Source organism: Salmo salar, chromosome ssa15 (genome assembly GCF_905237065.1).
Source record: "Salmo salar chromosome ssa15, Ssal_v3.1, whole genome shotgun sequence".
Taxonomy (NCBI): domain Eukaryota; kingdom Metazoa; phylum Chordata; class Actinopteri; order Salmoniformes; family Salmonidae; genus Salmo; species Salmo salar.
This window is the reverse complement of record NC_059456.1, coordinates 101,632,624-101,920,981: the sequence shown is the minus strand read 5'-3', so window position 1 is coordinate 101,920,981 and position 288,358 is coordinate 101,632,624. Positions and strand designations below refer to the sequence as shown.

Sequence of the window (288,358 nt, the reverse complement as noted above, 5' to 3'; positions counted from 1 at the left end):
TGGCAAGCGATACTAACAGAGTCTGGCAAGCGATACTAACAGAGTCTGGCAAACGATTCTAAAAGAGTCTGGCAAGCGATACTAACAGAGTCTGGCAAGCGATACTAACAGAGTCTGGCAAACGATACTACAGAGTCTGGCAAACGATACTAACAGAGTCTGGCAAGCGATACTAACAGAGTCTGGCAAGCGATGCTAAAGAGTCTGGCAAGCGATACTAACAGAGTCTGGCAAGAGATACTAACAGAGTCTGGCAAGCGATACTAACAGAGTCTGGCAAATGATACTACAGAGTCTGGCAAACGATACTAACAGAGTCTGGCAAGCGATACTAACAGAGTCTGGCAAGCGATACTAACAGAGTCTGGCAATCGATTCTAAAAGAGTCTGGCAAGCGATACTAACAGAGTCTGGCAAGCAATACTAACAGAGTCTGGCAAACGATACTACAGAGTCTGGCAAACGATACAACAGAGTCTGGCAAGCGATACTAACAGAGTCTGGCAAGCGATGCTAAGAGTCTGGCAAGTGATACTAACAGAGTCTGGCAAGAGATACTAACAGAGTCTGACAAGCGATACTAACAGAGTCTGGCAAATGATACTACAGAGGCAAACGATACTAACAGAGTCTGGCTAGCGATACTAACAGAGTCTGGCAAGCGATACTAACAGAGTCTGGCAAGCGATTCTAAAAGTGTCTGGCAAGCGATACTAACAGAGTCTGGCAAGCGATACTAACAGAGTCTGGCAAACGATACTACAGAGTCTGGCAAATGATACTACAGAGTCTGGCAAGCGATACCAAAAGAGTCTGGCAAGAGATACTAACAGAGTCTGGCAAGAGATACTAACAGAGTCTGGCAAGAGACACTAACAGAGTAACGCAAACGATACTAACAGAGTCTGGCAAGCGACAATAACAGAGTCTGGCAAACGATACTACAGAGTCTTGCAAACGATACAACAGAGTCTGGAAAGCGATAATAACAGAGTCTGGCAAGAGATACTAACAGAGTCTGGCAAGCAATACTAACAGAGTCTGGCAAGCGATACTAACAGAGTCTGGCAAACGATTCTAAAAGAGTCTGGCAAGCGATACTAACAGAGTCTGGCAAGCGATACTAACAGAGTCTGGCAAACGATACTAACAGAGTCTGGCAAGCGATACTAACAGAGTCTGGCAAGCGATACTAACAGAGTCTGGCAAGCGATTCTAAAAGAGTCTGGCAAGCGATACTAACAGAGTCTGGCAAGCGATTCTAACAGAGTCTGGCAAGCGATAATAACAGAGTCTGGCAAGCGATACTACAGAGTCTGGCAAGCGATTCTAACAGAGTCTGGCAAGGGATACTAACAGAGTCTGGCAAGCGATACTAACAGAGTCTGGCAAGAGATACTAACAGAGTCTGGCAAGAGATACTAACAGAGTCTGGCAAGCGATACTAACAGAGTCTGTTAAGCGATACTAACAGAGTCTGGCAAACGATACTACAGAGTCTGGCAAGAGATACTAACAGAGTCTGGCAAGAGATACTAACAGAGTCTGGCAAGAGATACTAACAGAGTCTGGCAAGCGATACTAACAGAGTCTGGCAAGCGATTCTAAAAGAGTCTGGCAAGCGATACTAACAGAGTCTGGCAAGCGATACTAACAGAGTCTGGCAAGCGATACTAACAGAGTCTGGCAAGCAATATTAACAGAGTCTGGCAAGCGATACTAACAGAGTCTGGCAAGCGATACTAACAGAGTCTGGCAAGAGATACTAACAGAGTCTGGCAAGAGATACTAACAGAGTCTGGCAAGAGATACTAACAGAGTCTGGCAAGAGATACTAACAGAGTCTGGCAAGAGATACTAACAGAGTCTGGCAAGAGATACTAACAGAGTCTGGCAAGCGATACTAACAGAGTCTGGCAAGCGATACTAACAGAGTCTGGCAAACGATACAACAGAGTCTGGCAAGCGATACTAACAGAGTCTGGCAAGCGATGCTAAAGAGTCTGGCAAGCGATACTAACAGAGTCTGGCAAGAGATACTAACAGAGTCTGGCAAGCGATACTAACAGAGTCTGGCAAATGATACTACAGAGTCTGGCAAACGATACTAACAGAGTCTGGCAAGCGATACTAACAGAGTCTGGCAAGCGATACTAACAGAGTCTGGCAAGCGATTCTAAAAGAGTCTGGCAAGCGATACTAACAGAGTCTGGCAAGCGATACTAACAGGGTCTGGCAAGCGATTCTAACAGAGTCTGGCAAGCGATACTAACAGAGTCTGGCAAGCGATACTAACAGAGTCTGGGCAAACGATACTACAGAGTCTGGCAAGCGATACTAAAAGAGTCTGGCAAGCGATACTAACAGAGTCTGGCAAGCAATACTAACGGAGTCTGGCAAAGGATACTACAGAGTCTGGCAAGCGATACTAACAGAGTCTGGCAAGCGATACTAACAGAGTCTGGCAAGAGATACTAACAGAGTCTGGCAAGCGATACTAACAGAGTCTGGCAAACGAAACTAAAGAGTCTGGCAAGCAATATTAACAGAGTCTGGCAAGCGATACTACAGAGTCTGGCAAGAAATACTAACAGAATCTGGCAAGCGATACTAAAAGAGTCTGGCAAGCGATACTAACAGAGTCTGGCAAGCGATACTAACGGAGTCTGGCAAAGGATACTACAGAGTCTGGCAAGCGATATTAACAGAGTCTGGCAAGCAATACTAACAGAGTCTGGCAAGCGATACTAACAGAGTCTGGCAAGAGATACTAACAGAGTCTGGCAAGCGATACTAACAGAGTCTGGCAAGCGATACTAACAGAGTCTGGCAAGCAATTCTAAAAGAGTCTGGCAAGCGATACTAACAGAGTCTGGCAAGCGATGCTAAGAGTCTGGCAAGCGATACTAACAGAGTCTGGCAAGAGATACTAACAGAGTCTGACAAGCGATACTAACAGAGTCTGGCAAATGATACTACAGACTCTGGCAAACGATACTAACAGAGTCTGGCAAGCGATTCTAAAAGAGTCTGGCAAGCGATACTAACAGAGTCTGGCAAGCAATACTAACAGAGTCTGGCAAACGATACTACAGAGTCTGGCAAACAATACAACAGAGTCTGGCAAGCGATACTAACAGAGTCTGGCAAGAGATGCTAAGAGTCTGGCAAGCGATACTAACAGAGTCTGGCAAGAGATAATAACAGAGTCTGGCAAGCGATACTAACAGAGTCTGGCAAATGATACTACAGAGTCTGGCAAACGATACTAACAGAGTCTGGCAAGCGATACTAACAGAGTCTGGCAAGCGATAATAACAGAGTCTGGCAAGCGATTCTAAAAGAGTCTGGCAAGCGATACTAACAGAGTCTGGCAAGCAATACTAACAGAGTCTGGCAAGAGATAATAACAGAGTCTGGCAAGCGATACTAACAGAGTCTGGCAAGCGATACTAACAGAGTCTGGGCAAAGCGATACTAACAGAGTCTGGCAAGCGATACTAAAAGTGTCTGGCAAGCGATACTAACAGAGTCTGGCAAGCAATACTAACAGAGTCTGGCAAAGGATACTACAGAGTCTGGCAAGCGATACTAACAGAGTCTGGCAAGCGATACTAACAGAGTCTGGCAAGAGATACTAACAGAGTCTGGCAAGCGATACTAACAGAGTCTGGCAAAGCGAAACTAACAGAGTCTGGCAAGCAATACTAACAGAGTCTGGCAAGCGATACTAACAGAGTCTGGCAAGAAATACTAACAGAGTCTGGCAAGCGATACTAAAAGAGTCTGGCAAGCGATACTAACAGAGTCTGGCAAACGATACTAACAGAGTTTGGCAAGCGATACTAACAGATTCTGGCAAGCGATACTAACAGAGTCTGGCAAGCGATACAAACAGAGTCTGCCAAGCGATACTAACAGAGTCTGGCAAGCGATACTAACAGAGTCTGGCAAGCGATACTAACAGAGTCTGGCAAGCGATACTAACAGAGTCTGGCAAGCGATACTAACAGAGTCTGGCAAGAGATACTAACAGAGTCTGGCAAGCGATACTAACAGAGTCTGGCAAGCGATACTAACAGAGTCTGGCAAGCGATACTAACAGAGTCTGGCAAGCGATACTAACAGAGTCTGGCAAGCGATACTAACAGAGTCTGGCAAGAGATACTAACAGAGTCTGGCAAGAGATACTAACAGAGTCTGGCAAGCGATACTAACAGAGTCTGGCAAGCGATACTAAAAGAGTCTGGCAAGCGATACTAACAGAGTCTGGCAAGAGATACTAACAGAGTCTGGCAAGAGATACTAACAGAGTCTGGCAAGAGATACTAACAGAGTCTGGCAAGCGATACTAACAGAGTCTGGCAAGCGATTCTAAAAGAGTCTGGCAAGCGATACTAACAGAGTCTGGCAAGCGATACTAACAGAGTCTGGCAAACGATACTACAGAGTCTGGCAAGCAATATTAACAGAGTCTGGCAAGCGATACTAACAGAGTCTGGCAAGCGATACTAACAGAGTCTGGCAAGAGATACTAACAGAGTCTGGCAAGAGATACTAACAGAGTCTGGCAAGAGATACTAACAGAGTCTGGCAAGAGATACTAACAGAGTCTGGCAAGAGATACTAACAGAGTCTGGCAAGCGACACTAACAGAGTCTGGCAAACGATACTACAGAGTCTGGCAAACAATACAACAGAGTCTGGCAAGCGATACTAACAGAGTCTGGCAAGAGATGCTAAGAGTCTGGCAAGCGATACTAACAGAGTCTGGCAAGAGATACTAACAGAGTCTGGCAAGCGATACTAACAGAGTCTGGCAAATGATACTACAGAGTCTGGCAAACGATACTAACAGAGTCTGGCAAGCGATACTAACAGAGTCTGGCAAGCGATAATAACAGAGTCTGGCAAGCGATTCTAAAAGAGTCTGGCAAGCGATACTAACAGAGTCTGGCAAGCGATACTAACAGGGTCTGGCAAGCGATTCTAACAGAGTCTGGCAAGCGATACTAACAGAGTCTGGCAAGCGATACTAACATAGTCTGGGCAAACGATACTACAGAGTCTGGCAAGCGATACTAAAAGAGTCTGGCAAGCGATACTAACAGAGTCTGGCAAGCAATACTAACGGAGTCTGGCAAAGGATACTACAGAGTCTGGCAAGCGATACTAACAGAGTCTGGCAAGCGATACTAACAGAGTCTGGCAAGAGATACTAACAGAGTCTGGCAAGCGATACTAACAGAGTCTGGCAAACGAAACTAAAGAGTCTGGCAAGCAATATTAACAGAGTCTGGCAAGCGATACTACAGAGTCTGGCAAGAAATACTAACAGAATCTGGCAAGCGATACTAAAAGAGTCTGGCAAGCGATACTAACAGAGTCTGGCAAGCAATACTAACGGAGTCTGGCAAAGGATACTACAGAGTCTGGCAAGCGATATTAACAGAGTCTGGCAAGCAATACTAACAGAGTCTGGCAAGCGATACTAACAGAGTCTGGCAAGAGATACTAACAGAGTCTGGCAAGCGATACTAACAGAGTCTGGCAAGCGATACTAACAGAGTCTGGCAAGCGATTCTAAAAGAGTCTGGCAAGCGATACTAACAGAGTCTGGCAAGCGATACTAACAGAGTCTGGCAAGCGATACTAACAGAGTCTGGCAAGAGATACTAACAGAGTCTGGCAAGCGATACTAACAGAGTCTGGCAAATGATACTACAGACTCTGGCAAACGATACTAACAGAGTCTGGCAAGCGATTCTAAAAGAGTCTGGCAAGCGATACTAACAGAGTCTGGCAAGCGATACTAACAGAGTCTGGCAAGCGATACTAAAAGAGTCTGGCAAGCGATACTAACAGAGTCTGGCAAGCAATACTAACAGAGTCTGGCAAGCGATACTAACAGAGTCTGGCAAGAGATACTAACAGAGTCTGGCAAGCGATACTAACAGAGTCTGGCAAGCGATACTAACAGAGTCTGGCAAGCGATACTAACAGAGTCTGGCAAGCGATTCTAAAAGAGTCTGGCAAGCGATACTAACAGAGTCTGGCAAGCAATACTAACAGAGTCTGGCAAACGATACTACAGAGTCTGGCAAACAATACAACAGAGTCTGGCAAGCGATACTAACAGAGTCTGGCAAGAGATGCTAAGAGTCTGGCAAGCGATACTAACAGAGTCTGGCAAGAGATACTAACAGAGTCTGGCAAGCGATACTAACAGAGTCTGGCAAATGATACTACAGAGTCTGGCAAACGATACTAACAGAGTCTGGCAAGCGATACTAACAGAGTCTGGCAAGCGATAATAACAGAGTCTGGCAAGCGATTCTAAAAGAGTCTGGCAAGCGATACTAACAGAGTCTGGCAAGCAATACTAACAGAGTCTGGCAAGAGATAATAACAGAGTCTGGCAAGCGATACTAACAGAGTCTGGCAAATGATACTACAGAGTCTGGCAAACGATACTAACAGAGTCTGGCAAGCGATACTAACAGAGTCTGGCAAGCGATACTAACAGAGTCTGGCAAGCGATTCTAAAAGAGTCTGGCAAGCGATACTAACAGAGTCTGGCAAGCGATACTAACAGAGTCTGGCAAACGATACTACAGAGTCTGGCAAGCAATATTAACAGAGTCTGGCAAGCGATACTAACAGAGTCTGGCAAGCGATACTAACAGAGTCTGGCAAGCGATACTAACAGAGTCTGGCAAGAGATACTAACAGAGTCTGGCAAGCGATACTAACAGAGTCTGGCAAGCGATACTAAAAGAGTCTGGCAAGCGATACTAACAGAGTCTGGCAAGCGATACTAACAGAGTCTGGCAAGCGATACTAACAGAGTCTGGCAAAGCGATACTAACAGAGTCTGGCAAAGCGATACTAACAGAGTCTGGCAAGCGATACTAACAGAGTCTGGCAAGCGATACTAACAGAGTCTGGCAAGCGATACTAACAGAGTCTGGCAAGCGATACTAACAGAGTCTGGCAAGAGATACTAACAGAGTCTGGCAAGAGATACTAACAGAGTCTGGCAAGAGATACTAACAGAGTCTGGCAAGAGATACTAACAGAGTCTGGCAAGCGACACTAACAGAGTCTGGCAAACGATACTACAGAGTCTGGCAAACAATACAACAGAGTCTGGCAAGCGATACTAACAGAGTCTGGCAAGAGATGCTAACAGAGTCTGGCAAGCGATACTAACAGAGTCTGGCAAGAGATACTAACAGAGTCTGGCAAGCGATACTAACAGAGTCTGGCAAGCGATACTAACAGAGTCTGGCAAACGATACTAACAGAGTCTGGCAAGCGATACTAACAGAGTCTGGCAAGCGATAATAACAGAGTCTGGCAAGCGATTCTAAAAGAGTCTGGCAAGCGATACTAACAGAGTCTGGCAAGCGATACTAACAGAGTCTGGCAAGCGATACTAACAGAGTCTGGCAAGCGATACTAACAGAGTCTGGCAAGCGATACTAACAGAGTCTGGGCAAACGATACTAACAGAGTCTGGCAAGCGATACTAAAAGAGTCTGGCAAGCGATACTAACAGAGTCTGGCAAGCAATACTAACAGAGTCTGGCAAAGGATACTACAGAGTCTGGCAAGCGATACTAACAGAGTCTGGCAAGCGATACTAACAGAGTCTGGCAAGAGATACTAACAGAGTCTGGCAAGCGATACTAACAGAGTCTGGCAAACGATACTAACAGAGTCTGGCAAGCAATACTAACAGAGTCTGGCAAGCGATACTACAGAGTCTGGCAAGAAATACTAACAGAGTCTGGCAAGCGATACTAAAAGAGTCTGGCAAGCGATACTAACAGAGTCTGGCAAGCGATACTAACGGAGTCTGGCAAAGGATACTACAGAGTCTGGCAAGCGATACTAACAGAGTCTGGCAAGCAATACTAACAGAGTCTGGCAAGCGATACTAACAGAGTCTGGCAAGCGATACTAACAGAGTCTGGCAAGCGATACTAACAGAGTCTGGCAAGCGATACTAACAGAGTCTGGCAAGCGATACTAAAAGAGTCTGGCAAGCGATACTAACAGAGTCTGGCAAGCGATACTAACAGAGTCTGGCAAGCGATACTAACAGAGTCTGGCAAACGATACTAACAGAGTCTGGCAAGCGATACTAACAGAGTCTGGCAAGCGATACTAACAGAGTCTGGCAAGCGATACTAACAGAGTCTGGCAAGCGATACTAACAGAGTCTGGCAAGCGATACTAACAGAGTCTGGCAAGCGATACTAACAGAGTCTGGCAAGCGATACTAACAGAGTCTGGCAAGCGATACTAACAGAGTCTGGCAAGCGATACTAACAGAGTCTGGCAAGCGATACTAACAGAGTCTGGCAAGCGATACTAACAGAGTCTGGCAAGCGATTCTAAAAGAGTCTGGCAAGCGATACTAACAGAGTCTGGCAAGCGATACTAACAGAGTCTGGCAAGCGATACTAACAGAGTCTGGCAAGCGATACTAACAGAGTCTGGCAAGCGATACTAACAGAGTCTGGCAAGCGATACTAACAGAGTCTGGCAAGCGATACTAACAGAGTCTGGCAAGCGATACTAACAGAGTCTGGCAAGCGATACTAAAAGAGTCTGGCAAGCGATACTAACAGAGTCTGGCAAGCGATACTAACAGAGTCTGGCAAGCGACACTAACAGAGTCTGGCAAACGATACTACAGAGTCTGGCAAACAATACAACAGAGTCTGGCAAGCGATACTAACAGAGTCTGGCAAGAGATGCTAACAGAGTCTGGCAAGCGATACTAACAGAGTCTGGCAAGCGATACTAACAGAGTCTGGCAAGCGATACTAACAGAGTCTGGCAAACGATACTACAGAGTCTGGCAACGATACTAACAGAGTCTGGCAAGCGATACTAACAGAGTCTGGCAAGCGATAATAACAGAGTCTGGCAAGCGATTCTAAACAGAGTCTGGCAAGCGATACTAACAGAGTCTGGCAAGCGATACTAACAGAGTCTGGCAAGCGATACTAACAGAGTCTGGCAAGCGATACTAACAGAGTCTGGGCAAAGCGATACTACAGAGTCTGGCAAGCGATACTAAAAGAGTCTGGCAAGCGATACTAACAGAGTCTGGCAAGCAATACTAACGGAGTCTGGCAAAGGATACTACAGAGTCTGGCAAGCGATACTAACAGAGTCTGGCAAGCGATACTAACAGAGTCTGGCAAGCGATACTAACAGAGTCTGGCAAGCGATACTAACAGAGTCTGGCAAAGCGATACTAAAGAGTCTGGCAAGCAATATTAACAGAGTCTGGCAAGCGATACTAACAGAGTCTGGCAAGAAATACTAACAGAGTCTGGCAAGCGATACTAAAAGAGTCTGGCAAGCGATACTAACAGAGTCTGGCAAGCGATACTAACGGAGTCTGGCAAAGGATACTACAGAGTCTGGCAAGCGATACTAACAGAGTCTGGCAAGCGATATTAACAGAGTCTGGCAAGCAATACTAACAGAGTCTGGCAAGCGATACTAACAGAGTCTGGCAAGCGATACTAACAGAGTCTGGCAAGCGATACTAACAGAATCTGGCAAGCGATACTAAAAGAGTCTGGCAAGCGATACTAACAGAGTCTGGCAAGCGATACTAACAGAGTCTGGCAAGCGATACTAACAGAGTCTGGCAAGCGATACTAACAGAGTCTGACAAGCGATACTAACAGAGTCTGGCAAATGATACTACAGACTCTGGCAAACGATACTAACAGAGTCTGGCAAGCGATTCTAAAAGAGTCTGGCAAGCGATACTAACAGAGTCTGGCAAGCGATACTAACAGAGTCTGGCAAGCGATACTACAGAGTCTGGCAAACGATACAACAGAGTCTGGCAAGCGATACTAACAGAGTCTGGCAAGAGATGCTAAGAGTCTGGCAAGCGATACTAACAGAGTCTGGCAAGCGATACTAACAGAGTCTGGCAAGCGATACTAACAGAGTCTGGCAAATGATACTACAGAGTCTGGCAAACGATACTAACAGAGTCTGGCAAGCGATACTAACAGAGTCTGGCAAGCGATAATAACAGAGTCTGGCAAGCGATTCTAAAAGAGTCTGGCAAGCGATACTAACAGAGTCTGGCAAGCGATACTAACAGAGTCTGGCAAGCGATACTAACAGAGTCTGGCAAGCGATACTAACAGAGTCTGGCAAGCGATACTAACAGAGTCTGGCAAGCGATACTAACAGAGTCTGGCAAGCGATACTAACAGAGTCTGGCAAGCGATACTAACAGAGTCTGGCAAGCGATACTAAAAGAGTCTGGCAAGCGATACTAACAGAGTCTGGCAAGCGATACTAACGGAGTCTGGCAAAGGATACTAACAGAGTCTGGCAAGCGATACTAACAGAGTCTGGCAAGCGATACTAACAGAGTCTGGCAAGCGATACTAACAGAGTCTGGCAAGCGATACTAACAGAGTCTGGCAAACGAAACTAACAGAGTCTGGCAAGCGATACTAACAGAGTCTGGCAAGCGATACTACAGAGTCTGGCAAGAAATACTAACAGAGTCTGGCAAGCGATACTAAAAGAGTCTGGCAAGCGATACTAACAGAGTCTGGCAAGCGATACTAACAGAGTCTGGCAAGCGATACTAACAGAGTCTGGCAAGCGATACTAACAGAGTCTGGCAAGCGATACTAACAGAGTCTGGCAAGCGATACTAACAGAGTCTGGCAAGCAATACTAAAAGAGTCTGGCAAGCGATACTAACAGAGTCTGGCAAGCGATGCTAACAGAGTCTGGCAAGCGATACTAACAGAGTCTGGCAAGCGATACTAACAGAGTCTGGCAAGCGATACTAACAGAGTCTGGCAAGCGATACTACAGAGTCTGGCAAAGCGATACTAACAGAGTCTGGCAAGCGATACTAAAAGAGTCTGGCAAGCGATACTAACAGAGTCTGGCAAGCGATACTAACAGAGTCTGGCAAACGATACTAACAGAGTCTGGCAAACGATACAACAGAGTCTGGCAAGCGATACTAACAGAGTCTGGCAAGAGATGCTAAGAGTCTGGCAAGCGATACTAACAGAGTCTGGCAAGCGATACTAACAGAGTCTGGCAAGCGATACTAACAGAGTCTGGCAAGCGATACTACAGAGTCTGGCAACGATACTAACAGAGTCTGGCAAGCGATACTAACAGAGTCTGGCAAGCGATAATAACAGAGTCTGGCAAGCGATTCTAAAAGAGTCTGGCAAGCGATACTAACAGAGTCTGGCAAGCAATACTAACAGAGTCTGGCAAGCGATACTAACAGAGTCTGGCAAGCGATACTAACAGAGTCTGGCAAGCGATACTAACAGAGTCTGGCAAGCGATACTAACAGAGTCTGGCAAGCGATACTAACAGAGTCTGGCAAGCGATACTAACAGAGTCTGGCAAGCGATACTAAAAGAGTCTGGCAAGCGATACTAACAGAGTCTGGCAAGCGATACTAACGGAGTCTGGCAAAGGATACTACAGAGTCTGGCAAGCGATACTAACAGAGTCTGGCAAGCGATACTAACAGAGTCTGGCAAGAGATACTAACAGAGTCTGGCAAGCGATACTAACAGAGTCTGGCAAAGCGATACTAACAGAGTCTGGCAAGCGATATTAACAGAGTCTGGCAAGCGATACTACAGAGTCTGGCAAGAAATACTAACAGAGTCTGGCAAGCGATACTAAAAGAGTCTGGCAAGCGATACTAACAGAGTCTGGCAAGCGATACTAACGGAGTCTGGCAAAGGATACTACAGAGTCTGGCAAGCGATACTAACAGAGTCTGGCAAGCGATACTAACAGAGTCTGGCAAGCGATACTAACAGAGTCTGGCAAGCGATACTAACAGAGTCTGGCAAGCGATACTAACAGAGTCTGGCAAGCGATACTAACAGAGTCTGGCAAGCGATTCTAAAAGAGTCTGGCAAGCGATACTAACAGAGTCTGGCAAGCGATACTAACAGAGTCTGGCAAGCGATACTAACAGAGTCTGGCAAGAGATACTAACAGAGTCTGGCAAGCGATACTAACAGAGTCTGGCAAGCGATACTAACAGAGTCTGGCAAGCGATACTAACAGAGTCTGGCAAGCGATACTAACAGAGTCTGGCAAGCGATACTAACAGAGTCTGGCAAGCGATACTAACAGAGTCTGGCAAACGATACTACAGAGTCTGGCAAGCGATACTAACAGAGTCTGGCAAGCGATACTAACAGAGTCTGGCAAGAGATGCTAACAGAGTCTGGCAAGCGATACTAACAGAGTCTGGCAAGAGATAATAACAGAGTCTGGCAAGCGATACTAACAGAGTCTGGCAAATGATACTACAGAGTCTGGCAAACGATACTAACAGAGTCTGGCAAGCGATACTAACAGAGTCTGGCAAGCGATAATAACAGAGTCTGGCAAGCGATTCTAAAAGAGTCTGGCAAGCGATACTAACAGAGTCTGGCAAGCGATACTAACAGGGTCTGGCAAGCGATTCTAACAGAGTCTGGCAAGCGATACTAACAGAGTCTGGCAAGCGATACTAACATAGCCTGGGCAAACGATACTACAGAGTCTGGCAAGCGATACTAAAAGTGTCTGGCAAGCGATACTAACAGAGTCTGGCAAGCAATACTAACGGAGTCTGGCAAAGGATACTACAGAGTCTGGCAAGCGATACTAACAGAGTCTGGCAAGCGATACTAACAGAGTCTGGCAAGAGATACTAACAGAGTCTGGCAAGCGATACTAACAGAGTCTGGCAAACGAAACTAAAGAGTCTGGCAAGCAATATTAACAGAGTCTGGCAAGCGATACTACAGAGTCTGGCAAGAAATACTAACAGAATCTGGCAAGCGATACTAAAAGAGTCTGGCAAGCGATACTAACAGAGTCTGGCAAACGATACTAACAGAGTTTGGCAAGCGATACTAACAGATTCTGGCAAGCGATACTAACAGAGTCTGGCAAGCGATACAGACGGAGTCTGCCAAACGATACTACAGAGTCTGGCAAGCGATACTACAGAGTCTGGCAAGCGATTCTAACAGAGTCTGGCAAGGGATACTAACAGAGTCTGGCAAGCGATACTAACAGAGTCTGGCAAGAGATACTAACAGAGTCTGGCAAGAGATACTAACAGAGTCTGGCAAGCGATACTAACAGAGTCTGTTAAGCGATACTAACAGAGTCTGGCAAACGATACTACAGAGTCTGGCAAGAGATACTAACAGAGTCTGGCAAGAGATACTAACAGAGTCTGGCAAGAGATACTAACAGAGTCTGGCAAGCGATACTAACAGAGTCTGGCAAGCGATACTAACAGAGTCTGGCAAGCGATACTAACAGAGTCTGGCAAGCTATACTAACAGAGTCTGGCAAGCGATACTAATAGAGTCTGGCAAGCGATACTAACAGAGTCTGGCAAGCGATTCTAAAAGAGTCTGGCAAGCGATACTAACAGAGTCTGGCAAGCGATACTAACAGGGTCTGGCAAGCGATTCTAACAGAGTCTGGCAAGCGATACTAACAGAGTCTGGCAAGCGATACTAACATAGCCTGGGCAAACGATACTACAGAGTCTGGCAAGCGATACTAAAAGTGTCTGGCAAGCGATACTAACAGAGTCTGGCAAGCAATACTAACGGAGTCTGGCAAAGGATACTACAGAGTCTGGCAAGCGATACTAACAGAGTCTGGCAAGCGATACTAACAGAGTCTGGCAAGAGATACTAACAGAGTCTGGCAAGCGATACTAACAGAGTCTGGCAAACGAAACTAAAGAGTCTGGCAAGCAATATTAACAGAGTCTGGCAAGCGATACTACAGAGTCTGGCAAGAAATACTAACAGAATCTGGCAAGCGATACTAAAAGAGTCTGGCAAGCGATACTAACAGAGTCTGGCAAACGATACTAACAGAGTTTGGCAAGCGATACTAACAGATTCTGGCAAGCGATACTAACAGAGTCTGGCAAGCGATACAGACGGAGTCTGCCAAACGATACTACAGAGTCTGGCAAGCGATACTACAGAGTCTGGCAAGCGATTCTAACAGAGTCTGGCAAGGGATACTAACAGAGTCTGGCAAGCGATACTAACAGAGTCTGGCAAGAGATACTAACAGAGTCTGGCAAGAGATACTAACAGAGTCTGGCAAGCGATACTAACAGAGTCTGTTAAGCGATACTAACAGAGTCTGGCAAACGATACTACAGAGTCTGGCAAGAGATACTAACAGAGTCTGGCAAGAGATACTAACAGAGTCTGGCAAGAGATACTAACAGAGTCTGGCAAGCGATACTAACAGAGTCTGGCAAGCGATTCTAAAAGAGTCTGGCAAGCGATACTAACAGAGTCTGGCAAGCGATACTAACAGAGTCTGGCAAACGATACTACAGAGTCTGGCAAGCAATATTAACAGAGTCTGGCAAGCGATACTAACAGAGTCTGGCAAGCGATACTAACAGAGTCTGGCAAGAGATACTAACAGAGTCTGGCAAGCGATACTAACAGAGTCTGGCAAGCGATACTAACAGAGTCTGGCAAGAGATACTAACAGAGTCTGGCAAGCGATACTAACAGAGTCTGGCAAGCGACACTAACAGAGTCTGGCAAGCGATACTAACAGAGTCTGGCAAGCGATACTAACAGAGTCTGGCAAGCGATACTAACAGAGTCTGGCAAGCGATGCTAAGAGTCTGGCAAGCGATACTAACAGAGTCTGGCAAGCGATACTAACAGAGTCTGGCAAGCGATACTAACAGAGTCTGGCAAATGATACTACAGAGTCTGGCAAACGATACTAACAGAGTTTGGCAAGCGATACTAACAGAGTCTGGCAAGCGATAATAACAGAGTCTGGCAAGCGATTCTAAAAGAGTCTGGCAAGCGATACTAACAGAGTCTGGCAAGCGATACTAACAGGGTCTGGCAAGCGATTCTAACAGAGTCTGGCAAGCGATACTAACAGAGTCTGGCAAGCGATACTAACAGAGTCTGGCAAGCGATAATAACAGAGTCTGGCAAGCGATTCTAAAAGAGTCTGGCAAGCGATACTAACAGAGTCTGGCAAGCGATTCTAAAAGAGTCTGGCAAGCGATACTAACAGAGTCTGGCAAGCGATACTAACAGAGTCTGGCAAACGATACTAACAGAGTCTGGCAAGCAATATTAACAGAGTCTGGCAAGCGATACTAACAGAGTCTGGCAAGCGATATTAACAGAGTCTAGCAAGCAATACTAACAGAGTCTGGAAAGCGATACTAACAGAGTCTGGCAAGAGATACTAACAGAGTCTGGCAAGCGATACTAACAGAGTCTGGCAAGAGATACTAACAGAGTCTGGCAAGCGATACTAACAGAGTCTGGCAAACGATACTACAGAGTCTGGCAAACGATACAACAGAGTCTGGCAAGCGATACTAACAGAGTCTGGCAAGAGATGCTAAAGAGTCTGGCAAGCGATACTAACAGAGTCTGGCAAGCGATACTAACAGAGTCTGGCAAGCGATACTAACAGAGTCTGGCAAGCGATACTACAGAGTCTGGCAAACGATACTAACAGAGTCTGGCAAGCGATACTAACAGAGTCTGGCAAGCGATAATAACAGAGTCTGGCAAGCGATTCTAAAAGAGTCTGGCAAGCGATACTAACAGAGTCTGGCAAGCGATACTACAGAGTCTGGCAAGCGATACTAACAGAGTCTGGCAAACGATACTAACAGAGTCTGGCAAGCGATACTAACAAAGTCTGGCAAGCAATACTTTCAGAGTCTGGCAAGCGATACTAGAGAGTCTGGCAAGCGATACTACAGAGTCTGGCAAGCGATACTAACAGAGTCTGGCAAGCGATACTAACAGAGTCTGGCAAGCTATTCTAACAGAGTCTGGCAAGCGATACTACAGAGTCTGGCAAGCGATACTAACAGAGTCTGGCAAACGATACTACAGAGTCTGGCAAACGATACTAAAGAGTCTGGCAAGCGATACTACAGAGTCTGGCAAGCGATACTACAGAGTCTGGCAAGCAATACTAACAGAGTCTGGCAAGCGATACTAACAGAGTCTGGCAAGCGATACTAACAGAGTCTGGCAAGCGATACAAACGGAGTCTGGGAAACGATACTAACGGAGTCTGGCAAGTGATACTAACAGAGTCTGGCAAACGATACTAACAGATTCTGGCAAGCTATACTAACGAAGTCTGGCAAGCGATACTAACAGAGTCTGGCAAGCGATGCTAACAGATTCTGGCAAGCGATTCTAACAGAGTCTGGCAAGCGATACTAACAGATTCTGGCAAGCGATACTAACAGAGTCTGGCAAGCGATACTAACAGAGTCTGGCAAGAGATACTAACAGAGTCTGGCAAGCTATACTAACAGAGTCTGGCAAGCGATACTAATAGAGTCTGGCAAGCGATACTAACAGAGTCTGGCAAAGATTCCTCAGAGTCTGGCAAATGATACCACAGAGTCTGGCAAGCGATACTACAGAGTCTGGCAAGCGATACTAACAGAGTCTGGCAGGCGATACTACAGATTCTGGCAAGCGATACTACAGTCTGGCAAGCGATATTACAGATTCTGGCAAGTGATACTAACAGAGTCTGGCAAGCGATACTAACAGAGTCTGGCAAACGATACTCCAGAGTCTGGCAAGCGATACTAACTCAGTCTGGCAAGCGATACTAACAGAGTCAGGCAAGTGATACTACAGAGTTTGGCAAGCGATACCGGTCGGAGTCTGGCAAGCGATACTACAGAGTCTGGCAAGCGATACTACAGAGTCTGGCCAGCGATACTACAGAGTCTGGCAAGCGATACTAACAGAGTCTGGCAAGCGATACTAACAGAGTCTGACAAACGATACTAACAGAGTTTGGCAAGCGATACTAACAGATTCTGGCAAGCGATACTAACTGAGTCTGGCAAGCGATACAGACGGAGTCTGGCAAACGATACTAAAAGAGTCTGGCAAGTGATACTAACAGAGTCTGGCAAATGATACTAACAGAGTCTGGCAAGCTATACTAACAGAGTCTGGCAAGCGATACTAACAGAGTTTGGCAAGCGATACTAACAGAGTCTGGCAAGCTATACTAACAGAGTCTGACAAACGATACTAACAGAGTTTGGCAAGCGATACTAACAGATTCTGGCAAGCGATACTAACAGAGTCTGGCAAGCGATACAGACGGAGTCTGGCAAACGATACTAAAAGAGTCTGGCAAGTGATACTAACAAAGTCTGGCAAATGATACTAACAGAGTCTGGCAAGCTATACTAACAGAGTCTGGCAAGCGATACTAACTGAGTCTGGCAAGCGATGCTAACAGATTCTGGCAAGCTATTCTAACAGAGTCTGGCAAGCGATACTAACAGATTCTGGCAAGCGATACTAACAGAGTCTGGCAAGCGATACAGACGGAGTCTGCCAAACGATACTACAGAGTCTGGCAAGCGATACTAACAGAGTCTGGCAAACGATACTAACAGAGTCTGGCAAGCGATACTAACAAAGTCTGGCAAGCAATACTTTCAGAGTCTGGCAAGCGATGCTAACAGATTCTGGCAAGCGATTCTAACAGAGTCTGGCAAGCGATACTAACAGATTCTGGCAAGCGATACTAACAGAGTCTGGCAAGCGATACTACAGAGTCTGGCAAGCGATACTACAGAGTCTGGCAAGCGATACTAACAGAGTCTGGCAAGCGATACTAACAGAGTCTGGCAAGCGATACTAACAGAGTCTGGCAAGCGATACTAACAGAGTCTGGCAAGCGATACTAACAGAGTCTGGCAAGCGATACTAACAGAGTCTGGCAAGCGATACAGACGGAGTCTGGCAAACGATACTAACAGAGTCTGGCAAGTGATACTAACAGAGTCTGGCAAACGATACTAACAGAGTCTGGCAAGCGATACTAACAGAGTCTGGCAAGCGATACTAACAGAGTCTGGCAAGCGATACTAACAGAGTCTGGCAAGCGATACTAACAGAGTCTGGCAAGCGATACTAACAGAGTCTGGCAAGCGATACTAACAGAGTCTGGCAAGCGATACTAACAGAGTCTGGCAAGCGATACAAACGGAGTCTGGCAAACGATACTAAAAGAGTCTGGCAAGCGATACTAACAGAGTCTGGCAAATGATACTAACAGAGTCTGGCAAGCGATACTAACAGAGTCTGGCAAGCGATACTAACAGAGTCTGGCAAGCGATGCTAACAGATTCTGGCAAGCTATTCTAACAGAGTCTGGCAAGCGATACTAACAGAGTCTGGCAAGCGATACTAACAGAGTCTGGCAAGCGATACAGACGGAGTCTGCCAAACAATACTAACAGAGTCTGGCAAGCGATACTAACAGAGTCTGGCAAACGATACTAACAGAGTCTGGCAAGCGATACTAACAAAGTCTGGCAAGCAATACTTACAGAGTCTGGCAAGCGATGCTAACAGAGTCTGGCAAGCGATGCTAACAGATTCTGGCAAGCGATTCTAACAGAGTCTGGCAAGCGATACTAACAGATTCTGGCAAGCGATACTAACAGAGTCTGGCAAGCGATACTAGAGAGTCTGGCAAGCGATACTACAGAGTCTGGCAAGCGATACTAACAGAGTCTGGCAAGCGATACTAACAGAGTCTGGCAAGCTATTCTAACAGAGTCTGGCAAGCGATACTACAGAGTCTGGCAAGCGATACTAACAGAGTCTGGCAAACGATACTAACAGAGTTTGGCAAGCGATACTAACAGATTCTGGCAAGCGATACTAACAGAGTCTGGCAAGCGATACAGACGGAGTCTGCCAAACGATACTACAGAGTCTGGCAAGCGATACTAACAGAGTCTGGCAAACGATACTAACAGAGTCTGGCAAGCGATACTAACAAAGTCTGGCAAGCAATACTTTCAGAGTCTGGCAAGCGATACTAGAGAGTCTGGCAAGCGATACTACAGAGTCTGGCAAGCGATACTAACAGAGTCTGGCAAGCGATACTAACAGAGTCTGGCAAGCTATTCTAACAGAGTCTGGCAAGCGATACTACAGAGTCTGGCAAGCGATACTAACAGAGTCTGGCAAACGATACTAACAGAGTCTGGCAAGCGATACTAACAGAGTCTGGCAAGCGATACTAACAGAGTCTGGCAAGCGATACTACAGAGTCTGGCAAGCAATACTAACAGAGTCTGGCAAGCGATACTAACAGAGTCTGGCAAGCGATACTAACAAAGTCTGGCAAGCAATACTTTCAGAGTCTGGCAAGCGATACTAGAGAGTCTGGCAAGCGATACTAGAGAGTCTGGCAAGCGATACTAACAGAGTCTGGCAAGCGATACTAACAGAGTCTGGCAAGCTATTCTAACAGAGTCTGGCAAGCGATACTACAGAGTCTGGCAAGCGATACTAACAGAGTCTGGCAAACGATACTACAGAGTCTGGCAAACGATACTACAGAGTCTGGCAAGCGATACTACAGAGTCTGGCAAGCGATACTACAGAGTCTGGCAAGCAATACTAACAGAGTCTGGCAAGCGATACTAACAGAGTCTGGCAAGCGATACTAACAGAGTCTGGCAAGCGATACAAACAGAGTCTGGGAAACGATACTAACGGAGTCTGGCAAGTGATACTAACAGAGTCTGGCAAACGATACTAACAGATTCTGGCAAGCTATACTAACGAAGTCTGGCAAGCGATACTAACAGAGTCTGGCAAGCGATGCTAACAGATTCTGGCAAGCGATTCTAACAGAGTCTGGCAAGCGATACTAACAGAGTCTGGCAAGCGATACTAACAGAGTCTGGCAAACGATACTACAGAGTCTGGCAAACGATACTAACAGAGTCTGGCAAGCGATACTAACAGAGTCTGGCAAGCGATACTAACAGAGTCTGGCAAGCGATACTAACAGAGTCTGGCAAGCGATACTAACAGAGTCTGGCAAGCGATACTAACAGAGTCTGGCAAGCGATACTTACAGAGTCTGGCAAGCGATACTAGCAGAGTCTGGCAAGCGATACTAACAGAGTCTGGCAAGCGATACTAACAGAGTCTGGCAAGCGATACTAACAGAGTCTGGCAAGCGATTCTAACAGAGTCTGGCAAGCGATACTACAGAGTCTGGCAAGCGATACTAACAGAGTCTGGCAAAGCGATACTAACAGAGTCTGGCAAGCGATACTACAGAGTCTGGCAAGCGATACTACAGAGTCTGGCAAGCGATACTAACAGAGTCTGGCAAGCAATACTAACAGAGTCTGGCAAGCGATACTAACAGAGTCTGGCAAGCGATACTAACAGAGTCTGGCAAGCGATACAAACAGAGTCTGGGAAACGATACTAACGGAGTCTGGCAAGCGATACTAACAGAGTCTGGCAAACGATACTAACAGATTCTGGCAAGCGATACTAACGAAGTCTGGCAAGCGATACTAACAGAGTCTGGCAAGCGATGCTAACAGAGTCTGGCAAGCGATTCTAACAGAGTCTGGCAAGCGATACTAACAGATTCTGGCAAGCGATACTAACAGAGTCTGGCAAGCTATTCTAACAGAGTCTGGCAAGCGATACTACAGAGTCTGGCAAGCGATACTAACAGAGTCTGGCAAACGATACTACAGAGTCTGGCAAGCGATACTAACAGAGTCTGGCAAGCGATACTACAGAGTCTGGCAAGCGATACTAACAGAGTCTGGCAAGCAATACTAACAGAGTCTGGCAAGCGATACTAACAGAGTCTGGCAAGCGATACTAACAGAGTCTGGCAAGCGATACAAACAGAGTCTGGGAAACGATACTAACGGAGTCTGGCAAGTGATACTAACAGAGTCTGGCAAACGATACTAACAGAGTCTGGCAAGCGATACTAACGAAGTCTGGCAAGCGATACTAACAGAGTCTGGCAAGCGATGCTAACAGATTCTGGCAAGCGATACTAACAGAGTCTGGCAAGCGATACTAACAGAGTCTGGCAAGCGATACTAACAGAGTCTGGCAAGCGATACTAACAGAGTCTGGCAACGATACTAACAGAGTCTGGCAAGCGATACATACGGAGTCTGGCAAGCGATACTACAGAGTCTGGCAAGCGATACTAACAGAGTCTGGCAAGCGATACTAACAGAGTCTGGCAAGCGATACTAACAAAGTCTGGCAAGCAATACTTTCAGAGTCTGGCAAGCGATACTAGAGAGTCTGGCAAGCGATACTAGAGAGTCTGGCAAGCGATACTAACAGAGTCTGGCAAGCGATACTAACAGAGTCTGGCAAGCTATTCTAACAGAGTCTGGCAAGCGATACTACAGAGTCTGGCAAGCGATACTAACAGAGTCTGGCAAACGATACTACAGAGTCTGGCAAACGATACTACAGAGTCTGGCAAGCGATACTACAGAGTCTGGCAAGCGATACTACAGAGTCTGGCAAGCAATACTAACAGAGTCTGGCAAGCGATACTAACAGAGTCTGGCAAGCGATACTAACAGAGTCTGGCAAGCGATACAAACGGAGTCTGGGAAACGATACTAACGGAGTCTGGCAAGTGATACTAACAGAGTCTGGCAAACGATACTAACAGATTCTGGCAAGCTATACTAACGAAGTCTGGCAAGCGATACTAACAGAGTCTGGCAAGCGATGCTAACAGATTCTGGCAAGCGATTCTAACAGAGTCTGGCAAGCGATACTAACAGATTCTGGCAAGCGATACTAACAGAGTCTGGCAAGCGATACTAACAGAGTCTGGCAAGCGATACTAACAGAGTCTGGCAAGCTATACTAACAGAGTCTGGCAAGCGATACTAATAGAGTCTGGCAAGCGATACTAACAGAGTCTGACAAAGATTCCTCAGAGTCTGGCAAATGATACCACAGAGTCTGGCAAGCGATACTACAGAGTCTGGCAAGCGATACTAACAGAGTCTGGCAGGCGATACTACAGATTCTGGCAAGCGATACTACAGTCTGGCAAGCGATATTACAGATTCTGGCAAGCGATACTAACAGAGTCTGGCAAGCGATACTAACAGAGTCTGGCAAACGATACTCCAGAGTCTGGCAAGCGATACTAACTCAGTCTGGCAAGCGATACTAACAGAGTCAGGCAAGTGATACTACAGAGTTTGGCAAGCGATACCGGTCGGAGTCTGGCAAGCGATACTAACAGAGTCTGGCAAGCGATACTAACAGAGTCTGGCAAGCGATACTAACAGAGTCTGGCAAGCGATACTAACAGAGTCTGACAAACGATACTAACAGAGTTTGGCAAGCGATACTAACAGATTCTGGCAAGCGATACTAACTGAGTCTGGCAAGCGATACAGATGGAGTCTGGCAAACGATACTAAAAGAGTCTGGCAAGTGATACTAACAGAGTCTGGCAAATGATACTAACAGAGTCTGGCAAGCTATACTAACAGAGTCTGGCAAGCGATACTATCTGAGTCTGGCAAGCGATGCTAACAGATTCTGGCAAGCTATTCTAACAGAGTCTGGCAAGCGATACTAACAGAGTCTGGCAAGCGATACTAACAGAGTCTGGCAAGCGATACTAACAGAGTCTGGCAAGCGATACTACAGAGTCTGGCAAGCGATACTACAGAGTCTGGCAAGCGATACTACAGAGTCTGGCAAGCGATACTACAGAGTCTGGCAAGCGATACTACAGAGTCTGGCAAGTGATACTACAGAGTCTGGCAAGCGATACTAACAGAGTCTGGCAATCGATACTAACAGAGTCAGGCAAGTGATACTACAGAGTCTGGCAAGCGATACTAACAGAGTCTGTTAGTATCGCTTGCCAGACTCTGTTAGTATCGTTTGCCAAAGTCTGGCAAGCGATACTAACAGAGTCTGGCAAGCGATGCTAACAGATTCTGGCAAGCAATTCTAACAGAGTCTGGCAAGCGATACTAACAGATTCTGGCAAGCGATACTAACAGAGTCTTGCAAGCGATACTAGAGAGTCTGGCAAGCGATACTACAGAGTCTGGCAAGCGATACTAACAGAGTCTGGCAAGCGATACTAACAGAGTTTGGCAAGCGATACTAACAGATTCTGGCAAGCGATACTAAGAGAGTCTGGTAAGCGATACTAAGAGTCTGGCAAGCGATACTAACAGAGTCTGGCAAGTGATACTTCAGAGTCTGGCAAGCGATACTAACAGAGTCTGGCAAGCGATACTACAGAGCCTGGCAAGCGATACTAACAGAGTCTGGCAAGCAATACTACAGTCTGGCAAGCAATACTAACAGATTCTGGCAGGCGATACTGACGGAGTCCTCTATTTTCTAACTGAAACACAAAAGAAAGGATAAAAACAGTGGATTCTTTACTTTGTCATTTTACTCCTCCTCGAGCATAGGCCACATTCCATGAAATACTGATGTTTTTTAGCTGTCACAGCATAGAGGTTAGGTTGATGTGTTTGCTGAAAGGTCTTCAAATGCATGGAGTGAAGTGGGCATCACAACTTTCCCATTTGCAGCTGCTTTATATTCTACAATGTGCAGCGTCACTCTAAACAGTTTATTTTTTATTCAACCACTTCAGTACCCCAAGGTCTTTCTCTTCTCTGGAAAAAACAGAGTTCTCACAACATGTTCTCTTCTCTGGTGAAGTCACTTAGTCTGATTCGTTTTGCTCTCTTTTCCTCCCCAGCTGAGTTCTGAGATGTGGCTTTTCATTACAGTGGGACGCAATTTCCTGTAACCCTGCTATCTCAGAGCGGTGTAGGGATATGTAGAGGAGGGTGTGGGGATATGTAGAGGAGGGTGTAGGGATATGTAGAGGAGGGTGTGGGGATATGTAGAGGAGGGTGTGGGGATATGTAGAGGAGGGTGCGGGGATATGTAGAGGAAGGTGTCGGGATATGTAGAGGAGGGTCTGGGGATATGTAGAGGAGGGTGTAGGGATATGTAGAGGAGGGTGGGAGGATATGTAGAGGAGAGTGTAGGGATATGTAGAGGAGAGTGTAGGGATATGTAGAGGAGGGTGTAGGGATATGTAGAGGAGAGTTCAGGGATATGTAGAGGAGGGTGTGGGGATATGTAGAGGAGGGTGTGGGGATATGTAGAGGAGGGTGTAGGGATATGTAGAGGAGGGTTCAGGGATATGTAGAGGAGGGTGTGGGGATATGTAGAGGAGAGTGTGGGGATATGTAGAGGAGGGTGTAGGGATATGTAGAGGACGGCCCAGCCTTTGACTAAGATAACCAACAAACACACAAAGGCCAACTCCAGTTACTCAGTGCATCCTGTGGCCAGAAGAGTCCACGCGTGCATGTATATTTACGTGTATTAGATACCAATGGCATAGAGGGCCAGATGAATCCAAGACTAAACATTGGAGACCATGTTGGGGGGCAGGAAGATGTAGGGGTCAGAAAGGCCATTGTAGCCTGTGTCTGGGTGGCTGTTGTGGGATCATGCCCCCTGTGCCCGGGCCCTCAGGCTCCAGTAGCAGGATGGGCTTCAGGCCTACAGCAGGATCCGTAGAGATGACCCCCACTATCCCACCCTGTCGAGCTGGGCTTACACAGCTGCCTCTGATTGGCTAAGAACAAAGGCCTGTGTTAGCTGCCCCACGTTTGCCTTGTAGCTACACAGAGTTACACTCTTAACCCAAACCCAGGGCCAGGCGCAAACCTAGGGCCAGGCCCAAACCAAGGCCCAAACCAAGTCCCAAACCCAGGGCCCGGTCCAAACCCAGGCCCAAACCCAGGGCCAGGCTCAGGCCCAAACACAAAGCCAGCCTCAGGCCCAACCCAGGCCCAAACCCAGGCCCAAACCCAGGCCCAAAGCCAGGTCCAACCCCAGGCCCAAACCCAGGTCCAAACCCAGGTCCAAACCCAGGCCCAAACCCAGACCCAAACACAGGGCCAGGCTCAGGCCCAAACACAGGTCCAAACCCAGGCCCAGCCTCAGGCCCAACCCAGGCCCAAACCCAGGCCCAAACCCAGGCCCAAACCCAGGTCCAAACCCAGGTCCAAACCCAGGCCCAAACCCACGCCCAAACACAGGTCCAAACCCAGACCCAGCCTCAGGCCCAAACCCAGGTCCAAACCCAGGTCCAAACCCAGGCCCAAGCACAGGCCCAAACCCAGACCCAAACACAGGTCCAAACCCAGGCCCAGCTTCAGGCCCAACCCAGGCCCAAACCCAGGCCCAAACCCACGCCCAAACACAGGCCCAAACCCAGACCCAAACACAGGGCCAGGCTCAGGGCAGAGGCTATTGGGCTGTTCATTCTCCAAATACTAACCATCCTATCCCCTCTCTCCAAATACTAACCATCCTATTCCCTCTCTCCAAATACTAACCATCCTATCCCCTCTCTCCAAATACTAACCATCCTATCCCCTCTCTCCAAATACTAACCATCCTATCCCCTCTCTCCAAATACTAACCATCCAATCCCCTCTCTCCAAATACTAACCATCCTATCCCCTCTCTCCAAATACTAACCATCCTATCCCCTCTCTCCAAATACTAACCATCATATCCCCTCTCTCCAAATACTAACCATCCTATCCCCTCTCTCCAAATACTAACCATCCTATCCCCTCTCTCCAAATACTAACCATCGTATCCGCTCTCTCCAAATACTAACCATCCTATTCCCTCTCTCCAAATACTAACCATCTTATCCCCTCTCTCCAAATACTAACCATCCTATCCCTTCTCTCCAAATACTAACCATCATATCCCCTCTCTCCAAATACTAACCATCCTATCCCCTCTCTCCAAATACTAACCATCCTATCCCCTCTCTCCAAATACTAACCATCCTATTCCCTCTCTCCAAATACTAACCATCTTATCCCCTCTCTCCAAATACTAACCATCCTATCCCCTCTCTCCAAATACTAACCATCCTATCCCCTCTCTCCAAATACTAACCATCCTATCCCCTCTCTCCAAATACTAACCATCATATCCCCTCTCTCCAAATACTAACCATCCTATTCCCTCTCTCCAAATACCAACCATCCTATCCCCTCTCTCCAAATACTAACCATCATATCCCCTCTCTCCAAATACTAACCATCCTATCCCCTCTCTCCAAATACCAACCATCCTATCTCCTCTCTCCAAATACTAACCATCCTATCCCCTCTCTCCAAATACTAACCATCATATCCCCTCTCTCCAAATACTAACCATCCTATCCCCTCTCTCCAAATACTAACCATCCTATCCCCTCTCTCCAAATACTAACCATCATATCCCCTCTCTCCAAATACTAACCATCCTATTCCCTCTCTCCAAATACCAACCATCCTATCCCCTCTCCAAATACTAACCATCCTATCCCCTCTCTCCAAATACCAACCATCCTATCCCCTCTCTCCAAATACTAACCATCCTATCCCCTCTCTCCAAATACTAACCATCCTTTCCCCTCTCTCCAAATACTAACCATCATATCCCCTCTCTCCAAATACTAACCATCCTATCCCCTCTCTCCAAATACTAACCATCCTATCCCCTCTCTCCAAATACCAACCATCCTATCCCCTCTCCAAATACTAACCATCCTATCCCCTCTCTCCAAATACCAACCATCCTATCCCCTCTCTCCAAATACTAACCATCCTATCCCCTCTCTCCAAATACTAACCATCCTTTCCCCTCTCTCCAAATACTAAGCATCCTATCCCCTCTCTCCAAATACTAACCATCCTATCCCCTCTCTCCAAATACTAACCATCCTATCCCCTCTCTCCTAATACTAACCATCCTATCCCCTCTCCAAATACTAACCATCCTATCCCCTCTCCAAATGCTAACCATCCTATCCCCTCTCTCCAAATACCAACCATCCTATTCCATCTCTCCAAATACTAACCATCCTATCCCCTCTCTCCAAATACTAACCATCCTATCCCCTCTCTCCAAATACCAACCATCCTATTCCATCTCTCCAAATACTAACCATCCTATCCCCTCTCTCCTAATACTAACCATCTTATCCCCTCTCTCCAAATACTAACCATCCTATCCCCTCTCTCCAAATACTAACCATCCTATTCCATCTCTCCAAATACTAACCATCCTATTCCCTCTCTCCAAATACTAACCATCCTATTCCATCTCTCCAAATACTAACCATCCTATCCCCTCTCCCCAAATACTAACCATCCTATCCCCTCTCTCCAAATACTAACCATCCTATTCCCTCTCTCCCGAGCTGGCTCTCTGCCTCTGCCCCAAAACAAACATCACTGAGTGTTTTTTAAACCATGTGGAACTTCTCTGTTGAAGAGAGAACTTGTTTTGGTTTTGTTCTTGGCTGTGTAGACTGAGCACCTCCACACACGTCAGGTAGAAGGAATGAGAAGCCATGAAATAAGTAGTTATTCTCATAATATTATAATGTGTATCCAGCACGTCAGGTCATGAGAAATTAGGAATTATTACAACACTAATGATCGCCAAGCCTCCTATTAAGGGCCGGCCAAGCATCTGATGGCGTCTCTGTCAGAGTCTGTAAAAGGAGGAAGAAGAAGAAGTAATTAGCATAATAAAACCCTTTCCTTTGGGCCTTGGTTAGACTCATATAGTGAACTGCACTGTCTTCCGTGTTTAGTTTCAGCTCTGCAGACAGAGGGAAACACGAGAGCCCATAGCCATATGGGTCCTGGTCAAAAGTAGTGCACTATATCGGGTATAGGGTGCCATTTGGGACCTTGTCGTGGACTCCTACAAGGAATCACTTTTAATAAGCCACTCAGCCTATTTTCTATCACATTTCCCATTTATAATTCTAATATGTCTGTTAGGAAAATCCCTGAAGTGAAAGCAGGCTGTTAAAAGCAATCCACAGTCATGTTCAGTGTATCTTTCCCCAAATTCAAATAGAATGGTAATTTTACAACTGTATTAGGCCAGCAGCTGCTCTGTATCCCACCCTTACTTTCTCAATTGCAACAGTGACTAAAGACATGAAAGTGGAATTGTGTGTTAAATCTATCAATTTCCACTCACTTTTATAATTTGTATCATAGTTTTAGGGACCACAACTAGACTGGAACATTATTAATTATGAAGAGAGAACGTGCGTAAAAACGTCACTTTTGGAGATGGCTGTCAGCCATCCTGGACGCACAACCTGTGCGCGTAGACCTGTACACTTCTTAATGATTTATCCAGAATTTTGCTGACTGTGTGTAAAAAAAAAAAAAGCCCCGTTTCAAAGATGAATTCTCCTTATGTGAGCGACATAACTATGGTAGGCTACCCGAGAACTCGTTCGCGTCAGTTGTGTTCTCAAGTGAAGCGCTGGAACCAGACCGCGGGTCACGCGCATTGGGTTTGGCCGTCTACCATCGCTGCATTTCAATGGCCAATTATGAAAATATCACCCCTAAATATAGAAGACAAATTCAACAACACTAGTAAAGGCATAACAATCGAATGGTTAGATGAGATGTTGTCTAACAGTTTTAGATGATTTAACCTATGTTTCCCCCCTAAAATAATAGCAAAATAAGTAGCCTAGACCATTTTTGTACATATAGTAGGGCCTAAGTACACTGCAATGGGTATTGCAATATTGTCACACTGCTGGATAATTACACAGAAAAAAGACCTTTTGAAATATTTTAACTCTTGACTTGCAGCCTATTCAACAAGTTATTGTAATAGTGTATTTTATGCTATTTTGGTTTGTAGGAATATTTTATGTTCTATCCACCAATAAAGTCAATTTTTATAATGAAGTGATGATGGTTCGATATTTAGATACAATTAGAAAATTATCTGGAAACATTTAAGCGCTTCTAATATCATGTTCTATGTATAATCTTCAAATGAATTATTTGTGAAATTACTGTAAGCATTTGAGTTTAATAAAATGTACATTTACATTTTTTTTAAAAGGCAACTGCAAAAAAAACAACTCAACAAAAATGTAATATATCTCAATACTGTCCTCAGTTGAACTTCGTTGGCTCTCTATATTCCTTAAAGTTGTCATTGTTTTCATCATCAGTTATTTACAGACATCGTTGATAAGTTATTGGTGTCCTAATGATGGCAGAAAACTGGCATGGATGTCATGTAGCGCTCTGAAGACACCGACTGCTCATCTGTTCTGCTGCGACAATCTAAAGAGACTCTCTGTTCGTCTCACCCATGACTGAATGAATCAGCCAAATATGGTCTCCTGAAAATAATGTTCAATTGTGTTGTGAAATATCTAGTCTGAAAAGCTAGTGACTCTGGAGCCAGAAACGGATAGATTCATAAATTATTAATAAATTATCTTTCTTCTTCAAAGTGTCTTTATCACGGTAAAGTTTTTTGATAGCTTATATTTTCAAAATGACTATACTGTATATTTATTATAACCTAATATTCATTAGTATTCATAATTTTTGTTGGTTATAATTTTACTTCAGAATGTCTTGGAATACTTTTATTTTACATTTTAGTAGACACAGATCCCGCTGTATTTTAGGACTGTATTTGATGATAACAAACATTATTAATTCAATTTTTTAAAACGCTCCTGTTTTTTATGTTATGATTCGTTTAAAAAAAATATTCATCCAGAATGTAAGACAGCTGAAACACATTGACTTATTAAATATAAAGCACTTCGCACTGTGCCTTACAGTACCAAGAAGAACACACGCAAAGATATCCACCTATCATTTCAATCTCAATAATTCAGTTAAATTGTGAGAAAATAAATTGTGGGGGGGTTGTCATGTAATCAGATCATTTTTAGATCGTAATTTATTAGAAACACAATATAGCATATTGGCCATTTCTACATGCGGATGATGATGTTTCCTACGGTGTTCCGACGTGGCCATACTTGTAATCGTATCCGTAAACTGACAGTTGATAGTCGGATCTGATTATAGTCGTGATCGGGGGGGGGGGATGAAGTGTTTTAATATGCCTAAATATATGTTGGCTAAATAATTCCCTGCACATTCACACTGTAACAACAACAAAAACCTGCAGATTAGGAGCAGCGGGCAGACAAGTTTGCTGTCACTCAGTCAGAATACTGATCAGCATTTCACGTTTTCCCTACCCTTAGCCCGGTTGTTAGATATTATGCACATTGATAGCTTGATAGCAAACGGTCCCGCCATGTGATATATTATAATAGCAGACAGCAGCAATCTAAACCATCAGACCGAAAACATGCGAGGAAAAGGGATTGGGTGAAATGATGAAGCCAAATCGCTTTATCTGTTCAGAACAGCAGGATCAACGTACAGCCCGCCCTTCTCTTTACAGACAGGCAAACTAGCCAGTTGAGTTGTTTAGACCACGTAGAACCTTGTACACGACTGACTCAAAGACAGTACAGTATGGTTTAGGAAGTCTGTGACTGACTGACATGACAAAGATGCTTGCTGGCACACGAAAATTACTTTTTATTCTCGATCATTGATAATGACAAAAATAATCGGATCATAATCATTGCCCATATCCTTTAGGATACTCGTTTATGTCCGACTACACAGGACACCTCTAAATGCTTCTTCTCCTTTTTGCTTTAGGCTATTCTTCTAAAAGTGATTTGGATTTTCTGCATTTAGTGGCTTCCTTCCACAGGTGCTGTTCTCAGTGCTCTGTCCCCATGTGTAACGGCTTAACATGTCCTACCAGGGTCTCGTATTTGGGGCGTGACACCAGGCTGGAGGGTAGAATAAGAGGAACAGAGAGAAGGTTCCTGGCTTGAGGCCTAGGATGCCTAATCAAAATACCATGGACTTGCATCCCCTCTCTCTCTCTCTCTCTCTCTCTCTCTCTGTCCCAAACACGCGCGCACACACACACACACACACACACACACACACACACACAGCTCCGACTCCACTTCACGGTCATTGTTTGTTCGTTCCTCTGACCACCTCTAATTCAATCATGTCTCTCGGGTCACGGGGACATCGCCAGCAGTTCCATTCACTATAAACACATTTAGAGATCCTTTATTTTAGCACTGGCACGCATCCACTCAGTACTCCCTGTATTCCAGCTAACTGCAGCTACCCAGATGGTTCTGCTAAGGTGAGAGGATTTCTCTGTCTGGCCTGTCCTTCATTAGGAGTTAGAGAGGATTTCTCTGTCTGGCCTGTCCTTCATTAGGAGTTAGAGAGGGTTTCTCTGTCTGGCCTGTCCTTCATTAGGAGTTAGAGAGGATTTCTCTGTCTGGCCTGTCCTTCATTAGGAGTTAGATACCGTTTCTCTGTCTGGCCTGTCCTTCATTAGGAGTTAGTGCAGAGTAGAGAGGCAGAGGGACATTGATCAGACTGACTGATAAGGTTTTCATAACCCTCTGGTCCTCCACACAGCACTATGCTACTGTTCTATGATGCTGTTCTACGATGCTGTTCTACGATGCTGTTCTACGATGCTGTTCTATGATGCTGTTCTATGATGCTGTTCTACGATGCTGTTCTACGATGCTGTTCTACGATGCTGTTCTACGATGCTGTTCTACGATGCTGTTCTACGATGCTGTTCTATGATGCTGTTCTACGATGCTGTTCTACGATGCTGTTCTACGATGCTGTTCTACGATGCTGTTCTACGATGCTGTTCTACGATGCTGTTCTACGATGCTGTTCTACGATGCTGTTCTACGATGCTGTTCTACGATGCTGTTCTACGATGCTGTTCTACGATGCTGTTCTACGATGCTGTTCTACGATGCTGTTCTATGATGCTGTTCTACGATGCTGTTCTACGATGCTGTTCTACGATGCTGTTCTACGATGCTGTTCTACGATGCTGTTCTACGATGCTGTTCTATGATGCTGTTCTACGATGCTGTTCTACGATGCTGTTCTATGATGCTGTTCTACGATGCTGTTCTACGATGCTGTTCTACTATGCTGTTCTACGATGGTGTTCTACGATGCTGTTCTATGATGCTGTTCTACGATGCTGTTCTATGATGCTGTTCTATGATGCTGGCGCAAAAGTTTTCCATCGTTTACATGGAACACGAAGTGCAGTCTGAGAGTCTGGTTCAGGAACTCTGTTACTGACACAGCTCTTTCCATAGCTTAGAGTGGACTTTGGTGGGTTTTACCAGGGAGCAAATCAGAAATGTCAGCCTATGTCCTAACTAGGATTATTTTTGCCAGAGACGGTGCCATCACAACCCAGCATTGATTTACTGGTAGAATCTGCTCAGACAAAAACAAACTGTAACTCATCTCTCAAATGTAGTCATCAGTGGATGGAGCCATTCACTGGTTCACTGGACCTCAGCGTGTTTGGCCTCATATGAGGTCAGAGAGAGGACAGAACACCCCCAATTCCCCACACAAACCCAACTACAACTCCTATTTCCCAGCCTGCACCACTCTTCCTGTCTGAGTACTGACCCAGGGGTCGGCAGCTGTCAGTCACGTCCCTCAACTGGCTTCCGAGCCTCTCCTTTCCCGAGCCTCTGGCCACAGACTGGGCTCTGTGAGGGGACCTTTGAAGGAAAGGCCCAGGTCGCTCACATGGGATCATCTCTGTGCATTCATGGTGTGTAATTGAATTATCCCTTCCCTCCTCTTTCTCATGTTTCCTTCCCCTATTCAAACCCTAACCCCAGGTTGGACCGACCGTCACCCTGGTCTGTAGTGAGAGGAAGGGTTTCAGGGGCTGACAGCCAGACAAAGATAGACACATGTCGACAATGTGTATACTCAGGCCCTGACAGAGTTTAGATGTAATAGTGGGAGTCTTGTATGGTGATCGACTGACGAGCAGCTTGTCAACTCTCCATCTACATGCTGTTGGAGGATCACCCAGCGTGCCCGTGGAAGGAAGAGGTCAGCTTTTAGCCTTTTCTTTACTTTGTCATTCATATGATACAATAATCCTGTTTTAAAGCCATGCCTTCTATACTACTCTTCCATAACCACAGAATATGTGACGCCTGACCTTCTCCTGTATGCTTCCACTGTATCATGATCATAACTTTCCAGGGCCACAATTCTGAACATATGTTCCAAGAGTGCAGTGCCACATTATTTGAAAACAATTGAATTGAAAAAAAGTAAAGTGCCTTGAGATGTGTGTGTAACTGTGCATGTGTGCATGTGTGCGTGTGTGCATGTGTGCGTGTGTGTGTGTGTGTGCGTGTGTGCATGTGTGTGTGTGTGTGTGTGTGTGTGTGTGTGTGTGTGTGTGTGTGTGTGTGTGTGTGTGTGTGTGTGTGTGTGTGTGTGTGTGTGTGTGTGTGTGTGTGTGTGTGTAAAAACAGAGAGTGAGAGAGAGTGAACAACAAAAAAGTGAAAGCAAAAAAGAGAGAGAGAGAGAGAGAGAGAGAGAGAGGATGTAGGGGGGAAGCAGCCTATGGCCTGGGGCTACTAGGGCGAGAGGGGAGAGGCTCAGAAGGTTGGGGTCACCCTTGTTGGCTGTCTGTTGTCTGTCTGTCTGCCCTAAGCCAGGACTAGGACCACAACCATGGAGGGCCAGGCAGGAGGCAGTGGTGAAGAGAAGAGGGTCAGGACTAGGAAGGGAGAGGGCAGGGGAGCCCTTATCCAGTACCGGGCAGAGAAGGGGGAAGGAGAGGGGAGCCCTTATCCAGTACCGGGCAGAGAAGAGGGAAGGAGAGGGGAGGCCTTATCCAGTACCGGGCAGAGAAGGGGGAAGGAGAGGGGAGGTGAGGCCTTATCCAGTACCGGGCAGAGAAGGGGGAAGGAGAGGGGAGGCCTTATCCAGTACCGGGCAGAGAAGGGGGAAGGAGAGGGGAGGGGAGCCCTTATCCAGTACCGGGCAGAGAAGGGGGAAGGAGAGGTTAGGGGAGGCCTTATCCAGTACCGGGCAGAGAAGGGGGAAGGAGAGGGGAGGCCTTATCCAGTACCGGGCAGAGAAGGGGGAAGGAGAGGGTAGGGGAGGGGAGGCCTTATCCAGTACCAGGCAGAGAAGGGGGAAGGAGAGGGGAGGCCTTATCCAGTACCGGGCAGAGAAGGGGGAAGGAGAGGGGAGCCCTTATCCAGTACCGGGCAGAGAAGGGGGAAGGAGAGGGTAGGGGAGGCCTTATCCAGTACCGGGCAGAGAAGGGGGAAGGAGAGGGTAGGGGAGGCCTTATCCAGTACCGGGCAGAGAAGGGGGAAGGAGAGGGGAGGCTTTATCCAGTACCGGGCAGAGAAGGGGGAAGGAGAGGGGAGGCCTTATCCAGTACCGGGCAGAGAAGGGGGAAGGAGAGGGTAGGGGAGGCCTTATCCAGTATCGGGCAGAGAAGGGGGAAGGAGAGGGGAGGCCTTATCCAGTACCGGGCAGAGAAGGGGGAAGGAGAGGGGAGGCCTTATCCAGTACCGGGCAGAGAAGGGGGAAGGAGAGGGGAGGCCTTATCCAGTACCGGGCAGAGAAGGGGGAAGGGGAGGGGAGGCCTTATCCAGTACCGGGCAGAGAAGGGGGAAGGAGAGGGTAGGGGAGGCCTTATCCAGTACCGGGCAGAGAAGGGAGAAGGAGAGGGGAGGCCTTATCCAGTACCGGGCAGAGAAGGGGGAAGGGGCAGTAGAGGGGAGCCCTTATCCAGTAGCAGGCAGAGAAGGGGGAAGGGGCAGTAGAGGGGAGCCTGGGACTCCCAGCAGGCTGAGCTGATTTCCTGTGTGGGGTCATGTTAAGGCCAGGTTCAGATCGGAGGACCGACCAGGGCTTTAGGCTTTAGGACCCCAACATAGACTCATGAGTTAGACATTGAATGGAATAGAGCAGCTCACCTCATATTAAGTCAAGTGGTGTTTTCATCATGGACCAATGGGTAAAGATGCATCTGTATGCATAGTATATACACTATATATACAAAAGTATGTGGACACCCCTTCAAATTAGTGGATTAGTCTATTTCAGCCACATCAGTTGCTGACAGGTGTTTAAAATCGAGCGAACACCCATGCAATCTCCAAAGACAAACATTGGCGGTAGAATGGCCTTACTGAAGAGCTCAGTGACTTTTAATGTGGCACCGTCATAGGATGCTACCTTTCCAACAAGTCAGATCGTCAAATTTCTACCCTGCTAGAGTTGCCCCGGTCTACTGTAAGTGCTGTTATTGTGAAGTGGAAACATCTAGGAGCAACAACGGCTCAGCCGCAAAGTGGTAGGCCTCACAAGCTCACAGAACAGGACTGCTGAGTGCTGAAGCACGTGAAAAATTATTGTCCTTGGTTGCAACACTCACTACCGAGTTCCAAACTGCCTCTGGAAGCAACGTCAGCACAATAACTGTTCTTTGGGAGCTTTATCAAATGGGTTTCCATGGCCGAGCAGCCGCACACCAGCCTAAGATCACCATGCGAAAGTCCAAGCGTTGGCTGGTGTGATGTAAAGCTCGCCGCCATTGGACTCTGGAGCAGTGGATACGTGTTCTCTGGAGTGATGAATCACACTTCACCATCTGGCATTCTGACGGACTAATCTGGGTGTTTGGTGGATTCCAGGAGAACGCTACCTGCCCCAATGCATAGTGCCAACTATAAAGTTGGTGGTGGAGGAATAATGGTCTGGGGCTGATTTTCATGGTTCTGGCCCCTTAGTTCCAGTGAAGGGAAATCTTAACTCTACAGCATACAATGACATTCTAGACGATTCTGTGCTTCCAACTTTGTGGCAACAGCTTGGGGAAGGCCCTTTCCTGTTTTAGCATGACAATGCCCCCACTCACAAAGTGAGGTCCATACAGAAATGGTTTGTCGAGATCGGTGTGGAAGAACTTGTCTGGCCTGCACAGAGCTCTGACCTCAACCCCATCGAACACCTGAATTGGGATGAATTAGAACACAGACTGCGAGCCAGGCCTAATCGCCCAACATCAGTGCCTGACCTCACTAATGCTCTTGGGGCTGAATGGAGCAAGTCCCCGCAGCAATGTTCCAACATCTAGTGGAAAGCCTTCCCAGAAGACTGGAGGCTGTTATAGCAGCAAAGGGGGGACAAACTCCTTATTAATGCACAAGATTTTGGAATGAGATGTTCAACGAGCAGGTGTCCACATACTTTTGGTCATTTGGTGTACCTCTGGCTCAGGTGGGATTCTCTGCTACATATACAAATAGAGATCACGCTATATTAACCCTGTCTATAGTAACCTGTCTATATTAACCCTGTCTATAGTAACCTGTCTATATTAACCCCTGTCTATAGTAACCTGTCTATATTAACCCCTGTATATATTAACCCCTGTCTACAGTAACCCCTGTCCATAGTAACCTGTCTATATTAACCCCTGTCTACAGTAACCCCTGTCCATAGTAACCTGTCTATAGTAACCCCTGTCTATAGTAACCTGTCTATATTAACCCCTGTATATATTAACCCCTGTCTACAGTAACCCCTGTCCATAGTAACCTGTCTATATTAACCCCTGTCTATAGTAACCTGTCTATATTAACCCCTGTATATATTAACCCCTGTCTACAGTAACCCCTCTCCATAGTAACCTGTCTATAGTAACCCCTGTATATATTAACCCCTGTCTACACTAACCCCTGTCTATAGTAACCCCTGTCTACACTAACCCCTGTCTATATTAACCCGTCTATAGTAACCCCTGTCCATAATAACCTGTCTATAGTAACCCCTGTCTATATTAACCTGTCTATAGTAACCTGTCTATAGTAACCCCTGTCTATAGTAACCCCTGTCTATAGTAACCCCTGTCTATAGTAACCTGTCTATAGTAACCCCTGTCTATATTAACCCCTGTATATATTAACCCCTGTCTATAGTAACCCCTGTCTATAGTAACCCCTGTCTATAGTAACCCCTGTCTATAGTAACCTGTCTATAGTATCCCCTGTCTATATTAACCCCTGTCTATAGTAACCCCTGCCCATAGCAACCCCTGTCTATAGTAACCCCTGTCCATAGCAACCCCTGTCCATAGTAACCTCTGTCATAGGCCAACCCAGTAGACAGGGGTGGAACTCACATCCAGCAGCAAATAACATATAGCCCATGATCCTCAACAACATCCTCTCTTCCTACTTTTCCCTCACTCCTCTCTCTTCAGGCAAGATTCATGAAAACCCTGTTGTTACCTGAGGGAATACCCCAGAGATCATAGCAGTACAGACATGTTCCTCGTCTTACTCCAAATATCTGGAATGTATTTACTGAGCTGAGTTTTGAGTTCCAGAGCTCTCTGTGGCCTCAGGCTGAGTGGACGTGGTTGTCAGGAGATTTAAGCAGCAACATTCTAACCCCGTCCTCCTAATTTCCCTATAACGATACAGAGAGAATGTACACTTATAATTGGTACGCAGCTTATGAATTTGATGAATTGTAAATGTTATGTGGTCTTTATGAATTTGATGAATTGTAAATGTTATGTGGTCTTTATGAATTTGATGAATTGTAAATGTTATGTGGTCTTTATGAATTTGATGAATTGTAAATGTTATGTGGTCTTTATGAATTTGATGAATTGTAAATGTTATGTGGTCGTTATGAGTTTGATGGATTGCAGCTACAGTGCATTCGGAAAGAATTCCGACCCCTTGACTTTTCTCGCATTTTGTTAAGTTACAGCCTAATTATAAAATTGATTAAATTAAATGTTTTCCCTCATCAATCTACACACAATACACCATAATGAAACTACAATTGAAATCTTTGCTAATTTATTCAACAACAAAAAAAATGTATCCTTGATGTTTCTACAACTTGATTAGAGTCCACCTGTGGTAAATTCAATTGTTTGGACATGATTTAGAAAGGCACACACCTGTCTATATAAGGTCCCACGGTTAACATTGAATGTCAGAGCAAAAACCAAGCTATGAGGTCAAAGTAATTGTCCGTACAGCTCCGAGACAGGATTGGGATCTGGGGAATGGTACCAAAAAATGTCTGCAGCATTTTATTTGATTTGATTTAACCTTTATTTAGCTAGGCATTGAAGGTCCCCAAGAACACAGTGGCCTTCATCATTCTTAAATGGAAGAAGTTAGGAACCTCCAAGACTCTTCCTAGAGCTGGCCGCCCGGCCAAACTGAGCAATTGGGGGAGAAGGGCCTTGGTCAGGGAGGTGACCAAGAACCCGATGGTCACTCTAACAGAGTTCCAGAGTTTCTATGTGGAGATGGGAGAACCTTCCAGAAGGACAATCATCTCTGCAGCACTCCACCAATCAGGCCTTTATGGTAGAGTGACCAGATGGAAGCCACTGCTCAGTAAAAGGCACATGACAGCCCGATTGGAGTTTGCCAAAAGGCACAGAAAGCGGTTCCGTAGCGCCAAGTCTAGGTCCAAAAGGTTACTTAACAGCTTCTACCCCAAAGCAATAAGACTGCTGAACAATTCATCAAATGGCCACCCAGACTATTTACATTGACCCCACCCCCACCCTCTACCCCCTTGTTTTTACACTGTTGCTACTCGCTGTTTATTATTAATGCATAGTCACTTTAACCCTTCGTACATGTACAAATTACCTCGACTAACCTGTACCACCGCACATTGACTCGGTACCGGTACTCCCTGTATATAGCCTCATTATTGTTATTTTATTGGGTTACTTTTTATAATTTTTTACTTTAGTTTATTTGGTAAATATTTTCTTAACTCTATTTCTTGAAATGCATTTTTGGTTAAGGGCTTGTAAGTAAGCATTTCACAGTAAGGTCTACACCTGTTGTATTCGGCACATGTGACAAATAAAATTGTATTTTATTTTATTTGAAGTTCACCTTCCAACAGGACAACAACCCTAAGCACACAGCCAAGACAACGCAGGAGTGTCTTCGGGACAAGTTTCTGAATGACCTTGAGTGGCCCAACCAGATACTGGATTTGAACCCGATTGAACATCTCTGGAGAGACATGAAAATAGCTGTGCAGTGACACTCCCCATCCAACATGACAGAGCTTGAGAGGATCTGCAGAGAAGAATGGGAGAAACTCCCCAAATACAGGTGTGCCAAGCTTGTAGCATCATACTCAAGAAGACTCGAGGTTGTATTCGCTGCCAAAGGTGCTTCAACAAAGTGCTGAGTAAAGGGTCTGAATACTTGTGTAAATGTAATATATATATATTTTTTTATAGATTTCTTAAATATTCTAACTGTTTTTTACTTGTCATTATGGGGTATTGTGTGTAGATTGATGAGGGGGGAAAAACAATTTAATCATTTTTAGAATAAGGCTGTAAAGTAACAAAATGTGGAAAAAGTGAAGGGGTCTGAATACTTTCCGAATGTTGTTAAAGGGCTTGAGAAGGGCAGCGGGGTAAGATGTGCACTGTAAGTAACAAGACAACAAGGGGTCATTCATTTACATTTTTGTCATTTAACAGACATGCTTATCCAAAGCAGAGATCTGTATATAATGAGAACAGTATATAAAGATGCTCATGTCTCCACCCTAACAACGGAAGATGCTCATGTCTCCCCCTAACAACGGAAGATGCTCATGTCTCCACCCTAACAACGGAAGATGCTCATGTCTCCACCATAACAACGCAAGATGCTCATGTCTCCACCCTAACAACGGAAGATGCTCATGTCTCCACCCTAACAACGGAAGATGCTCATGTCTCCACCCTAACAACGCAAGATGCTCATGTCTCCACCCTAACAACGGAAGATGCTCATGTCTCCACCCTAACAACGGAAGATGCTCATGTCTCCACCCTAACAACGGAAGATGCTCATGTCTCCACCCTAACAACGGAAGATGCTCATGTCTCCACCCTAACAACGCAAGATGCTCATGTCTCCACCCTAACAACGGAAGATGCTCATGTCTCCACCCTAACAATGGAAGATGCTCATGTCTCCACCCTAACAACGGAAGATGCTCATGTCTCCACCCTAACAACGGAAGATGCTCATGTCTCCACCCTAACAAAGCGGTTTTCCCAAAGGCGGGAAGGCAAGCGACAAGTTGAGAGATACATTGGGCTTATTTTGGACAGATTTTGTGATTTCGCTTCAAATCTTTCTCTGCACAGACCCTCTTACAGGAGTAATTAGGGTTAAGTGCCTTGCTCAAGGGAATGTCGACAACATTTTCTCCTGGTCAGCTTGGGGATTCAAAAAGCTCGCAACCGCTAGGCTACCTGACACCCATATGAATTCAATCACTTTCTGATTGCACCCCTTTTGATTTACAGTAAATGATAGGGTGCCATACCCCACCCTACCATTAGAAATACAGGTCTTGATCACTGAAAACTGTTGAGTTTGCTATAATTTTTTTAAGTTTACAAACAGTGTTTCAAACTATTTTATAATTTCTTGGAAAAGTATATTAAAAAAAAATAATAATAATTTTTACCTTTAACTTCAATTATCTAAAAACGTGTTAACTCAGATTTGTCTCATTTTCGCATATGTTGTAACTTAGACCCTAATTTACATAATATGTTATCTGTTGTGGACGCTATTGGTTGAAACACAGCATACTCTTGAATACAGGGTGGGTGTGTTTTAAATCATAGAAACAGAATTCATAGAATGGACCCTTCAGACCACTGTAATTTAGCCGGTACGCCATTGACATTTAAATGTAATTCAATAGGTTTCTTATGGAGGGTTGACAATTTAATTTAAAACAATGGATATTCCCACTCAAGTCAATATTCTCAGATGTGTGAACCTACAACCATCTTTGTGGTACCATTGGAAAGTTGAAATTTAAATTGTATTTTCATTTTAGTACATTTATCAGCCAAAACATCACACCCACCCCTGTATTCAAGAGCATGTCGAGTCTCAACCTAGCGTGATGTCAAATTTACACGTTTTTAGATCATAGACATTAAAGGTAAAGGTATTGTGTGTGTTAACCATTTATGAATCATTACTCCCATATTAACAAACTATTTACTAATCATTAGTAAATGTATTTTTTCAGTCCTTCATCCAAAGTGGGTGCTATTTATATTTTAGAAATACTTTATAAATGTTTTGAGTGACCAGTGTAATTTTTCTCAAAAAGATGGGCATGCCATTGGTAGACATTGGCAGATTTCCTCTGTCCAGTGTATGTGTTCTTTTGCCTATCATAATCTTTTATTTTTATTGGCCAGTCTGAGATATGGATTTTTCTTTGCAACTCTGCCTAGAAGGCCAGCATCCCGGAGTAGTCTCTTCGCTGTTGACGTTGAGACTGGTGTTTTGTGGGTACTATTTAATGAAGCTGCCCGTTGAGTACTTGTGAGGCGTCTGTTTCTCAAACTAGACACTCTAATGTACTTGTCCTCTTGCTCAGTTGTGCACTGGGGCCTCCCACTCCTCTTTCTATTCTGGTTAGGGCCTGTTTGCGCTGTTCTGTGAAGGGAGTAGTACACAGCGTTGTACGAGATCTTCAGTTTCTTGGTAATTTCTCGCATGGAATAGCCTTCATTTCTCAGAACAAGAATAGACCGACGAGTTTCAGAAGAAAGTTATTCGTTTCTGGCCATTTTGAGCCTGTAATCGAACCCACAAATGCTGATGCTCCAGATACTCAACTAGTCTAAAGAAGGCAAGTTTCATTGTTTCTTTATTCAGACAAAAGTTTTCAGCTGTGCTAACATAATTGCAAAAGGGTTTTCTAATGATCAATTAATTAGCCTTTTAAAATGATAAACTTAGTTTAGCTAACACAACATGCCATTGGAACACAGGAGTGATGGTTGCTGATAATGTGCCTCTGTAGGCCTATGTAGATATTCCCTAAAAGATCTGCCATTTCCAGCTACAATAGTCATTTACAACATTAACAATGTCTACACTGTATTTCTGATACATTTTATGTTATTCTAATGTACAAAAAAATTTGCTTTTCTTTCAAAAACAAGGACATTTTGAAGTGACCCCAAACTTTTGAACGGTAGTATATATATAGTATATACTATATATATATACTGCTCAAAAAAATAAAGGGAACACTTAAACAACACAATGTAACTCCAAGTCAATCACACTTCTTTGAACTGTCCACTTAGGAAGCAACACTGACAATAAATTTCACATGCTGTTGTGCAAATGGAATAGACAACAGGTGGAAATTATAGGCAATTAGCAAGACACCCCCAATAAAGGAGTGGTTCTGCAGGTGGTGACCACAGACCACTTCTCAGTTCCTATGCTTCCTGGCTGATGTTTTGGTCACTTTTGAATGCTGGCGGTTCTTTCACTCTAGTGGTAGCATGAGACGGAGTCTACAACCCACACAAGTGGCTCAGGTAGTGCAGCTCATCCAGGATGGCACATCAATGCGAGCTGTGGCAAGAAGGTTTGCTGTGTCTGTCAGCGTAGTGTCCAGAGCATGGAGGTGCTACCAGGAGACAGGCCAGTACATCAGGAGATGTGGAGGAGGCCGTAGGAGGGCAACAACCCAGCAGCAGGACCGCTACCTCCGCCTTTGTGCAAGGAGGAGCAGGAGGAGCACTGCCAGAGCCCTACAAAATGACCTCCAGCAGGCCACAAATGTGTCTGCTTAAACGGACCTCCAGCATGTGTCTGCTCAAACGGTCAGAAACAGACTCCATGAGGGTGGTATGAGGGCCCGACGTCCACAGGTGGGGGTTGTGCTTACAGCCCAACACCGTGCAGGACGTTTGGCATTTGCCAGAGAACACCAAGATTGGCAAATTCGCCACTGGCGCCCTGTGCTCTTCACAGATGAAAGCAGGTTCACACTGAGCACATGTGACAGAGTCTGGAGATGCCGTGGAGAACGTTCTGCTGCCTGCAACATCCTCCAGCATGACCGGTTTGGCGGTGGGTCAGTCATGGTGTGGGGTGGCATTTCTTTGGGGGGCCGCACAGCCCTCCATGTGCTCGCCAGAGGTAGCCTGACTGCCATTAGGTACCGAGATGAGATCCTCAGACCCCTTGTGAGACCATGTGCTGGTGCGGTTGGCCCTGGGTTCCTCCTAATGCAAGACAATGCTAGACCTCATGTGGCTGGAGTGTGTCAGCAGTTCCTGCAAGAGGAAAGCATTGATGCTATGGACTGGCCCGCCCGTTCCCCAGACCTGAATCCAATTGAGCACATCTGGGACATCATGTCTCGCTCCATCCACCAACGCCACGTTGCACCACAGACTGTCCAGGAGTTGGCGGATGCTTTAGTCCAGGTCTGGGAGGAGATCCCTCAGGAGACCATCCGCCACCTCATCAGGAGCATGCCCAGGCGTTGTAGGGAGGTCATACAGGCACGTGGAGGCCACACACACTACTGAGCCTCATTTTGACTTGTTTTAAGGACATTACATCAAAGTTGGATCAGCCTGTAGTGTGGTTTTCCACTTTCATTTTGAGTGTGACTCCAAATCCAGACCTCCATGGGTTGATAAATTGGATTTCCATTGATTATTTTTGTGTGATTTTGTTGTCAGCACATTCAACTATGTAAAGAAAAAAGTATTTAATAAGATTATTTCATTCATTCAGATCTAGGATGTGTTATTTTAGTGTTCCCTTTATTTTTTTGAGCAGTGTATATATGAAGGAAAAAAAATATTTAATGAATTTTAGAATAAGGCTGTAACGTAACAAAATGTGGAAAAATTCACCCCATAATGACATATCAAAAAAAGGTTTTTAGACATTTTTGCAAATTTATTTCAAAAATAGCAAATTTACATGAGTATTCAGACCCTTTACTCAGTACTTTGTTGAAGCACCTTTGGCAGCGATTACAGCCTCGAGTCTTCTTGGGTATGACGCTACAAGCTTGGCACACCTGTATTTGGGGTGTTTCTCCCATTCTTCTCTGCAGATCCTCTCAAGCTCTGTCACGTTGGATTTTATTTCTATTTGCATTTAACCTTTATTTAACTAGGCAAGTCAGTTAAGAACAAATTTTGGTAGGCCTTTTGCCTACCAAAAGGCAAAAGGCCTCCTGCGGGGACAGGGGGCTGGGATTAAAAGTAAAAAATAAATAAAATATAAATTTAGGACAAAACACACATAAAGAGAGACCTAAGACAACAACATAGCAAGGTAGCATCACAACATAACAACAACATGGCAGCAACACAACATGGTAGTAGCACAAAACATGGTACAAACATTACTGGGCACAAAGGGCAAGAAGGTAGATTCAACGATACATCACACGAAGCAGCCACAACTATCAGTAAGAGTGTCCATGATTGAGTCTGATAGTGTAGTGATGTGTCCTATAGGAGCATTGGTGGCAAATCTCATGGCCGAATGGTAAAGAACATCTAGCCGCTCGAGAGCACCCTTACCTGGTGATTTATAAATGATGTATCGGTGATCTTGCATGGGTAGCGGGGTCATCTGAATCAGGGTTAGTTTGGCAGCTGGGGTGAAAGAGGAATGATAAAGATAGAGGAAACCAAGTCTAGATTTAACTTTAGTCTGCAGCTTTGATATGTGCTGAGAGAAGGACAGTGTACAGTCTAGCCATACTCCCAAGTACTTGTATGAGGTGACTACCTCAAGCTCTAAAGGTAGGTAGTAATCATACCTGTGGGGAGAGGGGCATTCTTCTTACCAAACCACATTAACTTTGTTTTGGAGGTGTTCAGAACAAGGTTAGGGGTAGAGAAAGCTTGTTGGACACTAAGAAAGGTTTGTTGTAGAGCTTTTAACCTCACTAGGGTAGGGGGCAGCATTTGTAATTTTGGATGAAAAGTGTGCCCAAAATAAACTGCCTGCTACTCAGGTCCAGAAGCTAGGATATGCATATAATTGGTAGATTTGGATAGAAAACACTCTAAAGTTTCCTAGCTTCTGTGAGTATAACAGAACTGATATGGCAGGCGAAAACCCGAGGAAAATCCATCCAGGAAGTGCTATTATTTTGAAATGCCTGTTTTTCCATTGAAAGCCTATCCACCATACAAAGACTTATGATGCAGTTCACGATCCCTATGTCTTCCACTACATGCGGCCAGTCTTTAGGCATTGTTTCAGGCTTTTACTCTGAAAAATGAGGGAGAAACACCACTTTCAATGAGAGGACAGTGACCGGGACCGTGCCTTTCTTGTTTTTCCTTTTCTATTGACGAAGCTATTGTCCGGTTCAAATATGATCGATTATTCATGACAAAAACAACCTGAGGATTGATTATAAACATTGTTTGAGATGTTTCTACGAACTTTTATGGTACTTTATTGATTTTTCGTCTGTCTGTTGTGACCGCGCTTTGTTCCAATGGATTACTGAAAAAAACGCACCAACAAAACTGAGGTTTTTGAATATAAAGAGGGACTTTATCGAAAAAAACGAACATTTATTGTGTAACATGGAGTCTTGGGAGTGCAATCATATGAAGATCATCAAAGGTAAGTGATTAATTTTATCGCTATTTCTGACTTTTGTTACTCGTCCACTTGGCTGGTTACTGTTTGTAATGATTTGTCTGCTGTGAGCGGTTCTCAGATAATCGCATGGTTTCCTTTCGTCGTAAAGTCTTTTTGAAATCTGACACCGTGGTTGGATTAACAAGAAGTTAATCTTTAAACCGATGTATAACACTTGTATGTTTCATGAATTTTTATAATGACTATTTCTGGTTTTGAATTTGGCGCTCTGTAATTTCACTGGATGTTGGCCAGGTGGGACGGTAGCGTCCCACACTCCCTAGAGAGGTTAACACAAAATCCGGTGAGGGGCCAGCTGAGTATAAGACTGTATCATCTGCATATACATGGATGAGAGAGCTTCCTCCTGCCTGAGCTATGTTGTTGATGTAAATTGAGAAGAGCGTGGGGGCTAGGATCGAGCCTTGGGGTACTCCCTTGGTGACAGGCAGTGGCTGAGACAGCAGATTTTCTGACTTTAAACACTGCAATCTTTGAGAGGTAGTTAGAAAACCAGGCCAAAGACCCCTTAGAGACACCAATACTTCTTAGCCGGCCCACAAGAATGGAATGGTCTACCGTATCAAAAGCTTTGGCCAAGTCAATAAAAATAGCAGCACAACTTTGCTTAGAATCAAGGGCAATGGTGACATTTTTGAGGACCTTTAAGGTTGCATAGACACATCCATAGCCTGAGCAGGAAACCAGATTGCATACCAGAGAGAATACAATAGACATCAAGAAAGCCAGTCAGTTGATTATTGACAAGTTTTTCCAACACTTTTGGGCAAAATAGAAATAGGCCTATAACAGTTAGGATCAGCTTGATCTCCCCTTTAAATAAAGGATGAACCGTGGCTGCCTTCCAATCAATGGGAACCTCCCCAGAAAGGAGAGACAGGTTAAAAAGGTTGGAGATAGGCTTGGCGATGATAGGGGTAGCAACCTTAAAGAAGAAAGGGTCTAAACCATCTGACCCAGATGTTTTTTGGGGGTCAAGTTTAAGGAGCTCCTTTAGCACCTCGGATTCAGAATTCAGAATGGGGAGCATCGCTGCACAGCTATTTTCAGGTCTCTCCAGAGTTGATCGATCGGGTTCAAGTCCAAGCTCTGGCTGGGCCACTCAAGGACATTCATAGACTTCTCCCGAAGCCAATCCTGTGTTGTCTTGGCTGTGTGCTTAGGGTCGTTGTCCTGTTGGAAGGTGAACCTTCATCCCAATCTGAGGTCCTGAGCGCTCTGGAGCAGGTTTTCATCAAGGATCTCTCTCTCTGTACTTTTCTCCATTCATCTTTCCCTCGATCCTGACTAGTCTCCCAGTCCCTGCTGTTGAAAAACATCCCCACAATGTGATGCTTCCACCACCATGCTTCACCGTAAGGATGGTGCCAGGTTTCCTCCAGACATGATGCTTGGCATTCAGGCCAAAGAGTTCAATCTTAGTTTCATCAGACCAGAGAATCTTGTTTCTCATGGTCTGAGAGTCTTTAGGTGCCTTTTGGCAAACTCCAATCGGGCTGTCATGTGCCTTTTACTGAGGAGTGGCTTCTGTCTGGCCACTCTACCATAAAGACCTGATTGGTGGAATGCTGCAGAGATGGTTATCCTTCTGGAAGGTTCTCCCATCTCCACAGAGGAACTCTAGAGCTCTGTCAGAGTGACCGTCCATGTTCTTGGTCACCTCCCTGACCAAGGCCATTCTCCCCCGATTGCTCAGTTTGGCCGGGGGCAGCTCTAGGAAGAATCTTGGTGGTTCCAAACATCTTTAATTTAAAAATCGAGGTCACTGCGTTCTTGGGGACCTTCAATGCTGCAGACATTTTTTTATACCCTTTCCCATATCTGTGCCTTGACACAATCCTGTCTCGGAGCTCTACGGACAATTCCTTCAACCTCATGGCTTGGTTTCCGAAGGCACTATATATATATGTATATATATATGTATATATATATATATATATATATATATATATATGTGTGTGTGTGTGTGTGTGTGATATATATATATGTGTGTGAATAACTTGCTTACTAACATTTACAAATGTTGGAGTAATGATTCATAAATGATAAGCAAATGGTTTATAAATGCTTTATACATGGTTTATTATGGACCCTTAAAATAAAGTGTTTCCAAAATATCTTTTTTTAATTAAAAAACTTTTTTTTTTCAAGAAATGATTAATTAGTTTGACAACCCTGTTTGTAAGCTTTCAAATGATATCAAACTCAACCGTTTATCTTTGTCAGTCATGAAGACATGGATGTCTCATGGTATGGTGGGTATGCAAAAATGGGTCAACTTTGAGCACCTCTTATCTCCTGGAATCACATGGAAAGACCCCAAGACAACACTCTCTCCAAACTCTACGTGCTCTCTTGTCTTGACCCAAATAACATAATCGGAGTCATGTTGCACATTAATTAATTGCATTAAGTTAAAGGACACAAATCAGCCAGATCATAAAGCAGCTGGTCTTCTCCACTTGTTAAGTAGTCATGTCTTTGTAATTTGTGTGAGAAACTTCTAGAACCAGCTTGCATTCTGGCTTTGGGTCACGATGGCTCCTTTTGGGTCATGATCACCCCTTTAAGGTCACGATCGTTCCTTTTGGGTCAGGAGAGTAAAATCATAACATGCAGGTGTTTGTTTGTGAATGTTTCATGGACATCTAATTTTGTTCTGAAATGACCAACTTGGGAATGTGGCTGGCTGTAGATCCACAGATATCCCACTGGGCACAGACATCAACGTCCATTCCATGTTGGTTCAACGTAATTTCATTGAAATGACGTGGAAACAGCGTTGATTCAACCAGTGTGTGCCCAGTGGGCTGTTGTTGGAGGCTGTGCTGTAGAGTGAATTTAGGCATATGTTAGTAATACAGTAGCCTACTATAAACTAGAAAACGAGTTCTGCAATGGTCGACATTTCCTCTAACTGCACACGTCATGCAATTTCGGTATGTTATAGTGAAGAGATATAGCTTCCCTTCTCTGTTGACAGTTTAGACTTTTGGAACGCCACACTAAATAAAAACGGTACTTATGTCCCCTATATACCCAAATGGCGCGGTTGTTTACACACTTGTCCATCAGGTTTGGCTCCATGCGGCCTCCATATGTATCCAAAAGATTATGAGAGGTCTTCAAAACCAACGTTGCCATTTCTGAGCTCCGTAAGTGCACCGTGTTTAGAGATGGCGCAGATTGGAGAGCCCATGTCAATATCAACAGTCAGAATCCTTTAATCTTACAGGCTACATCTTTCTGCAGAGTAGTCAAACTTTGTGTGTTTTATATTTAAAGAGTGAAAATTAGAATCAGAGAATGTGTGTATTTATGTCTTGTTTGCTCATGCGACAACTTTATTTTGCCTATCTTGTAGCTTTTTATTTTAGGAAAAATAAATGATAGGTTGACCCTGGACTGCCCGCCATAAAACGTTTGAATTTAATGAGAGTGCTTAAAGGTCTATTTTTATAGTCACATTATGTTAATCACAGTAAAGTAGTAATGTTTTCAGTATTTCCGATAACTTTAACGTTGTTGTCAAAACCTCAAGTTCCAAGCACTATTTAGTAGAAGCTGACGTTATTTAAGGTTCATTCTATTCACCTGGAAATATACTTCTGAGTAGTGAAAAGTTCATTTAAAAGCCAACTGAGAAGCATTGAAGTTTTACAGTGTCTTAAATTGGTTAAGCTCTTCTGTCCATTTCAAATAGAACTCTAAAGGTTGTAGGCCTAGATTCCCTGAGAAGAAAAATAATTCCCTTTCAATCTGATTTATTTTCTGTGAAATCACAACTTCGGTAATTTTACACTCCAATTAATTCATGTTTGAGGTGATGGCGATGCCCACCAGCACTATATTTAGCCTCGAAAATAGGCAAAAACGCTTTTATTTATTTATTATGAAGTAGACTATTTAGGCCTACTGATCTGACAACTATTTAACGAACCTTCCCTTTTAAAATGAACTGTCGTTATTTTTAATTTCGGTACTTTACGACCTTCTCTCTACCTGTTCAGCCTTTTTATGGCTGGTGATTGACGATGTTTGCCTTTGATACTGTATCATCTGCCTTCAGTACGCCTAATGAATCAAAATATCTTTATTTTACATGTCTGATAATGTTCCATTGACATGTATAAAATGTGTAGGTGTTTTCTAATGTATCGTTTCCCAGTTGAGCTCTAACTTAAGCATTACGATGATCGTACCAGATGCATTGTTATTTTCTAGTCAACTTTTTAAGTTTTCCAAACAAGCACGAAGAGAGAAGTTCGCTACCTCTATTCAAATGTTACCTTAATAACATTCGAATTATTCCACAATTCTGACGACGGATCAGCTCCTAGAGAGATATTACCATCTATGGCTGCAGATAGGCTATTGAGGCGGCATATTATGCTTTTAACCAATACTAATGCACTAAATCACAGATTGGACACATTATTGTTGTCATCTTGTCACACGTCATGAAACACATTGAGGCAAAAAAATTACAAACTGTAGCTTAGTCGTAAAATAGAACTCAATTGATTGAACATGAAATTGATTTCAATATGATTGAAATAGGCACTTGTAGCCTACATGTCTATTTTAATTACAGTCGTCTCGGTTTTCAGTTGAATGATTTTTATCCTTCACTTGTTTGTAACAATTGCAAATACTTTGGCAACTTTGTATTTGTTTTCAACTTCGTGCTGAAGTTATAAGGTTCTAACGATCATAATGCTACAAAAGGCTGTGGGAAACGAGGCCCTGGTTTATTTCATTCGATATTGTACATGGTTATTCTGAATATCTTCGGTTGTCAGTTTCTATTGAACTCTGACCTCTGAAATAATCAACTGCTCGTTTGTTTCGACGTTTTTTTTATTTGGAATTATCAAATGTAACTGAGTTATTACATAGATTTTTTTTATTTTAAATGTCCTTATGCTCTATTTGATTTCATGCAATTTTATTTTATTGTTGTTTTTAACTCAAGACTGTATCAAGAATTGGAAAATAAGATATTTTGAAAATAAATGGAAACAAGCAAATGCCACAAGTAAGCAAGAAATATCCACATCGAATATCACAGTCTGTCAATGATAACATTATCCCCCCCACACACACATATTAATACCATTACCAAAGTAAAACATGTAGTAAACAGATAATAAATGCCACACTGTCTTCCCGCCAAGACGATCCAAAAAGCAGAGGTTGTAGATGGCCAAAACGTTCTACCCGTCCAGACTGTCTAAAGGCTGTTAGGACATGGCAGTGGTAACAAAATCATTATTTCTGTATTCGTTTTCTTGGTGTTAAATGCATTATTCAAGGGACCCGGCAGTATAAGGACAAACCTTGTTACTATTACTTGAACGGTTCTATGAAGTCTAATTGATGGGGGGAAAAAAGAAGCTAGCGCATAACTAAGTTATCTCGTCTATTCAGTAGATTTTAGGTGATATTCATCTTCAACCAAAATGCCTTAGTTCAGTTTCGTTGTGGATATTCAAAATGTAGCCAACAGCATTATAAAAAAGCCTAACAAATGGCCCACTATTGTTTCTAATATGTATCGGCAGTGTTCTCCTGAAATGATGCGTATTCTAACATTTCGAGTAGAATGCATTTGAGAAAGAACATCATAAAGAGCTTGAAAATCAAACGTTGTGCATGAATTGTAGCCAACAGATTATGATGCAATATAATACAAGATATTCATAGATAACCCCCACACATTCCCTGAACTGAATCACAAAGAATTACTGTTGCGTTGACATTAATCCGGCCAGTTGGGTCTAAAATAATATAATCTGTAAAACAAAGTGAAAAAAATGAGGGCACCAATACATTTCCTCGGGCGCATTTGGCCATTTGGCACTGAACATAACAAAACGCCTTCATGTTTGTTTAATGTGCCTTGCGTAAAATGCTCTCTATATCCCTGCCCGAATTAGTCATTTGCTTGTTTTTTTAACAAAATGAAAGAGGATTTAAATGGTTAATTGTAACGACAGGAATCACACGTGATTGAATTCTTGGCGGATCATATCAACCCACTGTCCCGCTTGGTCCTCCCTGTTTCACGGGTCTTTGTTCATGATCTCCTAAATCCCACCCACTTGAAAATGAAGAAAAGAGTAAGAAAAAACACGCGCTCGCAAAGAAACCTTGCTTTCCTGTAACCGGGACCAGAGTAGAGTCGTTAAAGTGCATGCAGGACTGACCTCATGATGGAGGCGGACAGTTGTTTGTCTTTCTCTTCGCAGCCAAACCGGACACGACTGAATAACTCTCCCGGTTTGGATCAGAATAGTTCTGGAGGTTCGTTCCTTCCCTGCGATGAACTACAGAAAAGTACACATCTTCCTCTCGCTCACCGTCTGAGTCTCCAGGGTGACTTCAACTACTCAAGCTCCATGGGACGGTTTAACGACGGCGCGCCCGCGGACTTTACGCACGGGGCAGCCTCCACGAATCCTCGCGCCTTGCCCAACAAACACAACAAATACATGGAAAATATTAATCAGGACCAAAAGGTTTTATCAGTAAGCGGGAAGGGCTCGTTTTATGAAAATTACTCGGAGGGTAAGTGGAGTTTTTATTAAAATAATCGAAATCACGGCCATCAGTGGGTGAGACTACGAAAATAGTCATAATTATCAGAATAATCGTTATTATTATTATTATTATTATAAAGTAGGCTATTAACCAAAATAATATAGGCCTATCTGAATAATGTTCTGAGTCTATTGCCTGTGGAAACAGTTTGACTAATCAAACAGGCAAAATCCATCGTGAAAAAGATAATGGAGATCAATATTTCTGTAACCAGCTACCTCAAATTGTTTCAAGTTTGTCTTTATAGTGTGGCGACTCGGATAAATACATTTTCAGAGTTTCTTTGGCGCTGCACAGCCTGCGTATTTTGCAAGGCCTTGGACAAAAACGTCTCCAATGATCGTAATTCATTTTCACTAAATGTCTGATTTTATTTGTTCACCTACAATTGTATTATTATTCAGCTTGTTTGAATAAATTATGACAGTGTTCCAAATGACAATCGAAAGACTTTATTAGTCCACACAGCAGGCCCGGATCAAACAAAATCCCCCCAAAAACGGAATTACTTTGTAGTATAGATCTGAATGCTGCTACGGCTTATTTACTCTACAAATGATAATACTAGTTTAACGTTTTGAATTAAGGCCTATATTTTATTCCTTGCGAGTTCCTTTTCAGAACTTCAATTCTTTATTTTGGTGAACATAATTTCCCCCAATGTTGCCTATAAAATGTTAATAAAATGTTGAAACACATATATAAGCCCATGGCCGATTATAAGCCTAGACGACTACAAAATGATATAGCCCACGTAATTGTCTAGGCCTTCTGAAATGAATGTGCAACTATATCTAAAAAACGATTTTAGCCTTTAGGCTACCTTAGCTTACATTTGGTGACAAAACTATCACAATGTAAAAATCACTTGGTAAAAGTGGACGCACCTCACTGGTGATAAATATGTCATCAGGTTTGATCTGCACTTGACAGTGGTAGTCACAATTAGTTTTGATGTAAAGTGCGAGCGGGCCAAAGGTCAGAAAGTGAATGAGCCGTCTCGGTGCGTGATTACGGCGTCCGTGCAGGAAGCTTCCATCCGTGCGGTATAAACACATCAATCCCGTGCAGCCTTCACAAAATACATTCATAAATTAAAAAAATAAATAATAATACAGCTAGAGTTTATTTGAAATTGATCATGTTTCTTATCTGAAAGTTTTGTTTTTGTTTCTGAATAGCTAAGTAAAGTTGCACATATCCAAATTAGATTCTCAAGATGTCCTTTATGCTAAATTTGACTCCGTGTCCTTTTGTTGTTTACATCAAACTTTTCAATGACATTTTCTTTTGCAATAACATCACATTTAACCACATTAGAACATTCTCTAAATAACTGTCAAATATATTCAATTAATTTATACCACTGAATTCAAAATTAGAACTAGATTAACTTAAAGATATAAAAACTGAAAATGCAAATGAGATAAAACTTTGGCCAACTCAGATGTTTTGATAATGTAATGATGAGATGATTTAATGTGAGATTAGATTTTTGTATTTTTTTTTATCTTTGGCTTGAGGCACGCAACAATACAGCAGTCCAAGTTAGAAACACTTTATTAAACTTGTATAATATCCCATGAACTCAAGTCTTAGGATATGACATGGTCCTTCAGTATTATTTATTGAAGTTTTGAAATCCATCCTCTAAAGTTGCCAGTGAAGGCATGTGAGTTCTGATAAGGACTTGGTGATGTATGTGTTCAGAATAACATTCATATCAGTCTGATTCATGTTGTTGCCAAAGACAGCCATATGATGGAGCAGAGAGCCTCCATCTGGACAGTTCCTCTTTATCTACAATCTAGATAACAGCATGGTCTGATGTCAAATTGACTGGATGATATTGTATAGGCTTTGACTGTGGTCTTGAATGAAGATTTATTTTCTTAGATTCTTCAGATATTAGCAAACACAACCCACGCTCACACACTTGACACATACGCAGGCGTGCATACACACGCAGGAACGCACACACTAGTGCGCATGCACGCCGTGCACGCACGCACACGCACAAAAAGGGGTTTTATGAAAGAGTTTTCAGAAACAATTTCAAAATAGTGGTTGTTGACTATATAATACTGCGGTTTCTGAGAGCCCCAAATATTGGTATGATTAGAATACTTTTTTTGGACAAGAGAAATCCATTTGTTGTCAGTGAACTCTAAAGCAGTTTAACCTGAGTTGGTTTTCTGGGTCAGATTTGAGTGGAGATGTGGTCCACATGACAGTTGCTTGCTGTCCAACATTCTGGGGCACAGTCAGACTCACACACCTTCAAAGGCAGACTAGTCTTCATGTTTTGTCTATCAGTGCTTGGAAGGGGGGGAGGGTTAGGGTTTAAGGATGGTAGAGCAGTGGGATGGTATACCACATAGCATAAAAATGTTATACAAAGAAATAGATATATTGAGATAGGGGGATGTTCAATTGACCAGGTATTCATAACCCGAGATCTCATGCATGTTGACACTTCTTGACCTTCACAGTAAAAAAAAAATGTACAAATGCAAAATGATTAAAAATAAAACATTTTACATTTGGAAAAGTTAAATTACAAAAATGCTATTTCATCAAAACTTGTTACTAATGCTTCAAGACTTCAATCTCATTATCTAATCTGCATAAGAAGTCAATTATAAAATACTGTTAAACCCAATCCAATGCTCCCGAAATGTTACATTTCTCATTTACAGAACAAGAGGTCAGGGAGAGAACAGCTGAAATTACCCCGTGATGTCAGTATATACTCACAATGGTCCATTTGGACTTTATCTCGACTGTACAGTTTTGTAATGCATTTCACATACTGTGCATCTCCAATTACACTGGACCATAGGGAGAGAGGATGTGGGCTCTTGGTAAAAGCCAGCGGTGGAAAAAGTACCCAATTGTTATACTTGAGTAAAAGTAAAGATACCTTTTATAGAAAATGAATCAAGTAAAAGTGAAAGTCACCCAGTAAAATACTACTTGAGTTAAAGTCTAAAAGTATTTGGTTTTAAATATACTTGAGTATCAAAATGTAAATGCAATTGCCAAAATATACTTAAGTATCAAAAGTAAAAATAATTTCAAATTCCTTATATTAAGCAAACCAGACGCCACACTTTTCTTGTTTTTTTAATTTATGGCTAGCCAGGGGCATGCTCCAACACTCAGACATCATTTATAAACAAAGCATTTGTGTTTTCGTGAGTCCACCAGATAAGAGGCAGTAGATGACCAGGGATGTTTTCTTGATTAGTGCGTGAATTGGACCATTTTCCTGTCGTGCTAAGCATTAAACATTTAAGGAGTACTTTAAGGTGTCAGGGAAAATGTATGGAGTAAAAAGTACATCATTTTCTTTAGGAATGTAAGGAAGTAAAATAAATAGTTGTCAAAAATATAAATAGTAAAGTACAGATACCCCCAAAAAACTACTTAAGTAGTACTTTCAAGTATTTTTACTTAAGTACTTTACACCACTGGTAAAAGCTACACTACAGCATGTCTGATGTCTTTTTGAATACTTATTCTTAGATTGTAAAATCTTAATAACCTCTTTCCAATCTCTTGGCATGATGAACTATGACGTGAGGTTGGATCTAAATAGGCATCAGGGGGTTACATCCAAAATGGCATCCTTTTCCCTATATAGTGCCTTTTCCCTATATAGTGCACTACTTTTGACCAGAGTCCTAAGGGTCCCGGTCAACAGTAATGCACTAAAAACACGCCCAGAGTAAAACATTATGGTACAGTTCAGTCATCCAAACACGCCCAGAGTAAAACATTATGGAACAGTTCAGTCATCCAAACACGCGCAGAGTAAAACAGTATGGTACAGTTCAGTCATCCAAACACGCCCAGAGTAAAACAGTATGGTACAGTCCAGTCATCCACTCATCATGGACTCTACAAGGTGTCGAAAGCATTCCACAGGGATGCTGGCCCATGTTGACTCCAATGCTTCCCACAGTGTGAAGTTGGTTGGATGTCCTTTGGGTGGTGGACCATTCTTGATACAAATGGGAAACTGTTGAGCGTGAAAACCCCAGCAGCGTTGCAATTCTAGACACAAACCAATGCGCCTGGCACCTACTACCATAGCCCGTTCAAAGGCACTTAAAACTTTAGTCTTGCCCATTCACCCTCTGAATGGCACACATACACAATCCATGTCTCATTTGTCTCAAGGCTTAAAATCCTTCTTTAACCTGTCTTCTCCCCTTCATCTACACTGGAGTGGATTTAACAAGAGACATCAATAAGGGATCATATCTTTCACCTGGATTCACCTGGTCAGTCTGTCATGGAAAGAGCAGCTGTTGATCATGTTTTGTACACTCAGTGTAGATTTCCATTTCATTGGTTTGTTATTTCATACACACAATCGTACTTTCTATCAAATTTGGGTCAAATGGGGTCGAATTTATAACTTTCTAAATGGACTAATACATTTGGGACTCACACAGAGTTTGTTTTCTGCTCAGTGATTCAAGACCTTCAGTTAAAGGAGGGGTGTTCACAGCAAATCAGAACAAACAGTGTTGCAGTAGGCTGGAATGTTGTGTCTGGTCAGATCTGACTAAACCATCATTTATTTCTGACTAAAGTTTATTTCCAACACTATCTCATGCAGATTTGTTCATATAGTAAAACGATACAACAAGCAGCTCACTTAGTGTTTTACATAATACTACAGTTACCACTCTATTCGTCGTTTCTAATCAGGCCTTCATACCTCGTATTGGGGGAGGAGGAGCTGGGAGACCCCTGAGACAACATGGGAACGTTCTCGTTCAGATCTTAGTCATATCTCCGGAGAAAAGACAAGCCTGCGTGGCTGCATCCTGTTTATTATTATCCAGAATGTTACGTTGCTGCCTCTTACAGTGGACGCTAATGAACCATCCCTAGCTAGCCTTAGGTTGGCTGTGTATTCTGAGCATCTCTGTGTGACAACATTACCACAGGTAGACATCTGAGCCTTGCTTAAACACAGAAATGTACTTTACACACACACACACACACACACACACACACACACACACACACACACACACACACACACACACACACACACACACACACACACACACACACACACACACACACACACACACACACACTTTGTTTTTACATGTAACCACCATTCTCTCTTTCCCTCCCTGTATGCCCTCCCTCAGCCAGAGAGAAGGCGGGTCCCAAGCCCATGGGCTATCCCGTGATTGGCTCAGACTGCTGCATCAAACTGAAGGAGCCAACCAACGGTCTCCAACCAGGGGACTCCATAGCAGACTCAATCGACCTATCGGGCAAGAACAAGAAACGTCGTAACCGCACCACCTTCAGTACCTTCCAGTTGGAGGAGCTGGAGAAGGTGTTTCAGAAGACTCACTACCCTGACGTTTACGCCCGGGAACAGCTGGCCCTCAGGACCGAACTCACAGAGGCCCGTGTACAGGTAGAATAATGCCACTCTACACAGAAAATATAAAGTCCCCTACCCTGCTGCTCTAGTTTTTAACAGAGTTTGCAATATTATTAGATATTTGTCCCCCCCAGATGAATCAATATTCCAGGGCCTATTTAAATGTTCTATTGAAACCAATTGAAGCCAAATTCTTTCAGGCAGGTAGGAACATGGCAAGGCAGGGGTCCTATATAATGGTAGAGAAAATCATCTCTCCAATCTCTCTCTCTTCATTCGTCAGGTATGGTTCCAGAACCGCCGGGCCAAGTGGAGGAAGAGAGAACGCTACGGGAAGATCCAGGAGGTGCGAAACCACTTTGCTGCTACGTATGATATCTCTACGTACCAGGTAGACCCTGAAACACATAGATCTTTGGTCACGACATACGATCTATCTACGCACAGGGGTGCAACTTTGGTTTTAGAAGTGGGGGGGGGGACATAATTATTATTAACAAAACACTCCAAACAGCCTATCCGACCGCTCAGAGGCGTCCGCATGGTCCTAAAGCAACACCATCGCCTCTTTTTGTATCACATTCCAATGACAAATCTGAGCGGGACAAAAATGCAATTTCAGAATGTGCCCCAGTGAAAGTTGCGCCCCTGTCTCTACGTATCAGGTACACCCTGACACATAGATCTTTGGTCACAACATATGATATCTCCCTCCTGCCTCCCTCCAATAGGTACTAGATAGCAAACACACTGACACATAGAAGGGTTATAGCAAGTGACCTATGACCTATCATTATCATCACACACTAATTAGAATCATTTAAACCAATCAATCAAATCAATCAATAATGATAGACCCATATATTGAATTACCAAGCATTGGCATTTACATTTCAAATAGCATGATGGGAATTATCTTTATGCAGCCTATCGGTGGAGCTTCGTCATTGGTCTCTAATCAGACTGCTCTCTTCCCTTGTAGATGCAGAGCAACCTGTGGCCAGGTGCAGGAGGGGGTGGGGGGTCTGGCGGGAGCTGTGTCCTGGGCCCTGACACCATGTCTTCCTCCTGTATGAGCCCTTACCCCCATCCCCACAGCAACCTCCCCTCTGTGGGCTTCATGGGCATGCCCCCGTCCTCCAGCCACCCGCACCACCCTCACCATCACCCCCAACACCACCCTGGCATCAACGGCCTCTACTCCCTCCACAGCTTCCCTGGGGCCCTCGGGGGCCAGTCCTTTGAGCCGGGGCCCGAGACAGAGTATAAGTCATCCAGCCTGTTGGCCCTGCGGATGAAGGCTAAGGATCCTGGGAGTCTTCTATCCAGGCCTACATGACCACCACAGTGTCAGGGTCAGATCCCTACTATGTACTGACTGAGCTAATGCATTCACACACACATTCCAACACAATCTTGTATACTAGCGACCTGATGGATAGTTATGGCCACATGTATGTGTTCCTGCATGTTGAAATAACAGCAGAAGTCAAAACTCTACACGCATGCACACACACACACACACACACACACACACACACACACACACACACACACACACACACACACACACACACACACACACACACACACACACACACACACACACACACACACGTATAATTAACCTTCAGGGGACACATAATTCAGTCCCATTCAGAGTCCTATGTCCTATTTTCCCTAACCCCAAAACCTAACCTTGACCCCAAACTAACCCTAGCTGCTAACCCTGGTCGAATACTAGCTCCTAACCCTGGTCGAATACTAGCTCCTAACCCTGGTCGAATACTAGCTCCTAACCCTGGTCGAATACTAGCTCCTAACCCTGGTCGAATACTAGCTCCTAACCCTGGTCGAATACTAGCTCCTAACCCTGGTCGAATACTAGCTCCTAACCCTGGTTGAATACTAGCTCCTAACCCTGGTCGAATACTAGCTCCTAACCCGAAAACTAACCCTCGCTCCTAACGCTAAACCAAATTCTAACCATAACATTGATTGGCTCAAACCTTGACCCTAAACCACCTAGAAATAGAATTTGACCTTGTGGGGACTAACAAAATGTCCCCAGTTTGTCAAATTCTTGTTCGATTTAAAATATTCCTGTGGGGACTTCCCACAAGTATAGTTAAACACACACACACACACACACACTTTCAACATACACTTCCGCTACTTTCCTCCAAATAATGTAACATTGCCGCAAACCCACAGACTTCAGATCGTGACATGACCGACCATTTGTTTGGGTTTGTTAGGCCACCATCAGGCACAAAACCTGCCATTTTGCAGACATTTTATTCAATCCAGATTTGAGCATTATCACAAACATAGTGAGACCAAAGAATATAAAAACAATATTATTTAAATATGTAAGATGTAGATGTTAATAAAGTACAGTACCAGTCAAAAGTTTGGACACACCTACTCATTCAAGGGTTTTTCTTTATTTTTACGATTTTCTACATTGTAGAATAATAGTGAATATATCAAAACTATGAAATAACACATATGGAATCATGTAGTAACCAAAAAAGTGTGAAACAAATCAAGGTATATTTTATATTTGAGATTCTTCAAAGACCCCACCCTTTGCCTTGATGCCAGCTTTGCACACTCTTGGCATTCTCTCAACCAGCTTCATGAGGTAGTCACCTGGAATTCATTTCAATTAACAGGTGTGCCTTGTTAAAAGTTAATTTGTGGAATTTCTTTCCTTCTTAATGTATTTGAGTCAATCAGTTGTGTTGTAACAAGGTAGGGTGGTATACAGAAGATAGCCCTATTTTGGTAAAAGACCAAGCCCTATTTTGGTAAGAGACCAAGTCCATATTATGGAAAGAACAGTGCAAAGAGAAACGACAGTCCATCATTACTTTAATAAGACATGAAGGTCAGTCAATCCGGAAAATATCAAGAACTTTGAACGTTTCTTCAAGTGCAGTCGCAAAAACCATCAAGCGTTATGATGAAACTGGCTCTCATGAGGACCGCCACAAAGGAAGACCCAGAGTTACCTCTGCTGCAGAGGATAAGTTCATTAGAGTTACCAGCCTCAGAAATTGCAGCCCAGATAAATGCTTCACAGAGTTCAAGTAACAGACACATCTCAACATCAACTGTTCAAAGGAGACTGTGTGAATCAGGCCTTCGTGGTCGAATTTCTGCAAAGAAACCACTACTAAGGACATCAATAATAAGAAGAGACTTGCTTGGGCCAAGGAATATGAGCAATGGACATTAGACCGGTGGAAATCTGTCCTTTGTTCTGATGAGTCCAAATGTGAGATTTCTGGTTCCAACCACCGTGTCTTTGTGAGACACGGAGTAGGTGAACAGATCATCTCTGCATGTGTGGTTCCCACCGTGAAGCATGGAGGAGGAGGTGTGATGGTGTGGGGGTGGTTTGCTGATGACACTGTCTGTGATTTATTTAGAATTCAAGGCACACTTAACCAGCATGGCTACCATAGCATTCTGCAGTGATACACCATTCCATCTGGTTTGCGCTTAGTGGGTCTATCATTTGTTTTTCAACAGGACAAAGACCCAAAACACACCTCCAGGCTGTGTAAGGTCTATTTGACCAAGGAGAGTGATGGAGTGCTGCATCAGATCACCTGGCCTCCACAATCACCCGACCTCAACCCAATTGAGATGGTTTGGTATGAGTTGGACCACATAGTGAAGGAAAAGCAGCCAACAAGTGCTCAGCATATCTAGGAACTCCTTCAAGACTGTTGGAAAAGCATTCCTCACGAAGCTGGTTGAGAGAATGCCAATAGTGTGCAAAGCTGTCATCAAGGCAAAGGGTGGCTACTTTGAAGAATTTAAAATCTAAAATATATTTTTATATGTTTAACACTTTTTTTGGTTACTACATGATTCCATATTTGTTATTTCATAGTTTTGATGTCTATTATTCTACAATGTAGAAAATCGTAAAAAGAAAGAAAAAACCCTTGATTGAGTAAGTGTGTCCAAACTTTTGACTGGTAATGTATGTGATGTATGTTGTACTTTATTGATCAACAATAAAGGGTTTCATCTGTTTACTGCCTCCAATCGTCAGAGGGAAAATGTTTCCGCTATTGTAGGTTATATGTAGATTTGAACAACTACTTTGGTTATGACCTTTACTGACTATAGTGTGGTCAGACTATACAACATCCAGGACTACAATAGCTGTCAGTCTGTTGAGGTGTGTGCGCGTGTGTGTGTTTGTTTGTGTGTGTAGCAGTATAGCTGGTCTCACTTCAAGAGGCCTTCGGCTGGCACCCCATGCATCAGTTTAAAGTGGCAGGTCTATTAATGAAAAACTAACTGAGCGACCGCACTATGCCGCTGATGATGAAGTGTAGGGCGGCTATAGGGCCACCTTCCGAAGTCCCTGCTCTGCATCGAGAAGGCAGGGTTTTGCTAAAACAGGAAAATAATCCTGCAGCAACAATTATAATTAATGGACATTTTGTAGGGGCTGATATACAGTCTTTTTCGTGAAAAAAGTCTGAAATGTCAAAGTCGAAATTACAAACTTCAGAAGTTGTTTTTAAACCTTAAATACACAACACGTTTTACATTTCCTGCTTTGCAGAAAAGTTCTCATGCAACAGGGTGATCAAATTAATATCCAGCATTTCACATCTGGCAAATAAGGGATGAGCTATACAGAGCCTTCAGAAAGTATTCACACCTCTTGACTTTTTCCACATTTTGTTGTGTTACAGCCTGAATTTAAAATAGATTTTGATGTAGATTATTTTGGTCACTGTCCTACACACAATACCCTATAATGATTATTTTTTTTAAAATTAATAATAATTGAAAAGCTGAAATGTTTTGAGTCAATAAGTATTCAACCCTTTTGTTAGCGCAAACCTAAATATATTCAGGACTAAAAAAGTCACATACAGTAATAAGTTGCATGTTTAACATGATTATCTGTAAGGTCCCTCAGTCGAACAGTGAATTTCAAACACAGATTCAACCACAAAGACCAGGCAGGTTTTCCAATGCCTCGCAAAGAAGAGAACCTACTGGTAGACGGGTTAAAAAAAAAAGATGACATTGAATATCCCTTTGAGCACAGTAAAGTTATTCATTACACTTTGGATGGTGTATCAATACACCCAGTCACTACAAAGATGCAGACGTCCTTCCTAAGTCAGTTCCCGGAGAGGAAGGAAACCGCTCAGGGATTTCACCATGAGGCCGATGGTGACTTTAAAACAGTTGCAGAGTTTACTGGCTGTGAATGTCACGAATCCCACCGAAAGTGGCTCCCCTGCCTGCTCGGGCGGCACTCGGCGGTCGTCGTCGCCGGCCTACTAGCCGCCGCTGATCCCTTTTTCCTTTTCGTTTGGTATGTCTTGTTGTTTGCACCTGTTCCTTATTTGTGTCTCTTGATTTATGGTTATTTAAGCCTGTTTAGCCCGCCCAGGTTTGTGTGGGATTATTTTCGTCAGAGTGTTTTTGTTGTTGGATGTGCTGGCGATCTGCTTGTGTTGTTTTGTATGCGTAAGGTGGATCCGTTGTTATTTGGGCACTTCGCTATTCACGCCGGTTGTTGGCGTCGACCGTTTTTTGTATTAAGGAATAAACGCATTTTTCTTACCTCTGCTCTCTGCGCCTGACTCCTACCACCACTCCTAGAAATCGCTGACAGTGAAAGGAGAAGAACTGAGGACAACATTGTAGTTACTTCACAATACTAACCTAAATGACAGAGCGATAAGAAGGAAGCCTGTGGAGAATAAAAATATTCCAAAACATGCGCTAAAGTAATACTGCAGAAAATGTGGCAAAGCTAATTTCTTTGTTGTTGTCCTGAATACAAAGTGTTACGTTTGGGAGCAAAAACCTTAAACACAAGGCCAAATCTACACTATAGTTTCTACCAAGAAGCCAGTGAATGTTCCTGAGTGGCTGAGATACAGTTTTGACTTAAATATACTTGAAAATCTATGGCAAGACTTGAAAATGACTGTCTAGCAATGATCAACAACTAATTTGACAGAGTTTATAATAAAATAAATAAAATAAAATAGGGCAAATGTTGCACAATCCAGGTGTGGAAAGCACTGAACTCACAGTCATAATCACTGCCAAAGGTGCTTATATAAAGTACTGACTCAGGGATGTACAGTTCATTCGGAAAGTATTTAGACCCCTTGACATTTTCCATATTTTGTTACATTACAGCCTTATTCTAAAATTGATTAAATTTAAAAAAAAATGTCCTCATCAATCTACACACAATACCCCATAATGACAAAGCGAAAAACAGGTTTTTAGAAATGTTTGCTAATTTATTAAAAATAAATAACAGAAATACCTTATTTACATAAATATTCAGACCCTTTGCTATAAGGCTCGAAATTGAGCTCAGGTGCATCCTGTTTCCATTGATCATTCTTGAGATGTTTCTACAACTTGATTGGAATTCACCTGTGCTAAATTCAATTGTTTGGACATGATTTGGAAAGGCACACACCTGTCTATATAAGGTCCCACAGTTGACAGTGCATGCCAGAGCAAAAACCAAGCCATGAGGTCGAAGGAATTGTCCTTAGAGCTCCGAGACAGAATTTAGTCGAGGCTCAGATGTGGGGAAGGGTACCAAAAAATGTTTGCAGCATTAAAGGTCACACAATGGCCTTTATCATTCTTAAATGGAACAAGTTTGGAACCCCCAAGACTCTTCCTAAAGTTGGCCGCACGGCCAAACTGAGCAATCAGGGGAGAAGGGCCTTGATCAGGGAGGTGACCAAGAACATGATGGTCACTCTGACAGAGCTCCAGAGTACCTCTGTGTGGATGGGAGAACCTTCCAGATGGACAACCATCTCTGCAGCACTCCACCAATCAGGCCTTTATGGTAGAGTGGCCACTCCTCAGTAAAAGGCACATGACAGCCTGCTTGAAGTTTGCCAAAAGGCACCTAAAGACTCTCAGACCATGAGAAACATGGTCTGATGAAACCAAGATTGAACTCTTTGGCCTGAATGCCAAGCATAATGTCTGGAGGAAACCTGGCACCATCCCTATGGTTAAGCAAGGTGGTGGCAGCATCATGCTGTGGGGATGTTTTTCAGTGGTAGGGACTGTGAGACTCAGTCAGGAATGAGGGAAGATGAACAGAGCAAAGTACAGAGAGATCCTTGATGAAAACCTGCTCCAGAGTGCTCAGGACCTCAGACTGGGGCGAAGGTTCACCTTCCAACAGGACAACGGCCCTAAGCACACAGCCAAGACAACGCAGGATTGGCTTCATGACAAGTCTATGAATGTCCTTGAGTCTGGACTTGAACCCGATCAAACATCTCTGGAGAGACCTGAAAATAGCTGTGCAGCGACGCTCCCCATCCAACATGACAGAGCTTGCGTGGATCTGCAGAGAAGAATGGGAGAAACTCCCCAAATACAGGTGTGCCAAGCATGTAGCGTCATACCCAAGAAGACTTGAGGCTGTAATCACTGCCAAAGGTGCTTCAACAAATTACTGAGTAAAGGTCTGAATACTTGATATTTCAGGTTTTTTTCTAATAAATTTGCAAAAAAATGTAAAATGTGTTTTTGCTTTGTCATTATGGGCTATTAACCTGTTTTTGCTTAGTCATTATGGGGTATTGTGTGTAGATTGATGAGGGGGGAAAAAAACAATTTAATCCATTTTAGAATAAGGCTGTAGCATAACAAAATGTGGAAAGATTAAGGGGTCTGAATACTTTCTGAATGCACTGTATGAGATAGTTCTGTATTTCATTTTCAATAACTGTGCTAACATTTCTAAATACATGTTTTCAATATGTCATTATGGGGAATTGTGTGCAGATCGGTGAGAAAGAAACACGATTTAATCCATTTTGAATTCAGGCTGTAACACAACAAAAATGTGGAAGGTGTATGAATACCTTCTGAAGGCACTGTAAGTCTCACTGAAGAAATTGGGGTTATAATGCCCCGGTCCTTTCTTCATTTTTTTTATCACAATGAGTATTTAATGGAGCGGTGATTAATTATTCTTTACTGATAGGCTCTTGCCTTGACACAGCGGTGGTGTGGCGTGATTTCCCACATTACAAAATGGGTTTCAATGACCCAGAGTTACTGTAACTCATGGGGACAATGGTGAACGTGCATATACGTAGATGTGACGTCATTGTTTTAGCACTATCCACAGAGTTTTTAAACTATGGCGTGCGTTGAGGTTCAATGCGCCAATAAATTGGGATTATGTATACTGTGCTAATGACCATACAGAAAAGAGTAGGTGAGAATGTACAACGTACAACGAGGCATTTGTTGTAAGTTCAGCCACCATTTCAATTCACCGCTGCTCTGCCTCCTGGGTGGCGCAGTGTTCTAAGGCCACCAGAAATTCTGGGTTCGAGCCCAGGCTCTGTCGCAGCCGGCCGCGACCGGGAGGCCCATGAGGCGAAGCACAATTGGCCCAACGTCGTCCGGGTTAGGGAGGGTTTGGCCGGCAGGGATATCCTTGACCCATCGCGCACTAGTGACTCCTGTGGCGGGCCGGGCGCAGTGCATGCTGACACGGTCGCCAGGTGTACAGTGTTTCCTCCGACACATTGATGCGGCTGGCTTCCGCGTTGGATGTGCATTGTGTCAAGAAGCAGTGCGGCTTGGTGGGTCGTGTTTTGGAGGACGCATGGCTCTCGACCTTCGCCTCTCCCGAGTCCGTACGGGAGTTGCAGCGATGAGACAAGACTGTAGCTACCAATTATTGGATACCACGAAACTGGGGGAGAAAAACGGGGTATACATTTATTTTATTTATTTATAAAAAAAAATCACCGCTGCTATTGGGGTCTCCTTAGACCAGAGGGAAGAGTGCCCCCTACTGGCCCTCTGACAACACGTCCAGCAGCATCTGGTCTCCCATCCAAGGATCAACCATGCCCACCTCTGCAGAGCAGCTTCACTTAAGAGGCAATAAAGCCAGCAGTGGGAAGCAGGCGGATGGTGGGGCTGATTGGAGGAAGATGAAGATAACTTCATGTTCTCTCTATGCCTACTGTCTTCACATCGTTGGATACCCAATCTGGTATACATGACAAGATGCCCACTCTGTGTCAGCTAGCCTTACAAGATAATCTGGGTGATTTTCGTTAAAGCATCTACTCTGGGTTAAAAAGAAAATTAATTATTGTGAAAGATAGATCCTTCAAAGCTCCTTTGATTCCATTTTACATTTACATTTTAGTCATTTAGCAGACGTTCTTATCCAGAGCGACTTACAGTAGTGAATGCATACATTTCATACAATTTCATACATTTTTTCTGTGCTGGCCCCCCATGGGAATCGAACCCACAACCCTGGCGTTGCAAACACCATGCTCTACCAACTGAGCTACAGGGAACCCCAAGTGGTTAGATTGCTATGGGCAAATATTTGGTGCACACTCTTTACCTTCTATCTACCCTCCCTCTAGTAACGTCAGTATTATTACAGCAATGCTGGAACAGATTAGCTGCCAGCCAGTCCCCTCCCGGCCTCCCCTGATCTGTGTCGTGTTTTGTGCAAGCCGACATGTGGTTCCAATAGAGGAGCTGAGCAGACTGGAGGGAGCGTAAAGCTAACCCGTCAGAGACACTTTCCACACCCACATACAGCCTTCAAATTCCAGCCAGACCCAAGGAGACAGCCTCAGGGCCATATTCATTAGGCACCAAACTGAAGAAAGCGGACTGAAACAGAGAGGGACGACTACCTGAACTAAGAAACGCTCACTTTCTGTTGCAGACTGTTTTAAAACGTTTTCCGTTGTGCGCCCCACTGAATATGCCCGGGCACTCTCTCCAGCTACACAGCCCCAGCACTGATTAAACATACGATTAAGTAGAAGAGATAAGAGGAGCCTTCAGAACAGATCAGGAACTAAGGAGAATGATGGACGGCCTGTGGAAAGCAAGCTGAGGAAATAGTGAATAATGGCTTATAGGCCTCCGACTCACAATGAATGAGTCATTTGGTCCCTCAAAGTAAGATTTACTGTAACGTTTAATGCAAAGGTATCAGACTCTCAAAATAGACGTATTAAACTTTAAATCAGACAGAGTAAATGTTTACCCATTACATAGGGAGATACATTTTAGACATGTTACTTTCACAGTAACATTACACTGCTTTACTTCAGACGGTTGTAAAAACATCAGTCATATAATATGTACTACAAATGTTTTGTATTGTAAGAACAGTAGTTCATCAACTGTCCCTGTTCATTGCAAATCTTGAGACAAAATGATTAAACATCTCTCTAAAGCCTGGTCAGTCACAGTGAAATGGAACTATTTTAACCTGAAAATAGTGTGTAAAGTACATTGAATTGGCTACCTAAGTTGTATTCCGAGTAAACTAAGGAGCTTGTGTCTATTAACTCAGTAAACCAGGCTATAATATGCCGGCCTGCCCTGCGTTGCTGTTTGTCATTGGTGCATGAGAGTCATCCATCAAAAACACTATAGAGCGGCAAAAGGCTTAGGTCCTAGGTGTGTGACAACCGTTCCATCTCCGAACACACACACACACACACACACACACACACACACACACACACACACACACACACTCTTTATCCAGGGTCATTGGGTGAGGGCTGTCACTGGCGCCTGTACATCCATATATTAACCTCATTACCCAAAAGAAATACCTCTGAACGTGTCATTAAATCTGCAAAGCTGTCGTCCCGACCATAGTTTCAAAAAGTACACCAAGCTTTTGATCTATGCCAGAGATGTATCTTGACTGCAGAGTAGTTCCTGAATCATAAACCAGAGAAGCAGTTTCTGTGCTTCTATTTTGAACAACTCACGCCTCAGGCTCATGCCCATAAATCCAGGCCTTGTACTCACAAAAGCATCTCAGAATAGGAGTGCAGATCTAAGATCAGTTTTAGCATTATTATAAGTGAGCGATAATCAATGAGGGGCTATGAGTTCCCTGGAAAATAATGAACTGACGTGGAAGTTGTTCCACGAAGCACTAGCTGAGTGGAACTAATCTTCCACGGAGTTGCATTATTTTCCAGAGAACTCATAGAGCCAGGAGTTGATTGTCCCTTTTACACCATGGCTATAATTTAACACATTTGCTACTACAAATGTGTTCATTTGCCACTAGAAACGTGTTCAACATCCATTGAAGTAGCTAACAAGTTTACTAGCTAGCTACAGTAGTTGCCTTGGTAACCAAACAAACAGGCTTGACTATTAGCTAACCAGGCCATCAGTCCTAGCTTGCTATTATGAAAATTGAATTCAACAATGACAATAATGTTTTCAATTCGACTTTTGCTTTCAAAAGCAGCTCAATAGACCATGTAAGAATGAACTATAGCCATTGAATTGTACAGTGCTGATATACAGTGCGTTGTAAGGAAATAATGCACACTCTAGAATGTCCTTCAAGCCAATCAGAAACGAGTATTCAACAATGCCATGGCATAATTTTTGATAATAATTAATAAAATATAAGACAGGGGAACTGATCCTAGATCAGCACTCCTACTCTGAGACGCTTGATGTGATTAAATGGCATCAACAGTTTTGTACCTATACTGTAAGCACACAATTGGTAGCCTGCGGTGTAGGCCTAAGTCCTCCTGTAACTGTAAACATGAGAGGTAATAGAATTAGGGTGAGAGAGTTCAGCTATAAGTGTCAGGTTGCATCGGGTTGCTTTCACAGGAGAAAGGAAACACATGAAAAAAATACTATAGTATTACTATATTTATATTACTGTAGTATTCACTGTAGTATTTACTGTTGTATTTACAATTAACTATAGTATTAATACTGTAGTAAAAGAAAAGTGTAGTATATACACTATAGTAATTAATTGTAGTATCCTGTCGTATTTACTGTAATGTTTTTGCAGACATTACTGTAGTATTTACTATAGTGTTTTTGTCTTATTATCTTTGACATAAACATGTAGACCTTCTCCATGAGGAAATCTACTGGAGAAATACTAAAAGAGCATTTTCTAAAACCTGTAGGCAACACAATATGGTCTATATGTGTAAGTTTCTCACTTATGGGTGGCATAAATTGAGATATGGGGGAGGGGAATGAGCAGCATATATGCTAATTAAATACTGTGGTATTTACTATAGTTAAAAAAGTGTGTTTTTGAAGATTACTGTAAAATTTACTACCGCATTTTTTTTTGCAGAAACTACTGTAGTATTTACTATTGTATTCTACAGTATACTACAATATTCTATAGTAAGCACTTCACGATCAAGGGATACTACAGTGTGTAGTATAGTATTCTACAGTACACTACATATTTCTATAGTAAGTAATGCAGTATTCTAGTAAACTGTAGTATTGTTTCATGTGGGAAGAGAGGAGGGAAGTAGGATAGATTTATCACCAAATCTAAAGCCAATATGTAGCCATACTCTATGTCAAAGTTGAAAAAACAAACACTGAGAACCAGAGGTAACACATAGGCCTACCTGCTTAGTTCAATCAACCACACCCCAAACATTTCTTCAAAACAGCATGGTCACAAAATTGTTGCCCTCAGAAATAGACTTGGTCAGTAACAACACAGTACTAACTATAGGCCTATCAGTGACAAATATCTAATCTGAACAGGTGTATTGGGGGGGCCTTTATACCTTTTGACCTGTTCCCCCTAGTTAGGGTCCCAGGGTAAACACTGACCCAAACTAGGTCTGTCACAGGCCGCTGATACTGAGACTCAATGGCTGTCTTACAAAATGTTAGACCAAAAGCACTTAGGATTGGTTTGAGAGGGAATTTAAAAAAAGAACAGACAACAAAATGGTTCTTCTGAAAAACGGAACAGGGTGTGTTCATAAATTCAATCTGGAGTGCCAGAGTGTGCTCAGAGTGCGCTCTGGGTGTTCGTAAATTCTGACCCTCTGGCCGAGGAGTAGGGTGGATCCGAGCGTTCTGACCTCACAACGGAGGTCAAGCACCCAAGCTAACTGGCTAACGTTGGCTAGCTTGCTAGCTACTTCCAGACACAAAGAGCACTTAACTCTGACCATATTACTAGCCCTAGGAGAGCTGGTTAGGCTGTTTTCATGTTATCCAGAGCGTTGGTGGCTGTAACTGTGCTGCTGGAAACAATTTAACTACGCCTTTTTGCCGACGTTTACTGACAACAGCCATATTCAGCGAGTGTTGGTGCTGAGCATTGGTAAATTCATTAGTTATTCTGCGCTCTGGCACACTCAAATGAGAGTGCTCTGAAATCAGAGTTGATAGCCAAGGTGAATTTGCAAACAGTAGCTCATGAATTTGCTCACCAAGACACTACTGTATGGTTACAAGACACTACTGCATGGTTACAAGACACTACTGCATGGTTACAAGACACTACTGCATGGTTACAAGACACTACTGCATGGTTACAAGACACTACTGTATGGTTACAAGACACTACTGCATGGTTACAAGACACTACTGCATGGTTACAAGACACTACTGCATGGTTACAAGACACTACTGTATGGTTACAAGACACTACTGCATGGTTACAAGACACTACTGCATGGTTACAAGACACTACGGCATGGTTACAAGACACTACTGCATGGTTACAAGACACTACTGTATGGTTACAAGACACTACTGCATGGTTACAAGACACTACTGCATGGTTACAAGACACTACTGCATGGTTACAAGACACTACTGCATGGTTACAAGACACTACTGCATGGTTACAAATAGCTTGTGGCTTTTGTATGCTACTCAGATGGCGCCATCCTGTGGCGAGATTGCAAAAGTGCAGCTTAAGATAGAGGTCAAAGCAAATAGAAGTTTATTGGTTGTGTACACAGATTTGCAGATGCTATCGCAGGTGCAGTGAAATGCTTGTGTTTCTATCTCCAACAGTCCAGTAATAATACTCTAGCAAAACATTTTTACAAAACAATACACAGCAAATCCAAAAAGTTAAAAGATGGAAATATCAGAACGAGCAATGTCAGAGTCCGGAATATTATATAGCATGGCATTGTTGAACACTCGTTTCTGATTGGCTTGAATGGCATTCTAGAGCAGGGACTGTGGACTATGGAGCAGTGAAAACGCATTCTCTGGAGTGATGAATCACGTTTCATCATCTGGCAGTCCGATGGACGAATCAGGGTTTGGCGGATGCCAGAAGAACGCTACTTGCCCCAATGCACAGTGCCAACTATAAAGTTTGGTGGAAGAGGAATAATGGTCTAGGCAGGGGCGAAAATCTGATATCAACTTTGGAGGGGACAATTACATGAAATTTCTCAAGAGCAATTCCTGAGGGGGACACCAAAAGTAGTGCTGTAACACATAGCCTACGTTGTAATATGGTAAATGTATATTGAGGAACCAAAGAAATAAGGTGTTTGCCGTACTCCTAACTACCGGTACCCAAAACTACACAACTAATCACAACAGCAATACCATTGCCTTTAACAAATCTTAGTTCAGTCACCAGTTTAAGTTGAGAGTGGGGGTATCCATGGCATTTTCCAATTATGTTCCTATTTTACAAGTTAACAAAAATTGAGAACCTTTCATAATGTTGCCAAACAAAGACTCAACAAACTTACCTGAGACTCCCTGTCTCTGCCAGTCTGTCCCTGCATATCTGTCCCCAACTCTGCTGTCTGTGTGCCATCCGTTGCCTGCTCTGCCTAATGACATCATTGTGAAACATTTCCATTAGCATTTCACTTCATTCTTATGAACATTTTATCAACTAGTCTGAGATATTAGGCTACTAGGGTTCTTACTTTGCGTTTTGGTGTACTGAAAAATACTCTGATGTCCGTCTTTTTTCTGCCATTTTTCTACCTGGCTGGCTACACACACACAGTATGTAGGTTATTTACAGTAGGAGATGGGCTTCTATCATCTTATCTTCTATCATTCTATATGGGCTTCGTTCTAAAAGGTAGCTAGCAAATGTGAAACGGATTGCAGTGACAAGAGTTGACAGCTGTATGAGTTCACCATTTACACAACATATGCTGCAACCTTTTGTAATTTTAATCGTTTGCTTCATATTGGCTGGCTTCCAACAATAGCTGAATTTGCAAAGCTAGCGAGCACCAATTCAGTGGTGTTTGCTATAATCTTTGCTACCCGGGTTAAATAAAGGTGAAATAAAATAAAGAAATAAAAGTTCCCTTGCGACAATTTAGCTTTTGCAACAAGACCATTAAATATATTTAAAACAATGGTAGAAGAGAGTGTAGTTCTGTTCAGTTTGGACTCCAGTTTATCGCTAACCTTATCACAGGGACTTTGAAGCACTAACTTACATGCATGCTGATCTTGGAATACATTGACGATAGCAAAGATTCCATCTTTGACGAGGCCACATAAATGGAATAGGTACTAGCTAGCTTAATAGTTAATATTTGCGCGCTAGCTCTGCATATTCAGCTAGTGTGTGTGTGTGCGGGATTGACTGGATGAACCTCACGGCAGTTACATGCAAACTAAGGAACTGGCAGTGGATCAAACCATTGTGAGGCAAAGGGCGGGGGGGTCGCAATCTTTTGAAACTATAATCTATAATCAGCACAATTGCTTTCATTGCGTATTCTTAATATTATTTAAATTACATAGTTATGTTTCAGTGATATATTGGGGGGGACAAATCATATTTTTCCCAGGATGGGGGGGTCGTGTCCCCCCCGTCCCCCCCGGGATTTCCGCCCCTGGGTCTAGGGCTGTTTTTCATGGTTCGGGCTCCTTAGTTCCTGTGAAGGGAAATATTAACGCTACAGCATACATTCTAGATGATTCTAGATGATTCTGTGCTTCCAACTTTGTGGCAACAGCTTGGGGAAGGCCCTTTCCTGTTTCAGCATGACAATGCCCCCATGCACAATGCGAGGTCCATACAGAAAGGATTTGTTGAACGGTGTGGAAGACTGGAGGACTTGACTGGCCTGCATAGAGCCCTGACCTCAACCACATCAAACACCTTTGGGATGAATTGGAACACCGACTGCGAGCTAGGCCTAATCATCCAATATCAGTGCCTGACCTCAATAATGCTCTTGTGACTGAATCTAAGCAAGTCACTGCAGAAACTGTTTCAACATCTAGTGGAAAGCCTTCCTAGAAGAGTGGAGGACGTTATAGCAGCAAATACCTATGATTTTGGAATGAGACGTTGGACGAGCAGGTGTCCACATACTATTAGCCATGTATTGTATTTATTGTTGTAACTTGAAATACATTTGTAGCTAAGTAGCTAGCTAACAGTCATGGAAGAGGGTGAAAGGATTAGCTAGCAGTTCCAGCTGTTAGAGAAGGGAGAGAGTAGGCTACTCTGGATAGGGCAGGTAGCTTTGTGGGAGGACATTATGGAAGGATTTTCCAGCTCCAGTCCCTAGTGAGAAAGTGAAGACAGAGAGAGATATCAACATAATATTCAGTGCTGTCTAATTTGAGTATAATGCAGCCTGTTTCTTTGTGATGTTTTCTGTCCTCAGAGACAGAAAGCCATGAAACCCTGTTTGCAGATGAAGAGGTCCCAATGAATGTCCCAAGAGAATAAGTGTACATGTTAGTATACCATGGATTATGTCTACCTATGTTAGCAAATGTTGCTGGTTGTGCAGGTTTCTGTTTCAGCCCAGCACTAACACACCTGATTTTACAGTTGAAGTCGGAAGTTTACATACACTTAGGTTGGAGTCATTAAAACTCGTTTTTCAACCACTCCACACATTTCTTGTTAACAAACTATAGTTTTTGCAAGTCGGTTAGGACATCTACTTTGCGCATGACACAAGTAATTTTTCACATTCTTGAAATAAAGTGGTGATCCTAACTGACCTAAGACAGGGAATTTTTTACTAGGATTAAATGTCAGGAATTGTGAAAAACAGAGTTTACACGTATTTGGCTAAGGTGTATGTCAACTTCCGACTTCAATGGTAAATGTATCAAACCTAATTAGTTGATAATCGATTGTACTATTGCTGGGCTGGAACAGAAGTCTGCTCACCCAGTAGATCAGTGGAGGGAGATTGGCCACCTCTGGTACTGACTTTTTTTTTTGACCTGAAATGATGCTTTAGTAATAATAGCCTACTCTTTACTAAGATGTCTAACCTTTCTTTACATATGAGTTAGCTTACTTGTACACTTTAACATTATATGAAATTGTGTTGATTCTTTGAAGTGAAGTATTTAAAACTTGTTTTAATTGTTTATTTATTTATTTTATTTCACCTTTATTTAACCAGGTAGGCAAGTTGAGAACAAGTTCTCATTTACAATTGCGACCTGGCCAAGACAAAGCAAAGCAGTTCGACACATACAACAATACATGGAGTAAAACAAACATACAGTCAATAATACAGTCAATAATACAGTAGTAAAATAAGTCTATATACAATGTGAGCAAATGAGGTGAGATAAGGGAGGTAAAGGCAAAAAAGGACATGGTGGCAGAGTAAATACAATATAGCAAGTAAAACACTGGAATGGTAGATTTGCAGTGGAAGAAAGTGCAAAGTAGAAATAGAAATAATGGGGTGCAAAGGAGCAAAATAAATAAATACAGTAGGGGAAGAGGTAGTTGTATTGGCTAAATTATAGATGGACTATGTACAGGTGCAGTGATCTGTGAGCTGCTCTGACAGCTGGTGCTTAAAGCTAGTGAGGGAGATAAGTGTTTCCAGTTTCAGAGATTTTTGTAATTCGTTCCAGTCATTGGCAGCAGAGAACTGGAAGGAGAGACGGCCAAAGGAGGAATTGGCTTTGGGGGTGACCAGAGAGATATACCTGCTGGAGCGCGTGCTACAGTGGGTGCTGCTATGGTGACCAGTGAGCTGAGATAAGGGGGGACTTTACCTAGCAGAGACTTGTAGATGACCTGGAGCCAGTGGGTTTGGCGACGAGTATGAAGCGAGGGCCAGCCAACGAGAGCGTACAGGTCGCAGTGATGGGTAGTATATGGGGCTTTGGTGACAAAACGGATGGCACTGTGATAGACTGCATCCAGTTTATTGAGTAGGGTATCGGAGGCTATTTTGTAAATGACATCGCCGAAGTCGAGGATCGGTAGGATGGTCAGTTTTACGAGGGTATGTTTGGCAGCATGAGTGAAGGAGGCTTTGTTGCGAAATAGGAAGCCAATGTTTTAATTGTTAATTATTATTCCAGGTGAACTAGTGTTAATTAATCACAGCTCACAATCCTGCAATAAAATCAATCATTTCTGTGTTGTATTCTCAAATGAACGTTACCAAACTTTGTGTTCAGTTGTAAGTGTAACAGTTTAGCTTCCGTCCCTCTCCTCGCCCCAACCTGAGCTAGCCATTTCTCATCGGTTGCGTAAGTTCCCCAATTAGTTTCTTTTGATTGTCTCTTTTCAGGATTTCAGCCATGTGAACCCATTTTGTAGCACTTCCCAACTCCAGTCCACAACATTTTACATTACAGTCATTTAGCAGACGCTCTTATCCAGAGCGACTTACAGTAGCGAATGCATACATTTCACACTTTTTTTTTTTTCATACTGGTCCCCCGTGGGAATCGAACCCACAACCCTAGCATTGCAAATGCCATGCTCTACCAACTGAGCCACACGGAACTGATGAGTACCCACAACAGCACACATTTGTATTGCAGCCCTGAACAAATTGACCTGATTCAACTCATTGAGCGCCTGGTTATTATTTGAGAAGTTGAATCAGGTGTGCTTGTCCGTGGCTAAAAATAAAACTGTACTTTTGGGGGTAGTGGCCACTATAATAGAGCAAAAATAGAATGCCTGTTTGTTTCATTTTATTTCTACTTAAGATGTTGTTTTTCCCCCCAACTGCAATATTTAGATGTGTGTGGTCACAAGTGTCATGGCTAACTGCAATATTAGTATATTGTTTTTTTTCTTCTCAAGACTTGTCATTTGCAATAAATAACATTGGATTGCTTTCTTTACATTTTTTTTAGCTGCAAGTTATGTTCACATTAACCACTATTTTACACATAGAGACTGATCATGTAGATCATATTCTTTGTTTTAATTAGTTAAAACCTGCATATCCTGCTAGCAGGGATTTTCTGCATGTTTCAGTGCAATTTCTTTTTAAAGTATCATCTTTTTGGGCCCTCAGCAGTTTGCATCCCTGCTTATGGGCATTTGCAATGCACCCCTTGACATTGTGCATTTGAAGCAGAGAATAGCTTAACTTACCTATTGTTGAGCTTATATGTTCTCAAATAAAAAAATATAATACCAGTTGACCATGTACTGCCAATGAGGCTAATCATTATACTAGATGTTGTACATGCCTTTTTCTGACAGGACATTTTTTTGTGTGCAAAATCAACCCTTGTAATCTAGGTGGTGAAATGTCTGGAAGCAGGAGATGATGGTATCCATAGCTTAAAACATACACGCAACTAACTACTACCACCAAATTCAATGCCAGATACTTTTTTCCCTCAGAAGGTCTGAGTGGCACTTGGATGTGCCATTGTGATAATGAAGATGGTTTGCCTAAGACTACCACAATGACATTGTATAAATGTGTTTTAAATTGTAAAATGAAGACTAGTTAGGCTATAAGAAATACATTTTATTTTATTCAATGGGTTAAGGCAAAGCAGAGATGACACACAAAACACTTTTCATTTCACCCATACAACAATAACCTATTATTAGAGCACAGAATGTTTACAATATCATAAACAATAGTATTTTACATGTTCCAAATGACATGTTATATATTCATATGGGTTGTTTTGTCACGACAACAAGGTGAAGGCGCTCTACTCAAATGGCACAACAGAATCATTCAGATTGAGCAAAGTGCAGCACATGACAACCGTCATGTATAACTGAGGGACGTCTCCTGTCAAATCTGGAAATGGACGAAGTAGAATCTGATGCTGCAGCAACACTGCTCATCGTCACAGTGGGAATCCAGTCCATATGGGTGTCGTGATTGAGGTCAGCTGGTGAACCTACTGTACATAAACAAATAAAGCGCACCTGATGTTAGAAAATCACTTCTTCGGGTCACCTATACCATCAGGGCTATTAATGTTTTGGTTGTGTTTAATTCAGGTGTTTTCGTGTCATATAAAGATGAAATGTATTGTTGGGCTGGAACAACCATTAGTCACAGTATTTTGTCCTATCCCAGTGAGACATTTTCTCCTATGCTGTAATATCCATACACTTTCCCTCCTTATGAATCAAGTTCTCTACAATTTATCTATTTAAAAAAAATTTTTAATAATAATGTCCACCTCTAGGCTATATGGACCTCATATTGTACAATTTGTGTCTCCCCTTTTTTTATAGTCAGGGCTAGAAGGGATTACATTTTTGTCAAATTAACATCCATTTGACTTTTTGTAGCAGATTAGGAGAATTTACGGTAAAGGCTTGGAGAATTTAACGTAACAGGTTAGGAGAATTAGGTTAACGTACGGAAAGGAGTTAGGGTTAGCTAAAATGCTAAAAAATAAAAACTTTAATTTGACACCTTTTCATAGGCCTAGATTACATGATTGCATTCAAGACATCGTTTTTATCGATATGTTGTCAGTGTCAGCAGAGTAGGCCGCCTAGGCTACCATCGTATTAAAAAAGATTGTGCTAATGTCTCCAGTCATATGAAGTGTATGTTTTTCCCATGCAAAGGAAAGAAACGTCTCTGATACAGCCTGGCATAGGCCTACAGGCTATATCACAACCGGTCGTGATTGGGAGTCCCATAGGGTGGCGCACAATTGTCCCAGCGTCGTCCGGGTTTGGCCGGTGTATGCCGTAATTGTAAATTAGAATTTATTCTTAACTGATTTGCCTAGTAAAATAAAAAAAAATGCCCCAACGCGCTCATTAATCGCCTAACTTATGACTACCCAATCTACTCATCATATTAGGAATAGTAGGCTTACATTAGTCTGCAAATGCCATGATAGATGCATGCAATCCTTTGTTAGAATGCATGCATAAAGGTGCATTTTTATGGTAAGAAAATAGCTTCCCCAAAACTTGAAACTCAAACGACAAATGCTGGCGTGACGTTTTGATAGCCAGGTAATTCTCGGACAATGTGAGATTTCTCAATATATTCCCTACAATTTACTCTCAGGAATTTAAAAAATGCTAATTATCAACAGAGAAGACTTCAGGTACTTTTATTTTGAAGGCAAACAGCAAATTCCACTATTGTGCGTAATCCTTATTGTGTCTAGCTTCACACCACGGTCCGGTCGAGCCTCACTAGACATCAAGCTATTTGGCTGTTTATAACGTTAGCTTTGGGCAACAGGGTTAAGTAGTTGGCTAGCTATTCAATAGTCGAACAACAAGTGACTACCTAGCTAATACTTAACAAGGATTCCTAAATCATTGCTAAGAATAATGAAAATGACTGCAGTTTGTACTGGTCATTGTTTTCAGGTTGGTTGTATCGGTGCTAGCTAGGTACCAAGCTAAAGTTAGACCGCTACTTCTAGGGTAGCTAGCTAACAAATAATAAACAAATAATGGCTTATTACCAACGCGGTATTTTAAACAAATCGTTCGTGGCCTCCGTGTGCTTGTTTGCAGACTTTTTGTTGTACAACTTTTGACAGTGCTACTGATAGTGCTGGCGCTGGGCTTACGCATGTAAATTCAGCACACACAACATTATATAGTAGCATTGTGTTATTTGACGTGTCAAATTAAAAGCTTATTTAACGCGTAAAATAGTGTTGTTTGACGTGTATCTTTTTGTTGACATGCAAAGACCTAAACGGCAAACGCCGTTCCATAGCTGAGTCACGGAGACAACAGCACGCCCGCAAGTCGTGACAACTTTGTACCAGTTGTAGGTAGGCTATTAAGATAGGTCATTATGGAGACACCCCTTTCCCCATAAAACATGTTAATAGAACTGATATAATGGCGACAAAGTACTGGAAGATGAATTTAGGCGCACTAGAGCTCTAGATAAATTCGCTCAGGGCTGGTTTAAAGTAAACTGCTTTCTAATGTCGACTTGTCTTATGGAAAAGTATCAACAGTATCAAGCGAAGGGTATTACTCATGCTCAGGGTCTAGAGCGCTGCACGAGTGGAAAAATGAAATGAAATCCCTCGCATGCTTGTGTTTATGGTAAAAAAAAATCCACAATGAAAATGATATTAAATGTGGAGAATGATAGGCTACATTTGCACCAGTTGGTCATCAAGTAGAAAACATGTCTAATGCCATTGCAGGCTAATGTAGCCTACCATTTGATACAATAGATATATTGAAATGACGATATTACTTAAGTCATTGCAAATCAATTTGTGCCACTTGTGTAGACTACCTGGAGCTAACAAACGGATTTAATAAATAGCCTATAACTTCAGTTTGTTATGCAATTATTAATGGCCATGTTTAGTTATTTCAATTGGAAGTTATCAATTGTGATCATGGTCACGGCTCAATCGTAAATGTGTCGTTCTCCACATTTGTCAGTTTCATTGTGGACTTTTCCCTGAAATGAGATGTTGGCCTATCAGAGGCTATAGGCTACCTGTATCTATTTCAGCAAATCACGGCAAAGTTGAATTACAATTATGAACCCAGATTTTAGTCAGTGCCACTGTACAAAAGGCTGTGAAGTATTTGTAGTTAAACAATTCAGTAATGTCAGTTCATGATCAGAGCTGTAGCTCCACAGGCGCTAACACAAAGTAAAACCTAAAATCCTCATTTACAAACCTATGCCTATTGGAATAACAAGTCAATCTCGCAAATAGGCCATTTATAACGGGTTGTAGTCTCAACATCTCGCAGATAATAATGGCACAATTGCCAGAAAATAGCCGAACATTCGTTTTTTTTAAAGTCCATCCTAGTGTTTCTTCAGAGATTGAGATCATCTGGCAATTTCATCACTCAAACTCTCCTATCGGATTTACCTATAGTTATGCACATGCTCAAACTGGATTTATTTACAATAATATATCTGGGTAGTTTGAGCCCTGAATGCTAATTGGTTGAAAGCCATTTGTATATCAGACATATACCAGGGGAATGACAAAAACGTACGTTTTAATATTGTAATTACGTTGGTAACCAGTTTATAAAGCAATAAGTGGTATGTGGATTCCACGGCCAAGGCCAATGTCCGAAGAACAGAGCTTAGCCGTGGTATATTGGCCATATACCACACCTCCTCGGGCCTTATTGCTTAATCATGGCAGTCAAAACAATTTAAATCTCCATCCATTGATGGAAAATGATCTGGAGAGTTTAATAAGGGGGATTTATTTTTTCTCTTGCGACATATTCTTAAACTCGCAATAATTATTATTTTGATGGAAAACCGAATTTTGCTTCTTAGCCTACGTTGTTAAAAATTTTGATATTCCTTCATTCGCTCAATAGCGTTATAGAAAATGGTTTATTGGATAAATGTGGCAAATGTGGTTGCTGCAAACCCTTTTTGGGGGATAGTTTTCAGGCCTTGTGGGTGGGTTTTCAGAGTTCATTGGTCTATAAATTTTAACGAGATCTGGCAACCCTGCTGTCAGCTACGCTTCAACAGCGTGATCGGACCTTTGTGCCCAATCTATGAATTTACATCCCCTTTCTGTTTTAGCTAGCCACTGACTACACTTTAGCTGGCTAGTTAGCAGAGCAGTATATATATATATATATACACACACACACACACACACACACACAGTTGAAGTCGGAAGTTTACATACACTAAGGTTTGAGTCATTAAAACTCGTTTTTCAACCACTCCACAAATTTCTGATTAACAAACTATAGTTTTGGCAAGTGGGTTAGGACATCTACTTTGCGCATGACACAAGTCATTTTTCCAACAATTGTTTACAGACAGATTATTTCACTTATAATTCACAGTATCACAATTCCAGTGGGTCAGAAGTTTACATACACTAAGTTGACTGTGCCTTTAAACAGCTTGGAAAATTCCAGAAAATGATGTCATGGCTTTAGAAGCTTCTGATAGGCTGATTGACAAAATTTCAGTCAATTGGAGGTGTACCTGTGGATGCATTTCAAGGCCTACCTTCAAACTCAGTGACTCTATGCTTGACATCATGGGGAAATCAGCCAAGACCTCAGAAAAAAATTGTTGACCTCCACAACTCTGGTTCATCCTTGGGAGCAATTTCCAAACGCCTGAAGGTACGACGTTCATCTGTACAAACAATAGTACGCAAGTATAAACACCATGGGACCATGCAGCCGTCATAGCGCTCAGGAAGGAGACACGTTCTGTCTCCTAGAGATGAACGTACTTTGGTGCAAAAAGTGCAAATCAATCCCAGAACAACAACAAAGGACCTTGTGAAGATGCTGGAAGAAACCGCTACAAAAGTATCTATATCCACAGTAAAATGAGTCCTATATCGACATAACCTGAAAGGCCGCTCAGCAAGGAAGAAGCCACTGCTCCATAACCGCCATAAAAAAGCCAGACTACGGTTTGCAACTGCACATGAACACAAAGATCGTACTTTTTTGAGAAATGTCCTCTGGTCTGATGAAACAAAAATAGAACTGTTTGGCCATAATGACCATCGTTATGTTTGGAGGAAAAGGGGGGAGGTTTGCAAGCCAAATAACACCATGCCAACCGTGAAGCACTGGGGTGGCAGTATCATGTTGTGGGGGTGCTTTGCTGCAGGAGGGACTGGTGCACTTCACAAAATAGATGGCATCATGAGGTAGGAAAATTATGTGGATATATTGAAGCAACATCTCAAGACATCAGTCAGGAAGTTAAAGCTTGGTTGCAAATGGGTCTTCCAAATGGACAGTGACCCCAAGCATACTTCCAAAGTTGTGGCAAAATGGCTTAAGGACAACAAAGTCAAGGTATTGGAGTGGCCATCACAAAGCCCCGACCTCAATCGTATAGAAAATGTGTGGGCAGAACTGAAAAAGCGTGTGCGAGCAAGGAGGCCTCCAAACCTGACTCAGTTACACCAGCTCTGTCAGGAGGAATGGGCCAAAATTCACCCAACTGATTGTGGGAAACTTGTGGAAGGCTACCCGAAACGTTTGACCCCAAATTAAACAATTTTAAAGGCAATGCTACCAAATACTAATTGAGTGTATGTAAACTTCTGACCCACTGGGAATGTGATGAAAGAAAGAAAAGCTGAAATAAATCATTCTCCACTATTATTCTAACATTTCACATTCTTAAAATACATTGGTGATCTTAACTGACCTAAGACAGGGAATTTTTACTAGTATTAAATGTCAGGAATTGTGAAAAAGTGAGTTTAAATGTATTTGGTTCAGGTTTTTGTAAACTACCGACTACAACTGTGTTTATATATTTTTTAAAATATTTATATTGTTTTACTTAGCCTAGATAATTGTTTGTACAGTATGTCGACTTTGGTGTCTATTTCAGACCTTAAGGCATTTTTAAGGATGAGCATAAGAGAAGGAGACCACTAGAAGTCTGGCCATGTGGAGAAGTGCAGCTATAGTGAGGGGCAATTTACCGGTTTGGTCAGGGCCAGCATGAGGGATAACGTTTATCCTGTGTCGGTGAGTGTAGCTATTAAGTAAAATTTTTGCATCTTAGCAGTACAATGTGTTGTATACAGCTGTCAACATTCTGCAAGGAAAGAGCCCGCTTAATCAATTATATAATCATTGACGATATTATCCCTTATACAAGAATTCCAAGAGTGATAACTCCATTCTAGAATGTTGTCATTGATGAGAATGAATGTAATCATCTATTGACATTCAGAATTGGCTTTGTTTAGACATCCAGCTTGTATTGTAGTTTCATGACCAGAGACAAATCTTCAAAGGGACCGTATTTATTGATTTTGGAGTGGTACATGCACATTCACACAGTCTTTGATTTCTAGGATCCTTTCCACAATATAATTGATATGTCAAGTGATTTAAAATCCTAAATTATCAATTTAAAAGTTTATGGAAAAACTGCACTTAAATATTATAGAGCTGTAATGTCATTAATCAAATCAAACTTTATTTATATAGCACAATTCTTACAACGAATGCATTTCAAGGTGTTCAGTCTCAAGGTGTTTAGTCGTTGGATGGGATGTTGTCTGCGAAATGGGCCAAAGATAACAAAGAGGAGGGCTGCTGACCAGTGCCCAAAATCCTTATGTTCCATCCTTGCATGTTAGTACCTTTCAGATGATTCCTCTATCACTGTTGGTCCTCTTCGGGTGACCTCACGGCGGAGGGTTTGAACTTTTCCTCTTGAGAATTACAATCAGAAGTACAGTTGTATAGCTCATCGCAATACTTCACCATTTTGGGCAAATTGTACCCTAGACTGTCATAATCAGTTGTAGTTGATCTAGTTGATCATTCCAGATAATTCCTCCATCCCGGTAGAAACGTCCCATCCACATAGTAGGATATTTAGATGTGCAGATATTTTCACTGTTACTATAGTCAAGTCTGTGGGTTATGGTATTTGTATATAGCTGTTACCATTTTAGTAATCAACTTAGCTAGCTAGTAAAAGTGACTTATTTTATTTTTTTGTCTTTCAGATGGCTGGACCGGAAACCCAGTGACAATATTCGGCTCTGCAGCTGCCATTTTCCTGTGGGAAAGCGAAAGGGCCCTGTATTTACCAGAAAAGGTAGCTCATCTACCACGGCAGGAGAGAAAGATCCAGACTGTTGATTGGGAAACAAGAACAAACAATGAGGCATGACGATTGGGTGTTCAGGGACAACTTGTCACATTGTCCAAGGTGGGTTTGTGTTATGATAAACAAAGCATTTTCTTTTCCAGATAAAGATGTTGATACGGCATTTAAAAAGACCCACCGCTGACCAAATGTCTCTTTGTTTTCCAGTCCCAACAGGAGAGGATCCTTCAGCCTATCCGGTGCATGGCCATCCTGTTCCAGTGGGATGTGAGCGTCCAGTTGCGGAGACTACAGCACATCGAGCCTGTGGACAGACAGCTCAGTAACACATCAAATATGATACAATATTGTGTAAAACATTGAATTTGTAGACGCATCGAAATGTTGACTGTATGTCCCCTTTTCCCCCATGTTTTAGACATGAGGCGTGACAGTCAGAACATCAGGCTCACCTCATAACAAATATAAATTCCCACTGTGCCCATGATAAAATGCAATGTGAATTGTGTTGTACTACTGAATGAATCTCCAGCCTTTGTGATTTAACTTAAGTTAACTACGTTAGTTGGCTGCTTTTGAGCAAAACTTGTATGTAATATAACCTCTCCTGGAAGGGGGGGGGGGGTGAACAATGTGGAATATTTTTGGACCATTGTCTTCCCTGAAAACAGGTACTGAACAGGAGGAGCCACGAAGAACCACGAAGAAGCAGGTGTCTCTTCCAGTGATGTGGAGCTGACCCAGGACCGGTTGCCAGTAAGGATGGTCTTCACGGAGGCTGTAAGACCCTACTTCCTAGATATAGAACTCCTTTGACTTCACTGCCTCTTCAATGGTACAGTAAAGGCCCTTGCACCATAGGGACCCTTGACCTCCAGCACTGCTGTGGTGCCCACCACACCATCCAGTGAAGCACCCAGGATCCCAGACCGTGTGACCCAAAGCCCTGACTCCTGCACATCCATCTTTGTAGACATTTTGAATGCCTTGATGCATTCCTCTTTGTTAACTGTGCCCCACTTTACAGACATCACCCTATCCAACAACTGTGATCTGAGGACTCTTTTTATTTATTTTGTATTTTTTAAGCAGCGACGGAGTAATGCACTTAGCCCTAACCACTGCCCCATAATTGCTGGCCGTCAACTTTCCTCTCCTCATGGTGTGCCAGTTGGGGTTGTTGTGCTGTCCAACTGTTGCCTGCCTTAAAGCCTCCTGCTTCTCCACCGACAGCGTCATGCCAGCCAGGATGCCTGCATGCCCCAGAGAGGGTAGCGGTTGATCTGGCTCAGGTTTAAGGAGACATGCCATTCCACTGAACCGGTTCCTTAGTCACTGAAGAACCTCCTCTGTGGGCTCTCGGGACAGAGGGTTGTAGTCTTCAGCCAGGTACAGATCCTCCACTGACTGCACCTGGTTGGGCACGGTTGGCTTTCTTCACTCGCATTCCATATCCGTAAGGCCAATATTGTTAACCACCAAAATAGGCTTCATGGCTACACTGATGAGGTCGATGGAGGCATTCCCATGTGGTAGAGAGAATCCCCTGGTCACCTATAGAGGCCTGCCAACAGGAAGTGGTCACCTCTAGCGACCTGCCAACCGGAAGTATGTTAAGTGCTACATGCCTTTCAATGCACGACTTTGAACAACTTGAAATTAATTTGTTATAAAAAATGTGCTATATAAATAAAGTTTGATTTGATTGATGACATTACATCTGTAGAATGGATCCACTTTGGCGGACTATAGACAACATGGACAGTATATGAATAGAAAAGGTATGAACAGCAGTAGAATAATGTAAAAATATTGTACAATCCAGGTGTGCAAAGCTCAGACTTACCCAGAAAGACTCACAGCTGTAATCGCTGCCAAAGGTGATTCTAACATGTATTGACTCAGGGATGTGAATCCTTATGTAAATGAGTTATTTCTATATTTCATTTTCAATACATTTGCAAAAAATTCTAAAAACATGCTTTCACTTTGTCATTATGGGGTATTGTAGTAGATGGGTGACCAGTGTTCAATGACTATGTACATAGGGAAAAACAGTCTCTAAGGTTCAGGGTAGAGTTCCATGTGGTAGCCAGCTAGTAACAGTAACTAAGGGTGTTTTCACACAGTCCTCTTTTAAAATAACCGATCTGTCTTCTTAAAAGTGAACTCTGGGGTAAAAAAAAAAGCAAAATAACTCAGTTCTCTTTGTATTCACACTGCCTTTGCATGAGGACTCAACTCTTTTGCCAGTTCACTTCACCTATTTTGTGGACTGAGTCCTCTTTGCATTCACATTGCTATGTTTAGAAAGGACCCAAGATATTTTTCCATCATGCACTCTGTGTTTTTTACAAAGTGCAGGGCAAGCCATTCAGTCAGAATGTGTTATCGGACAGTTAGATATACGTACTTACATGTATGAAGCTAATGGATTGCATTTAGTTAAAATATGAGACATAATAATTGCAATCAGAAGATACTGTTAACATGTACATTTGATTGGTAACAGAATAAATAGTAATAGAATAACTGCAGAATAAATAATGCTGTAATTGAAAATTGTAAACCCAAGGTAGGCTACTGCCCCTTTAAGAGCTAGAATTAAGCAATAAGGCACAAGGGGGTGTGGTATATGGCCAATATACCATGGCTAAGGGATGTTCTTAAGCAAGACGCAACACGGAGTGCCTGGACACAGCCATTAGCCGTGGTCCAAACACACTAAGAAAGTCGTGAAGAGGGCACGACAAAGCCTATTCCCCCTCAGGAGACTGAAAAGATGTCATGGGTTCTCAGGTCCTCAAAAGGTTCTACAGCTGCACCATCATGAGCATCCTGACTTGTTGCATCACTGCCTGGTATGGCAACTCCTCGGCCTCCAACCGCAAGGCACTACAGAGGGTAGTGCGTACAGCCCAGTACATCACTGGGGCCAAGCTTCCTGCCATCCAGGACCTCCATATCAGCCGGTGGCAGAGGAAGGCCCTAAAAATGTCAAAGACACTAACCACCCTAGTCATAGACTGTTCTCTCTGCTACCGCACGGCAAGCAAGACTTCTCTCTGCTACCGCACGGCAAGCAAGACTTCTCTCTGCTACTGCACGGCAAGCAAGACTTCTCTCTGCTACCGCACGGCAAGCAAGACTTCTCTCTGCTACCGCACGGCAAGCAAGACTTCTCTCTGCTACCGCACGGCAAGCAAGACTTCTCTCTGCTACTGCAAGGCAAGCGAGACTTCTCTCTGCTACTGCACGGCAAGCAAGACTTCTCTCTGCTACTGCACGGCAAGCAAGACTTCTCTCTGCTACAGCACGGCAAGCAAGACTTCTCTCTGCTACTGCACGGCAAGCAAGACTTCTCTCTGCTACTGCACGGCAAGAAGACTTCTCTCTGCTACTGCGGCAAGAAGACTTCTCTCTGCACAGCACGGCAAGCAAGACTTCTCTCTGCTACTGCAAGGCAAGCGAGACTTCTCTCTGCTACTGCAAGGCAAGCAAGACTTCTCTCTGCTACTGCACGGCAAGCGAGACTTCTCTCTGCTACTGCACGGCAAGCAAGACTTCTCTCTGCTACCGCACGGCAAGCGAGACTTCTCTCTGCTACCGCACGGCAAGCGAGACTTCTCTCTGCTACCGCACGGCAAGGGAGACTTCTCTCTGCTACCGCACGGCAAGCGAGACTTCTCTCTGCTACCGCAAGGCAAGCAGTACCGGAGCACCAGGTTGAGGTCCAAAGGGCTTAACAGCTTCTACCCACAAGTCATAAGACTCCTGAACAGCTAATCAAATGGCTACCCAGACCCCTCTTTTACGCTGCAGCTACTCTCTGTTTATAATATATGCATAGTCACTTTAACTCTACTTACATGTACATACCTCAATTACCTCAACTAACTGGTGCCCCCGCCCATTGACTCCGTACCGGTACCCCCTGTATATAGCCTCTCTTGTTATTCTACTGCTGCTGTTTAATTATTTGTTACTTTTATTTTCTGTTTTCTATTTTTTACTTATCTATTTTTTACTTAACACTTATTTTATTTTATTAACTTAAAGCATTGTTGGTTAAGGGCTTGTAAGTAAGCATTTCACTGTAAGGTCTACACCTGTTGTATTCGGCGCATGTGACAAATACAATTTGATTTGATTTAATTTGATATTTCACAAACCCCTGAGGTGCCTTATTGCTATTATAAACTGTATACCAATGTAATCAAAGCAGTAAAAATACATGTTTTGTCATACCCGTAGTATACGTCTGATACACCACGGCTGTCAGCCAATCAGCAGTCAGGGTTCCAATCACCCAGTTTATAATAGATTTTAGGTCACATATAGGCTAAGATCACATGAACTTAAAACTCCATACATTTCGGAATTTCTTTGTGTCCTTGACAATCGCTAACCAATATCCAAAAACAGCACACGTTTCTTTTTCGCGAACCTGGACATCATCACCAATGTGAGGGTTTATGGCAGAGGAAACGGTGTAGCGGTAGTCAAGTGTGTGGTGCGGGAATAATGACAAGTGATCCTGGGGTGCTTTGCACTCACATCAAGCGAACCGAACTCAGAACACTTCTTGAGATGGTCTCAGTCGGGTTTGCTTCGGGGCTCTTTTGAGGGGTCTCAGTTCCTTTGGAATGTTCACATTGCACAAAAAATTAAGCGAACAGCACTGAGTTCACAGAATTTGGCTGAACGGGACCAAGTGTGAAAACACCCTAAGGTTCGGGGCAAATCATTTGTTGTTCATTTCATATGAGCAACCAGTTATTTGAATAAAGTGAATAACAACATATAAAACGTAAGGCTGTATGCAACATTGTATATAACCCCAAAAAAATAATTCCCCAGTTTCTGTAATTTACGATTTGACTGACATAGACTGTACATTTGTAGTTGTTTCTTCCACCCACTATTTCGTCCAATCAGCTCGAAGGGGCGGGCTCTGACAGTATTCCAGACAAAATGGCGGATGTTGTTGTTTTGCCGCAGGGTCAGTGCTAATCGGAGTTCGCCTTTTCACCGATTTACTGCAAGAAAAGACAGAAATCATATCGTTGGCGACAACCTTCATCGTTGTAAGGGTTTGCGAGGTGGACTGTAATGAAAGGCAAAGAAAGGTCGCCGATTAAAAAGCGCTCTCGGGCTTTGGATGATATCCGAGACAGGGGAGGAGGCCATCCGCCCAGCAAGAAAATGGGGGCTATCTCAGTTTCCAGCGGGAGCAATAATGGAAATACCTCGACTAAAAGTGACGCAGGATCTACAAGAAGGAGTTTGTTGGGCGAAAAGAGAGACAGGGATTTTGACGGGCATGTTTCCAGTCGATCCGGCGTGAGTAACCATAGTTATCCCGGTGCTGTTGCTATCGGTAAGAACCACAACCTGGGCTTGACTCTCGATTTAGCCACAGCAAGGACTAGTAATTCGCGTGGCGAGCGTGCTCTGCCTCCCCCCAACAACAACGAAAGTGAGTACAAAACTCTTAAAATCAGTGAATTGGGAACTCAGTTGAGCGACGAAGATATCGAAGACGGACTTTTCCACGAATTCAAAAAATTTGGGGACGTGAGTGTCAAAATAAGCCGCAGCAACGACGAGAGAATCGCGTTTGTCAACTTCAGAAAGCCTGAGGATGCCAGAGCAGCTAAACACGCCCGGGGCAGGTTAGTACTTTACGACCGTCCTCTGAAAATCGACGCAGTGTACATCAACAGACGGAGAAGTCGCTCTCCAGTTGAGAGAGTTGACAGAGACCCCTATGTTGGAGCCCCAGGGCACAGACACCTTCATACCCAGAGACCCCTCTCCCCATCAGGGCTTGGATACAGAGACTACAGACTACAGCAGCTGGCCCTTGGGCGCCTCCCTCCTCCCCCACTTCCCCCTTTGCCCAGAGACCTAGAACGGGAGAGGGAGTTTGCCCTGTTTGAAGCCAGGTCGCGCCCAGGTCCAGCTTTCATTGCAGAGAGAGCTGCTGCTTTCCGCGAGGAGGATTTTATCTCTCCCGAGGATGACCAAAGAGCTAACAGAACGCTGTTTCTGGGCAACTTGGACATCACAGTCACAGAGACGGACCTGAGAAGGGCGTTTGACAGGTTTGGGGTGATAACAGAGGTGGATATAAAGCCCACACGGGGACAGACCAGCACATACGGATTTCTGAAGTTTGAGAACCTAGACATGGCCCATCGTGCCAAACTCACCATGTCTGGGAAGATAGTGGGCCGTAACCCTATAAAGATTGGCTATGGTAAGGCCACCCCCACCACACGCCTATGGGTGGGCGGGCTCGGACCCTGGGTCCCCCTAGCAGCATTGGCCAGAGAGTTTGACCGCTTTGGTACAATAAGGACCATTGACTACAGAAAGGGGGACACCTGGGCTTATATACAGTATGAGAGCCTTGACGCTGCTCAGGCTGCGTGCACTCACATGCGTGGCTTCCCTCTGGGGGGGCCCGAGAGGAGACTCAGGGTGGACTTTGCAGACACCGAGCACCACTACCAGCAGCAGTTCCTTCAGCCTCTTCCTCTACCCCCCTTCGACATGGTGGCAGAGGCTTTCATCCACCGAGCCACAGCTGAGCCCCTGAGGGACAGAGAAAGGACCCCACCGCCGCTCCACTTCAGAGAAAGAGATCTGGGCTTCCCCGGGGCTGAGTGGCCCCCTAACCCGGCTATGCGTGAACGAGTACGTCCCGGGGTCTTTGAGCTGCCGGACCACCTGCAGCGGGACCGGCGGCCGGGGGGGAGGGAGCCCTGGTCTCTGGAGCGTGAGCTGGTGGGGCGCGGCGGCGACCCGGGACGGAAACGACGCCTCATGGACGACGGTCGCCATCTTGATGTCTCTCCTGACAGCACTGATCGCACGGCACGCCGGCGCAGAGGTGGCCCATCCCCAGATGGTAGCCCTGACGGAGGCCGCTTCAGTGACTCAGAGCGCCCCCCTCGCGACGACAGACCCTCCCCTGGACGAGACCGCCGCCCCAGTCTGGAGCGTCCTGGCGGAGGGGACAGGAGATTGAAGAACCAGGGGAATCTCGCCGAGAGAGGGGCCTCCAGCAGTGGCCTCGCATCTTCAACAGGGGAGCGGAAACGTAAAGCCGGCGACAGCAGCAGCAGAGGACCCGGAGCTAAGAGGGATCGCTCCTCAGACCAGGGCGGCTCTAAAGGCAGTCAGTCATCCAAGCTGAGCCTGGCCTGGCACGGCATGCTCCTCCTGAAGAACAGCAACTTCCCCGCCAACATGCACCTTCTGGAGGGTCACCAGGGCGTGGCCAAGGACCTCCTCGTTGACGGCCCCACGGGGAGACAGGTGGGCGAACTCAAGATCACCCAGCGTCTCCGCCTCGACCAGCCCAAGCTGGACGAGGTCTCCAGACGCATCAAAGCGGCCGGCCCAGGCGGCTACGCTGTCCTCCTGGCGGTTCCGGGTTCCGGTGGCGAGGAGGTGTCGTCGACGGACCCGGCAGCTTCCACCCAGCGTCCTCTCCGCAATCTGGTGTCCTACCTGAAACAGAAGCAGGCAGCCGGAGTCATCAGCCTGCCGGTTGGAGGCAGCCGGGATAAGGACCACCAGGGTGTTCTCCACGCGTTCCCTCCCTGTGAGTTCTCACAGCAGTTCATTGATGCCTCGGCTAAAGCTCTGGCCAAAACGGACGAGGACTATCTGGTGATGGTCGTGGTGCGAGGTCCATCATAACTACAATCAGAGAGAGGAAGCAGGACATCAGTGATATTGTACAAAAGAAAAAAAGATGTCAGTAACTACTGTTGCATGCTGTGTGTTGAGTTCTGCTCCATGGGGTACTACTATAGAGTAGGGGTATGATGGGGTACTACTATAGAGTAGGGGTATTATTGGGTACTACTACAGTAGGGGTATGATGGGGTACTACTAGACTAGGGGTATGATGGGGTACTACTAGATGGGGTACAACTAGAGTAGGGGTATGATGGGGGCATAGGCTATTTCACTATTTGTTCCACCAAAATAAATATGAAATGCCCTCTTGAAAGTCAACAAATGTGTAGGCAAATTGTGCAACCCTGTTTTATTAAGGGTGTGCTCATTTCCAGCCAGTATTATAGAAGGGGGACATTCTAGAAATACAATCTAACTTGAAATGAGGTAAAATGGCACCCTTTTTCATTTAGGAAAACTTGAATCATCCGCTGTGTGTGAGAAGACTCCATTCCAACATTTGGTCCACTGTTAGTGTTCCACTGATCGTATTAAATACAGCGCCTTCAGAAGTATTTATACCCCTTGACTTATTCCACATTTTCTTGTGTTACAGCCTGAATTTAAAATGGATTTAAAAAAAAATGCTCTCCCATCTACACACAATACCCCACAAAGTGAAAACATGTTTTTAGAAATTTTGCCAAATTTATTGAAAATTAAATACAGAATGATCTCATTTACATAAGTATTCACACCCCTTAGTCAATACTTTGTTTCTAAGTACCTTTGGCAGCAATTACAGCTGTTAGTCTTTCTGGGGTTAGTGTCTAAGAGCTTTCCACTCCATTTATTACACTTTCTTTTCTCGCTGTCAGTTAGGTTAGTATTGTGGAGTAACTACTATGTTGTTGATCCATCCTCTGTCATTAAAACATCATGCTAAACACTATTATTGCACACAGAGTGAGTCCATGCAACATATTATGTGACTTGTTAAGCACATTTTTACTCATGAACATATTTAGGCTTGCCATAACAAAGGGGTTGAATACTTATTGAATCACAACATTTCAGATTTTCATTTTTAATTCATTTGTAAAAATGTTTATAAAAAACAACATATTTCCACTTTGCCATTATGGGGTATTGTGTGTAGGCCAGTGACACATCTCAATGTAATCCATTTTAAATTCAGGCTGTAACACAACAAAATGTGGAAAAAGTCAATGAGTGTGACTACTTTCTGAAGGCTCTGTAAATTAATGACGCTGCTTTGTGCTTCATTACAATCATTTTGTGTCATTTACAGTTAATTATATATTTTTCACCTCAAGGCCCTTTCTAAAAGTCCTGAATTATGAAGCCTTTATTTTAAATGTCACATTTTGAGAAAGATACCATCAGATCTGTTTGACAACTTTGGTATGGTGAGGATATAAATCATATTTCAATTTCTCACCAAAAAAAAGTATTGGGGACAATTGTGTTGGGATATGTCATTACTTGACAAAATTGACTTCCTGTCTTTCTGTAATACATGGAAATGGTTCAAACCTAGGAATCAAATGTCCCTATGCACAGTAGGCTATCTGGTGTTAGGTTACACCTGGTGTTTCAGCCTGTATAACTGGTTAGGTTACACCTGGTGTTTCAGCCTGTATAACTGGTTAGGTTACACCTGGTGTTTCAGCCTGTATAACTGGTTAGGTTACACCTGGTGTTTCAGCCTGTATAACTGTGCCCACATTTCTATGGTTAAGGAATGGTTCATGACACTACAAAATGGGTAGAGACAATGGGGTTTAGTTGCTGAGTGTAAACTCAACCTAACTTGTCTGTGGTGTGAATATAGTGTATTCAATTGGTTTCCAAATGTGTTTTAATGTTTAAGCTACTCACCAGTAATACTTGGGCGTATTGAGAGGCTGAATGAGGAATAGAGGTGATTTTTTTGCCCAGCTAATATACTGTAGGATGGGCCCATCAATGCAATGACGCAACAAACACATAGCCCACTAAGAGAGATGCTAAGGGTAGATTTTATTGTGTACATTTTCTTTAGCACCACCTGACCCTTGGTAGTAACTTGTGACCTATAACCTTTGACCTATAATGTGTGGTAAAATTACACTAGAGATAAAAACAAATTTATGCTTTTGTTGTTGTTGACCTCTGTTGGTCCGCTTTCATTCAATTAATATACCAATGTTTGTTGCCAAGTTTGTCTGAATTTGACAGTATTTTATTGGTAATCATTGCTAACAAATGATTTACGGTAATCCTAATAATCAATAAGTTAAAAGGTATTCAACATTTGGAGAAACTGATCATTTAAGTTTTTTGGGGGGGAGAAAAACTTAAATTGTAAGTTGTAGTGCTATTATTTTGTAGTATTTTTAAACCGCAATGCGTCAGCAGAAAACAGCTAGATTTGTCAGACTTAATAGCCTGCTGTTGGTAACATTTTATGGCTGTTTTCTTTTTTTCATTTTTTTTAAAAAAACTAAACTGAGTTGTAGTTTTAAGATGTTTTAAGATGAGGTTGGTCTGGTTTATCTGTTTGAAAAATTGTATGAGAAAAAAAATCTGTATTTGTCTCAAAGTTCACTGCCTCAACTGAGGACTTCCTATGGCTCAAACCTCACAGGAAACTCTGAAGAGAAGGAAACTACTTAGAATTTGTGTGTTTTCACTGAGAAAGCAGCTTTTAAGTTGTCTTCTTTTGTGTTCTGTTTTAAGTGGAGTAATATGACCATCTTGCTTTGTGCTGTGTACCTGGTTTCATTGGGAAGACAAGAAAAGGAAAAAATCCTCTTCCCACACTGCGCTTACTGCCAAGCTGTTTAACACACAGAGACAAAGTGCATTTATGCACTTATTTGTCCTCCGAATATCAATAAATGTTCATTTGATGGAAACCTGTTTCTGCCGTGGAAATGAATTGAAGAGCGAGAACTGTTGTGACTATCTCGTCTGTTGTGTTTCCAAAAAGGAATTGTGTTTATCACTTTGAATTGTGACACAAGAAAAGGGAACCAAACATCTCTTTGCCGATTGTTAGCGCCGAGGAGACTAGGAGAGACGTCTGCGTGATGATCACCTGTGTGTGTGTTTTCTCTCTCACACACACACACACACACACATATACACACACACACACACACTTTTCAGGAGCTGTTGAGCTAACATGACCTGTTGATGACCTGACATGACCTGTTGATGACCTGACAGGAACTGTTGATGACCTGACAGGAGCTGTTCAGAAGTTGTTGCTGATTAATAGCATACCTTTTGACCCCAGTAACTTTGCCCCTCCCCTCCAGGGCTGGCCCCCTGTGTTAGTCCTACTGCTCTAGCAGGTGAATCACAGGATCCATGGAGGAGTCCCCCGCTGTGACCAAACCCCACTGTGTATACTATGGCTCCTGTTTGTCTGCAACCTCCAGCCCATGTCCTGCTCTGCAGTGTGAAATACAGTAGCAGGCTGACACGCCAGTGCAGAATGTGGGAGAACAGGGCTGGATTTGCAGCACCCCCCCCCTTGCTCTCACTGTTGTCTTCAATAAGGTTTTTCTCTGTTTGAGTTGACCACAGCCTGGGGTGTGGCTGTGGGCTGTGCCATGTCCACGGTTCCCTACACAAGCAGAGGTCCTGTCACCGGCTGCCACGCATGATGCACCTCTTTTGGGTTTTCAGTTTCTTAACTCGCATAGCAACTCTACTTTACCACTACAAGCTGTTGCACTGCTGAGGGAGTCACCTGTGACCTGTGACCTTTTCAAAGTGACCTTACAACATGTCCCAGTTCTCCCAGAAGAATGATTATTTGTTGCCGTCATAATTTTGATTTCTTCAGTTTATGATTTGACTCCCATGTATGCAGTGAATGGATGGAGGATCGCCCCCTTGTCATGAATAGGAATATTGTGTATTGTTGCTGCGTTTTTATTGGTTGAATCTTTTCCTGAAAGAGGATCAGGAGTATGTTGTTCTGCTCAGGTTTCCCCTGACAACCGCAGAACAACATCATCTACCTCACATTTCACTTGAACAAGGGAACGTGAGCCACTTGAACAAGGGAACGTGAGCCACTTGAACAAGGGAACGTGAGCCACTTGAACAAGGGAACGTGAGCCACTTGAACAAGGGAACGTGAGCCACTTGAACAAGGGAACGTGAGCCACTTGAACAAGGGAACGTGAGCCACTTGAACAAGGGAACGTGAGCCACTTGAACAAGGGAACGTAAGCAGAAAAGCCAAAAATGAGCAATTTGAAACTCAATTTCACTCAACATTTTCACAGGTTGTGAAAGGATCCGTATTGTTTTATTTTGTGACAGTTCAACCAAGAGCCCCCTTCGTTTTAAAGTCCCCTTATCTAATGAAGAAATACTTCCTTATATTTATGACATATGGCTTCTCCCAGTACAAGTGCAGTAATAACAGAGCTTAAATCCCGCCTGCTCCTGGTGCTGAAAAAAGAAACCGCCACTGGAGAAATGCTGCCCTCTAGAGGATCATGAAGGATTGCACCAGCTGACAGACAGGACCAGGGGAGCTGCTGTCACTACTGCAGTGCCATAGGGAGTCACTACACTACACTGATGGCATAGAGAGACAGCTTGTTGCTGTCACTGCAGAGCCTGTTCGTGGGTTAAGAGGAGAGAGGCTGCTGCTGTCTGACCTTTAGAAGTGTGGAAGAAGCAGAGGTACGTATATTACCAGTATTATGCTACAGTAAGTACGGTAACATATAAGGGGTTCCTCTCTTTTTACCTAGCACCTACAGTCCATTCAGTCTAGCTTGGTAGTCCACTCAAAATACAACCTAACATGATTTTCTACCTCCCTTGGCTGTAACCTGTTACTCATTACAGCCATAGGTCTACAGTAGTGTCAGGAAACACCGGGTTTATTCTCTAATACTACATAGTCATTAATATAAACATTTGTGAAGTAAGTGACAAGCAACACAGCTCAGACACCCATGTATACCCCACAAGACATGCCACCAGGCGTCTTCACAATCCCCAAGTCCAGAACAGACTGAGAAACGCACAGTATTACACAGAGCCATGACTACATGGAACTCTATTCCAAAATCAAGTAACTCAAGCAAGCAGTAGAATCAGATTTATAAAACACATAAAACTATACCTTATGGAACAGCGAGGACTGAAGAGACATGCACACACACACACTACACGTACATTGTAATGTTGTAATATTGTGGTGTTATAAATGTTGTATTGTAGATATTTAGTGGTAGAGTAGTGGTGTAATAATGTGTTGTATAATGTACTGTTTTATTTAGATTTTTTTTGTATTTAATAGCCTTAATCCTGTTTGGACCGGAGGAAGAGTAGCTGCTGCCTTGGCAGGGACTAATGGGGATCCATAATAAACCCCAGGAAGAGTAGCTGCTGCCTTGGCAGGGACTAATGGGGATCCATAATAAACCCCAGGAAGAGTAGCTGCTGCCTTGGCAGGAACTAATGGGGATCCTTAATACATGCACATACAAGTGTGGTTACAGTTTCTGTAAGACAAAATAAAACGTTTTTTTTAATGATTTGAAACGCCTCCAAAACATGTCCACCGTATCCAAGCAGCACCATGCGACCTGACTCGGCATTAACCTTCACTTTCTGGAAACCCTTACCCTGGGCATTGGGAGGGAAGGACAATGTCCCCTAGTTACCACCTTCACTACCACTGTAAACAGAGGCTGTGGTGAAAATGGTTAATTACTCTACAACCATAGTCTGGAGATATTCAGTCTAAACCTAATCTTGGGACTTGGTCCATGTAAGCCTACCACCAGCTAGTAGTAAGTAACTGTGTTGTAGTACCACCTGCTAACAGTAACTGTGTTGTAGTACCACCTGTTAACAGTAACTGTGTTGTAGTACCACCTGTTAACAGTGAGTAACTGTGTTGTAGTACCACCTGCTAACAGCAACTGTGTTGTAGTACCACCTGTTAACAGTAACTGTGTTGGAGTACCACCTGCTAGCAGTAACTGTGTTGTAGTACCACCTGTTAACAGTGAGTAACTGTTGTAGTACCACCTGCTAACAGTAACTGTGTTGTAGTACCACCTGCTAACAGTAACTGTGTTGTAGTACCACCTGTTAACAGTAACTGTGTTGTAGTACCACCTGCTAACAGTAACTGTGTTGTAGTACCACCTGCTAGCAGTAACTGTGTTGGAGTACCACCTGCTAACAGTAACTGTGTTGTAGAACCACCTGTTAACAGTAAGTAACTGTGTTGTAGTACCTCCTGCTAACAGTAACTGTGTTGTTGTACCACCTGCTAACAGTAACTGTGTTGTAGTACCACCTGCTAACAGTAACTGTGTTGTAGTACCACCTGTTAAGAGTAAGTAACTGTGTTGGAGTACCACCTGCTAACAGTAACTGTGTTGTTGTACCACCTGCTAACAGTAACTGTGTTGTAGTAGGATCTGCTAACAGTATGTAACTGTGTTGTAGTAGCACCTGCTAACAGTAACTGTGTTGTAGTACCACCTGCTAACAGTAACTGTGTTGGAGTACCACCTGCTAACAGTAACTGTGTTGGAGTACCACCTGCTAACAGTAACTGTGTTGTAGTACCACCTGCTAACAGTAACTGTGTTGTAGTACCACCTGTTAACTGTAACTGTGTTGTAGTACCACCTGCTAACAGTAAGTAACTGTGTTGTAGTAGCACCTGCTAACAGTAACTGTGTTGTAGTAGCACCTGCTAACAGTAACTGTGTTGTAGTAGCACCTGCTAACTGTAACTGTGTTGTAGTACCACCTGCTAACAGTAACTGTGTTGTAGTACCACCTGTTAAGAGTAAGTAACTGTGTTGGAGTACCACCTGCTAACAGTAACTGTGTTGTTGTACCACCTGCTAACAGTAAGTAACTGTGTTGTTGTACCACCTGCTAACAGTAAGTAACTGTGTTGTAGTAGCACCTGCTAACAGTAACTGTGTTGTAGTACCACCTGTTAACAGTAAGTAACTGTGTTGGAGTACCACCTGCTAACAGTAACTGTGTTGTAGTACCACCTGCTAACAGTAACTGTGTTGTAGTACCACCTGCTAACAGTAACTGTGTTGTTGTACCACCTGCTAACAGTGACTGTGTTGTAGTACCACCTGTTAAGAGTAAGTAACTGTGTTGGAGTACCACCTGCTAACAGTAACTGTGTTGTAGTAGCATCTGCTAACAGTATGTAACTGTGTTGTAGTACCACCTGCTAACAGTAACTGTGTTGTTGTACCACCTGCTAACAGTAACTGTGTTGTTGTACCACCTGCTAACAGTAACTGTGTTGTAGTACCACCTGCTAACAGTAACTGTGTTGGAGTAGCACCTGCTAACAGTAACTGTGTTGTAGTACCACCTGCTAACAGTAAGTAACTGTGTTGTAGTACCACCTGCTAACAGTAAGTAACTGTGTTGTAGTACCACCTGCTAACAGTAAGTAACTGTGTTGTAGTACCACCTGCTAACAGTAACTGTGTTGTTGTACCACCTGCTAACAGTAACTGTGTTGTAGTACCACCTGCTAACAGTAACTGTGTTGTAGTACCACCTGCTAACAGTAACTGTGTTGTAGTACCACCTGCTAACAGTAACTGTGTTGTAGTACCACCTGCTAACAGTAAGTAACTGTGTTGGAGTACCACCTGCTAACAGTAAGTAACTGTGTTGTAGTACCACCTGCTAACAGTAACTGTGTTGTAGTACCACCTGTTAACAGTAAGTAACTGTGTTGGAGTACCACCTGCTAACAGTAACTGTGTTGTAGTACCACCTGCTAACAGTACGTAACTGTGTTGTAGTACCACCTGCTAACAGTAACTGTGTTGTAGTACCACCTGCTAACAGTAACTGTGTTGTAGTACCACCTGCTAGCAGTAACTGTGTTGTAGTAGCACCTGCTAACAGTAACTGTGTTGTAGTACCACCTGTTAACAGCAAGTAACTGTGTTGGAGTACCACCTGCTAACAGTAACTGTGTTGTAGTACCACCTGCTAACAGTAACTGTGTTGTAGTACCACCTGCTAACAGTGACTGTGTTGTAGTACCACCTGTTAAGAGTAAGTAACTGTGTTGGAGTACCACCTGCTAACAGTAATTGTGTTGTTGTACCACCTGCTAACAGTAACTGTGTTGTAGTACCACCTGCTAACAGTAACTGTGTTGGAGTACCACCTGCTAACAGTAAGTAACTGTGTTGTAGTACCACCTGCTAACAGTAACTGTGTTGTAGTACCACCTGCTAACAGTAACTGTGTTGTAGTAGGACCTGCTAGCAGTAACTGTGTTGTAGTACCACCTGCTAACAGTAAGTAACTGTGTTGGAGTACCACCTGCTAACAGTAACTGTGTTGTAGTACCACCTGCTAACAGTAACTGTGTTGTAGTACCACCTGCTAACAGTAAGTAACTGTGTTGGAGTACCACCTGCTAACAGTAACTGTGTTGTAGTAGCACCTGCTAACAGTAAGTAACTGTGTTGGAGTACCACCTGCTAACAGTAACAGTGTTGTTGTACCACCTGCTAACAGTAACTGTGTTGTAGTACCACCTGCTAACAGTAAGTAACTGTGTTGGAGTACCACCTGCTAACACTAAGTAACTGTGTTGGAGTACCACCTGCTAACAGTAAGTAACTGTGTTGGAGTACCACCTGCTAACAGTAACAGTGTTGTTGTACCACCTGCTAACAGTAACTGTGTTGTAGTACCACCTGCTAACAGTAACTGTGTTGTAGTACCACCTGCTAACAGTAAGTAACTGTGTTGGAGTACCACCTGCTAACAGTAAGTAACTGTGTTGTAGTACCACCTGCTAACAGTAACTGTGTTGTAGTACCACCTGCTAACAGTAAGTAACTGTGTTGTAGTACCACCTGCTAACAGTAACTGTGTTGTAGTACCACCTGCTAACAGTAAGTAACTGTGTTGTAGTACCACCTGCTAACAGTAACTGTGTTGTAGTACCACCTGCTAACAGTAAGTAACTGTGTTGTAGTACCACCTGCTAACAGTAACTGTGTTGTAGTACCACCTGCTAACAGTAACTGTGTTGTAGTACCACCTGCTAACAGTAACTGTGTTGTAGTAGGACCTGCTAGCAGTAACTGTGTTGTAGTACCACCTGCTAACAGTAACTGTGTTGTTGTACCACCTGCTAACAGTAACTGTGTTGTTGTACCACCTGCTAACAGTAAGTAACTGTGTTGTAGTACCACCTGCTAACAGTAACTGTGTTGTAGTACCACCTGCTAACAGTAAGTAACTGTGTTGGAGTACCACCTGCTAACAGTAAGTAACTGTGTTGTAGTACCACCTGCTAACAGTAACTGTGTTGTAGTACCACCTGCTAACAGTAAGTAACTGTGTTGTAGTACCACCTGCTAACAGTAACTGTGTTGTAGTACCACCTGCTAACAGTAAGTAACTGTGTTGTAGTACCACCTGCTAACAGTAACTGTGTTGTAGTACCACCTGCTAACAGTAAGTAACTGTGTTGTAGTACCACCTGCTAACAGTAACTGTGTTGTAGTACCACCTGCTAACAGTAACTGTGTTGTAGTACGACCTGCTAGCAGTAACTGTGTTGTAGTAGGACCTGCGAGCAGTAACTGTGTTGTTGTACCACCTGCGAACAGTAACTGTGTTGTTGTACCACCTGCTAACAGTAACTGTGTTGTAGTACCACCTGCTAACAGTAACTGTGTTGTAGTACCACCTGCGAACAGTAACTGTGTCGTAGTACCACCTGCTAACAGTAACTGTGTTGTGGTACTCTGTGGCTGAAAGGACATCCTATTATGTAATACATTAGGTGCACTTTATTTAGCCTTGCACAATGGAACGAATGTAATAGTCCCCAAAGTTCAAACCCCACCCATTTGACACTCCAGGCAGGCTCCATCAAACTCTCCTCCAGTTGTAGCAGTATATTATACTTGAGATGACCACCATGGTATTATCACTCACTAGCGTCTGACAGTGTTTCCAGTTTTAGATCAAAACAGATGTGACAACGGATTGCCCCAAGGCTGAGATGGTAAGTTCCGGATAAAGATACATCGTGTGTCAGGCATATCAATAAGGCAGATGGAGGGTTGCTGTCAACAAAATGGCTCCTGGTGAAGACCCCCAGACCATCACCTGCCGTTGTTCCCTTGTGCAAGGCGCTGACCTTGTGCCTCGCTACGTGTCTGTATGGGAGGGATCTGAATATCAGAAGATTCATTTATGTTTCTCACAAAATGGATAACAAAATATCTATTCTGTTCTAGTCGATTTCTCTGTTCCCTATAGAGTATCATCACTTCTAGAGGATATACTGGACTCTGGAACATCCAAGACACTGTCAGACACCTCAGAATGTAAGTACTACCCACAACATATATTTTATGTTACCCTCTACATAATGTTATCTATACTATTAGAAACTCAGTGCTGTTGAAATGAACAATCCACATTCTGTTCACCTCTTTACTTCTCATAACATTTTCCAATTATATATATATATATATATACATTTTTATTTTTTTTAAAATTTTTTTAAATATTTTGATTGATTTAATTTGCTTATAAGATGATTGTTTACATTTGACTCATCATATCTGGTCTGATATACATTGTTTTGTATTGGTCATTCTCTTAATAAAAAGTGATTTTGGTGCAATTTGTTTGTGTGTGAGAATGATTTTCTCCAGGTGTCTGAATAGAAGCAGAAATGACCCTAACAAACCTCACCATCCATGTCACCTGTCACTTTATTGCAATAGTAACTATTATGAATATGATTGGTTAAGCATGTTTTCTAGTATGTAAAATGTCAAGTCATCATCTTGTCTGACAAGAAATTATTGCAATCTGAATACAATATCAACATCAAATACATTTCTAGGTGTTACCAATATACATTTAAGAACTTGACTTTTTAAGGGTTGCATTTGTTCTTGTTTTCTTGAAAACAATTGTTGGACAAAATTTATTTTTCAGGATATTGCTTAAACCATGGTTTCTTTATAATACACCACACTGGGTTCAGACAGTAAATAATATAATAATACCATAAACACATCTACTTTTAAAGCATCAAAATATCCTTTTTACACACAATTTAACATTAACATTCAGTGGGCCCACGATCACTTCTTGGAAATCACACTGGAAGTGAACAAACAGCTAAGTCCCAAATGGCACCCTATTCCATATATAGGAGCACTACGTTTAACCAGAACCTATAGGGCTCTGGTTAAAAGTGCATTATATAGAGAACAGGGTGCCATTTCGGACTTACAACACTGAGCTCTCTTGGCATCCATTTTAGGAGTGAGCAGAGCTGCTGCGTGTGCATCACGGTTAATGGGAGAATGTGTTAAAACAATACAAAGAGCTGTGCAGGCAGGACGCTGATGAGCTTTGTGAGAGTGAGCTGAGGGGGAAGAGAGATTTGGTACTAGTTAATGATGCAGCGTTCTTTGAGTTGAAGCTTTTTAGCGCCACTAGAGGGCGGTAGAAAACAAAAATGAAATGTTCATCACTTAATTTTGAACCAAACTGGTCAGTGTTCCTCAAACTTTTTTGTACCAAGGACCGGGGACTGGTCAGCAGTATCTCACGGACCGGCACATGTCCAGGGGTTGAAAAACACTGAACTATGTACATACAGTATACAGTACTTAGGAACATTTAGTGAATAATGGGAAATCATTGTAACTGTCAAACAATTTGATCTAATATTGAGCTAGTATTAAACATGTTGAGCTAGTATTAAACATGTTGAGCTAGTATTACTTGTATTCAACATGTTGAGCTAGTATTACTAGTATTCAACATGTTGAGCTAGTATTACTAGTATTCAACATGCTGAGCTAGTATTACTAGTATTCAACATGCTGAGCTAGTATTACTAGTATTCAACATGCTGAGCTAGTATTACTTGTTTTGAGCTAGTATTACTAGTATTCAACATGCTGAGCTAGTATTACTAGTATTCAACATGCTGAGCTAGTATTACTTGTTTTGAGCTAGTATTACTAGTATTCAACATGCTGAGCTAGTATTACTAGTATTCAACATGCTGAGCTAATATTACTAGTATTAAACATGCTGAGCTAGTATTACTAGTATTCAACACGTTGAGTTAGTACTACTAGTATTCAACACGTTGAGTTAGTATTACTAGTATTCAACACGTTGAGTTAGTATTACTGGTATTCAACATGTTGAGCTAGTATTAAACATGTTGAGCTAGTATTACTAGTATTAAACATGTTGAGCTAGTATTACTAGTATTCAACATGCTGAGCTAGTATTACTAGTTTTAAACATGCTGAGCTAGTATTACTGGTATTAAACATGCTGACCTAGTACTACTAGTATTAAACATGCTGAGCTAGTATTAAACATGTTGAGCTAGTATTAAACATGCTGAACTAGTATTAAACATGTTGAGCTAGTATTACTAGTATTAAACATGCTGACCTAGTATTACTAGTATTAAACATGCTGAGCTAGTATTAAACATGTTGAGCTAGTATTACTGGTATTAAACATGCTGAGCTAGTATTAAAAATGTTGAGCTAGTATTACTGGTATTAAACATGTTGAGCTAGTATTACTGGTATTAAACATGCTCAGCTAGTATTACTAGTATTAAACATGCTCAGCTAGTATTACTAGTATTAAACATGCTCAGCTAGTATTACTAGTATTAAACACGTTGAGCTAGTATTACTAGTATTAAACACGTTGAACTAGTATTACTAGTATTAAACATGCTGACCTAGTATTACTAGTATTAAACATGCTGAGCTAGTATTACTGGTATTAAACATGCTCAGCTAGTATTACTAGTATTAAACATGCTGAGCTAGTATTAAACATGCTGACCTGGTATTACTAGTATTAAACATGTTGAGCTAGTATTACTGGTATTAAACATGTTGAGCTAGTATTACTGGTATTAAACATGTTGAGCTAGTATTACTGGTATTAAACATGTTGAGCTAGTATTACTAGTATTAAACATGCTGACCTAGTATTACTAGTATTAAACATGCTGAGCTAGTATTACTAGTATTAAACACGCTGAGCTAGTATTACTAGTATTCAACACGCTGAGCTAGTATTACTAGTATTAAACACGTTGAGTTAGTATTACTGGTATTAAACATGTTGAGCTAGTATTACTAGTATTAAACATGCTGACCTAGTATTACTAGTATTAAACATGTAGAGCTAGTATTACTAGTATTAAACATGTAGAGCTAGTATTACTAGTATTAAACATGCTGACCTAGTATTACTAGTATTAAACATGCTGACCTAGTATTACTAGTATTAAACATGCTGAGCTAGTATTAAACATGTTGAGCTAGTATTACTAGTATTAAACATGTTGAGCTAGTATTAAACATGTTGAGCTAGTATTACTAGTATTAAACATGTTGAGCTAGTATTAAACATGTTGAGCTAGTATTGGGCTAGCTAGTACTGCATTACTACATTTGAACCTAGTGTTTCTGAGAGAGTTTTAGGTGTAGATTATGGATGTGTCTTTGGCTCACAGTATACAGGAGGGTTAGTAAACATACCGTTATTTATAATAAAGGCAAATAGTGGTGATAAACAGTGAACCAGTAGACTGACAAAACATTAAAACATTAAAAAAAACAACCGATAGACTAGACTCCCATATATAATACATTGCATTGTCAATTCTGTATGCCTGGAGTTGTGACACTGAAGTAGCCTACAACAGCATTTCATTTCCTCATTTTACCAGTTCTACTACAGTATATGGGGTAGTAACATCTAAAGAATATATATTATCTGGGCTATAATAAGTCAATAATAGTCTGAGTGCCAATCTGTTTGTTCTCTATTGCCAACTCCTTGTCGCTCAATTATGGTCAATACAGCACAAACAGACTGGCATGCAGGCTAAGCAAATAAAGTGTCTGTAAAGGCACTTGGTCAGTAGTTTACACAGTAAAACAGCACCAACCCAATTTACCCTGCTGTCCACCGAGTACATACGAAGTAAAGCCAGGTATTTCATCCAATTTAATTTACCTACATGTATGTAGCTTGGTCCTTGCCAACTTCTATGGTGTGGTTGGCATGCCAAACAGGCAAGACAGCACAAACCGATCTGGGACCAGGCTAACCTAAATTAGGGTCTGTGTACAAAGTCATCTCCCCTCAGTTGTATACCGTACATACTGAAATCCCACTGGGCAAAAACTGGTTGAATCAATGTTGTTTCCACAACATTTCAATCCAGTATGTGTTATTTCATAGTTTTGATGTATGTAGAAAATAGTAAAAATAAAGAAAAACCCTTGAATGAGTAGGTGTGTCCAAACTTTTGACTGGTACTGTATACCATACGGTATATACACTGAGTGGACAAACATTAGGAACACCTTCCTAATACGGAGTTGCACCCCCTTTTACCCTCAGAACGGCCTCAATTCGTCAGGGCATGGGACTCTACAAGGTGTCAAAAGCGTTTCACATGGATGCTGGCCCATGTTGACTCCAATGCTTCCCACAGGTGCATGAAGTTGGTTGGATGTCATTTGGGTGGTGGACCGTTCTTGATACCAGTGGAGGCTGTTGAGGAGAGGACGGCTCATAATAATGGCTGGAACGGAGCAAATGGAACGCCATCTAAACCATGTGTTTGATGTATTTGATACCATTCCACTGATTCCACTCCAGCCATTACCTTGAACCAGTCCTCCCCAATTAAGGTGCTACCAACCTCCTGTGCTTGACACACATGGGACAGTGTTGAGCGTGAAAAACCCAGCAGCGTTGTAGTTCTTGACATAAATCGGTGCGCCTGGCACCTACTACCATACCCCGTTCAAAGGCACTTCAATATTTTGTCATGCCCATTTACCCTCTGAATGGCACACATACACAATCCATGACTCAAGGCTTAAAAATCCTTCTCTAACCTGTCTCCTCCCCCTTCATCTGAAGTGGATTTAACAAGTGACATCAGTAAGAGATCATAGCTTTCACCTGGATTCACCTGGTCAGTCTATGTCATGAAAAGAGCAAGTGTTGATCATGTTTTGTACTCTGTGTAATCTACAGTATATGGTATATAATCTATATGGTATGTAACCTATACCATGAACAAACAACAATCTCAAAATGCCTCAAAATGTATGTTTCCGTGTACAGGTATCAATAAAGAGGTATACCAAGACATTTGTTGAACAGGACTGTGTGCTATATTCCCTATTCAGTGCACTACTTTTGACTGGAGCCCTATGGGAGCTGTATGGGAGCCCTATGGAAGCTGTATGGGAGCCCTATGGGAGCTGTATGGGAGCCCTATGGAAGCTGTATGGGAGCCATATGGAAGCTGTATGGGAGCCCTATGATAGCCCTGTGGGAGCCCTATGGGAGCTGTATGGGAGCCCTATGGAAGCTGTATGGGAGCCCTGCTCAAAAGTAGTAAACTATATAGGGAATATGGTACCAATTGGGATGCATCCCAAGACTCTTTCATGGTGTACTTCATATCCATGGTGTACTTCATATCCATGGTGTACTGTATGTTGTACTGTATGACACACAGGGGTGTACGGTTTCTGATTAATATGGATGTGATTGTAGAGACTACAGTGACTGTTTTGTGTCAGGTTGTTGCCTTGTTCAATTCCTCCTCATACCGAAAGAAAAGTGTTCCAGCCACATTACTCAACACTACAATGAGAATTGTGTCGCAGGCGTTAGGCGATTCCATGAGAACACGAGGGAAAACATATATGTCCTAACAGAATAAGTGTAAATTTGGTTTATATTCAAAGTTACAAAACAGGATTATCTGTTTGCTGTCTCTCTTTATGGACTGAATGAAACTGCTTCATTATATCCACAACCATTATTAGACTATTCATATAGCTGTGGTCATCATCTCCTCAGTCCGTCAGTCAGCTAGCCAGTCATCCAGTCCGTCAGTCAGCTAGCCAGTCATCCAGTCCGTCAGTCAGCTAGCCAGTCATCCAGTCCGTCAGTCAGCTAGCCAGTCATCCAGTCAGTCAGCTAGCCAGTCATCCAGTCCGTCAGTCAGCTAGCCAGTCATCCAGCCAGTCAGTCAGCTAGCCAGTCATCCAGTCCGTCAGTCAGCTAGCCAGTCATCCAGTCCGTCAGTCAGCTAGCCAGTCATCCAGTCCGTGAGTAAGCTAGCCAGTCATCCAGTCCGTGAGTAAGCTAGCCAGTCATCCAGTCCGTCAGTCAGCTAGCCAGTCATCCAGTCCGTCAGTCAGCTAGCCAGTCATCCAGTCCGTCAGTCAGCTAGCCAGTCATCCAGTCCGTCAGTCAGCTAGCCAGTCATCCAGTCCGTCAGTCAGCTAGCCAGTCATCCAGTCCGTCAGTCAGCTAGCCAGTCATCCAGCCAGTCAGTCAGCTAGCCAGTCATCCAGCCAGTCAGTCAGCTAGCCAGTCATCCAGTCCGTCAGTCAGCTAGCCAGTCATCCAGTCCGTCAGTCAGCTAGCCAGTCAGTCAGCTAGCCAGCCATCCTGCCAGTCAGTCAGCAAGCCAGTCATCCAGTCCGTGAGTCAGCTTGCCAGTCATCCAGTCCGTGAGTCAGCTAGCCAGTCATCCAGTCCGTCAGTCAGCTAGCCAGTCATCCAGTCCGTCAGTCAGCTAGCCAGTCATCCAGTCCGTGAGTCAGCTAGCCAGTCATCCAGTCCGTGAGTCAGCTAGCCAGTCATCCAGTCCGTGAGTCAGCTAGCCAGTCATCCAGCCAGTCAGTCAGCTAGCCAGTCATCCAGTCCGTCAGTCAACTAGCCAGTCATCCAGTCCATCAGTCAGCTAGCCAGTCATCCAGTCCATCAGTCAGCTAGCCAGTCAGTCAGCAAGCCAGCCATCCTGCCAGTCAGTCAGCAAGCCAGCCATCCTGCCAGTCAGTCAGTTGGGTATTCCTTGGCTTTCTCCAAAGGAGCACGGTCATTTCAGCCCATCCAAAAGCTGGGTAACTTAGGTCCAGCTGGCACAGTCGGCACATGGAGGTCCAACTGGCACAGTCGGCACATGGAGGTCCATGCTTGTTTTATTAAGGAGAGTGAGAGAAAGGGTGGAAGCAGCCAACTCTGCCCTTCTTCCCTCTACACAATTCTGTGTGGCTCAGTTAATAAGAGCAATGGCTCTAGCAAGGTCACGGGTTCGATTCCCGCTGGGATCCCAAATACTAATAATGTCTGTACTCACTGTACTGTAAGTCACTTTGGATAATCGTCAAGCGTCTAGCATTTATTAAGAGCAGGAAGCCAACCCTGCCCTCCCTCCATCTAGATAGCCTTGATTCCAGGCTTGATGAAGTAGACTTAGGGAGTGCGATAATGTCCCAGCTAGATCAAAACGTTCTAAGGACCGTAGTGATTGTTAAGGCATGGTGATTGCCCTATGGTTATTTTGCATACAATATTCTCAGAACTTCCAAGGAACCAAATGTGAAAGCTGTGGTGAAACCACCATCTAGACAACGCCGTTGTTGTTCTTCAGGACAGGAAGCTCTGGTTTGGGGCAGAAGCAGCCGTTGGTTTTCCAGCTGGTGTCTGCGTTCCGGGCCTCGCGTCTCTTCCTCCTGCTCTGCCACCTCCTCGCCACTGGCTCCAGGAAGAGAGACACAGAGGACAGCAGATAACACCCCCCCGCCAGGTAGAAGGAGCAGTCATAGGTCTGGGTGTAGTCATACAGGAAACCTAGAGGATGGAAGACAAAGGAAGCGAAAAAGGGAGACGTCATTCAATGCTAAAAAGAGAGAAACGGACATCCTTCCCATGACACCACAAATGACAGAAGACACCGCCACAAAGGGAGGAGACCGTTAATAACGTCATTCAAACTGAAAGAAACTGACATCCCCGACACCACACATTATGACAGGAGACACCGCCACAAAGGGAGGAGACCGTTGGTAATGCCATTCAGGCTAATAACGTCACTTGTTGACTCAATGAGAGAAGCAATGGATACACACTGTAGATATAGAATTACTTGACATTTTAGATTCTATTTTTATGAAGACACACACACACAGAGAAACCGTTAATAACGTTAGCAATACCGAACAGAGAGAAACTGACATCCCCCTGGACACTACACGTTATAGTGACAAATGACACCACAGCAAAGGGAGACCGTTAGTAACGTCAACAGACTTCTCACTCACAATGTCAGAGTTAACTGTACTCAAAACGTGGGGGGGGGGGTGGTAAACATAACTAACAATAACATCTGGCGTACATACTTACAGACAGAACATCATACAACTTCAAGAACTTTCTGGTCTAGAACTGAAAAACAATCTGCACAAGGCTACTCTCTGGGTGGTATGCTAACACACAGCCTGTATAGCTAGCTAGTTGTGGGTGGGGGGGGTCTGGGTGGAATGCTAACACACAGCCTCTATAGCTAGCTAGTTGTGGGGGGGGTCTGGGTGGAATGCTAACACACAGCCTGTATAGCTAGCTAGTTGTGGGTGGGGGGTGTCTGGGTGGAATACTAACACACAGCCTCTATAGCTAGCTAGTTGTGGGGGGGTCTGGGTGGAATGCTAACACACAGCCTGTATAGCTAGCTAGTTGTGGGTGGGGGGTGTCTGGGTGGAATGCTAACACACATCCTCTATAGCTAGCTGGTTGTGGGGGGTGTCTGGGTGGAATGCTAACACACAGCCTGTATACCTAGCTGGTTGGGGGTGGGGAGGTCTGGGTGGAATGCTAACACACAGCCTGTATAGCTAGCTAGCTGTCGGTCTGGGTGGAATGCTAACACACAGCCTGTATAGCTAGCTAGTTGTGTGGGGGGGGGGGTCTGGGTGGAATGCTAACACACAGCCTGTATACCTAGCTGGTTGGGGGTAGGGGAGGTCTGGGTGGAATGCTAACACACAGCCTGTATAGCTAGCTAGCTGTGGGTCTGGGTGGAATGCTAACACACAGCCTCTATAGCTAGCTGGTTGGGGGGGGGGTCTGGGTGGAATGCTAACACACAGCCTGTATAGCTAGCTGGTTGTGGGTGGGGGGGTGGGGGTCTGGGTGGAATGCTAACACACAGCCTCTATAGCTAGCTGGTTGTGGGTGGGGGGGGTGTCTGGGTGGAATGCTAACACACAGCCTGTATAGCTAGCTAGTTGTGGGTGGGGGGAGGTCTGGGTGGAATGCTAACACACAGCCTGTATAGCTAGCTGGTTGTGGGTGGGGGGGTGGGGGGTGTCTGGGTGGAATGCTAAGACACAGCCTGTATAGCTAGCTGGTTGTGGGGAGGGGGTGTGGGTGGAACGCTAACACACAGCCTGTATAGTTCACTGGTTGTGTGGGGGGGAAAGAGTTGTGGTTGTGTGTCGTGTGTGTGTGTGTCGGTGTCATGGTGGACTGCGGTGAGTTAAGTTCATCCTGCAGGACTAGCAGCATGGACGGTTAACATAGCAGCACGGTATTTCCTAACCCCAAACCCTGTAAGGGGTCACCAATAGTCACGTTTTGACCCTGGACTGTAGATCCCCTCTCAGGATGGCCTGACCAATTGGGAGACCCTCCCACCCCTCCCCAAAACCAACCCCCCTCTCTGTGTCAATAAGTTCAAGTGTACCTCTTCTACAGGTTTTGAAGTCAAAAGTCACCCGTAAGAGGAATGTAGCGTTATTTTTCCTGGAAATAGGCTTACATCAGTGTTCGTAGACCACAGTTTCAAGATGGGAAAGTATTTACAAAATGTTTCAGTTTGCCATTTATATCTAGTAGACACATGGATATAGCTAGGTCTCTGCAGAGTTACATTTGGACTGGTTTATACTTATTTATACTAGGTGATAAAATACCAGTTTGTCAATGTAGATCCCCTCTCAGCTCTCAAGACTCTCCTACCCCACTCTAATCCCCCTCTCTACAGTAGGTCATTGAGTTAAAGGGGGTTGAAGTTTTGACGGAAGGGGAATGCAGCTTTTTTTCCTGGAAATAGGCTTACATCTGTTCATAGACCACAGTTCCCAAGATGGGAAGGTGTTTACAAGATGTGAAGGTGTTTACAAGATGTGGAGGTGTTTACAAGATGTGAAGGTGTTTACAAGATGTGAAGGTGTTTACAAGATGTGGAGGTGTTTACAAGATGTGGAGGTGTTTACAAGATGTGGAGGTGTTTACAAGATGTGGAGGTGTTTACAAGATGTGGAGGTGTTTACAAGATGTGGAGGTTTTTACAAGATGTGGAGGTGTTTACAAGATGTGAAGGTTTTTACAAGATGTGAAGGTGTTTACAAGATGTGGAGGTGTTTACAAGATGTGAAGGTTTTTACAAGATGTGGAGGTGTTTACAAGATGTGAAAGTTTTTACAAGATGTCAAGGTTTTTACAAGATGTGAAGGTTTTTACAAGATGTGGAGGTGTTTACAAGATGCGGAGGTGTTTACAAGATGGTTTTTACAAGATGTGAAGGTGTTTACCAGATGTGGTGTTTACAAGGTGTAAAGGTATTTCTAAGATGTGACATATCTATTATAGTAGATGCATTGTAAAAAACATGTTTTTTACATAGCTAGGTCTGTATTTAGATTAGATCATATGTAGATTCGTTTATGCTAGTTTATACTACACTGAAAAAAAATAAACATAACATGCAACAATTTCAAAGATTTTACTGAGTTACAGTTCATATAAGGAAATCAGTCAATTGAAATAAATAAATTAGGCCCTAATCTAATACAGACATGTATCATAGACACTATAAAAAAAAAGTTGGGGCGTGGATCAGAAAACCAGTCTATCTGGTGTGACCACCATTTGCCTCATGCAGCACGACATCTCCTTCGCATAGAGTGGATCAGGCTGTTGATTGTGGCCTGTGGAATGTTGTCCCACTCCTCTTCAATGGCTGTGTGAAGTTACTGGAGATTGGCTGGAACTGGAACACACTGTCGTACACGTCCATCCATAGCATCCCAAACATTCTCAATGGGTTACATGTCTGGTGAGTATGAAGGCCATGTAAGAACTAGGACATTTTCAGCTTCCAGGAATTGTGTACAGATCCTTGCAACATGGGGCCGTGCGTTATCATGTTGAAACATGAGGTGGTGGTGGCGGATGAACGGCACGACAATGGGCCTCAGGATCTCATCACAGTATCTCTGTGCAATGAAATTGCCGTTGATAAAGGCAATTGTATTTGTTGTCCGTAGTTTATGCCTGCCCATATCATAACCCCACCGCCACCATGGGGCACTCTGTTCACAACGTTAACATTAGCAAACCGTTCGCCCACACGACACCATACATGCTGTCTGCCATCTGCTCGGTACAGTTGAAACCCAGATTCATCCATGAAGAGCACACTTCTCCAGCGTGCCAGTGGTATCGACGGTGAGCATTTGCCCACTGAAGTCGGTTACGATGCCGAACTGCAGTCAGGTCAAGACCCTGATGAGAACGAAGAGCACAAAGATGATCTTCCCTCAGTTTCTGACAGTTTGTGGAGAAATGATTCAGTTGTGCAAACCCACAGTTTCATCAGCTGTCCGAGTGGCTGGTCTCAGATGATCCCGCAGGTGAAGAAGCAGGATGTAGAGGTCCTGGGCTGGAGTGGCTACAACATTGGAGGAGGCATATGGTAGAGAAATTAACATTAAATTCTCTAGCAACAACTTTGGTAGGCTTTCCTGCAGTCAGCATGCCAATTGCATGCTCCCTCAAAACTTGAGACATCTGTGGCATTGTGTTGTGTGACAAAACTGCACATTTTAGAGCGGCCTTTTATTGTCCCCAGCAGAAGGTGCACCTATGTAAAGATCATTCTGTTTAAGATATGCCACACCTGGATTGTCTTGACAAAGGATCTAACAGGGATCTAAACAAATTTGTTCACAACATTTGAGAGAAATATGCTTCTTGTGCATAAGGAAAAAGTCTGGGATCTTTTATATCAGCTCATGAAACATGGGACCAACACTTTACATGTTGTGTTTATATTTTTGTTCAGTATAGTTTATGATAATGAAATACTAGTTTATCAATGGGAGAGAAAAGAGGGAAGCCCTCTGAGAATACCTTGGCTGGTGTTGGCATTGAGAAACCCATGATCACCTACAGTAACCTGGGCCATTCATCAACATATCAGAGTAGGAGTTCTGATCTGGGATCATAATGAATAAGATTACATGGATAAGGGGGGACCTGATAAGGGGGGACCTTTTTTAAAAAAGTTGAAACAGTCTGGACTGGAACCAAATTATAAATGAACACAACATTATTTTTCTAAGGCTATGCTGGCCTAGAAGGTTGGACGCTTCTACATCTGCATTGCTTGCTGTTCGGGGTTTTAGGCTGGGTTTCTGTACAGAACTTTGTGACATCAGCTGATGTAAGAAAGGCTTTATAAATACATTTGATTGATGAAACGTGAGCATGCATTTCTTCCAATCAACCTCCAAACAGCTAAACTATAGGTTATTTCTCACCTGGCTGTTTCTGTCTTCGAAACAAGAACACACACACACACACACACACACACACACACACACACACACACACACACACACACACACACACACACACACACAGATGATTGAGTTATACAAGAGTGTGTGTGTGTGTGTGTGTGTGTGTGTGTGTGTGTGTGTGTTCTTGTTTCGAAGACAGAAACAGCCAGGTGAGAAATAACCTATAGTTTAGCTGTTTGGAGGTTGATTGGAAGATTCCCTCACCTGCGAGAGGAGGTCCTGTCAGACAGCCGAGGCCTACGAAGAACATAGAGAATCCCATGGAGTTGTTGAGTTTTTCTTGTCCTACCAGGTCCACCTGAGGAGGAAATGAACCCAGAAACATTGGTCTGACTAACTAGTCTGTGTTACTAAACTAACTATGTAGGAACACAACATAGAACATGTACATCAAAACAAATTTGTATTATGGATCGATCATATCTTTTTTTTTTACCATTTCTTTACTTTTTACTTTCCACATTTTGTTGTGTTACAGCCTGAATTTAGGCTGTGGCGTACTGCATTAGCATCAAATAGCCCCCGCGATATGCAACTTTTCAGGGAAGTCAGGAACCAATACACGCAGTCAGTTAGGAAAGCTAAGGTTAGCTTTTTCAAACAGAAATTTGCATCCTGTAGCACTAATTCCAAAAAGTTTTGGGACACTGTAAAGTCCATGGAGAATAAGAGCACCTCCTCCCAGCTGCCCACTGCACTGAGGCTAGGAAACACTGTCACCACCAATAAATCTACGATAATCGATAATTTCAATAAGCATTTTTTATTGGCTGGCCATGCTTTCCACCTGGCTACCCCTACCCCGGGCCAACATCTCAGCACCCCCCGCAGCAACTTACCCAAGCCCCCCTGCTTCTCCTTCACCCAAATCCAGATAGCTGCTGTTCTGAAAGAGCTGCAAAATCTGGATCCCTACAAATCAACTGGGCTAGACAATCTGGACCCTCTCTTTCTAAAATTATCCGCCGAAATTGTTGCAACCCCTATTACTAGCCTATTCAACCTCTCTTTCGCATCGTCTGAGATCCCCAAAGAATGGAAAGCTGCTGCGGTCACCCCCCTCTTCAAAGGGGGAGACACTCTAGACCCAAATTGCTACAGACCTATATCCATCCTGCCCTGCCTTTCTAAAATCTTCGAAAGCCAAGTTAACAAACAGATCACCGACCATTCGAATCCCACAGTACCTTCTCCACTATGCAATCTGGTTTCCGAGCTGGTCATGGGTGCACCTCAGCCACGCTCAAGGTCCTAAACGATATCATAACTGCCATCGATAAAAGACAGTACTATGCAGCCGTCTTCATCGACCTGGCCAAGGCTTTCGACTCTGTCAATCATCGCATTCTTATCGGCAGACTCAATAGCCTTGGCTTCTCAAATGACTGCCTCGCCTGGTTCACCAACTACTTCTCAGATAGAGTTCAGTGTGTCAAATCGGAGGGCCTGTTGTCCGGACCTCTGGGAGTCTCTATGGGGGTGCCACAGGGTTCAATTCTCGGGCCGACTCTTTTCTCTGTATATATCAATGATGTCACTCTTGCTGCTGGTGATTCTCTGATCCACCTCTACGCAGACGACACCATTCTGTATACATCTGGCCCTTTGGACACTGTGCTAACAAACCTCCAAACGAGCTTCAATGTCATTCAACACTCCTTCTGTGGCCTCCAACTGCTTTTAAATGCCAGTAAAACTAAGTGCATGCTCTTCAACCGATCGCTGCCCACACCTGCCCGCCCGTCCAGCATCACTACTCTGGACGGTTCTGACCTAGAATATGTGGACAACTACAAATACATGGGTGTCTGGTTAGACTGTAAACTCTCCTTCCAGGCTCACATTAAGCATCTCCAATCCAAAATTAAATCTAGAATCGGCTTCCTATTTCGCAACAAAGCATCCTTCACTCATGCTGCCAAACATACTCTCATAAAACTGACTATCCTACCGATCTTTGACTTTGGCGATGTCAATTACAAAATAGCCTTCAACACTCTACTCAGCAAACTGGATGTAGTCTATCACAGTGCCATCCGTTTTGTCACCAAAGCCCTATATACTACCCACTACTGCGACCTGTATGCTCTCGTTGGCTGGCCCTCACTACAAATTCGTTGCCAATCCCACTGGCTCCAGGTCATCTTAAGTCTATGCTAGGTAAAGCTCCGCCTTATCTCAGCTCACTGGTCACCATAGCAACACCCATTCGTAGCACGCGATCCAGCAGGTATATTTCACTGGTCACCCCCAAAGCCAACACTTCCTTTGGCCGCCTTTCCTTCCAGTTCTCTGCTGCCAATGACTGGAACGAATTGCAAAAATCACTGAAGCTGGAGACTCATATCTTCCTCTCTAACTTTAAGCATCAGCTGTCGGAGCAGCTTACCGATCACTGTACCTGTACACAGCCAATCTGTAAATAGCGCATCCAACTACCTCATCCACATATTGTTATTTATCCTCTTGCTCTTTTGCACCCCAGTATCTCTACTTGCGCATCATCATCTGCACATTATCACTCCAGTGTTAATGATAAATTGTAATTATTCTGCCTCTATGGCCTATTTATTGCCTTACCTCCCTACTCTTCTACATTTGCACACACTGTACATCGATTTTTCTATTGTGTTATTGACTGTACGTTTGTTTATGTGTAACTCTGTGTTGTAGTTTTTGTCACACTGCTTTGCTTTATCTTGGCCAGGTCGAAGTTGTAAGTGAGAACTTGTTCTCAACTGGCCTACCTGGTTAAATAAAGGGGAAATAAAAATAAATAACTAATATAAATGTAAAATTGATTGAGATGTTGTGTCACTAGCCTACACACAATACCCCATAAAGTCAAAGTGGAATTATGTTTTTCCAAATTTCGACGAATTAATTAAAAATGAAAAGCTGAAATATCTTAAGTCAATAAGTATTCAACCCCCTTCTTAGGGAAAGCCTAATTTAGTTCAGGAGTAAACATTTGCTTAACAAGTCACATAATAAGTCACATGGACTCACTCTGTGTGCAATAACAGTGTAACAGTGTAATAACAATGATTTTTGAATGACTACCTCATCACTGTACCCCAAACATACAAAGATCCCTCAGTCAAACTGTGAATATCAAACATGGATTCAATCACAAAGACCTAGGAGGTTTTCCTATGCCTCGTAAAAGAAGGGCACCTATTGGTAGATGGGTATTGTGACGTTATTAATTACACTTTTGGATAGTGCATCAATACACCCAGTTACTACAAAGATACAGGCGTCCTTCCTAACTCAGTTGCCAATGGTGACTTTAAAACAGTTACAGAGTTGAATGGCTGTGATAATAGCAAACTGAGGATGGATCAATAAAATAGTAGTTAACAACATTGTGGTTAATCCACAATACTAACCTAATTGACAGAGTGAAAAAAAAGGAAGCCTGTACAGAATATGCAACAAGGCACTAAAAGTAATACTGCCAAAGAATGTACAAAGTGTTAAATCCAATACAACACATTACTGAGTACCACTCTCCATATGTTCAAGCATAGTGGTAGCTGCATCATGTTATGGGTATGCTTGTAATTGTTAAGGACTTTTTTTCAGGATAAAAAAACAAAAGGAATTGAGCACAGGCAAAATCCTAGCGGAAAACCTGGTTCAGTCTGCTTTCCACCAGTCACTGGGATATTAATTCACCTTTCAGCAGGACAATAACCTAAAACACAAGGCCAAATCTACACTGGAGTTGTTTACCAAGACGACATTGAATGTTCCTGAATGGCAGAGTTACAGTTTTGACTTAAATCTGCTTGAAAATCTATGGCAAGACCTGAAAATGGTTGTCTAGCAATGATCAACAACCAACTTGATAGAGCTTGAAGAATTTAGAAATAAATAATGGACAAATGTTGCACAATCCAGGTGTGCAAAGCTCTTGAGACTTACCCAGAACGACTCATTCGCCAAAGGTGTTTCTAACAGGTATTGACTCAGGGGTGTGAACACTCCCCCCCCCCCAATACATTTGCATAAATTTCTAAAAACATGTTTTTACTCTGTCATTATGGGGTATTGTGTGTAGATGGGGGAGAAAAAAACTATTTAATCCGTTTTGTATTTAGGAAGTAACACAAGAAAATGTGGAATACGTCATGTGGTATTTAAATACTTTCTGAAGGCACTGTATTAAAATTAAACTGAAAAATAATGCTCTTCATATCTAATGTGTATAAGTCAGGGCTCTCCAACCCTGTTCCTGGAGAGCTACCCTGCTGTAGGTTTTTACTCCAACCCTGTTCCTGGAGAGCTACCGTCCTGTAGATTTTTTCTCCAACCCCAATCTAGCGCCCCTGATTTAAATAATTAGCTGGTTGATAAACTGAATCAGGTTAGTTACAACTGGGGTTGGAGTACAAAACCTACAGGATGGTAGCTCTCCAGGAACAGGGTTGGAGTTAAAACCTACAGGAGGGTAGCTCTCCAGGAACAGGGTTGGAGTTAAAACCTACAGGAGGGTAGCTCTCCAGGAACAGGGTTGGAGTAAAAACCTACAGCAGGGTAGCTCTCCAGGAACAGGGTTGGAGTAAAAACCTATAGCAGGGTAGCGCTCCAGGAACAGGGTTGGAGCAAAAACCTATAGCAGGGTAGCGCTCCAGGAACAGGGTTGGAGTAAAAACCTATAGCAGGGTAGCGCTCCAGGAACAGGGTTGGAGTAAAAACCTACAGCAGGGTAGCTCTCCAGGAACAGGGTTGGAAAGCCCTGGTATGTGGTGTACTGTCACAGCGATAAGAAGAGTGGGTCCATGCATTTATATTTTAGTCATTTAGCAGACACTCTTATCCAGTGCGACCTACAGTAGTGAGTGCATACATTTTGAGATTAGTCCCCCATCAAACCCATGCTCTACCAACTGAACCACAAGGGACCATGCCACTGCTTGAGGTGAGTACCCATGGTAGCTAACCTCCTTCCACTACACCACTTAGTTCACACACACACACACACACCTCGGACGCTTTTATCGAAAACAACTTACAGTCCTCTAGTCTCTATTTCCCATCATATATTACCTACAATAATCTGTTAAATCACACAATATGACTAGAGGAATTAAAGACTAGAGGAATTAAAGACTAGAGGAATTAAAGACTAGAGGAATTAAAGACTAGAGGAATTAAAGACTAGAGGAATTAAAGACTAGAGGAATTAAAGGGAATTAAAGACTAGAGGAATTAAAGACTAGAGGAATTAAAGACTAGAGGAATTAAAGACTAGAGGAATTAAAGACTAGAGGAATTAAAGACTAGAGGAATTAAAGACTAGAGGAATTAAAGACTAGAGGAATTAAAGACTAGAGGAATTAAAGACTAGAGGAATTAAAGACTAGAGGAATTAAAGGGAATTAAAGACTAGAGGAATTAAAGACTAGAGGAATTAAAGACTAGAGGAATTAAAGACTAGAGGAATTAAAGACTAGAGGAATTAAAGACTAGAGGAATTAAAGACTAGAGGAATTAAAGACTAGAGGAATTAAAGGGAATTAAAGACTAGAGGAATTAAAGACTAGAGGAATTAAAGACTAGAGGAATTAAAGACTAGAGGAATTAAATACTAGAGGCATTAAAGACTAGAGGAATTAAAGGGAATTAAAGACTAGAGGAATTAAAGACTAGAGGAATTAAAGACTAGAGGAATTAAAGACTAGAGGAATTAAAGGGAATTAAAGACTAGAGGAATTAAAGACTAGAGGAATTAAAGACTAGAGGAATTAAAGGGAATTAAAGAGGAATTAAAGACTAGAGGAATTAAAGGGAATTAAAGACTAGAGGAATTAAAGACTAGAGGAATTAAAGACTAGAGGAATTAAAGACTAGAGGAATTAAAGACTAGAGGAATTAAAGACTAGAGGAATTAAAGACTAGAGGAATTAAAGGGAATTAAAGACTAGAGGAATTAAAGACTAGAGGAATTAAAGACTAGAGGAATTAAAGACTAGAGGAATTAAAGACTAGAGGCATTAAAGACTAGAGGCATTAAAGACTAGAGGAATTAAAGACTAGAGGAATTAAAGGCTAGAGGCATTAAAGACTAGAGGAATTAAAGACTAGAGGAATTAAAGACTAGAGGAATTAAAGACTAGAGGAATTAAAGACTAGAGGAATTAAAGACTAGAGGAATTAAAGACTAGAGGAATTAAAGACTAGAGGAATTAAAGACTAGAGGAATTAAAGACTAGAGGAATTAAAGACTAGCGGCATCAAAGACTAGAGGAATTAAAGGGAATTAAAGACTAGAGGAATTAAAGACTAGCGGCATCAAAGACTAGAGGAATTAAAGGGAATTAAAGACTAGCGGCATCAAAGACTAGAGGCATCAAAGACTAGAGGCATCAAAGTGTCATGACTTCTATTCTGAACTGGTTTGAAGGAAGTTTGAAGGACGTGTTAAGACGTACAAGAGCATGATGGCTGTTGGCTGACTTGTGTTGATTCATACACTTGCTTTTTTGCTTTGTCTGAGTGTGTTTGACTGGGAGTGAGGTGAGATAACAGACCCCATCTACAGACACATTCTCCATCTCATATCACTCCGCATGTCCAAGGCCACACACACACACACACACACACACACACACACACAAACACAAACTCCGCTCAATGGCTGGATTGTGTGAAACGGCATAGATCAGCAAAAAAAGTGATCAGATTCTTCAAAGACCCTGTTCCGAATGGTTGGTCAGCTATTTTAAAAAGACTGTTATCTCTCTCAATAGATATCACTAGTGCTGCATTCTAATCCGAATCAGAAAACTTTATTAACATGGAACAAATGTTACTAGCAATTCCTCTCAAGAAATCTCTCTCTTATCTCCCCTAAATGGTTATTTTATTTATCTTCATTGATTGGTGAGTGGTATCTAAGTTACCTTGAAAGAAAATAAGAATTTGCACGCTTTGCCAGTATCACTAGATTATTAAGTATGGCCTTGTCTCTCGGCTGCTGATATGTAAACTCACACGTAGTCTGTAAGTTTTCTTTTCTTAAAATAAATCATCGAATTACTCAGCTAGAAATAGAAAATGAATGCCCTTTTTTTTCCCCAATTATTGAATTGGAATTTCAGTTAACTTCCTGAATTGACTGACTGAAATTCTTCGACTCGATCCCAACCTAGGACCCGCAGTAGCAGTGCCATGTAACCGCCGCAGAACATGGCTTAATAGACAAAACACTGGTATATGTTCAGGCTTGTGCTTTGTGTGGTGTGTGATTCTTACCAGGACAGGCAGTAACAGTGCCATGTAACCACCGCAGAAGATGGCAAAGAAAACAGCGTAGACCATGAGCAGGATGTAGGTGTTAGCCAGCGGGGCAAACAGGTTGACCACTCCACACAGGATCAGGTAGGCCTTGTGGTAGTGGTACTTATGGAACAGGTTTTTATCCGCTAGCCAACCAGAGCCTAGCTGGGCTATAGTCTCTGTGATACCTGGAGGGAGAGGATAGGGAAAAGGAGGGGGAGAAGAAGAGGGAGAAGGAGAGGGAAAAGGGGAGGTAGAGAGAGAAAGAAAGGGGGAGGGAGAAGGAGAGCGGGAGAGGGGGAAGGAGAGGTGGGAGAGAGGGAGAAGGAGAGGGAGAGGGGGAAGAAGAGGGAGGAGGGAGAAGGAGAGGTGGGAGAGAGGGAGAGGCACAGACATAACAAGTCGCTTCAGCAAAATGCAGAGTTGGGGAAGCTACTCTGAAAATATAATTTACCAAGCTACCAAATACTTCTCACTGGAAGAAGTTAAGCTACACTAAAGCTACCTTTAAGAAACATATAGTTTACTTAGCTAAAGTTACTTTGAAAATGTAGTTCACTACATCCAAACTACAGTGAACAAAAAATAAACGCAACATGGAACAATTTCAAAGATGTTACAGTTCATATAAGGAAATCAGTCAATTGAAATAAATTCATTCATCATTAAGCTCCCGAGTGGCGCAGGGATCTAAGGCACTGCATCTCAGTGCTAGAGGCGTCACTACAGACACCATGGTTTGAATCCAGGCTGTATCACAACTGGCTGTGATTGGGAGTCCCATAGGGCGGCACACAATTGGCCCAGCGTCGTTAGGGTTTGGCCGGTGTAGGCTGTCATTGTAAATAAGAATTTGTTCTTAACTGACTTGCCTGGTTAAATAAAGGTTAAATAATAATAATAATAATAATAATAATAATAATAATCTATGGATTTCACATGAGTGGGAATACAGATGTGCATCTGTTGGTCACAGATACTTTAAAAAAAGGTAGGGGCGTGGATTAGATGACCAGTCAGAATCTGGTGTGACCAGCATTTGCCTCATGCAGTACGACATCTCCTTCGCATAGAGGCTGTTGATTGTGGCCTGTGGAATGTTGTCTTCCTCCTCTTCAATGGAACTGGAACACGCTGTCGTACACGTCGATCCACAGCATCCCAAACATGCTCAATGGGTTACATGTCTGGTGAGTATGCAGGCCATGTAGGAACTGAGACATTTTCAGCTTCCAGGATTTGTGTACAGATCCTTGCAACATCGGGCCGTGCGTTATCATGTTGAAACATGAGGTGATGGTGGCGGATGAACGGCACGACAATGGGTCTCAGGATCTCTTCACGTTATCTCTGTGCATTCAAATTGCCATCGATAAAATGAAATTGTGTTCGTTGTCCGTAGCTTAGCACTCTGTTCACAATGTTGACATCAGCAAACCACTCGCTCACACGACACCATACACACTGTCTGCCATCTGCCCGTTATAGTTGAAATCGGGATTCATCCGTGAAGAGCTCACTTATCCAGCATGCCAGTGGTCATCGAAGGTGAGCATTTGCCCACTGAAGTCAGCTACGATGCCGAACTGGAGTCAGGTCAAGACCCTGGTTAGGACGATGAGCATGCAGACGAGCTTCCCTGAGATTTGTGCAAAAATTCTTTGCTTGTGAAAACCCACAGTTTCATCAGCTGTCCAGGTGGCTGGTCTCAGACAATCCCGCAGGTGAAGAAGCCGGATGTGGAGGTCCTCGGCTGGCGTGGTTACACGTGGTCTGCGGTTGTGAGGCCGCTTGGACATACTACCAAGTTCTCTAAAATGACATTGAAGGCAGCTTATGGTAGATAAATGAACATTAAATTATCTGGCAACAGCTCTGGTGGACATTCCTGCAGTCAACATGCCAATTGCACGCTCCCTCAAAACTTGAGAACTCTGTGGCATTGAGTTGTGTGACAAAACTACACATTTTAGAGTGGCTTTTTATTCTCCCCAGCACAAGGTGCAACTCTGTAATGATCATGCTGTTTAATCAGCTTCTTGATATGCCACACCTGTCAGGTGGATAGATTATCTAGGCAAAGGAGAAATGCTCACTAAACAAATGTGTGCAATTTTTGGGGGGAGAAATAATCTTTTTGCGTGTATGGAACATTCTTGGGATCTTTTATTTCAGCTCATAAAACATGGGACCAAAACTTTACATGTTACGTTTATATTTTTGTTGAGTGAAAAATTATTATATGTAAATCTGAAATGTACCACTACATGGTAAAACAGTAGTGTGTAGTTCCAGTAGTTAGCTACACCGCTACATGCTAAAACAGTAGTGTGTAGTTCATGTAGTTAGCTACACCGCTACAGGGTACATTTTTTTTTTTTTTTTAATTAAAAGGTAGTTATGAATATTACTACTGTTCTCTGAAGGAGGGAATGAGGTATAACTTACTATGCTGCCCTACCAAGCAAAAAGGCAGTAACTGCTCATAGTGTGGACTGAGAAAAACTTTATGCCGTTACTTTTAACATGAACCCCATTTTCTCCAAAACGCAATACAATAGAGGCAGGATACTTGTCGACATGATTAAGCATGTATTTAATGTGGCAAAAATTACATTAACACATTTTTCGACCAAATGAGCAGTTACTGCCTTTTTGCTTGGTAGAGCAGTATGGGCGAGTCAACGACCAATCCTATTCACCTGAAGCAAACTGAAATCACACCCAACGGGCCAATGGATGCCGAGCCCGCCCTCAGAAGCCCTGCCTTCCTGGCTATAATACCAGGGCTTGCATCCATTTCCTCATTTCAGTACCACTCTTCAGCGAGCTCAAACCCCCTTACGGCACAAGGCCAAAATTGGGAACAGTAGTCGGTCATTCTGTAAAACATATTATGGGGACATACACCTAAGGCAGGAAACTGTGGTAACCCTGATAATATGCACTCTGTGCTGCCGCCCATCAAGGCAGTCCAATTCTCAAACACACAGGAAACTGTGGTAACCCGGACAAAACGCTGCCTGACATAGACCATGGTGACCCAAGTCCATAGACCACACGGTTCCAAGAATAATACTTACCTTGCGAGCCTGAAAAGTCATAACTCGTACAAGGAACCACAAGTCCAAAACCACAGGGCACCTACTGTGACTTGATAATGCGCATTAGCACACCTCATCATAGCAGCCCAAGGCTCAAACTCACAGGGAAACTGTGGTAATCCGGATAAATACACAACCTGCTCTTGCACTGAGATGCAGTACCTTAGACCGCTGCGCCACTCGGGAGCCTCCACAATCCAACAAGAAAAGTTAGAAAGTGCCCTAACCCGAGCTGGTTTAGCGAAACAGACAGCTGGTCACAACGCGGAGATCCTTGTTCCTATCCACGTATGTGCGTAAAGTCTGCACCGGACACAGGCTATGCAACCTCCGTTGTTCACTGGAAGGAAACAGAGGACGTGAGAAAGGGAACAGCTGGAAAGCCATAAAAGCTGTAAGACATAGGCTTAACCTTGGAAACTCACACAGAGCGTCCAGGACCAACGCTAGGTCCCAGGTCAGTGCCATAGGTTTAGACCCTGGTCCGAGCCGATGCACCAATTTCATGAACCGCACCACAAGAGGATTGAGACCCTGGGGTAGAGCCGTCCAAACCTACATGACACAGCAAAATGGCTGCCATATAAAGAAGGGCCCTGCTTGAAAAACTATTGCAAGAACATCAAAATGTCCACAAAAGAGTTCTGAAAAGGAGGAACTCCCTCAAACGCCACTTACAGTACATGTATACAACCCTCTGGTAGAGGGCGCACGCATCGACTGTATAGGCGTAATCACGTTCGAGGGTAAACCCCTAGCCTTCAAATTCAACCTTTCAGGGGTCAAACCCACAGATCCCATATCTGCGGCCCTTGGTGCCAAAGCCTCCCGTGCACCTGGGATAACGTCCACCGGAGGAATGCATAGAGCAGGGTCTGAGGCCACTGATATGCTGACGCATCCGTCCCCAACGGAGCGCCAAGATTCCTTACTGAGAAGACCGCACGATAATTCACAATGCATAATATCTACACCGGACCCCCCCTCCTGGAAAGTAGATCCGCACCCATGTTGAGAGATCTGGGTAAATACGTCACCCTGAGCGACAGGGAACGCACACTTTTCCATACAAGCAAATAACGTGTCAGGTTTAGCAGAGAGAGAGAGGCCGTGTCCCTCCCTGCCTGTTGATGTACGCTACCACCGTCCTGTTGTCTATCAGACCAAATAACCTCAGGCACAGAGCAATAACCTCAGGCACAGGCAAAAAAAGGCACAGAGTGCCCCAGCTAAAACCGTGCCAGACAGAGCCGCAATGTGACCCTCCTCTGTTGCGACAAAATGCATGATTCAGAACTGAGTCCAGAACGAGACCCAGAAACTGAATTCGCCGAGCTGTAGACAAACAACTTTTGTTGCCATTCACTATTCCCATTGACTGAATAAGGGAAATCTATACGGTAGCGTTCCCTCAACTCCACTACAACCAGCCAATCATCCAGATAGGACAATACTCTGATCCCCTGGCACCGCATCGGTGCCAAAGCCACCCATGCCGATAGGGAGAAGGGGAGGATGTATAGCACATGAAAATACGCATCCTTCAGATATACGTGAACCAATCGCTGGGACGTACCGAATGCAATTGCAGGCAAAGTGTGAGCCTTTAAAACTTGCAACCTTGAGGTGCTTGTCCAGGATGGGACGCAACGTTCCATTGCTCTTGGGAACTAAGAAGTACCGGCTGTACCAACCACTCTGCACTTCTGACACAGAGACCACCCGAATATCCTGCTTTTAAAGGCGAGAGGAAATCTCCTCTCTCAAGACAGGCGCTAGAACATCGGGGACAAATGACAAAGATGCCACGAAAAGGAGGAGGACGCACAGCGAACTGCAGACTATAAATTGATCTCTGAATGTGCTACAGCAACAAAACCACTCTCCCCTGCTGCATTACGTTAGATGGACTCCAGGCATATGCATTGTTAGTGGCTGGAGTTGATGGACAGTTGGAAGTGCGAATGAAATGGCAGGAGGGACATCCCAGCTTCAAGTGGTGTCAGAGTTGACATCCTGCTTCACACAGGCATAAGATAAATACTCCTGTGTCCGTGAGAGTCAGGGTTACCGCTCATTGCAAGCTATTTCCATCTATGGTGTCCACAGATTGATTTAGAAGTGGAAATGTTGTTCGGAACTGGTACCAGAACCACACAGTTCCCCTAAACAGAGGACTTTACATAACGCGAACGTCTAGCAACTCAAAGATTGCGTGTTCGAATCTCATCATTAGCATTTTTAGCTAATTAGCAACTACTTAGCATGTTAGCTAACCCTTCCCATAAAGGCGTCCACATTATTCCCAGCCGAAACAGTTCTTCAATTAAGTGTTTTTTCTCATTCAACGAGAGACATATAATTTATGCAAATGTTTTCACTTGAGAAATACTGCACCAAACATCTTAGTTAGATGTAAAATTGCATTAATTACAGATATTCCGGGGTCTGCACCTTTAGGGGGGGGTAATGTCACGTCCTGACCAATATTTAGGTATTATTTCTATTATATTTGGTCAGGACGTGGCAGAGGTATATTTGTTTTGTATTATGGGGTTTTGTGTGTGGTGTAGTGGGGTGTATTAGTTTGGTATAGGTTCTAGGTTTGTTTTTCTATGTGTAGTTTTGGGTGCTGGACTCTCAATTGGAGGCAGGTGTTTCTAGTTGCCTCTGATTGGGAGTCCCATAAGTAGGTGTGTGTTTGTTTGGTTTTCGTGGGTAGTTGTTTTTGCACTGCGTGTTGTGTGCCTGCAAAACTGTTCCTGTCGTGTATATTGTTTTCCAGTGGATGCGTTACTCCTTTTTTGAATTAAAACATGAGCATCCATATTCCCGCTGCAGTTTGGTCATTCAACACGGCTCTTTTTGTGACAGTTATCTTAGATTAAGGCAGACTATTTTGAGGAAGGGTATACTGGCTACGGCGTCTCAAAATGGACAAACACTAATATTGACCCTTTTTTGGGGTTTTTCAACCAAAGGTCTTTTAAGGGGGCACACTGGTTCGTTTTGTCTCGCCGAGTTAAAATCAAATTTTACTTATCACATGTAACACAATAAGAATAACAATATCGAGGCTATATACAGGGGGTACCGAGTCAGTGTGCGGGGGTACAGGTTAGTTGAGGTAATTTGTATATGTAGGTAGGGGTGAAGTGACTAAGCATAGATAATAAACAGCGAGTAGCAGCAGTGTACAAAAGGGAGGGGGGGGTCAATGCAAATAGTCCGGTGGCGATTTCATTAATTGTTCAGCAGTCTTATGGCTTGGGGGTAGAAGCTGTTGAGGAGCCTTTTGGTCCTAGATTTGGCGCTCCAGTACCACTTGACATGCGGAAGCAGAGAGGACAGTCTTTCACTCGGGTGACTGGGAGTCTCTGACCATTTTATGGGCTTTCCTCTGACATTGCCTATTATATAGGTCCTGGATGGCCGGAAGCTTGGCCCCAGTGATGTACTAGGCTGTACGCACTACCCCCTGTAGCGCCTTACGGTCAGATGCCGAGCAGTTGCCATACCAGTTGCCATGTTCCGGTCAAGATGCTCTCGATGGTGCAGCTGTAGAACCTTTTGAGGATCTGGGGACCCATGCCAAATTATTTCAGTCTCCTGAGGGGAAAAGGTGTTGTCGTGCCCTCTTCACGACTGTCTTGGCATGTTTGGACCATGATAGTGCGTTGGTAATGTGGACACCAAGGAACTTGAAACTCTCGACCGCCTCCTCTAAAGCCCTGTCGATGTTAATGGGGACCTGTTCGGCCCGCTTTTTCCTTAGTCCACGATCAGCTCCTTTGTCTTGCTCACATTGAGGGAGAGGTTGCTGTCCTGGCACCACACTGCCAGTTCTCTGACCTCCTCCCTATAGGCCGTCTCATTGTTGTCGGTGACCTGACGACGCTGTTGTGTCGTCAGCAAACTTAATGATGGTGTCGGAGTTGTATTTGGTCGTGTAGTTGTCGGTGAACAGGGAGTACAGGAGGGGACAAATTACACACCCCTGAGGGGCCCCAGTGTTAAGGATCAGCGTGGCAGACGTGTTGTTGCCTACTCTTACCACCTGGGGGCAGCCCAGCGGCTTAGTGAATGTTGACCTGTTTAAAGGTTTTGTTCACATCGGCTACCTTGAGCGTTATCACACAGTCTTCCAGAACAACTGGTGCTCTCATGCATGCTTCAGTGTTGCTTGCCTCGAAGCGAGTATAAAAGGCATTTAGCTCATCTGGTAGGCTCGCGTCACTGGGCAACTCGCGTCTGAGTTTCCCTTTGAAGTCCGTAATAGTTTTTAAACCCTGCCACATCCGACGAGTGTCAGAGCCGGTGTAGAAGGATTCAATCTTAATCCTTCATTGACTCTTTGCTTGTTTAATGGTTTGTCTGAGGGCATAGCTGGATTTCTTAAAATGCCCGGATTAGTCTCCCGCTCCCTGAAAGCGGCAGCTCTAGCCTTTAGCTCGATGCGGATGTTGCCTGTAATCCATGGCTTCTGGTTGGGATATGTACGTACTGTGGGGATGACGTCGTCGATGCACTTATTGATGAAGCTGATGACTGAGGTGGTGTACTCCTCAATGCCATTGGATGAATCCCGGAACATATCCCAATCTGTGCTAGCAAAACAGTCCTGTAGTGTAGCATCCGTGTCACTTCTGTATTGAGCGAGTCACTGGTACTTCCTGCTTTAGTTTTTACTTGTAGGCAGGAATCAGGGAGATAGAATTATGGTCATATTTGCCAAATGGAGGGCGAGGGAGAGCTTTGTATGCATCTCTGTGTGTGGAGTAAAGGTGGTCTAGGATTGTTTTTCCTCTGGTTGCACATGTGACATGCTGGTAAAAATTTGGTAAAACTGATTTAAGTTTACCTGCATTAAAGTCCCCGGCCACTAGGAGCACCACTTCTGGATGAGCATTTTCTTGTTTTCTTATGGCCTTATACAACTCGTTGAGTGCAGGCTTAGTGACAGCATTGGTTTGTGGTGGTCTATAGACGGCTACGAAAAATGTAGATGAAATCTCTCTTGGTAGATAGTGTGATCTACAGTTTATCATGAGGTACTCTACCTCAGGCGAGCAATACCTCGAGACCTCCTTAATATTGACAAACAGACACACACCACCACCCCTCGTCTTACCACACGTAGCTGTTCTGTCCTGCCAAAACACAGAGAAGCCAGCCAGCTGAATATTATCCTTATCGTCGTTCAACCACGACTCTGTGAAACAAAATATATTTTTTTAATGTCCTGTTGTTAGGATATTCTCGAGCGGAGATTCCAGTTTATTTTCCAGTGATTGCACGTTGGCCAATAGAACGGATGGTAGAAGCGGGTTACCCACTCCCTGACGAATTCTCACAAGCCACCCCAATCTCCCTGTATTTCTGTCTTCTCTTCCTGCGAATGACGGGGATTTGGGCCTGGTCTCGGAGAAGCAGTATATCATTCATGTCGGACTCATTAAAGAAAAAAATCTTTGTTCAGTTTGAGTTGAGTAACCACTGTTCTGATATACAAAGCTCTTTTCGGTCATAAGAGACGGTAGCAGCAACATTATGTACAAAATAAGTTACAAACAATGCGAAAAAACACACAAAATAGCTCAATTGGTTAAGAGCCCGTAAAACGGTGCCATTATCCCCTCCGGCGCCATTATTCTAGATGATTCTGTGCTTCCAACTTCTGGGGAAGGACAGTTTGGGAAAGGCCCTTTACTGTTTCAGCATGACAATTCCCGTGCACAAAGCGAGATCCATACAGAAATGGTTTGTTGAAATCGGTGTGGAAGAACTTGACTGGCCTGCACAGAGCCCTGACCTCGAGCCCTGACCTCAAGCCCATCGAACACCTTTGGGATGAATTAGAACGCCTACTGAGAGCCAGACCTAATCGCCCACCATCAGTGCCCGACCACACTAATGCTCGTGGCTGAATGGAAGCAAGTCTACGCAGCAATGTTCCAACATCGAGTGTAAAGCCTTCCCAGAAGGGTGGAAGCTGTTATAACAGCAAAGGGGGACCAACTCCATATTAATGCCCATGACTTTGGAATAAGATGTTCGATGAGCAGGTGTCCACATACTGTTGGTCATGTAGTGCACATACAAAATAATACGAAATGCTCTGAGACGACGTTTTATAGCCAGGAAGGCGGAGCTTCCGAGTCTGCATCCATTGGCCCGTTGGGCATGATTTCAGTTTGCTTCAAGTGAACAGGACTGGTCTTTGACTCCTCATAATATGTTATAACGAATGACCGACTGAAAGGGAACACTACCAAGGTTTGAATTTAGTTCAACTACCACCAAGGTACTGCAAAATGTAGTTTAATTAGCTGCTAGTTGAACTACATGTAGTTTACTACTCCCCAATACTAAAAAAATATCAAACCAAGGTGCATTTTTGTCAACTTTTTGGCACACCTCTTTGGAATGCAAGGTATGTGTGCTGGCATCTGTCCAGAAGTGCATTCAGTTCGCTTGAACGTTTGCTACGTTGCTTAACAGTTTGTACTGAACAATACGTTTCCCCAAAAAGTTATTGTCCCGGGGGCTGAGTCACAGATGTGATCTTCCTGTTCGGTTCTGCGTCCCCCTCCAGCTTGTGCGGTGGAGGAGATCTTTGTGGGCTATACTCAGCCTTGTCTCAGGGTAGTAAGTTGGTGGTCTGTTGATATCCCTCTAGTGGTGTGGGGGCTGTGCTTTGGCATGGTGGTGGGGTTATAATCTGCCTAGTTGGCCCTGTCTGGGGGTATCGTCAGATGGGGCCACAGTGTCTCCCGACCCCCCTGTGTCTCAGCCTCCAGTATCTATGATGCAATAGTCTATGTGCGTGGGGCTAGGGTCAGTCTGTTCTATCTGGTGTAATTCTCCTGTTTTATCTGGTGTCCTGTGTGAATTTAAGTATGCTCCCTCTAATTTTCTCTCTCTCACTCTCCGGAGGATCTGAGGCCTAGGTCCATGCCTCAGGACTACCTGGCCTGATGACTCCTGGCTGTCCCTAGTCCACCTGGTCATGCTGCTTCTCCGGTGTCAACTGTTCTGCCTGCGGCCATGGAACCCTGACCTGTTCACCGGACGCGCTACCTTGTCCTGGACCTGCTGTTTTTGACTCTCTCTCTCTACTGCACCTGCTGTCTCAACCTCTGAATGACCCTGCTGGTCATCTATAAACGTTTGAACATCTTGAAGAACAATCTGGCTTTAATGGCAATGTACCCGGCACAGCTAGAAGAGGTCTGGCCACCCCTCAGAGCCCAGTTCCTCTCTAGGTTTCTTCCTAGGTTCCTTTCTAGGGAGTTGTTCCTAGCCACTGTGCTTCTACATCTGCATTGCTTGCTCTTAGGCTGGGTTTCTGTATAACACTTTTTGACATCTGCTGATGTAAAACGGCTTTATAAATACATTTGATTGATTGTACGTTCTTGAACAGACTTTGATGTACATTCGCTCCCATTTGATGGGTGTGGCTTAATGCAATGAGTGATGTATTTTAAGGGGAGTGGCCATGGTGACAGCGTTCCCCAACCCACAATCCAACCCCTCCCCATTTTTCAACTGTTGGTTCAATAACTGAACCCTTTCCGTTCAATTGAATGTTCCAGAACAAAAAATAAACGTACCGAATGCAGACCTGGTTTCAATCAATCAGTAAATCAATCGTCATGCCTTAATCTTTCTGAAGTATAGAATAACCCATGCATGCACGAGTGGGTGAGCGAGAGCCGGACTAAGAGAGATAGAAAGAGAGATAGACCAACCTCTATCTGAGATGGAGAGATAGAGACATAGCAGCAGCAGTCTTCACACTGTGCTAAAACATGATGTGTGACATCTGGTGAATGATGAGGATGTATTAGTCTCCTCCCACTCAATCTCCTCCCACTCAGTCTCCTCCCACTCAGTCTCCCACAGAGTTCCCATCTGGAGTCCTGTGTTCCCTGTCACGTTGAAGAGAAAGTCCAGTGGATGTGGCTGCGTTCAGCAGGGCACCACGTTGTGGAACACTATCATGCCTGAGTGCCAGTCTGTTTCTGCTATCATCCCAACTCCTTGTCACTCATTGTAATGTTTGGCTTGACAATGACAGCCATGGAGTTGGCATGAGCACAAAGATCTGTGAACAGGCTACAAACAAACTATGTAGAATTCTGGAATCACATCAGTTCTATTTGTGATGTTTTTAATCTACAGGGTTCCACACCGTTTGCCTACTCAATGGGACACAGAGGTTGATTAGCGCAGTGGCTTATCATAAGCAACAGTGTGTTCATTCATAATGCCATGACTGACAACAGCTTACTCCAACAGCTGAACACGATAGAGACAATCAGTAGATAACAGCAACATCTAATGAGTAGATAAGATCTGCATCAAGTACTGGATTCACGATCATCTGTCACACCACAATCTATTGATTACGTTTTTAATTGATTGGTTCTAGTGGCCGATGATGACGGTACATAAAAAATGCCAGCCTATTTCCTATAAAGTGCACTCCTTTCGAACACAGCTCTATGGGCCCTGGGTAAGAGTAGTCCACTATATAGGGAAAAGGGTGCCATTTTGGACGTGACCTCCCCTATCTTTCTGAGGTCAATGTGAATGTGATAGCCGCCGCCGCTGCAGTGGCTGTATTGATCCTGGGTTCAGGAATAGCTCAGGGCAGACAGACGGGCAGCATCATCATCCCATTGATCAACGAAATGCAGTCTGACCATTACTAGGCTGCACCCCAAATGGCAGCCTATTCTCTATATAGTTCACTACTTTTGACCAGGGCACACATGGGGTGACCTATGGGATATAGCCATAGTGATATCCTCTATAAATCCAGTACTGCAGTGATAAAGGTGCAGTGCTGGGACACACTACATTTAGTGACTTGAATCTACTATGGACTTCAGTTCAGATACTCTGCAGCATTGTAGATTTTAAAGCTGCTAGTCTTTTCTAGTCTTTATTGGTTAAAAACGTCAACAGCTTATATCAGGATGTGATTGCAGCTGTGTGATGGTCTTTTTTCTTGCTGAAGAAAGAACATCATAAAAACATGACTAAAACTACAGAGCAATAGTAATGGCGTCTTTTTGACGGCACTAACTGAGGCTAGCTCCGCCATGGTTCGTTGGTCAAAGCCTACGGGGAAATAAAAGTCATTTTTTGGATAAATGCTGAAAATAAGGTATGTGGTAAACACAGGCTTAGGATATCTTATACGTTTTGTTCTATGAGATAATCTTCACCAGTTAACGTCACTTTTTGTGCCTTTTGAAGAATTGATGTAATCAAAGCAAGCACATAAAGGGTTCATAATTCATGAAGGTCATGTTAACTGACAGATATTATCTCATAGAACGTATAACATCTCCTAAACCTGTGTTTACCACAGACCTTATTTTCAGCGTTTATCCAAAAACCTAACAAAACCCCTATTCATTTCCCCGTAAGCTTTGACCAACGAGCCATGGCTAACTCATTTACGTTTTTTAGGACTACAAGCTAGCGAGCTCTATGTCTTGTAACAGAACATTACTATCTCTACTGTGGAATATTCCACAGTAATGATTAAAGACATGCCACGAGTCCAGACAGCTGTCTTTCCCCTGTTCCTGTTTATCTGTCCTCTCCTAGTGACCAGAGAGCGTCCCCCCCCACGGTCCCCCTCCGGAGAACAGACTAGCCCTGAGGTTGTTTGTGTGTTTTACTCGCAGCAGGTTGGTGGAAGTTGTTCAACAGCTGTTTCTGTAGAAACGCAGCACAATGGCTTTCAATAAAGCTGCCTCGCTCTCTCTAGCCTGGTCCCAGATCTGTTTGTGCTGTCTTGCCAACCCAGAACAGACTTGCCAACTCATGACAACTCAAGACAGCACAAACAGATCTCTCCACTCTACTCTTCCTGGAAGTCTAACGCTTGGGAATGGGAAGTCACAAGGCTTTGTCTGTGGCCTTGATGTTTGTGGGGCTCTCACCTCTGACAGTCACACAGACAGATAAGACAGGCAGGTGTTAGTGCACCATGCCGCTCAACGATAAACCTTCAAGGGGAAGTTCATCCAAAAACACTTCTGGGCCCTTTATAACACTTGCCTGGAAGTTTGTCAGTACCCCAGACAGTTTCTAGGTACATTGCTTGAGTACGCAGATTTCTGTATTTTTATACAAACATGCTACTTTAAAAAAATTACCTAAATATGCATTAAAAACAATGTGTATTTATCGTTACATAAACAACAATTGGTGACTCGGCATTGACTTGCCAAATAAATGTGTTTTATATGTAAAAAGTCTTTTTTTTTAAATAAGACTTTATGCTAGCGCGAAGGTCTTCCATATCGTCTGTAATCCGTTGATTTTCTTCTTCGTAGTTTTAAGATTGCTAATTACACGAGGCAGGATGAAGGAGCATGTTACTATTGGTCTTCAAGAAAGGAAGTAAGGACGACAGGAAATAAACAAAGAGAAGTAAACAAATTAGCTAGGCTAGTGGTTAGTAGTGGTTTCCAATCTCTGAAGTAAAGTTGCAGGCGAATCATACTCGAGTAGCTGAGTAACTTTAGGGAAGTAAGTAGACAGAATATCTGTCCAGAATTCGGGGGCATTGTACCCGGGTGCAATAATGTCCCTGTCAGATACAAATAAATTGCACATTTTCACTCTTTTCCTCTCCACGATAGAACTATGTGTCGGGCATGGCTGCAGTCCATCCGACATCCTGATTTATGGTGTCGATACAAAGCCTCAAGTGATTCACCAGCAGCGGTTGTCCGTTTGCAGTGATCACTTTGATCACTTTGGGATTAAAGTGATCACTTTGGGACCGGTTGAAACCGGCTTCTATTCCCACTGTCTTTCCACCATAAACGGGAAAGCTCCAACCATTCGAGGTAGATTGCAAGTTAAATTGCTAAAACCTGTTGTCACTACAAAGTAATTTCTAACGTTATTTCTTTGCTCGTGTTGTATTTGGCTTGCTACTGTAATGGTAACATAATCCTACTGACTATTTTGTTTTTATTTTGCTTTGTGATTCAATTCCCTTTTCCATTACTCGTAATACTGATAAGCAGTCCAGACCTAGGTCCCGAATCATGGCGCACACTAATCTACTTCCCTGAATTTCAATATGAAATAACAAAATACATTGGTAAATATTAGCCTACTGAAATAAGTTAGCAGAAAAATTGTGCAAAGAAAGTCATTACAAGGACTCTCAGGGTAATGGGAGGCCAGAGAAGTGTGTTTGGAAGGTATTTATGATGGACTTTGACGTCGAATGTGATTTCTTTGCAAAGTGGGGGGGTAGAATCTGATTATTTAGCTACATGTACACTACATGAGCAAAAGTATGCGGACACCTGCTCATCGAACATCTCATTCCAAAATCATGGGCATTAATATGGAGTTGTTCCCCCTTTGCTGCTATATCAGCCTCCACTCTCCTGGGAAGGCTTTCCACTAGATGTTGGAACATTGCTGCGGGGACTTGCTTCCATTCAGCCACAAGAGCATTAGTGTGGTCGGGCACTGATGTTGGGCAATTAGGTCTGGCTTGCAGTCAGCTATCCAATTCATACAAAAGGTGTTCGATGGGGTTGAGGTCAGGGCTCTGTGCAGGCCAGTCAAGTTCTTCCACACCGATCTCTGTATGGAGCTCGCTTTGTGCACGGTGACATTTTCATGCTGAAACAGGAAAGGGCCTTCCCCAAACATTTGCCACAAAGTTGGAAGCACAGAATCGTCTAGAATGTCGTTGTATGCTGTAGCGTTAAGATTTCCCTTCACAGGAACTAAGGAGCCCGAATCATCATTGCTCCATCACCAAACTTCACAGTTGGCACTATGCATTGGGGCAGGTAGCAATCCCAGATTTGTCCTTCGGACTGCCAGATGGTGAAGCGTGATTCATCACTCCAGAGAACGCGTTTCCACTGCTCCAGAGTCCAATGGCATTAAGCTATACACCACTATAGCCAACACTTGTGCATTGCACATGGTGATCTTAGGCTTGTGTGCTGCTGCTCGGCCATGGAAACCCATTTCATGAAGATCCCGACAAACACTTATTGTGCTGACATTGCTTCCAGAGGCAGTTTGGAACTTGGTAGTGAGTGTTGCAAGCTTTATTTAACCAGGTAGGCCAGTTGAGAACAAGTTCTGATTTACAACTACGACCTTGCTAAGTTAAAGCAGTGCGACACAAACAACAACACAGAGTTACACATGGAATAAACAAATGTACAGTCAATAACACAATAGAAAAAGTCTATATACAGTGTGTGCAAATGGTGTGAGGAGGTAAGGCAATGAATAGGCCATAGTATGTAGCGAGGGCCAGCCGACGAGAGCATACATGTCGCAGTGGTGGGTGGTATATGGGACTTTGGTGACAAAACGGATGGCACTGTGATAGACTGCATCCAGTTTGCTAAGTAGAGTGTTGAAGGCTATTTTGTAAATGACATCGCCGAAGTCGAGAATCGGTAGGATAGTCAGTTTTACGAGGGTATGTTTGGCAGCGTGAGTGAAGGACGCTTTTTTTGCGAAATAGGAAGCCGACTCAAGATTTAATTTTGGATTGGAGATGTTTAATATGAGTCTGGAAGGAGAGTTTACAGTCTAGCCAGACACCTAGGTATTTGTAGTTGTCCACATATTCTAAGTCAGAACCGTCCAGAGTAGTGATGCTAGTCGAACGTGCGAGTGCGGGCAGCGATCGGTTGAAAAGCATACATTTAGTTTTACTAGCGTTCCAGAACAGTTGGAGGCCACGGAAGGAGTGTTGTATGGCATTGGAGCTCATTTTGTGGTTTGTTAATACAGTGTGCAAAGAAGGGCCAGATGTATACAGAATGGTGTCGTCTGCGTAGAGGTGGATCAGGGAATCACCTGCAGCAAGAGTGACATCATTGATATATACAGAGAAAAGTGTCGGCCCGAGAATTTAACCCTGTGGCACCCCCATAGAGACTGCCAGAGGTCCGGACAACAGGCCCTCCGATTTGACACACTGAATTCTGTCTGAGAAGTAGTTGGTGAACCAGGCGAGGCAGTCACTTGAGAAACCAAGGCTGTTGAGTCTGCTGATAAGAATACGGTGATTGACAAGAGTCGAAAGCCTTGGCCAGGTCGATGAAGACGGCTGCACAGTAGTGTCTTTTATCGATGGTGGTTATGATATCGTTTAGTACCTTGAGCGTGGCTGAAGTGCACTCGTGACCAGCTCGGAAACCGGATTGCACAGCGGAGAAGGTACGATGGGATTCGAAATGGTCGGTGATCTGTTTGTTAACTTGGCTTTCGAAGACTTTAGAAAGGCAGGGCAGGATGGATATAGGTCTATAACAGTTTGGGTCTAGAGTGTCACTCCCTTTGAAGAGGGGGATGACCGCGGCAGTTTTCCAATCTTTAGGGATCTCAGACGATACGGAAGAGAGGTTGAACAGACTGGTAATAAGGGTTACAACAATGGCGGTGGATCATTTTAGGAAGAGAGGGTCCAGATTGTCTAGCTCAGCTGATTTGTACGGGTTCATATTTTGCAGCTCTTTCAGAACATCTGCTATCTGGATTTGGGTGAAGGAGAAGCTGGGGGGGCTTGGGAAAGTATCTGCGAGGGGTGCGGAGCTGTTGGCCGGGGTTGGAGTAGCCAGGAGGAAAGCATGGCCAGCCGTAGAGAAATGCTTTTTAAATTCTCGATTATCGTGGATTTATCGGTGGTGACAGTGTTTCCTACCCTCAGTGCAGTGGGCAGCTGGGAGGGGGTGCTCTTATTCTCTATGGACTTTAGTGTCCCAAAACTTTTGGAGTTAGAGCTATAGAATGCACATTTCTGCTTGAAAACAATAGCCTTTGCTTTCCTAACTGACTGCCTGTATTGGTTCCTGACTTCCCTGAAAAGTTGCATATCGCAGGGACTATTCGATGCTAGCGCAGTCCACAACAGGATGCTTTTGTGCTGGTCGAGGGCAGTCAGGTCTGGAGTGAACCAAGGGCTATATCTGTTCTTAGTTCTACATTTTTTGAAAGGGGCATGCTTATTTAAGATGGTGAGGAAATTACTTTTAAAGAACGACCAGGCATCCTCTACTGACGGGATGAGGTCAATATCCTTCCAGGATACCCGGGCCAGGTCGATTAGAAAGGCCTGCTTGCAGAAGTGTTTTAGGGAGCGTTTGACAGTGATGAGGGGTGGTTGTTTGCCCGCGGACCCATTACGCACACAGGCAATGAGGCAGTGATCACTGAGATCCTGATTGAAAACAGCAGAGGTGTATTTGGAGGGCAAGTTGGTCAGGAAAATATCTATGAGGGTGCCCATGTTTACGGATTTAGGGTTGTACCTGGTGGGTTCCTTGATAATTTGTGAGAGATTGAGGGAATCTAGTTTAGATTGTAGGACTGCCGGAGTGTTAAGCATATCCCAGTTTAGGTCACCTAACAGAACAAACTCTTTAGATATATGGGGGGCAATTAATTAATATGGTGTCCAGGGCAGAAATCCGGTGTTGTCGTGGAGAAAAACAGTCCGATGTGCTCAGGGTTGATAACGGGCTGAGCCGACTGGCAGACTGGCAAGTATTATCCAGGTTAAAAGCGGCTGGTGTCTGTGATAAAGTTAAAGGCCGCTAACAGTGGCTAACAATGACTAAATACCTAGTAGCTAATTAGCTGGTTAGCTGCTGATGGAAGTTCTGGCGATAAGGTCTAGAAATAGCAGATCCGTATCACATTGGGTGAGGCGGGTTGCCGGAAGGTATATTTAATTTAATAATGGAAAAAGAGATTGAAAATCTATTGAAATATATACAATAAGACGAAAAATACCAAATTTACACGGGAGAACGACAAACAAGGTCTGCACTGCTACGCCATCTTGGCATTATGTGAGGTCACTGTTAAAGCAGGGTTTTAAACCACATGGTTCCCCTAGTGAGGTCACTGTTAAAGCAGGGTTTTAAAACACATGATTCCCCTAGTGAGGTCCCCTTGTTAAAGCAGGGTTTTAAAACACATGTTAGTCATTCCTCTTTCCCCCAGTCTTTCTCATTACTAAACAAGCTCTGTTGGCTCATCTCGCCTCTCCATTTGTACACATCTCCGCCTCAGCGATTCTGAGGGAACAATATCAACCAGCCACTTCAACATTGGACAAAAAAATGATAATCGGGATGCCCTCCTGTCGCCACGGCAGCCACTTTTACTCAGTAAGCCGTTGCCTAGCAACCCCAGTGGAGCAGCGACGATGGCCTGACATGAGGCCTTGTCTGGAGCATAGAAATAGAAATAATAGAATGAATGAACATGGACTGGAATTGGAATGTGCGTTCTAGTAATTTAATTTCTATGGTCTGGACTATGGTGGCCCTCCTCTCTGTCTGAGCTCAGCTAGCTGAAAGGGCCTCTTTCAATTGATGTGGGGAGGAGAGGGAGGGAGGGCGGAGGCTGGGGGACATTGGGGATATGTTGGGTTTGTTGTGGGTGGCTGTCTCTCTCTGTCTCTCTCTGTCTCTCTCTCTGTCTCTCTCTCTCTCTGTCTCTGGGAATGACATGACAGCAGAATGTGAGACAGAACAAATGTGTGCTGAGAATACCCTAATGCCATCATCCCCCCCTAATCACAGACCTACTTATTAAAACCCTTTAACTCCATGAGGAGCATAGACCATCCTCTAATGTTCTCCACCTCACTGTGTTAAACTCTTTATCCCAATGAGTTTCACCATAACGCTTGCGTGTTTTGGACTTCTAACCCCCTTTAAACGTGCATTTGAGCTACAGACTTCTGGGTTGTACCATTATATACTTCTGCATCCGTAGATACCAGCCACTAGTCTGTGTGATTAACAGCGGCTGAGCTAGAGCTGTGTTTCTGAGACAAGGGGCGGATCCTGAAGGGGCCTGGTGCCAGGTATTTTCACAAAAACTTCTGTCGAGTCCGAATGGTTTGAGCTATAAACTACTAAAATGTATCTATGAAAAGCTGAGACTCATGAACACATTCATAAGCTACACAAGAGTCACATAGTGTCTATAATACTGTAAGGGGTCCTTCTACATAGATCATAGTAAATCCCAGGACATAGTGTCTATAATACTGTAAGGGGTTCTTCTACATAGACCATAGTAAATCCCAGGTCATAGTGTCTATAATACTGTAAGGGGTTCTTCTACATAGATCATAGTAAATCCCAGGACCTAGTGTCTATAATACTGTAAGGGGTTCTTCTACATAGATCATAGTAAATCCCAGAACATAGTGTCTATAATACTGTAAGGGGTTCTTCTACATAGATCATAGTAAATCCCAGGACGTAGTGTCTATAATACTGTAAGGGGTTATTCTACATAGATCATAGTAAATCCCAGGTCTATAATACTGTAATAAACTCACATAGTTGCTGTCACAAACTCCACACAGTGTTCTCTGACTAGTTGGAATTGTATTTCCCACTGAGCAAACAAGTTCTGTACTTAAAGCATTCATATGAATTCATATGGACCTTATTTTTCTATTTGACATTTGTCAATAAAACTCATTAATGCAACTGTTTATGTCAAATTGTTTTGTGCCCTGGTTGTCCTGAAAATAAAATGGTAAAACACTTCATTGTGAGGCTAAATATAAGGGCTGGATGTGCAGATAAATGAAAGTTAGATTAAATGAAAAGCCAATTTTAGATGTGATCTAAGGACCGATAGGGTTAACTCAGAGGACAGGCCATCCACTAATGATCTCTCCGGCACCCGGATCGTCAGCCCTCTGCTTTTTTTTTTTAGGGGTACTCAGGGGTCAAGATGAAAATAGAGACATCCATACCCACTGTTGGCTTTGTCTGGCTGGTACTCACTGACTCTACTGGACCCCGGCACATAAACGTCTGTGTTAGACCTACATTAATACACGTACCAGCACCCATCCTAACACTCCCATTCCTGATCTCAGAACCCAGAACTCAAAGCTTGTGCACTAGCTAGCTAGCTACTCGACGTGACAGTCTGTCACAACACACTACACATCTCTTATCATTACATTCCCTCCATTACTACACACGGAGCAGACTGTGGCAACAGACATTATCTTGGAAACCATTTGGCAGAACTAGTAACTGACAACCATAACGCTGTACCCCATTCACCACTCCATAACGCTGTACCTCATTCACCACTCAGTACCCCATTCACCACTCCATAACGCTGTACCCCATTCACCACTCACTACCCCATTCACCACTCAGTACCACATTCACCACTCAGTACCCAATTCACCACTCCATAACTCAGTACCCCATTCACCACTCCATAACTCAGTACCCCATTCACCACTCCATAACTCAGTACCCCATTCACCACTGAGTACCCCATTCACCACTCCACAACTCAGTACCGCATTCACCACTCCATAACGCTGTACCCCATTCACCACTCAGTACCCCATTCACCACTCAGTACCCCATTCACCACTCCATAACTCAGTACCCCATTCACCACTCCATAACTCAATACCCCATTCACCACTCCATAACTCAGTACCCCATTCACCACTCCATAACTCAGTACCCCATTCACCACTCCATAACGCTGTACCCCATTCACCACTCCATAACGCTGTACCCCATTCACCACCCCATTCACCACTCAGTACCCCATTCACCACTCAGTACCCCATTCACCACTCCATAACTCAGTACCCCATTCACCACTCAGTACCCCATTCACCACTCAGTACCCCATTCACCACTCCATAACTCAATACCCCATTCACCACTCCATAACTCAGTACCCCATTCACCACTCCATAACTCAGTACCCCATTCACCACTGAGTACCCCATTCACCACTCCACAACTCAGTACTGCATTCACCACTCCATAACGCTGTACCCCATTCACCACTCCATAACTCAGTACCCCATTCACCACTCCATAACTCAGTACCCCATTCACCACTGAGTACCCATTCACCACTCCACAACTCAGTACCGCATTCACCACTCCATAACGCTGTACCCCATTCACCACTCCATAACTCAGTACCCCATTCACCACTCCACAACTCAGTACCGCATTCACCACTCAGTACCCCATTCACCACTCCACAACTCAGTACCCCATTCACCACTCAGTACCCCATTCACCACTCAGTACCCCATTCACCACTCCATAACTCAATACCCCATTCACCACTCCATAACTCAGTACCCCATTCACCACTCCATAACTCAGTACCCCATTCACCACTGAGTACCCCATTCACCACTCCACAACTCAGTACTGCATTCACCACTCCATAACGCTGTACCCCATTCACCACTCCATAACTCAGTACCCCATTCACCACTCCATAACTCAGTACCCCATTCACCACTGAGTACCCATTCACCACTCCACAACTCAGTACCGCATTCACCACTCCATAACGCTGTACCCCATTCACCACTCCATAACTCAGTACCCCATTCACCACTCCACAACTCAGTACCGCATTCACCACTCAGTACCCCATTCACCACTCCACAACTCAGTACCGCATTCACCACTCCACAACTCAGTACCGCATTCACCACCGGTGTGTAATTCGATAATTCATGAAGTATGTTTAACCACCCTGTTTTAACTACAGTATGCATGTGTGTACAAGCGGACGGTCTGGGCTGGCCGAGAGACATGTTATTATTGGAGTGCTCCCTAAATGGTACACTATTACCTATTTAGTGCACTAGTTTTTACCAGGGCCGTATATAGGGAATAGGGTGCTATTTGGGATGCATACCTGGTTTTCATACAGAGTGGCCTCAGCCTCATCAATGGGAATACTACTGAGCTGAACCCCACGGCTCGGGCCACTGGGCCAAAGTTCAGGTTTTATATAATGGCATGTGTTACGTAAGACCACTGCAGCTAGGGTCTGAGTCTGAGCTGTAAGACTACTGCAGGGTCTGAGTCTGAGCTGTAAGACTACTGCAGGGTCTGAGTCTGAGCTGTAAGACTACTGCAGGGTCTGAGTCTGAGCTGTAAAACTACTGCAGGGTCTGAGTCTGAGCTGTAAGACTACTGCAGGGTCTGAGTCTGTGCTGTAAGACTACTGCAGGGTCTGAGTCTGTGCTGTAAGACTACTGCAGGGTCTGAGTCTGAGCTGTAAAACTACTGCAGGGTCTGAGTCTGAGCTGTAATACTACTGCAGGGTCTGAGTCTGAGCTGTAAAACTACTTCAGGGTCTGAGTCTGAGCTGTAAGACTACTTCAGGGTCTGAGTCTGAGCTGTAAGACTACTGCAGGGTCTGAGTCTGAGCTGTAAGACTACTGCAGGGTCTGAGTCTGAGCTGTAAAACTACTGCAGGGTCTGAGTCTGAGCTGTAAAACTACTTCAGCTAGGGTCTGAGTCTGAGCTGTAAAACTACTTCAGCTTGGGTCTGAGTCTGAGCTGTAAAACTACTGCAGGGTCTGAGTCTGAGCTGTAAAACTACTGCAGGGTCTGAGTCTGAGCTGTAAAACTACTGCAGGGTCTGAGTCTGAGCTGTAAGACTACTGCAGGGTCTGAGTCTGAGCTGTAAAACTACTGCAGCTAAGGTCTGAGTCTGAGCTGTAAGACTACTGCAGGGTCTGAGCTGCTACATAACTCATACATAATTCATACCCTAGCTAAGGCTAAATTAGGACTTTTTTTCATCACTTCTAAAACAAAAACTGTCCTACCACAGCACTGCAAAGAAAAGTAAGTTGCCTGGTTCTACCTCTGACTAAGTAGACTGAAAACAGCTACAGTAGGTTACATTCCGAAGAGGAATAGTCGAACCCCCTGCCCATGATTCTATTACTGCACTCTATGAAAAAAAATGAGTTAAATATAACCTAAAAAGGTTCTTTGGCTGTCGCCCTAGGAGAAGCATTTGAATAACCCTTTTTGGTGGTTCCAAGTAGAACCCTTTTGGTTCCAGGTAGAACCCTTTTGGTTCCAGGTAGAACCCTTTTGGTTCCAGGTAGACCCATTTAGACAGAGGGAAACAAAAAGGGTTCTCCTAAGGGGACAGCCAAATAACCTTTTTTCTAAGAGTGTAGCTTTCCAGACTGATTGTCAATTGATTGCTTGATGGTGTTCATTTGGATTTATATATTTGATTGACAAACGAGGGTCTGGTTCAAATAAAATACAATATTCCTGTCTCATCTACTAAAACTCAACACCTATGTGGGACTCTCAAAATACAAATGTTACACAAGATTCTGCCTATTGGTTGATTTATAAATTTGACCAGGTGAAACTAACCTGCCACAGAGATGATGAAGGAAGCGTCCATGGCGTCGATGCCCAGGTTCCTTGCCCGGGCAGACAGGTGGAAGTAGGGGATGAAGTAAGCCAGCTGGCTAAACACCAGGGACCAGGTATATATGCAGAAGAAGGGGTTCTTTAACAGGGAGAAGTCCAGGACTCGGTTTTTCACGAATGGTGGGATGGGGTCATCCACGGTGGTGGTGCTGTTCGGCGAGGAGAACCCAACCACAGCGGAACCGTTTATGCTAATGGTACCGTTCTGTTCCACAGGACTGGAGGTGTCTGTGAGTGACGTGGTGGGGGACTGCTCCTGAACGTTCCCGTTCACCTGCCTGTTCTGGACACGTTTGGTCAGTTCAGGGTTTGGTGGAGGTGGGTGGCCGTGGTTGCTCTGACCCAGCCCAGGGGTCATGGCCTTCTCTTGGGTCTCAGCGTCCCAGTGGAGGGGTGGAGGAATGGAACGGGAAGAGTCTGATTTGGCGATGCCATTGGTTAACGGCGTGGATCCGTTAAGGCAGCATCCATTCTGAGGGCGGTCCTTCTCCTTCTCTGGACCTATCAGAGGGCTTTTTTGGATGGATGAAGATGAGGATAAGGAAGGGGGTGGTGCAGGCTTCACGTGGATGGGTCTTAGCAGCATCCCAGAGGCCACCAGGTTCAACATCAGGCCTCCCAGGATCAGCAGAGCTCCTGTGGAAAGAACAAAGGCGTGCTACAGGCTCTTTACGGGGTCAATCTATAATAATCAGACAGTAGACGTGTGACAGACACAGAGATATGCATAATATTCACATCATTAAATAATGAATCATTAAATACTTCCCACACCCCAACAGGCATAGTGTGTGTGTCTGTGTGTCAGTACCTTGCCAGGCGTACTTTTCCAGCAGCAGCTGAGTGAAGGGGGCAAGGGCGAAGGTCAAGCCCATCCCAGACCTTCCGATGGAGTATGCCGTCGCTAACCTCTTACGGAAATATGTTGCCGTGACAACTGAGGTGGCTTGGTACAGGAGCGCAAAACCAAGGCCTGAGAGGGGATACATGATATGTTTATGATCATAAACTGGGTGGTTCGAGCCCTGAATGCTGATTGGCTGAAAGCCGTGGTATATCAGACTATATATCACAGGTATGACAAAATATGTATTTTTACTGCTCAATTACGGTGGTAAACAGTTTATAATAGCAATAAGGCACTTCGGGGTTTGTGACATATGGCCAATATACCAGGGCTAAGGGCTGTGTCCAGACACTCCGCGTTGCGTCCTGTATAAAAACAGCCCTTAGCCATGGTATATTGGCCATATATCACCCCCCCCAGGCCTTATTGCTTAATCATATACTTATGATTCAGAATTCTTCATTAGAAACCTGTGATTTGTCACCAAAATACAAACGCTAGACAGAAAAACCCCTCAGTTCTAGTATATCAAATATTTCAAGACCAATATTTGCAAGTATACTATTAAGAATTAGGACCCAGGGCTACTTTGCTTTGTAGCACGGCTAGCGGCTGCACTTTAACCTGTCTGGGCTAGGGGGCAGTATTTTCACGGCCGGATGAAAAACGTACCCAATTTGAACAGGTTACTACTCTGGCCCAGAAACTAGAATATGCATATTATTAGTAGATTTGGATAGAAACACTCTGAAGTTTCTAAAACTGTTTGAATGGTGTCTGTGAGTATAACAGAACTCATATGGCAGGCAAAAACCTGAGAAAAAGTCAACCAGGAAGTGGAGGATCTGAGAATTGTAGTTCTTCTTTCTAGTCCCTTTCGAAACTACAGTATCTGTGGGGTTACGTTGCACTTCCTAAGGCTTCCATTGGCTGTCAAAAGCCTTCAGAAAGTTGTTTCAGCCTTCTCCTGTTACTGGGCAGATAATAGGAGCTCAGTTTCTGAGTGGACTGCCTGTGGACAAAGGGATTGGATATGCGCGGTCACGCGAGCGCACCTTTCCTTCTTTTTCTCCTTGAATGAATACGCTATTGTGTCCGGTTGGAATATTATCGCAATTTTACGTAAAAAATACCATAAAGATTGATTTTAAACAGCGTTTGACATGCTTCTAAGTACGGTAATGGAACATTTTGACTTTTCGTCTCTGGTACCGCGCTCGCGCGTTATGCCTTTGGATAGTGCTCTGAACGCACGAACAAAACGGAGGTATTTGGACATAAATATGTATTATTTCGAACAAAAACAAAATTTCTTGTGGAAGTAGCAGTCCTGGGAGTGCATTCTGACGAAGATCAGCAAAGGTAAGAGAATATTTCTAATACTAATTCTGAGTTTAGGTTGCCCCGAACTTGGCGGGTGTCTGTATAGCTCTCTGTGATGGCTGAGCTATGTACTCAGAATATTGAAAAATGTGCTTTCTCCGTAAAGCTATTTTAAAATCTGACAAAGCGGTTGCATCCAGGAGTAGTCTATCTATAATTCTTTAAATAATTGTTATATATTTTGTCAACGTTTATGATGAGTGTTTTTATAAATTGATGTGCACATTCACCGGAAGATTTGGTGGGAATACATTTCCTGAACATCAGGCGCCAATGTAAAATGATGTTTTTGGATATAAATATGAACTTTATCGAACAAAACATACATGTATTGTGTAACATAATGTCCTAAGAGTGTCATCTGATGAAGATCGTCAAAGGTTAGTGCTTCATTTAGCTGTGTTTTGGGTTTTATTGACACATGTCCTTGCTTGGAAAATGGCTGTGTGATTATTTTTGTCTATGTACTCTCCTAACATAATCTAATGTTTTGCTTTCGCTGTAAAGCCTTTTTGAAATCGGACAATGTGGTTACATCAAGGAGAAGTGTATCTTTAAAATGGTGTAAAATAGTTGTATGTTTGAGAAAGTAGAATTTTGACATTTTGTTGTTTTTGAATTTGCCGCCCTGATATTTCACTGGCTGAGTCCCGCAGGTAGCGTCCCACGTAGCCCATAGAAGTTAACCTTTAACCTCTTTTAACTGTTTGAGCTTTTAACTTGTTAGCTTACCTACAATCAGCCCCATGCTGATATAGAGGAATACCACGCTGGTGGCAAAGATACTCATGAGGAAGCCAACACTGACCAGCACAGCCCCGGCTATAGAGGTCACTCTGTTACCCAGCTTCGCACAAGCTACAGAGGCCAGGGGACCTGCACAGGATAAACAAACAGATACACTTGAAAATGTGTCCCATAATTTGATAATTCATTCATTCATTCATTCATTCATCCATCCATCCACTAACTTCTTAGTTAGAAAGACAGGTGTCAGATGTTGTCAGCGGTTAAGGCGATGCAACACAAGAGCCAGACCCCAGACCCCAGAGGGATGAGTGATGTGGTCAGACTTTGGTTTCATGTGAACTCTGACCTTGAGCGAGACACACAAACACACAAACAAATATGACTTCCAACAACACACACACACACACACACACACACACACACACACACACACACACACACACATCAGTAGAAGTCTGAATGTTTTCCTGTCATGTGAACTCTGACCTCCTGAGAGCCGCAGGCTAGACATGATGGAGCCGATCCAGCTGATACTCTCTGCTGACCCTCCGAACTCATCCTGGAACGCCACGAAGAAGATCCCAAAGCTTTTTAGGGTCCCCATCACCAGCACATTCACCTGGAGGCATAGACAGAAGGAGGGAGGAACACAGATAGGCAGGCAGACAGACGCACTCACGCAGGCACAAACACACACACAAGCACAAACCAACATGGTCTGCCACACTACAACCATGCAGGGTTAAGGTCAATTCCTTTTCAATTCAGGAAGTACAGTACACTACAATTCTAATTCACTTCAATGCTGGAATTGGAATTTGGTTTACTTTCCAAATTGACCACAACCCTGTGTAATTGCATAACATATCAACAATTATTTCAAGAAATGCTAGAAACGTGACTAATAGATAAACATCTCGTAAACCTCCCAAAAACACCCAAAGATGAGGAAAGAAGAAGCCGTACCAGGAAGCAGTGAAGTACGACCATCCAGCCCCAGCCACCATCCGGGGGGTCTTCATATTGGATCTCCTTCTCTTTCTTCTCATCCTCAGTCTTCATACAGGTATTACTTCTACTGAACAGGTTAACCTTGGCAGCCTTGGGCTCGCTGCAAACAAACCACAACAATGCAACACTTTCAAAGTACACCATATCCATATGTAATACTGTCAAAGTAAACTGTAACATGTTTTTTATTTCACCTTTATTTAACCAGGTTGGCCAGTTGAGAACAAGTTCTCATTTACAACTGCGACCTGGCCAAGATAAAGCAAAGTAGTGTGACAAAAACAACAACACAGAGTTACACATAAACAAACGTACAGTCAATAGCACAATAGAAAAATCTATGTACAGTGTGTGCAAATGCAGAAAAGTAGGGATGTAAGGCAATAAATAGGCCATAGAGGCAGAATAATTACAATTTAGCATTAACACTGGAGTGATAATGTGCAGATGATGATGTGCAAGTAGAGATACTGGGATGCAAAAGAGCAAGAGGATAAATAACAATATGGGGATGAGGTAGTTGGGTGTGCTATTTACAGATTGGCTGTGTACATGTTAGGCAACACTGTCAAAGTAAACCGTAACATGACAACACTGTCAAAGTAAACCGTAACATGGCAACACTGTCAAAGTAAACCGTAACATGGCAACACTGTCAAAGTAAACTGTAACATGGCAACACTGTCAAAGTAAACCGTAACATGGCAACACTGTCAAAGTAAACCGTAACATGGCAACACTGTCAAAGTAAACCGTAACATGGCAACACTGTCAAAGTAAACCGTAACATGGCAACACTGTCAAAGTAAACTGTAACATGGCAACACTGTCAAAGTAAACCGTAACATGGCAACACTGTCAAAGTAAACCGTAACATGGCAACACTGTCAAAGTAAACTGTAACATGGCAACACTGTCAAAGTAAACCGTATCCATATGTTATACTTTAGGCCACACAAGCTCACAGGACGGGATCGCTGTGTGCTGAAGCGCAAAGCGCATAAAAGTAATCTGTTCTCGGTTGCAACACTCACTACCAAGTTCCAAACTGCCTCTGGAAGCAATGTCAGCACAAGAACTGTTTGTCGGGAGCTTTATGAAATGGGTTTCCTTGGCTGAGCAGCCGCACACAAGCCGAAGATCACCATGTGCAATGCCAAGTGTTGGCTCGAGTGGCATAAAGCTCGACGCCATTGGACTCTGGAGCAGTGGAGTGATGAATCACGCTTCACTATCTGGCAGTCCAACAGACAAATCTGGGTTTGGCGGATGCCAGGAGAGCGCTACCTGCCCGAATGCATAGTGCCAACTGTAAAGTGATGGAGGAGGAATAATGGTCTGGGGCTGTTTTTCATGGTTCTGGCTAGGCTCCTTAGTTCCAGTGAATGGAAATCTTAACACTACAGCGTAATGACATTCTGGATGATTCTGTGCTTCCAACTCTGTGGCAACAGTTTGGGGAAGGCCCTTTCCTGTTTCAGTATTACAATGCCCCGTGCACTAAGCAAGGTCCATACAGAAATTATTTGTCGAGATCGGTGTGGAAGAACTTGACTGGTCTGCACAGAGCCCTGACCTCAACCCCATCAAACACCTTTAGGATGAATTGGAACGCCGACTGTAAGCCAGGCCTAATCGCCCACCATCAGTGCCCAACCTTACTAATGCTTGTGGCTGAACGGACGCAAGTCCCTGCAACAATGTTCCAACATCTAGTGGAAAGCCTTCACAGGAGAGTGGAAGTTGTTATAGCAGCAAAGGAAGGACCAACTCCATATTAATGCCCATGATTTTGGAATGAGATGTTGGACGAGCAGGTGTCCACATACTTTTGGTCATGTAGTGTATCTATTTTAGATTTTTTGCGCTATATAGCTATTGTATTTCCCTGACTCTCCCCTAGCCCGGTGAAGCGCCTGCCTTCCCCTCACTTTGGTAGCTAACTCAGCCTGTGCTCTTATAAAAGTTTTACTATCAGATGAGTCCCAGCCATCAATCTGTAAGTCTCTGCTCTATCTTTGCTTTTGCTCTGCGGTTATGTTTTAGCTGTGTTGTGTTAGTTGTGTTCTAGCTGGTCTCCAGCTGTTTGGCTCTGGCTTACCGACCATAACCATGGTGGTTGGCTAGGCTGGCTACGCTAATAGCTAGTTGGCTAAATAGCTCATGTTAGATGGCTGGCAAGCTTAATGGCTAAATAACTAACATTAGCTAGCTGGCTGGCTAGCTTGCTGGCTAAGATAACTGCATATAACTAACATACTTTTATAACTGGTTAAATGGCGTTATGCATTTCTAAAACATTGATTTACTTTAATGTTGCTGTAAGCTAGATGTTGATAGCAACTGGCTGACTCATGTAGTGCTAAGGTAATGTTAGCAGGCTGGTAGGGCTAATGTTAGCAGGCTAGTTGGTGAGCAACCTTGTAAGTTGATTTGTAACAATACATTCGTAAAGTTTTTGCTTGTAAGTTGGCAGAAAATGTAATTGAAAGCAATAATCATGAGTGCAAATGATTTGGTATAATTTGAAGTTATACATTTGAAGTTATTTCAGTTGGCGTTTAAATTATTGGGAATAGGCTGGCTTGCCGGGTCCACCATATTATGTCACACCCCGCAAAAAACATTTTCCGGCATAACTTTGCATTGGGAGTTTTGACGTGTATACTACACTGATATTACTGAATTACAGTTCATAAAAGGAAATCAGTCAATTGAAATAAATTCATTAAGCCCTAATCTATTGATTTCACATGACTGGGAATACAGACATGTATCGGTTGGTCACAGATAACTGTAAAAAAAAAAAAGCAGGGGCGTGGATCAGACAACTAGTCAGTATCTGGTGTGACCACAACTTGCCTCATACTCATGGAGTTGATCGGATATTGATTTTGGCCTGTGGAATGTTGTCCCACTCCTCTTCAATGGCTGTGTGAAGTTTCTGGATATTGGCAGGAACCAGAACACGCTGTCGCACACGTCAATCCAGAGCATCCCAAACATTCTCAATGGGTGACATGTCTGGTGAGTTCGCAGGCCATGGAAGAACTGGGACATTTTCAGCTTCCAGGAATTGTGTACAGATCCTTGTGACATGGGGCAGTGCATTACCATGCTGAAACATGAGGTGATGGTGGCGGATGAACGGCACGACAATGGGTCTCAGGATCTCGTCACGGTATCTTTGTGAATTCAAAATGCAATTGTGTTCATTGTCCATAGCTTATGCCTGCCCATACCACAACCCCACCGCCACCATGGGGCACTCTGTTCACAACGTTGACATCAGCAAACCGCTCACCCACACAACACCATACACACTGTCTGCCTTGAAACCAGGATTCATCCGTGAAGAGCACACTTCTCCAGCGTGCCAGTGGCCATCGAAGGTGAGCGTTTGCCCACTGATGCAATCGCCATCACACTGCACAATCCCATCTGGACAAGACGAATACCTATGTAAAAATGCTGTTCATAGACTACAGCTCAGCATTCAACACTATTAGTACCCTCCAAGCTCATCATTAAGTTTGAGGACCTGGGTCTCAACCCCGCCCTGTGCAATTGGGTCCTGGACTTCCTGACGAGCTGCCCCGAGGTGGTGAAGGTAGGAAACAACATCTCCACTTCGCTGATCCTTAACACTGGGGCCCCCACAAGGATGCGTGCACAGCCTCCTCCTGTTCACCCACGACTGCGTGGCCATGCACGCCTCCAACTCAATCATCAAGTCTCGCTATACACCAAGTCACTTGGCTCTGTCATATCCTCACATGGTCTCTCCTATCATTGCTATGCAGACGACACTCAATTAATCTTCTCCTTTCCCCCTTCTGATAACCAGGTGGCGAATCGCATCTCTGCATGTCTGGCAGACATATCAGTGTGGATGACGGATCACCACCTCAAGCTGAACCTCGGCAAGACGGAGCTGCTTTTCCTCCCGGGGAAGGACTGCCCGTTCCATGATCTCGCCTTCACGGTTGACAACTCCTTTGTGTCCTCCTCCCAGAGTGCTAAGAACCTTGGCGTGACCCTGGACAACACCCTGTTGTTCTCCACTAACATCAAGGCGGTGACCCGATCCTGTAGGTTCATGCTCTACAACATTCGCAGAGTACGACCCTGCCTCACACAGGAAGCGGTGCAGGTCCTAATCCAGGCACTTGTCATCTCCCGTCTGGATTACTGCAACTCGCTGTTGGCTGGGCTCCCTGCCTGTGCCATTAAACCCCTACAACTCATCCAGAACGCCGCAGCCCGTCTGGTGTTCAACCTTCCCAAGTTCTCTCACGTCACCCCGCTCCTCCGCTCTCTCCACTGGCTTCCAGTTGAAGCTCGCATCCGCTACAAGACCATGGTGCTTGCCTACGGAGCCGTGAGGGGAACGGCACCTCCGTACCTTCAGGCTCTGATCAGGCCCTACACCCAAACGAGGGCACTGCGCTCATCCACCTCTGGCCTGCTGGCCCCCCTACCTCTGAGGAAGCACAGTTCCCGCTCAGCCCAGTCAAAACTGTTCGCTGCTCTGGCACCCCTATGGTGGAACAAGCTCCCTCACGACGCCAGGACAGAGGAGTCAATCACCACCTTCCGGAGACACCTGAAACCCCACCTCTTTAAGGAATACCTGGGATAGGACAAAGTAATCCTTCTAACCCCCCCCCTAAAAGATTTAGTTGCACTATTGTAAAGTGGTTGTTCCACTGGATATCATAAGGTGAATGCACCAATTTGTAAGTCGCTCTGGATAAGCGCGTCTGCTAAATGACTTAAATGTAAATGTAATGACATAACAGTAGTAGGCTTGATCACCAACAACGACAAGACAGCCTATAGGGAGGAGGTGAGGGCACTCGGAGTGTGGTGTCAAGAAAACAACCTCTCACTCAACGTCAATAAAACAAAGGAGATGATCGTGGACTTCAGGAAACAGCAGAGGGAGCACCCCCCTATCCACATCGACGGGACAGCAGTGGAGAAGGTGGAAAGTTTTAAGTTCCTCGGCGTACACATCACGGACAAACTGAAATGGTCCACCCACACAGACAGTGTGGGGAAGAAGGCGCAACAGCGCCTCTTCAACCTCAGGAGGCTGAAGAAATTTGGCTTGTCACCTAAAACCCTCACAAACTTTTATAGATGCACAATTGAGAGCGTCCTGTCGGGCTGTATCACCGCCTGGTACGGCAACTGCACCGCCCACAACCGCAGGGCTCTCCAGAGGGTGGTGCGGTCTGCACAACGCATCACCGGGGGCAAACTACCTGCCCTCCAGGCCACCTACAGCAACCGTTGTCACAGGAATGCCAAAAAGACCTGTTCACCCCGCTACCATCCAAAAGGCTTGGTCAGTACAGGTGCATCAAAACTGGGACCGAGAGACTGAAAAATTGCTTCTATCTCAAGGCCATCAGACTGTTAAACAGCCGTCACTAACACAGAGAGGCTGCTGCCTACATACAGACTTGAAATCATTGGCCACTTTAATAATGTTTACATATCTTGCATTACTCATCCCATATGTATATACTGAGTTTTATACCATCTATTGCATCTTGCCTATGCCACTCGGTAATCGCTCATCCATACATATATTTATATGTACATATTCTTATTCCATCCCTTAGATTTGTGTGCATTAGGTAGTTGCTGTTGAATTGTTAGATTACTTGTTAGATATTACTGCACTGTCAGAACTAGAAGCACAAGCATTTCGCTACACTCGCAATAACATCTGCTAACAATGTGTATGTGACCAATAACATTTAATTTGATTTGATGTCGGTTACGATGCCAAACTGCAGTCAGGTCAAGAATCTTGTGAGGACAACCAGCACGCAGATGAGCTTCCCCGAGACAGTTTCTGACAGTATGTGCAGAAATTCTTCGGTTGTGCAAACTCACAGTTTCATCAGCTGTCCGGGTGGCTGGTCCCAGACGATCCCAAAGGGGAAGAAGCCGGATGTGGACGTCCTGGGCTGGAGTGGTTACACGTGGTCTGTGGTTGTGAGGCCGGTTGGATGTACTGGAGGCGGCTTATGATAGAGGAATGGACATTCAGTTCTCTTGCAACAGCTTTGGTGGAGATTCCTGTAGTCAGCATACCAATTGCCCGCTTCCTCAAAAACTTGAGACATCTGAGGCATTGTGTTGTGTGACAAAATTGCACCTTTTAGAGTGGCCTTTTATTGTCCCCAGCAGAAGGTGCACCTGTGTATTGATCATGCTGTTTGATCAGCTTCTTGATATGCCACACCTGTCAGGTGGATGGATTATCTTGGCAAAGGAGAAATGCTCACTAACAGGGATGTAAACACATTTGTGCACAACATTTGAGAGAAATAAGCTTTGTGCATATGGGGATATTTTATTCCAGCTCATGAAACATGGGGCCAACACTTTACATGTTGCGTTTATATTTGTGTTCCGTGTAAAAACGCAGTGATATGGAGACAGACTTGGAAGGTATTGGTTCCAGGCCGACTACATTGCAGATGTTGCATTAGATCAACCAATGGTTCTGTGCCACGTCATTGACTGCGCAGTCGGGTTATATTAAACATCAACTGGAACATGGCCAATGTTTTGTGTTGGTGAAACTCTGTAGATTAACCCAAAAAGCACTACAGGCACTACGTACGGCCCAGTACATCACTAGGGCCAAGCCTCCTGCCATCCAGGACATCTACACCAGGCGGTGTCAGAGGAAGGCCCTAAAAATTGTCAAAGACTCCAGCCACCCTAGTCATAGACTGTTCTCTCTGCTACCGCATGGCAAGCGGTACCAGAGCGCCAAGTCTAGGTCAAAGAGGCTTCTAAACAGATTCTACCCCCAAGCTATAAGACTCCTTAACATCTAATCAAATAGCTACCCAGACTATTTGCATTGCCCCCCCCCCCACACACTCTTTAACGCTGCTGCTACTCTCTGTGTCACGTCCTGACCAGTAAAAGGGGTTATTTGTCATTGTAGTTTGGTCAGGGCGTGGCAGGGGGTGTTTGTATTGTGTGTTTCGGTGTTTTTGGTTTAGGTTCTATGTTTTCTATTTCTATGTTTAAATCTAGTTTTCTATTTCTACGTTGGGGTTTTGGTAGGACCTCCAATTAGAGACAGCTGGTTGTCGTTGTCTCTAATTGGAGGCCATATTTAGTTGAGGTTTGTTTCACTTGTGTTTTGTGGGTGGTTGTTTCCTGTATAGTCTGTGATCCTTATGGGACTGTTTCGTCATTTGTTTCTTTTGTTCAAGTGTTAATTCTAATAAACTAAGAAGATGAGCACTTTACCTGCTGCGCCTTGGTCCTATCCTTACGACGCCTATGACACTCTGTTATTATCTATGCATAGTCACTTTAATAACTCTACCTACATGTACATATTACCTCAATTACCTCGACTAACCGGTGCCCCCGCACATTGACTCTGTACCAGTACACCCTGTATATAGCCTCACTATTGTTACTTTACTACTTATTTGTTAATTATTATTCTTTGCATTGTTGGTTAAGGGCTTGTAAGTAAGTATTTCACTGTAAGGTCTACACCTGTTGTATTTCGGTGCATGTGACAAATACAATTTCATTTGAAAGCATTTGAAGAAAAAACACAATTTCCTAGAATACTGCCAGCCTATCCTAGTTCCCAGCAACTACATTGACTGGTAGCTACACATGCTTATTTTTTTTCTGTTAGACATCTCTGTTAGACATTGCCTGCAGATCCCGTATCATCAATAAACAATTCTCTCTGTAAGTGCTGAGTCTGCATGTCTTCAAGTAAAATATATATCCTCTCATACAACCACCAACACGTTGCAACATATTCCATACTTCACTGACTGCTGATACAGCAAAGGACTAAGGACAGAGGTCAAAGAGGGACATTCAAATCAGTACACTGATAGGGGTTGAATGCTGACTGACCAGGGTGCAAAATTTCAGTAACTTCCACAAAATTCCCAAGTTTCCAGAGAATCCCAGTTGGAAGAGTCCCGGAATCACAAGGGAATGTACAGGAACTCCAGAATCCTTATGGCCAGGAGGTATACTGGAAAACATGGCCATTTTCGGGCAATTACCCAAGTTTCTGCTCCCCTGTGACTCACCAGAATTCCTCTGCTGTCCTCGGTTGATACTTTGCATCGTGCAACACTGAAATATTTTCCACAAAGGTAGACGAACGAACAGCCAGACATACAAGGCCATAAATGACAATAGGATCTAAATGCATTGAATGGTATTGCAGGGTAAAGATCGTGCTAAAGACCAATGGTTTATCTCAGGGGTATTCAAATATTACCCTACGAGTTCCAGAGGGTGCTGGTTTTCTGTTTTACCTAATAATGAATTTGCACACACCCGGTGTCCCAGGTCTAAATCAGTCCCTGATTAGAGGGGAACAATGAAAACACGCAGTGGAACTGGCTTCCAGGTCAACAGTTGAGTTAGAGGGGATTATCTGTTTATCTGTGAGGAAATTCAGTGAGAGTTGGACGTGAGTCTCAGTGGAAAGGTGCACGACCTCTGTCTATCTATTGTAGTTGACAGTGTAGTGATGTTTACAGTGTATATAGTGTACTGATGTGTATAGTGTACTGATGTGTATAGTGTATATAGTGTACTGATGTGTATAGTGTACTGATGTGTATAGTGTATATATTGTACTATTGGGTATAGTGTATATAGTGTGTATAGTGTACAGAACTGTATATAACTTACCTATGTGTATAGTGTATATAGTGCACTGATGTATGTAGTGTATATAGTGTACTGATGTGTACAGTGTACTGATGTGTATAGTGTATATAGTGTACTGATGTGTATAGTGTACTGATGTGTATAGTGTATATAGTGTACTGATGTGTATAGTGTATATAGTGTACTGATGTGTATAGTGTATATAGTGTACTGATGGGTATAGTGTGTATAGTGTACTGATTTGCATAGTGTAATGATGTGTATTGTGTACCGATGTGTGTAGTGTTTATAGTATACTGATGTGTATAGTGTACTAATGTGTATAGTGTGTATTGTGTACGGATCTGTATTGTGTACATAGTGTACTGATGTGTATAGTGTATATAGTGTACTAATGTGTATAGTGTATATAGAGTACTAAGGTGTATAGTGTATATAGTGTACTAATGTGTATAGTGTATATAGAGTACTAATGTGTATAGTGTATATAGTGTACTGATGTGTATATAGTGTACTAATGTGTATTGTGTACGGATCTGTATTGTGTACTGATGTGTATAGCATGTATAGTGTACATAGTGTACTGATGTGTGTAGTGTACTGATGTGTATAGTGTATATAGTGTACTAATGTGTATAGTGTACTGAGGTGTATAGTGTATATAGTGTACTAATGTGTATAGTGTATATAGTGTACTGATGTGTATATAGTGTACTGATGTGTATAGTGTATATAATGTACTGATGTGTATAGTGTACTGATGTGTATAGTGTACTGGTGTGTATAGTGTATATAGTGTACTGATGTGTATATAATGTACTGATGTGTATAGTGTATTGATGTGTATAGTGTATATAATGTACTGATGTGTATAGTGTATATAGTGTACTGATGTGTATAGCGTACTGATGTGTATAGTGTATATAGTGCACTGATGTGTATAGTGTATATAGTGTACTGATGTGTATAGTGTATATAGTGTACTGATGTGTATCGTGTATCGTGTACTGATGTGTATAGTGTACTGATGTGTATATAGTGTACTGATTATCACTGAATCACTCATGAACTGCACTTTTTCTATCTTTGTTCATTGTCTGTAAATGTCCTTGTCTATGCTTGACGATGTGTTTTGATGTATGCACAGAGCAGCAAACCAAATGTCCTTATTGGGATAATTAAGACCAACTTTTCGGCCTAATTTAAAAACTACAGGTTTGGGTCAAATCTGTGAAACCCTCTGTATTTTCAATTATTGTGGTGGCAGCATCATGTCATGGGTATGCTTGTCATCGGTAGGGACCGGGGAGATTGTGAGGATCAAAATAAATATGAAAGGAGTGAAGCCCAGGTAAAAATGTAAAGTAAAACACGTCTCAGTCTTTTGAAAACCTAACCCTGGAATAGAGTTTTATTTTTTCAGCGAGACAATTACACAAATGCTTATGCCAAAGACACACCAGAATAGCTTTCCAAGAGGTGTTGAGTGGTCGACTTTGACTAGGCACTGTGTGGAAAATCTCTCAATATGAAGATACGTGTCCTCTATATTCATGAAAATACATATCCTTGATATTATACCTAAACATACACTACCGTTCAAAAGTTTGGGGTCACTTAGAAATGTCCTTGTTTTTGAAAGAAAAGCACATCTTTTGTCCATTAAAATAACATCAAATTGATAAGAAATACAGTGTAGACATTGTTAACGTTGTAAATGACAATTGTAGCTGCAAACAGCAGATTTTTTATGGTATATCTACATAGGCGTACAGAGGCCCATTATCAGCAACCATCACTTCTGTGTTCCAATTGCACGATGTGTTAGCTAATCCAAGTTTATAATTTTAAAAAGCTAATTGATCATTAGAAAACCCTTTTGCAATTATGTTAGCACAGCTGAAAACTGTTGGGCTGATTAAAGAAGCAATAAAACTGGTCTTCTTTAGACTAGTTGAAATGTAGTTGAGTATCTGGAGCATCAGCATTTGTAGATTCGATTACAGGCTCAAAATGGCCAGAAACAAAGACTTTCTTCTGAAACTCGTCAGTCTAATCTTGTTCTGAGAAATAAAGGCTATTCCATGCGAGAAATTGCCAAGAAACTGACGATCTCATACAACGCTGTGTACTACTCCCTTCACAGAACAGCGCAAACTGGCTCTAACCAGAATAGAAAGAGGTGTAGGAGGCCCCGGTGCACAACTGAGCAAGAGGACAAGTACGTTAGAGTTACTAGTTTGATAAACAAGAGCCTCACAAGTCCTAAGACTGGCAGCTTCATTAAATTGTATCTGCAAAACACCAGTCCCAACGTCAACAGTGAAGAGGTGACTCCAGGATGCTGGCCTTTTAGGCAGAGTTGCAAAGAAAAATACATATCTCAGACTGGCCAATAAAAAGAAAAGATTAAGATGGGCAAAAGAACACAGACATTGGACAGAGGAACTCTGCCTAAAAGGCCAACGTCCCGGAGTCGCCTCTTCACTGTTGACATTGAGACTGGTGTTTTGTTGGTACTATTTAATGAAGCTGCCAGTTGAGGACTTGTGAGGCGTCTGTTTCTCAAACTAGACACTCTAATGTACTTGTCCTCTAGCAACATATTCCCCCATTAATTTATAATGTTTAGTTACGGAAATGTTTATAATTCATTAAATATAATATACATTCATACCATTCTCATTCTCCAAGTGGGAATGTTGTTTGGAGAGCTCACAAACAGCACAACTTTTGGTTTATTTAATTGCATTTACCAGTTTAATGTCAATTTACTGTCAGTTTACTGTCATTTTACTATCAAATTACTATCGGTTTACTGTCAAATTACTGTCAGTTTACTGTCAAATTGCTGTCGGTTTACTGTCAAATTACTGTCAGTTTACTGTCAAATTGCTGTCGGTTTACTGTCAAATTACTGTCGGTTTACTGTCAATTTACCATCAGTTTACTGTCAGTTTACTGTCTGTTTGCTGTCAGTTTACTGTCAATTTCTTCATTGTGTTTCTTTGGGGAGTATGTGTCTGTTTAATGTTGTCTGAACACAGGCTTTAGCATGCATAGATATACAGTATCTGGCCTGTGTGCCAAGAATAGGTGTGGCCAAAAGTATTTAAGTTCCTGTTTACGGTTGCTGCTGTTACTTTAGTTCAGGGTTGGGTAACTCATGGAGAGGCTGTATCTGAGCCTGTGCTTTATTGGTTCAGACAGGTTTTGCCTGATGAGAGACTTTTTCTTTTGAATGCTGACATTTTAAAGACAGAACTTCGTATATATATGCACTTGTAAATATTAACATCATCTTTGAAACGAGAGCACTGTGTAAACACTAATTTCCACCTCTACCTGCCTGCCTCCTGCTGAATCTTTGTCCTCACCACTACTAGAAGGCTACAGAGATGGGCTACAGATTTCGCGGCAACCTGTCACTTCAAAAGCACTCACAATCTCGGAGATTTGAACATTTGAACTTTGTGTTTATAATGGTGTAGCATGATATAAGCAGAATTCAATACAATTCCAATGCAAGAACCCCACAAATATTTGCCTCCTCGCTGACTTCAACTGCCCACCTAGTCACTTTATCCTGGCGCTGTGATAATAAAATGACGCGCATCATAAGCATATATACGGCTTTAGGCAGTTAGCTCACAGTGGTAAGGCTCTGGACAGTTAGCTCACAGTGGTAAGGCTCTGAACAGTTTGCTCACAGTGGTAAGGCTCTGGACAGTTAGCCCACAGTGGTAAGGCTCTGGACAGTTAGCTCACAGTGGTAAGGCTCTGGACAGTTAGCCCACAGTGGTAAGGCTCTGGACAGTTAGCCCACAGTGGTAAGGCTCTGGACAGTTAGCCCACAGTGGTAAGGCTCTGGACAGTTAGCCCACAGTGGTAAGGCTCTGGACAGTTAGCCCACAGTGGTAAGGCTCTGGACAGTTAGCTCACAGTGGTAAGGCTCTGGACAGTTTGCTCACAGTGGTAAGGCTCTGGACAGTTAGCCCACAGTGGTAAGGCTCTGGACAGTTAGCCCACAGTGGTAAGGCTCTGGACAGTTAGCTCACAGTGGTAAGGCTCTGGACAGTTAGCCCACAGTGGTAAGGCTCTGGACAGTTAGCCCACAGTGGTAAGGCTCTGGACAGTTAGCCCACAGTGGTAAGGCTCTGGACAGTTAGCCCACAGTGGTAAGGCTCTGGACAGTTAGCTCACAGTGGTAAGGCACTGAGTTCCTGACATCTATTGCCAACTTGCAGTGTAAACCCGAATCCCACATGTAGCACAAAACCCATTTTTGTAATGTGGACTCACATTTATTGCAGTATTGTGTTGGGAAGAAAAGTGCAATCATCACCTTGAAAACTTTGATTAGGGCTCAATTCAATCCAACCTGCATTACAGTGTGTCACGCCCTGACCTGTTTCACCTGTCCTATTGCTTGTCTCCACCCCCTCCAGGTGTCGCCCATCTTCCCCAAAATCTCCTGGGAACTTATACCTGTGTTGTCTGTTTGTCTGTTGCCAGTTCGTCTTGTTTGTCAAGTCAACCAGCGTTGTGTTTCTCTGCTCCTGCTTTTCCCCCAGTCTCTCTTTTTCTCGCCCTCCTGGTTTAGACCATTGCCTGTCCTGACTCTAAGCCCGCTGCCTGACCACTCTGCCTGCCCCTGAGCCTGTGCCTACCTGCCATCTGGTGACTTTGCCCCAACTCTGGATTATGACCTCTGCCTGCCTTGACCTGTCGTTTGCCTACCCCTGTTGTTGTAATATACATTGTTACTTCAACACAGTCTGCACTTTGGTCTTACCTGAAATGTGATACAGTATTTATGCAGTATTTATTTTTTCAATGGTCAAATTAACTCACAAATTGGTCTTGGGGGTACTGTTTAAAAAACTACAACTACTACCAGGTATGCTTTGTTGAACACTGAGCTGTAGTCAATGAACATCATTCTCACATATGTGTTCCTTTTGTCCAGGTGGGAAAGGGCAGTGTGGAGTGTGATTGAGAATGAGTCATCGTTAGATCTGTTGGGGCGGTATGGGAATTGGAGTGGGTCTAGAGTTTCCGGGATGAGGGTGTTAATGTGAGTCATGACCAGCCTTTCAAAGCATTGCATGGCTACAGATGTGAGTGCTACGGGGCGGTAGTCATTTAGACAGGTTACCTTGGCGTTCTTGGGCACAGGGACTATGGTGGTCAGCTTGAAACATGTAGGTATTACAGACTAGGTCAGGGAGAGGTTGAAAATGTCAGTGAAGACACTAGCCAGCTGGTCAGCGCATGCTCTGAGTACACATCCTGGTAATCAGTATGAACGTTAACCTGTTTAAAGGTCTTACATTGGCTACAGAGAGCGTGACCATACAGTCATCCGGAACAGCTGGTGCTTTCATGCATGGCTCAGTGTTGCTTGCCTCGAAGCGAGCATAGAAGGCATTTAGCTCATCTGGTAGGCTCGCGTCACTATGCAGCTCACGGCTGGGTTTCCCTTTGCACTCTGTGATAGTTTGCAAGCCCTGCCACATCTGTGTCAGAGTCGGTGTAGTAGGATTCGTTCTTAGTCCTGTATTGACACTGCCTGTTTGATGGTTCGGAGGAGGTTACGGGATTTCTTATAAGCGTCCGGATTAGTATCCCGCTCCTTGGAAGCGGCAGCTCTAGCCTTTAGCTTAGTGCAGATGTTGCCTTTAATCCATGGCTTCTGATTGGGATAAGTACATACGGTCACTGTAGGGACGACGTTGTCGATGCACTTATTAATGAATTGAGACTAAAGTCCTCAATGCCATCGGATGAATCCCGAAAGATATTCCAGTCTGTGCTAGCGAAACAGTCCTGTAGCTGGTTCACCAAGCAAAAACCTGATACAAATGAATCTAAAGAATGCTGTAAGTACATAAATTGTTTGCTCAGTGGGAAATTAATATCCAACAAGTCAGTGAGTTTGTAATTTTGACAGCAACTATGTGAGCTAATTACAGTATTATAGACACCATGTCCTGGGATTTCCTATGATCTTCTAGGTAGAAGAACCCCTTACAGTATTATACACACTATGTCCTGGGATTTACTGTGATCTATGTAGAAGAACCCTTTACCTTCTAAAGACTCTTGTGTAGCTTGTGAGCATCATAGGGCAAAACAGTGCGTGTTCGTGAGAGTCTCAGATCTTCATAGATGGGCCATAATAGTTTGTAGCTCAAACTGTTCGGACTATACAGCTGTTTTTGTGAAAATAACCGTTTTCGGGATCCGCCCTTGTCTCACAGACACCGCTCTAACTCAGCTCCTGTTAATAACAGACTACTGTCTGGTATCTATGCAGAAGAAATAGACTAATCCAATGCAACAACCCAGCAGTCTGTAGCTCAAACACACAATGTTTAAAAGGGGTTAGAAGCCATAAATCACGCCGACGTGACGGTGGGACTCAAAGTGTTTCAAACCTACTACAGAGTGATTCTGCATTAACAATTGTAGCCTACAGATGTCGGATCTTGATTTGATCACTCTTGTGCTGCTGACAATGTATTCGAGTTTTCAAAAGGCTTCTAATGTTTGGAATTTCCACTCTGAAATGTCAGGCTTGATTTGCCCCTATAAACCATTCAAAAATGTCCATTTAATTATAATCCACATAATAATTAACATTTCCTGTTACTGCAGGATTATTTTCCTGCTGTAGGAAACTGGCTCAAATTAAGATCCTACATATGTACCTACAGCACAATAACCGAGGCTACTGCTCACACCGGAGTGAGATTATTTTCAGCTCCACTTATACCAGATTGCATCAGCGTTGCAAACCGCAACTCTGTTTGGATGAATTCCATCACTCAAACGTTGAGAGGGGGCGAGCAGGCGATATCGTCATCAGTGAGCCAATAGCTTAGTTTGAACACAAGCAAGCCCAGGCATTTAATGAACGATGATCAGGATTGGGAAACCCATAGAATTAAATAGTAACATAATAACCTATATGGGAATACATTGGCGAATGGAGAGAGAGAGAGAGAGAGAGAGAGAGAGAGAGAGAGAGAGAGAGAGAGAGAGAGAGAGAGAGAGAGAGAGAGAGAGAGAGAGAGACAGAGAGAGAGAGAGAGAGAGAGAGAGAGAGAGAGAGAGAGAGAGAGAGAGAGAGAGAGAGAGAGAGAGAGAGAGAGAGAGAAAGAGAGAGAGAGAGAGAGAGACTTTTCCTCTTTAAGAAATGTTCACCATCTACCACTGCTGTAGACAAAGCATTAAAGCCACACTCCTTCATTTGGGCATACCTTCAAAGAGTGGGCCACCAACAAAAAGTATTATTTCAAGTCTACCCTCGCCGTGCTACTACTATCCACATAAACATTAGATCTGTGAATGTTTGGAACAGACTCGTTAGAACATGAGGCTGGTTAGTTCGATGGTAGGGAATGTGTATGAGTGCGTGCGTGCGTGCGTGTGTGTGCATGAGTTAGGAATGAGACAGAACATATACAGCTTCTAAAGGTTAAAGTGCTGAAGGAATATGAATCATGTTCACTATGAGTGGACACAGAGACACTAAGTACTGGGATGATGAGAAAACACTACAGAGAACATTACCATAAACACATCAACAGACATGACAGATTTACACTAGTTAGCCATCAGTCATTTCTTCAAAAAGTAGCTAAAGACACAAGGGTGAAGGACAGGAGGGTGAAGAACAAGAGGGTGAAGGACAGGAGAAGGTCAGGGGGAGGACAGGTAATGGGATAGATAGAAGGGCAGGTGGAAGAACAAGAGGAGTACAGGTAGAAGGACAGGTGGGAGGACAGGGAGAAAGGACAAGTGAAGGATAGGTAGAAGGACAGGGGGAAGCACAGGGGGAAAGGACAGGTGGGAGGTTAGGTAGAAGGACAGGGGGAGGACAGGTTAAAGACAGGTGTGGGTGTACGGTGCTATACCTGTTGTGCTCTTTAGATAGCATGGTGAAAGGTGGACTGTGAAGCAGCAGCAGAGAATTGAAAAGTGTCTACTGTGTATTGTAGCGTCTTCCTCTGGTGTGTGGATAGGGAGATAAATCTACAGCTGTCTCAAGGTTAACCTGCAACGACAAACAGGCACACACAAGTTAGAAAGAACATGAAAATCTCCCTTTGCATAAGAGGTTTTTAACCTCAAGGGACTTTTCTGGTTCGACAAGTTATTTATATTTTTTATTTAACCTTTATTTAACTAGGCAAGTTAGATAAAGTTTAGGTAAAATTGAAAAACATGGCAACAGTGTGACTTGTCTTTACAGAAGTTTTTCCCTGACTGAAGACATAGTTTCATACTAAAATAACCACACATAACCACACATGAGCATGAAGAGAAGTGAGTTGTCATCATGACAGGATGGGTAAACGTTCTTAATGTCTTCCCAGAGTTATCATAGGCCTAAAAGATCACTCAGGATGAACTATATATAGTCCTCAGATAATAAAACAAAAAGAAAAAAAATGTAAGAAAAAATTTGGAAGTTGTCCCACAAGTACTGTCAACTCATCGCACTGCATCGGTGCATCCTAATGTAACTCCACATTTTGCCTTAAGAGCAAAGCTGGTTCAAACTAGATCATTTCCTTCCTACAAGGTAAACTGTTACCTCTGGCATGCATGACATGCACTGAACCACCACAGCCCTGGTGCTGCAATCTGTAGGGTTAAACCAGCCAGGTACAGAGCCCATAGTGCAAGAGGATGAGGTATTGTGTGGGTGTGTTTATATGTGTGTTTAATCCACAGGGCGATCGGGTTTAAGTTCATGACATATTGTGTGGATGAAGGGCGGGTGGGTGACAAGCGGGTTGCATAAAGGTGAAAACAATATCTTTAAAAAATCCATAAATGTATAATTATTGTGGAATTTATATCTACAGGCTACATGAAAGTTTTGATTATCTGGCATTAGTGCATATGCTTTAAGGCCTATAACTGTACGCCAAATAGCCTACCCGCCAATCGCTTTAGGGAAATGGGCAGAAAAAGTTAATGTCGATCTGCGGAGACAAAAAGGACAATGTGGACTGACTGTTGGTCTACCCTCTCACATAGCCTTAATATTAACTCCTGCAGAATCGAGCATTTCTTGCAGTAAAATGATACACCTAATGTAGGCAAAATTTGGACTTTGGAACAGGAGTGGAGAAATATGATTTATTGCTTTCAGCATCTTCAGAGAATGCAAATGTGCAGTTAAGGGACCGTCTGTAGAAGTGCTGTCTTTATCAGCATCATTAAAGCTGATATTACTTCAATCACATATCCAAGCCAAACTGAAATCTTATCTGAAAAATGTTGGGTCGTTTTCACAGCTTTCTATTTCCTTACAACCGGTCAAACTGATGTCATTGGACATTTTACACAGAAAATTGTTCACAATATAAACGCAACATGCAACAATTTCAAAGATTTTACTGAGTTACAGTTCATATAAGGAAATTGTCATTTGAAATACATTCAATAGGCCCTAATCTATGGATTTCACATGACTGGGAATACAAATATGCATCGATTGGTCACAGATACCTTAAAACAAAGGTAGAGGCGTGGATCAGAAAACCAGTCAGTATCTGGTGTGACCACCACTTGTCTCATTCAGCGCAACACATCTCCTTCTCATAGAGTTGATCAGGCTGTTGATTGTTGAATGTTCTCCCACTCCTCTTCAATGGCTGTGCGAAGTTGCTGGATATTGGCGGGAACTGGAACACACTGTCGTACACGTCGATCCAGAGCATCCCAAATATGCTCAATGGGTGACATGCCTGAGTATGCAGGCCATGGAAGAACTGGGACATTTTCAGCTTCCAGGAATTGTGTACAGATCCTTGCGACATCCTTGTGATGGCGGCGGATGAATGGTACGACAATGGGCCTCAGGATCTCGTCACAGTATCTTTGTATATTCAAATTGCCATTGATAAAGTGCCATTGTATTCACTGTCCGTAGCTTATGTCTGCCCATACCATTCACCGCCACCATGGGGCACTCTGTTCACAAACAGCAAACCGCTCGCCCACACAACGCCATACAGTTGAAAGTTGAAACCGGTGAGCACTTGCCCACTGAAGTCGGTTACGACGCCAAACTGCAGTCAGGTCAAGACCCTGGTGAGGACAACAAGCACGCAGATGAGTTTCCCAGATACGGCTTCTGACAGTTTGTGCAGAAATTCTTCAGTTGTGCAAACCCACAGTTTCATCAGCTGTCCAGGTGGCTGGTCTCAGACAATCTCGCAGGTGAAGAAACCGGATGTCGAGGTCCTAGGCTGGCATGGTTACACGTGGTCTGCGGTTGTGAGGCTGGTTGGACGTACTGCAAAATTCTTTAAAACAAAGTTGGAGGCGGCTTATGGTAGAAAAATGTACATTAAATTCTCTGGCAACAGCTCTGGTGGACATTCCTGCAGTCAGCATGCTAATTGCACACTCCCTCAAAACTTGAAACATTTGTGGCATTGAGTTGTGTGACAAAACTATACATTTTAGAGTGGCCTTTAATTGTCCCCAGCACAAGGTGCACCTGTGTAATGATTATGCTGTTTAACTTCTTTGGGGTAGGGGGCTGTATTTTCACGTCCGGATGAAAAGCGTGCCCAGAGTAAACTGCCTACAACTCAGGCCCAGAAGCTAGGATATGCATATTATTAGTAGATTTGGATAGAAAACACTCTGAAGTTTCTAAAACTGTTTGAATGATGTCTGTGAGTATAACAGAACTCATATGGCAGGCGAAAACCTGAGAAAAATCCAACCAGGAAGTGGGAAATCTGAGGTTTGTAGTTTTTCAAGTGATTTCAAGTGATCCAATATACAGTGTCTGTGGGGTCAGATTGCACTTCCTAAGGCTTCCACTAGATGTAAACAGTCTTTAGAACGTTGTTGCATGCTTCTACTGTGAATGGGGAGCGAATAAGAGCTGTTTGAACCAGGTGTCTGGCAGAATGCAATGAGCTAAGTCACGCGCGCGGCCGTGAGCGTGAGCTGCGTTCCTTTTCATTTCTAAAGACAAAGGAATTGTCCGGTTGGAATATTATTGAAGATTTATGATAAAAACATCCTAAAGATTGATTCTATACATCGTTTGACATGTTTCTACAAACTGTAATGCAACTTTTTTTTTTTAAGGAGAAGTGTATCTATAATCCTATGCATAACACTTGTATCTTTCATCAAAGTTTATGATGAGTATTTCTGTAAATTGATGTGGCTGTCTGAAAAATCACCGGATGTTTTTTAGAGGCAAAACATTTCTGAACATAACGCGCCAATGTAAACTGAGATTTTTGGATATAAATATGAACTTTATCGAACAAAACATACATGTATTGTGTAACATGAAGTCCTATGAGTACCATCTGATGAAGATCATCAAAGGTTAGTGATTCAATTTATCTCTATTTATGCTTTTTGTGACTCCTCTCTTTGGCTGGAAAATGGCTATGTTTTTTTGTGACTAGGCACTGACCTAACATAATCATATGGTATGCTTTCGCCGTAAAGCCTTTTTCAAATCAGACACTGTGGCTAGATTAATTTTTAAAAGCAGAAGTTCAAATTGTTTGTGTACAGACCTGGATAGTAGGACAGAACTCTGCAGGCTATCGCTGCAGTAGATTGCAACACCACCCCCTTTGGCTGTTCTATCTTGTCTGAAAATGTTGTAGTTAGGGATGAAGATTTCAGAGTTTTTGGTGGACTTCCTAAGCCAGGATTAAGACACGGCTAGGACATCCGGTTTGGCAGAGTGTGCTAAAGAAGTGAATGAAACAAACTTAGGGGGGAGGCTTCTAATGTTAACATGCATGAAACCAAGGCTATTACGGTTACAGAAGTCAACAAATGAGAGCGCCTGGGGAATAGGAGTGGAGCTAGGCACTGCAGGGCCTGGATTCACCTCTACATCACCAGAGGAACAGAGGAGGAGTAGAATAAGGGTACGGCTAAAAACCATGAGAATTGGTCGTTTATGACGTCCGGAATAGAGAGTAAAAGGAGCAGGTTTCTGGGGGCGATAAAATAGCTTCAAGGTATAATGTACAGACAAAGGTATGGTAGGATGTGAATACAGTGGAGGTAAACCTAGGCATTGAGTGATGATGAGAGAGATATTGTCTCTAGAAACATAATTGAAACCAGAAGATGTCATAGCATGTGTGGGTGGTGGAACTGAAAGGTTGGATAAGGTATAATGAGCAGGGCTAGAGGCTCTACAGTGAAATAAGCCAATAAACACTAACCAGAAGAGCAATGGACAAGGCATATTGACATTAAGGAGAGGCATGCTTAGCCGAGTGATCATAAATGTCCAAGTGAGATTCAGACAGCTAGCCGGGCCATAGGTAGCAAGTTGGCAGAAGATGGAGGGAGGTCTGTTTTTAGCCACCTCGTGCGTTTCCATCTGTAGATTAGTGGGGTTCCGTGTGGTAGGGGGACCAGTCCAATTGGCAAAATAGTTATAGTTATAGTGGCCCAAGAAAATTGTCCGATAGACCTATTAAGACAGCAGCCGATAAGACAGCTAACGATTAGCGGGCTGCAGATGGGCGTTCAGGTTACGTCGCGACGGAGGGGCAAGTTGGATAACTCCCTCGGGCAGACAACGTCGGTAGTCCAGTCGTGAAGGCCCGATGGGGCTCCGCATCGGCAGTAAAACGGGTCCGGATTGGTGATTGTAGCCCAGGAGTGGCTGATGGAACTCTTCAGCTGGCTAGCTCCGGAATAATTGATGTTAACTCCGGGACCGACATTAGCCAATAGTCACGCGGGTAGCAGCTAGCTAGCTGCAAGATCCAGGTGTAAATGTCCAGAGCCTGCGGTAGAAATCCAGAGATATGGAGAGAAAAATAGGTCCGGTATGCTCTGGTCTGAGTCGCGCTGTACAAAACTGGCGATAGCTTTTCGAGCTAAGGGATAGCTGATGACCGCCAACCGTGGCTAGCTGAACTCTAATGTTAGCCAGTGAACTGGCCAGCCTCTGGCTAACCTCTAGTTAGCTTCTGTTGTGGATTTCAGATTTGAGGTAAATAATTCTTTTTTCATTAAATTGGTGAGGCGGTTTCAGGAGAGTGTCGGGTCCTCATACCACCCTCATGGAGTCTGTTTCTGACCGTTTGAGCAGACACATGCACATTTGTGGCCTGCTGGAGGTCATTTTGCAGGGCTCTGGCAGTGCTCCTCCTGCTCCTCCTTGCACAAAGGCAGAGGTAGCGGTCCTGCTGCTGGGTTGTTGCCCTCCTACGGCCTCCTCCACGTCTCCTGATGTACTGGCCTGTCTCCTGGTAGCGCCTCCATGCTCTGGACACTACGCTGACAGACACAGCAAACCTTCTTGCCACAGCTCGCATTGATGTGCCATCCTGGATGAGCTGCACTACCTGAGCCACTTGTGTGGGTTGTAGACTCCGTCTCATGCTACCACTAGAGTGAAAGAACCGCCAGCATTCAAAAGTGACCAAAACATCAGCCAGGAAGCATAAGAACTGAGAAGTGGTCTGTGGTCACCACCTGCCGAACCACTCCTTTATTGGGGTTGTCTTGCTAATTGCCTATCATTTCCACCTCTTGTCTATTCCATTTGCACAACAGCATGTGACATTTATTGTCAATCAGTGTTGCTTCCTAAGTGGACAGTTCGATTTCACAGAAGTGTGATTGACTTCGAGTTACATTGTGTTGTTTAAGTGTTCCCTTTATTTTTTTGAGCAGTGTATATACACACGGGACACGACAAGAGGAGGACAACGGACGTCTGACTGCTACGCCATCTTGGAAAGAGTGTGGCCCAAGCAAGTCTTTTTTTCTTATTTGTCTCCTTTAGACCAATAAGTCCATGCCCATTATGTAACGAGAGATAAAGGTGAACCTCATATTTATAAGTTATCTGTAACCTGTAAAAAACGGGGACATTGGCTAAGTCAGGGTTCAGACCTGAGCCAACTCCCCGTGCTTACCGTGGGGAAAGTAGGACTGGTCAGGCACCGTGTTATGCGGTGATTCGCACGGTTTCTGCCAGTGCGCCTGCACAGCCCAGTTCGTCCTGTGCCTGCGCCCCGCACTTCCCGGGATAAAGTAAGCGTCCAGCCAGGACGGGTTGTGCCAGCCATACGCTCCAGACCTCCAGTGCGCCTCCACGGCCCAGTATATCCTGCGCCAGTTCTACGCACTGTGTCGCCAGTGCGCCTGCACAGCCCAGTTCATCCTGTGCCAGCGCTCCGCCCTTGCCGGGCTAAAGTAAGCGTCCAGCCAGGACGGGTTGTGCCAGCCATATGCTCCAGACCTCCAGTGCGCCTCCACGGCCCAGTATATCCTGCGCCAGTTCTACGCACTGTTTCGCCAGTGCACCTGCACAGCCCAGTTCGTCCTGTGCCAGTGCTTCGCCCTTGCCGGGCTAAAGTAAGCGTACAGCCAGGACGGGTTGTGCCAGCCCTAAGCTCCAGACCTCCAGTGCGCCTCCACGGCCCAGTATACCCTGTGCCTGCTCTGCGCACCCAGTCTCTAGTGCGTCTCCCCAGTCCGGTGAGACCTGTTCCGGCTCCACGTAAGAAGCCTCCAGTGATGATCCATGGTCCGAAGCCTCCAGTGATGATCCATGCACGAAGCCTCCAGTGATGATCCATGGCCCGGAGCCTGTAGGGATGATCCATGGCTCCAAGCCTCCAGTGATAATCCATGGCCCGGAGCCTGTAGGGATGATCCATGGCATGAAGCCTCCCGTGATAATCCATGGCACGGAGCCTAGAGTGATGATCCATGGCATGGAGCCTGTAGCGACGGCCTACAGTCCGGAACCTCCTGAGACGGCCTGCAGCCCAGAGTCTTCAGCGGCGGCCTGCAGGCCAGAGTCTTCAGCGGCGGCCTGCAGGCCAGAGTCTTCAGCGGCGGCCTGCAGCCCAGAGTCTTCAGCGGCGGCCTGCAGCCCAGAGTCTTCAGCGGCGACCTGCAGCCCAGAGTCTTCAGCGGCGGTCAACAGTTCAGAGCCTCCGGTGATGATCCACGGTCTGGTTCCTCCAGCGACACAGAAGTGGGGGGATCAGCGGGCGGAGTGGGGGCTACGCCCCGAACCAGAGCCGCCGCCAAGTATAGATGCCCAGCCAGGTTCAGGTTTGCGGCCAGGAGTCCGCACCTTTGGGGGGGGTACTGTCACGCCCTGACCTTAGAGAGACGTTTATTTTCCTCTAGTTTGGTTAGGTCAGGGTGTGATGTGGGGTGGGCAATCTAGTTTGTCTATTTCTTTGTGTTGAGCCGAGTATGGTTCCTAATCAGAGGCAGCTGGCTATCGTTGTCTCTGATCAGGAATCATACTTAGGCAGCCTTTTCCCCACCTGTAGCTGTGGGTAATTATTCTTTCTGTGAGTGTTTTGTGTGCGCCTCAGTTGTGTCACGTTAGTTTGTTTTACCTGTTTCTTGTTTTGTTCAGTTTCACTAATAAAGTATGTGGAATTACTGGCACGCTGCGCCTTGGCTGATCTATGACGTGGAGTTTGAGGACAGTGAAAGTGACAGTCCCTTAGGTCTACTATAATGAAGGCTGGTTCAACAGCAACGCCTGTCTTTTTTATCCTGGAGATTTTATGACATCGGGACACCAAGGTCGGGGCACCAAGGAAAATATTCAGATTACAAAGTTATGATTTTCCTAATATAACTTTCAGATATTATAATATCTGATCCATGAGTCCTCTGATTAATGATATGTTAGTTTACCTCACACCAGTCTCATTCCAAACGTCGTAAATTGTTGGTTATCTTCACGAACCCTGGCTAACAAGTTGAATCAGCAATACAAAATTGGGTTTAATTATTTATTTACTAACTAAATAATTCACAGAAATGCAAAACAAACAGATATGGTTACAAGGAAATGATAGAATGTGCCCTAGTGGGCTAAACCGGCATGGCGGCTTGTTACACAAAGAAAGGGGGCTGGGCTTGAATGAAAGAGCGGGAAGACTGTGGTACCAAGACTGCAGCTATGCCATCGTAAATACAGAATCATATGCATTCTAAATCACCGCGCATTTGGAAAAGGAAAATGCAATAAATATTTACTCTGAGCTGCGCTTCGGTAGATTGGTCGTAGATGCTGGCCGGGTTGGCCAACAGAGATCTTCCTATCCTCGGAAGAATGTCACTGGTGGTAAAATGATACGTTGTAGTATGTTCGTCGTGTGTTAGACTGGATACACCATCCGTCCTTTTCTAGCCCACGTCTACAGTGGCCGCTGCTAACTCAACGGCTAGGAAATATCACTTCTGTAGTGAATGAGAGTTCAAAGTTCATACCATTCGCAACCAAAGCTCACGCTGAGGTTGGCTTAGTTCTGTACTTGACATGTGTGTCCTTTTAACGCAGAGGCTGCAGACCTCACGTACCGGAACTGCTGGTTACATTTTGTCATTGTCTTATATAGTGGTGAGGGGAGAAGGGTGTGATTCATCGTTTATAACCCCTGTCTCTTCGCAGGGGTGGGCCACTGATTAAGCAGGCCACTTTCCTTATGAAAACCCAATTCTCTCATTTGGAAGCTAAAATTACATTTAATCTTCTAACAAACAGTTTCAATATCAAACACTTAAATTGCACAACAATTCCATGTGAATCTGATAACTAGAATGTGTGGACTTTCCCAGGTACAGTTTATGTCGTCCTGTCATCAGTCATAATGGCTCAGATGACAACCGAACTGACATCCATACTCATTAAGTTCCAACGCATATTTTCAACTGGTTCTATTACCGAAATATGGTTCCTTTCCCCCCACTTGTTTGATGTTCCCAGACTCTCTATATTTAACAACGGCTATTCAAGAGTCCTTCAGTAGGATCAGAGAGAGAGGGGAAGGGAGAAAGGTATTTATGGGGGGGTCATAAACCTTACCCACAGGCCAACGTCATGACACATCATTACATTTATTTATTGTTGTTTTTTTTTTAAATGATTGCTTGTTTTTCACACTTACAATGCAACTTCTAGAGATGTGTGAATACGATCTGATCTGTAAAACGGTTCCGATTATATTCATAAAACACAGGCCTATTTGGGAGCAGTATAACGGTGAGTGGACGTTCTCCCTTTCTCTTTATATTGGACATTGGTCCAGCTACTGTGAAAAGCCGCCATAGTCTGCGTTTTTAATATTATATGCCCATGGGGAGAAATGATGGTGCCTGTAAGTGTGACATAGCCTATTTAAAACAAGTTGTTTAGATAAGAATTTGATTCTAAATATTTGTTCTCTTTTTAGGCCTTATCAATAATTAATTTAATCTTGCTTACTGACAATGTTTGGCATGTCCATGCTCAGCCATTATGTAATTTACAGTAGGCCTTGCCCCTATATCAGTGTGAATGCTATTGAAGCCATGCAATTGCTTAGAACAATGTGGACTGCAAATGGATTCAAGTTAACGTATTTTGCAAATATAGGTCTACATTTTGTTATTGTCACGGGCTGGCTCGAGGAACAACAGGAGAGGTAGAGTCAGGCGCAGGAGACAGAGAGAGTTCGTGACCACCCTTCTTTATTTGAAGCACTGTACGTGGTCGACAAGGTATAGGGGCGCAGCCCTGAACGATTCTGCGGTGGTGTACACAAAATAAAAGAAACCACTGGCAGAAGGAAAAACTAAATACACGTTCTTACGAACACACAAAACCCGGACAAGCAACACAATCACGTACAACCACATACATCCTACGCTAACCTAAATAACCCCCCTTACTAATGACTAACCCAAAACAGGTGTGTGCCTACCTAGACCTAACCAAACGAAAGTGAAACAAAAAGGGATCGATGGTAGCTAGTAGGCCGGCGACGACGACCGCCGAGCTCCGCCCGGCCGAGGAGGGGCGCCACCATCCGTCACTGTCGTGACAGTACTCCCCCCCTGACGCGCGGCTCCCGCAGCGCCGACGCCCGGCCTCGAGGACGCCCGGAGGGCGAGGCGCAGGGCGATCCGGATGGAGGCTGTGGAACTCCCGGATGAGCGCTGGGTCCAGTATGTCCTCCACCGGTACCCAGCACCTCTCCTCCGGGCCGTACCCCTCCCAGTCCACGAGGTACTGCAGGCCCCTCGCCCGGCGTCTGGAGTCCAAGATGGACCGGACTGTGTACGCCGGGGGCCCCCCGATGTCCAGGGGGGGTGGAGGGACCTCCCGTACCTCATTTTCCTGCAGCGGACCAGCTACCACCGGCCTGAGGAGAGACACATGAAACGAGGGGTTAATGCGATAATAAGAAGGAAGTTGTAATCTGTAACACACCTCGTTTATTCTCCTCAGGACTTTAAATGGCCCCACAAACCGCGGACCCAGCTTCCGGCAGGGCAGGCGGAGGGGCAGGTTCCGGGTCGAGAGCCAGACTCTCTCCCCTGGGGTGAACACCGGGGCCTCGCTGCGGTGCCGGTCAGCGCTCGCTTTTTGTCGTACCCTGGTTCGTTCCAGGGATTCCTGCACAGCGTTCCAGGTCTCCCTTGAGCGCTGAACCCATTCCTCCACCGCAGGGGCCTCCGTCTGGCTCTGATGCCATGGCCCCAGGACCGGCTGATAACCCAACACACATTGGAATGGTGATATGTTGGTGGAGGAGTGGCGCAAAGAGTTCTGAGCCATTTCGGCCCATGGCACGAACCTTGCCCACTCCCCTGGCCGGTCCTGGCAGTAGGACCGCAGGAACCTGCCCACCTCCTGGTTTACCCTTTCCACCTGCCCATTACTTTCGGGGTGAAACCCCGAGGTCAGACTGACCGAAACCCCCAGTCGCTCCATAAACGCCCGCCACACTCTGGACGTGAACTGGGGGCCTCGATCTGAGACGATATCCTCGGGCACCCCGTAGTGCCGGAAGACGTGGGTGAATAAGGCTTCTGCGGTCTGCAGGGCCGTAGGAAGACCGGGTAACGGAAGCAGACGGCAGGACTTAGAAAACCGGTCCACAACGACCAGGATCGTAGTGTTGCCCTGAGACGGCGGGAGATCGGTCAAGAAATCCACCGCCAGGTGGGACCATGGTCGTTGTGGAACCGGGAGGGGTTGTAATTTCCCTCTAGGCAGGTGCCTGGGAGCCTTACTCTGAGCGCACACCGAACAGGAGGAGACATAGTGCCTCACGTCCCTCACCAAGGTGGGCCACCAGTATCTCCCACTAAGACCACGCACTGTCCGCTCAACCCCTGGGTGACCCGAGGAGGGAAGCGTGTGAGCCCACCGAATCAGCCGATCGCGAACATCGAGCGGAACGTACTTACGACCCACTGGACACTGCGGAGGAGTAGGCTCCGTCCGTAACGCCCGCTCGATGTCCGCGTCCACCTCCCAGACCACCGGTGCCACCAGGCAGGAGGCTGGAAGTATGGGAGTGGGATCGGTGGACCGTTCCTCGGCGTCATGGAGACGAGACAGTGCGTCGGCCTTAGTGTTCCGGGGAACCTGGGATATACGAGATGTTAAACCGAAATCTCGTAAAGAACATCGCCCACCTGGCTTGACGCGGGTTCAGTCTCCTCGCCGCCCGGATGTACTCCAGATTGCGGTGGTCAGTCCAGATGAGAAAAGGGTGACGTGCCCCCTCAAGCCAATGTCTCCACACCTTCAGGGCTCTGACCACAGCCAACAGCTCCCTGTCCCCACATCATAGTTACGCTCCGCCGGACTCAACTTCCTAGAGAAGAAGGCGCAGGGGCGGAGCTTTGGGGGCGCCTGAGCGCTGGGACAGCACGGCTCCTACCCCAGCCTCGGACGCGTCCACCTCCACTATGAAGGGCAAAGAGGGGTCCGGGTGCGCCAGCACCGGAGCGTCGGTGAACAAAACCTTCAGACGACTAAAGGCCCTGTCCGCCTCCGCGGACCACTGCAACCGCACCGGGCCCCCCTTCAACAGTGAGGTAATGGGAGCCGCCACCTGACCAAAGCCCCGGATAAACCTCCGGTAGTAATTGGCAAATCCCAAAAACCGCTGCACCTCCTTCACCGTGGTGGGAGTCGGCCAATTACGCACGGCTGAAACGCGGTCACATTCCATCACTACCCCTGATGAGGAAATGCGATACCCCAAGAAAGAGACGGCTGGTTTGGAAAACTCACATTTCTCAGCCTTGACGTATAGGTCATGCTCCACCAGTCGCCCAAGCACTTTACGCACCAGAGACACATGCTCGGCGCGTGTAGTGGAGTAGACCAGAATGTCATCGATGTACACCACTACACCCTGACCGAGCAGGTCCCGTAGAATCTCATCCACAAAGGATTGAAAGACTGCGGGAGCATTCTTTAACCCATACGGCATGACGAGGTACTCATAATGGCCAGATGTGGTACTAAATGCCGTTTTCCACTCGTCCCCTCCTCGGATACGCACCAGATTATATGCGCTCCTGAGATCCAATTTCGTGAAGAAGCGCGCCCGTGAAATGACTCCATCGCCGAGGCGATGAGAGGTAGTGGGTAACTGAAACCCACTGTGATGGCATTTAGACCTCTATAGTCAATGCACGGGCGCAGACCTCCCTCCTTCTTCTTCACGAAAAGAAGCTCGAGGAGACGGGTGAGTGAGATGGCCGAATGTATCCCTGCCTCAAGGACTCAGTGACGTATGTCTCCATAGCCGCTGTTTCCTCCTGAGACAGGGGATAAACGTGACTACGAGGAAGGGCAGCGCCCACCTGGAGGTTTATCGCACAGTCTCCTCGTCGATGAGGTGGTAATTGGGTCGCCTTCGTTTTACTGAAGGCGATAGCCAAATCGGCATACTCTGAGGGAATGTGCACGGTGGATACTTGGTCTGGACTCTCCACCGTAGTCGCACCGATGGAAACTCCTATGCACCTGCCCGAGCACTCATTTGACCACCCCTTAAGAGCCCTCTGTCCCCACGAAATCTTAGGGTTGTGAGTGGCTAGCCAGGGAATCCCTAGAACCACTGGAAATGCTGGGGAATCGATGAGGAAAAGACTAATCCATTCCTCATGACCCCCCCGCATTACCATGACCAGAGGCACAGTGACCTCCCTGACCAGCCCTGACCCTAGTGGTCGACTGTCTAGGGCGTGCACGGGGAAGGGTTGGTCCAACTGGACCAGGGGAATCCCTAACTTAGCCGCGACCCCACGGTCCATAAAACTCCCTGCTGCGCCTGAATCGACTAGCGCCTTAAACCGGGAGTGAGGGGAGAAACAAGGAAAGGACACTGACACATACATGTGACGGACAGGGGGCTCTGGGTGAGGCTGGTGCTGACTCACCTGAGGTGTCAAAGGAGCGCTCTGCCTGCCCTCTGGACTCCTAGGGGAGTCTCCCCAGCACCGGTCCACAGTGTGCCCTCTGCGACCACATGAGGTGCAGGAGCGACCTCCCCTCCAGTCTTCCTGGCTGCTGCCCCCCTATCTCCATAGGCGTGGGAGCAGGAGGACTGGAGGGTGGAATGAGCAGGGCCCGGGTCGGACGTCCGCGGGCGGCCAGCAGATTGTCCAGTCGGATGGACAGATCCACCAGTTGGTCCAGTGTGTGGGTCGTGTCCCGACAGGCTAATTCCCGGCGGACGTCCTCCCTCAAACTACAACGGTAGTGATCTATAAGGGCCCTCTCATTCCACCCTGCTCCCGCGGCCAGGGTCCGGAACTCGAGAGCGAAGTCCTGCGCGCTCCTCGTCTCCTGCCTCAGGTGAAACAGCCGCTCACCCGCCGCTCTCCCCTCCGGGGATGATCGAATACTGCCCGAAAGCGGCGGGTGAACTCTGGGTAGTTGTCCCTGGCTGAGTCCGGACTGTCCCACACGGCGTTTGCCCATTCCAGGGCCTTACCCGTGAGGCAGGAGACGAGGACGCTGACGCTCTCCTCCCCGAGGGAGAGGGACGAACGGTCGCCAGGTATAACTCCAACTGGAGCAAGAAGCCCTTACACCCAGCGGCCGTTCCATCGTACTCCCTGGGGGAGCGAGTTTCACCCCACTGGTACTGGGTGCTGTGGGTGCTGGTGGGGGCGCAGGCTGTTGGCCTGCCGAGTTCAGGGGGCCGAGAGCGCGTCGGTCCCAGCTCTCCAGGCGCGCCAACACCTGATCCATGGCGTTCCCCAGCCGGTGGAGCAGGGTGGAGTGTTGGTCGACGGTTTCCTCCATGGACATGGCTGGCGCTGAAGCTCCTGCTGACTCCATTTAGTTACGGTACGTGATTTCTGTCACGGGCTGGCTCGAGGAACAACAGGAGAGGTAGAGTCAGGCGCAGGAGACAGAGAGAGTTCGTGACCACCCTTCTTTATTTGAAGCACTGTACGTGGTCGACAAGGTATAGGGGCGCAGCCCTGAACGATTCTGCGGTGGTGTACACAAAATAAAAGAAACCACTGGCAGAAGGAAAAACTAAATACACGTTCTTACGAACACACAAAACCCGGACAAGCAACACAATCACGTACAACCACATACATCCTACGCTAACCTAAATAACCCCCCCTTACTAATGACTAACCCAAAACAGGTGTGTGCCTACCTAGACCTAACCAAACGAAAGTGAAACAAAAAGGGATCGATGGTAGCTAGTAGGCCGGCGACGACGACCGCCGAGCTCCGCCCGGCCGAGGAGGGGCGCCACCATCCGTCACTGTCGTGACAGTTATTTTGCTTCTGTAAGCCATTTAACAAACTATAACGGACTAACATTGGAATTGGACTTGATTCCAAGGCAATACATTAAAAAAAAAATTGTAGCAGCTACATACTTCGCCATGGAGCACATTCTGATTGGCCAGTGAGGGGCCAAGCCTCGACACACCCACAACTTGTTTATTCATCAAAACCGAGCCCTTTCACGCCAAGCCCAACAAGTGCGCCTATAATTGTAATAGTGAAAATAGCTAAAATATTCCGTTCCAGCCATTACCACGAGCCAGTCCTCCCCAATTAAGGTGCCACCAACCTCCTGTGGTTAGAAGCTTTCTCAATGGGCACAAACTGGATAAATCACTGTTGTTTCCACGTCATTTCAGCAAAAATTCAGTTTTTACTTCTGATGACATTGAATCAAAATGGGAAACTAATTGGATTTACCAAAAAGCCATCGACGTAAACGAATTTAGAGAATTTGGGTATTTCTTTCTCATTCAACTTTTTACCTAAATCCAAAGACATGATTCAAATTTGTATTGATTTAACTTGAATTCACATAGACGTTGAATTGACGTTGGCTATGCCCAGTGGGTTCAGTTACCTACAGTTACAACATCCAACTTCTTCTGTAGTGTTTTGTCAACTAGGGCAATCCATTACAATGAACTAAGCATGTAGATTAGTTTGTGCCAGAGTAGACCGGGTTGGAAGAGGGTTTTTGGTCATCAGGCGATACGAAAGTTCAAATATTTCATTATGTGAGAGCAAATAACTGAAATGAAGACCTTCAGACATTATTAAGTGTTGAATACAATGAGATACTGTATCAGTTTACTTCAATTGGCATTACTGTACGAACAAGCTTTGTGACCACGGCTCCATAGCTACAATTACTGAAGCTCTGCCTCCACAGTAGACTCCATGTTACAGTAATACAATACCATACTAAAAGTCAATCCAACATTCTCACATTCTCTTTTGGTGTTAATAAGAAAAGCAAAATACATTAGTCATGAGGAATGGTGAGATTACGTCGCTAAAAAGCTGCTTGGTGGTTAGTTGAAAAGCTTTTGGCTTAGTTTATTATCCCTGACAAAGAGAACGGAACGACCATACACCACAGTATTCAAAAGGGTTCAAGTACTATTTTAAATCTTCCACATACTTTGAGTGTTTGCATTAGCTCGTCTGGAGTGCAAATGCACAGGGTTTTCACTTTTGGGATGTTTCTATTAGTTCCATTGCAACAGGGAGAGCTCAATCAACAATAATAATAATAATAATAATAATAATAATAAATGAAACTTTTATGGCGCTTTTCATTACAGACAGAATCTCAAAGCGCTTGTTAAGCTAAATAAACCAGAAGTCATGTAAAAAGAAATGTAGGCTACAACAGTAGCTAGATCAGATAGATCCTAGTCAGCTCGAGTACTTCTTGAAGCCTCCGGATGGGCAGCCGCAGTCTAGACAAGATCTGGAAGCTCATAGCCATGTGGTCAGTGGAGGTAGTGGACAGATCTGTATGCCCAGGCAATCAAGCACAGCTTACATTTTTGAAATGATTTAAAATATTATTTGAACCCAAATCTGGACCATACAACACCACAGTATTGTAAATTTGAACTCATAGAGAGGTCTTGTACTGTATAAAACTCTGTTTTGGTCCCGTGTGGCTCAGTTGGTAGAGCATGGTGTTTGCAATGCCAGGGTTGTGGGTTTGATTCCCACAGGGGACCAGTACGGAGAAAGAAAAAAAAATGTATGAAATGTATGCACTCACTACTGTAAGTTGCTCTGGATAAGAGTGTCTGCTAAAATGTAAATGTAATTATGTTGGACCAGTTGCTCTCTTCAGATCAGAGTTTTGTTGCTGCATTATTGCCCCTTCACTCACCGGACATCATACAACTCTGGAACAAACAGATCATCACTACCCACTATCTGTTTGGATTTAGTTAGAGGAACAAATATCCCACTGGGCACCCTACGTCATTTCAACGTGGATAATTGGGTAGTATTTGGTTGAGACGATGATCAATGAGATTACAACCTACAGTACCAGTCAAAAGTTTGGACACACCTACACATTCCAGGGTTTTTCTTTATTTTTACTATTTTCCACATTGTAGAATAATAGTGAAGACGTCAACACTATGAAATAACACATATGGAATCATGGAGTAACCAAAAAAAGTGTTAAACAAATCAAAATATATTTTATATTTGAGATTCTTTAAATTAGCCACCCTTTGCCTTGATGACAGCTTTACACACCCTTGGCATTCTTTCAACCAGCTTCACATGGAATGCTTTTCAAAATGTGAACCATATCATTGGATTTACAGTGAGTTCCAAAACTATTGGGACAGTGAGACATTTAAAAAAAAACATTTGGCTCTGTAATCCAGCACTTTGCATTTAAAATGATACAATGACTGAGGTTAGAGTGCAGACTGTCTGCTTTAATTTGAGGGTATTTTCATCCATATTGGCTGACCCATTTATAAATTACAGCACTTTTTGTACATAGTCCCCCCATTTTAGGGGACCAAAAGTACTGGGACAAATTAACTTGTGTGTATTAAAGTAGTCAAAAGTTTAGTATTTGGTCCCATATTCCTAGCACACAATGATTACATCAAGCTTGTGACTCTACAAACTTGTTGGATGCATTTGCTGTTTGTTTTGGTTTCAGATTATTTTGTGTCTATAATAAATGAATGGTAAATAATGTAATTTTAGAGTCACTTTTATTGTAAATAAGAATATAATATGTTTCTTAACACTTCGACATTAATGTGGATCCTACCATGATTACGGATAGTCCTGAATGAACCATGAATAATGATGATTGAAAAAGTTACAGACACACAAATATCTTAACCTCCCCTATTGTAAGGGTGAGAGGTTAGCATGTCTTGGTGGTATGATGTTTGAGCTTCACACGCTTGATGTAATCATTGCGTTCTAGGAATATGGGACCAAATACTAAACTTTTGACTACTTTAATACACATACAGTATAAGTGAATTTGTCCCAATACTTTTTGTCCTCTAAAAGGGGGGGACTATGTACAAAAAAGTGCTATAATTTCTAAACGGTTCACCCAATATGGATGAAAATAACCTGAAATTAAAGTTGACAGTATGCACTTTAAACCCCATAGTCATTGTATCATTTTAAATACAAAATGCTGGAATACAGAGCCAAACCCCCAAATATATGTCACTCTCCCAATACTTTTGGAGCTCACCGTAGGTTAAAAGTCGGGTGAAAAACCCCACCAACATTCCCAAAATTCCTTTACATCGATTACTTTTAGCTAATCCAATCAGTTTTCATGTTGATTAAACGTAACAACATTGCATTTTGAGTCGTTGAAATGACGTGTAAACAACGTTGATGCAATCAATTTGTGCCCGGTGGGAAAACACTAAATTGTTGTGTATTTGTGAGTAAAAAATATATATATTAAAGCATATCACTAAAACCCTATATAAAATAAATACATACCTGCAAAAACACTTGTCTAGAACAATAACTATTGATTAATTATGACTGAAATACAGTCTATTTAGTATACTTATATACATACCTTAATTTTCAATCAGATTCTAACCAATTTCCCTGTTGATTTTACATAGGAACTTCAGTAAACAAAGGTGGTGTTCTGCGCCCGAGGAGATGGAGATTCCTACACTTGAGGTGCGCGATCCATCCTTTTGATAGTGCACTTGAAATGAGGGCTACTTGGAGAAGTTTCCTTTGCATATAATTCTACAGAACAGGACCCGTTCACTTGATGGCACTGCGGGTGAAGGCGCCATAATAAGTTGAGTTAAGCGTGTGAATTCCGTCCTCGGAGTTGCGACTCAAACTCCAGCACCTCAACAGTCAACAGCACATTGGCGATGAAGTGAGAGAGGTCGCGTGAACCAAAGCCGCCCTCCACAGGGACTGACACGTGATTGAAACGTGGAGCTCTCTCTGAAAACTTCCCAACGTAGAAAAACGTCTGCTCTGCTGTCAAAACAACATGCTAAAAGACTTGGCCAGTAGGTTCATGTAGAGCTAGGCTATAAACTGAGAAGCATTACAGAGTCGGAGATTGGGGTGAGTCTTTCTGCAGGTTGACACAGACAGCCAGCCAGCCCAGGCGGAATCGCTGACTGCAGTGTTCTCTCTGCAGCTAACGGGACATCCCATCCACTGCAGAGGAACATTAGCGCAAGATCTTATCTGGGTGACCTGAACTCCAATTGTGTAATAATGAGAGATGATATAATGGTATAAAACCATATAATTTTTCTAGGTTTTGACACGAATACCACCTACCACACCTAGGCCTATTATTTGCAGAGAATTACCTCTGCAGGACGCGCTTGCTAAGAGAAATGCTGAACCATCTAAAGGAGAAAATAAAAGACTTGACATGGAGGTCAGAAGATTAATCCATATTCCAGTTAAAGTTTATCCACCTGTAACGCCCTAGAAATAAATGCTTTGAACTGGAAATGCATTCGCTGGAAGCATGGGCACCTGTTGGGACATGTGAATTGTGAATGTTTACAAAAGGAAAACACATATAACAATTAAACGAGAGAGATGAGGGAGAGAAAGAGAGAGAGAGTGCAGCTGAACAATACATAAAACACATTCAGAGGCTCATACAACTCTTTTTTTATTCCATATCTGTGGATTAACTCATCACTCAAATAAATATTTTCAGGATACACATAGGTCAAACTGTGGGGGGCTGTGATACATGTTACACACTTGAGATACTTGAGTGAGCACTGTACTGGTCATGAACACACAGAATACATATGCGTCCCAAATAGCACCCTATTCCCTATTTAATGCACTAATTACTTAACTATAGTTAATTGGGAATAGGATGCCGTTGAAAAACAGCTTCTATCCCAAGGCCATCAGACTGTTAAACAGCCATCACTAGACGGCTTCCACCCCGTTACGCAACCCTGCTGCCCTATATACGTAGACATGGGATCACTGGCCACTTTAATAATGGAACACTAGTCACTTTGATAATGTTTACATACTGCTTTACTCATCTCATATGTATATACTGCATTCTATTCTACTGTATTTTAGTCAATGCCACTCCAACATCGCTCGATCTAATGTTTATGTATTTTATTCCATTATTTTACTTTCAGATTTGTTTGTATTGTTGTGAATTCTTAAGATATTACTACACTGTTGGAGCTAGAAACACAAGCATTTCGCTACACCCACAATAACATCTGCTAAATGTGTATGTGACTAATAAAATGTGATTTGATTTTGATTAGTGGTGACCTTCAGGCTGTAATGAAGACTGTGAGAGGTGGCCCAGACTCAATGTTCAACTCTGTAGGCTTGTAGGTCAAGTTTACTTACTCATCCCACAACAGGGAAATGTGTCACACCACTCATTTGAAAACAGACAGCACTTAAGAGAGTGAACTGTGATGAGGACTCAATGTTCATCTGTCTCAGGTCAAGTATCCCAACAAGTGGTACATTCATTTGGCATACTTCACAATTGCACTAAAAACTAGGACATCAGTCCAGCCAGTACAGTGTGACATAACTAAGTCCCCCTGACATGGCAGTATGCATTTTAATACAGAACAGACGCCATAACAAAAGTGAAAAATGTCATATTGGATGTTACATTGCTTTTAATATGAATACAATTACAATATCTCTACAGGAATTTGAAATCAGACATGATTGCCGATTAAAAATGTCCCAAAAAGGAATTGCCAGGTCAACAAATATTTGCAACAAAAACTGATCAGACCTATTAACTTACACAAAACATGACTTTTAAATATGACTCTTGGCCAAACAGACAGATAAAATATGACTCTTGGCCAAACAGACAGTTGAAGAAGAAATGGAATCTTCTAACACCTGAATGTGACCTCCTAGATACAGACCATGTATTCTGCCCTACCAAGCAAAACGGCAGTAACTGCTCATTTGGCCAAAATGAATTAAAGTCATTTTTGCTACATTAAATACATGCTTAATCATGCAGACAAGTATCCTGCCTCCATTGAATTGCGTTTTGGAGAAAATGGGGGTCATGTTAGCAGTAACTGCTAAACCAAGGTAAATAAAAGCCATTTTTCTCAGTTCCAAGCATTACTGCCTTTTTGCTTGGTAGGGCAGTATTGTGTGGGATTATTTAGCATTAGTGAACAAACAGCATTACAAACAAAAACAGACTCCTCCATCTTCATCAGGCGACTTCATGACGACATCTTATGAACAGCTACTGTGATGGTTCCATGTGCCCTCACTAGAATATTCCTGTGGGAAAAACAAACAATATGGCCTGTGGCCAATCAATTGCATTTCAATCAAGACATTACTAAACTACAAAACTGATCCTAGATCAGCAGAAACTGACTAACTCTGGCTCTGCTCGACATGCCATTAAATACCATAGGCAGAATGTCATGGTGTAATTTGCATCTACAGGATGCTGCCATATGATCTTTTCCCATTTAAGCTGTCCATCATTATAAATATAGCATGTTGCCCGCTGGGGATCAGTGTTTTATGCCTATGTCTTGAACATAGTTTCAAATGAGTTGTTTTGACTGCTCAGATATGCACAGTGCAATGTAAAGGTGAAGTTCAGGGAACTGTATGAAACCATGCACATACCTATGATGTCCACAAGGTGGCAGCACAGTCAAAGAAAACCTAACTAGACAACAAGACATGCACTTTGCAGATAAGCTCCCAGTCGAGTCCCATATCCACCCCTAGTTCCTACCTATGCCCGCCATGTAGACTTGCAAAGGTATCAGCAACATGATAATATGTCAGGCCTTTCCCTCTGATGGAAAGGCTGGGCAGACTTTGCATCATTATCTATCCAATAGTTTACAATCCATACAATTGGCAAAGAGGAAGGTGCTAGAAACTATATGTAAATACTAACTGGACCAGTTAAACTGGTTATATAACTAAGGCGAGTACATTTGAAATCTCTACCAACCCGGGGCACCAAACGATGCAAAAGGAACTCGCCCCTAATATTGACTCCTGATTGGATGTGGTTCCTCACCCTGAATCTGACTCCAGACACACTGTGGGGCTGTCTGTAGGGTCTTTGGTGAGAGAGGCTGCCTGTCTGGCCAGTACAGACACCACCCCACCATGCTCATCAGACAGAGAGCCACGACCTGAAATAAACACAAGAAGACAAAGTAGACTCAGATTCAGTCATATGGAAGAACAGAGCAAAATGTAGGCTGATCTTGTGGTAAGATCACTAGTATTGAAAGTGGGCCTGTATTCAATAGCATGTCTCAACACAAAAACCTCAGATGATATAAAATAGGGTCTAAGCTTCAACATACCAGCATGCGAATATGAACAGTTTCTGGGGAGATTTTACATGTTTTTAGAACATTTACATTTAAGGTTAAAAAAAATGACATGTTTACAAAAAAATAAATTGTAAAAAAATTTATGAAATAGTTTGACAACCCTGTTTCTAAACGTTTAAATGATATCAATCTCAACCATTTATCTTTTCCAGTGATAAAGACATGAATACCTCATGGTATGGTGGGGTTAACCCTCTGATAGACGCTAACTACCTTTAGTGCCTATGGATGAAGGTATCTTCTTCCCAGGTGGCTTTTGTTAATAAACCTGACGCTCGGTCTAAACGTGAACACGCATCGCTTGCTGTGCGGTTTTTCAAAACAAAAGGAACATATCTATCATATCAGCGAGAAATATATATATTTTTAAACTAAAAGGTTCAATTACTACACACCTTCATAGGGCTAGTGTTCCCACACGGCCATATATCCATGTTACGGCATATGTTTACGGAAGACAGACAGAAGAGAGGCTAATTATCTATAGCATACTCCTGACATGTGTGTCTAACAGAAGAATGCCGCCAGAAACGTGTTGGAATAGAAAAATACACTCGGCTGCAACTGTGATAAAGCCGGTTAAAACAGTGTGTATTTTGCATTTGTGAAATTATTTTGACGTGATATGAAAGAGGGCTTTATGTTTATAGAACAGTATCAGTATTGAGAATTGATTCACGTTTAGATTGAGTATTTGGATGTTTTGGCTGCTAGAGCTAGTCTACCTGTGAAAATAACACAAGGTCCAAGGTAGACTTCATGAAATGACGTTGCAACGAGCAGCTATTGAGATGAATGAGATGCATGACTTCGTTCTCAGCGTGGTGGCCAGGGCACCAAAATAGGGGAGAAGTTGAGCCACACACTCCTAGTTGTGGAAATTGCCACACTATGCTGTTTACCTTCTGCATCTATTTCATGTCGCTGAGTCTACCTTTAAGGAGTAATGTTTTGCTCGCCTACACATCTTTAGAAATACATTATTGGGCTATGATGGGGTATGCAAAATAGGTCTACTTTGTACACAGTTCTCTTGAATGTTTTGTTATTCAGGTCCAAAAAGTAACTTTATTAGCAATTCTACAATGGTAAAATATGTATGGAAGGTTTCATTCAAATCAAAGAGGGGTGCTGTCAAAAAGTGATTGAATTCAAATGGATTTACCCTCTACCAGAGAACAGGCTTTGGGCTATTGCTACTCTTCATTTTACTTATTGCACTAATATGTGTAGCTACTGCCATTTCAAGGGGACATTGTCACACTTTTCAAACACCCACTATGATGATCACGACTGTGTGCGGTCGTCAGTCAAATGTTTGCCTGCTGAATAATAAGATAAATAATGAAAACAACAAGAAATTGGTCTAACTTTACTTACAGCCTAGAATATGTCCCTGTTGGTCCGTGCAGAGAACTCCGATAATGGCTGGATTCTTCATGCTATCAAAACGACATGGATACACATTTCAGGAATGTTTACACAAAATGAAACGGTTTTGTACGAGTCTCGATCAAATAATCACTTACGTATCATCAAGATGTTGCTCGAGGGTCGACTCCATGATAACAAAAGCCTAAATCGAGTTAACTGCAGTTAGCACATTTGATATTTTGCAAGAAATTTTTGTGATTGTCTGCTTCCTGACTTTTCTCGAACTCACGTGATACGCATTCCTACGGAAACCCGCGAAGGCTAAATTACACCAACCGCGATTCCTTCTGGTTTTTTTTGTGGGAAAGGAGGGGGAGAAATAACACAATGTTACAACATTTCAACAGACATCGGTGGTAAAGCAACGCAAGAACAGTTGTTTTTTTTCTCCCAAAAGCAATAGATGTACAATGTCAACAATTTACTATCTTTTTGGTAAGTGGCTATCCTTTACCAACTAGGCCAGGGGTCTTCAAACTTTTCTTGCTTAGGGACCACCACCCAGGCAAACTGGTGACCCAGGGACCCGCCTCATTTTAGCAAGAAAAATGTTGATCGCATATCTTGTCTTATTATCAGGTGAATGATGGTGTCAAGGAAAAGTAGACATAATGAACATTTAACAAATGTATAGATTTGGTAGTCTCCAATTTATAATTGGAAGAGGAAGTGCAAACTCTAACATAGCCTATTGCTGGAAAGGTAACTTCAAATGCATTTTTGCAAATAGCAGCTGTTTAGCTGGTTAAACAAAGGTTAGACATGTGTTGGTAAAAATGTATGTCCAAGACAAGAAAGCTAGCCAGCAGCATTTTTCCCGTTACTGGTAGGCCAGTGAGTGTAATTAGCTACACTGAGTGTAATTTGCTCAAAAGGAATTTATAAATAGTTGAAAGAATATAGTTTAAAGAAGATATTCTCATATTTTTCTACTGTTGGTATGTCATTCAAAATGAATTTATTCTGCTATTGATATTCATAAAAACATTGAAATAAAACAAAAACGTTTCCCACTTTAAATAAATAAATAAAAATCGCTGACCCCCTGGAGTATCGCAGACCTAAGGTTGAATACCCCTGAACTAGGCCTTCAGCGATTGATAAATAAACAAAATAGGCCTACATGCCAGAGTGATTCACCTGGTGAAAATGATTCCAAACTCATATTTTACCCTTTTCTATAAATAGGTTACTGTGTATGTCCCACCCTGAATCACAGCCTGGCTGCCACTGTGCATTTAGCTACAGTAAGCGAAACGAGAAGAGCTCTCTGGGATTGCAGTGCCATCAACCACCCTGACGGATTGACTGCAGCCTACATAACAGATTTAATTTACACTCCATTTTACCGTTATTTAAGCAGGGAGTCAGCATTGAGACCAGGGTCTCTTTCACAAGGGAGTCCTGCGTATACAATTTCAAAAATCAAATCAAATATAAAATCAGTAAAATACAGCACAACATAAATATTCTAGAAAAACAATTACAGTCCTCAATAAGAAGGTCCCCAATCAATATTTTAAATTGCCCGAGCGGCACCAGAACATCCAATTGTAATGTATTTTGTAGTTGGTTCCAGCAATGAGGGGCTTTAAAACTAAAAGAGGACTTCCCTAGTTTGGAAACCTGAGGGACCTCAAGAGTTAACTAACCTTGTGAACATGTTTGATATCTCATGTTTTTATATTTTAACAGTGAAGTTAGGTAAGTTGGAAGCTTGTGTAGTAGAGCTTTGTAAACAAAAAGGGAATAGTGAAGTGATCTACGGGACTTTAATGTGGAACAGCCAACCGTTTGATACAGGATGCAGTGGTAAGTACAAAAACAGTCACCTGTGATAAAGCTAAGGGCGCTATGGTAGACAGCATCCAAAGGGTTAAAAAGAGCAGTGGCTGCTGCAATCTGATAAATGTTGACACCATAGTCAAGAACTGGCAGGAAAGTTGACTGTACAATCTGCTTCCTACTATTTAGGGAGAGGTAAGATCTTATTTTTTTTTTTTAATCTTATTTTTTTTAACCTCATCTGTATGTTTTTTTTAAACATTCAACCCTTCTCAAACCAAATGTCCAGATATTTATAGACGGGAAACCAATCGATCAACCAATAATTAATGCGAGAATTAGAGAACAACATGTATTTAGTGCAAGTTTTAAACCAACCAGGGATTTTTGTTAGGCAACAAAGCTAAATTGCATCTCTAACATAGCCTGTTACATCCCTGTTAGTAAGCATTTCTCCTTTGCCAAGATAATCCATCTACCTGACAGGTGTGGCTTATTAAGAAGCTGATTAAACAGCATGATCATTACACAAGTGCACCTTGTGCAGGGGGACAATAAAAGGCCACTCTAAAATGTGTAGTTTTGTCACACAACTCAATGCCACAGAGTTCTCAAGTTTTGAAGGAGCGTGCAATTGGCATGATGGCTGCAGGAATGTCCACCAGAGCTGTTGCCAGAGAATGTTAATTTCTCTACCATAAGCCGCCTCCAACGTTGTTTTAGAGAAGTTGTCAGAACGTCTAACCCGGCCTCACAACCGCAGACCACGTGTATGGCGTCTTGTTGGCGAGCGGCTTGCTGATGTCAACGTTGTGAACAGAGTGCCCTATGGTGGTGGTGGGGTTATGGTATGGGCAGGCATAAGCTACGGACAACAAACACAATTGCATTTTATCGATGGCAATTTGAATGTACAGAGATACTGTGAAGACATCCTGAGGCCCATTGTCATGCCATTCATCCACCACCATCACCTCATGTTTCAGCAAGATGATGTACAAGGATCTGTACACAATACCTGGAAGCTGAAAATGTCCCAGTTCTTCCATGGCCTGCATACTCAGACATGTCACCCATTGAGCATGTTTGGGATGCTCTGGATCGACGTGTATGACAGTGTGTTCCAATTCACAACAATATCCAGCAACTTCACACAGCTATTGAAGAGGAGTGGGACAACATTCCAAAGACCACAATCAACAGCCTGATCAACTCTATGAGAAGGAGATGTGTCACGCTACATGAGGCAAGTGTTGGTCACACCAGATACTGACTGGTTTTCTGATCCACGCCTATGCCTCTAACGAGGACGTGACTTAAAACAAGAGTCAATGAGAGTTACCTGTTGCGGGCCAGGGCTGAAATCCCATCACTTGTTTAGTGCATTTGCAACGTTTTAAAGTTTCCTCTCAGCATCTCAACTTTAACAAATCAATCTCTTAACATGAAAGAAGTGTTTTGACGTATATATGAAACGGACAATGAGTATACCAAACATGGGCTTCCGAGTGGCACAGCGGTCTAAGGCACTGCATCTCAGTGCAAGAGGCATCACTACAGTCCCTTGTTCGATTCCAGGCTGTATCACATCTGTCCGTGATTGGGAGTCCCAGGGGGGGGGACTCCCAGCGTCATCCAGGTTTGGCCAGGGTAGGCCGTCATTGTAAATAAGAATTTGTTCTTAACTAACTTTCTTTGTTAAATAAAGGTGAATTTAAAAACAAAAGAATTAGGAACAACTTCCTAATATTGACTTCTTAATGTTTCGTATACTCAGTGTATGTTTTACAGTATAAACAATTAACCTGGTGTATGCTACAGTCTGCTTCTTCTACCACAATCATCACCATATTTGTAATTTTACAAACATTTCGTATTAAGGCCGTCTCGCATCTGACAGTGATGTCTTGACTCTCAACAGGTGATGGACAGGCTGTTAGGTATATCCTCTATGATAGGATCATATCTGAGCCACCACCAATCTGTGTCCTTATCACGGTGCTATAAAAACACCTACTCTATTCAGCTCAACAGAAGTGTCTGGCAAATATTTGAAAAGGGATGTTGATTGTTATCTGGACAAAAGCAGCAGGCCGGCCAAGCTATCTTCCTGCTGTTGCTACGGCAACAATGTCTCTCTCTCTCTCTTTGTGTTGTTATGAACTCTGATCTCAGGGTTCAGTTTTAACCTCTATAAAATCATGGAAATAGAATGTCATTTATGAAGACAATATTCATGTAGGCCCTACTTCCTACAATACGTACTAATGCAAGGTTTAAAATAAATACCAAATCATATATTTCTTCCTATTTAGAAAGTGTCATTTTATTGAGATTAACCGTATATAGTATACACATTTCTCCCCGTCTATTTGATGAATAACTTGAATAAGCTATGATAATGTCTTCCTCTCCTGTGTCCTGTGAGATTACGACTAAACATTAACCCCTAGAAGCTTCATATAATAATAATACATTCATCACCAATTCTTTGTTCATGCGTGCATATCCAATGGCAGGTTGGGTCTTTATCAGTTTCTTAGAGATCACCCATTATGTCACGTAGACAAGTTCCTAAGAAAACTGACCGTAACCCAAGTTGAACCAGATTCTTTTCAGGCAGGCCGACATCAACTGTCTCGCAGGAATACGGAGTGATGATTGGCAGCAGGAATGAATGGCGATTTGAAAGAAGTGCCACAAAAGGAAATAGACTTTGACCTCCAGCAAAATGTCAGCATGTTGCACACTCTCCCATCACATAGCCAAGACACCAGAGGATGAGTCACTGGGTTTCAGTCCGGACTAGGGTTGCAACATTTTGGGGAATATTCAGAGATGGAAACTTTCAGTGGGAATTAACGGGAATATATGGGAATTCACGGGAATATATGGGAATTAACAGAAATATATGCAAATTAATATTAATACAATTTAAATGTAGATGTTTTTTGCATTGTATATATTTACCATATGATACGGAGACAGAAACATAAACATTTTACCATAAGTAGACATAATTGCAAATGATTAAATCCTTCCAATAGAAATTAAAAAAACTATTTAGTTATGAATTGACTCTTCACATGGGATGATTTCACTGAACAACAAAATAAAGGGAATATTGAATGATCCCCAATGATCCATCGCATCTACCAAAAACGTTTTCAACATACATCTGTAAAATGATAGTCTAGAAACTAAAGCTTTGTTTGTCTTCCTCTCAGGCTTCCATGTCTTCTCCCTGGACCTCCTCAATGTCCACCTCTTGAACATCAGACTCTGAGGCCTCATCTTCACTCTCACTTTCCAACCTCGTTGTCAGGCTCAAAAAGCCTCAAATTTGCCCGGATGGCCACCAATTTTTCAACCTTTTGTATTGGTCAGCCTGTTGCGTGCTTTGCTGTGTGTGTTCCCAAACAAGGACCAGTTGCACTCTGAGGCAGCTGATGTTGGTGGGATTTGGAGGATGATGGAGGCAACAGAGCCTCAGATCCACAAAGTCCCTTCCACCAGGTGGCTGATGAGATGTGTTGGCACGACTGCCATATTGCATCTCCATTCCAAAGCCCTTGCTTGGAAGTGTACTTCGCCAGACTGCCAAGAACCTTACCCTCATCCAGGCAGCGAGACACAGTAGTGATGACACCATAGGTCTTGTTGATCTCTGCACCAGACAGGATGCTCTTGCCAGCATACTTGGGGTCCAACATGTACACTGCAGTGTGTATGGGCTTTTTTTAAATGTAACCTTTATTTAACTAGGCAAGTATGTTAAGAACAAATTCTTATTTACAATGACGGCCTAGGAACAGTGGGTTAACTGCCTTGTTCAGGGGCAGAACAACAGATTTTTACCTTGTCAGCTCGGGGATTCAATCTTGCAACCTTTCAGTTACTAGTCCAACACTCTAACCACTAGGCTACCTGCCGCTTCAGGCAGAAGTCTTCACGCTTTTTGATGTATTTCAGAACTGCAGTTTCCTCTCCTTGGAGCAACAGTGAAGTGGGCAGGGCAGTACGGATTTCTTCTCTTACATCTGCCAGTAGAGTCTGAACATCAGACAGGATGGCATTGTCTCCCTCAATCTGTGCAATGGCTACTGCTATAGGTTTCAGGAGTTTAAGGCTGCTTACCACTCTCTCCCAAAATACATCCTCCAGGAGGATCCTCTTGATGGGGCTGTCCATATCGGCAGACTGTGATATGGCCATTTCTTGGAGAGACTCCTTCCCCTCCAGGAGACTGTCAAACATGATGACAACACCACCCCAACAGGTGTTGCTGGGCAGCTTCAACGTGGTGCTCTTATTCTTCTCACATTGCTTGGTGAGGTAGATTGCTGCTATAACTTGATGACCCTTCACATACCTAACCATTTCCTTGGCTCTCTTGTAGAGTGTATACATTGTTTTCAGTGCCATGATGTCCTTGAGGAGCAGATTCAATGCATGAGTGTGATGTGTGTGTCACGCCCTGACCGTAGAGAGCCCTTGGTTCTCTATGGTGTTGTAGGTCAGAGCGTGACTAGGGGGTGTTCTAGTCTTTCCATTTCTATGTTGGTGCTCTTAGTATGGTTCCCAATTAGAGGCAGCTGATGTTCGTTGTCTCTAATTGGGGATTATACTTAAGGGTTCCCTGTTCCCACCTGCTTTTGTGGGATATTGTTTGTGTTAGTGTGTTTTGCACCATGGCTATCACGGTCATTCTTTGATTATTGTTTTTGAAGTTTCACTTTAAATAAAAGATGTGGAACTCAACTCACGCTGCACCTTGGTCCGCTCTGTACGACGATAGTGACAGTGTGATGGTAGGACTCCTCCACTTTAGACCAAGCAGCCTTCATGTTTGCAGCATTGTCTGTCACCAGTGCAAATACCTTCTGTGGTCCAAGGTCATTGATGACTGCCTTCAGCTCATCTGCAATGTAGAGACCGGTGTGTCTGTTGTCAGAGGTTGCTTGTTGTGAGCGCTGAGGGAACTTTATTCACATGGCCAGATGATTCTGCATCTTTGTTGCATTCTCCACATATGATTTGGCACAGTATTTGCAAATGTCCACAGCTTTTCCTTCTACATTAGCTGCAGTGAAATGTCTCCACACATCAGATAGTGCCCGTGCCATTTTCCTGTAAAGATTAGAAAACATTTGTAAAAAAAAAAATACAATTCCATGTACAGATAAATAGTTAAGCAGTTAGATTAAACAACTCCTTTGTAAGATAAATGTTTTAAAATTAAACATGTATGGAAACAGGTGAATTAACACTCCTCAGTTAGCGGGCTCAAGCAAGCTAAACCCCACATGGTAGCAAAAACGAACTATCTGTAACGGCTGTCTACGGAAGAAGTGGACCAAAATGCGGCGGAGTTAGGTTTCGTCATTTTTAATGTTACGAACACTATGCAATTAACAAAACATCAAAACTGACAGCCAACACAGTCCTGTCAGGTGCAACAACAGTGACAAGCACAATTACCCACACCCCACAACGGAAACGTAGGCAACTTATGTGTGACTCCCAATCAACCACAACCCTCTACAGCTGTGCTTGATTGGAAGTCACACGGCCAAAATTAAATGAAACAATAAAACACTTACTCCCTTCTGCCACGTCCTGACCCAACTACACCCTCTACTGGTCAGGACGTGACAGTACCCCCCCCTCAAGGTGCAGACCCCAGGATGCACCTACAAAAAGGAAAACACAAAAAAAATCCCCAACAAAAAGGAACACCTAAACAATAAGGGAGGGAAGGGAGGGTGGCTGCCGTCACCGACGGCACTGTGCTACACCCTCCCTCCCCAACCCACCTATCCTGGAGGTGGCTCAGGTGCAGGACGTGGACCTCGCTCCACCTTCGGCGTCACCCACTCTGTTGGCGCCGATCGCTGCGCCGGGCAGACTGGCCACTCGGGCTGACCCTGGCAGACGGGCCACTCGGGCTGGGCCGGAAGGCATGCGGGCCACTCGGGCTGGGCCGGAAGGCATGCGGGCCACTCGGGCTGGGCCGGAAGGCATGCGGGCCACTCGGGCTGGGCCGGAAGGCAGGAGGGCCACTCGGGCTGGACCGGAGGGCAGGAGGACCACTCGGGCTGGACCGGAGGGCAGGAGGACCACTCGGGCTGATCCTGACAGGCCGGGCACCCTGGCAGATCAGGGCAGGCGGGCACCTCTGGCAGAACCGGGCAGTCTGGCCACTCTGGCAGAACAGGGCAGTCCGGCCCCTCCGGCAGAACAGGGCAGTCCGGCCCCTCCGGCAGAACAGGGCAGTCCGGCCATTCCGGCAGAACAGGGCAGTCCGGCCATTCCGGCAGAACAGGGCAGTCCGGCCACTCCGGCAGAACAGGGCAGTCCGGCCACTCCGGCAGAACAGGGCAGTCCGGCCACTCCGGCAGAACAGGGCAGTCCGGCCACTCCGGCAGAACAGGGCAGTCCGGCCACTCCGGCAGTTCAGGGCAGTCCGGCCACTCCGGCAGTTCAGGGCAGTCCGGCCACTCCGGCAGTTCAGGGCAGTCCGGCCACTCCGGCAGTTCAGGGCAGTCCGGCCACTCCGGCAGTTCAGGGCAGTCTGACCTCTCTGGCGACTGTTGACTGGCGGGCAGCTCTGACGACTGTTGACTGGCGGGCAGCTCCGACGACTGTTGACTGGCGGGCAGCTCCGACGACTGTTGACTGGCGGGCAGCTCCGACGACTGTTGACTGGCGGGCAGCTCCGACGACTGTTGACTGGCGGGCAGCTCCGACGACTGTTGACTGGCGGGCAGCTCCGACGACTGTTGACTGGCGGGCAGCTCCGACGACTGTTGACTGGCGGGCAGCTCCGACGACTGTTGACTGGCGGGCAGCTCCGACGACTGTTGACTGGCGGGCAGCTCCGACTCAGGATTCACCAGGCTGGGGAGACATAACGGAGGCCTGGCTTGAGGAGGTGGCACAGGAGAGACCAGGGTGGAGAGACCCACTGGAGGACCGGTCCGTGGAGGAGACACGGGCTTGACCAGGATAGGGAGATCCATTGGAGGACTGGTCCGTGGAGGTGACACGGGCTTGACCAGGATAGAGAGACCCACTGGAGTACTGGTCCGTGGAGGAGGCACGGGCTTGACCAGGATAGGGAGACCCACTGGAGTACTGGTCCGTGGAGGAGGCACGGGCTTGACCAGGATAGGAAGACATGCAGGAGGCTTGGTTCTGGGTGTAGGTACAGGATGTGCAGGGCTGGGAAGACATGGAGGAGGCCTGTTTCTGGGCGCAGGCACAGTCTTTACCAGACAACCAGCACGCACCTCAGGACGAGTATGGAGAGCTGCCTCAGGTGACATCATACCCACGACACGCTCATTAGGGCGAATGCCGTACTTTATGCACCACACTAGCAGCTCTCTCATCTCTCTCTCTCCTAATTTTCCCATTAACCCCGTCACAGTCTCTGTCTCATAGCCCTCGCTCACCTCCAATGTCATCCCGACTGGCTCTGGTTCCGACCTCAGCTCCACCGACTGTCCCGTGTGCCCCCCCCAAAAAAAATATTGGGGCTGCCTCTCGCGCTCGTTGCGCTCTCTCTCCTCGTAGTATCGCCTCTCCGCTCTCGCCGCTTCAATCTCCCACTGCGGGAGGCGATAATCCCCAGCCTGAGTCCATGGTCCCTCTCCGTCCAGGATCTGTTCCCATGTCCATTTGTCCATAACGCAGTAGTCCTGCTGCTCCTTCCTCTTCCGCCGCTTGGTCCTGGTTTGGTGGGTAATTCTGTAACGGCTGTCTACGGAAGAAGTGGACCAAAATGCGGCGGAGTTAGGGTTCGTCATTTTTAATGTTACGAACACTATGCAATTAACAAAACAACAAAACTGACAGCCAACACAGTCCTGTCAGGTGCAACAACAGTGACAAGCACAATTACCCACACCCCACAACGGAAACGTAGGCAACTTATGTGTGACTCCCAATCAACCACAACCCTCTACAGCTGTGCTTGATTGGAAGTCACACGGCCAAAATTAAATGAAACAATAAAACACTTACTCCCTTCTGCCACGTCCTGACCCAACTACACCCTCTACTGGTCAGGACGTGACACTAGCAGAAAATGTTAACAAGTTAAAAATGATTTAAACACACTTTGCTGTAGGCTACTATTTACTAGTTAACAAAAAATCATGCATGTCATATAAAATATATTCACCCCACCCAGTATTGTAATCAAAACTTACCAGAAAGCATGTAGTCCTTGGCTCAGACAGTGTAGTAGTGTGGGCTCAATAGCATCTCATTAGTGTGCAAGATCTTGAGAATCAGCTGTACATGTGATGGAAGAATGCACTGTACATGCAGAGGGTTGCAATTCCATTGAATTGGGGATAGTTTAACCAAAATATGCCACAAGACCTAGAATTGCCTTATGTGTATCCCACAAAAAAGGTTGACTGTTAGAAGCTAACTTTTTTGATGAGATTAAGCAAAATTCCTCAAATTCCCGGGCTTAACTTCCCATGGAAAATTTCAAGGAAAATTCTGGAAATTTACCAGAAAGTTTCCGACCCTTTGCAACCCTAGTCAGGACATAAAGTCTCATAACATTGATGAAAATGTTCCTATCAACACATTTTATGTAACTATTCTCTATCCCCTAAATGGATGTGTTTGGCCTACAGTGTATAGCCCTTGCAGTCTATAGTGTAGAGCCTAAAGCAGTCTATAGTGTAGAGCCTAAAGCAGTCTATAGTGTAGAGCCTACAGCAGTTCATAGTGTATAGCCCTTGCAGTCTATAGTGTATAGCCTACAGCAGTCTATAGCGTACAGTCTACAGCAGTGTATAGCCTTTACAGTCTATAGTGTATAGCCCTTAGTCTATAGTGTGTAGCCCTTGGTCTATAGTGTAGAGCCTACAGCAGTCTATAGTGTAGAGCCTACAGCAGTCTATAGTGTGTAGCCCTTAGTCTATAACACTTTTTTTTCAACCACTCCACAAATTTCTTGTTAACAAACTATAGTTTGGATAAGTCGGTTAGAACATCTACTTTGTGCATGACACAAGTCATTTTTCCAACAATTGTTTACAGACAGATTATTTCACTTATAATTCACTGTATCACAATTCCAGTGGGTCAGAAGTTTACATACACTAAGTTGACTGTGCCATTAAACAGCTTGGAAAATTCCAGAAAATGATATCATGGCTTTAGAAGCTTCTAATAGGCTAATTGACATACTTTTAGTCAATTGGAGGTGTACCTGTGGATGTATTTCAAGGCCTACCTTCAAACTCAGTGTCTCTTTGCTTGACATCATGGGAAAATCAAAAGACATCAGCCAAGACCTTAAAATAACAATTGTAGACCTCCGCAAGTCTGGTTCATCCTTGGGAGCAATTTCCAAATGCCTGAAGGTACCACGTTCATCTGTACAAACAATAGTACGCAAGTATAAACACCATGGTACCACGCAGCCGTCATACCGCTCAGGAAGGAGACGCATTCTGTCTCCTAGAGATGAATGTACAGTCGTGGCCAAAAGTTTTGAGAATGACACAAATATTAATTTTCACAAAGTCTGCTGCCTCAGTTTGTATGATGGCAATTTGCATATACTCCAGAATGTTATGAAGAGTGATCAGATGAATTGCAATTAATTGCAAAGTCCCTCTTTGCCATGCAAATGAACTGAATACCCAAAAAACATTTCCACTGCATTTCAGCCCTGCCACAAAAGGACCAGCTGACATTACGTCAGTGATTCTCTCGTTAACACAGGTGTGAGTGTTGACGAGGACAAGGCTGGAGATCACTCTGTCATGCTGATTGAGTTCGAATAACAGACTGGAAGCTTCAAAAGGAGGGTGTGTCACGTCCTGACCCTTGTAAGAGGCCATTTTCTATTATGGTCGGATGCCAAGCAGTTGCCATTCCAGGCGGTGATGCAACCGGTCAGGATGCTCTCGATGGTGCAGCTGTATAACTTTTTGAGAATATGGGGACCCATGCCAAATATTTTCAGTCTCATGAGGGGGAAAATGTGTTGTCGTGCCGACTTCACACCTGTCATGGTGTGTCTGGACCATGTTAGTTTGTTGGTGATGTGGACACCCTCTCCACTACAGCTCCGTCAATATTATTTTATTTTTTTATATATTTTTTTACTTTTACCCCTTATTCTCCCCAAATTTTGTGGTATCCAAATGGTAGTTACAGTCTTGTCTCATCACTGCAACTCCCGTACGTACTCGGGAGAGGCGAAGGGCGAGAGCCATGCGTCCTCCAAAACACGACCCACCAAGCCGCACTGCTTCTTGACACAATGCCCGCTTAACCCAGAAGCCAGCCACACCAACATGTCGGAGGAAACACCGTACACCTGGCGACTGTGTCAGCGTGCACTGCGCCCGGCCCACCACAGCGCGATGAGACAAGGACATCCCTGCTGGCCAAACCCTCCCCTAACCCAGACGACACTGGGCCAATTGTGCGCCGCCCCATGGGTCTCCCAGTCACGGCCAGGCTGCGACAGAGCCTGGACTCAAACCAGGATCTCTAGTGGCACAGCTAGCAACTGCGATGCAGAGCCTTAGACCACTGCGCCACTCGGGAGGCCACCCGTCAATGTTAATGGTGGCCTGTTCGGGCCTCCTTCCCTGTAGTCCACGATCAGCTCCTTTGTCTTGCTCACATTGAGGGAGAGGTTGTTGTCCTGGCACCACAGAGCCAGGTCTCTGACCTCCTCCCTATAGGCTGTCTCATCGTTGTTGGTGATCAGGCCTACCACTGTTCTGCAAACTTAATGATGGTGTTGGAGTCGTATTTGGCCACGCAGTCGTGGGTGAACAGGGAGTACAGGAGGGGACTAAGCACGCTCCCCTGAGGGGCCCTGGTGTTGAGGATCAGTGTGGCAGATGTGTTGATGCCTTCCCTTACCACCTGGGGGCGGCCCGTCAGGAAGTCCAGGATCCAGTTGCAGAGGGAGGTGTTTAGTCCAAGGGTCCTTAGCTTAGTGATGAGCTTTATGGGCACTACGGTGTTGAACGCTGAGCTGTAGTCAATGAACAGCATTCTCACATAAGTGTTCCTTTTGTCCAGGTGGGAAAGGGCAGTGAGATTGCGTCAATCGTGGATCTGTTGGGGCGGTATGCGAATTGGAGTGGATCTAGGGTTAATGGGATGATGGTGTTGATGTGAGCCATGACCAGCCTTTCAAAGCACTTCATGGCTACAGACGTGAGTGCTACGGGCCGTAATCATTTAGGCAGGTTACCTTCGCTTTCTTGGGCACAGGGACTATGGTGTTCTGCTTGAAACATGTAGGTATTACAGACTCAATCAGGGAGAGGTTGAAAATGTCAGTTGATCACTGTTCCCTGGGCCGTCCCATTCTCCACTTCATGACTGGTTGAGAGAGTAGAACCGATCCGGACCTGTATTGTCCGATCTAGTAAAACAATTAAAAGTCCATTTGTACAGGACACACAAGAGTCTGTCTGTGACTATACATTCCATTTCTTTATATGTGTTTGAGGTGAGAGATAGATCATGGGTCTTTTCCTGGTTTAGCTATAGGGACTGCTATAGCGTGTTTTTCAGGGCTTTGGTAATATTACTGTTTCCCATAATCTGTTTTTTACATTTTTTTAAATTTATTGAGAATTATTTGTATGGAATTGTCTGATAGGTGTCGGGAAACATTTCATAGCATATTGGGTCAGCCAGCTGCTTTTCTTGCCTTCGTTATCTCAGCCAAAGAGAATTCTGCGTCCAGCGGGTTGGTGTTTTAAGTTAACGATCGTCCTCTGGTGTGTAGTTCAGTTTGTCTCCAGCATGGTCTCCCTTCTTCTTCTTAGCTTGTTCTGGGCTTAGGGATGCAGTGCTGTGGGTACCTGCAAAGGCCTGCACTAACATGTCTGATTGCTCCTCATCTGTGAATTGCAGTCTTTTCGTCAGATTTTAGTGACGTCTTCTATTGATGCCGTTCATTTTCCTGATCATTCCCAACCTGTCCCTTGTGTTTGTCTCCCGGCCAATGACGTCACAGTACTTTCTCCAATAAGTGTGATGTCACAATACTTTCTCCTATAAGTGTGATGTCACAGTACTTTCTCCAATAAGTGTGATGTCACAGTACTTTCTCCAATAAGTGTGATGTCAGAGTACTTTCTCCAATAAGTGTGATGTCACAATACTTTCTCCAATAAGTCTGTTTTACCGTATGATTATTCTTGCTATTGCTCTTTTTCTTTGATGCTCAATCAGCTCTGTGAACCTATGTGAGTTCTTTTAAGGCTTTAAAGGCTCGGTTTCTCTCCTTGACAGCTGTATAGCACTCACTTGACCCCCGGGGGACAGCTTTGCCCTTTCTGAATGATTTAGAGTTTGGTATGGATTCATCAGCTGCTCTCATTAAACTGTCTACTAGAGTTTCATTATCTTGATCAGGGTTACCTTGTTCAGGGAAAGAGTTAAGTTCTTCGTTGGCCTAGTTTTGGAGCTCTTCCCATTTGTGTTGGGGGGGGGGGCATTTTGGCCGGAGCAAGAAGTCTGGGTAGCCAGGCAAGAGGATTAGTGCAGCGAGGCTATGTAGGTTTTATGTCAGTAATTGGAGCTGTAACAGGGTTTTACTGGCATATACTGGCATCAGTTAAGGTGAACTGGGAGAAGAGTGAGGGTCTGATTTATGGGGATGGGCCAGAGAAGGATCTTGGGGGGGGGTGTTCAGTGGGGCAGAGTTCTTAAGATTCAGTTTTGCATCTTTTACTTTCAGTTTTGTACACCAGCTTCAAACACCTGAAAATACAATATTTTGGGTTATGGAAAATATATTTCACAGTGGTTTAGATGGTACAAGGATTCTCTACACAATGACTGCTTGTTTTGCCACATAAATTGACATTTGGCAAACTATTAGAATTTTAGCAACCAGGAAATGGCTGATCGATTCCTGCATATTGGACCTGGTCACTAACAACTTGGTTGCTTCAATGCTCAGGCACTGGCTGATGGTGTTGGATTGCCCACAGAGTCTCATCAAGCAACTGCAGAGGTTACTGGTGGATCTATTTTGGTCAACACTGGACAATCGAAGCAGTATTACACTTCCTTTTGCATGGGAAGGGGGCAAGGACCAGTGGACATTGGGTCCAAAGTGACAGCTTTCCATCTATAAGCTGCACAGAGACTTCTGTACCAGAAGGGGGTGCTGAAGAGACACTGCTTGGTGTGTTCTGAGGAGAGCAAATCAAAATCAAATCAAATTGTATTTGTCACATGCACCGAATACAACAGGTGTAGACCTTACCGTGAAATGCTTACTTACAAGCCCTTAACCAACAATGCAGGGGACCTTGGATATGACAGGCACTTGTTCCTGATGGATCTGGAGCAGGACCATATGTCAGCCATTACTCCGTTCTACCACGCTGTGCTTTGGGCGCTCACAGAGACGTTTCACAGTTAGGAGCATTGATAATGGAGGAGCCATTGCTGCTGCAGGGGAACACCAGCAGTGTGAGGTTATTATTGTGCCGTTCAAGACTCCGGAGCTAGGGACCTTTTGCACAGCCAGCAAAAAGACTCTGTACGTGGGTAGCTCAGAAATACCATCTGCATGGGCTAAAGGGAATGGGGTGGCTGTGAAGGTAGCTCAGAAATACCATCTGCATGGGCTAAGGGGAATGGGGTGGCTGTGAAGGTAGCTCAGAAATACCATCTGCATGGGCTAAGGGGAATGGGGTGGCTGTGAAGGTAGCTCAGAAATACCATCTGCATGGGCTAAGGGGAATGGGGTGGCTGTGAAGGTAGCTCAGAAATACCATCTGCATGGGCTGAGGGCAACGGGGTGGCCGGCGGGGGTTGGGACCGGGCTCTTCTCTGAGAGGATATAAGCCTCCCACAGAGAAGCGTATTGCTGATCTACAGGAGAGGACTGTTCACAGGGCTATCACTTCGAACAGATACACGTCGCACCTTGATCCATCACTGGGTCTGTTCTGTGGAGAGGAGGAGACAATGCAGCATCTGTTTTTTCTTTCTTGTTCCAAGCTGGTCGGGTTGTTTTCTGTCTGGGGTGGGCCTAGGGTTGGGGCTGACTGGACCTAAGTGTTAGAGGGCCTACAGTAGGTAGAGCGTAGCCAACAAGACAAAGGGACTGCCTAGTAAACTACTTGTTGGGTCAGGCAAAAATGGCAGTGTGGAAGACCAGGAAACATGAGATGCAGGGGGCGGGTGTATGGAACCCAGAGCTGTGCTGCTGGGGTTGGTGCAGGCTTGTTCACACTGGAGCCTGTATTTGGGGGCTGGTGCAGGCTTGCTCACACTGGAGCCTGTATTTGGGGGCTGGTGCAGGCTTGCTCACACTGGAGCATGTATTTGGGGGCTGGTGCAGGCTTGTTCACACTGGAGCATGTATTTGGGGGCTGGTGCAGGCTTGTTCACACTGGAGCCTGTATTTGGGGGCTGGTGCAGGCTTGCTCACACTGGAGCCTGTATTTGGGGGCTGGTGCAGGCTTGTTCACACTGGAGCCTGTATTTGGGGGCTGGTGCAGGCTTGCTCACACTGGAGCCTGTATTTGGGGGCTGGTGCAGGCTTGTTCACATTGGAGCCTGTATTTGGGGGGCTGGTGCAGGCTTGTTCACACTGGAGCCTGTATTTGGGGCTGGTGCAGGCTTGCTCACACTGGAGCCTGTATTTGGGGGCTGGTGCAGGCTTGTTCACATTGGAGCCTGTATTTGGGGGCTGGTGCAGGCTTGCTCACACTGGAGCCTGTATTTGGGGGCTGGTGCAGGCTTGCTCACACTGGAGCCTGTATTTGGGGGCTGGTGCAGGCTTGCTCACACTGGAGCCTGTATTTGGGGGCTGGTGATCTGTTAGGGGGACTTTTTAGGGGTGTGGGGCGTCAGGGGGGTTCTATGTACAGTGGACGAGGAGGGGTGCTTGGTTCTAACTTTCTAGTTGCGTTAAAATTAAGTAAAGTTTGTGCTTTTAATTAGATGTTAAGTCCCCTATATGGGGGACTATTGGGTGGTTCTGGACCAGTTCCGAGTGACATTTTGGTGTACAAAGCTCTCTGTGAACATCGTCGGGTCCTGGGCCTTATATTGTCAGAAAGACCCATCTGTCAGCTCTGTTTCCACTCTCTCAGTAGAGCTGACTTGAAGTGTCAGGTTTCAGACTCCTCATTTGCATAGGGAGTGATGTGTCACATTTTCTGGCCTATCCAGACAAAGAATCGATTTGCTCTCCCTCTGAGCAGACTAGCCCAGCCCACCGGTATATTAAAGGGGACAGTTTAGCAAATTCAGCAATCTTGTGATATTCTCAGGTCGGATTTAGAGCTCTCAACATGAAAAAAATTGTAAATAATTTCATTGAATTTAAACAAGACCACTTTCTCCTGGTCGCAGAAAGACAAAATAACTTTGTGCGTAAAGGGTTAGGGTTATGGTTAGGGCAAACATTTGAATGGCGTCTCAGTGCCGCTCAGTGGACATTTAGGAGAAAAGTCTCTTTTGTCAGTAATATGAAATGGGGCCAATATTGTACTGTCAATAAGTATGATCATATTTATTTTACAGTTATAAGAATGTGAAATGTTATCGTAAGTCGTTTTATAATTTCATTGTAACTATATTTAGAAAGCAGTTCAGTCATTTCAAGCCCCACTTTTGTAGATTGTTTTTCATAATATCTACTTGAACTTGGGTCCTTAAAAGTGAGTAAACCTCTGCAATTATAACTATTTCTTACCAGAAAGATTAGTTCCAGACCTTTCTAGAACTATGCAGCATTGCTAGTTATTGTTTATGGTCATCTCATGAAACATAATTTCTTTTGGGTATGTCTATTTAGGCAGAAATCTACATTTTGCCCTATCATTCAAGAGGTTTGTAACAATTGGGCCAATAAAGTATGTACAAAAAAATCTATCTATCTCTCTTTTTTTTTTTTTTTAGGGGATAGATCAGCTTTACTATTGCGAATAGATTGTAGCTTCCATCAATGTAATTGTCTGCATCATTTCCAATCCCCCATATGTTTTTGGGGTAAATATACTTATATACATACATATACATTCATACAAATACACAAACATATATTTTCCTTTATTATTTCCAGCAAACCCTACCACCCTAATTTGAGTAAACAAATAAACAACAACACTTAGGCTTCTACTTCCAGCTTATACATACTATACTCAGCAAAAAAAGAAACATCCCTTTTTCAGGACTCTGTCTTTCAAAGATAATTTGTAAAAATCTAAATAACTTCACAAATCTTCATTGTAAAGGGTTTAAACACTGTTTCCAATGCTTGTTCAATGAACCATAAACAATTAATGAACATGCACCTGTGGAACGGTCGTTAAGACACTAACAGCTTACAGGCGGTAGGCAATTAAGGTCACAGTTATGAAAAGTTAGGACACTAAAGAGGCCTTTCTACTGACTCTGAAAAACACCAAAAGAAAAATGCCCAGGGTCCCTGCTCATCTGTGTGAACGTGCCTTAGGCATGCTGCAAGGAGGCATGAGGACTGCAGATGTGGCCAGGGCAATAAATTGCAATGTCCGTACTGTGAGACGCCTAAGACAGTGCTACAGGGAGACAGGACGTGGCAGACCACGTGTAACAACACCTGCACAGGATCGGTACATCCAAACATCACACCTGCGGGACAGGTACAGGATGGCAACAACAACTGCCCGAGTTACACCAGGAATGCACAATCCCTCCATCAGTGCTCAGACTGTCCGCAATAGGCTGAGAGAAGCTGGACTGAGGGCTTGTAGGCCTGTTGTAAGGCAGGTCCTCACCAGACATCACCGGCAATGACGTTGCCCATTGGCACAAACCCACCGTTGCTGGACCAGACAGGACTGGCAAAAAGTTATCTTCACTGACGAGTCGCTGATTTGTCTCACCAGGATTGATGGTCGGATCTGTGTTTATCGTCGAAGGAATGAGCGTTACACCGAGGCCTGTACACTGGAGCGGGATTGATGGAGGAGGTGGAGGGTCCGTCATGGTCTGGGGCGGGGTGTCACAGCATCATCGGACTGAGCTTGTTGTCATTGCAGGCAATCTCAACGCTGTGCATTACAGGGAAGACATCCTCCTCCCTCATGTGGTACCCTTCCTGCAGCCTCATCCTGACATGACCCTCCAGCGTAACAATGCCACCAGCCGTACTGCTCGTTCTGTGCGTGATTTCCTGCAAGACAGGAATGTCAGTATTCTGCCATGGCCAGCGAAGAGTCCGGATCTCAATCCCATTGAGCACGTCTGGAACCTGTTGGATCGGAGGGTGAGGGCTAGGGCCATTCCCCCCAGAAATGTCTGGGAACTTGCAGGTGCCTTGGTGGAATAGTGGGGTAACATCTCACAGCAATAACTGGTAAGTCTGGTGCAGTCCATGAGGAGGAGATGCACTGCAGTACTTAATGCAGCTGGTGGCCACACCAGATACTGACTGTTACTTTTGATTTTGACCCCCGTTTGTTCAGGGACACATTATTCCATTTTTGTTGGTCACATGTCTGTGGAACTTGTTCAGTTTATGTCTCAGTTGTTGAATCTTGTTATATTCATACTAATATTTACACATGTTAAGTTTGCTGAAAATAAACGCAGTTGACAGTGAGAGGACGTTTCTTTTTTTGCTGAGTTTATATATAATTTATCGACACAATCTATTTTACAATAGTTATATTTTGTTTGTTTTTAGTCCTGGCCTTCCTCAACCTCTCCCATCTATTTCTGATGTCCATCCAGTTTGATTTCTATTTGTAACTGTGCTATTTCACAAATGTTCTGAACCTATAAACATTTTACAGACCCTGTATGTTTTACATTGGTTATCTTGTTGTTATTAGTCCCAACCTTCAGCTCCATTCAACCCCTCCCATCTGTCTCAACACCATCCATGTTGGATTTCTATTTGCCATATATTTTTCAACGGTGCTGTGATGTTTCACAAAAGTACTGAACCTTTCTACTCTGATAGTTTCTACAGATTGTAAATTAAAGATAAACATTTTTGCTAAAAGTATTATTATATTATTGATCAATTGACTATTACTTTTCAGATCACCCAGTAATGCTATCTGCATAGTTAGCTCCAGGTAAATGTTGCAATTCTTCAGCCATTCCTGAACCAGCGACCAAAAATGAGCTACTTAATGGACAGTACCAAAATAAATGAACTGACTAATAAATGACTCTGATAGGAGAGGTGGAAGTATTTTGTCTTCTCTCATCATATTGCTGTATTTTTCCCCATAAAGGTGTCAGTCGTGGCCAAAAGTTTTGAGAATGACACAAATATGAATTTCCACGAAGCCTGCTGCCTCAGTTTGTATGATGGCAATCGATATTTTGGGTCCGTGGCCAGGAAACTCCCCAGACCTTAATCCCATTGAGAACTTGTGGTCAATCCTCAAGTGGCGGGTGGACAAACAAAAACCCACAAATTCTGACAAACTCCAAGCATTGATTATGCGAGAATCCTGCCATCAGTCAGGATGTGGCCCAGAAGTTCATTGACAGCATGCCAGGGCAGAGGTCTGGAGGGAGGCAGAGGTTTGCAGAGGTCTTGAAAAAGAAGGGTCAACACTGCAAATATTGACTCTTTGCATCAACTTCATGTAATTGTCAATAAAAGCCTTTGACACTTATGAAATGCTTGTAATTATGCTTCAGTATTCCATAGTAACGTCTGACAAAAATATCTAAAGACACAACTTTGTGGAAATTAATATTTGTGTCATTCTCAAAACTTTTGGCCACGACTGTACTTTACCCAAGCCAGGGAGGACAGGGCTCTCTGGATGATTTCTGTCCTATCGGTCCTCAGAAGCAGAGGCCTGCTGCTTCTCTTCTGCTGACACGGCAGAAACAAGGGAATGTAATTATGTAGCCAGGAGTCCTTCAGAGAAATCCATCACCTGCTACACTGCATTCTGGGTAATTCGTTGCTGACTAACCCATGGGGTATACTTCCTCTCCTCTCATCCCTCTCTACGTCCCTAAATCAGAAACCTGCATATCCTATTGACACCTCCCTGTCCATTACCATCACACACACACCCCTCTTCACCCCCTCCGCCCACACACACAGATAGTCCATCCTCGTCCACATTACGGCCAGAGGGAGTTGGTGAAAAGGAATAGGTGTCTTAACTACTATTAGTTACTGTATATCAATCAGCACTGCACATATCTGTCTACAGATGGTCCCTTGATTGACCTTTAACTCACAATGAGTCATCACACTAGTATATGATATGTGTCACACAATATGGCATTTTGTCATGAAAATTGTCATGCTATACTGTACCTCTCTATCCCATTTAAAGGGCAGTCTTGTCTACAGAGATCCTCGGCTGCTTCCCATTTAAAGGGCAGTCTAGTCTACAGAGATCCTGGGCTGCTTCCCATTTAAAGGGCAGTCTAGTCTACAGAGATCCTGGGCTGCTTCCCATTTAAATGGCAGTCTAGTCTACAGAGATCCTCGGCTGCTTCCCATTTAAAGGGCAGTCTAGTCTACAGAGATCCTCGGCTGCTTCCCATTTAAAGGGCAGTCTAGTCTACAGAGATCCTGGGCTGCTTCCCATTTAAAGGGCAGTCTAGTCTACAGAGATCCTGGGCTGCTTCCCATTTAAAGGGCAGTCTAGACTACAGAGATCCTGGGCTGCTTCCCATTTAAAGGGCAGTCTAGACTACAGAGATCCTGGGCTGCTTCCCAAATAGCTCCCTAGTGTACTACTTTTGACCAGAGATTTGAAATAACTCTGTAATGAAAAGCGCTATTCAAATTAAATGTATTATTATTATTAGATTTAGTGCACTATACTGCCCTACCAAGCGAAAGAGCAGTAACTGCACATTTGGTCAAAAATTAGTTATTTAAAAAAAGATTTAATACTTGAAATACATGCTTTATCATGTGGATAAATATCATGACTCAATTGTGTTGTATTATGGAGAAAATTGGGGGCCATGTTTGCAGTAACTGCAAGAAGTTAAAGTGAAACCATGGAAAAAGGCATGCACTGGCATTACTCACGTCATTTACTGCCTTTTACCTTGGTTTCACTGAGCTTTGGGCTGCAGTGTCTACGGTAAACTTTGATATTATTTATTATTCTTTGCTAATACAAGTATCAAACTATATGACACTGACAGCCACATACAATGAAATATACTAACACAAGTTTGTAAAAAAAATAAATAAATGTTTTCCAGTGGCTGTACCAAGCAAGAAGGCAGTAACTGCCTTTTTTGGGTCAAAGGTCATGTCACTGGTCAGGGTCGATATACATTTAAAAAAATGACCTCATAGTAAGACAACAGATAACCACATCTCCAATGATCTGCCAACGACTCATTCGGCTGGACAATAAAAATAACTTTGAAGTCATTTTTCTCTGTTTCTCTCTATGAGCAGTTACTCCATAAAAAAAGCCAGAATACGGTTTGCAACTGCACATGGGGACAAAGATCGTACTTTTTGGAGAAATGTCCTCTGGTCTGATGAAACAAAAATAGAACTGTTTGGCCATAATGACCATCGTTATGTTTGGAGGAAAAAGGGAGGATGCTTGCAAGCCGAAGAACACCATACCAACCGTGAAGCACGGGGGTGGCAGCATCATGTTGTGGGGGTGCTTTGCTGCAGGAGGGACTGGTGCACATCACAAAATAGATGGCATCATGAGGGGGGAAAATTATGTGGATATATTGAAGCAACATCTCAAGACATCAGTCAGGAAGTTAAAGCTTGGTCGCAAATGGGTCTTCCAAATGGACAATGACCCCAAGCATACTTCCAAAGTTGTGGCAAAATGGCTTAAGGACAACAAAGCCAAGGTATTGGAGTGGCCATCACAAAGCCCTGACCTCAATCCCATAGAACATTTGTGGGCAGAACTGAAAAAGCGTGTGTGAGCAAGGAGGCCTAAAAACCTGACTCAGTTACCACCAGCTCTGTCAGGAGGAATGGGCCAAAATTCACCCAACTTATTGTGGGAGGTTTGTGGAAGGCTACCCAAAACGTTTGACCCAAGTTAAACAATTTAAAGGCAACGCTACCAAAGACAGGGAATAAGAGGCAATTTTTACTAGGATTAAATGTCAGGAATTGTGAAAAATTAAGTTTAAATGTATTTGGCAAAGGTGTATGTAAACTTCCGACATCAACTGTATATGATTTTATGGGTGCATGACAAAAGAGATCAGATCACTGTGTTTTCCCAGGCCTCGTTGTCTTCGGTAGAAAGTTGTGATCGATATGTAGTGATTTACCTGAAAGCCTCATCTTAGAATGAGACGATGGACCGACTGGAAGAGTGAGCTACAATGACATTCTATTTCTATGGTAATAACTTTGGGGTTTTCTATGACGGCTGGTCCTGTCTCCGCCCAGACAAACAGATGGACACCTTGGGACCAGGATGTCACATAAATCCCATTACAGTCTAAAGGCCCCTGGCTGGGTTTCTACTAAACTAACATATGGAATTGTTTTAAGATGGTCATACCATGGATCATTTATCTATTTGATTTTAGGAACCTTGTAGGTATCAAAAAAACATATTTGATGAAACATTGAATTTGGCCTTACTGCTATTAGCCCATAGAAACACATCGAATAAGAGATTCATATATGGAAAAACAGATTACAAAATATATCAAAACACATTTTTTTTTGTAAGCTTTCTTATCTCTCTATATATTTATAATAATGTACAGTGGAATGACACGTATACCTTCGACGTGGAAATGCCCTATTCACTTCAATACATTTTTTGGCCCGGTAGCGGGTTACCTTCAGACGAGTCCCGTGACATACTGTATTAGTGTGTATTCATAAAGTCCATTCAACAGACATGCTGGTCAGTCAGTCACCACTGTTGGTCACTTACTCAGAATACGGAGCTATACTTGGAGCAGGAAGAGCAGGAAGAGTGCATTCGGAAAGTATTCAGACCCCTTTAATTTTCCCACATTCTTTTACGTTATAGCCTTATTCAAAACTTGTTTAAATTGTTTTCCCCCCTCATCTATCTACACCAATACTCCATAATGACGAAGCAAAAACAGGTTTTTATACATTTTGGCAAATTTGTTACAACTAAAAAACTTAAATATCATATTTACATAAGTTTTCAGACCCTTTTACTCAGTACTTTGTTGAAACACCTTTGGCAGCTATTACAGCCTCGAGTCTTCTTGGGTATGATGCTACAAGCTTGGCACACCTGTATTTGGGGAGTTTCTCCCATTCCTTCCTGCAGATCCTCTCAAGGTCTATCAGGTTGCATGCAGAGCATTGCTGCACAGCTATTTTCAGGTCTCTCCAGAGATGTTCGGTCGGGTTCAAGTCTTGGCTCTTTTTGGGCCACTTAACATTCCCCAAAACCATTCCTGCGTTGTCTTGACTGTGTGCTTACGGGCGTTGTCCTGTTGGAAGATGAACCTTCGCCCCAGTCTGAGGTCTTCAGTGCTATGGAGCAGGTTTTCATCAAGGATCTCTCTGTACTTTGTGTCGTTCATCTTTCACTCGATCCTGACTAGTCTCCCAGTCCCTGCCACTGAAAAACATCCCCACAGCATGATGCTGCCTCCACCATGCTTCACCGTAGGGATGGTGACAGGTTTCCTCCAGACGTGACACTTGGCATTCAGGGAAAAGAGTTCAATCTGGATTTCATCAGACCAGAGAATCTTGTTTCTCATGGTCTGAGAGTCTTTAGGTGCCTTTTGGCAAACTGCAAGCGGGCTTTCATGTGCCTTTTACTGAGGATTGGATTCCGTCTGGCCACTCTACCATAAAGGCCTGATAGGTGGAGTGCTGCAGAGATGGTTGTCCTTCTGGAAGGTTCTCCCATCTCCACAGAGGAACTCTGGAGCTCTGTCAGAGTGACCATCAGGTTCTTGGTCACCTCCCTGACCAAGGCCCTTCTCCGCCGATTTGCTCAGTTTGGCCAGGCGGCCAAATCTAGGAATAGTCTTGGTGGTTCCAAACTTCTTCCATTTAAGAATGATGGAGGCCACTGTGCACTTGGGGGCCTTCGATGCTGCAGAAATGTTTTGGTACCCTTCCTCAGGTCTGTGCCTCGACACAATGCTGTCTCTGAACTCTACGGATAATTCCTTCGACGTCATGGCTTGGTTTTTGCTCTGACATGCACTGTCAACTGTAGGACCATATATAGGCAGGTGTTTCTTTCAAAATCATGTCCAATAAATATGTGGACTCCAATCAAGTTGTAGAAACATCTCAAGGATGATCAACGAAACAGGATACACCTGAGCTCAATTTCGAGTCTCATAGTAAAGGGTCTGAATACTTATGTAAATAAGGGGGGGGGAGAGGATGAAAAGAGAGAGAGCTTGGACATGACACCAGGCACAGTGAGTCAGACGGACAGCACAAGAAGGAGAGGGTGACAACAGAAAGTAGCTACTGCACTGAAGGGGACTACAGTATTACTGTGTTGAGGAGAGACTGACAACAGAAAGTAGCTACTGCGCTGAAGGGGACTACAGTATTACTGTGTTGAGGAGAGACTGACAACAGAAAGTAGCTACTGCGCTGAAGGGGGCTACAGTATTACTGTGTTGAGGAGAGACTGACAACAGAAAGTAGCTACTGCGCTGAAGGGGGCTACAGTATTACTGTGTTGAGGAGAGACTGACAACAGAAAGTAGCTACTGCGCTGAAGGGGGCTACAGTATTGCTGTTGAAAAGAGAGTGGTAGCCTACACTATCCTGTGCTACTGTTGCTAGTACGGCCATGGGGACCAGGGTCCTGCTTCTCTCCATCTTAATGATTTCTTTCAACTGGTCCAGGGGGGCTGTCATCACTGGGGTGAGTGACAAACCTTTCGTTCGTGTACTGTGTGGAAATTTTTACTAATAGAGTTGTCATTGTGAAACGTACGATTGAAGGTAGAGAGAGACAGATATAGAGAGAGTAGGGGTCATTAGAAGTAACAGTTGGAAGGTAGCGAGAGAGACCAGTGGTGGAAAAAGTACCCAATTTTCATACCAGAGTAAAAGTAAAGATACCTTAAAAGGAAATGACTCAAATAAAAGTAAAATTCACCCAGTAAAATACTACTAAAAGTATTTGGTATCAAAAGTAAAAGTATAAATAATATAAAATGTCTTATATTAAGCAAACCGGACGACATGATTTTATTGTTTTTTAATTTACGGATAGCCAGCGGCACAGTTCAACACTCAGACATAATTTACAAACACATCATTTGTGTTTAGTGAATCTGCCAGATCAGAGACAGTAGGGATGACCAGGGATTTTCTCTTGATAAGTGCGTGAATTAGACAATTTTCCTGTCCTGCTAAGTATTCAAAATGTAACAAGTACTTTTGGTTGTCAGGGAAAATGTAAGGAGTAAAAAGTACATTATTTTCTTCAGGAATGTAGTGGAGTATAAGTAAAAGTTGTCAAAAATCTAAATAGTAAAGTACAGATACCCCAAAAAATGACTTAAGTACATCTTAAACGTATTTTTACTTAGGTACTTTACACCACTGAGAGAGACAGATATATAGAGAGTAGGGGTCATTAGAAGTGACAGGTGGAAGGTAGAGAGAGACAGAGAGAGTAAACACCAAATTGAGACTCTGCATGCAGAATTCTGCAAAAATATCCTGTGTTTCCTGGTTCCAGTGGGTACGTGTTCCTGTTTCCAGTCGCTATGTGTTTCTTGTTTCCAGTGGGTACGTGTTCCTGTTTCCAGTCGGTATGTGTTTCTTGTTTCCAGTGGTTATGTGAATCCTGTTTCCAGTGGGTATGTGAATCCTGTTTCCAGTGTGTATGTGTTTCCTGTTTACAGTGGGTACGTGTTCCTGTTTCCAGTCGGTATGTGTTTCTTGTTTCCAGTGGTTATGTGAATCCTGTTTCCAGTGGGTATGTGAATCCTGTTTCCAGTGTGTATGTGTTTCCTGTTTACAGTGGGTACGTGTTCCTGTTTCCAGTGGGTACGTGTTTCCTGTTTCCAGTTGGTATGTGTTTTCTGTTTACAGTGGGTATGTGTTTCCTGTTTCCAGTGGGTAGATGTTTCCTCTTTCCAGTCGGTGTATTTCCTGTTTCCAGTGGGTGTGTTTCCTGTTTCCAGTGGGTATGTGTTTCCTGTTTCCAGTCGGTGTATTTCCTGTTTCCAGTGGGTGTGTTTCATGTTTCCAGTGGGTGTATTTTCTATTTCCAGGGGGTGTGTTTTCTGTTTCCAGTGGGTGTGTTTCTTGTTTCCAGTGTGTGTATTTCCTATTTCAAGTGGGTGTGTTTCTTGTTTCCAGTGTGTGTATTTCCTGTTTCCAGTGGGTGTGTTTCTTGTTTCCCTTAGTGTTTATTTCCTGTTTCCAGTGGGTGTATTTCCTGTTTCCAGTGGGTGTATTTCCTGTTTCCAGTGGGTGTATTTTCTATTTCCAGTGGGTATGTGTGGTCCAGAGTCAGAGCTTTACTACAACACCAGACCGGCACAGAAAACCTGCACCCAAACTGAGTAAAAAAATGTGTGACGGTCATCTCTCTCTCTCTCTCTCTCTCTTTCTCTCTCTCTTTCTCACTTTCTCACTTTCTCTCTCTTTCTCTCTCGCTCTTTCTCTCTCTCTCTTTCTTACTTTCTCACTTTCTCTCTCTCTCGCTCTTTCTCATTTTCTCTCTTTCTCTCTCTCTCTTTTTCTCTTTCTCTCTCTCTCTTTCTCACTTTCTCACCTTCTCTCTTTCTCTCTCTGTCTCTATCTTTCTCACTTTCTCTCTCTTTCTCTCTCTCTCTCTCTCTCTCTCTCTCTCTTTCTCTCTCTCTCCCCCCATCTCTGTCAGGCGTGTGATAGAGATGTTCAGTGTGGGTTTGGTCTATGCTGTGCTGTCAGTCTGTGGCTTAGGGGACTGCGGATGTGTATACCACGAGGGGAAGAGGGGGATGAGTGCCACCCCTTCAGTCACAAGGTGAGGAACACACACACACGCGGGCACACACACACACACGCGCAAACACGCATGCATATGCTTGATGGCACATACTGGCTGGCACACACACTCACACATGCGCAAACACTGACACACAGGTATACACACACAAACACACAGAAGTGCACATAAACACACATATGCACAAACACATAATTGTTGCTTAGGATGATAACTTCAGAAGTTATTGACTTGCTTTCATCATGAATCAAACCAATGGAAGTAATACATCACTTTGATCGGCTGGAGATCGGCTCAGCCTCCAGCCGGGTTAGTTCACTCCACAAAGTTTATCTCTGGGAATTGACAACTGAATGGTTCTCCGTTTCCCACTGGAATAGTTCGATAATCTCTGGTGGCATTTGACAAAGTCTGTTCATTTAGCCCTAGAGCTGTTGGCTCAATGTGATTTAATGGATCCTAAGGGAGATCAATAAAGTTGAATCAAATGTAGATAATGTATCTTTCTTCCAGGTGCCCTATCCAGGAAAAAGACAGCATCACACCTGTCCATGTCTTCCTCATTTGGTCTGTACCAGCTACACAGGTAGCACATACAGGTGTACCAAAGACTTCAAAAACCTAGACTTTTGATGACAGAGGAGGAAGAAGAGGAGAGAGAAGAAGAGGAGAAAGATGGGAAACAATGACAGCAGCACCCTCAGTCACACACCACCTTCACTCTCTTCCCCTTACTTAGTCCCTCAGTCACACACCACCTTCACTCTCTTCCCCTTACTTAGTCCCTCAGTCACACATCACCTTCACTCTCTTCCCCTTACTTAGTCCCTCAGTCACACACCACCTTCACTCTCTTCCCCTTACTTAGTCCCTCAGTCACACACCACCTTCACTCTCTTCCCCTTACTTAGTCCCTCAGTCACACACCACCTTCACTCTCTTCCCCTTACTTAGTCCCTCAGTCACACACCACCTTCACTCTCTTCCCCTTACTTAGTCCCTCAGTCACACACCACCTTCACTCTCTTCCCCTTACTTAGTCCCTCAGTCACACACCACCTTCACTCTCTTCCCCTTACTTAGTCCCTCAGTCACACACCACGCTTCACTCTCTTCCCCTTACTTAGTCCCTCAGTCACACACCACCTTCACTCTCTTCCCCTTACTTAGTCCCTCAGTCACACACCACCTTCACTCTCTTCCCCTTACTTAGTCCCTCAGTCACACACTACCTTCACTCTCTTCCCCTTACTTAGTCCCTCAGTCACACACCACCTTCACTCTCTTCCCCTTACTTAGTCCCTCAGTCACACACCACCTTCACTCTCTTCCCCTTACTTAGTCCCTCAGTCACACACCACCTTCACTCTCTTCCCCTTACTTAGTCCCTCAGTCACACACCACCTTCACTCTCTTCCCCTTACTTAGTCCCTCAGTCACACACCACCTTCACTCTCTTCCCCTTACTTAGTCCCTCAGTCACACACCACCTTCACTCTCTTCCCCTTACTTAGTCCCTCAGTCACACACCACCTTCACTCTCTTCCCCTTACTTAGTCCCTCAGTCACACACCACGTTCACTCTCTTCCCCTTACTTAGTCCCTCAATCACTCTCTTCCCCTTACTTAGTCCCTCAGTCACACATCACCTTCACTCTCTTCCCCTTACTTAGTCCCTCAGTCACACACCACCTTCACTCTCTTCCCCTTACTTAGTCCCTCAATCACTCTCTTCCCCTTACTTAGTCCCTCAGTCACACACCACCTTCACTCTCTTCCCCTTACTTAGTCCCTCAGTCACACATCACCTTCACTCTCTTCCCCTTACTTAGTCCCTCAGTCACACACCACCTTCACTCTCTTCCCCTTACTTAGTCCCTCAATCACTCTCTTCCCCTTACTTAGTCCCTCAGTCACACACCACCTTCACTCTCTTCCCCTTACTTAGTCTTTGTTCTATGTACTATAGGAACTGTTATATTTCATGAGATTATAACATCTGTAAATACACCTCACTGTGCCCCACTGGCCACCAAAGACATGCCAAGACAATATATACATGCTAAACTGTGCCAAGAAAGATACATAGCTAAATGTTTTCTTTTTTTATGTATGTACCAATTGCAGACTGTAGTTTTAATACACAGGCCTGTCAAAAGCTTGATGCAACTCGTAATAATTTACTGTTTTATTCATATGCAAATGTAATGTTTTTATTTATTATCAACATTTTTGCAAATGAAATCCACTGTATCATACCACTGTATCATACCACTGTATCATACCACTATATCATACCACTGTGAAAAACATGTACTTACACAGTGTGTTGTGTCTGTTGTTGTTATGTAAGTAATTATGTAAGTTATATATTCTGAAAAAAAATATAAACTCAACATGCAACAATTTCAATGACTACTGAGTTACAGTTCATATAACGAAATCAGACAATTTAAATAAATAAATTAGGCCCTGGGTGGGCCTGGGAGGGCATAGACCCACCCACTGGGGAGCCAGGCCCAGCCAATCAGAATGACAGAATACTCCTCAGTTTCATCAGCTGTCCGGGTGGCTGGTCTCAGACGAATCCACATGTGGAGGTCCTGGGCTTGAGTGGTTACACGTGGTCAGCGGTTGTGAGGATGGTTGGCTGTAATGCCAAATTCTCGAAAATGACATTGGCTTATGGTAGAGAAATTAACATGAAAGTCTCTGGCAACAGTTCTGGTGGACATACCTGCAGTCAGCATGCCAATTGCACGCTCCCTCAAAACTTGTGGCATTGTGCTGTGTGACAAAACTGCACATTTTAGAGTGGCAGAAAGTGCTACTGTGTAATGATCATCCTGTTTAATCCGTTTCTTGATATGCCACACCTGTCAGGTGGATGGATTAACTTGGAAAACGAGAAATACTAACTGGGATGTAAAATCATTTGTGCACAAAATTTGAGAGAAATATGCTTTTTGTGCGTACGGTATGGAACATTTCTGGGGATCTTTTATTTCAGCTCATGGGACCAACACTTTCCATGTTGTGTTCATGTTTTTTTGTTCAGTGTAATATCTTATCTCTTAGTGAAAGTCCATGCCTCTTTGTTTTACTTGAGTATCACGTGGCCGTAATCAGCCTCTTCAAAACCCTCCTGGAGCCCTTGCCTTCCTATGACTGACACGTGAGATTCAATGTCAAATGAGTCCGTAACTAAGGTTGTATTCAACATATGTTGTGGCTATAGAAACATAATTGGGAACAATCCGATTGTCAAAACAAGTCGTGACTCTGACTCAGAAAACAGTTTTCAATTATATATTCATAGCTGCATTCTGTTTGTTAACAAACAATGTTTTCCCAGCCAATCAGTCAATTAGAAAGAGTCATAGTTAAACACTGTACTGTTCCTTACACATTCCTCATAATCATCATCATCATCGTCATTTGGCTCCCGAGTGGCGCAGCGGTCTAAGGTGCTGCATCTCAGTGCAAGAGGCGTCACTACAGTCCCTGGATTGAATCCAGGCTGTATCACATCTGGCCGTAATTGGGAGTCCTGTAGGGCAGCGCACAATTGGCCCAGCGTCGTCCGGGTTTGGCCGGGGTAGGCAGTCATTGTAAAATAAAAATGTGTTCTTAACTGACTTGCCTAGTTAAATAAAGAATATTAGCGTTTTATTTATATTGTGGAGGCCATACCGAAGCAGTATATTTCCTTTCAAGAGTTCGAATTATATCCTGCACGTCATCTTGATGTTATTGTTTTAAATTAGAAATAGAAATGAGCATTTTCATCTTTAAACTGGTTAAAATGTGATCTTTAAATGTTTTGTCAGAAACTACCTCTACTACACCTTCAGACATTCTGTTTAATGTGCTGATAACCAACGGCAGATTACAGACCAATTGTTCATTAATAATGTAGATAAACTTGTGTTGGTCAGTCAATATTCTGTGTATTGTGTAGGACATTGACCTTTTTCTTCATATATTGCTGTGTTGTTGTTGAACGCTGTTATCAAGTAACTTTTGCAATGGCAAGCTAGTCTACTTTCCAAATGGAAACTTGGGACATTTCGATAAGATTATGAAAAGGTACATTCAGCATTACTTAGTCCCATATAGGTGCAGTGAAATATGTAGTTTTTGAGGGTCAGACATAGTAGTACGGCGCCCCAGGAGCAAATTAGGGTTAACGACAGATTTTCCTCCTTGTCGGCTCACGTTTCACAAAACAGTGATTGAGTTATGTTATTAGCCTAAATTATGACTATGCGATCTATTCATCACATAAAGAATGGTAGCCTATCTTACATAACTTTTTGCTATGATAGATGCACACTATCCTTTTTTATAAAGGTTACATTTTATGGTGAACGAAAAGAGCTTCCCTAAACTTGAAACTCGCGCTCCACCTACGCATGTCGGCATTTGAAGTCGGGCCATGTTGTGATTTGATCATGTGTATTATGAGTCTATTTCGCGTTGCACTGAATGTGCCGTTCCACTAGTAAATGAGACAGTATATGATGAGGTTGAGTAGTGGTAGACGTTGTATATGTAGTTCCACTAGTAAATGAGACAGTATATGATGAGGTTGAGTAGTGGTAGACGTTGTATATGTAGTTCCACTAGTAAATGAGACAGTATATGATGAGGTTGAGTAGTGGTAGACGTTGTATATGTCGTTCCACTAGTAAATGAGACAGTATATGATGAGGTTGAGTAGTGGTAGACGTTGTATATGTCGTTCCACTAGTAAATGAGACAGTATATGATGAGGTTGAGTAGTGGTAGACGTTGTATATGTAGTTCCACTAGTAAATGAGACAGTATATGATGAGGTTGAGTAGTGGTAGACGTTGTATATGTAGTTCCACTAGTAAATGAGACAGTATATGATGAGGTTGAGTAGTGGTCGACGTTGTATATGTAGTTCCACTAGTAAATGAGACAGTATATGATGAGGTTGAGTAGTGGTAGACGTTGTATATGTAGTTCCACTAGTAAATTAGACAGTATATGATGAGGTTGAGTAGTGGTAGACGTTGTATATGTCGTTCCACAAGTAAATGAGACAGTATATGATGAGGTTCAGTAGTGGTCGACATTATACACCGAGTTACAAAACATTAGGAAAACCTGCTCTTTCCATGACAGACTGACCAGGTGAATCCAGGTGGAAGATATGATCCCTTATTGATGTCTCTTGTTAAATCCACTCCAGTGTAGATGAAGGGAAGAGACGGGTTAAAGAAGGATTTTAAGCCTTGAGACAAATGAGACATGGATTGTGTATGTGTGCCATTCAGAGGGTGAATGGGCAAGACAAAATATTTAAGTGCCTTTTAACGGGGCCATGGTAGTAAGTGCCAGACGCACCTGAGTGTGTGAAGAACTGCAGTGCTGCTGGCTTTTCATGCTCAACAGTTTTTCCTGTGTATCAATAATGGTCGACCACCAAAAGGATATCCAACCAACTTGACACAACAATGAGAAGCATTGGAGTCAACATGGGCCAGCATCCTTGTGGAACCCTTTCGAAACCTTGTATAGTCCATGACCCTACAAAAAAACGAAATATTAGGTAGTTGCCCCTAATGTTTTGTAAACCCAGTGTATATGCCGGTCCACAGACCTTTAAACCTAATATTGCAGTGATAATGAATGGTTGGGGTATTTTTTGTTTGTTTTTGCTGTTCTCCAAATAGTATTTTAGAGTTTTTAAACTGTGTAGAAATGCAGTAAATGAGCTTCAACTTTCAAAAAAGTCCCCACTTTGTCATATCCTGTTTATCTGAACTGACCCCCCATATCCTGTTTATCTGAACTGACCCCCCATATCCTAGGTTAATCTGAACTGACCCCCATATCCTGTTTATCTGAAGAGCCCCCCATATCCTGTTTATCTGAACTGATCCCCCATATCCTGTTTATCTGAACTGACCCCCCATACTCTAGGTTTATCCGAACTGACCCCCCATACTCTAGGTTTATCTGAACTGACCCCCCATACTCTAGGTTTATCTGAACTGACCCCCCATATCCTATGTTTATCTGAACTGACCCCCCATACTCTAGGTTTATCTGAACTGACCCCCCCATACTCTAGGTTTATCTGAACTGACCCCCCATACTCTAGGTTTATCTGAACTGACCCCCCATACTCTAGGTTTATCTGAACTGACCCCCATATCCTGTTTATCTGAACTGAACCCCCGTACTCTAGGTTTATCTGAACTGACCCCCGTACTCTAGGTTTATCTGAACTGACCCCCCATATCCTAGGTTTATCTGAACTGACCCCCCCATACTCTAGGTTTATCTGAACTGACCCCCCGTACTCTAGGTTTATCTGAACTGACCCCCCATATCCTGTTTATCTGAACTGACCCCCCCATACTCTAGGTTTATCTGAACTGACCCCCCATACTCTAGGTTTATCTGAACTGATCCCCCATATCCTGTTTATCTTAACTGACCCCCCCATATCCTAGGTTTATCTGAACTGACCCCCCATACTCTAGGTTTATCTGAACTGACCCCCCATACTCTAGGTTTATCTGAATTGACCCCCCCATTCTCTAGGTTTATCTGAATTGACCCCCCCATACTCTAGGTTTATCTGAATTGACCCCCCCATACTCTAGGTTTATCTGAATTGACCCCCCTATATCCTAGGTTTATCTGAACTGACCCCCCCATACTCTAGGTTTATCTGAACTGACCCCCCCGTACTCTAGGTTTATCTGAACTGACCCCCATATCCTGTTTATCTGAACTGACCCCCCCATACTCTAGGTTTATCTGAACTGACCCCCCATACTCTAGGTTTATCTGAACTGATCCCCCATATCCTGTTTATCTTAACTGACCCCCCATATCCTAGGTTTATCTGAACTGACCCCCCATACTCTAGGTTTATCTGAACTGACCCCCCATACTCTAGGTTTATCTGAATTGACCCCCCATTCTCTAGGTTTATCTGAATTGACCCCCCCCATACTCTAGGTTTATCTGAATTGACCCCCCCATACTCTAGGTTTATCTGAATTGACCCCCTATATCCTAGGTTTATCTGAACTGACCCCACTGTGGCACAGACTAGTATCCAGATATATTTTGCTTTCCAAGATTAGATGCCAGACTGTTCATTAACATTGTTCCTGAAGCATATTTACTTTTGCTACATAGGCGTTTTATATTGTAACCACTTCACACTTTTCTTATCTGAAGTTGTGTTATCAGTTCCAAATGGCACTCTGTTCCCTACATAGGGCACTACTTCTGACCAGAGGCATATGGGCCCTGTTCAAAAGTAGTGCACTATATAGGGGATAGCATGCCATTTTGGGACAAAGCCATAGCTTTGACATTGTGTGCTGAAGGAGGGCATTAACCTGGTCGATTGGCTGTGGGATTGGGTCCTGGTGTCCAGGATGACTGTATATAAGGCCTGGGTTCTCCTCCTAACTTCACTCTCTCTGTGCAAGAAGAACCAGAAGCAACCATGATGAACTGGGCTGTCCTCCTGTGTGCCCTAGTGGCCCTGTCCGAGTGTAATGTCAAGTAAGTTCCGTTCTTCTCTTCTCAGTCTGCATATTCTGTTTATTGTTGTCAGCACCTGACACCAGGTCCAATTCCCGGTACATGTAATTGTGGCGAATAAAGGGGATTGTGATTGTGTGTTTTCAGGATCTCTCTGATCAAGGGGAAGACTGCCAGAGAGACCCTGATGGAGAAGGGTATATGGGAGGAGACCAGGCTGAAGTTCCCCTACAAACCTATGGCCAAGTTCTACCAGACCGGTGATGAGGCTATGACCAACGACGCTGATGTAAGGCACAGACAGAAGCAGTATGGTGATATACTGTATTAGCCTGGTGACTGGTCCCAGATCAGTTTTTGCTCTATAGCTAATGGCCATGGGAGTTGTCTATACAGCGCAAACAGACCTGGGACCAGGCTAGTCTATAGGCTATATGATTTTTGTTTCAAAAACATCATTACATGTTGGATATTGTGACTGCATAGTTTGAACCCATTGGCTCTACAGTTTGTGTTCATGTCTTGCTTAAATGAAATGTACACGGGCATGGTCAGATTAATTATGAGTTTACAGATGAGCATATAGCCAGCCATGCTTCTTAGCATGCAACTAGCTACGTTGTTAGACAAATGTCTGTTTCTTCATAGGACTCTGAAATGTTCACTTGTGTGACCCTGTCACCGTCTCCCTGCAGTTGTCCTACTACGGAGTGATTTCCATTGGAACCCCTCCCCAGTCCTTCAACGTTATCTTTGACACTGGCTCCTCCAACCTGTGGGTTCCCTCTGTCTACTGCTCCAGCCAGGCCTGCCGTGAGTATATCGTAGGGGTATGAAGAATACTGGTGGAATTGGAGAAGAGCTATATTTCCAAAATTGTTTACGAGTAGACTCTTGTGACAGAGTTGCAAAATATAGTTTCATATTGAGTACTTAGCCAGAGAATGGGAGACTTGGTTGTGGGTTGAGGTTGTGGGCTGAGGGTGTACAGCATAAGAGGGTTGGCTTAACACAATTAAACAATAGAATAGGATGAATGCATTTTTTATATTGTCCCCATAAGAGCGTGAGTGGTAGAGAATAGATCAATACCAATGAATAAATTAATGTTCAGTTTTGCAATGGCACAGTATGTACTCGGTCTGTAATGAACATGTTCATGTTTTTAAATAGAGAATCATGCCAAATTCAATCCTGCACAGTCCAGCACCTTCACGTGGGCCAACAAGCCTGTTTCTATTCAGTACGGAACTGGCAGCATGACTGGACAGCTGGCATACGACACTGTTTCGGTATGTAAATGTAGCTAGCTACATATTATTGTGATTCATGTTTAATTGACACTTTCAATTACAACATACTGTACATTACATACAATGTAACCCCTCAAATAATCTTCCACTCAGCACCCGCCATCCCAAAGCGGTCCTGTTTTATATCATCACATGCATATTAGTAACTGACTACCGGCACAGGCAGCAAAGAAATATAATTACTATTTTGGGTACACTCAATATGGCCGACGGTCCACACGTCACCAGACAATTGACTTGAATGGGTAAATCATATTCTAGTAATTCTATTTCTAAGGTGCCCAGTGACTGACGCATGCTGTTCTGTGTTTCCAGGTGGGAGGTATCTCTGTGACTAAGCAGATCTTTGGTGCCAGTCAGACCGAGGCTCCCTTCATGGCCAACATGGTTGCCGACGGTATCCTGGGCCTGGCTTTCCCCAACCTGGCGGCCTCTGGGGCCACGCCCGTCTTTGACAACATGATGACCCAGGGCCTCGTTTCCCAGAACCTCTTCTCTGTCTACCTGAGCGGGTAACATAGTAACTTACAAATACAACTGGATGGGAGGTGGCCTTGTATCTTAGCTGTGATATTAATAAAGCAAGAATGTACCAGTGAATTAATATCTAATACAATTATACAACTGCTTTAAATGTCTTTGAAGGAAAGGTGACATCCATTTCAACATGTGTTGATGATTAAACAACCTTGTTGACCTTTTTTCTCCTCCAATAGAAACTCAGCAGGGGGTAGTGTGGTGTCTTTCGGAGACATTGAGTCTAACTACTACACCGGACAGATCACCTGGATCCCCCTGTCCTCTGAGACCTACTGGCAGATCAACATGGACAGGTAGGTGTATATATATATATATATATAGACATTTACAGAAGTATTCAGACCCTTTACTCAGTACGGTAGAGATACTCTCAAAGATCGGCTATGAAAAAGCCAACTGACACTTACTCTTGTGTTACTGACTTGTTGCACCCTCGACAACTACTATGATTATTATTATTTGACCATGCTGGTCATTTATGAACATTTGAACATCTAGGCCATGTTCTGTTATAATCTCCACCCGGCACAGCCAGAAGAGGACTGGCCACCCCTCATAGCCTGGTTCCTCTCTAGGTTTCTTCCTAGGTTTTGGCCTTTCTAGGGAGTTTTTCCTAGCCACCGTGCTTCTACACCTGCATTGCTTGCTGTTTGGGGTTTTAGGCTGGGTTTCTGTACAGCACTTTGAGATATCAGCTGATGTAAGAAGGGCTATATAAATACATTTGATTTGATTTGATACTTTGTTGAAGCACCTTTGGCAGCGATTACAGCCTTGAGTCTTCTTGGGTATGACGCGAGAAGCTTGGTACACCTGTATTTGGGGAGTTTCTCTGTACTTTGTGTCGTTCATCTTTCACTCGATCCTGATTAGTCTCCCAGTCCCTGCTGCTGAAAAACATCCCCACAGCATGATGCTGCCACCACCTGCTTCACCGTAGGGATGGTGCCAGGTTTCCTCCAGACGTGATGCTTGGCATTCAGGCCAAAGAGTTCAATCTTGGTTTCATCAGACCAGAGAATCTTGTTTTCTTCAATGCTGCATCAGATCAGAGAATCTTGTTTCTCATGGTCGGAGAGTCTTTAGGTGCCTTTTGGCAAACTCCAAGCGGGCTGTCATGTGCCTTTTACTGAGGAGTGGCTTCCGTCTGGCCACTCTACCATAAAGGCCTGATTGGTGGAGGGCTGCAGAGATGGTTGTCCTTCTGGAATGTTCTCCCATCTCCACAGAGGAACTCTGGAGCTCTGTCAGAGTGACCATCGGGCTCTTGGTTACCTCCTTGACCAAGACCCTTCTCCCCCAATTGCTCAGTTTGGCCAGGCAGCCAATTTTAATAAGAGTCTTGGTGGTTCCAAACTTCTTCCATTTAAGAATGATGGAGGCCACTGGGTTCTTGGGGACCTTCAATGCTGTAGATATTTTATACATTTGCTAAAATGTTTTTTTTTTAAATGCTGTCATGGGGTTTTTTGCTTTGTCATTTTTTGGTATTGTGATGTCATTATGGGGTATTGTGTGTAGATTGACGAGGAATATGTTTTATTTAATCCATTTTAGAATAAGGCTGTAATGTAACAAAATGTGGAAAAAGTCAAGGGGTTTGTATACTTTCTGAATGCACTATATATATATTCCCTCTACACAGAGCATTATGTCCCTGTCCATCATGTTATCAACTTTTGTATCATCCCTTCATGCCATCACCCAGAACACATTGGACTAGTACATCAAATGAACATACCTACTTCCTGTCTGGAGCCTATGACTAAATGTTGCTGTGCACTTCAAGTTTATTTACTCACAACAAAAAAAACAAAAAACGGCAAGAAATATACATACAACCAAACAGAGGTAGAACAGGTAAACTCAGCTAGTATTTGTCCTTCCAGCGTTACCATCAACGGCAACACAGTGGCTTGCAATGGTGGGTGTCAGGCTATCATTGATACTGGCACCTCCCAGATCGTTGGGCCAACCACTGACATCAGCAACATGAACAGCTGGGTCGGAGCCACCACTGACCAGTATGGAGATGTGAGTTACACGCACACACGCACACACACGTACGTCCAACTATAAGGCTTTTCACACTACTCAGCGGATCCAAGCCAAACCAAGCTGCGCTAAGCTGCCTGGCCTTGTTAGTTGTTGAAACGATCGTATTGTTGGAACAACCATGCTAAAAATATTTGGGTTGGGACCGGCGTGGTAGTGTGAAAAGGGTGTAAATCTGTTCTTGATGTTTTTCCCCCTCAATCACCGCCTCCCCTTCGATTAACCACAGAATAATAATAACATGTTATTACTCCTCTCATAGGCCTCCGTGAACTGCAACAACATCCCCAACATGCCTGAGGTGACCTTCACCCTCAACGGAAACGCCTTCACCATCCCTGCCTCTGCCTACACCTCCCAGGTAGTCTACTGAAACACGTTACATACAACCAACATATCACCTCCCAGGTAGTCTACTGAAACACATGTTACATACAACCAACCTATCACCTCCCAGGGAGTCTACTGAAACACATGTTACATACAACCAACCTATCACCTCCCAGGTAGTCTACTGAAACACATGTTACATACAATCTATATGACCCATCTGATCTTTAATGCTGCTGTCTTTCAGAACACATGTACATCTGAGACTTAACCTTTCTTTTAGATCCTAGAAGCAAAGGTCCTCACATGCCTGATTTTCCTCCTCTCTCTGTCTATGTAGAACTCCTACGGCTGTATGACTGGTTTTGGTAACGGTGGAACTCAGCAGCTCTGGATCCTTGGAGATGTCTTCATAAGGCAGTACTATGCCATCTTTGACAGACAGAACAACAATGTCGGTTTGGCCCAGATCGCATAAGATATCTACTGTGAAATAAGTCTGGATTGAATCTAAGTCTTCCAGTTATGAATAGTAATATGTTATATATGTGATTGTAGCACTAGAATTGGCATGGTTGGGGAAATGTTGTAGATTGTGAAATGTGCACAGTTGCCAAAGAATAAAATACATTTTAGCATTGGGAATATAATGTGTGTTTGGTTGTCTGTAGCTCTTTCTCCCTGAAGTGAAACTATCCTCTTGTGGAACCTCTTAATGTGAGAAAAATAATAGAATACTATAGAATATAGATCTGGACATGGTGAAGGCAGGTAGGCCCAGAACCATAGATAACCATCTCCTATAGGACTCGGTGTACGAGAACGCTCTGGCTGTAAGGGTTTTCTCCAGAGGAAACGGATAAGGACTGGTGATTGGATGCCAGATAAGCTGAAGTCCAGATAGATACAGTATCTATCTCAGCCTGTCAACTGAACCAGCTTGTTAAAACACAGTCTGATATCAAACTCAAAAGTAAATCCTTTATTTGTATGGTTTATAAGTCAAAATAGATATAAATCAATCACCTTAAAGCTAGAATCTTTATCTGAAACAAAGTGGTCACCCCTCCTCTGTTTCGATAAAAAGCTGACGGATGGGCCTGGAGAAATGTAACCTCTCAAATGAATAGACAGAGCTGTGGATGCAACGACGGACCATCCATGATATCAACACGATGGCATAAAACTTAGATTCAATCAAATCAAGCGTCAGCTGGCGATAGCCGACACCAGCATAGCTGATGTTTTGGCGGTGTCGGAACCTAGTTGGAGCGGTCAAACCGGTGAGAGGCTGCTGTTGTGCCTGCGTGACAATAGTCGCACCCGTCCCACTCGCTCCCACTCCGGTTAGAAGTTCAAAGCAAGAATATGTAGGCTATTTAAGCAATAAGGCCCGGCGAGGTGTGGTATATATGGCCAATATACCACGGCTAAGGGCTGTTCTAAGCATGACACAACGTGGAGTGCCTGGACACAGCCCTTAGCCGTGGTATATTGGCCATATATCACAAACACCCAAGGTGCCTTATTGCTATTATAAACTGGTTACCAACGTAATTAGAGTAGTAAAAATAAATGTTTTGTCATACCCGTGGTATATGGTCTCATATACAACGGCTGTCAACCAATCAGCATTCAGGGCTGGAACCACCCAGTTTATAAACAGAAATAATGACGCTCAAATTAAAAATAATTATCAGCCTAATTGAGGTGTAGATTACATCTCACATTGCAGTGTTCAAACTTGTAAACAAAGCTGCGTGAGATTTCTATTATTGCGACTCCATGGCAATGTCCACCTTTAGGTATAATGCCCGGAGCCGCTTGTGGATTTGATAACCCTGCAGGCAGTTCCACCTCCAACACCGCAAAAACAACCACTCATCGACTAAAGTTGATCTGATTGAATAGAGCCCTAAACCAGGTTGAGGTTATACAATGTTTGTTTTCAAACATTGGAGTAAAAAAAGCGTATATTTTGGGTTCTGATGGGGGACGACAGTTGAACTAAGGTCATGAGGCATTTATTCGTTATATTCTTCAAGAATCAAATGGGTATATATAATGAATTCATAAGATCAAAAAAATGTATGTAGCAACTAAAGATTCTAGCTTTAAAACACAGTTTTCATACTTAATTATCCACATTGTAGCAAGATACAGATAGCCTGGTCATAACTTATCAAGACAACAGAAACAGTTCTGGGAAACATCAGAAAGATAATCCGGTTCAGCATCGGTTGCTAGCCAGTGTGGAGTACACCACTGTCCCAGCAGGCTCTCTGTGTGCGTCGGGGCTTCTGGGGCTGCTGAGTGTCTGTAAATTAGCATACAGCTCAGTGGTATGGTTCTTATGAGGCTTGAAGTCCACTGTGGTGTAGACAATACTGCTCTCCTCCTGAAGGACATCCTGCATATTACAGACTTAAATTCAGTTTTTCCTGTGTTTTCATAGTTTTATCAGCTGTTGTGCAATAACACTGAAACTAACACTAAAAGTGAGAACACATTTGATAGAGGCTATTTTCTGATAGTTGCTGATTGAAAATACATTCTACACAGGACAGGACTTTCTAAAATCATCAGGTTTCTATGGGCGGGAGTGTCCCCACTTAGAACACTCCCAGAAAGTCCTATTGCTTGAGAAATATATTTTTGCCCATTTTAATGAAAAATCTATTACAGTAAGGTACTTAATTCTTACGCACATTTGTTTTGATGAGATAAAAACGTCTGCATTGGGACTTTAAGGTATACGTTGTGAGTAGAAATACATATTTATAAGTAGTTAATAAACTGTTCAGTACGGGGCACACTACAGAAGCCATCAACAGGGAAAATACATAATGGGAACGTCAAGTTCAAACACAATTATTATTCTTTGGTTGTTGTTTCTGGGCCAAAAGACATTTGACACTGAGTCACAGAGACAAAGTCCACCTTTAGCACTTACTGAGAGGATGTGTGCAGCTGAGTCACTGGAAGTTGCTCCACATTTCTCTGCGAAGAACGAGGTTATTACATCAATTTAAAAACAGAGAACAGACACAGTGCTACAATTGAAAAAAATATATTGCACGTCTACTGGCTAAAACGGTCATAGCCTACGCATTTGAAAAATGATTTCAACATGAACAGCAATTCATCTATGTAACACTGAAGGTTTGTCCTCTTACTTTTCTTGATGATTTTGTGATGAACCACAACAAGGACTACTGAGCTGATCACAATCACCATAGCGATGCAAAGACCTGCAGCCAGTGGTAAACCAAAGCTCCAGGGAACACTACCAGGTGAACAGGACAAACATGACAACATATTGACATAGGCATTAAAACGCTCCCAGAAATATGATCAACTATGAGGAATAATGAACTAGTGTTAGAGAGAGATTGCACCTGGGGCTGTCACTGTGGTCGTTGGTGAAAACAGGCCCAGATGTGTGTGATGAGGAAGAGAAGATGAAGGGGCTGATGGTTGACCTGACCGGAGGTCGAGGGGATACAGGACCACTACGTCGACCACTATCTAAACAGAGACTGAGTTTAATAAGCACTCATCTCAATACAGTTATGTTGTTATTTTAAAAAGGTGACTTCCTCATCCTGTACAGATTTCTTTGTCTTCAACACTGATTGGTTTACAATATCACAGTTCCTAGAATACAACAGAATAACTTTCTTTCCCCAGATGAAACTTCATATGAGATTTAGTATGATTTATTTATGATGGTTCTTACCAATCTGGAGGTTATAGTCACTGTAGATATGATTCCATCCAATGGTGACAACAGCACACCTGTAGTCGCCAGCGTCCACTGGCTTTAAATTCCATATCATAACGTCCATCACACCGTTGTATTCTGTTGTGGATACTCTTCCCTTGTAGAAGTCGTTGACATATCCTCTGGTATTCACAATAACAGAAATTCCCCCAGGATATAGTTTAGAACAGAACTTCTCATAACCATTGTAGAAAGGAGGAAAGACAAATCTCAGCAGCGCTTGTCCATTCACCACTGTCCTCTGTTGTGCTTCCATCTCAGGGTCATCTATCAAACAAACACACTACGAAATGACAAACAAGCAGATCCCCCACATGAAAAAATACTAGTTAAGTATATAATATTATACAGTACTTACTATAGAGATGTATTAAAATAAAAAGAAACTGAACTATCACATTTACATAAGTATTCAGACCCTTTACTCAGTACTTTGTTGAAGCACCTTTGGCAGCGATTACAGCCTCAAGTCTTCTTGGGTATGACGCAACAAGCTTGGCACACCTGTATTTGGGCAGTTTCTCCCATTCTTCTCTGCAGATCCTCTCAAGCTCTGTCAGGTTGGATGGGGAGTGTCACTACACAGCTATTTTCAGGTCTCTCCCGAGATGTTCGATCAGGTTCAAGTCCGGGCTCTGGCTGGGCCACTCAAAGACATTCAGAGACTTGTCCTGAAGCCACTCCTGCGTTGTCTTGGCTGTGTATTTAGGGTCGTTGTCCTGTTGGAAGATGAACCTTCAGTGCTATGGAGATGGTCTTCAGTGCTATGGAGCAGGTTTTCATCAAGGATCTTTCTGTACTTTGCTCCATTCATCTTTCCCTTGATCCTGACTAGTCTCCCAGTCCCTGCCACTGAAAAACATCCCCACAGCAGGATGCTGCCACCACCATGATTCACCGTAGTGATGGTATTGGCATGTTTTCCTCCAGAAGTGACGTATTGCATTCAGGCCAAATATTTCAATCTTGCTTTCATCAGATCAGAGAATCTTGTTTCTCATGAGAATCCTTTAGGTGCCTTTTGGCAAACTCCAAGTGGGCTGTCATGTGCCTTTTACTAAGGAGTGGCTTCCGTCTGGCCGCTCTACCATAAAAGCCTGATTGGTAGTGTTGCAGAGATGGTTGTCCTTCTGGAAGGTTCTATCTCCACAGAGGCACTCTGGAGCTCTGTCAGAGTGACCATCGGGTTCTTGGTCACCTCCCTGACCAAGGCCCTTCTCCCCAGATGGCTCAGTTTGGCCAGCTCTAGGAAAAGTCTTGGTGGTTCCAAACTTCTTCCATTTACGAATGATGGAGGCCACTGTGTTCTTGGGGACCTTCAATGCTGCAGAAATGTTTTGGTACCCTTCCTCAGATCTGTGCCTCGGCACAATCCTGTCTCTGAACTCTACGGACAATTCCTTCGACCTCATGGCTTGGTTTTTGCTGACATGCACTGTCAACTGTGTGACCATATATAGACTGGTGTTTGCCTTTCCAAATCATGTTCAAATCAATTGAATTTACCACAGGTGGACTCCAATCAAGTTGTCGAAACATCTCAAGGATGATCAAGTGTCATAGCAAAGGATCTGAATATTTATGGAAATAAGGTATTTTTTTAAATACATTTGCTCAAATAAAAAAATAAAAAAAAAACTGTTTTCATGGGGCATTATGTGTAGATTGATGAGGAAAATACATTTTAGAATAAGGCTGTAATGTAACAAAATGTGGAAAAAGTCAAGGGGTCTGAATACCTTCTGAACGCACCCTGATCATTCCCCTCCCCCATATCTTATTTTGTGCCACCCATAAGTGAGAAATCTACATGCCAAGTATAGACCATATTGTGTTGTCTACAGCTTATTGAAAAGAGAGCAGAAACCATTCAGACCCCAGTCCTACCTACAGGTTATGGAAAATGTGTTATTTTTAGCCTCATTTCCATGGGCAGTTTGAAGTGACTCAAATCCCCCCAAAAATTGCATATCTGATTAAAATCTGTTATTTTTCCTACAGTGAACAGCCAAAAAGCAATTTCAAGCCACCTTCCTACAGTGCCTTCAAAAATGAGTCATAAACCTTGACTTATTCCACAGTTGTTTAACACCATGAACTCAAAACAGATTAATATACAGTGGGGGAAAAAAGTATTTGATCCCCTGCTGATTTTGTACGTTTGCCCACTGACAAAGAAATTATCAGTCTATAATTTTAATAGTAGGTTTATTTGAACAGTGAGAGACAGAATAACAAAAAAAATCCATTAAAACGCATGTCAAATGTTATAAAATGATTTGCATTTTAATGAGGGAAATAAGTATTTGACCCCTCTGCAAAACATGACTTAGTACTTGGTGGCAAAACCCTTGTTGGCAATCACAGAGGTCAGACGTTTCTTGTAGTTGGCCACCAGGTTTGCACACATCTCAGGAGGGATTTTGTCCCACTCCTCTTTGCAGATCTTCTCCAAGTCATTAAGGTTTCGAGGCTGATGTTTGGCAACTTGAACCTTCAGCTTCCTCCACAGATTTTCTATGGGATTAAGGTCTGAAGACTGGCTAGGCCACTCCAGGACCTTAATGTCCTTCTTCTTGAGCCACTCCTTTGTTGCCTTGGCCGTATGTTTTGGGTCATTGTCATGCTGGAATACCCATCCACGACCCATTTTCAATGCCCTGGCTGAGGGAAGGAGGTTCTCACCCAAGATTTGACGGTACATGGCCCCGTCCATCGTCCCTTTGATGCGGTGAAGTTGTCCTGTCCCCTTAGCAGAGAAACACCCCCAAAGCATAATGTTTCCACCTCCATGTTTGACGGTGGAGATGGTGTTCTTGTGGTCATAGGCAGCATTCCTCCTCCTCCAAACACGGCGAGTTGAGTTGATGCCAAAGAGCTCCATTTTGGTCTCATCTGACCACAACACTTTCACCCAGTTGTCCTCTGAATCATTCAGATATTCATTGGCAAACTTCAGAAGGGCCTGTATATGTGCTTTCTTAAGCAGGGGGACATTGCGGGCGCTGCAGGATTTCAGTCCTTCACGGCGTAGTGTGTTACCAATTGTTTTCTTGGTGACTATGGTCCCAGCTGCCTTGAGATCATTTACAAGATCCTCCCGTGTAGTTCTGGGCTGATTCCTCACCGTTCTCATGATCATTGCAACTCCACGAGGTGAGATCTTGCATGGAGCCCCAGGCCGAGGGATATTGACAGTTCCTTTGTGTTTCTTCCATTTGCGAATAACCGCACCAAATGTTGTCACCTTCTCACCAAGCTGCTTGGCGATGGTCTTGTAGCCCATTCCAGCCTTGTGTAGGTCTACAATCTTGTCCCTGACATCCTTGGAGAGCTCTTTGGTCTTGGCCATGGTGGAGAGTTTGGAATCTGATTAATTGATTGCTTCTGTGGACAGGTGTCTTTTTACAGGTAACAACCTGCGGTTAGGAGCACTCCCTTTAAGAGTGTGCTCCTAATCTCAGCTCGTTACCTGTATAAAAGACACCTGGGAGCCATAAATCTTTCTGATTGAGAGGGGGTGAAATACTTATTTCCCTCAATAAAATGCAAATCAATTTATAACATTTTTGACATGTGTTTTTCTGGATATTTTTGTTGTTATTCTGTCTCTCACTGTTCAAATAAACCTACCAATAAACCTAAAATTATAGACTGATCCTTTCTTTGTCAGTGGGCAAACATACAAAATCAGCAGGGGATCAAATACCTTTTTCCCCCACTGTATATTTTTTCCTCACCCATCTACACACAATACCTCATAATAAAAGTGAAAACCTGTTTTAGATTTTTTTTGCACATAAAAAAAAAAAATACGGAAATATTGGATTTACATAAGTATTCAGACCTGAGTCAATACATGTTAGAATCACCTTTGGCAGCGATTACAGCTGTGAGTCTTTCTGGGTAAGTCTCTAAGAGCTTTACACACCTGGATTGTACAATATTTGCCCATTATTCTGTTCAAAATTATTCAAGCTCTGTCAAATTGGTTGTTGATCATTTCTAGACAACCATTTCAAAGTCTTGCCAGAGATATTCAAGCAGATTTAAATCACAACTGTTTTAGGTTATTATCCTGCTGAAAGGTGAATTGTTCTCCCAGTGTCTGGTGGAAAGCAGACTGAACCAGGTTTTCCTCTAGGATGTTGCCAGTCCTTAGCTCTAGTACGTTTCTTTTTATCCTAAAAAAACTCCCTATTCCTTGCCGATGACAAGCATACCCATAACATGACGCACCCACCACCATGGATTTGCCCCAAACATAAAGCTTTGTACTCAGGACAAAGTTAATTTCTTTGTCACATTTGCAGTTTTACTTCAGTGCCTTGTTGGAAACAGGATGCCTATTTTGTAATATTTGTATTCTGTACAGACTTCCTTCTTATCACTCTGTCATTTAGGTTAGTATTGTGGAGTAACTACAATGTTGTTGATCCATCCTCAGTGTTCTCCTATCACAGCCATTAAACTCTGTAACTGTTTTAAAGTCACCATTGGCCTCATGGTGAAATCCCTGAGCGGTTTACTTTCTCTCCGACAACTGAGTTAGGAAGGACGCCTGTATCTTTGTAGTGACTGGGTGTATAGATACACCATCCAAAGTGTAATAAATAACTTCACTGTGCTCAAAGGGATATTCAATGTCTGCTTTTTTATTTTTACCCATTGATCAATAGGTGCCCTTTTTTGCGAGGTGTTGGAAAACCTCCCTGGTCTTTGTGGTTGAAATGAACTGCTCGATTGAGGGACCTTACAGATAATTGTATGTGTGGGCTACAGAGATGAGCTAGCCATTCAAAAATCATGTTAAACACTATTATTGCACAGAGTGAGGCCATACCATTACAAAGGGCTTGGATACTTATTGACGCAAGACATTTCAGCTTTTCATTTTAAATTCATCTGTAAACATTTCTAAAAACATAATTCCACTTTGACATTATGGGGTATTGTGTGTAGGCCAGTGACACACAATCTCAATTTAATCCATTTTATATTCAGTCTGTAACAAAACAAAATGTGGAAAAAGTCAAGGTGTGTGAATTATTTTGGAACGCGCTGTAGCTACCTAGCTAGTTGACTGCCTTGGCTAGCCAAAAATAACTACTTTTCAAAGTTGTATAATCTTGTCCTTTGAGGCTTTAAAAGTGTTTTTTTACACTATGATTTTGAATATTCAAAGCAACTGGGAAACGCCCATGGTGACGCATTGTTGTCACCTAAGGTTGTTACATAACTTCTGAGTGATGGGAAGCAGGAGCACCACCAATCAGACTACACCAAAGACCCCCGTCGTTACTACGACAACTAGCATAGCCATGTCAGCCAATGACTGCTGTCTGAACACACACACACACATCTGATTTGGTCATTTGTAACTTGCTGTTTGGACAGTCAGTAGACCAAAATAGATTTTGAAAACAAAACTGATTAGAGCATTAAGGTCTGAAGTGTGAACAAGGCTTTAGTATTTCTCCAGTAGGTTTCCTGAGGGAGAAAGCCTCAAATGTCAAAGATAATAAAACAAACCAACAAAAAAACACTACAGTAAATCCTACAGTTATACTGCAAAGACACTACAGTAAATACTACAGTATAGTACAGTCTGCAAAAACACTACAGTATACTAGATTCATTTTTATCATGTGGGTCTCTCGCAAATTATTTAGGTATATTTTTTTGTTTTATCTTAAATGAGACAAACCTGGATAAAATCTCACCTAATAGAAGAATCAAGAGAAAGATAATCTTCATCTTCAGTCAAATACTCACTGAGGCTGGGCAGCTGTCCCCACACATCCTAGTCACCAAACAAAAAAAGGCAACTGGAGTTGACAGCAGTTTTTCTGCATTGTTCCGAGACCAGCCTTGTGATTCACTTCCTTCATTTGGGCGAGGGAGGGAGGGGGTGTCTCTCTAACTTGCAATTTACAAGTTTCAGAACACTTATTATTGGCTTAGAGTAGAAGGATGATAGGTTGTACTGTTGTCATGGTACAGGCTCAGGTATCACAGTTTCAAGTAGTATCATAATAGCTCTATAATGTTTTTTTTGTCATTGAAAAACAAAATATCTGGCCAATATTAAAACATAAGAAAACAAATCACATAAAGGAAAGTGAAAGATCTGACAGAATGTGGTAATGGTGTGGCAGCTAGCCAAGCGATTAGAGCATTGGGCCAGAAACCAAAAGGTCGCTGGTTTGAATCCTTGCTTTAACTAGGCGAAAAATCTGTTGATATGCCCTTGAGCAAGGCACTTAACTCTAATTGCTCCTTTAAGTCGCTCTGGATAAGAGCGTCTGCTAAATGATTCATATGTAAATGTTGTGATTTATTTGGCATCAGCTTTTAGCTTATTCAGCGATTTTCATTTAAGCAAATCATGGAACAAAATGCTTCATATGCAAAAAGATATGTACAAATATCTTCAAATATCAATCCTCCAGAGGCAGTCTTCACATAGTCCTTTCCTATTCAAAACTAAACGTCCATTGGAAGCTGTGCTTTATTCTAAAACATATCAGCCATTTTAAATGTTTTCTTTCGTGACATTGTCTTGCAAGTCAAAGCAGGTGTTGAGGAAACCGCAGACCTTAAATAATTACAGAGTACACCTACGTACCAAAATGGCAAACTATTCCCTATTTAGTGCACTACTTTCGAAGGGCCCTGGTCAAAAGTAGTGCACTATGTAGGGCATAGGGTGGCATTTGACACACAGCCTAGATCACCCCAACCGTGTGTAACTTTGTTCTTTAATGTACATCAGCCCCTATTGATTAACTTAGAAGCGACGGGTACAATATTTAGAATTTACAAAAGCTTCTGTTTATAGATCTACTTAACAGTGAGAGTTCATCTATTCAACACTCCCACTATGAGTGATAGATCTACCAGCCACTAAAATCCTCTCAAGTGCTGTTTCTATCATCCCAGGTATCTGAAGCACGGCAGAGCTCCTAGAGAGTAGAGCAGTGTGTTCTGGGTATCTGAAGCACGGCAGAGCTCCTAGAGAGTAGAGCAGTGTGTTCTGGGTAACTGAAGCACGGCAGAGCTCCTAGAGAGTAGAGCAGTGTGTTCTGGGTATCTGAAGCACGGCAGAGCTCCTAGAGAGTAGAGCAGTGTGTTCTGGGTATCTGAAGCACGGCAGAGCTCCTAGAGAGTAGAGCAGTGTGTTCTGGGTATCTGAAGCACGGCAGAGCTCCTAGAGAGTAGACCAGTGTGTTCTAAGGGATGGACCTGGGCAAGACCCTGCCCAGATTTGCCAATCTTGATAGCATAACGAGTAGCTGTTTGGGATGATTTTACACAATGATTTGTAGATTCTCTGCTGTCTCGCTCAGGCCGATCCTGTCGAACCACGCTGGAGGTCACTGGTCATCGTGGTTCCACCGTCCTAGTCCTGCACTACATACGGTCGTCAGGCAGCCGATAGTAGACATCATACTAGGAGACAAGTCCGCAATCACAGAGAGCCATCCCTCCCGACTTCCATCCGTCCGACAGAGGTTCTCTACTCATCGGTGAAGGTGATGACATCATACTGGATTCCCTGCTGTTGGAGCTGCTCCAGCTGTTCTTGTGTGGCCTCTGTATAGACCGTCTGGGTCTGTTGCAAGGCTGCATCTGCTACCGCTGGAACAGAGAGGGAGGGAGGGAGGGAGAGCAGGTAGTGTTAATAAACTGACAAGATAACAACCATTTCAAGGTTCTCAACCTCCAGTTCTTGAGCTCTTTTGTTCCAGCCCGTCGCCTCTAAAACTACTGATTCAAATAATCAACAAATCCTGGTGTTACGTATAGAGACCATGAGGATTTTTTTATTTAATTAGGCAAGTCAGTTAAGAACAAATTCTTATTTTACAGTGAGGGCCTACCCCGGTCAATCCTTCCCTTAACCCGGACGAAGCTGGGACAATTGTGCGCCGCCCTATGGGACTCCAAGATCACGGCTGGTTGTGATACAGCAGGGGATCGAACCAGGGTTTGTAGTGACGCTTCTAGCACTGAGGTGCAGTGCCTTAGACCGCTGCGCCACTCGGGAGCCCTCGGGATAACATGAACCAGGTGTTGCTACAGGGTTGGAAGGAGTGAACCAGGTGTTGCTACAGGGTTGGAAGGAGTGAACCAGGTGTTGCTACAGGGTTGGAAGGAGTGAACCAGGTGTTGCTACAGGGTTGGAAGGAGTGAACCAGGTGTAGCTACAGGGTTGGAAGGAGTGAACCAGGTGTTGCCACAGGGTTGGAAGGAGTGAACCAGGTGTTGCTACAGGGTTGGAAGGAGTGAACCAGGTGTTGCTACAGGGTTGGAAGGAGTGAACCAGGTGTTGCTACAGGGTTGGAAGGAGTGAACCAGGTGTTGCTACAGGGTTGGAAGGAGTGAACCAGGTGTAGCTACAGGGTTGGAAGGAGTGAACCAGGTGTTGCTACAGGGTTGGAAGGAGTGAACCAGGTGTTGCTACAGGGTTGGAAGGAGTGAACCAGGTGTTGCTACAGGGTTGGAAGGAGTGAACCAGGTGTTGCTACAGGGTTGGAAGGAAAGCCTGCACATCCCGTAGCTGGCAGGAGTTGAGAACCCTGGTCAAATGTATGAAGCAGACAGTGTGTTAACATACCAGTAACGGCAGAATGTTCAGCACCCTCCAGGTCCTCAGGACTGACTATCTGTTGTTCTGAACTGATTGGAAGATACTGGATCTGCCCGTCATGACTCAGGGCAATCTGCAAGACAGTTTTAAACAGTTAACAATCTAACATACGGTTTTCAAACAATAGAGTAAGCAATGCACATACAGTGCAGTCGGAAAGTATTCAGACCCCTTGGGTTTTCCACATTATGTTACGTTACAGACTTATTCTAAAGTTCAATCTTGCTTTCATCAGATGAGAGAATCTTGTTTCTCATGGTCTGAGACTCCTTTAGGTACCTTTTGGAAACTCCAAGTGGGCTGTCATGTGACTTTTACTGAGGAGTGGCTTCCGTCTGGCCACTCTACCATATAGGCCTGATTGGTGGAGTGCTGCAGAGATGGTTGTCCTTCTGGAAGGTTCTCCCATCTCCACAGAGGACCTATGGAGCTCTGTCAGAGTGACCATCAGGTTCTTGGTCCCCTCCCTGATCAAGGAACTTCTCCCCTGATTGCTCAGTTTGGCCAGGCAGCCAAATGTAGGAAGAGTCTTGGGGGTTCCAAACTCCATTTAAGAATGATGGAGGCCACTGTGTACTTGGGACCTTCAATGCTGCAGAAATGTTTTGGTACCCTTCCCCAGATCTGTGCCTCGACAAAATCTTGTCTCTGAGCTCTACGGACAATTCCTTCGACCTCATGGCTTGGTTTTTGCTGACATGCTCTGTCAACTGTGTGACCTTATGTAGACAGGTGTGTGCCTTTCCAAATCATGTCCAATCAATTGAATTTACCACAGGTGGACTCCAATCAAGTTGTAGAAACATCAAGGATGATCAATGGAAACAGGACGCACCTGAGCTCAATTTCAAGTCTCATAGCAAAGAGTCTGAATACATATGTAAAGATATGTTTTAAGTTTTTTACATTTGCAAAAAATCCTAAAAACCTGTTTTCACTTTGTCATTATGGGGTTTTGTGTATATATCCATTTTAGAATAAGGTTGTAATGTAACAACATTGTGAAAAAAGTCAAGGGGTCTGAATACTTTCCGAAGGCACTGTATACAGTGAGGGAAAAAAGTATTTCATCCCCTGCTGATTTTGTACGTTTGCCCACTGACAAAGAAATTATCAGTCTATAATTTTAATGGTAGGTTTATTTGAACAGTGAGAGACAGAATAACAAAAAAATAAAAAAATCCAGAAAAACGAAGGTCAAAAATGTTATAAAATGATTTGCATTTTAATGAGGGAAATAAGTATTTGACCCCTCTGCAAAACATGACTTAGTACTTGGTGGCAAAACCCTTGTTGGCAATCACAGGTCAGACATTTCTTGTAGTTGGCCACCAGGTTTGCACACATCTCAGGAGGGATTTTGTCCCACTCCTCTTTGCAGATCTTCTCCAAGTCATTAAGGTTTCGAGGCTGACGTTTGGCAACTCGAACCTTCAGCTCCTTCCACAGATTTTCTATGCGATTAAGGTCTGAAGACTGGCTAGGCCACTCCAGGACCTTAATGTGCTTCTTCTTGAGCCACTCCTTTGTTGCCTTGGCCGTATGTTTTGGGTCATTGTCATGCTGGAATACCCATCCACGACCCATTTTCAATGCCCTGGCTGAGGGAAGGAGGTTCTCACCCAAGATTTGATGGTACATGGCCCCGTCCATTGTCCCTTTGATGCGGTGAAGTTGTCCTGTCCCCTTAGCAGAAAAACACCCCCAAAGCATAATGTTTCCACCTCCATGTTTGATGGTGGGGATGGTGTTCTTGGGGTCATAGGCAGCATTCTTCCTCCTCCAAACACAGCGAGTTGAGTTGATGCCAAAGAGCTCCATTTTGGTCTCATCTGATCACAACACTTTCACCCAGTTGTCCTCTGAATCATTCAGATGTTCATTGGCAAACTTCAGACGGGCATGTATATGTGCTTTCTTGAGCAGGGGGACCTTGCGGGCGCTGCAGGATTTCAGTCCTTCACGGCGTAGTGTGTTACCAATTGTTTTCTTGGTGACTATTGTCCCAGCTGCCTTGAGATCATTTACAAGATCCTCCCGTGTAGTTCTGGGCTGATTCCTCACCGTTCTCATGATCATTGCAACTCCACGAGGTGAGATCTTGCATGGAGCCCCAGGCCGAGGGAGATTGACAGTTCTTTTGTGTTTCTTCCATTTGCGAATAATCGCACCAACTGTTGTTACCTTCTCACCAAGCTGCTTGGCGATGGTCTTGTAGCCCATTCCAGCCTTGTGTAGGTCTACAATCTTGTCCCTGACATCCTTGGAGAGCTCTTTGGTCTTGGCCATGGTGGAGAGTTTGGAATCTGATTGATTGCTTCTGTGGACAGGTGTCTTTTATACAGGTAACAAACTGAGATTAGGAGCACTCCCTTTAAGAGTGTGCTCCTAATCTCAGCTCGTTACCTGTATAAAAGACACCTGGGAGCCAGATATCTTTCTGATTGAGAGGGGGTCAAATACTTATTTCCCTCATTAAAATGCAAATCGATTTATAACATTTTTGACATGCATTTTTCTGGATTTTTGTTGTTGTTACTCTGTCTCTCACTGTTCAAATAAACCTACCATTAAAATTATTGACTGATCATTTCTTTGTCAGTGGGCAAACGTACAAAATCAGCAGGGGATCAAATACTTTTTCCCCTCACTGTAGCACCTTTCCATTACATAATAATACTAAAATAAAGATTTATTCTGGATTGAGTAATTTTGGGATTTAATGTTTTTGGGGTCCTCTCTCCCTCACCTGTTGCTCCTGCAGGAAGGCACCATCATGCTCATACTGGATGATCTGGCCATCTGACATCTGGATGTGGTTCCCGTCTGCTAGTACCACGTACTCCTGAGGTAGGAAGTGTTGGACTCCATCCTGAGAGATGATATACTGGACCTGGGAGGGCGAAGGAGGGGAATTAGACCTGGGAGGGCGAAGGAGGGGAACTAGACCTGGGAGGGCGAAGGAGGGGAACTAGACCTGGGAGGGCGAAGGAGGGGAATTAGACCTGGGAGGGCGAAGGAGGGGAATTAGACCTGGGAGGGCGAAGGAGGGGAACTAGACCTGGGAGGGCAAAGGAGGGGAACTAGACCTGGGAGGGCGAAGGAGGGGAACTAGACCTGGGAGGGCGAAGGAGGGGAACTAGACCTGGGAGGGCGAAGGAGGGGAACTAGACCTGGGAGGGCGAAGGAGGGGAACTAGACCTGGGAGGGCGAAGGAGGGGAACTAGACCTGGGAGGGCGAAGGAGGGGAACTAGACCTGGGAGGGCGAAGGAGGGGAACTAGACCTGGGAGGGCGAAGGAGGGGAACTAGACCTGGGAGGGCGAAGGAGGGGAACTAGACCTGGGAGGGCGAAGGAGGGGAACTAGACCTGGGAGGGCGAAGGAGGGGAACTAGACCTGGGAGGGCGAAGGAGGGGAACTAGACCTGGGAGGGCGAAGGAGGGGAACTAGACCTGGGAGGGCGAAGGAGGGGAACTAGACCTGGGAGGGCGAAGGAGGGGAACTAGACCTGGGAGGGCGAAGGAGGGGAACTAGACCTGGGAGGGCGAAGGAGGGGAACTAGACCTGGGAGGGCGAAGGAGGGGAACTAGACCTGGGAGGGCGAAGGAGGGGAACTAGACCTGGGAGGGCGAAGGAGGGGAACTAGACCTGGGAGGGCGAAGGAGGGGAACTAGACCTGGGAGGGCGAAGGAGGGGAACTAGACCTGGGAGGGCGAAGGAGGGGAACTAGATTGTCACGGTCTGTCCCGTCTCTATATCATAGTGTTAACAGTGCCTTCGGAAAGTATTCAGACCCCTTGACTTTTTCCACATTTTGTTACGTTACAGCCTTATTCTAAAATTGATTAAATAAATAATAATTCCTCATCAATCTACAAACAATACCCCATAATAAACAGGATGAACCTGAGCGCTCAAGTAAGGTATTTCTGTTTTCGCTTTGTCATTATGACGTATTGTGTCTAGTAGATTGATGAGGAATTATCATTTTTTGGTCCATTTTAGAATAAGGCTGTAAAGTAACAAAATGTGGAAAAAGTCAAGTGATCTGAATCCTTCCCGAATACACTGTAAGTAGTCGTACCTAACTCCATTTGTAAAGGAATCTACTGTATGTATCTAGCAGAGGAGGCTGGTGGGTAGAGGTATAGGAGGACGGGCTCATTGTAGTGGCTGGAATGGAACGGATGGAAAGATATCGAACACATGGAAACCATGTGACCGTCCTCCTATATCTCTATCCACTAGCCACCTCTGGTATCTAGCTATAGCTCTATCTACAGCAGGGGTATCAAACATCCAGCACGCCAGGGGGTCCAATCCGGCCCGCAGTTGGTTTGAGTAAAAAAATATAATAAATAAAAACGTTTGTGGTTTTGAACTCAATATTACTTTAAAATGACTAAAACCAAATCTAAAAACGGTTCATAAATTATGATGGATCTACACATTCATACAGTTTATTGGCTGTGTCCAGCTCACTAATACATCACAGAAATGAAAGATAGTCATGGAACATTGAAAATTCTAAAGTACTGGATAGTGAACTTTTTAGCACATTTTAGTGGCGAGAAAATATAACCGATTTTCAGTGTGGTCTCCTGGACCTCGTTGAAGACCTCCTGCCCCCAGTTTGACACCCCTGATCTACAGTCTACATCAGTCACCTGGTTGTCTCCTGTCATGTACTGTAACGTCTGTCCGTCCACTGTGGTGATCTGCTGAATGTACGTGGCCTCCTCTTGGTCTTCCAGGCCTTGTTCCTGGGACACTATGATATGGTCCTGACCCAGGCCTTGTTCCTGGGACACTATGATGTGGTCCTGACCCAGACCTTGATCCTGGGACATTATGATATGGTCCTGACCCAGACCTTGTTCCTGGGACATTATGATGTGGTCCTGACCCAAGGCCTGTTGTAGCTGCTCTGGGCTGATAATCTGTCCTGCCTGCAGAGCTGCTGGTGACACACAGGGACAAAGACCAGGTCAGATGGAGCTCTGGCTACCATACAATAACATTAAAATGTGAGCATTTCAAACCACCTTTGGGGGAGCTATGTGTATTGCCCTAAGTGTGTGTACAGTATATCAACCAGAATGTCAGATGGTATGGATGGAGATTGACTTATTCAACCAGTGAAATGATCTGTGTATGCATGCTAGTGTGTAGGCTCTTGTATGGTTCCTTACACTGGAGCGTGGCGAGAGCCTCCTCATCACTGTTAACTATGATGGTCTGCTGGGAGCCTCCACCAGAGCGGGTCTTCTTTGTCGGAGGGTCCTGGCTGTGGAGTCGCTCCATATGGAACTTGAGGTGGCCGTTACGGTTAAACCTGAAAGAATAAACATGGATATTCACAAAAATCAGCCACGGAGTCACCATTCTCTACCCTTCTGCTCCAAGTGTGCACTTGTTCACATCCCCTCATGAATAAAAAAATAATAATAAATAAATAAAAAAAGGAAAGGTGGAAAAAATATGGGGGAACCTTTTTTTAGCTCAGTGGTTCCCATTACCAGTGGTAATGCCCTCCATCTCATCTGATCCAAACTGCAAATCATCACTTTTCAGTACAAACATAGTTTTTTTTTTAATAGATTAAGTAGGGTTAATTTGAACTATTGTTATAGCGCCTTACTCATGATGATTCATTTTTGTGTACCCCTTTAAGAGCGTCCCGCGAATACGCAATATAATAACTTGACATGGGTCTTTACTTTTGAACGATTTGGGCTCGAGACGAGTGGTTTTCTCCTTCGTAAAAAGGTCCAACCATGACGGATACATTTATTTGATTAGGCTGGTACAGCTAAACCTAAATCAGACTTGCCTGTGCTAATGGGTCTTACAGGCAAAGTCAAATTATATGTGATTCGCGCCCCTCAAATGATGCAAAATGTATTAAAAAAAACAGCCTCTCACACGTGTACCTGGCTATTCTAGGAGGGATTTTTCCTTCTAGGGTCACTGGTTCTCCTAAATAAATAGTTAACCATTTATAAGTGAGTGTTCAGATTAGGGAAAGTCTCAGAGCACACCTCACAGTTCCTCAAGGCACACCTCACAGTTCCTCAAGGCACACCTCACAGTTCCTCAAGGCACACCTCACAGTTCCTCAAGGCACACCTCACAGTTCCTCAGGGCACACCTCACAGTTCCTCAGGGCACACCTCACAGTTCCTCAGGGCACACCTCACAGTTCCTCAGAGCACACCTCACAGTTCCTCAGAGCACACCTCACAGTTCCTCAGAGCACACCTCACAGTTCCTCAGAGCACACCTCACAGTTCCTCAGAGCACACCTCACAGTTCCTCAGAGCACAACTCACAGTTCCTCAGGGCACACCTCACAGTTCCTCAGGGCACACCTCACAGTTCCTCAGGGCACACCTCACAGTTCCTCAAGGCACACCTCACAGTTCCTCAAGACACACCTCACAGTTCCTCAAGACACACCTCACAGTTCCTCAGAGCACACCAGTGTCATCACTGCTTTAGCTTATGTTTACACCAATCAATGCCTTTGTGTAGGGAATTGCTTCAGTATCTATAATCCTTAATAGAACAAGTTTAGAGAAATCTGCAATCTGACCGTCTTTGGGTCATACCTCTGTCCACAGATCTGGCAGGTGAAGGGCTTCTCGTTGGTATGCGTCATCATGTGTCTCCTCAGATCCTTCTTGTTCTTGGAGGCAAAGCTGCAGCTGGGACACTTGTGAGGTCTCAGGTAGGCATGCATGACCATGTGGGTCTGGGGAAAGGAATGGGACAACCATGTGATGACATGCTTTGGAAGTAGTTGTAGATCAGGACAAGGTCAATGCTGCCTTTACAGGCTGTAAACGATACATTCAACCTCATCTATGTGGTGACTGTCAAAAGTCTTCCCCCGTGCCCCATCTCCTAGCCGCCCCCCATCTCCTAGCCGCCCCCATCCCCTAGCCGCCCCCATCCCCTAGCCGGCCCCCCGTGCCCCGTCGCCTAGCCGCCCCCCATCCCCTAGCCGCCCCCATCCCCTAGCCGCCCCCGTGCCCCATCTCCTAGCCGCCCCCATCCCCTAGCCGCCCCCCGTGCCCCATCTACTAGCCGCCCCCATCCCCTAGCCGCCCGCGTGCCCGTCTACTAGCCGCCCCCATCCCCTAGCCGCCCCCATCTACTAGCCGCCCCCCGTGCCCCATCTCCTAGCCGCCCCATCCCCTAGCCGCCTCCCTGTGCCCCATCTACTAGCCGCCCCATCCCCTATCTACTAGCCGCCCCCATCCCCTAGCCGCCCCGCGTGCCCCATCCCCCCGTGCCCTGTCTCCTAGCCACCCCCACTGTGCACTGTCTACTAGCCGCCCCCGTGCCCCATCTACTAGCCGCCCCCCATCCCTTAGCTGCCCGCCTGTGCCCCATCCCCTAGCCGCCTCCCCGTGCCCCGTCTACTAGCCGCCCCCATCCCCTAGCCGCCCCCGTGCCACATCTACTAGCCGCCCCCATCCCCTAGCTGCCCGCCTGTGCCCCATCCCCTAGCTGCCCCCCGTGCACCGTCTACTAGCCGCCCCCATCCCCTAGCCGCCCCCATCTACTAGCCGCCCCCATCCCCTAGCCGCCCCCCGTGCCCCATCTACTAGCCGCCCCCATCCCCTAGCCGCCCCCCGTGCCCATCTACTAGCCGCCCTCGTGCCCCGTCTTCTAGCCGGCCCCCCCGTGCCCCGTCTCCTAGCCGGCCCCCCCCGTGCCCCGTCTCCTAGCCGGCCCCCCGTGCCCCGTCTCCTAGCCGGCCCCCCCGTGCCCCGTCTCCTAGCCGGCCCCCCGTGCCCCGTCTCCTAGCCGGCCCCCCGTGCCCCGTCTCCTAGCCGGCCCCCCGTGCCCCGTCGCCTAGCCGGCCCCCCCGTTCCCCGTCTCCTAGCCGGCCCCCCCGTGCCCCGTCTCCTAGCCGGCCCCCCCGTGCCCCGTCCCCTAGCCGGCCCCCCGTGCCCCGTCCCCTAGCCGGCCCCCCGTGCCCCGTCCCCTAGCCGGCCCCCCGTGCCCCGTCTCCTAGCCGGCCCCCCGTGCCCCATCTCCTAGCCTCGTTCTGAAAAGGCATTGGAGAAGAATGTTTCATCCCTTCAGACCTTCTCCTCAAGGAGGCAAGGATGAGAGAAATCAAGAAAAACCTTTTTGAGATTCACCATGTAATTCAAATGTCTCAAAGCTGATCAAAGATAGTCTCCCCCCCACCTTGACAACTGGCCAGGACGAGGCAGTGAAGTCACAGTCGGGACACTTAAAGGTGGAGGGGTCGATGTGGGCCCTCTTGTGGTTCTCCATGTCACTACGACCGTGGAACGACTCCATGCAGATACGACAGGAGAACCTCTTAGGGTTGAGCTGGTTCTGCTGGGGAGAACCCACCATGGAGGGAGAACCCGGGGCCTCACTGCTCAGCTGGAGAGAGAGAGAGTGAAAGAAAGAAAGAAAGAAAGAAAGAAAGAGAGCGTGAGGATGAAACTTATCAGACAGCAGACTTCTGGGGTGGACTTGGTTCTGATACCCTGGGGCCTCAGACGGCTTTCTGCAGCCTAATACTGGGCATAAACTACATGACTTCTAATTGGACCTGCTCACACTTCCTTGTCCCAGATCTTTCCTTCCGTCCATCCTAAACCCCAGGATGTGGGTGCTCACTTTACACCATGACTCCTTAGTTGATCCTACCCTGCGTTTCTCAGGTGTTGTAGAAAGAAACAAATCCTGACATACACATTCCCGAGCTGCACATTATCATAAAAATAACAACAAAAAATACATTAAAAAGAGGCGGAGAATATGGACCAGCCAATGGTTGGGGAGACGTGGACAATATGGACGTTCTATTCTACAGAGTGAATTAGAGGTCATATAAAATGTTTAATAACGAAAAGGCAGCGGTGTTCTCTCCACAGCTCCACCAGTCTGTCTCCCATCACCTCAGTCCACACAGTGCCTGCTGCTGCTGCTGCTGTTGCTGCTGTTGCTGCTGCTGCTGCTGTTGTTGTTGTTGCTGCTGCTGTTGTTGTTGTTGTTGCTGCTGCTGTTGCTGTTGCTGCTGCTGTTGCTGTTGCTGTTGCTGCTGCTGTTGCTGTTGCTGTTGTTGCTGCTGCTGTTGTTGCTGCTGCTGTTGTTGCTGCTGTTGTTGCTGCTGCTGCTGTTGCTGCTGTTGCTGCTGCTGCTGTTGCTGCTGTTGCTGCTGTTGTTGCTGCTGTTGTTGTTGCTGTTGCTGTTGCTGTTGCTGCTGTTGTTGCTGCTGCTGTTGCTGCTGTTTTCCTCTTCGCCGTCATCGTTTTGGTCTCACATGCTGAGTGCTCATTGGCTATTGGCAGTAGCTCTTGCCGAATTGCGCGTCGTAGCGCTGTTCAGACTACAAATTGCACCACCAACATTTCTGACATGTCAGAAAATGAACTAAAATCAGGACATCCGACAGAAGTCTGGAACAGCCATCATCGACGCGTACCTGACCCGCTCATACTACACGAGTCCCGACGTACTGATCCTAGCCCAAGTTCACAGGATTTCACCCCAATCATGAAAATTAGTCTGGAACGGCAAAATCGTCTAGTACAACCGTACTAAAAATGTCCACTGATGACCTCTCAGCTATCTTCTGTTGAACCGAACAGAACCTAAAAGCCACAATCCTGACCACATGGTTTGGTATAAAGCTGAGGGATAGGACTGGATAAATGTAACCACTCAAATGAATAGACAGGTGGTTCCCTTCAGGCTTACCTCGACCTGCTGCAACACCCCGTCCCCTAGCCCGGAGGTCAGGTAGTACTTTTCTCCATTCTCTCTGACTATTTCTGTTCCTTCCTCCTCTTCTTCCATGGGCTGGGGACTCCCCTCGCCACTGCTGAAAACACAACACAACACACAGGAACACAGTGAAAACAAGCGAGTACTTCCTGAACTTGTCCAATGACAGCAGAGGATTCTTTTTTCTCCCATTGCACCATGGTGTTGTACCTGACTGATGTGATTGATTGTACCTGTATCCAGGTCCGGTGCTGTGGATCTCCTCTGTAGCTTGTTCCAACACACTGAAGCCTTCTGCCCCCTCATAGGCCTGGATGGCCACCTGGGTGATCTCTCCATTCTCATTGGTCCCTGCCTCATAACCCTCCTGCACCTCCTGGACCTAATGGATCATTATTTTGGTGATTAACATTTTGATTGTTTTTCACACAAACACAAAGATGAACACCAAGAAACAGAACAGACAACAAACCCAGTCAATACCGCACGTCATTTAGAAGTAAAAAGACCAACAAACAGAACAGACAACAAACCCAGTCAATACCGCACGTCATTTAGAAGTAAAAAGACCAACAAACAGAACAGACAACAAACCCAGTCAATACCGCACGTCATTTAGAAGTAAAAAGACCAACAAACAGAACAGACAACAAACCCAGTCAATACCGCACGTCATTTAGAAGTAAAAAGACCAACAAACAGAACCGACAACAAACCCAGTCAATACCGCACGTCATTTAGAAGTAAAAAGACCAACAAACAGAACAGACAACAAACCCAGTCAATACCGCACGTCATTTAGAAGTAAAAAGGTCCAGCCAACGATAAATCAAACGCTAAAAAGAAACTGCACCAAATATACAATATATAATAATAGTATACAATAATATCATAATAGTATCCAACAATATACCATAATAACAGTATCCAACAATATATCAAAATAATAGTATACAACAATATATCACAATAATATACCATAATATTAGTATACAACAATATACCATAATAACAGTATACAACAATACATCACAATAATAGTATACAACAATATACCATAATAACAGTATACAACAATACATCATAATAAGAGTATATAATAACATATCATAATAATACATGTCATACATGTACCTCCTGCACCAGGGTCTCGCCGGTCTCAGACACGTGAAAGGTCACAACTTTTTGCCCTCCCCCCGTCGCCGAGGTAACGCCCGTCCAGGAGCCTGCTTCTAGAACGCTGGAGTCAGACGACTTCAACACCTGTACCTGAGGTGACAGACAGAAAGGCTGCTCATAGACAGAAACGAGATGTTTTCCTATTCATGCAGACCATAGCATGTCTACTGCTCCTCAGGTGGATCGGTCAACTAACCATGGATAGATGAACTAACCATGGATTGTCAGATAGAGGGCAGGATAGAACCTTGTCAGGATGTAAAACCAAAGCTTTGGGCAGTACCTGCAGTGAGTTTCCCACCAGCTCTCTGGCGTTGCTCATATTCAACAGCAGATCCAGAGCATTTTGGGCTGACAGGTCTGAGTTTCCAGCTGTGGAGATGGAGAGAGACAGTCTCAGTCATGGTTCAGTCTCATGCCTTACACTCAATATAATATACAGTACATTCAAATGTTCTTATTGTGTTTGGTGGAGATCAACTGACCAATTTCCTGTTGAGACAATACATTTATATTGAGCCATAAAAAGGCATGTGTTTTTTCATCCATGTAATTTTTGTCTGTCCTTTGTATGGCAGGAATCACTGACCCTGTTCGTAGATGATGGTGGTGTTTCCCATTGCATCTTGGGAGACTGAGGCGTTCTGCATTGTCTGCATGGCTTGTAGTGTATCAGGATCCACCGCCAGCTAACACAGGGAAAAAAACAGAGTCACAGGCCTGCAGCTTTTCTAATTCAGAACCTGCAGCTTTTCTAATTCAGAACCTGCAGCTTTTCTAATTCAGAACCTGCAGCTTTTCTAATTCAGAACCTGCAGCTTTTCTAATTCAGAACCTGCAGCTTTTCTAATTCAGAACCTGCAGCTTTTCTAATTCAGAACCTGCAGCTTTTCTAATTCAGAAACTGCAGCTTTTCTAATTCCAACGCATAGAAATGCAAGAATAGCTCATCAAGCATGTTTACAGATCAGTTTATGATGTCTTTCCAACTGCTATGGTCATTGTCATGCAACAGATCTGTCATGCCAGAGATCATAGGAGTTGGCTAATCAACCCTAACAGATCTGGGATCAGGCTATGCATCTAATCAACCCTAACAGATCTGGGATCAGGCTATGCATCTAATCAACCCTAACAGATCTGGGACCAGGCTATGCATCTAATCAACCCTAACAGATCTGAGACCAGGCTATGCATCTAATCAACCCTAACAGATCTGGGACCAGGCTATGCATCTAATCAACCCTAACAGATCTGGGACCAGGCTATGCATCTAATCAACCCTAACAGATCTGAGACCAGGCTATGCATCTAATCAACCCTAACAGATCTGGGATCAGGCTATGCATCTAATCAACCCTAACAGATCTGAGATCAGGCTATGCATCTAATCAACCCTAACAGATCTGGGACCAGGCTATGCATCTAATCAACCCTAACAGATCTGAGACCAGGCTATGCATCTAATCAACCCTAACAGATCTGGGATCAGGCTATGTATCTAATCAACCCTAACAGATCTGAGATCAGGCTATGCATCTAATCAACCTTAACAGATCTGAGACCAGGCTCTCCAGACGTACTATAGTGTTCTGTAGGCCCGGTGTGTCGTCGTGTTGCTGTTTGAGTTCCTCTATCTGTTGTTGGGTGAAGAAGGGTCTCCTCCTCCGTCTGACGGGCTCCTCAGGGTGCGTAGCGCTCCACTCCTCAAACGCCTCCGGGTGGCGACACTGGACGTGCAGACGCAGGTTCTTACGGTGTTTCGTCATGAAGTGGCACATCTCACAGGAGAACGGTTTCTCTCCTGGGAGGAAGAAACATTCACACGCGGAAACACGCATTAGCCACTGAGAGGCACAGGGTCAGTCTCAGTGCAGCGCCCCTGGATGGAGAGCAATTAAGGGGTTGAGTGCCATAATCAAGGGTACAATGACAGGAGATCAGAGACCAACAGGTCAGTTCCCACTGTGTACGCTAGGCCCGTGGTTTGAACCAGCAACCTTTTGGCCACTACTCCGTCTCGCTAGCCTCTAGGCTAGCTACTGTTCCAACTGTCATCAAATCATTGGTGACTCACCGGTGTGTTTGATGGCCAGGTGTGAGACCAGGAAGTCCTCTTTAGAGGTGGAGTATTTACAGTAGTCACATTTAAAGGGCCGGTCGTTGGTATGGGACAGCTGGTGGTTGAGCAAGAGCTTCTTGTTGTCACAGTCATAGTCACAGAACTCACACTTGAACCTGGAATAGAAACCCGCATTAGATCGCATGTCTTGAATCTAAACATGTTGAGTGGGTCGTGTATGGTAGGAGAAAAGGTTTTGAAACAGGGTGAATTTGAAGTACTAGCTGATTTTTCTTTCACTGTGCAAATTGTTTTTACTCCAGTGTGTACTGAACACCTCCTTGGCCTCACAGGACTGACTAGGTTTATGTTCCGCTAAGAGGCTATTTTCCGCTAAGGGGCACGATGAAAACGGCACAACATCCTGTACTGACCTGCTGTTGTCAACACTCTGGATGTGTGTGAGGAGATGCATCTTGAACGTATATCTCTTCTTGAAGGACTTCCCACACTGAAGTCAAAGCACATACAGAGATTTATAAAGATTTTAAAAGAAAACCTGAGATTGTAACTAGAAAAACATTGATTGATTTGAGTGGATTATTGGAATGGTTAATAGTGACAGTGATTAACCATTCAATAATACACAGGTCTCCTCATTCACATTTAAAAACAAAGTTGATTGGCAATTAATAATTAAGATGAATTAATTTAATTTACTTTCTTGTACGTGCGTGTGTGTGAGCGTGCGTATGTGTGTCTCAGTGTTGTTACCTTGTCACACATGTGTGGTTTCTCGGTACTGTGTGTCTTCATGTGCTGAGTGAGTCTCTTCTGCATGGGGTAGACTCTGTGGCACACTGGACACGGGAACGACAACACCTTAGATACCTGCTGAGAGTCAGACAGACCACACTGGACACGGGAATGACAACACCTTAGATACCAGCTGAGAGTCAGACAGACCACACTGGACACGGGAACGACAACACCTTAGATACCTGCTGAGAGTCAGACAGACCACACTGGACACGGGAATGACAACACCTTAGATACCAGCTGAGAGTCAGACAGACCACACTGGACACGGGAACGACAACACCTTAGATACCAGCTGAGAGTCAGACAGACCACACTGGACACGGGAACGACAACACCTTAGATACCAGCTGAGAGTCAGACAGACCACACTGGACACGGGAACGACAACACCTTAGATACCAGCTGAGAGTCAGACAGACCACACTGGACACGGGAACGACAACACCTTAGATACCAGCTGAGAGTCAGACAGACCACACTGACACGGGAACGACAACACCTTAGATACCTGCTGAGAGTCAGACAGACCACACTGGACACGGGAACGACAACACCTTAGTAGGGTTGGGCAATGTTAACCTTTGTCCTATCGTGATTATGTACCCCAAAAATATTGTGATATAAGATTCTATTGCCCCCATTGGTCAACCTCCCCCAAAAAAACTCAGCTAAAATGACAGTTGGGCTGTAGCGCAAAATCGCTAAAGCAACTAGACGAATCATGACAAAATAGCAGAACAGGTAGGTCGGTGTCTGTTACCATAGTGAGCTAGGTTATAGGACTACATCATGATGAGGAACAGTGACTGTCTGATGAGGAACAGTCTGTTTTACCGTAGTGAGCTAGGTTACAGGACTACATCATGATGAGGAACAGTCTGTTTTACCGTAGTGAGCTAGGTTACAGGACTATATCATGATGAGGAACAGTCTGTTTTACCGTAGTGAGCTAGGTTATAGGACTATATCATGATGAGGAACAGTCTGTTTTACCGTAGTGAGCTAGGTTACAGGACTATATCATGATGAGGAACAGTCTGTCTCACCGTAGTGAGCTAGATTACAGGACTACATCATGATGAGGAACAGTGACTGTCTGATGAGGAACAGTCTGTTTTACCGTAGTGAGCTAGGTTATAGGACTACATCATGATGAGGAACAGTCTGTTTTACCGTAGTGAGCTAGGTTATAGGACTACATCATGATGAGGAACAGTCTGTTTTACCGTAGTGAGCTAGGTTATAGGACTATATCATGATGAGGAACAGTCTGTCTCACCGTAGTGAGCTAGATTACAGGACTACATCATGATGAGGAACAGTGACTGTCTGATGAGGAACAGTCTGTTTTACCGTAGTGAGCTAGGTTATAGGACTACATCATGATGAGGAACAGTGACTGTCTGATGAGGAACAGTCTGTTTTACCGTAGTGAGCTAGGTTATAGGACTACATCATCATGAGGAACAGTCTGTTTTACCGTAGTGAGCTAGGTTATAGGACTACATCATCATGAGGAACAGTCTGTTTTACCGTAGTGAGCTAGGTTACAGGACTATATCATGATGAGGAACAGTCTGTCTCACCGTAGTGAGCTAGATTACAGGACTACATCATGATGAGGAACAGTGACTGTCTGATGAGGAACAGTCTGTTTTACCGTAGTGAGCTAGGTTATAGGACTACATCATGATGAGGAACAGTCTGTTTTACCGTAGTGAGCTAGGTTATAGGACTACATCATGATGAGGAACAGTCTGTTTTACCGTAGTGAGCTAGGTTATAGGACTATATCATGATGAGGAACAGTCTGTCTCACCGTAGTGAGCTAGATTACAGGACTACATCATGATGAGGAACAGTGACTGTCTGATGAGGAACAGTCTGTTTTACCGTAGTGAGCTAGGTTATAGGACTACATCATGATGAGGAACAGTGACTGTCTGATGAGGAACAGTCTGTTTTACCGTAGTGAGCTAGGTTATAGGACTACATCATCATGAGGAACAGTCTGTTTTACCGTAGTGAGCTAGGTTATAGGACTACATCATCATGAGGAACAGTCTGTTTTACCGTAGTGAGCTAGGTTACAGGACTACATCATGATGAGGAACAGTCTGTTTTACCGTAGTGAGCTAGATTACAGGACTACATCATGGGCTGGATAGTAGCAGTCTACCGTCTTCACAACTGGATAATAATTGCTTTTCTGGCCCACCTGGATAATTTCTTCCTTAAAAAGGCCTAAACGTAAACTTCCTATAGGATACTGATATAGTTGGCTCTTTTATAAAAGGGATGATCTGGATAGAAAAGCCTAACTACGGTAACTGAATATTCATAGATTTAAAAAAAAAAAGGGGGAAAATACTTACTGACTCAGACTTTGTTTTCCTGTGAAAGGAAGAAAAATAAGTTACGGGATCTAATGATTGAACTGTATTTGTTTAGATCAAGTCGATCAATCTGAAATCTAAAAACCAGTAAAACCAGTAAATGTACTGCATGTCTGGTGAGTTGTATGGAGCTCACAGGGGAATGGCCCACATGGTGGCAGGAGAGAACATACTGGTTCTGGTTGTGTACTGCGGAGCACCCTGATCACATCCTGTGTGTGTGTGTGTGTGTGTGTGTGTGTACATACTTGTCCTTGTTGTGTATTGCAGAGTGTCTGATGACATCCTTCTTATACACACTGCTGTAGTCACACTCCTCACACTTAAAGGGCTTGTTCCCCTGGTGGTTGAACATGTGTTCCTGTTTAACACAGCAGAGACAACAGGCTCTTACCATTCCACTGTGGTTATTACAGAAAGTACAGTGAACAGACGAGGCCTGAGATACAAGAGAACAACTGAAGAAACAATCAAAGTCATTATTTTGCAATAAAGACTAATGACCTGCTGCTGTAATGAGGGCTGTGTACAGTCAGTCAGTCAGTCAGCCATCCAGTCAGTCAGTAATCCTGTCAGTCAGTAATCCAGTCAGTCAGTCAGTAACCCAGTCAGTAATCCAGTCAGTCAGTCAGTCAGTTATTCAGTAAATCAGTCAGTCAGTAATCGAGTCAGTCAGTAATCCAGTCAGTAACCCAGTCAGTCAGTAACCCAGTCAGTAATCCAGTCAGTCAGTCAGTCAGTCAGCCATCCAGTCAGTCAGTCATTTATTCAGTCAGTCAGTAATCCAGTCAGTCAGTAATCCTGTCAGTCAGTCAGTCAGTCAGTCAGTCAGTAATCCAGTCAGTCAGTCAGTAATCCAGTCAGTCAGTCAGTAATCCAGTCAGTCAGTGAGTCAGCCGTACAGAGCCTAGTGAAAGTCTACACGCTCCTTGCACAGAAAATATAATCTAAGGGATTACCACCCCCAGACCTGTGGCTGAATGTAGTTGATAATCCCTGGCATATGTCTTCACACCCCAGAGGTAATAGTTGGTGGTAGCACGTTTGGCAGCCATTTCTTTTTTCAAATCATTCATGGACAGCAATATTCAAACTGTGTCTGATTTTCAAACGGATTTAAAGTAAGGACAGACTGTATCCCTCTGGGACACTCCACACCTCCTGGAAATACATTCTGCTGTGTCTTTGTCATTAGCATTTGTGTAATTGTCCCACACAAAAAAAGTTAGGTTTTGGTATAACTCTTTCCATGGACTTTGCTCCTTTCATATTTATTTTGATGCTGACAAACTCCCCAATCCCTGCCGGTGACAAGCACACCCATAACATGTATTTATTTGCACCAAAGAAAACAAGTGATAGACAACAATACAGATAAAAAAACAAATGAAAATAAACCAAAAAAGTGTGCAGGTTAGAAGCCCAAGGGCTTATATGAAAACTACACCACAAAACTATATACAATACATAGGTACAAAAATAAAACAGGTTTGTTAAAACAGATGAGAAAACCTACGTATTGTAAAATATATAAATGAGTTGATCAGTAATCACAAAAAAAAAAAAACATTTGTTTTGTTTAAATGTGTGTGCGTGCATGTGAGTGTGAGAGTAAGAGATTACTGAGTAGTTTGGGTCATCAGGTTGACCCCCATTCTTCATGGAGGAGATTACTGAGTAGTCTGGTACATCAGGCTGACCCCCAGTCTTCATGGAGGAGATTACTGAGTAGTCTGGTACATCAGGCTGACCCCCAGTCTTCATGGAGGAGATTACTGAGTAGTCTGGTACATCAGGCTGACCCCCGTTCTTCATGGAGGAGATTACTGAGTAGTTTGGGTCATCAGGTTGACCCCCATTCTTCATGGAGGAGATTACGTAGTAGTCTGGTACATCAGGCTGACCCCCGTTCTTCATGGAGGAGATTACGTAGTAGTCTGGTACATCAGGCTGACCCCCGTTCTTCATGGAGGAGATTACGTAGTAGTTTGGTACATCAGGCTGACCCCCAGTCGTTGCTTGAAGTTTTTGAGGGATGATGATGTTTTGGCAATGTGAAGATAAGAACTCCAGAATATGGTTCCTCTGTATCTGATAGAGAATTGACTATGTGAGGTGCGGCAGTGGGGAGGGTGAAGGTTATCGCAGTGTTGTATAAATGGATTTCAGAATCAACCTGGAAGAATCCATTGAAGGGTTTAGGTAAACTGTCTGGGAGGTATGAGTATTTGCAGATGAAAGTGCATAATTGGCGTACATGAATGTCGTAAATAGACAAGATATTGAGTTTCTTAAACAAAAAGGTGCAGATGGAGCCAGATAATTAGAGGAGGTGGCTAGTCTTACAAATGTATTTTGTATGATGAGTAGAATGCATATGTTCTGGCCCAGACAATATTACCGTAAATGCGAGATGGGTAAATGAAGCACTACTATAGACTTAAAAAGCAAGCCTGATGAACCACACCACTAATCTTTCAGATGATACAAACAGATTTCCTCACTTTGCTGCAGACAAATTGAATATGATCTTTCCAGGATAACTTTTCATCACTAAGAACTCAGAGGAATCTAGTGGATGTGACTTGTTCCATTTCATTCCCACCAATTAAGATTCTGGCTTTTTTAATTTTTGTATACAATATTTATTTTTCTTACTAGTGAATACAATAAAGTTGGATTTTTTTTACATTTAAAAGATCATTTGTTTATCTGGAACCATTCAGAACATTTGGCCATGCCTGTGTCGGCTTCATTAATTAGTGAATCAAAATTATTATGTGATAAAATTAAATTGGTTTTCATCAGCAAAGAGAATGGGAGGTATGGTAGAAGACACAGCAGCAAGGTCATTGATATGAATTAGGAATAACAAAAGGTCCAATCATCCAACCCTGTGGGACGCCACAGGATATCTTGGCACTGATAGATGCACAGCCGTTTGCACAAACACAATGTTCTCTAACATAATTATATAAACAATTATATGTATAATCATGAAAAACGTAATAATGCAATTTAGAAAGTAAGCATTTCATGATTAACCGCTTTGGACATGTCGATGCCACCACAATACTTGAAAATACAAAAGGGATCAACAACATTGCATTCACTCCACATAGAATCTAATCAAATATTTTTCAAATACTTCGTAAACAACAGGTGTAGACTAACAGTGAATAGTTACTTACGGGTCCTTTTCCAACACTGCACAATTAAGATATATATTTTTTTTTAAATAACATGTTTGTATCTATGTAATAGTGATACGAGGAATAGCAGTAACGAGTAAAACTAAGATGGATATATACAGGAAGTACAGGACAGGAAGTACCAAGTTCCCGTGAAAAGAAGGAAGCATGAATAAAATTGAAAAAAAAATCTAATTATGTTTGCAGCAATATTGCAAGACAACATGGCAAATAAATGTACTTTTCGGCTTAAAATAAATCCAATCCAACGCATCACAGAGTGAAACCCTCTGTATTTCCATGTAATGTGGTGGCAGCATCATGTTATGGGTATGTTTGTTACCGACAGGTTCTGGGGAGTTTATCAGGATGAAAATAAATATGAAAAGGAGCAAAGCCCAGGTAAAAAGTTAGAGGAAAACATGCCTCAGTCTTTTGAAAACCGAACCCTGGGATAGAGTTTTATTTCTCAGTGGGACAATTCTACACATTTTAATGCCAAAGACACACCAGAATGGCTTTCCAAGAGGTGTGGAGTGTTCCTGAATGGTCCAGTATCAGTCCTGACTTAAATCTGCTTGAAAATCATAAACAAGGTTTGAATATTGTTGTCCATCAATGATTCCCAAACAAATGCACTGAGCTTGAGCGAGTTTGACAAAAACAATGAATATAGGTTTCCCTAAGAGTTGTGCAGAGTTGGTAGAATCTTATTCAAAATGACTTACAGCAGAATTTGTTGCCAAAGGTGCTTCTAAAAAAAAATTGCTTAAAAAAATTATAATTGAAATATATATACTGCTCAAAAAAATAAAGGGAACACTTAAACAACACAATGTAACTCCAAGTCAATCACACTTCTGTGAAATGAAACTGTCCACTTAGGAAGCAACACTGATTGACAATAAATTTCACATGCTGTTGTGCAAATGGAATAGACAACAGGTGGAAATTATAGGCAATTAGCAAGACACCCCCAATAAAGGAGTGGTTCTGCAGGTGGTAACCACAGACCACTTCTCAGTTCCTATGCTTCCTGGCTGATGTTTTGGTCACTTTTGAATGCTGGCGGTGCTTTCACTCTAGTGGTAGCATGAGACGGAGTCTACAACCCACACAAGTGGCTCAGGTAGTGCAGCTCATCCAGGATGGCACATCAATGCGAGCTGTGGCAAGAAGGTTTGCTGTGTCTGTCAGCGTAGTGTCCAGAGCATGGAGGCGCTACCAGGAGACAGGCCAGTACACCAGGAGGAGGCCGTAGGAGGGCAACAACCCAGCAGCAGGACCGCTACCTCCGCCTTTGTGCAAGGAGGAGCAGGAGGAGCACTGCCAGAGCCCTGCAAAATGACCTCCAGCAGGCCACAAATGTGCATGTGTCTGCTCAAACGGTCAGAAACAGACTCCATGAGGGTGGTATGGCCCGACGTCCACAGGTGGGGGTTGTGCTTACAGCCCAACACCGTGCAGGACGTTTGGCATTTGCCAGAGAACACCAAGATTGGCAAATTCGCCACTGGCACCCTGTGCTCTTCACAGATGAAAGCAGGTTCACACTGAGCACATGTGACAGACGTGACAGAGTCTGGAGACGCCGTGGAGAACGTTCTGCTGCCTGCAACATCCTCCAGCATGACCGGTTTGGCAGTGGGTCAGTCATGGTGTGGGGTGGCATTTCTTTGGGGGGCCGCACAGCCCTCCATGTGATCGCCAGAGGTAGCCTGACTGCCATTAGGTACCGAGATGAGATCCTCAGACCCCTTGTGAGACCATATGCTGGTGCGGTTGGCCCTGGGTTCCTCCTAATGCAAGACAATGCTAGACCTCATGTGGCTGGAGTGTGTCAGCAGTTCCTGCAAGAGGAAGGCATTGATGCTATGGACTGGCCCGCCCGTTCCCCAGACCTGAATCCAATTGAGCACATCTGGGACATCATGTCTCGCTCCATCCACCAACGCCACATTGCACCACAGACTGTCCAGGAGTTGGCGGATGCTTTAGTCCAGGTCTGGGAGGAGATCCCTCAGGAGACCATCCGCCACCTCATCAGGAGCATGCCCAGGCGTTGTAGGGAGGTCATACAGGCACGTGGAGGCCACACACACTACTGAGCCTCATTTTGACTTGTTTTAAGGACATTACATCAAAGTTGGATCAGCCTGTAGTGTGGTTTTCCACTTTCATTTTGAGTGTGACTCCAAATCCAGACCTCCATGGGTTGATAAATTGGATTTCCATTGATTATTTTTGTGTGATTTTGTTGTCAGCACATTCAACTATGTAAAGAAAAAAGTATTAAATAAGATTATTTCATTCATTCAGATCTAGGATGTGTTATTTTAGTGTTCCCTTTATTTTTTTGAGCAGTGTATTTTTTCTTTCACTTTGAAAGACCAGGTTGTGTAGATCTGTAGGGTATAAAAAAAAAAACTATTGAATCCCTTTTTATAAGAAGAAGACTTGTCTGGGCCAAGAAACACGCGCAACGGGTATTAGAACATTTTATGGCAGCAAAATATGACAACTGTACAAGGGGTGTGTAGACTTTCACTAGGTACTGTACAATTGACTGACCGTCTGACTGGCTGACTGGACTGTATGCCCCGGCCCACTCACCTTGAGGGAGGACCATCTTTTGCAGCGGTAGTTACACTGCAGGCATTTGAAGCACTCTGGGTCGTTTCCTTGGTGAGAGTCAACGTGGAACCTCAGGTCCTCCTGGGACAGGAAGCGAGAGCCGCAGATCCAACAGCTGTGAGGCCTCAGGAGCGGCTTCAGAGACTTACAGTACCTAACAGAACAGACAGGGAAAAGGTCCCTGAAAGCTTCATAGCTCATACAGTATTTTACATCTCTGGACGACGCAGAGAAGACTGACAGACGTATAATACCATCTAGAGGATGCAGGGGATGAGGTAGTCAAGGTTTGGCTGTGAGAGCTCTTTCTGAAGATAAATCATTTATACAGAATTATATACCTTTTTCACACTACAGAGCAATGCTGAGCTACCTGCACTGCATGGCCTGGTTACACATTCATCACATCTGCTGGAAAGGACCATTTGAAAATCAAAATATTTTTGACAGCACACTTCTAATTTGGGGCCCTCCCAATACTTCAACAAGGGTATACAGCTGTTTAAAGAACCCAGGTGTCAGTAATAATACGAAACTGAGTCTTACTTGCGGTTCATGTACTTCTTGTATTTCTTCCTGATGAACCGCTTGGAGGGTCGACCCCGTTTCCTTGGGAAAAGCTCTTCTGGCCTCCCATTGGACGACGGGTCTTTGTTCTCAGAGTCCGATTGGCTGATGCCGGCTTCCGCTGTGTTTCCATTGGCCAAGGGACCTGGGCCGTTTCCCAGGCCTGAGGAACTGGCCTCCTCCGAGCCTTGAGGATCCACACTCCCCTTAGGCTTTGACGTCCCGTCTGCTACTGCTTCTGCATACATCCAAAACAAGAAGTTCATGTCCTGATAGCAAACCTATTGAATAAGATAATAAGACAAACGGCATTCTCTTCCTGCAGTTGGTTTCCTACCAGCTTTTCAGCTAGAAAGCCTTCATATTACAATGGACAGATTATTCCGAAAAATCAGAGGTGGTGCATGGCGTGAGTATTTGTGCAGTATATGATACCCACCCTTGCCGTTGTAGCTGCCCTCTGTGTAGGTGAACTTCCTGGGTCGTCCCACCCTGCGTCTGGGGCGGTCTGTGGAGGAGGAGGAGGAGCAGGGAGGGGGGGCAGGTTGTCTCAGGAGAGCAGGCTGTCTACCCCTACAGTCCTCATCTGCTGGGTTATAGTCACTGTCCTCTGGGGGGGGGAGAGTGAGTGTGTGAATCCCAAGTCGACTGCTAGCCCCTAGGCACAGATCTGAGAGGGTTGGATATGGGGCTGTGGCGGTCATTAGAATTTTTTCCCCCAGACGGTTATCGTCATGGAAAAGACAGCTAACTAGCATAAACACATTTAGCATCTTCAGGCCTCCATGCATTGGCTACAAGCCGCTGATGTGCACCTTTGGAACATCTACATTTAAAAAAGTATAATAAATCAAAAATACACCATCACAATAAATCCATTATTTATTTTAGGCAGGTCTAAAGAAACATGATATGAATCTTTTTTTTCTTCAGGAGAACAGAATATGAGTTGGCCTACTGTATGTTATCTGTCTATGTTCCATGATATAGACTGTAGACTTGTTCATTTATCAGACTAGATACTGTATGTTATGTCTATGTTCCATGTTATAGGCTGTAGACTTGTTCATTTAGCAGACTAGATACTGTATGTTATGTCTATGTTCCATGATATAGACTGTAGACTTGTTCATTTATCAGACTAGATACTGTATGTTATCTGGCTATGATATAGACTTGTTCATTTAGCAGACTAGATACTGTATGTTATCTGTCTATGTTCCATGATATAGACTGTAGACTTGTTCATTTAGCAGACTAGATACTGTATGTTATCTGTCTATGTTCCATGATATAGACTGTAGACTTGTTCATTTAGCAGACTAGATACTGTATGTTATCTGTCTATGTTCCATAATATAGACTGTAGACTTGTTCATTTATCAGACTAGATACTGTATGTTATCTGTCTATGCCCCATGATATGGACTGTAGACTTGTTCAATTAGAAGACTAGATATGCTTTATTATATAATAAAGAAAACAATTATTGAACTTAGCTTAATAAAATGGAAAGGATATTTTTTCCCATTCCGGAGTGAGCGAGCATATGAAGTGGCTACGTTGAGCATTAAAGTCATCATTTGAAACAGGTCCTATAAGATAGATTTAGAGTTATTTGACAACTTTAGTTGTGAATGATACAAACCTTAGAATGTATCAGAAATCAACACATATATGGGCTGCATGATGGAACTATAGACTGTCGATGATTTGAGAAAGTCTCAAAAAAAGCTTGTTCCCTGTTCCTTCCCTCAGGCTGCACAGCTGTTCTCTCATCAAGTGATCATATTTTCACCCATCAGACTATTCTCAATTTAATCTGGTCTTTACTAATATGTAAAATGAGTTTTGATTTAGAATGGCCCATTATCAGATGGGAAGGAACAGGGGCAAAAATACATGTCATCTGTATGCACTGGAATTGGAGCCACTTCTCCGCCAGAACGTTTTTCCACTCATGTCAGGAAGGATACTCTGGTAATTTTGCAGCACAACAGGTGATATTCCGCCCAAACTCTGCATGGAATGTTCCTGCTGCTATCCAGTACTCTGCATGCCATGGTCTCTCTAACCTGTTCCTGCTGCTATCAGTACTCTGCATGCCATGGTCTCTCCAACCCTGTTCCTGCTGCTATCCAGTACTCTGCATGCCATGGTCTCTCCAACCCTGTTCCTGCTGCTATCCAGTACTCTGCATGCCATGGTCTCTCCAACCCTGTTCCTGCTGCTATCCAGTACTCTGCATGCCATGGTCTCTCCAACCTGTTCCTGCTGCTACCCAGTACTCTGCATGCCATGGTCTCTCCAACCTGTTCCTGCTGCTACCCAGTACTCTGCATGCCATGGTCTCTCCAACCCTGTTCCTGCTGCTATCCAGTACTCTGCATGCCATGGTCTCTCCAACCCTGTTCCTGCTGCTACCCAGTACTATTTAACTAGGCAAGTCAGTTAAGAACAAATTCTTATTTTACAATGACGGCCTACCCCGGCCAAACCCGGACGACACTGGGCCAATTGTGCGCCGCCATATGGGACTCCCAAATCACAGCCAGTTGTGATAGAGCCTGGAATTGAACCAGGGTGTGTAGTGACGCCTCTAGCACTGAGATGCAGTTTAGACCGCTGTGCCACTCGGGAGCACAGTGGTGAGATACTGTATTCTGTAGCTAAAGGTAATGTGTCAGCCTATTAATTAAGAAAGTATTTAAAAGAATACCCTATTACTAGGCTATTCAAAATCAAATACAGATGAATTATAATTGTAGGCTAACTCTGAATTTGTTTAAATTTAGGCTAGACCAATGTACCAAAGATATCTTGAATCACCTCATGAAGTTGGTTGAGAGAATGCCAAGAGTGTCATCAAGGCTAAGGGTGGCTACTTTGAAGAATCTCAAATATATTTTTTAACACTCTTTTGGTTACTACAAGATTCCATATGTGTTATTTCATAGTTTTGATGTCTTCACTATTATTCTACAATGTTGAAAATAGTAAAAAAATTAAGTAAAACCCTTGAGTAGGTGTGTCCAAACTTTTACCTGTCCAGAGTGCATAAGAGAATACTACCGTGACTCAACAGTCACGTGGAATTTTACTGCAGGCATGACTCATGACTGCCGGTGTGGCAGTAATATGGTCACAGCAACAGCCATGATGAGAAAGTGATGAGTGGATCAGTGAGTGAGTGAGTGAGTGAGTGAGTGAGTGAGTGAGTGAGTGAGTGAGTGAGTGAGTGAGTGAGTGACTATCTGCTTTTGCCCAGTGACAATGCATTTCTGTAAAGTACAATAATTGATCTAAAATGACAGGGATCTCCACGGACTGTACCTTCAGGGTCATCGATGGCCCCAGCGTCTACGATGTCATCGTCCTCTGGCTCCTCAGGCTGGGGCTCTGGTTTCACCTCAGCCGGCTGACGGGCCAATGTATCACTACGCCTGGGCCGACCACGACCACGCTTCTTAGGAGGGGGGCCACCTGGAAGTTACACAAACACCATCAATCAGATAATCAAATCAAACTTCCTCTTTGGCAGAGCGCTTGTTCAATAAATGATAAAGGGTTGTAATTAGTCTATATTTTTCTCCCTGGGGGATCAATAACGTTTAATTTCAATTAATTCAGTTGGGGATAAATAAAAGGTTCATTCTAATTAATTAGGCTGAGGATCAATAAAGTTTGATTCGAATTCATTCAGATTCTGTCTTCACCTCACCATCGGGCGGCGCACAATTGGCCCAGCGTCGTCCAGGTTAGGGCTTGGCCGTCATTGTAAATAAGAATGTATTCTTAACTGACTTGCTTAGTTAAATAAAAAGGTTCAATAACAACAAATAAACCTGTGCCTCTAGACTATGTCCAAATATAATTTCCCCCTTTTGGATGATGAATACAGTTTGTTCGATCATATGTTTATGTCTTTCTTCCCTCTAGGTGGGATGGGGCTACTGTACCTGTGGGTTTGAAGTGCCTGTCTCTCAGCTCTCTCTAGGTGGGATGGGGCTACTGTACCTGTGGGTTTGAAGTGCCTATCTCTCAGCTCTCTCTAGGTGGGATGGGGCTACTGTACCTGTGGGTTTGAAGTGCCTCTCTCAACTCTCTCTAGGTGGGATGGGGCTACTGTACCTGTGGGTTTGAAGTGCCTGTCTCTCATGTGGTTGATGAGGGTGTCTTTGGAGACGCTCTTGTAGGGACACATCTTGCACTTGAACTGCTGAACGATCACCACCTCCATCATCTCCTCCAGTTCAGCCATGGTGTGGGGGACGGTGACCCCTGGTCCGCTCCCAGCCCCCTCCTCCACGACTGGAGCCCCAGACCCCCCCACCACGCCGCCCTCCTCCTCCTCTCCCCTGGAAGGCCTCTCCAAACTGTGGGACCATGGAGGTTCAGGGGCCTCTTCCATCTCAGGCTCCGGGTGGTAGGAGTAGGTCCCACTGCTACTGATGTAAGGGCCAGGCTGGCTCTCAGAACACTCCATAACCTCTGGATGATCTGCTGAGCCTGAGTCTGCGGTGTCTGCCTGGGGGTGGTGGTGGTCTGTGGTGGAACCCTCACCTTCTGGGCCAGTGCTGCTGCTGGTGGTCTCCATGTAGTGGGAGTGCTGAGGCTGCTGCTGGTCAGAGTGCTGTGGCTGATCTGGGTCCTGGTTCTGATCTGGGTTCTGGTCTGGGTCCTCTCCTTGCCCTTCCTCAGCCTGGTATTGGTAACATCGTGGCTGTTCCGAATCTGCAGCCCCAGACTCCATATACTGCCGTAGGGTTTGGTGACTCTGAGAGTGAGAGTTGGAACAACCAGGCTGCTCTGAATCTGCAACCGCAGCCCCAGACTCCACATACTGCCGCAGGGTTTGGTGATTCTGAGAGTGGTTAGACAGAGTTTGGTGATTCTGGGAATGGTTAGCACTGCTGCTGCTGTCGATGTAGCTCCGAGAGTGGTGCTGCATCGAATCCTCTTCCTCGTCCCCGGCACACTCCAGGTACGCCCCCGTCCCCGCGCTGCAGTCCACCATATAGTGGGTGTGTCGTAGACGGGCAGGGGACGAGGGGTTGGAGTCGGTGGCACCGCTACCACTACACTCCACGTACCCCCTGAGGTCCTGGCCAGAGTTGTCGACTATACCGTACTCAGGGAAACGGGACCGGACGAGGGAGCGGGAGGAACGTGTCTGGTCGGGTTCCTCATCGTCTACATACGAGGAGGAGGACTCTCCAGTCTGGTTAAAACAAAAATCTAACTTTATTTAAAATGCATTTAAAAATCACAACACACTCCACCATAAAACAATGGATTGAAAGATCCCACCCCCCCCAAAACAAATACAGAAAAGCCATAAAGGTGATGAAGATAAAACAAGCATAAAGAACAGAACATAAAAAGGATGCATAAAATAACAAAATTATTGATTTAAAAAGGCCAAGCTAAAAACTTCAACATACCTGATCAGGTCCGTCCGCATCGCCACCACTACACTCCATGTACTGGGACGCGTGGGAGTGCTGGGGCTGGTTGTCCTGGTCCTCATGGTCTGGGTAGCGGCCGGAGTGAGAGTGACTCCCAGAGGGCTGGTCTGGATCCAGGTTATCTTGCATGTCATAAACATATCAATCAAATAAGGGACAGCACTCACTTGAAATCTTTATGAAGCTTTTCTTCCATAAAAAACATTACAAAGAACATACACTGGCATAGGTTGCATATTTCATACCCTGCATGTCCCCCTGGTCGTGGCAGGTGGAGGTAGGACCCTCTCCCAGAGCCTCGATGGCGATGCGGTGATGGCTGGACAGAGCCGAGGACGACATGTGGGCTACCATAGGGGCCCCTGGAAAGAGACAGGCATGTTGTGTTCCCACAAAAAAACAAAATGTACTTTCCTATGTACAACGTACTGGCTGCTGAAACATTGGTTCTCTAAATAAGAGTTTCCAAAACGTTTTGCACTCAGACCCCCCCTCCCCCCATTCCAGCATTGGGGAATCCTGCTCCCCCCTGCCGACCCTTTGCCACAGTTTGGGAACCACTGCCCTAAACCCGTTTGGGAACCACTGCCCTAAACCCGTTTGAGAACCACTGCTCTAAACCCGTTTGGGAACCACTGCTCTAAACCCGTTTGGGAAGCACTGCTGTAAACCACTGAAAGTAATATAGTGTGCTACTTGGATGAACTAACAGAAACAGTCGATACCAAAGAGGCCTCAGAGAAAAGCTCACCATCGTCTGGTCCTTGTAGTATCAAATACTGCCCCTCACTGGTCTCTGCAACGCTGTCCTCTGCACTGGTCACTGCTATACATCCTGGAGAACAGTGATACTTAGATATTGGCTATGATGGACAGGTTACAGTGTGTAGTCAGTTCTCCAAAGGAATCACAACAACCCCAAAAAATATTTACCTGAATGGTGTATTTGTACTCACATTGTTTGTTACGTTTGTGTCTATTGTTCTATATATATATTTTCATGATTACTAGGAATCAAATTTCCTTCGTGGGGGGGGGGGGGGGGCAAAGGTTTTCATTCCCTCACCGTTCATGATGTCAGGTCCGATGGTGGACTCTATGATCTTGTCTATGGCTGATCCCAGGTCTGAGGAGGTAGAGGCTGTGGAATCAGACACCATCATGCCCCCGCAGTCTGACACCGCTGCACTGGAGTGGACCATCACCTGTTACACAATATACAGTATCCCGTTTAGCAGACGCTTTTATACCAAAGCCACTTAGTCAGTGACATTCAACACAACAGTCAGGGATCTAAATTACATTTTGTCATTGGTATCACTGGTGCTCCTAACTTCAAAAAGTAAGGAGCACAGACAATATATATTTTTTAACTACAAATGACTATTATTCTTAAATTGTCATCAGTTGTTAGCTTGATGTAGAATGCATCACAAAACAGTGGGCACGACAGAATTAAAGAACAATTTTAATAACTGTATGCAAAAGTGCAACTGCAAATCTATTTACTGTACAAATAAAGGTAATTTGTTTTGAACAAACAAATGTAACATACAAAACAGAACATTGACTGTATAAAAATGTAAAAAAGGCAACAGCAAAAATATTTACATAGGTGATTAAAACATAACCTTTATTGTATTTAACTGCAACTCTAAACGAATCCACTACTGCATTCAGCTAACAGATAATAATAGAAACCTATGTAGCTAACAACATTACATATTGTAATAAGGTAACATGCTAACTATGAACTGATGCTTCATATTTATAAATATGTTAATTTCATTATTTTACTTTTAGATGTGTGTGTATTGTTGTGAATTGTTAGATATTACTGCACTGTTGGAGCTAGAAACACAATCATTTCGCTACACCCGCAATAACATCTGCTAAATATGTGTATGTGACTAATAAAATGTAATTTGATTTACTAGGATAATGAAATAAAAAGGTTTAGTCTCCTCTCACAATAACTAATCAATTACTTTGATCTAGAATCTAGCTAAAAATAACGACTTGCTTTTATGGTTAGGGTAGGGATATCCCAAGGATCCAGAATAGCACTAACCCTCTTCCCGGATAGTGTCCGCTATGGTGCCAATAATGTTTAACGGAAGACCACTCGTTTCCATATGCCGGGTTGATTTGTAATTCAGAATTTTTCTGGGTAAGTAACATGGGTCTGAATTTGGCAAAGCCATCTCCTCTTTGACAATGCAGTGTTAAATATAATCTCTACTTCAGTTAGCTCTGCCTGTTGACCGGCATAAACTGCCACCTGTCAAATACGGCCGGTAGCTAGGCCGGCCGGTAGCTAGGCTGGCAATGGGGGTCAACCAGGGTGCTCTTGAATATTAGAGATGCTCACCTGGGCCGACCCGGACACCAGGATGGACTGGGTTACGGTGGAGACGCTGGTGGACTGGGCCACAGAGGAGGAGTCTGGGAGGTGGACGGTGGCTCTGTGGTGGGTGACGTCTGTGCTGGAGCTGGTCTCTGGTAGGAACGCCTGGAAACACAGAAACAGGCGTGAGAGGCAGGGAGATAGAGACTAACGGAAACATATTACCAGAGCCCCTACCAAGCCATTCAAACACTGAACCACTGACTAGTCTTTGGATTCTTGAAAAGTGCTTTATTAAAAATGTATTATGATTATCATTACAAACACACAGGCTTCCCTTGTATTACCATTACAGATTGAATGTTTTTAATCTCTTGTATCATGGTCCAAACACACCAACACAGTTGTGAAAAAAGCACAACAACGCCTCTTCACCCTCAGGAGGCTGAAAAGATTTGGCATGGGTCCTCAGATCCTCAAAAAGTTCTACAGCTGCACCATTGAAAGCATCTTGACTGGCTGCATCACCGCCTGGTATGGCAACTGCTCGGCATCAGACCGCACGGCGCTACAGAGGGTGGTGAGTATGGCCCAGTACATCACTGGGCCGAGCTCCCTGCCGTCCAGGACCTCTATACCTGGCAGTGTCAGAGGAAGGCCCTACAAATTGTTGAAGACTTCAGCCAAGTCATAGACTGTTTTCTCCGCACGGCAAGCAATACCAATGCACAAAATCTGGAACCAACAGGACCCTGAACAGCTTCTACCCCCAAGCCATAAGACTGATAAATAGTTGTTAGGTTAGCTATTTGGTTAACTATCTGCATTGACTCTTTTTGCACAAACTTTTTTGACTCATCACATACGCTGCTGCTACTGTTTATCATCTGTCACTGTATTCCTAGTTATATGTACCTAATTTACCTCATATCCCTGCACATCGACTCGGTACTGGTACCTTGTGTATAAAGCCTAGTTATAGTTACACATTGTGTATAAATTATTACATGTTTTAATTTTCGATTATTTCTCTATTTTCTTTCTCTCTGCATTGTTGGGAAGGGCCTGTAAGTAAGCATTTCACTGTTAGTCCACACCTGTTGTTTACCAAGCATGTGCAATTTGATTTGATGATGAATAGCAATAAAGTTTAAGGATTCTGAACAGTTCACATAGTGTTGTTGTTCTTACCAGGATACCCTCTGAGCTTTGTCCCACATGGCAGTCTGACTCTGGGGCCTGGCCATGGTGACCGTGCCCATGGCGGTGCTGGCTGTGGTGGCGGGAGGCGTGTGGCGCTGCTGCGTCGCTGCTGTCTGCAGACATGGCCTCCGACGACTCCATGCCCATACCGCTCTCTGACGGCTCCTCCATCCCAGACCCTGACGGACCAACATCACTGCTGCTCTCCACCTCGATCTCCCCTTCCATCTAGGATATAAAATAATATGGTCATTAGCTTTTAGAATAGAACAACTGCATTTTCCTTAGAGGGAACATTAGTTTCCCCCCCATTTTTGGGGGTTTTAGTAATTTAGCAGACGCGCTTATCCAGAGCGACATACAGTAGTGAGTACGTACATTTTCATACTGGTCCCCGGTGGGGAATCAAACCCACAACCCTGGCATTGCAAACACCATGCCCTACCAACTGAGACACACAGGACTTATGAGTGGCACATGTTCTGTGTGAGGGAATCAAACCCACAACCTTGGTATTGTCAACATCATGTTCTAACCCTTGAGACATCTGAGCTCTAACCCCCTTTTAAAAAAAATGTATTTTACCTTTATTTAACTAAGCAAGTCCCTTAAAATGATGGCCTACCCCAGCCAAACCCTAACCTACACAACGCTGGGCCAATTGTGCGCCGCCCTATGGGACTCCCAATCACGGCCGGTTGTGTTACAGCCTGGAATCGAACCAGGGTCTGTAGTGACGCCTCTAATGCACTGAGATGCAGTGCATTAGACCACTGTGCCACTCAGGAGCCATCCACACTACAGAGACATGACGATGGATACCAATTTAACTATTATACATGTACTCATTATCAATCTTCTGGCATAAGCCTATTCATTCACAGGGAGTGTACTTTTACACAAAATATGTGTACCTTTTATTGGATATTGATTGTGTGAATTGCCACTTATTTTTGAAGAATTGCAGATTATTGCAAATAAATTAAGGAGTTTGTGTAGAGTAGCATTTGTGAGGTTCATTAGAGAAGTCAGTGTGGAGGTAAATATTGCTGACACTAGATGGAACAGACTGTATTGGAGAGCTTGCTAGCTTCATCGCTAACTGTAACTCTTAATTGCGCTGGACGTGGTTTCCTTCTTCTTTGCTCTTAGACTGCACATTGGCGACCTTGAGAAGCAAATATACTACCTAGTAGTTAAACTAGTAATAGTCGTTTTTCTGGGAAGACAACAAGGTTAGTTAGCCAGCTAACTAACTCTCGGACAAGTCGTTTCAGATCCTGCTAATAAACCTGACATGAGGTTGCACATCAACAAGGTCAGTGTCATAGTTCTATGCTTCGCTGTTGGTATATTAGCGCAAACGAGCCATTATTGTCCTTTTATAATGTTGACAGGTCTAACTAAACACAACTTGAATTCAGCGTGTAAGCAGAGCAACGACCCTTCTTAATGGATTTAAAACAGGCCGAGCTGCCCTCTCTCCTGCCTGCTCTGCGAGCCCACGTTTTTTGCATTCAGGCATTCTAGAAACTACTAAAGGCGGAGGGACCTCGAGGGCCTCAGCGAAAAAAGACAGACCGTCCAACGTCCGTCCCTGAAGAAAATGTTTAATAAATGTATCTATATAACACGAGATTCCTTGAGATTTTTTACTTACTGTGTATTGTGAGTTGAATTTGTTTATGACTTAGTAGACACGCCAAACTGTATAAGAAGTTGTACGCGATAATTGCTCCTCCATTCTAGTCGGGCGCCATCAGTATCTCCTCACTTCCTGTTTGACCGACCGGATCTTATTTCTCTGTTTTACTGAAAAGTGGAAGATGTTTTTAAAATGTGCTCCTTGTTTTTTTCATGATATTAAGGGCAGGTCTTAATTATTGTTAAACGGTTAGATTCTATAGAGCACCGTATGGGAAATTACAGGACTATTGTTTCCAGATGAAGGCGTATTAGATAATTTACCAACGAGCGGCGTACTGGGGCCCAGTAACAATACAAATTGTAGCGCAAACATGTTGCAATGTTTCGGAAAATCGGTAGTTATGACTACAAATGTTCTACTATAGTTGTAAATAGTAGCTTGATGTTTGGTTAGATTATACAATGTGTCTATTTACATAATGGCAGTGGCTAATAACGCTGGATGGTTGGCTCAGTCTCTCTGGCTCTGTCTGCTGTGTGGAATTTCAACATAAAAACAGGCATAGCTCAATTTCAAAAGATTTTACTGAGTTACAGTTCATATAAGGAAATCAGTCACTTTAAATAAATTCGTTAGCCCTAATCTATGGATTTCACATGTGTGGGAATACAGTGCAACACATCTCCATAGAGTTGATCAGGCTGTTGATTGCGGCCTGTGGACTGTTGTTCCACTCCTCTTCAATGGCTGTGCGAAGATACTGGATATTGGCTGGAACTGGAACACACTGTCATACACCTCGATCCAGAGCATCCCAAACCTGCTCAACGGGTTACATGTCTGCGTATGCAGGCCATGGAAGAACTGGGACATTTTCAGATTCCAGGAATTGTGTACAGATTCTTCTGACATCAGGCCATGCATTATCATGCTGAAACATGAGGTGATGGCGGTGGATGAATGGTACGAAAATAGGCCTCAGGATCTTTCCACGGTATCTCTGTGCATTCAAATTGTCATTGATAAAATGCCATTTTGTTTGTCTGTAGCTTATGCCTGCCCATACCATAACCCCACTGCCACCATGGGGCACTCTGTTCACAACGTTGACATCAGCAAACCGCTCACCCAGACAACGCCATACACGTACGTGGTCTGCGGTTGTGAGGCCGGGTTGGACGTACTGCCAAAATCTCTAAAATGACATTGGAGGAGGCTTATGGTAGAGAAATTATAATTTGATTGTCCCCAGCACAAGGTGCATATGTGTAATGAGCATGGTGTTTAATCAGCTTCTTGATATGCCACACCTGTCAGGTGGAAGGATTATCTTGGCAAAGGAGAAATGCTCACTAACGGATGTAAACAAGTTTGTGCACAAAATTTGAGAAATAAGCTTTTTTGTGTGTATGGAAAATGTCTGGATATTTTATTTCAGCTCATGAAACATGGGACCAACACTTTACATGTTGCATTTATAGTTTTGTTGTGTGTTTATGCGGAACCTCATTGTGTTGACAGCAGAGAGTAAGACAGCTGCACAAGATGATTAGCTAGCTACATGGTTACATAGACAAGGACTGATAATGAAGTGCAATTTGTTTATTGAATTTTCAGTTCTGTTTTAATACAAAACATTGATTTACACACAAAATAACTTAAGTGAGAGATACCATGGTGTGCCATCCAGTGCAAAATACATGGCTTTTGAGCCAGTTCAAAAATATTAAATAACTCTAAATAAACACATTGTATTGTTGAACACAAAAATAAAACCAAAGAGCAATATAAATAAATATAAATTCATGTTTCATCCAAAATATCTGCGCCAGGGAGACAGGTTAAAGCCACAACAGATTGTGATTCGGTTCTGCTGGGGCTGTTGTTATTTCAGGGCTGTGGTTATATCTCTCTGGACCCTAGTCTAGGTTAGATGACAAGAACCTGTTAACTCACACACCGTTCGAAGGAAAGTACCCATACATGTGTAGCATATTTTAGGACCTGATTCTACCGTTGGTACATGGAAGGTGACCAACAATTTTACAAAGCACACAAACTGTGGGGACATTTAAACTTTCCAAATGGCACTGCATAAACACAAACCGTACCTTAAGCACTCGCCGTCATTCTCATGTCGCTCTGGATAAGTGTCTGCTAAATTATTTTCAATGTAAATGTATAAATTGGCAAGACGGCACAAACAGATCTGTGACCCTACTCTAAGAGGCCCTATTGAAAGGGTTCTTCAATCTTCAGTGCCCTAGTTAGAGTCACTACAGTTCAGGAGATCATACGTCACGTATCCCACACGGTCCACCTGTCTCTTGGAGTTCATTCGCCAGTAGAAACGATCCCTGCAGAAGTAGGAGTTGCCTACAATACAAACAATCACAAGGATTAATCTTGTTTTATGTGTTGTGTGTTTAGTACACATGATGGTACACAGCAGTGTGAAGTGTCTTGATGTCATGGTTCCAATTGCAGAAGGCTGGCTGAGCATCCCCATTACAAATAAGGATCCACCCTAAGAACTGGAATAATCCGTGTACATCCCCTTATCAAAAGGATAAACTGTCAGTTTGCTGCAATACTTATGCTGTTTCTTATCAAAAGCCTACAGTGTGAGTGGAGGAATATAGTTGAATATTTACCCTTGAATTGGAACACATCATGGGCATCAAGGGGAACTCCTCCAAAGACCTGGTCTGTGAGGCGAGGATATCCCTTGTCAATTTGCTGGCCCTCCACATCCAGCCTGTAAGGATCAGACACATTTGGTTTGGTTATTACAACACAGACCTACAGATACAGTAAATAGTTATACATCTAATCCTCCATTCAGTTCTACTGATCCACTTCTAGTTACATTTGAGGTTTTGCTGTATGAAATGATAATACAGCTAATAATATTCTGCCACTTAGCAGTCACTTTTAAACCAAAGCAATTTACAATACAGTCAATGCATACATTTTTAGTATGCGTGTGATCCCTTCGAAACTTGAACCCAGAACCTTATCTCAACACCATGTCCTCCCATGTGACCTCGGGATTGACTCACCTCCAGTAGTTCTCTCCACTGAAGAGCAGCACCTTGCCTTTCCCTCTCTGCATTGCTCCCTCCACCTTCTCTACAGTGGAGGACAGACCCAGTTTCTCAATGCTGCGGGGTCCCAGGAAACTCTGTCCTGTATACACCCAGAACCTGGTGCCTGTGGGACAACAGAGACAAAGGTTAGAGTGATGTCGCTTAGAGTGATGCTACTTGGAGTGATGTGGGGCGGCAGGTAGCCTAGTGGTTAGAGTGTAGGGGCGGCAGGTAGCCTAGTGGTTAGAGTGTAGGGGCGGCAGGTAGCCTAGTGGTTAGAGTGTAGGGGCGGCAGGTAGCCTAGTGGTTAGAGTGTAGGGGCGGCAGGTAGCCTAGTGGTTAGAGTGTGGGGGGGGGCAGGTGGCCTAGTGGTTAGAGTGTGGGGGGGCAGGTGGCCTAGTGGTTAGAGTGTGGGGGGGGGCAGGTGGCCTAGTGGTTAGAGTGTAGGGGCGGCAGGTAGCCTAGTGGTTAGAGTGTGGGGGGGGCAGGTGGCCTAGTGGTTAGAGTGTAGGGGCGGCAGGTAGCCTAGTGGTTAGAGTGTAGGGGCGGCAGGTAGCCTAGTGGTTAGAGTGTAGGGGGGCAGGTAGCCTAGTGGTTAGAGTGTAGGGGCGGCAGGTGGCCTAGTGGTTAGAGTGTAGGGGAGGCAGGTAGCCTAGTGGTTAGAGTGTAGGGGCGGCAGGTAGCCTAGTGGTTAGAGTGTAGGGGCGGCAGGTAACCTAGTGGTTAGAGTGTAGGGGCGGCAGGTAGCCTAGTGGTTAGAGTGTAGGGGAGGCAGGTAGCCTAGTGGTTAGAGCGTTGGGCCAGTAACCGAAAGGTTGCTAGATTGAATCCCCAAACTGACAAAGTAAAAATCAGTTGTTCTTCTCCTGAACAAGGCAGTTTAACTCACTGTTCCTAGACCGTCGTTGTAAGTAAGAATTTGTTCTTAACTGACTTGCCTAGTTAAATAAAAAATGGTGTGTGTGTGTGTATATTCTGTTTACCTGAGAAGAAGTAGATTTTCCTGGTCACAAGGTCCTCGAAGGCCGTGTCAACGACGGCTGGCACAGCCGGCCACCTCTTTGACATGGAGAACGGACCCTCCAGTTTACCATCGGTCTTGCTCGACAACCTCCAATATTGCCTATTGGATTCAGCAAAAACAGCACAATGATGAATTTAGCTACATTGCAACGCTATTATTTACATTGTAAGATAATGGGCTACACTGTTAGAAGAAATGGTGCTAGAAAGAACCAAGAAGTGTTCATTAACTTTAATGGCCGTCGTCGGGTAGCTGTGCTTAGTAGTAAGAGGGGACTCCAGCGGGAGGAATATGTGAACCATGGGCTCGTTTATTTGCATTCTGTCCTGTAATCTTACATCGTTTATCCTGTTTCTCTCTCTGGTTATCTCTCCCTTATCCCATAACTCTATCCTGTTTCTCTCTCTGGTTCTCTCTCCCTTATCCCATAACTCTATCCTGTTTCTCTCTCTGGTTATCTCTCCCTTATCCCATAACTCTATCCTGTTTATCTCTCTGGTTATCTCTCCCTTATCCCATAACTCTATCCTGTTTCTCTCTCTGGTTCTCTCTCCCTTATCCCATAACTCTATCCTGTTTCTCTCTCTGGTTCTCTCTCCCTTATCCCACAACTCTATCCTGTTTCTCTCTCTGGATATCTCTCTCTGGTTATCTCTCCCTTATCCCATAACTCTATCCTGTTTCTCTCTCCCTTATCCCACAACTCTATCCTGTTTCTCTCTCTGGATATCTCTCTCTGGTTATCTCTCCCTTATCCCATAACTCTATCCTGTTTCTCTCTCCCTTATCCCATAACTCTATCCTGTTTCTCTCTCTGGATATCTCTCTCTGGATATCTCTCCCTTATCCCATAACTCTATCCTGTTTCTCTCTCTGGGTATCTCTCCCTTTGCCCATAAAAAATTGTCCTAGACTCCAGCCACCCTAGTCGTAGACTGTTCTCTCTGCTACCGCACAGTAAGCGGTACCGGAGAACAGAGTCTAGGTCCAAGAGGCTTCTAAACAGCTTTTACCCCCAAACCATAAGACTCCTGAACAGCTAATCAAATGGATACCCAGACTACGCTGCTGCTAGTCTCTGTTATCATCTATGCATAGTCACTTTAATAACTCTACCTACATGTACATATTCCATCAATTACCTCGACACCGGTGCCCCCGCACATTGACTCTGTACCTGTTCCCCCTGTATATAGCCCCGCTATTGTTATTTACTGCTGCTCTTTAATTATTTGTTATTCTTATTTTTTTTTTTAGGTATTTTCTTTAAACTGCATTGTTGGTTAAGGGCTTGTAAGTAAGTATTTCACTGTAAGGTCTACACCTGTTGTATTCGGCTGCATGTGACAAATAAAATTTGATTTGATTTGAACTCTTGTGTGCTCTTAAAAGGGCACACACCCATTTAACGTCACAGCCCTAAAAAAGGTTGTACTGTTGAACCGCAAAGAAATCTTTTTTTTTTTTTTTTACCAGTGTAAAGGTTGCTCACCTATCCTTGAAGAAGTGCAGGTCTCCATCAATTTCTGTGATGGTGTCGAATTTGTCAATCTGGCAGGCGTTCTGGGAAGGGTCCACGGGGTGTGTGGTGGTAGTGGTAGTGGACTCAGTGGTAGGGGTGTCAGGCTCAGGCTTGGGCTCATCGCTGGGGTTAGGGCCTGTCTTGGATCCTGGGTGGGAAGATATTGGAAATTAATGCAATGAAATGAAATGAACAACACTTAACTATAGTAATTTTTGGTAATATAGGGAAATGCTATGTTGTTGTCTGTATGTTGTGTATCCTGTATGATCACATGACATTGCAGCCTGGTCCCAGCCCACTTGGCAAAAACTGGTTGAATCAACATTGTTTCTACGTCATTTCAACCCCCCAAAAATGTATGTGATGACATTGAATCAATGTGGAAAACTGATCGTATTTGCAAAATAATCATTAATCTAAGGGCATTTAGTATTTTTTCACCCAAATTTTATCCCTAAATCTAATGACATAGTGACATTTGTTGTTGATTTCACGTTGAATTCACAATTAGATGAAAATCAAAACTGGACGTTAAACTGACGTATGTTTGTCACTCAAGACAGCACAGATCTAGGACCGGACTAGTGATATTGCATAATCAAGTTTCAAGTACAGTGAAATGCCTTTTCTAATCATGTCATATTGTGATAATATCATACCGTAGAGATAGTGAATGCCTTCAATATCATCTTGATGCAGGGAGAAGTCTTCAACGTAGCTGTACATGGGATACATGAGGGCGTTTCTGATGTTGGAGTGATCCAGACCCAGGGCATGACCAAACTCGTGGGCCGCAACCAGGAACAGACTGTAGCCTGAGAGAGGAGAGAGTGAGTAGAAACATGTCATTAAGTCAGCTGTGGTTTGCACCTATAGCCTGGGTGCCAGTATGTTTGTGCTATCATGCTAACTACCCGTCATTCATTGTCATGTTTGGCTTGACATTTACTAACTGGCAACAAACAGATCTGGGATCAGGCTAACTGGTTACAAACAAATCTGGGACCAGGCTAACTGGCAACAAACAGATCTGGGATCAGGCTAACTGGCAACAAACAGATCTGGGATGAGGCTAACTGGCAACAAACAGATCTGGGACCAGGCTAACTGGTAACAAACAGACCTGGGACCAGGCTAACTGGTAACAAACAAATCTGGGACCAGGCTAACTGGCAACAATCAGATCTAGGACCAGGCTAACTGGCAACAAACAGGTCTGGGACCAGGCTAACTGGTAACAAACAGATCTGGGACCAGGCTAACTGGCAACAAACAGATCTGGGACCAGGCTAACTGGTAACAAACAGATCTGGGACCAGGCTAACAGGTAACAAACAGATCTGGGACCAGGCTAACTGGCAACAAACAGGTCTGAGACCAGGCTAACTGGCAACAAGCAGGTCTGGGAGCAGGCTAACTGGTGACAAACAGGTCTGGGACCAGGCTAACTGGTAACAAACAGATCTGGGATCAGGCTAGTGCACCTACTATAATACACAGTTTCCATACTATTGAGCTGGTTATGCATCCACCTAGAACCATGCTGGAAAGAACAATGTGAAAGGAAATCATCTGACTCAGCGGTTCGAGTCGGCACAATAGTTTGAAACAGTTATAGATGCACTGGCGTTATCTCTGACTGTCAGCCAGCAGTTTGTCTGTGACTGTCAGCCAGCAGTTTGTCTGTGACTGTCAGCCAGCAGTTTGTCTGTGACTGTCAGCCAGCAGTTTGTCTGTGACTGTCAGCCAGCAGTTTGTCTCTGACTGTCAGCCAGCAGTTTGTCTGTGACTGTCAGCCAGCAGTTTGTCTGTGACTGTCAGCCAGCAGTTTGTCTGTGACTGTCAGCCAGCAGTTTGTCTCTGACTGTCAGCCAGCAGTTTGTCTGTGACTGTCAGCCAGCAGTTTGTCTGTGACTGTCAGCCAGCAGTTTGTCTGTGACTGTCAGCCAGCAGTTTGTCTGTGACTGTCAGCCAGCAGTTTGTCTGTGACTGTCAGCAGTTTGAGTCAGCACGGTAGGTGCACTGACGCTGTCTGTATCACTCACCTCTATCTTGGCAGAAGCCCCATTTCGTGTCTGTGTCAAAGTCGCTGGTGGTAGCGCACCACAGCCTGCCGTCTCCCCGTCCCTCGCTGGTGCATGAGTCATACTTCTTTCCCAGGAAGATGAAGGGGAAGTGACACGGCTCTCCCTCAGAGTTTCCACCGATCACAGCCGTATCTGTCAAAACACAGACACAACACTATTAGCGAACATGTGTCACTGAAGGCAGGCTAGTGTTTCATGTATGTGTGACAGCGATCAGACCTGGGTTCAAACACTATTTCATTTGAGCTGTGCTCAATTGATTTTTCTTGGTGCAATGGATAGGCCCAAAACCACAGCCATTTGCTACTCCTGTCAGGCTCAATCAAACACTCAAAATATTTGAAATAAAAAGAATACTATTTGAACCCAGGTCTGGTAGTGGTGACTGTGACACTCCCTCACCTCTGTTGGGACAGAAGCCATATTTCTTATCCTGGTCAAAGTTGTCTGTGGTGGAACACCAGCGGTATCCATCACTGCGGCCTTCCGTCGTGCAACCTTCATATGTCTCCCCGAGAAACACAAAGGGGAACACACATGCTTTGCCGTCGCTGTTTCCGTCGAATGTGTACAGAACTGTGTGTGTGTGTGTGTGTGTGTGAGAGAGAGAGAGAGAGAGAGAGAGATAGGCATATGATTAGAGGCATGTCATAGCAAACTCTGTCAAAAATACTTTCTGACCAATCATTCCTCTCAAGTATTAACTGTCAATCTTACGTTCACTTGGACAGAAACCAAATTTCTTGTCTCTGCCGTAGTCGGCTGTGGTGGCACACCAGGGCAGGTTGTCAGAGCGCCCCTCCGTGGTGCAGGTGGAGTACTGCTTGCCCTCGAATAAGAAAGGGAATTGGCACAGAGCGCCCTCTGCATTGCCAAAGCTAGTCTTCACAGCTGGAACAAAAAAGTTATGTTTTTATTAGGTGAAATTGTGAACGATAGCTATGTCCGACATTATTAAATACATCTAATTAGCCAATAAAATGGTTCACTGCAGCTCAAGTATTCAATCCTACAGATTGATGTTGAGATGTTGGCAGAGGCATATAATTCATTTCAATCTCTGTCAAGAAAATGCTTAAAATGGACAGTAGGGGGAGTCATAGCTCCATGAAATACTGACTGCCTGACTGAAAAAGCCAGGGTTGACTATACACTTCCATGCTTACCTGGTCCTTTGCCGAGGGTCCAGTTTTCGTCATCGTCAAAGTGGGCGTCTCCCTGTATGCCCTCGCCAGGGGGGAAGGCGTGGGCCAGAAGGCCGTCCTTACCATCGAAGGGGTAGCCGTCTCCATGATCTGGAAAATAACAAGGCATTGAATGAATGGCATTCATTTCATGCAGAGTCGGGGTCAATTCCATTTCCGTTCGGTCAATTCACTTCCTTCCTTTCATGTTTCTTCAATAAATATTTATTTGGATGTCTACTCTTTAATTTAGAGATATGTTTTAAACGTAAATGTTCTGGGAGGCTGAGGTTGTTTAATTGTTGCTGGCAGATGATATGGTACATATCGCATAGCCTGGAATCCAAAATGATATGCTCCGTGTCACTGAAGTGAAACAATGGGTGAAACAGAGCGTCCGTTTGGATCCCAGGCTGCATACAGTTACTGCAGCCCTTCTTACCTGCTTTTCCAAATGACACCATGATGTCGGCGGTGCCGTCGAAGAGTCGCGTGAAGGTGAGAGGGGTGACATCACTCCACACCTTGAAGGCTCTGGCGAAGGCATCGTCTATCAGAGAGGCTACCATATCTGGAGAGTAGTTCAGGATCCTAGAGAGAAAAGCAAGATAGTACGGTCAAACTCACTATGCAGTCAACATCCACAGATTGAATTAGATAGTATCGTAGGCCATTGTTAAGCAATGCTCTATGTGCACACCATTTCAGGTATCTATTGCCAACTCAAGTCTGTTGAGGCACAGCATCGGACATAACTCTGGGATGTGCTTTCTCAGTCAGGAAAAGGGTTGTAATGGTAATACATGCATCTCATTACACTTAGCTACTGGGCTAATGAATATAGATGAACGCAACATGAGGTATTAGGAGCATAACTGTGCAGTCTATTGGTTATTTTATCCCATCTTCCACCATACCTGTAGGTAATGTCATGATGGTCCCATTTCAGGTCCCCCTCGAAGGTCTGGTAGGAGCGTACATCAGGGACACCGCAGCGAGGTGCCTTCATGGCTGCTACCGTAGACTTGTCCAGCGTCCCTGTCTCTTCCAACCCCATCTGCCTCTGCATTGTCATCAGAGCCTTGGAGGTGGACACCATGGACTGGAAACCACTGCGGTGCTGGACGTTCATGTAGCCAAACTTCTTCAAGTAGCTCTGGAGGTAGGAAATAATGAATACGATGAGATTATTTGATATTCATGAAATTAGGTCAAATTATAATACATACATGTCTGCTTCAGGTAGTTCTGATGATAAATTACGATGATTAGATGATAGAAAATGATGAGATTATTGCATATCATAAAATTAGGTCCAACTATGCAGAATTTTGTGTCCCTTTAGTTTGATGTAATCCATAACATTGAAACATGAAGATGTTGGACAATACCCACATTTCTTTAGTGACTATAAAAGGAATCTCCCACCCTCACGTCTTGTGTTTTGTCTTCAGAACAGAAAACAGGTCAAATGAAGCATCTGTTCATAGACATATATCAAATCTCTGTTTATCTATTAGTTACTCACCTCTGCCAGCTCCGTATCCGTCATGTTCTTGAGGACATCTCCAGGGAAAGTGACAGACACAGACTTCTTCAGGGGAACACACCATCCACTCAGCATGCACATCCCCAAAACAAACAAAGCCAGAACTCTTCTCATGGTGAGACCAAGGTGAGGTAAAAGTAGTTCAAAAAGGAACAGAGAAGATGCAAGAATGTGCCAGATAGACAGTCAATGAAGATGAATGCTTTCGCCGACACACACAAAAAAAGGCAGTTTCTCCCTTGGCTCTTGTTGCTGTTCAAACTCTTTGTTGTGGCTGGCTCTTGAGACTAGTTGTTCTCCTTTGTGACCTTGGTGCTTTGGGTTCAGTATTTATGCTCTTAGTCTTAGCCACCCTCTTTACCTCCTACCTACCCCCCTACCCCCTCTCTGCCTATACCAGTCATCACCACTCCCACAGGGACTAGGCTTTATGTTATTGTTCAGGGATTTTCCAAAATGTACTAACCTACACATTTAGCCCAGTACATCACTTCCTACCAATAAACCCTTTTTTAGCTACATTTCTGGTGAAGTTTTGACAATTACAATTAGGGAAATGATTGAATAAGGATGTTTTGGCTTTATTCAAGCCAAAAGATTGTACGACATTTGGCTATTAGTGCTGAATTTCGAGGAAAAGCCCCTGCAGACATATGACTCACATAAATAAATATATAGCTGTGGTAATAGCATGCTTATTCAATGGTCATATTCATCTGTGAGGTTTAGCCGGTGGTTTTGTAACTGTAAGACAAGTGGAAACCAAATGTAACCTAAAATGGACTTGAACCTGCACTTCTGTTATCTTAAAATAATACATTGTATCTGCAACATTTTATTGAATGAAGTTTGCCTCCACTTTTCTGTTTTCAGATTTTGGGAAAAAAACTGTGACAGATCGAGTCAGGGGTCAAACAGGGTCAAGATATAACTACTATGTGTTACACTATGTAACTGCCAATCAAAAAACGCTCTTTGTTTGTGCATATCAATAATCAAGTACATGTACAGCAACTTTTGTAATCAAATACATGTACAGAAACTGTTGTATGGTTCAGAAGAGTATGAATGAAAGCTGACTTTGAACCAAATAGCTACAAACATGAAGCTAAATACATTGATACAGAATTTAGATAGGATCTACTAATACCGTGTACATTATTAATGAAATATAAAGCCACAGACAACACACATGTTGTGATCCATTGCACAACATGGCTTGCTGTGTACATCACCGTGTAGTAATGCCGTTGCAATCCTCTGTGGTTAATTCAATTTAAGGAACAATCACCACGACAGTGATGACATGCCATGGATCGTAACCCAAAATCATTGTGATCAAACATGCGAGGGATATTAGGTCATGGGAAACTCGTTTTTTTTTCTCACCCTAGGAGATATTTCATCATTCAAGACCGGTTTATTTCCGGCCCATCCGAGCACCTTACACAGGCCTATGCAGTTTCAGTGCAACACCTTACAAATAGTATTATATGTGTATACGTGGGTATTCTTGTCAAAACTCTCATCAGTATAAATAGAGTCTAAATACCCACTGGGCACAGACATCAATTCAACGTCTATTCCACGTTGGTTCAACGTAATTTTGTTGAATTGATGTGGAAACAACGTTGATTCAACCAGTGTGTTCCCAGTGGGTAGAGTTTGGTCTTAAGCTTTCCAAACAAAGTGGGGATAATAACCTTGAAAGACCAGCTACAATCTGGTGACCTCAAGGTGATATCATCTAGCCTGTTATGATGATGTGGGAGCACGATGTGGGAGCATGATGTGGGAGTATGTGGCATCACTTTGTGGCAGTAAAGCAGAAAGATGACTCATGAACAGAAACCTGGATGAGGGACTTTTTCCCCCGATGAGCACACGGCTGATATCCTACTCTGTCCCCCATATACACTAGACCAGAGGTGCTGAGCAGCAGTCTGCAGCTGGGAATGATACAGGTGTTGATAAAACTGGAGGAAATCTATGTCTCCTAACATGTGGGAGTCAGCTAAATGTAACAACCATAAAACGATGGAAATGAAAAACATTTTGCAGCTTTTACTAAATCCTTTCTTCCATCCTAGCCACATTTCCTCATCTGCTTGCGTCCATCCTAGCCACATTTCCTCATCTGCTTGCATGAACCTCCCTATATCAAGGTGTTCTAGTACTTCCTTATTTACGCTTTTCCACGCGCTAACTTTTACCACAGGTCAATATAGTCTACCAGTCTAACTGTCTATCCTTCCCTCTATCAGACTAACTATACCACAGGTCAATATAGTCTACCAGTCTAACTGTCTATCCTGCCCTCTAACAGACTAACTATACCACAGGTTAATATAGTCTACCAGTCTAACTGTCTATCCTTCCCTCTAACAGACTAACTATACCACAGGTTAATATAGTCTACCAGTCTAACTGTCTATCCTGCCCTCTAACAGACTAACTATACCACAGGTTAATATAGTCTACCAGTCTAACTGTCTATCCTGCCCTCTATCAGACTAACTATACCACAGGTTAATATAGTCTACCAGTCTAACTGTCTATCCTGCCCTCTAACAGACTAACTATACCACAGGTTAATATAGTCTACCAGTCCAACTGTCTATCCTTCCCTCTAACAGACTAACTATACCATAGGTTAATATAGTCTAACTGTCTATCCTGCCCTCTAACATACTAACTATACCACATGTTAATATAGTCTACCAGTCTAACTGTCTATCCTGCCCTCTATCAGACTAACTATACCACAGGTTAATATAGTCTACCAGTCTAACTGTCTATCCTGCCCTCTAACAGACTAACTATACCACAGGTTAATATAGTCTACCAGTCTAACTGTCTATCCTGCCCTCTATCAGACTAACTATACCACAGGTTAATATAGTCTACCAGTCTAACTGTCTATCCTGCCCTCTAACAGACTAACTATACCACAGGTTAATATAGTCTAACTGTCTATCCTTCCCTCTATCAGACTAACTATACCACATGTTAATATAGTCTACCAGTCTAACTGTCTATCCTTCCCTCTAACAGACTAACTATACCACAGGTTAATATAGTCTACCAGTCCAACTGTCTATCCTTCCCTCTATCAGACTAACTATACCACAGGTTAATATAGTCTACCAGTCTAACTGTCTATCCTTCCCTCTATCAGACTAACTATACCACAGGTTAATATAGTCTACCAGTCTAACTGTCTATCCTGCCCTCTATCCACCATGTACAGTGACACCAGTGGTAGGTGGATTGTTTGTCCAGATCTGCAATAGGCTAACTAGCATCATACCACACATACCACACACCTAGGAGAGGTGTCATTGTGTATAAAAGAACAGTGAACACACAAAGCTCAAAAAGCTCCCCTATTGATCTTGTATAGGGACAATACAATTATCCTACCTAGATTAGCCTATAACACTACAATACAATTATCCTACCTAGATTAGCCTATAACACCACAATACAATTATCCTACCTAGATTAGCCTATAACACTACAATACAATTATCCTACCTAGATTAGCCTATAACACCACAATACAATTATCCTACCTAGATTAGCCTATAACACC

At 44.0% G+C, this 288,358-nt stretch overlaps 8 protein-coding genes and 2 long non-coding RNA genes across 19 annotated transcripts; 5 read left to right on the top strand and 5 right to left on the bottom strand.

The window, feature by feature from the left end:
• The first annotated feature begins 51,335 nt into the window (after nucleotides 1-51,335).
• On the top strand, nucleotides 51,336-59,809 carry LOC106572846 (homeobox protein aristaless-like 3). Of its 2 annotated transcripts, none has more exons than XM_014147381.2 (4): nucleotides 51,336-51,868; nucleotides 57,079-57,356; nucleotides 57,607-57,669; nucleotides 58,306-59,809. In XM_014147381.2, the coding sequence occupies exons 1-4, from the start codon at nucleotides 51,511-51,513 to the stop codon at nucleotides 58,660-58,662; spliced, it is 1,056 nt and encodes a 351-aa protein (XP_014002856.1). In that variant the 5' UTR covers nucleotides 51,336-51,510; the 3' UTR covers nucleotides 58,663-59,809. The 2 variants fall into 2 exon arrangements, with proteins under 2 accessions (XP_014002856.1, XP_014002855.1); XM_014147380.2 differs by having other exon boundaries at nucleotides 51,340-51,868; nucleotides 57,607-57,714.
• An 18,753-nt stretch (nucleotides 59,810-78,562) lies between these two features.
• Nucleotides 78,563-85,691, top strand: LOC106572847 (uncharacterized). Its single transcript, XR_001321204.2, has 4 exons — nucleotides 78,563-79,172; nucleotides 83,871-84,076; nucleotides 84,182-84,296; nucleotides 84,646-85,691. It is a non-coding gene; the product is annotated as an uncharacterized lncRNA (long non-coding RNA).
• Nucleotides 85,692-88,924: 3,233 nt separating this feature from the next.
• On the top strand, nucleotides 88,925-94,590 carry rbm15 (RNA binding motif protein 15). Its single transcript, XM_045696452.1, has 2 exons — nucleotides 88,925-93,271; nucleotides 93,308-94,590. The coding sequence occupies exon 1, from the start codon at nucleotides 89,087-89,089 to the stop codon at nucleotides 91,685-91,687; it is 2,601 nt and encodes an 866-aa protein (XP_045552408.1). The 5' UTR covers nucleotides 88,925-89,086; the 3' UTR covers nucleotides 91,688-93,271; nucleotides 93,308-94,590.
• Nucleotides 94,591-99,920: 5,330 nt separating this feature from the next.
• LOC123727368 (uncharacterized) lies at nucleotides 99,921-100,611 on the bottom strand. The gene is made up of 4 exons (XR_006759360.1): nucleotides 100,493-100,611; nucleotides 100,399-100,458; nucleotides 100,049-100,142; nucleotides 99,921-99,954 (listed from the first exon to the last, which is right to left on the bottom strand). It is a non-coding gene; the product is annotated as an uncharacterized lncRNA (long non-coding RNA).
• A 7,853-nt stretch (nucleotides 100,612-108,464) lies between these two features.
• Nucleotides 108,465-184,458, bottom strand: slc16a4 (solute carrier family 16 member 4). The gene is made up of 10 exons (XM_014147383.2): nucleotides 183,827-184,458; nucleotides 165,551-165,690; nucleotides 148,884-149,028; nucleotides 148,404-148,536; nucleotides 147,900-148,043; nucleotides 145,749-145,910; nucleotides 144,878-145,573; nucleotides 121,492-121,703; nucleotides 114,433-114,526; nucleotides 108,465-109,435 (listed from the first exon to the last, which is right to left on the bottom strand). The coding sequence occupies exons 2-10, from the start codon at nucleotides 165,571-165,573 to the stop codon at nucleotides 109,209-109,211; spliced, it is 1,836 nt and encodes a 611-aa protein (XP_014002858.2). The 5' UTR covers nucleotides 165,574-165,690; nucleotides 183,827-184,458; the 3' UTR covers nucleotides 108,465-109,208.
• Nucleotides 184,459-185,900: 1,442 nt separating this feature from the next.
• lamtor5 (late endosomal/lysosomal adaptor, MAPK and MTOR activator 5) lies at nucleotides 185,901-189,346 on the bottom strand. Of its 3 annotated transcripts, NM_001141065.2 has the most exons (6): nucleotides 189,176-189,311; nucleotides 189,027-189,088; nucleotides 187,322-187,439; nucleotides 186,425-186,555; nucleotides 186,126-186,208; nucleotides 185,903-186,095 (listed from the first exon to the last, which is right to left on the bottom strand). In NM_001141065.2, the coding sequence occupies exons 1-4, from the start codon at nucleotides 189,208-189,210 to the stop codon at nucleotides 186,495-186,497; spliced, it is 276 nt and encodes a 91-aa protein (NP_001134537.1). In that variant the 5' UTR covers nucleotides 189,211-189,311; the 3' UTR covers nucleotides 185,903-186,095; nucleotides 186,126-186,208; nucleotides 186,425-186,494. The 3 variants fall into 3 exon arrangements, with proteins under 3 accessions (XP_014002853.1, XP_014002854.1, NP_001134537.1); XM_014147378.2 differs by having other exon boundaries at nucleotides 185,901-186,580; nucleotides 189,176-189,346; XM_014147379.2 differs by having other exon boundaries at nucleotides 185,901-186,555; nucleotides 189,176-189,345.
• A 25,033-nt stretch (nucleotides 189,347-214,379) lies between these two features.
• On the top strand, nucleotides 214,380-217,904 carry prok1 (prokineticin 1). Its single transcript, XM_045695255.1, has 3 exons — nucleotides 214,380-214,723; nucleotides 216,701-216,826; nucleotides 217,322-217,904. Exons 1-3 carry the CDS (start codon nucleotides 214,649-214,651, stop codon nucleotides 217,439-217,441), a joined length of 321 nt encoding a protein of 106 aa, XP_045551211.1. The 5' UTR covers nucleotides 214,380-214,648; the 3' UTR covers nucleotides 217,442-217,904.
• Nucleotides 217,905-224,232: 6,328 nt separating this feature from the next.
• LOC106572851 (pepsin A) lies at nucleotides 224,233-229,233 on the top strand. The gene is made up of 9 exons (XM_014147385.2): nucleotides 224,233-224,371; nucleotides 224,498-224,639; nucleotides 225,046-225,163; nucleotides 225,524-225,642; nucleotides 225,979-226,175; nucleotides 226,380-226,496; nucleotides 228,093-228,237; nucleotides 228,521-228,619; nucleotides 228,929-229,233. The coding sequence occupies exons 1-9, from the start codon at nucleotides 224,313-224,315 to the stop codon at nucleotides 229,064-229,066; spliced, it is 1,134 nt and encodes a 377-aa protein (XP_014002860.1). The 5' UTR covers nucleotides 224,233-224,312; the 3' UTR covers nucleotides 229,067-229,233.
• A 316-nt stretch (nucleotides 229,234-229,549) lies between these two features.
• On the bottom strand, nucleotides 229,550-274,596 carry LOC106572852 (zinc finger protein 335). Of its 7 annotated transcripts, none has more exons than XM_045696445.1 (35): nucleotides 274,318-274,596; nucleotides 272,646-272,885; nucleotides 271,479-271,619; nucleotides 270,174-270,312; nucleotides 269,859-269,942; nucleotides 269,353-269,469; nucleotides 269,084-269,229; nucleotides 267,771-268,860; nucleotides 266,973-267,122; nucleotides 264,079-264,249; nucleotides 263,619-263,877; nucleotides 263,052-263,226; nucleotides 257,496-257,608; nucleotides 257,227-257,245; nucleotides 254,804-254,944; nucleotides 254,464-254,540; nucleotides 254,045-254,205; nucleotides 253,551-253,771; nucleotides 252,557-252,656; nucleotides 252,251-252,339; nucleotides 251,923-252,057; nucleotides 251,022-251,170; nucleotides 250,762-250,885; nucleotides 249,232-249,438; nucleotides 247,638-247,780; nucleotides 246,219-246,361; nucleotides 245,694-245,986; nucleotides 243,775-243,918; nucleotides 240,993-241,098; nucleotides 238,096-240,013; nucleotides 232,328-232,639; nucleotides 231,987-232,116; nucleotides 231,765-231,874; nucleotides 231,542-231,588; nucleotides 229,550-230,998 (listed from the first exon to the last, which is right to left on the bottom strand). In XM_045696445.1, the coding sequence occupies exons 2-30, from the start codon at nucleotides 272,883-272,885 to the stop codon at nucleotides 239,892-239,894; spliced, it is 5,199 nt and encodes a 1,732-aa protein (XP_045552401.1). In that variant the 5' UTR covers nucleotides 274,318-274,596; the 3' UTR covers nucleotides 229,550-230,998; nucleotides 231,542-231,588; nucleotides 231,765-231,874; nucleotides 231,987-232,116; nucleotides 232,328-232,639; nucleotides 238,096-239,891. The 7 variants fall into 7 exon arrangements, with proteins under 7 accessions (XP_045552401.1, XP_045552400.1, XP_045552403.1 ...); XM_045696444.1 differs by lacking the exon at nucleotides 274,318-274,596 and adding an exon at nucleotides 273,572-274,098; XM_045696447.1 differs by lacking the exon at nucleotides 274,318-274,596 and adding an exon at nucleotides 273,572-274,098 and having other exon boundaries at nucleotides 231,987-232,112.
• A 1,293-nt stretch (nucleotides 274,597-275,889) lies between these two features.
• On the bottom strand, nucleotides 275,890-285,057 carry mmp9 (matrix metalloproteinase 9). Its single transcript, NM_001140457.1, has 13 exons — nucleotides 284,743-285,057; nucleotides 284,132-284,370; nucleotides 283,657-283,805; nucleotides 283,197-283,325; nucleotides 282,748-282,921; nucleotides 282,433-282,606; nucleotides 281,989-282,162; nucleotides 280,603-280,758; nucleotides 279,911-280,088; nucleotides 278,378-278,517; nucleotides 277,368-277,518; nucleotides 276,960-277,063; nucleotides 275,890-276,681 (listed from the first exon to the last, which is right to left on the bottom strand). Exons 1-13 carry the CDS (start codon nucleotides 284,875-284,877, stop codon nucleotides 276,569-276,571), a joined length of 2,016 nt encoding a protein of 671 aa, NP_001133929.1. The 5' UTR covers nucleotides 284,878-285,057; the 3' UTR covers nucleotides 275,890-276,568.
• Nucleotides 285,058-288,358: the final 3,301 nt, after the last annotated feature.

Bases quoted from the DNA above. Each gene is read 5' to 3' on its own strand.
- LOC106572846 (XM_014147380.2), top strand. From the start codon at position 51,511: ATGATGGAGGCGGACAGTTGTTTGTCTTTCTCTTCGCAGCCAAACCGG. The intron at 51,869-57,078 runs GTAAGTGGAGTT...GCCCTCCCTCAG, and splicing joins TTATGAAAATTACTCGGAGG to CCAGAGAGAAGGCGGGTCCC. The intron at 57,715-58,305 runs GTAGACCCTGAA...CTTCCCTTGTAG, and splicing joins ATGATATCTCTACGTACCAG to ATGCAGAGCAACCTGTGGCC.
- rbm15 (XM_045696452.1), top strand. From the start codon at position 89,087: ATGAAAGGCAAAGAAAGGTCGCCGATTAAAAAGCGCTCTCGGGCTTTG.
- slc16a4 (XM_014147383.2), bottom strand. From the start codon at position 165,573: ATGCTATCTAAAGAGCACAACAG. The intron at 148,537-148,883 runs GTACGGCTTCTT...CTATGCCTCCAG, and splicing joins TCGTACTTCACTGCTTCCTG to GTGAATGTGCTGGTGATGGG. The intron at 121,704-144,877 runs GTTAGTTTCACC...CTCTCCCTCCAG, and splicing joins CTTCATCATCTCTGTGGCAG to GTATCACAGAGACTATAGCC.
- lamtor5 (XM_014147378.2), bottom strand. From the start codon at position 189,210: ATGGAGTCGACCCTCGAGCAACATCTTGATGATAC. The intron at 189,089-189,175 runs GTAAGTGATTAT...TCGTTTTGATAG, and splicing joins GAGCAACATCTTGATGATAC to CATGAAGAATCCAGCCATTA. The intron at 187,440-189,026 runs GTAAGTAAAGTT...TGTTTATTTCAG, and splicing joins ACAGGGACATATTCTAGGCT to GTCGTGGCTCTCTGTCTGAT.
- prok1 (XM_045695255.1), top strand. From the start codon at position 214,649: ATGGGGACCAGGGTCCTGCTTCTCTCCATCTTAATGATTTCTTTCAAC. The intron at 214,724-216,700 runs GTGAGTGACAAA...CATCTCTGTCAG, and splicing joins GGGGGGCTGTCATCACTGGG to GCGTGTGATAGAGATGTTCA. The intron at 216,827-217,321 runs GTGAGGAACACA...TCTTTCTTCCAG, and splicing joins GCCACCCCTTCAGTCACAAG to GTGCCCTATCCAGGAAAAAG.
- LOC106572851 (XM_014147385.2), top strand. From the start codon at position 224,313: ATGATGAACTGGGCTGTCCTCCTGTGTGCCCTAGTGGCCCTGTCCGAG. The intron at 224,372-224,497 runs GTAAGTTCCGTT...GTGTGTTTTCAG, and splicing joins CTGTCCGAGTGTAATGTCAA to GATCTCTCTGATCAAGGGGA. The intron at 226,497-228,092 runs GTAGGTGTATAT...TTGTCCTTCCAG, and splicing joins TGGCAGATCAACATGGACAG to CGTTACCATCAACGGCAACA.
- LOC106572852 (XM_045696445.1), bottom strand. From the start codon at position 272,885: ATGGAAGGGGAGATCGAGGTGGAGAGCAGCAGTGATGTTGGTCCGTCA. The intron at 241,099-243,774 runs GTGAGGGAGAGA...ACTGTCTTGCAG, and splicing joins CCTTCCTGCAGGAGCAACAG to ATTGCCCTGAGTCATGACGG. The intron at 240,014-240,992 runs GTATGTTAACAC...TCTCTGTTCCAG, and splicing joins TGAACATTCTGCCGTTACTG to CGGTAGCAGATGCAGCCTTG.
- mmp9 (NM_001140457.1), bottom strand. From the start codon at position 284,877: ATGAGAAGAGTTCTGGCTTTGTTTGTTTTGGGGATGTGCATGCTGAGT. The intron at 280,089-280,602 runs GTATGATATTAT...CTTCCCACCCAG, and splicing joins AGGCATTCACTATCTCTACG to GATCCAAGACAGGCCCTAAC. The intron at 278,518-279,910 runs GTGAGCAACCTT...TGAATCCAATAG, and splicing joins CTGCACTTCTTCAAGGATAG to GCAATATTGGAGGTTGTCGA.